This window comes from Bos taurus, chromosome 12, assembly GCF_002263795.3.
Source record: "Bos taurus isolate L1 Dominette 01449 registration number 42190680 breed Hereford chromosome 12, ARS-UCD2.0, whole genome shotgun sequence".
NCBI lineage: Eukaryota > Metazoa > Chordata > Mammalia > Artiodactyla > Bovidae > Bos > Bos taurus.
The window spans coordinates 62,112,317-62,400,674 of NC_037339.1; the positions used below are offsets into that span (position 1 = coordinate 62,112,317).

Below are 288,358 nucleotides of genomic sequence, written 5' to 3' on the forward strand. Positions count from 1 at the left end.
TACTACATCAATATTTTAATTTTCTTTATTTCAAAAAATGTTTTAATCTAGAAGAAGATATTTCCAAGGCATAAACTAGATTATTATTCATCAAACAAACATAGGGAGGGTCCACAAATAATAAGAAAAAACAAGCAGTTCCACTTTTGTGTATAATCTAAGGCTTTCCAGGTGGCTCAGTGGTAAAGAATCTTCCTGTCAAGCAGGAGACTGAAGAGACATGGGTTTGATCCCTGGGTCAGGAAGATTCTCTGGAGGAGGAAATGGCAACCCACTCCTGTGAATCCCAAGGACAAAGGAGCCTGGTGGGCTACAGTCCATGGAATCCAAAGAGTTGGACACAACTGAGCACACACATCTAAGAGAAAATGCTTATACAAAGTAAGAATGGATTAGTATGTATTAAAATGAAGAAACCAGCCTAATATCCAAATAACTTTTGGATAGCAACATAATGGATCAGTAATCCACAATGAAACTGGGTATACTGGAGCTATGTATTTCAAAGTTTTAATCAGTATTGAATTTAATCAATGTAAAATTTCAAAAACAGATTGACAAATACCTAAGTAGGATTTATATAAAGTACAAAGTGTAAAACACAGTTAGGCTATGAATAGAACATAAAGAGTAAATTTTTTAAAAGTTACATGAATATTCTAAAGCAAATTTGGGCAGAGAGAAAGGATATTATCAGTCTAGGAAAATCGGAGCTTCAAATGAACATTTTTAATTTTATTTCTGAAATGGATTTTAATACAGAAATATTTAATTGCATTATTTTTCATACTTTTTGAATATTAAATACATGACATGATTGATTTTGAACTGTACTAATTACATCTCAGGTTATTCTGAGGTTTAGTGTTATAAAGGTATTGCATGAAGCACAATATCTAGTACAAATTTTTTACAGTTATTACAATTATTCTAAATATATTATTTAACTATGCCTCCCAATAAATGTACGGATATGCTAGAGTATCTTCAAACTCACATATTGAAAATTGTGTTTCAAATATAAAAAATCTCTTTGCTCATCTGAAGACCATCTCGTCACAATCTCACAATGTAGCAGTAATTTTAAAAATAACAATATGATACCAAATTTATGAAAACTTCTGTTTTCTGTTTGCTTTAAACATTATTTTCCTTTGCTCTGAATTTAATTGTTAGTGTTTGAATTGATATTCTTATTTAATAATATGTATATTTTTACTAATATCTTCATTGAAATACATTGTTTGCTTTCTAGTCATGATGTGAATCAGGTAAGAAATAACAAAAATATAATTCATGGGAACATTTCTGTTAAAGAAAAATCATAGAAAGCTAAAGGGAAAAATATATGAGTATAATGAAAGATAATACACTGAGATTTATTAAATAGATAACAAAATTTCATCGTTCTTTGTGGCATTCTCTTCATGTGCCTTAATATTTCATGTGATTTTTTAATTACATTCAAATCATCAAAATCCAAGGGGATAAAAAGACTGATTAATTGTAAATTTATTTGTCAGTTTTTTCTTCTCATCATTTAAACTATATGGGGCTTATTTCTTGTATGGGTTTTGCATTAGACATGCTTCTTCAGTTGGGACAGGAATGCATTTTCAATTTTAGATACTGTCACCATATTGTACATTATAGCTCTATAGCTTATTCATCCTGCATTAGTGAGTCTTTGTATCTTTGACCAGCATCTCCACACTTTCCTCACCCACCAGCCCAGGGCATCACCATTCTACTCTCTGCTTTCTCTGCTTTCATGAGTTCAACTTTTTTACATTCTACATACAAATGATGTCATGCAGTTTTTCTCTTTTTGTGTCTGGCTTATTTCACTTTGCATAGTGTGCTCCAGGTTCATCCATTTTGTCCCAAATGACAAAATCCCCTTCTTTTTTAAGGCTGAATCATATTCCACTGTACATACATACCACATTTTCTTATCTGTTCATCCATCTTTTGACAATTAGGTTGATTCAATATCTTGTCTATTGTGAATTATGCTGCAATGAACATAGGAGTACAGATGTCCCAAGATAGTGATTTAATTTCCTTTGGATGGGTAATTATAAAATAAATGATGGATCATATGTTGGCTCTATTTTTAATTTTTTGAGAAACCTTCATAATGTTTTCTGTAATGGCTGAACCTGTGTCCATTCCCACCAACAGTATACAAAGTTTCCCTTTCCTCCACATCCTTATAAACCTTTGATGAAATCTCATTTTTCATTTTTCCTAACATGCACTGTTAGCCAGATAGGACTATTTTTAACAGTAAATGTATTTAGGAAGGGGTTTCCCTGGTGACTCAGTGGTAAAGAATCCACCTGCAATGTAGGAGACTTGCAGAAGACACAGGTTGGATCCCTGAATTGGGAAGATCCCCTGGAGGAGGGAATGGCAACCCACTTTAGTATCCATGCCTGGGAAATCCCATGGACAGAAGAGTCTTGTGGGCTACAGTCCATGCACACAGAGTTAGACACAACTTAGCAAATGAGCACGAGCACATATTTAGGAAACTATAGACAGTGTTTTTCTTATCTATGTGTGCTGTTTAAACAAATAAAATGGTGCTGGGAAATCTGGTCAACCACTTGTAAAAGAATGAAACTAGAACACTTTCTAACACCATATACAAAAATAAACTCAAAATGGATTAAAGATCTCAACGTAAGACCAGAAACTATAAAACTCCTAGAGGAGAACATAGGCAAAACACTCTCTGACATACATCACAGCAGGATCCTCTATGACCCACCTCCCAGAATATTGGAAATAAAAGCAAAAATAAACAAATGGGACCTAATTAACCTTAAAAGCTTCTGCACATCAAAGGAAACTATTAGCAAGGTGAAAAGACAGCCTTCAGAATGGGAGAAAATAATAGCAAATGAAGCAACCGACAAACAACTAATCTCAAAAATATACAAGCAACTCCTACAGCTCAACTCCAGAAAAATAAATGACCCAATCAAAAAATGGGCCAAAGATCTAAATAGACATTTCTCCAAAGAAGACATACAGATGGCTAACAAACACATGAAAAGATGCTCAACATCACTCATTATCAGAGAAATGCAAATCAAAACCACTATGAGGTACCATTTGACACCAGTCAGAATGGCTGCGATCCAAAAGTCTACAAATAATAAATGCTGGAGAGGGTGTGGAGAAAAGGGAACCCTCTTACACTGTTGGTGGGAATGCAAACTAGTACAGCTACTATGGAGAACAGTGTGGAGATTCCTTAAAAAACTGGAAATAGAACTGCCTTATGATCCAGCAATCCCACTGCTGGGCATACACACTGAGGAAACCAGAAGGGAAAGAGACACATGTACCCCAATGTTCATCGCAGTACTGTTTATAATAGCCAGGACATGGAAGCAACCTAGATGTCCATCAGCAGATGAATGGATAAGAAAGCCATGGTACATATACACAATGGAGTATTACTCAGCCATTAAAAAGAATACATTTGAATCAGTTCTAATGAGGTGGATGAAACTGGAGCCTATTATACAGAGTGAAGTAAGCCAGAAGGAAAAACACCAATACAGTATACTAACGCATATATATGGAATTTAGAAAGATGGTAACGATAACCCTGTATATGAGACAGCAAAAGAGACACTGATGTATAGAACAGTCTTATGGACTCTGTGTGAGAAGGAGAGGGTGGGAAGATTTGGGAGAATGGCATTGAAACATGTAAAATATCATGTATGAAACGAGATGCCAGTCCAGGTTCAATGCACGATACTGGATGCTTGGGGCTGGTGCACTGGGACGACCCAGAGGGATGGTATGGGGAGGGAGGAGGGAGGAGGGTTCAGGATGGGGAACACATGTATACCTGTGGTGGATTCATTTTGATATTTGGCAAAACTAATACAATTATGTAAAGTTTAAAAATAAAATAAAATTAATTAAAAGAAAAAAAAATAAAATAAAGCACTCAAAATTGTGCTTTTTAAAATATTTTTGTTTTATTTTAAAATAATTATGTATCCACAGAATATTGCAAAGAAATGTAGGCATTTACTTTCCACTCTTCACTTAGCTTCCCCTCTATTAACATCTTGCATAGCTATAGTATAGCATTACAACCAGGAAACTGACATTGCTAAAACCAACATGAATTATTCAGATTACACTAGTTATAAATGCACTCATATCTGTATGTGTGTGTGTGCATGTGTAGATTTAATCAACTTTAGCACATACATTGTTTTATGTAGATTTACATGCTATCCCTCAAATCTCTAATCTGGCAACCACTAACATGATAATCTGTTCTCCATCTCTACAAATATGTTATTTCTTGATGGACATGACTGAGAGACTGAACTGAACTGAACTGACATGCTATCCCTCAAATCTCTAATCTGGCAATCACTAACATGGTAATCTGTCCTCCATCTCTATAAATATGTTATTTCATGAATGTTAAATAAATGAGATCATGTAGTATGTATCTTCTGAGATTGGCTTTTTACATAAAGTATAATTTCTCAAGTTTATTCAAATTGTTATGTATATCAATGCTTTAATTTTAATTACAATTTATTTAAATTTGTGATTAAAGGTATTCAGAACTCTGAATACAAGATGATGATTTCAAAGAATCACAAGGAAAGCTTTGGGGATGTTTATAGTATTCTATTTCTTGATCCAAGATACATGAGTATATTTACTTTGGACAAATTCACTGAGCTGTATATTCATAATTTGGGAACTTTTAGAATATATTTAATCCTGTAATATGAGCTTAAAAAGACATGGAAATGATAGAGACCAGTCTGAAATAAATACAGATGAAAACATCTTAAATGGAAACTTAGCAAATAAAAAGCCACTAGCTCTGGAACAATTTATGATTAAATTGTGTTTATTCCTGTAAATTTAATTTAAAATTATGACAGGTAAAATGACAGTCACAAATTAAAGAAATTGAGAGACCTAAAGGCATTATTATCTAATAGAGGAGAATCATTAGGTATGATAAAATCCTTCCTTATATCAAGGGCAATATTCAAACCTCAAAAGATTAAAGGTTTAAATGTGGCAGAAAAAGTTTTAATAATTTCAAAATAATGTTTAGGGAAGCATTTTATTATGTTGGGAAAAGAATAGAATTTCTTAAACAAGACACAGTGCTAGTCTTAGAAGAAAAGTTTGTATAAATACAAATGCGCTAAAGAATAAGTATTTATTAAATGCATCCTTAAAAAATTAAAGGGTAAATTATAATCTGGGAGAAAATATTCACAACATAATTGATAAAAGATGATTTTTAGAGAAAAGATGCTATCTTAAAAACAAAAATGAAGAAAAATATGATTGATAAATGGGAAAAATACATGAATAGTTCAAAAAAGTGAAGATAATGAATGGAAGTTTTTTAGGCTTATTTTTACAAGTGCAAACAGTTTAATATCTGCATGCACATCAAAATACTTACTTAAAGGGATAGATCCAAGATGAATTTGAATCCAGCAGCACTCCACTGCCTATAATTAGTTGTGTGGGACTAAAACACTTTAAGCATTAGGAGATAAAGTGGTCTAAATCTGAGCTGATAATTAGGACACTGGATTTTGCATTCTAAAAGTATGGTTACAAAATAAAATGGAGAGAATGCAAAAGAAAGGAAGGGGAAAGCAAAAGCAGTCACAACATTGGCAATAGCAGAGACTAAGTCTTGAGTGTTCTGACTTCTAAGTTTTCACCATGCACAGGACTCCAAGAAATGGAACAAATTTTTTAAGATGACAACGAGTCATCCACAGGATCAGGATTCTAAGTCAAATCTATCCAATTCAGTAGAGACCTTGCTTTTCCACATGAAACGCTATTAGAGAACAGAAATCTAATTCTCATTTTTTTGGTGTATTTTGACTTGGTATCACCTTAATGACTCAGATTTAGAAGACTTGTCTTTTTAAGATTTCCAAAAAAGAATGCTTGACAAGTTAGTGAGCATGTATCTCATTAGCTCCTGGGAAATGTCAGATTCATTCACACATTCAGAGAGTTAATGATACATTTCTGGATGTTTTCTTATAAGTAACTATTTTCTACCTAATTATAGAACACCTAGAAAGTTCTGTTCTGTGAATTGTGGAAATTCAATCCTCTGAATGTGTGGAGAGTACTATATGGATATACATGAAATACTTTTGAATACATAGAGAGTAATATGCAATATTTTTCTGTCTAGTGTTTTACTGTATATACTATAAATGTGTGTGTGTGTGTGCATGCTCAGTCCTATCCAACTCCGCAACCCTATGGACTGTAGCTCTCCAGGGTCCTCTGTCCATGGGATCTTTCAGGCAAGAATACTGGAGTGGTTACCATGCCTTCCTCCAAGGGATCTTCCTGACCCAGGGATTAAACCTGTGTCTCCTGCCTCTCCTCCATTGCGGTGGATTCTTTACCCACTGAGCCATCTGGGAAGCTCATATAGTATTTTACATATACATATTATATACATATTTTTCTGACAGTTGGAGAAGATATCTATGATAAAGTTTCATGACTGTAAATGTTCCTCTTAAAATTGTGATTAATATTTTACTTCCTAAGCATGTAAGAAACTATGACAAGATATTAAGTTAGTTATTTCTAACAATCCATCTGTCTCTTTCCACTCTATAAATGAGTCAATTTTTTAATTATAAAAACTCAATTTATGCATCCACTTTAAGTAGCAATCAACCCATATTCTTCTAAAGTTTTATTAAGATACAGGGTACACTGCTGACAAAATGCAAGGGGCTTTGGTTCAGTTCGGTTCAGTCACTAAGTTGTGTCCGGCTCTTTGTGACCCATGGACTGCAGCACACCAGGCTTCCCTGTTCATCACCAACTCCTGGACCTTACTCAAACTCATGTCCATCGAGTTAGTGATGCCATCCAACCATCTCATCCTCTGTCATCCCCTTCTCCTCCCGCCTTTAATCTTTCCCAGCATCAGGGTCTTTTCTAGTGAGTCACTTCTTTGCATCACGTGGCCAAAGTATTAAAGCTTCAGCTTCAGCATCAGTCCTTCCAATAAGTATTCAGGACTGATTTCCTTTAGAATAGACTGGTTGGATCTCCTTGCAGTCCAAGGGACTCTCAAGAGTCTTCTCCAACACCACAGTTCAAATGCATCAGTTCTTCAGTGCTCAGCTTTCTTTATAGTCCAACTCTCACATTCATACATGACTACTTGAAAAACCATAGCTGTGACTAGAGGGACTTTTGTTGGCAAAGGCTTAAATTAAGCAAGAACTTAAATTAGATTGAAAGTTCTTTCACACACACAGAACCACTTAAAAGCCCAAAGAGTCTAGGTACATGGAGCAGGTTTGTTCTGTGATTCCCGCCCCGCCCTCCACCACCCCAGGGATTTGTTTTCTTATTTCATGCTCCATCATTTCCATAGCTATTGGCTTCATCAGCATGGTTTGATGTTGTACTTCCATCACAACGGACATTTCAATCTGCAAAAGGGAAGAAAGGAAGACAAGGGTAAGAAGTCTTCTTTTGAACAAGCATCCCTCACTTCTGTTCATATTTTCCTGGTGAGCACTTAACCTACAGAGCCATACCTGGCTATAAGTGTGAAGATGAGAAAAGTAGTTCATAGGTATGCAGCCCAGAAAGTGTGCCCATAAAGTAAGTAAAATCTTGTTTTGAAAGTAAGTAAAGTATTGCTTGGAGTTACTACTTTATTTTAATAAGTTGCATAAAAATAAGTAAGGATCAGAATTCGTATTATGGCTTTTTACAACTATTTCCCCCAGAGATACAGGCTCAAGAACCATGTGTTCTGCTTTACAAGTTTTCAAATATGACTTTACCAACTGTGATGACATTACAAGGGTCACCAACTTTCCAACTTTATGGGTCCATCCCACCTGACCAGAAATCAAGGTCGCATATTATGTTTATATTATAATTTCTGCTTTATCTTAATTAAAGTTTAGGCTGCAGTATCAAGAAGTCCTCAAGTGAAATAACTATATTTTGTAGCTTCACCAGAAGATAGGTGCAGCCAGGATGACTTGAGGAATGTATTTTGGGATAAGTAGCACAACACTTTAAAAACTGAAATGCCACTATCATGCTAACATGCACCGATAAAGGTCATCTAATAATTCGGTTACACGTTATGCCTTACTTAAATACCTTCCCCCAAACACTCTTCCATTATTTCATTCTTCTGTCTTACAATAGCTTAGTATTGGACAACAATACTCCCAGCTTGAGTATTCTCTTTTGCTGTGCTGTGCCTAGTCGCTCAGTCGTGTCCAACTCTTTGCAACCCCATAGACTGTAGCCCACCAAGTTTCTCTGTTCGTGGGGATTCTCCAAGCAAGAATACTGGAGTGGGTTGCCATGCCCTCCTTAGGGGATCTTCCCAACACAGGGATTGAAATCCAGGTCTCCCACATTGCAGGCAGAGTCTTTACAATCTGAGCCACCAGGGAAGTAAGATTTAATTCTCTAACTCATCTTCTCTTTTTCATGATATCTTGCCTTCATTTTAGCAAGCTCTGTAGTTCCTTAACTGCCTACTTTTCTTAATTTATGTTTTATGAAAAGTGAAAGTGAAAGTCACTCAGCTGTGTCCAACTCTTTGCAACCCCATGGACTATACAGTCCATGTATAGAATACTCCTAGTATTCTCTAGGCCAGAATACTGGAGTGAGTAGCCTTTCCTTTCTCCAGGGAATCTTTCCAACCCCGGGATCAAATCCAGGTCTCCTGCACTGCAGACAGATTCTTTACCAGCTGAGCCACCAGGAAACCCCTCTATAGTTCTTAAATTTCCCTTCAAGCTCTACTTCTTATTTCTAACTATCTGATTATATCTCCACATTAAATGTGCATTCATCTATTTATTGGTTAAAGAACATGTGCACTCTTTTCTAGTTCAAGCTTGCCATTGTTCATGATATGTCCTTCTTTATTTTGCATAAAATCTTGTTTGTTTTGCTTTCTCTTTTTGTCAACATTCAACGCATTCTTCAATGCTTATGTCAAATGCTAAGAATAAAATACTCATAAGAACTCAGTATTATATGAAGATTTTATCTGTTAAGCTTCAATACAGCTCTACATCTTTTTCTGGAACTCATTCTTCAACCAAAGTTCTTTTCCTTAGTCATCTTTTTAAGATCATCTTCCCATAAAGTTTCCCAGGTGGCTCAGATGGTAAAGAATCTGCCTGCAATGCAGGAGACCTGGGTTTAGTCCCTGAGTTAGGAAGATGCCCTGGAGAACGGAATGGCTACCCACTCTGATCCTGTTGCCTGGAGAATTCCATGGACTGTGAAGCCTGGTGGGCTACAGTTCCATGGGGTTGCAAAAGAGTCAGACATAACTGAGTGACTAACACTTTTCCATAAAGCCTACTGTGGAATACTAGGATTTATTTGACATCACTTCAGGCATCTGCTATTTTGAATTCCATGCACTTCTTCCCAACATCTGTCTCCATGGTAAGCAAGTCCATTCAGAATAGATACATTGAGAACCCTCTCAACATGTCTAAAAAGACATCAGTGGAGATTTCAAAGTGCCGGACTCAAATTATTTTATGTCACAATAAATGTCCACAATAACTTATGCAATGTTAAGTACTGCATGTATGTTATGTGTGTTAGAAATTGATATGTACAATTTCTGAAGTGGTGAGAACACTACAGAAAAATTCAGTTATAAGAGAAAAACAATTAATAGTACTGTTCTAAATTCCATTGTAGTTCATGAAAAATGCAAATACACTAAGACTTTAACAATGATTGTGCTGTGAAACCCCAGTTTCTAGACTTGTTTTTCTTTCTTCTGTATCTATATTTTACCTCCAGTTTATTTATTCTCTCCAAGGTTATGTCTCATCATTGGTTTCATTCGTCTATTTTTTTGCTTTTTTGTTTAATTCAAGGACTACATTTTTGTTTACAAGATTTCTAGTATTTTGTTTGCCTGCTATTTTTATATAATATCCTTTATTCTCACAGTTTCTAGTCCATTTCTCACTTAGAACAGTATAGACATGCTTTTTCATAGTCCTCTACTATCTTTAGTTCTTTGTCAATTATTTCATAGGTATTGTGAAAATTGGTTTTTGGTTTAATAACCCTGAAATGAAAAGACTTTCTATAAAAAATTTCATGCTTTGTAATTATATGGGTTATCTAAATTCAAAACACTTTAAAAATTAATTTTTGACATGGAATTTCTAATACTCATTGATAATTTATAGGCATCTTGCTTCCTTGCTTCATATCTAAGACATTGCAATAAAAACCTATAGGATCATTTCAAAGATGAGGCAGTATTTCCTCAATGTTGATTTAATGCAAAATTATTGGTTTCATTTCCCAGTAGCTGAATGTGATGGTCTATGTCATGGCCATTTTCTTACTGGAACTTAACTTATGTATCACCTTTTGATGTCACCTGAAATGGTTAACCTTACTTCCTAGTTGCAGTTTTACTTTATCCTCTTTTAACTTATAAGTTAGAATCGATTTTCTTTACATTTCTTGAGCTTAATTTGTAGTGTCTGATACTTTGTGATGATATGGACTGTAGCCCAACAGGTTCCTCTGTTCTTGGGATTTCCCATCCTAGAAAACTGGAGTGGGTTGCCATTTCCTTCTCCAGGGGATCTTCCCAATCCAGGGATTGAAACCAGGTCTCCTGGGTCTCCTGCACTGGCAGGAGGACTCTACCACTGAGCCACTGAGAAGTCCTCTGAGCTTAATTATATGCAACTAGAATTTACATATTTCTTAATGTGGGGACCCACCCCCATTAGTTCAGCCCACCATGTTGACAAGAGTCCTCTCCCTCCCATCTGACTGCATCCTTTTTCAAACAAATGGCTATTTATCATGGTTCTCCTTTAAGGAGAAATCTATCCCTAATCCAACATGGCTTTCTCTTACCTCAGTCCTGGTCCCCTGATTCAGAAAATCTGAAATATACACTCAAGAATAACACATTATACAATTAGAGATACAGTAGCACTAGCCAGGGCTTGGCTCTTAAAGAAGCACAGAGCCTTTCAGGATGGGTGAGGGCATTCCAAGTCCTATCTTTTTAAAGACTATTCCGCGAGATAGCTCAGGTGCTTTATGACATTTTTGGAGATTAGGCAATTAGGTCAAATAACCATACAGACACAAACATTAGAGCAAAAATACCTGGCTTCAGATGCACTGCCATATAAGTAACAGTAAGAGAGAAATATATTTTTATCTATATATAGCTCCTGCTATGGGAATATGATGTAATTTATCATTAAGAAATGTCAAAATTCTCTTTCTCTTTGTTTATTAATCTTTCCAGGCTATATCACTAGGCATAGGTGCTCTGAACTCATTTTTTTTTTTTTTTAATCATCAATTGGTAACAAAAAGTTGGGATTTTCAAATTAACCATTTCATGTCCTTCTGGGTCAAACCAAAATGTGAGATCAAGTACCATCTTTCCATGGGGCATCTCTGGTAGCTTAGCTGGTAAAGAATCCATCTGCATTGTCGGACGGAGAAGGCAATGGCACCCCATTCCAGTACTCTTGCTTGGAAAATCCCATGGATGGAGGAGCCTGGTGGGCTGTAGTCCATGGGATTGCGAAGAGTCAGACACAACTGAGCAACTTCACTTTCACTTTTTACTCTCATGCACTGGAGAAGGAAATGGCAACCCACTCCAGTGTTCTTGCCTGGAGAATCCCAGGGACAGAAAAGCCTGGTAGGCTGCCATCTCTGGGGTCGCACAGAGTCAGACATGACTGAAGCAGACCCCAGTTCGGTTCCTGAGTAGGGAAGATCCCCTAGAGAAGAAATAGGTTACCGACTCCAGTATTCTTGGGCTTGGTGGCTCAGTCAGTAAAGAATCTGCCTGCAGTGTGGCAGACTTTGGTTCAATCCCTGGATTGGGAAGATCCCCTGGAAGAGGCCATGGCAACCCACTCCAGTATTCTTATTTGGAGAATCCTCATGGACAGAGGATCCTGGCGGGCAGCAGTCAATGGATTCATAAAGAGTCAGACACAACTGAGCAACTAAGCACAGCACAGCACATCTTTCTATACAAATTTTGGATACTCTAATGACAACAGATATTATGAATCAATAGATCTGGAGGGGAAATCAGCTTTTTTTTTATTAACCCTGATCGCATATGTAAAACTGGCAAGTTTGTCTTAATCAAGCTACTAGACTATGAAGCTTTAAAATAGGAAGAAAGTTTCCAACACACTGTTTTCTACAAGTCAGGTGATAATTTTTTAATCTGTTAATTAAATTTTAATTGTAGTAATGTTTGTTTGGGCTTCCCAGGGGACTCAGTGGTAGAGAATCTGCCTACCAATATAGGAGATGTGGGTTCGATCCCTACTTAGGCAGATCCCTGGAGAAGGAAACAGCAACCTATTCCAGTATTCTTGCCTGGAAAATCCCACAGAGAACACTGGCAGGCTACAGTTGAAGGGGTCACAAAGAGGACTTAGAGACTAAACAGTGATCGTGTAGAGACACATCAATCCCACAGGACTGAGAATTAAAGCCTAACAGAGTGTTTTAGTATAAAAAATTCAGAGATTTTCACAGGCTAAACCAGACACATTTTCAACATCTCTTTATCTATTTTGTAAATATCTATAAGTTCCATAGTTGATCTTAGAAAATATTACTTTTCCCACAATTTTATAAAGTACAAAAGCTTATTACTAGTATTTGTGACCATAACTTGCAATTTTCTCTATCAGGATATGAAATAAATCATTATATAGAAAGAAAAAAAAAAAAGCTTATTTTCCTGTTCATTTTTAAAAACCTATGCTTTACTGTTGAAGAAAAATACTCCATTGCATTAAAATAAGCACTGTTTTGATATCATTTTATGTCTTATATGTGTTTGGGTAAAAATTCATGAAAATTAATCATTTAGAGAAAAAATCCATAACTCTTTATTGCAATAAAAACATTATGTTTAAGAAGAACAAATAATATTAGTAGTTATTTAATAGTCCCATAATTGGTGATATTAAGTTTGGTCATTTACTTAAGATAGTATTTGACAGTTATTTCCACTGTAAAATTAAGTTTTTGCTTCTTTTTCCATTAATTAGTGATCTGTGAAAAATAATTTTAGACAGTTATATCCTAACATTTATAATATAAAGATTTCTCATTAACTTTTGACTTTTTGCCTAGTCAATCACTACTACTGTAGTGGTTAACTGTTGATTTTTTCTATTTCTATCATTTTCTCTAAGTTTTTAACCAGCATTATTATATAAATAAATTTTTTCCTCCCCTTTTTAATATTTTAATATTAAGTGTCAACATTTGGTAATGATTAAGTGCAATACTTGAGTATAACATAAGAATATAGGTCAAGTGTATACCTATAATTTAAAAATACATTTTTATCCAAAAATCTTCATATATTTTTAAAAAAGAATAATTTAACTATCTTTATAAAGATCTCTCTAAAAAGCAGTTTTACATTAAATGTAATAGAGTGAGGTTAATTTTTTAAAGGCTATCGTTGGACTAAATCTAAGGGTAAAATTAGGAAAACTTGTAATTTTCACTTTAATTCAAGCCACTAAAGGCAAGAATTGTTTTTATTGTTTCTTTCAAATTTATATGGGGCAAATAAATGGCTGACATATTTGACAAAGAGATATAAAACAAACTTTAAAGAAGAGAAAATAAAAGAATTTCTTCACAGTAGATAAGAGCAAACAAGTATAAGAAAAGGACATTGTCATCCAAAACCTGGTGCTACAGGAAGATTTTAACAGGAACTGAAATTGATATATAACATGAAATTTTTAAAAACATTGCCACATTGAATAAAAGAAAACATTCCAGTATAATTTATTCATAAGATAAATGAGTGTGTTTATTATATCCTAGCAAGAAATGACTGAGACATACTTAAATTGATTGATATTTTAATTTACTAAAAGGAGCTAAAAATAAGATCATATATAAAAAGTACTTAGGATTTTATGTCAACAATATTTAAATTTTAAAAAGAACTTATAAAACATCAATACACTATACAAGTACAATATACAATTATTAATAATTTCCATCATGTGATTTCTGTACAATAGGCTTCAATAATTGAACAGAAGTATCAGTTATTTTTTCTAATATAAAAATGCTATTTCTAGAAGGCTGTCTCACTACCATGAATTACAGAGAATCTCACAATTTTGACCATATATATTTAACAATTTCAAAAGCTCTTGAACACTCTGAAATGTTATTGAATGTGTGAAATATAACATATTTAACAGATATCTTTAACACTGGAATGACTATGAAGACATTGGGAGAAACCAAATCCTACTCCTTGATGTCAGGTGCACAAGAGAGTCCTAGTTTCACAAGGTCATAGTTGAGTAAATATGACAATTACAATGCATTCTTTCATTTGAAAGATGGTTTTGATTTGTTCACAAAACAGTTATATCATGATTATGAACATACAAGGTTATTTTACAATATTCCTCCCAAATGATGTCTTCTTATTTCAAGAGTAATAAGTTTCTCATTTATAAATGAGAAACCTTGAACTTTCATGGAAATTCCATGAAATTTTAAATAAATACAAATATAAACCTACAAATACCCAAGAAATTATCAGCATGAGTGTACAATCTGGGGCTTCCCTGGTGGCTCAGACAGTAAAGAATCCGTCTGCAATGTGGGAGAACTGGGTTCAGTCCCTGGGTTGGGAAGATCCCCTGGAAGAAGGCACGGGAACCCACTCCAGTAGTCTTGCCTAGAGAATCTCCATGGCCAGAGGAGCCTGTTGGGCTACAGTCCATGGAGTCGTAAAGAGTCAGACACAACTGAGCGACTAAGTGCACACACACACAATTTTTAAAATAAAAGTTTGAAAGAATATTGACATAGTAATTGATGGCACTTCCTATTAAGGACTGAAATATAGCTCAAGAAGAAGAGCTATGGATATTGGGGAGGCTATAGCCTTCGTGAAACTGAGATGAACTTATGAACTTATTTCTTAAAATATATAAACACCGTTTTATACTTTCTGATGCTAAAACCCTTTTTCTATTGCTGGAACAAAACAAATTAAAATGTGATATAGTTTATATACATACATTGCAGGTTTCAATTTGGTGACACTGTATTTATGCTTTCTGCACTTACATGTATAAGTGAGTTTCTTCTAACAGGTTTTTTTTTTGTATTTTTTTTGTGTGCAGTTTTATAATTGAGGTCACAGAACTGGTAAAATATGTTGGGGAGTTCTTTTTTCTCTTTTTAATTCTCTGACAATCTTTTGTAAGATAAGGATTATTTCTTTCCTGAAAGGCTTGTTAAGTCTGCTCCAAACATAAGTGTGTTAAATGTTAGTCACTCAGTCCAAACCTATTTGAGCCTTCTTTTCTTTTCTGAAACTTTTTATAGAAAGTTTTTTCTGGCCACTGATTCACAATTTTATATTAATGATATGTAATAAATATTAGTTTAAAATATTTGTTTCTAAAATATCATCTATATTACTCTTTTTCAAATATATTGTCATTAATGTTTTCACAAGTCTGAAGATTTTTAAACATCTTCTACTAATTTATCTTTTCTATTTTAATATTAATTTACCTTCTCTGTGCTTTTTTCCCTTTTCTTAATTCCCTAGATTCTCCTAATAGATAGTCTTGTATTTTTACTCTTAAAGAATCAGTTTTTTGTTTTATTATCTATTTAGTGCCTTTCTCCATGACTTAATACTTGTTTTATTAATGTCTGATTCTTAAGAATTTCTTTCTCCTACTTTTCTATTTACTCTGTACTTTTTTCCTATTTTCTTGAGTGAAAAATTTTAATTAATGTAATTTCATCCTTTCTTATTATTTAATTCATACACCCTCCATTATAATTTGCCTCTAATCACCACTTTGACCACATCTGACAAGTTGTTATATCTATTACTTTCATTTTTATCCTGCTCTAAACAGCATGCAATTTTTCATGTGATTTTCTGTTTGCGTGCCTGCATGCTAAGTCGCTTCAGTCATGTCTGACTCTCTGCAACTCTATGGACTGTAACCCACCAGGCTCTTCTGTCTCTGGGATTCTCCAAGCAAAAATATTGAAGTATGTAGCCATTTCCTCTTCCAAGGGATCTTCCTGACCAGGGATGAAACCCTCATCTCTTACACCTCTTGCATTGGCAGGCAGGTTCTTTACTACTAGCACCACTTGGGAAACCCAATTTCCTATTTATCTCTTATCATTTACACATGTGCTCTATACTTTTCATTTGGATGTTTGTTGTTTTCTGGGTTTGTTTGCTTGTTTTAATGTTTAGATTGAATTACACTGTGATTTCCATAATATCAGATTTTTTATTTTTAAAACTTCATCAATACATTATTATCTATTTTAAATATATTCTATATGGCTTCCTTTATAGCTCAGTTGGTAAAGAATCCACCAGCAATGCAGGAGACCCCGGTTCAATTCCCAGATCGGGAAGACCCGCTGAAGAGATAGGCTATCCACTCCAGTATCTTGGGCTTCCCTTGTGGCTCAGCTGGTAAAGAATCTGCCTGCAATTTGGGAAACCTGAGTCCTATCCCTTGGTTGAGAAGATCCCCTGGAGAAGAGAAAGGCTACCCACTCCAGTATTCTGGCCTAGAGAATTCCATGGATTTTATAGTCCATGTGGTCACAAAAGAGTCAAACATGACTGAGCGACTTGCACTTCACTTCACTTCATATGTCCTTGAAAAGAATTTATGTCCTTATTATGTGTGTAAGGATCAACATCCACCTATTAGACTGGATAGGTTAAAATTTTATTTTTAGTTTTTGTAGTATTTTGCTTTAAATATTTTAAAACTATGTTGTTATATTCTTATGCATTAATGATGTCATCTATCTTTGGTGTATTGTTGAGGTTGTAGTTATGCTATTTATATAACATCCTTAGGATAATGTCATTCCATTTTGATTATGATTAATAGTTTTAGATTAATGTTCTCTGTGTTTCAATCTTTGTCTCATTTCTTTCTCTGACATATCTATGTATTCAGCTTTATGCTCCTACATTTTATGTCTCTCCGAATAGTAGATAGTATTTTAAAATAAAACCTTATAGTATTTGTTAGTAAGATAATCACATTCCATTTTCATAAAGATAATATTTGGATTTATGTCTGGTCTCTGTGGGTTTCTATTTATTATGTCATTTTAATTTTCTCCTTTCCTTTTTCTTATTGAAATGATGAATATGTCTTTAATTTTTCTTTTTCTAATTTTGAGCCTAATAGACATATTTAAAGTGTAAGTTTTTTATATTAATTGGCATATATTTAACCTTTAAATATGGTTTAAAGGTTATATTTAACCATAAATCAAACCCACACCTGAAGAGATTTCACTAAGCACAGAATAGCACTTTCCATCTCACTTGTTATGATTCCCTTAAACTATGACATTTATTTTGTTCAGTTTTCATTCTTATAAATAAACTGATATAACAGTAAGTCACTAGCTAGATGATAGCTAATGGGATAGACAAATGATTAAGGTTCTCTGGAGAAACAGAATCAATAATATAAACATAAATAGATTTATTTTAAGGAATTGACTCATACTATTGTGGAAGCCAAGAATTCTGAGATCTGCAATCAGCAACCTGGCTCCCCAGCAGAGCACATGGTACTCTTACATGTCATCTATCTTTGGTGTATTGTTGAGGTTGTAGTTATGCTATTTATATAACATCCTTAGGATAATGTCATTCCATTTTGATTATGATTAATAGTTTTAGATTAATGTTCTCTGTGTTTCAATCTTTGTCTCATTTCTTTCTCTGACATATCTATGTATTCAGCTTTATGCTCCTACATTTTATGTCTCTCCGACATAAAAGCATGTCTCTCCGACATGCTTCTGAGTTCAGAAGCATGAGAACTAGGAGAATTGACCTTGTCGTTCCAGGCAGACTCCAAGGCCTAAGCCTGGAGAGCTGATGTCCGTGCAAAAAGATAGGCAGAGACAGTGAATTCTCTCTTGCTCCCCTTTTTGTTCTATTTAGGCCTCCAATAGATTGGATGTGGCCTACCTACACTGCAGAAGGCAATCTGCTTTATTCAGTCTACAGATTCAAATATTAATCTCATCCAGAAACACACTCACAGACACACCTAGCATAATGTTTAACCAAATATCTGAGTAGGATGTCCTTGGGGGCTCAGTGGTAAAGAACCCACCTTTCACTGCAGGAGACATGAGACTTGGGTTTGATCCCTGGGTCAGGAAGATCTCCCTGGAGAAGGAAATGGCAACTCACTCCAGTATTCTTGCCTGGAAATCCCATCACAAAGAGTCGAACATGACTTAGCAGCTAAACAACAATAACAAGTATCTGAGTATCCTGTTGCCCATTCAAGTTGACACATAGAACTAACCATAATAGTTGGAGAGACAGATAGATTCACTTACTGTTGTATTTCACCACTTCCTTGATTTCTGTCTTCGTTTTTCTGACTCCTTCATTCTGTCTTCTTTTTCTTCTCTTCCTGAAGTAAGTCCTTATGTAATTATGTCATTGTGGGTGGATCCATAGGCATTACTATCCTCCTTAGATTTTATATAACTTTAAAAGTCTTTGATTTTCATGCTTGCATGCTTAGACGCTTCAGTCATGTCTGACTCTGTGACTCCATGAACTGTAGCCCGCCAGGCTCCTCTATCCCTGGGATTTACCAGGCGTGAATACTGGAGTGGGTTGCCATTTCCTTCTCCAAGATTTTCATAGGTGAATGAAATTTATCTGATCACAAAGTTGTCAGAATATGTTTCCTTTGCTTCAGTGCTTTGGAGTCATCCTCCTTCCCTCCTTCTGGCACCTCTTGCTGAGGTTAAGTCTGCTGGTGTTAAAGGTGATCCCTTTTTCCTCCTCAGGAAGGATTTTCTCCTTGCCTTTCTCACTCTATTTCTCAATGATAATCTACGTAAGAGTGTCCTTAATACATCCTTCATGTCTGTTGGGGTTCCCAGGTGGCACTAGTGGTAAAGAACCCACCTGCCAATGCAGAAGTCATAAGAGATGCAGGTCCGATCCCTGGGTCGGGAAGATCTCCTGCAGAAGGGCATGGCAACCCACTCCAGTATTCTTGCCTGGAGAATCCCATGGACAGAGGAGTCTGGCAGTCTATAATCCATAGGGTCACAAAAATCTGGACACAGCTGAAGAGACTTAGCAGGCAAGCATATCTGTTAATTCCTCTGTTTTCTTTTTTCTTCTAACACTTGTCATGATGGGCTGAATCTCCTCTGAATGCTTCAATACAAATATTGTCTTTGTCCAGTCTGGAGCTTCCTTGTTTTTTGAATTACTCATTATCACCATCTTTTATTTTGATTTCCAGAATTTCTAATTTGTTTCTTCTTACATTTATCTGTTGCTATACTCAGAGGATTTGCTATGGAAAGTATGATTCTCTAATTACCAGAGACAGTATCACCTGGGAGCTTGTAAAAAATGCATAATCCCAGGCCCTGAACTAGATTTACTAGCTCCAATTCTATATATTAACAAAATCTCTCAGTAATTCTTATATCTGTTGGACTTTGAATTTCATAGACATATTCATATTGAAGTCATCTTAACATTGTTCTAATTTGCTTTTATCAGAAATGAATTCATTTCTTAATAATGATATTGTCTTTACTTAATGTTATTAAAATTTATTTTTAATTGGAGGATAATTGCTTTACAATATGGTGTTGGTTTCTGCCATACATCAACATGAATCAGCAATAGGTATATATATGTCCCCTCCCTCTTGAACCTGTCTCCCACCTCCCACCCCATCCCACCTGTCTAGGTTGTCCCAGAGCACTGGGTTTGTGCTCCCTGCTTCATACCTTGATTGCATTTTCCACTGTTAGTTTTCAACTTGGACTTTGGACACATTTTTTGATCCAACTTGAGGGCTAGGGTCTTCTAAAAATTTTTTTCTTGTCTGTGTTCATGCATTAGAGTCATCTTTGTGCTATCTACAATCTAGACTCTAACACGGCTATGAAAAGACAATGGTACGGGAGATACTTGCACATTTAATCACTGATGGAACCAATAGTCTGTAGTGAATCTCCTGCTTTTGCTGCTTCCTGCAACTACCCCAGATGAAAGCTGTGGACCAGGCATAGACTTTATGTCTCATCTTTACTCAGCAGCCCTCCTACACATAAGAAACCTAGTTTTCTGGCAGGAACTTTCTGACAGTGAGAGTGGTTTTCTTCCCTTTCACAAACGTTGGGGGATTTTTGATGTCTATTTTCTTGCAGCAGTAAACTCCAAGCTACCTACCTGCTTCTGTCCCACCAACCAGTACTTCCATGACTTTAGCTTACACCCTGGATTGCATTTCAGTACTTTTCCTGGTGACCAGAGCTCTTTAGTCATAAATTTGTATCACAGGTATATAATCTACATTAATTTCCAGTTTTCAATCTCAATTTCTGTGTGTTTGGAGAAGGAGGAATTTTAAGCATAATCTCAGAGTACCATATGGACTTCAAACCCTAGGCTCTTTAAATATTTTATTTAATACTCAGCAATTACTTGGTCAAGTATTGTTATATTCCCTTTTAACAAATGAAAAAGCCAAGGATTATGTTAATTAAATCTGTCCCAAGTCATGCCAAGCATGTTAAACCTAGGTCTTGTTAATAGAAAAAAGCTTGTTCATAATGGCTGTAAGTAAATAGTTTTCCATATTTGCTTCTATTAAAACTTCAGAGCTCATTTAGGCCTTTTGTATGATAAATATAAAAACAAGAATAATAATAACACAATAATCCATTTTCACAAATATCCCAGATGACTCAGTGGAAAAGAATCTATCTGCCAAGCAAGAGATAAGGGTTTGATCGCTTGGTTGGAAAGATCCCCTGGAGGAAGAAATGGCAACTCACTGTATTATTTTTCCCTGGGAAATTTCATGGACAGAGGAGCCTGGTGGGTCACAGTCCTTGGAGTCACAAAGAGTTGGGCATGACTGAACCACTAAACATACACACACATGAGCATCAAGTACAGGCATTGTTTGGCATGTGGGAGCACATTATTTTTTGCAAGAAGAAATTAGCACTAAAAAACATACAAGTGGAATTTTAGTAAATGTTATAATGAGCTGCAAATCAGTGCTATGAAGGAGAAAATAGTTAAGATGGAGGGATGCATAGAAAACTTTATTTAGCTACGGAGGTCAAGGAAGTCTATGAAGAAAAGGGAAGGAGATGACTTGGCTATCTGAAGGGATGAAAGGAAGGGAAAGGTTTTGCTGGCACTGGGAACTGTATGTAGGAAAGCATGTCATGAGCCAGGAGATGAAACCAGGAGATTAGAGAGCCAGGAGCAGAGTAAGAAAAAGGGAAGTAGCTCAGATGGAACAGGGAGAAATGGGCAGAGGAGAGATCATGGAGGTGGAGGCAAAGGAACTCAGATTTTGTAATAATGCAATACAAGCCCATTGAAATGTTTAAGCAAGGGAGTTAAACATGACTTAAAATGTGTTCTGAGTAAATCAGAGAGTATTTGAGTGTTTGGAGAACCTGAATATTCTCTGAAGACTGAATAGGGGCAGAGAAAGAATAGGCTGAACAAAGAGGAAGCTGGTGCAGTTATTTAAGTGAGACCAATCATTGATTTGGACTGAGATGATATCAACAGTTGAAGATGAAAAGATTTGAATAATTTCTTAAAGATATAATTGGTAAGACCGTACTCATAGTTCTACAAAACTGAGTTCAGTGGTGTGTAGTGTATGAGAAGCTTATTCCTTTCTCACCCCTCACTTTAAATTATCTCTGTCCGATCTTGCTTTCTTGCACCTCGGTTAGTTGTTTGCCTATTGGCTGCGCAGGGTGTTCATTGCTGTGTGCAGGCTTCTCTAGCTGGCAGTGCATGTGCTTTTCTAGTTGTGGCACACGGGCTCAGCAGTTGTAGCCTGCAGTCTTAGTTGTTCCACAGCATATGGGATCTTAGTTCCCCACCCAAACCTGTGTTTCCTGCATTACAAGGCAGATTCTTAACCACTGGACCACCAGGGAAGTCCCTAGAGTAGTATACTTATATGCAAAATCACTCTTGGTTGCTTCCATGTATGAGCCAACTCATTTTTCAAGTATATGTTTGTTAAGTCCAGCTAAGATTAGTATCAAATTATGACCTCTTATTTAATTTCTTCTCTAGAGCACAAACACCCAGTATAGTGGCTCCCCAACCCCCCAACACAGTCCCTCTGCTTTGACTCACAGGTGAGTCCAACCAAGCCAAAGTCTCATTTGGGGAGAATTTTCCAGAAAAAAAAAAAAAAGACATGAGTCTGTGTTTGCCCTGATTAAACACTTCAGAGGGACAGACCATATGCTCCCAAAACACCTCTCAGCACATCTCTCTTCTATAGCATCTCAGAAGAGTTCAGATTTATCAGCTAAGAAAGCATCTGGCTGGAGCCAGATATGTGTGTCTTGTCTCCTTGTAACTGCCCCTTGCTGTCCCATCAAATCTCTTGAGGCTCCCTTAGCTAGTCTTGCAAAAGGAAAAATCACCACCCTCATAGATCCAAAGGAAGGTAAAATACAGAAGCCTCTGAAAAGTCTTTTTAAAGTCACAAACATCCATGTGTCTCTCTGTTGAGTCTTTATTATTCTCCATATAAATGTAGAAGTGAGTGGTAACCTAAGGGTGGCAAGTCTAGTTTTTGGATATCTTTTGGTAAATATTGTATATTTTTTCTAACACCTTTGTAAAAATCTTTCCTTTTTTTTAAACAATGTTCATCTCTTAGCACCTATCATCTCAGTTTGGAGGCTCAATTATCAGAAATAGCCATTCTAAAAACCTCTTAGTATTATCACTTAATCCTAAAATTAACTCTACAATTTATTTTTCCTGATTTTCAGAAGAGGAATATGACACACAAGAAATGGGAGTAACTTGCACAAAATTACACACCTAATACCTAGTAAGCAAGGATGAAACCAGACTCCTCGGTTTTTCTGACAAATGACTCAGAATTCTACAAACTTGAGTTGATATATCCCTGGGTAGGGAAGATCTCCTGGAGACAGGCATGGCAACCCACTCCAGTATTCCTTGCCTGGAGAATTTCATAGACAGAGCAGCCTGGTGGGCTACGGTCCAGGAGTCGCAAAGAGTCAGACACAACTGAGTGACTAACATTTTTTCCCTCTTAGTTGAAATATTACCATCACTTCTCTGGAATATGCAGGCCATGTATTTTTGTTGTTGTTGTTTTTTAAAGGCACATTTTTACTGATTTAAAATTCATGTGCTGTCAAAATGAATTCTTGTTTTACTGTGTAGTTACTCATACAAAAATGACCTTTTTTTTTTTTTTTTTTTTTTTGCTTATATATTGAATCTAGTCTTCTGTGAGGATGAAAAACTGTTCATGATTTTATTTTATAGATACCCTTTCTTTAGTCTCACATGTACTTTCCACTAAGAACAGTCCAAGAGAAGAAATTATTTTAGGTTTGAAAAATGTACTTAATAATAATCAAGACTCAGGCAGTTCAGTGGTGAAGAATCCACCTGCCAATGCAAGAGATGTGGATTCAAGCCCTGGGTTGGGAAGATCCCCTGGAGAAGGAAATGGCAACCCACTCCAGTATTCTTGCCTGGGAAATCCTGGGGACTGAAGAGCCTGATGGGCTACAGTCCATGGGGTCACAAAAAGAGTCGAACACGACTGAGCAACTAAACAAACAACAAAAAGACTACAATTTAATTTTATCTTATCCTCAGAAAGGAGAATCCATAATGTAATACTTGTCTGATTAAGCGTTTTGGAATTATTCTCCAAAGAAAACAAATCACAAAGAAACGAATATGTATTGAGGTTATCTATAGCCAAAGTTCATCTAGTAGTTTTTCTTTATTTTTGAAGAGGGGCTGAAGTTTAATTCTAAAAGGCTGTATGATGGCTAATCTAAGAGAAGAAGAGGGAGAAAAGTAGATCCAGACATTATACATTCTTTGTTCACAAGAACTCAATGTTCTGATCTGAAATACTCGCCACCCACTCTCACATGTCACTGGAAAGAAAACGTCTGCTGTACTGCTGGAGAAATACTTGTTCTGCTAACCAGCAATCACATTTTTTCAGAAGCCCTAGACAAAGAAAAATACAATTTATACCTTATTTGACCACATGTATTTCATTTTCATTCAATCACTATCATATTTTCAAATGTGAGTTTCAAACACCTCAAGGTATTTTTTCTTGGCGTTTTCCAAATAATACACTAAAAGCTGCTGGTTTAATGTTTTATACTGAGAATCTTTTCTTCTCTCAGAAGAGGATTTAAATGCCCTCATATACATGAAACTAGAGGACACTGCCTTGCAGGAACCATCACAAGACTTACTGTCAGAAGGTCTGGATGTAAAATATCCAGCCCTGTCACTTAACAACCAAGGATATTTTAGTAGCAGAAAATCTTTTAGAGCTGTGGTATCTTTATTTGTGAAGTGGAGATAGCAATAGTTATCTCTAGGGTTTATTATGGGTACAAAATGATAACACTTTTGCAATTGCTTTGCAAACTATAAAGAATTTGGCATTATTAAAATATTTCAAGACAGCCAATTACATAATTTTTGACGTTTTGCTAACTATTTCTAGAGGCTGAAGTACCATTTTGTGTCCGAAAACAGCAGTGCACTAAGTGGTAGATTAGTGGTCTGTTTCTAGGGAATAATTTTCACATGGATATTATCCAGTTGCATATAATGAAGTGTGACATATAATCGAGCATTACACATTTAATTTATCATCTGGGACATTGGCATTGTCAGTCCCTGAGAAAATAATTAAAACCTGTGTTTTCACAGAAATATATTGAAATTCATTTCTTGGGTAAAATATACATGTGGGAGGGGAAAAAAACAGATAAAATTGCTTTCTCTTTCCTTTATGTTCAAGAATAAAATCGAATTCCTGGAAGAATACAGTGTAATGTGTAATGAACAACACAACTCTTGATGCTGTGCTTGAAATGTTATTTCAGTTGAATTATAAAATAAGAGAGTATTCTGAAAAGTAAGTGTAGGTTCTAAGAATGAAAACAAGAAAAAGCTCTGGTGGAAATATGATATTTGATGAATTACTAATCCAAAGGACCCTTGGCCACATGATGTCATATTACTTTGTAGACTTCCAACCAAAGGTAGATTACCTGAATAACCAAGGTGAGTTACATTTTTCTCAGGACAGTGAACAGCACACGAGTTAGGGGTAGGGAATGGGGTCATAAGAAGTTAAATCATGTCTGGTTTTCTCCCAAGTTCTATTATAAATTAAGTTAGGCATGGCTGTAAAGAAGCTGGATTGCATCTTGGCCTTTGGTACTTAACTGTAGTTTATAATGCTAAACATAAATAAATTTACATATAACATTAAATAATTAATTTTGTGTCATATAAGTAATTGCTTTGAAAACTAAATTAATTATGAAAAGAAGTAGTTAGTTTTTAAGTTCTTGGTTGTTTTAAACACAGCCTATAACTAAATTTAATGAAACTATATGATTTTCTTTGCTTATTTGTTTAATGCACATTTTGAATTTCAAACCAAGTAACTTTCACTCAGACTGTTCATCAGATTATCCAGGAAAACAAATATGTTTTTAAAATGTAGATTACTTACTCAAGAAATTAAGAGTTATCCTCTAGTTGATGCCTTGACATTCATATATCTAAAATTTGTAAGATTACAAGTAATACTAAGCAGTAAGGATCAAGCATGTCTTCAATATATAATGGAAATTTATAATGGAAAGGGATCCTATTTAATAAGCTTTCAACCTCTCCTATTTACTCACTGCATCTTTTCAAATACCCTTAAGTTGGCAAGGGAGAAAAATAATTACAGGGCTTTATTCATAGCAGTGGGCTTCCCAGATGGTACTGCTGAGAAGACCACTCCAATGCAGGAGACCAAAAGACTGGGGTTTGATCCCTGGGTCGGGAAGATCCTCCGGAGGAGGAACTGGCAACTTGCTACAGTATTCTTGCCTCAAAAGTTCCATGGACAGAGGAGCCTGGCGGGTTACAGTCCATAGGGCCTCAAAGAGTCAGACATGACTGAGGAACTAAATACACAGACACATAGCAGTAATTACTTAACACTTATCATTGGTATTAAAACACACACACACACACACACACACACCCCCAAATGCAAACTTTCCTCCTAAGTATTATGTCATGAAGCTCATTCTCTTTCTCTTCACCATCAATATTCTTTAGAGCTTCCATATCCATACAATGCACAATTTCTTCAATTCTGCATCTATATCTCTGACTTTGATACAAAATATCTTTTAAAGCTTAACAACAAATTTTTAATAAATCTTCTGCCTTCATTCTTTTATTCTTTTTACACATTTTTGTAAACTTTCTCTTTAACTTGACTTTTTCTATGATATGATACTGTCCCGTTTACCTATTAACATTTTTGTGGCATTTTAAAGACTTTTTTTTAATAGAAATTTTAGCTAAATAGCAAAATTGATAGGAAATTACAGAGATATTCCATACACAATGCCCCCAGGCATGAATAGCCTCCTCGGTTATTAACATTCCTCACAAGAGTGGTACGTTTAGTGCATCTGATGAACCATATGGAGGTATCATCACAATCCAAAGTTCCTAGTTTGTATTAGAGTTTTCTCTTGGTGTTATGCATTCTGTGAGTTTGGACAAATGTATAATGACATGTAGTCACTATTACTGTATCATACAGCATCGTTTCCTTGTCCTAAAAAATGCCCTGTGCTCAATCTATTCATTTCTGCTTCCCTCCTAACCCCTGCAACTACTGATCTCCTTGCCATCTCTGAAATTCTGCCTTTTCCACAATGTCATGTGGTTGGAATGGTATAGTATATTTGCTTTACACATTGGTTACTTCCACTTAGCAGTATGTACTTAAGTTTCCTCCATGTCTTTTCATGACTTGACGGTTATATTTTTAGTGTTAAATAATATTTCATTGTTTGGATGTATCATCATTTCGTTATCAATTTATCCACTGAAAGACATCTTGGATGCTTCCAAGTTTTAATAAGTATAAATAAACTACTATAAACATCCACGTGCAGGCTATTGTTTAGGTATAAGATAACTACTTCAGGTAAATACCAAGGATCATAAGCTACGAGAGTGTTTTGTTTTGTAAGAACAGTATATTCTTCTGAATTCTATTTCTCTGTGCTCTTTCTCAGTTTTTTTCCCCTTTATTTTCCTTCCATTTCTTTTGAACACATAATATAGTAATTTATAACATGCTGGTATTACGATATGGGTAATAATAAAAAAAAAAAATCTTCCAAATACTCTTTAAGCTAATCCCATAAGCTTGAGATTTCTGAAAAACTAGTCTCCCAAGTTCATGAATTCTATTTCAACATTGTGAGAGGAATGAATCTATTCTTTCTCCTCAGTGTCCCTGAGTGTTTTGCTATAGATGTCTGAGTGGTTCGCCCAAATACAAAAACATTTTTCTGACTCTACACTCTAAGCAAAAATTGCACATGTATGCTACTCTGTCCGTTCTCAGTTTCTATTTATTTCTGATAATACTAATGCCAAAGGTCTACTTATGAATTATTTTCTATAATTTCATATAACTAAATAATTTGCTGTCCCTAAGAACATAACACAGCCTAGGTGATAATATGGGTTCAACCATTTGCCAACTCTGTGGTCTTGGGTCAAAAAAAATAGCACCTACTTTGAAGCGTTTCTAGAAGAAGTAATTAAGTTCATATTTTTCCAGATTGCTCAAGACGGTAGTTAAAACACATAAAAGACTAAAGAAAAGTTAACTAGTATAACTTTACCTTTTATTATTATTCTCTCTCTCAATAATATGAACATTTTTAATTTACTTTAGAGTTTGTAGCTGTTATGGTTTGAATGGTGCCCCTTTCATAAAAGATATGCCAAAATCCTAACATGAAATCTGTGAATGTGATCTTAAATGGAAATAGAGTTTTGCATATTTAATCAAGTTAAAGTCATTTTCTCAGGCTTAATTCCAATATTATTGGTGTCCTTATTCAAAAATGGAAATTTGGACACATCGCAGAGAGAATGCCTCATGAAGACAAAGATACACACAGATGCAGAAGGAAGACTGCCATGTGAAAATATAGGCAGAGACAATAGTGATATTAACATGACCAAGAAACATCTAGTGCTACCAAGAGTTAGGGGCTTCTCAGGTAGCACTAGTGATAAAGAACCTGCCAGCCAGTGCAGGAGACTTAAGAGATGTGAGTTAGATCCCTGGGTTGGGAAGATCCCCTAGATACGAAATGGCAACCCACTCCAGAAATCTTGCCTGGAGAAGCCGATGCAAGGAGGAGAGGAGCCTGACGAGCTATAGTCCATAGTGTCCCAGAGTCAGACATGACTGAAGTGGCTTGGCACGCATGCACACACTAGAAGTTAAAGTTCAGTTCAGTTCAGGTGCTCAGTTTTGTCCGACTCCTTGCAACCCCATGGACTGCAGGATGCCAGGCTTCCCTGTCCATCACCAACTCCCAGGGCCTACTCAAACTCATTGAGTTGTTGATGCCATCCAACCATCTCATCCTCTGTCATCCCCTTTTCCTCCCACCTTGAATCTTTCCCAGCATCAGGGTCTTTTCCAAAAGTCGGTTCTTCGCATCAGGTGGCCAGAGTATTGGAGTTTCAGCTTCAGCATCACTCCTTCCAATGAATATTCAGAACTGATTTCCTTTAGGATAGACTGTTGGATCTCCTTTCAGTCCAAGATATTCTCAAGAGTCTTCTCCAACACCACAGTTCAAAAGCATTAATTCTTCGGGGCTCAGCTTTCCTTATAGTCCAAATCTCACATCCATAAATAACTACAGGAAAAATCATAGCTTTGACTAAACAGACCTTTGTTGGTAAAGTAATGTCTCTACTTTTTAATATGCTATCTAGGTTGGTCATAGCTTTTCTTCCAGGGAGCGAGTGTCTTTGAATTTCATGACTGCAGTTACCATCTGAAGTAATTTTGAAGCCCCAAAAATAGTCTCTCACTATTTCCATTGCTTCCCCATCTATTTGCCATGAACTGATGGGATTGGATGCCATGATCTTAGTTTTCTGAATGTTGAGTTTTAAGCCAACTTATTCACTCTCCTCTTTCAATTTCATCAAGAGACTATGCTTCTTGTTCACTTTCTGCCATAAGGGTGGTGTCATCTGCATGTCTGAGGTTATTGATATTTCTCTCAGTAATCTTGATCCCAGTTTCATTAGCCTGACATTTTCCCTGATGTATTCTTCATATAAGTTAAATAAGCAGGGTGACAATATACACCAACTCCTTTCCCAGTTTGGAACCAGACTGTTCCATGTCCAGTTCTAACTGTTGCTTCTTGACCTGCATACAAATTTCTCAGGAGGCAGGTCAGATGGTCTGGTATTCGCATCACTTTCAGAATTCCACAGTTTGTTGTGATCCACACAGTTAAAGGCTTTGGCATAGTCAATAAAGCAGAAGTAGGTGTTTTTCTGGAACTCTCTTGTTTTTCAATGATACAACAGATACTGGCAATTTGATCTCTGGTTTCTCTTCCTTTGCTAAATTCAGCTTGTACATTTGGAAGTTCACTTTTCATGTACTGTTGAAGCCTGGCTTGGAGAATTTTGAGCATTATTTTGCTAGCATGTGAGATGAGTGCAATTGTGCAGTAGTTTGAGCATTCTTTGGCATTGCCTTTCTTTGGAATTGGAATGAAAATTGAACTTTTCCAGTCCTGTGGCCATTGCTGAGTTTTCCAGATTTGTTGGCTTAATGAGTGCAGTACTTTCACAGCATCATCTTTTAGTATTTGAAATAGCTCAACTGGAATTCCATCACCTCCACTAGCTTTGTTCATAGTGATGCTTCCTAAGGCCCACTTGATTTTGCATTCCAGGACGTCTGGCTCTAGGTGAATAATCCCACAGTCATGGCTATCTGGGTCATGAAGATCATTTTTGTTTAGTTCTTCTGTGTACTTTTGCCACCTCTTCTTAATATCTTCTGCTTCTTTAGGTCCATACCATTTCTGTCCTTTATTGTGCCCATCTTTGCATGAAACGTTTCCTTGGTATCTCTAATTTTCTTGAAGAGATCTCTAGTTTTTCCCATTCTATTGTTAACTCTTTTTCTTTGCATTGATCACTGAGAAAGGCTTTCTTATCTCTCCTTGCTATTCTTTGGAACTCTGCATTCAAATGGGTATATCTTTCCTTTTCTCCTTTGCCATTCACTTCTCTTCTTTTCTCTGCTATTTGCCAGGCCTCCTCAGAAAACCATTTTGCCTTTTTGCATTTCTTTTTCTTGGAGATGGTCTTGATCACTGCTTCCTGTACAAAGTCACAAACCTCCATCCATAGTTCTTCAGGCACTCTATCAGACCTAATCCCTTAAATCTATTTTTCACTTCCACTGTACAATCAGAAGGGATTTGATTTAGGTCATACCTGAATGGTCTACTGGTTTTCCCTACTTTCTTTAATTTAAGTCTGACTTTGGCAATAAGGAGTTCATGATATGAGCCACAGTCAGCTCCCAGTCTTGTTTCTGCTGACTGTATAGAGCTTCTCCATCTTTGGCTGCAAAGTATATAATCAATCTGATTTTGGTGTTGACCATCTGGTGATGTCCATGTGTACAGTCTTCTCTTGTGCTGTTCGAGAAGGGTCTTTGCTATCATCAGTGCTTTCTTTTGGCAAAACTCTATTAGCCTTTGCCCTGCTTCATTTTGTACCCCAAGGCCAAACTTGCCTATTACTCCAGTTATCTATTGACTTCTTACTTTTGCATTCCAGTCCCCTATAATGAAAGGTACATCTTTTTTGTGTGTAAGTTCTAAAAGGTCTTGTAGGTCTTCATAGACCCGTTCAACTTCAGCTTCTTCAACATTACTGATTGGGGCATAGACTTGGACTACTGCCATACTGAATGTTTTGCCTTGAAAATGAAGAGAGATCATCCTGTCATTTTTGAAACTTCATCCATGTACTGCATTTTGGACTCTTGTTTACTATGATGGGTACTCCATTTCTTCTAAGGGATTATTGCCCCCAAAGGTAGATATAATGGTCATATAAGTTAAAGTCACCCATTCCAGTACATTTTAGTTAAGTCAGTTCAGTTCAGTTCAGTCACTCAGTCACATCCGACTCTTTGTGACCCAATGAATCACAGCACGGCAGGGCTCCCTGTCCATCACCAACTCCTGGAGTTCACCCAAACTCATGTCCATCGAGTTGGTGATGCCATCCAGCCATCTCATCCTCTGTCGTCCCCTTCTTCTCCTGCCCCCAATCCATCCCATCATCAGGGTCTTTTCCAATGAGTCAACTCTTCACATGAGGTGGCCAAAGTACTGCACTTTCAGCTTCAGCATCAGTCCTTCAAATGAACACCCATGACCAATCTCCTTTAGGATGGCCTGGTTTATTCTTGTTGCAGTCAAAGAGACTCTCAAGAGTCTTCTCCAACAGTTCAAAAGCATCAATTCTTTGGCACTCAGCTTTCTTCACAGTTCAACTCTCACATCCATACAGGACCACTGGAAAAACCATAGCCTTGACTAGATGGACCTTTGTTCGCAAAGTAATGTCTCTGCTTTTCAATAGGTTATCTAGGTTGGTCATAACTTTCCTTCCAAGGAGTAAGCATCTTTTAGTTTCATGGCTGCAATCACCATCTGCAGTGATTTGGGAGCCCAGAAAAATAAAATCTGACACTGTTTCCACTGTTCCCCATCTATTTCCCATGAAGTGATGGGGCCACATGCCATGATCTTAGTTTTCTGAATGTTGAGCTTTAAGCCAACTTTTTCACTCTCCTCTTTTACTTTCATCAAGAGGCTTTTTAGTTCCTCTTCACTTTCTGCCATAAGGGTGGGGTCATCTTCATATCTGAGGTTATTGATATTTCTCCCGGCAATCTTGATTCAGGCTTGTGTTTCTTCCAGTCCAGCGTTTCTCATGATGTACTCTGCATATTAGTTAAATAAGCAGGGTGACAATATACAGCCTTGATGTACTCCTTTTCCAATTTGGAACCAGTCTGTTGTTCCATGTCCAGTTCTAACTGTTGCTTCCTGACCTGCATGTAGGTTTCTCAAGAGGCAGGTCAGGCAGTCTGGCATGCCCGTCTCTTTCAGAATTTTCTACAGTTTATTGTGATCCACACAGTTGAAGGCTTTGGCATAGTCAATAAAGCAGAAATAGATGTTTTTCTGGAACTCTCTTGCTTTTTCGATGATACAGTGGGTGTTGGCAATTTGATCTCTGGTTCCTCTGCCTTTCTTAAACCAGCTTGAACATCTGGAAGTTCACAGTTCACATATTGCTGAAGCCTGGCTTGGAGAATTTTGACCATTACTTTACTAGCGTGTGAGATGAGTGTAATTGTGTGGTAGCTGGAGCATTGTTTGGCATTGCCTTTCTTTGGGATTGGAATGAAAACTGACCTTTTCCAGTCCTGTGGCCACTGCTGGGTTTTCCAAATTTGCTGGCATATTGAGTGCAGCACTTTCACCACATCATCTTTCAGGATTTGGAATAGCTCAACTGGAATTCCATCACCTCCACTACCTTTGTTCATAGTGATGCTTTCTAAGGCCCATTTGACTTCACATTCCAGGATGTCTGGCTCTAGGTCAGTGATCACACCATCGTGATTATCTTGGTCATGAAGATCTTTTTTTGTACAGTTCTTCTTTGTATTCTTGCCACCTCTTTCTTAATATCTTCTGCTTCTTTTAGGTCCATACCATTTCTGTCCTTTATCGAGCCCATCTTTGCATGAAATATTCTCTTGGTATCTTTAATTTTCTTGAAGAGATCTCTAGTCTTTCCCATTCTATTGTTTTCCTCTATTTCTTTGCATTGATCGCTGAGGAAGGCTTTCTTATCTCTTCTTGCTATTCTTTGAAACTCTGCATTCAGATGCTTATATCTTTCCTTTTCTCCTTTGCTTTTCACTTCTCTTCTTTTCACAGCTATTTGTAAGGCTGCCTCAGACAGCCATTTTACTTTTTTGCATTTATTTTCCATGGGAATCGTCTTGATCCCTGTCTCCTGTACAATGTCTGGAACCTCCATCCATAGTTCATCAGGCACTCTGTCTATCAGATCTAGTTCCTTAAATCTATTTCTCACTTCCACTGTATAATCATAAGGGATTTAATTTAGGTCATACCTGAATGGTCTAGTGGTTTTCCCTACTTTCTTCAATTTAAATCTGAATTTGGCAATAAGGAGTTCATGATATGAGCCACAGTCAGCTCCCAGTCTTGTTTCTGCTGACTGTATAGAGCTTTTCCATCTTTCGCCGCAAAGTATATAATCAATCTGATTTTGGTGTTGACCATCTGGTGATATCCATGTGTAGAGTCTTCTCTTGTACTGTTGGAAGAGAGTGTTTGTTATGACCAGTGCATTCTCTTGGCAAAACTCTGTTAGCCTTTGCCCTGCTTCATTCTGTACTCCAAGGCCAAATTTGCCTGTTACTCCAGGTGTTTCTTGACTTCCTACTTTTGCATTCCAGTCCTCTATAATGAAAAGGCCATCTTTTTGGGGTGTTAGTTCTAAAATGTCTTTTCACTTACTCCTAAAATTTCATTGTTCACTCTTGTCATCTCCTGTTTGACCACTTCCAATTTGCCTTGATTCATAGACCTAACATTCCTGGTTCCTATGCAATATTGCTCTTTACAGCATTGGACTATACTTCCATCACCAGTCACATCCACAACTGGGTGTTGTTTTTGTTTTCACTCCATCTGTTCATTCTTTCTGGAGTTATTTCTCCACTGATCTCCAGGAGCATATTGGACACCTACCAACCTGGGGAGTTCATCTTTCAGTATCCTATTTTTTGCCTTTTCATACTGTTCATGGGGTTCTCAAGGTAAGAATACTGAAGTCATTTGCCATTCCCTTCTCCAGTAGACCACGTTTTGTCAGAACTTCCCACAATAACTTCCCTGGTGGCTAAGACAGTAAAGTGTCTGTCTACAGTGAGGGAGACCCGGGTTCAATCCCTGGGTTGGGAAGATCCTCTGGAGAAAAAAATGGCAACCTGCTCCTGTACTCTTGCCTAGAAAATCCCTCAGACAGAGGGTCATGGTAGTCTACAGGCCATGGAACTGAAAAGAGTCAGACACAACTGAGCAACTTCACTTTCACTTTTTTTCACTTTCCCACCATGACCTGTCTGTCTTGGGTGGCCCTATTTGGCATGGCTCATAGTTTAATTGTGTTAGAGAAGGCTGTGGTCCATGTAATCAGATTGGTTAGTTTTCTGTGATTGTGGTTTTCATTCTGTCTGCCCTCTGATGGAGAAGGATAAGAGGCTTATGGAAGCTTCCTGATGGGAGAGACTGACTGAGAGAGAAACTGGGTCTGGTTCTGATGGGTGGGGCCATGCTCAGTAAATCTTTAATCCAATTTTCTATTGATGGGTGGGGCTGTGTTCCCTCCTTGTTGTTTGACCTGAGGCCAAACTATGGTGGAGGTAATGATGATAATGGCGCCCAACCCTGCCGCAGGCCACCACTGACCTATGCTTCCACTGGAGACTCCTGGACACTTACAGGCAAGTCTGGGTCAGTCTCTTGTGGGGTCACTGCTCCTTTCTTCTGGGTCCTGATGCACACAAGATTTTGTTTGTGTCCTCCAGGAGTCTGTTTCTCCGGTCCTGTGTAAGTTCTGGTGGCTTTATGGTGGGGTTAATGGCAACCTCCTCCAAGAGGTTTTATGCCATACCCAGGTCTACTGAACCCAGAGGCCCTGCCCCTGCTGACCCATATTTCCGTAGGAAACACTCAAACATAGTTCTGGCTCAGTCTCTGTGGGGTCTCTGGGTCTTCGTCTGCACAAGATTTGTTTGAACCCTCCAAGTGTCTCTGGCAGGTGTGGGGTTTGATTCTAATCCCAATTTCACCCCTCTTACCATCTTTCTGGGGCTTTTCCTTTGCCCTTGGAAATGGGGTATCTTTTTTTCATGAGATCCAACATTCTCCTGTCAATGGTTGTTCAGCAGCGAGTTGTAATTTTGGAGTTCCCACAGGAGAAGATGAGTGCATGTTTTCCTACTCCACCATCTTGGAGTAACATAACCAGAAGTTAAAAGAGGAAAGCAAATGTCCTCCCCAAGAAGCTTCAGAGGGAATATAACTCTGCCAATAATTTGATTTCAAATTTCTAGTCTCCAGAACACTGAGAAACTAAGTTTTTGCTGTCTTAAGTCACTCAATTTGTGGAACTTTGTTATGACTTTGCCAGGAAATTAATACAGTAGCCCTGTCATGCAATAACACTCATCCTTCTCTGAACTTTACTTCTTGCGAAGCATTTGTATCCAAAATTGTTTCATGGAGAAGAAAAAGACTGTCTTCCTACCTATGCAATAAATCTTTCCTTTGACTTATTTTTTTTTTATTTTCATAGTGCCCAGACCTCTTTTGTAATTTGAAAACTGTATTTGAGAGACTGTATGATTTCCCACAAGGAAGTCTCACCTAGTAGGCTGAGTATTTATCTTTGTAGCACCACTGTCTCTGGAGCTGAATGATACAGCTAGATTCTATCTGCATCATGAGATCCTCCACCACCATATATTTCTCAATGGATCTAGAGGTAATTAAGATTCAATCTCATTACTTGTTCCAGTCTCATAACTGGGAGCTAAATATCAGCTCCAACTTGTTCAGCTGTTGCATTTCCCAGAATGTTCATTGGCCATTATTCAAACATAATCTGATCCAATCTATCCCACAGTGCCAGAATTTTCACTGTTGTTGCTCTCAGGGTCCCTATCTATCACTATTTCTCACCAAGTGCCCTCTGCTACAACATTTTTAAAATTCTAACAGATAATAACTAAATCATAAGCCTGATTTGCCTGCTTGCATGTCTCTGCCCATTCTGTTCTATTTTTACCTATTATGAATATTCAAATTTCTGCCTATCTAAATAATCCTGCCTACTATCATATGTAACATTTTATATTACTCTAATTTCAACTTCTCATTATAACCTAACATCTAGAGACCATTTAGAGATGACCACCAAGTCTCCCTACTCACAATTAGTTTATCTGTCCCTCTCCCACAGGTAAAGAGTCTGCCTGCCAGTGCAAGAGATGCAAAAGATGGAGTTTTGAGCCCTGGCTCGGGAGGATCCCCCGGAGGAGGGCATGGCAACCCACTCCAGTGTTCTTGCCTGGAGTATCTCATGGATAGGAGGAGACTGGCAGGCTACTATCCATAAAGTTGCAGAGAGTCAGACACAATTGAGCTCACACAGCAATTCCCTGGAATAGTTCATTTCCACCAACTGCCATGGCTTCCCACCACTGCTCTGAAGGGAGAGTCTTTGCTGTCTTATCTTTGTGGATGAAGATTCTGGTTCCCTGAGAGGGTAGAAGACTTGATGATGTGGTTTTGGCTGTGGCTCCCCTTGCCCTCCTCTAGTCAGCACCGCAAAGAAAGCCTTCTGTGTTTCACTCTTATCTTACCTGTGAGTCCCTGATGAGAGAATGCTACTCCTCACTCTCTGGCTCAAAGCAATTTTGCATTTTTATGCCAGCCAGCCTTTAACTATCTAACATTTTAAAGCTGTATCTTCACATTAGTTTAGGGAGTCATGAGGCCTCAGCCCCAGGTAAGCAAGTCCTTGGCCTTCTCTGCCCCAGGTTTCTGATTACTCGATTGTGGTCTAACTTCAGTTCTCTATTATTTTCAGAAAATACTTAATTTTCAGTTTGTTCAGCTGTTGCTTAGGTGTCAAGATGTCAACAGTACTCTTTTTAGTTCCCTATTTCTTTGAGCTGAAACCTAGATGTTGTCTGAATTGTTTTTAGAAAACTGTTAAAATTTGTGTGTTTTTTTTTTTTATCATTCCTTTGCATACCTCATTCCATATGCAATCAGTATCATAGGTAGTTCCTCTTTTTCTTTTCCAGTGCCTATGCCATGATGTAATCAATAACCCTTCCTCCTAGCTGTTTAAATGATATTTTAATGTTCCAAGGATACTTTGAGGCATTATCTTTTGGAGCAAACCAGTATTCTCCATTTCTCCTGAGAGTCTCAGCTAAAGTTTCTTAATTAGATAAACATCAGTGATGATTGGGGAGGAGTTTTGTTTCTTTGTACCTTCAGGCTCTGTATTTTTATGTGTTTGTATTTTCTTCTCTTTCAGATTTAAACTCTTTTGAAAAACAAATCTCCTATTTTAAGAAATTCTTCATTATACAGTATCTTCTATAATTTAGGTATTAAATAGTTACTGAATTTATTTGGTTTGTGTACTTATGAATCTTTATCAAGACCAAAAGTCCTGATAACAGCCACTAATACAAGTACTCATACTATTTTTCCCTTTATCTTCCTTTTTTTTTTTTTTTAAAGTGTGAACATTTACCAGATGGATGGGTGAAATATTTAATAAAACTAAAGTAAATTATATATACTGAGTGTAATAGATGACTTTGCAAGTATGAAAAAACTGAACATTCAATTAGATTTATGACATAGTAAAATGAGGTTATCACTACTTAAACATCTAGCACAAAATAAGCACTAAAAAAGTACATTCTAATCTACTCTCATTTTCTTAAAATCCTCTCAAGAAATTATCAAATTTAGCTACACAGAATCTCAGAAAGAAAATTTTAGAATGTGAGGCACTTTGGGTTCCAACAGCCCTACTTGAAGCACAATAGGGAATTACAGTCAGCTGAAAGGCAGCCTAAGTTCAGATTGTTAATTAGTGAGGGTAAAAAAATTACTAATAAAAAAGAGAAAGGAACAAAGGGATAGATAGAATGGTGATAGAAGCAAATTTCACCTAATTTCTCTGAGTTACCCCTCATTTCTATTTAAACAGTTGAACAAATGTGACTATCATGTTAACTTTTATAAAGCCTCCCAGTGATCTGCTTCCTTCTGTGCCTAAAACATAATGATAAAACAGATTTGAAAAAAAAATCATAAAGTGACTTTATGGTTTGGGGAGCTCAGTGGTGATGGTACAAGCATTGATGGAGGTGAGAGGGAGTAAAAGATTATTTCAGAAAGAGCTATATTTAGCTAAATAATGTGAATATTTTGTAAAAGTTACCTTACTCTATTAAGTCACCTTTCATGGCATTCAAGTCTGATTAGATTTGTTTCCTCAATACTGATTGCCAGTTGTTCTTAATACTTCCTTTCTTCCCAGGTCAATTCTTTCCATGATAATAATTCAGGCAAATAATTTGCCTTCATGGAAATAAGGCAAATAAGTCTTCCTACTCTTGCAAATTTCCTGGCTATGTTTCTTGTTGACTTCTCTATGTTTTTTAATTTTGATAGTTGTCTACAATTTGCATTTTTATATCTATTAGGAAAAAACATCTTAGGTAATTTATAGCACCACATATGCTTTAGACCTCTGTGGCTCCAAACTGTTTACATTGTTAAATATCAGTTTTCTTTCTTAGTGGTTCAGAAAAAGTGAGAAGTGTTTTAAAGCTCTAGTTTAAAGAAAAAACTAAAATTATTAGAACAGAAATAACCCATACATATGGAAGAAAATGATGCCTACAACATGACTGAAAACTTTTCAGTTGGAAACTTAGAGATAGAGCAAGGAGGACCTGGGGGAGAAGTATGGACTTTAATGCAAAGAATTAATCCCACAGCATAGTAGAAGGAGGGGGTGGGATGAATTGAGAGCTGCTTGAAACATATACATTACCATACATAAAACAGATAGCTAGTGGGAAGATTATATATAACACATGGAGCTCAACTGGTGCTCTGTGACGACATAGAGGGGTGGGATGTGGTGAAGGTGGTGGGAGGTAAGCTTAAGAGGAGTTATATGTATACTTATGGCTGATTCACATTGCTGTATAGCAGAAACCAACACAATATTGCGATTATACTTCAATTAAAAATTAAGAAAAAACATGAAAGAGCATGTCATTCAAAGAATACTACAAATGAACCATGAACCCATCAGATTTCAACACGAGAAATAAAATTCTCATTTTTTCCAGGCATTTTTTTCTAGACGCCATATTTCTCTTCTTGTTTCTGACTCCAAAAGTCCTATGCCAGTGTTAGCCCTGACATTTTCATTTGATTCTTTAAATCATAGAGCATCATGGTGCCTGGTCTTACCTAACATATTTTCCTAAAACACTTGCAAAATAACTTTTATGGTTCAAAATCTATAAATGTGCAGTAATTCATATTGGTAGCGTAGTCTGTGGTGAAATTTTGTACGTTCTCAATAGAATTATGGATATCAGCTTTAAAAACACATTTCACTGGGTTAAAGAAAATGACCACCTTATTAAAGTCTATCAATTAATCAGAATGCAACACAACTAATAGATCTAATTTTTAATTGCACTACTTCCTTAATACTCATGCCTAGACATTAGCACAGGGCTTTCATCTTGTCAAAACCTTTCACAGTTTAGGCTTCCCAAACCTATCTATGTATATTTAATTATCACTGTACCTCTTTTAGACAACACTAATTTGCATCTTTAAAAAGGCCGTTCCTCTTTCTATAATGCTCTTTTCAATCTCCCAACATATGCCAAAGCATCTTTTTCCTTTTTATTTCCTTCAACCCATAAAGTTTATTCCCTTTTCTGAAGTCCTATATTAAATAAAGTTTGCATGACACAATTTTTCTTTTCAAATAATTTTAAAAACTAATGGTATAGAGATTGGTATTTTGCTTTTATCACACAGATGAAAACAGACACTAGGATTGATAAATGCCATTTCTTCAGCAAATGTTCAGTCATTCAAATTAAAATTTATAATACATTGTTGATGACTGTATATATGACAAGCATATTGTCCTTTACTATCATTTATCCACTTGTATTCATATTATATTCTCAGTAGAGACTTATCAAGTACTAGAAACCAGGATCAGGACTTGTATTTACTTTCCACACCTGCATATATTTGTAAACATACTTTGATGGGCTGAAGAGCAATTTAAATATAATCTGGTAATTAGAATTGAGGATCATTAAGTGTTGGGAATCAGATCAGATCAGACCAGACCAGTTGCTCAGTCATATCCGACTCTTTGGGACCCCATGAATCACAGCAAGCCAGGCCTCCCTGTCCATCACCAACTCCCAGAGTTCACTCAAACTCACGTCCATCGAGTCAGTGATGCCATCCAGCCATCTCATCCTCTGTCGTCCCCTTCTCTTCCTGCCCCCAATCCCTCCCAGCATCAGAGTCTTTTCCAATGAGTCAACTCTAAGCATGAGGTGGCCAAAGTACTGGAGTTTCAGCTTTAGCATCATTTCTTCCAAAGAACACTCAGGGCTGATCTCCTTCAGAATGGACTGATTGGATCTCCTTGCAGTCCAAGGGACTCTCAAGAGTCTTCTCCAACACCACAGTTCAAAAGCATCAATTCTTCGATGCTCAGCTTTCTTCACACTCCAACTCTCACAACCACACATGACCACTGGAAAAACCATAACCTTGACTAGACGGACCTTTGTTGGCAAAGTAAATATCCTCCTAATTTAGACAAAAATGTATTGTACTTATTTACTGAATACATATTTAGTGCTCTTTGGAGCCAAAGATGAAGAATCTCTATACAGTCACCAAAAACAAGACCAAAAGCTGACTATGGCTCAGATGATGAACTCCTTATTGCCAAATTAAGACTGAAATTGAAGAAAATAAGGAAAACCACTAGACCATTCAGGTAGGACCTAAATCAAATCCCTTATGATTATACAGTGGAAGTGAGAAATAGATTTAAGGGATTAGGTCTGATAGACAGAGTGCCTGAAGTACTATAGACAGAGGTTCCTGACTTTCTACAGGAAGTAGTGATCAAGACCATCCCCAAGAAAAAGAAATGCAAAAAGGCAAAATGGTTATCTGAGGAGGCCTAAAAAATAGCAGAGAAAAGAAGAGAAGTGAAAGGCAAAGGAGAAAAGGAAAGATATACCCATTTGAATGCAGAGTTCCAAAGAATAGCAAGGAGAAATAGGATAGCCTTACTCAGTGATCACTGCAAAGAAATAGAGGAACACAGTAGAAAGGGAAAGACTAGAGATCAATTCAAGAAAATTAGAGATACCAAGGGAACATTTCATGCAAAGATGGGCACAAGGAAGGACAGAAATGGCATGGACCTAAGAGAAACAGAAGATATTAAGAAGAGGTGGCAAAAATATACAGAAGAACTATACAAAAAAATCTTCATGACACAGATAACCATGATTGTGTGATCACTCACCTAAAGCCAGACATCCTGGGATTGGAAGTCAAGTAGGCCTTAGGAAGCATCACTATGAACAAAGCTAGTGGAGGTGATGGAATTCCAGTTGAGCTATTTCAAATCCTAAAAGATGATGCTGTGAAAGTACTGCACTCATTAAGCCAGCAAATCTGGAAAACTCAGCAGCGGCCATCGGACTGGAAAAGGTCAGTTTTCATTCCAATTCCAAAGAAAGGCAATGCCAAAGAATGCTCAAACTACTACACAATTGCACTCATCTCACATGCTAGCAAAATAATGCTCAAAATTCTCCAAACCTGGCTTCAACAGTATGTGAACCATGAACTTCCTGATGTTCAAGCTGGGTTTAGAAAAGGCAGAGGAATCATAGATCAAATTGCCAACATCCCCTGGATCACTGAAAAGCAAGAGTTCAAAAAAAAAATTTACTTTTGCTTTATTGACTATCCCAAAGCCTTTGACTCTGTGGATTACAATAAACTGTGGAAAATTCTGAAAGAGATGGGAATACCAGACCACCTGACCTGCCTCCTGAGAAATCTGTATACAGGTCAAGAAGCAGCAGTTAGAACTGGACATAGAACAATAGACTGGTTCCAAACGGGAAAGGAGTACATCAAGGCTGTATATTGTCATCCTGCTTATTTAACTTACATGCAGAATGCATCATGTAAAATGCTGGGCTGGATGAAGCACAAGCTAGAATCAAGATTGCTGGGAGAAATCAATAACCTCAGATATGCAGATGACGTTATCCTTATGGCAGAAAGTGAAGAACTGAAGAGCCTACTGATGAAAGTGAAAGAAGAGAGTGAAATTGTTGTTGGCTTAAAACTTAACATTCAGAAAACTAAGATCATGGCATCCGGTCCCATCACTTCATGGCAAATACATGGGGAAACAATGGAAACAGTGACAGACTTTATTTTAGGGGGTCCCAAAATCACTGCAAATGGTGACTGTAGTCATGAAACTAAAAGACGCTTGCTCCTTGTTAGAAAAGTTATGACCAACCTAGACAGCATATTAAAAAGCAGAGACATTACTTTACCAAAAAAGCTTGGTCCAGTCAAAGCTATGATTTTTCCAGTAGTCATGTATGTATGTGAGAGTTGGACTATAAAGAAAGTGAATTGCCAAAGAATTGATGCTTTTAAACCTTGATGTTGGAGAAGACTCTTGAGAGTCCCTTGGACTGCAACCAGATCCATCCAGTCCATCCTAATTGGCAGGACTGATGCTGAAGGTGAAACTCCAATACTCTGGCCATCTGATGCAAAGAACCAACTCATTGGAAAAGACTCTGATGCTGGGAAAGATTGAAGGCAGGAGGAAAAGGGGGCGACAGAGGATGAGATGGTTGGATGGCATCACCAAGGTGATGCACATGAGTTTGAGTAGGCTCTGGGGGTTGGTGATGGACAGGGGAAGCCTGGTGTAGTGCAGTCCATGGGGTTGCAAGAGTCAGACATGGCTGAGCAATTGAACTGAACTGAACTGATAGTCCAGGCACTGTTTTGGGTATAGGGCATGTAAGTATGATTGAGATATGTCCCCTACTTCCAAGGATTTCACACTGTAGTAAAGGGCATGAATAAAAATATTTATGATGTGAAGTAACTGCCAATCAGAGCCTCTAAAATGCCATGGTTGGCAGTGGAGGAAAAGATGCCTGTTTCTGATCTGGTCACAGCATCCTCTCACAAGGAGATACTCAAAGGCAATCCTTCCTTGTAAATAAATTAGAACTTCAGATTTCTTATATCTCATATGAAACTGAAAATCTAGATTCATCTTTTTCACTCCTTGACATTCTTTTTCCATGCCTAACAGGCTACCTGGAACATATTAGATTTATGCTCACAGTCAAAGATTTGTGAATACAGTCTTATATTAATAATAACTTATCTATAATAAGAAAATATTAAAAGTGCTAAAAACCCAATATTTAAAAATATTTACAATTATGTAAAGTTTAAAAATAAAATAAAATTAAAAAAATATATTTGCTTCATCTGCAAATGGGAGATGAATGACCATAACATGTTTCTAATTGTGATTTATTTAAATTATGATGAGTTTACCTTTGGGCACAGAAATATTAATGTGCTTGATTATGGGGTACTGCCTCAGAACTTATTTGTAATGTTACATAACATTTGATATGTGTAATACAGTATCTCTTTTTTGTACTATATAAATAAAAATTTAAAAATAAATAGAAATAATTTAATAAATAATAAAATATATAAAGTTATAATTAATCTAAATAAAGATAAGTACATCCTATTTTTATATTGTAGATATTTGTATAGTATTAAATATATATACATCTAAATAATTATATAAGTTGTAATGCAAAATCCATGTGCCCTGATAGAACTCAGAGAAAAAAAAAAAGTGTTCTTGTCAATGAACGAGTCATGAATTACAACCTGCTCACACAGACTTTCTTTGAATTTTTTCAAGGCATGGAAATTCTTGCCACATCATTTCCCTCATAGTTCACAGCTGTCAGTTTAAAATCCAGGATCAATTACATGATGGGCCCAAAGAGCATGGAACATTCTGAGCAAAAAGACAGTTGAAGAAGGCAAAGCAGCAGGTGTTTTAAAAATCGACTTGTAAGCCAACTGTGGGCCACTTTAGCAGTAAAAAGGCTGGGGTTGATGATCCACTGACTCCTCTGTTTACTTGCGAAACAGACACACTTGAGGGAAAGCACGTTTCTTCAGATCACTGGGCTTCAGGACAAAGCTCAGGTGTGAGTGAAATGGTGACTTTACACAGATAGTCACTGTTTTTCCTGACCATGTTTCTTATCAGGAAATTCATATTGTCATTGTCCCTGTATTTATTCTAAATAAGAAAATGCATCAACTTTTCATTTTATGACTTGTACACTTTAATATTTTACCTATTAATAAAGGATTTCAGATTTTAATAAAATTGGTCAAATCAGACATTCATTAATATCATAGTGTTTCCTTCATAAAATATGCCCTTTGGATTAGATTAATAATATCCATAATCTGAAATGGTGTTAACCTAGAAAACATTAGTCTCTCCTTTGCAGTCTTTATCAGTGACAAATTGTAGGAAACTATCTCAAGCTGACCTTGTCTATTCCCCTTATGAAATGGAATTTGAAGATTTCATTTTCTTCTAGCAAGTTACAGCTACAACTTATCTTCAACAAAGAGAAAAAACAGAGCTAACTCCTTGGGTCCTTAAAAAAAATTAATCTTGAGAATTCAATTTCTTTTACCTCTTAATGTCTTAAGTTTCAATCATCTCTTTCATTTTTACAGGACAAGAACAGTTTTTCCTAAATTGCTGAGTTCTGTCTAGTTCAATACATTTTCTACCTTAGACTTTTCCTCAGCATTTTATGATTACCAAATTGTAAAAAATAAATAAATAAAATAAAAAGAGACTTTTACTTCTTGACTGGAAGAAAACAGTAAGTCTTCACAATCTGGCTCCTTGTCAACTTTCAGCAAAGAGATACAAACAGCTGTTGTCTCTACTGATCCAAACTGACACCTGCCAGAGATTTCCAGGGTCCACAAAAAGAGCATCTCGTCCCCTTTCCACACTCCATTGTAACTAAGCCTGAAATTTTACTTTACTTCCCTCTAAATGTGTATGTGATCAGTCACTCAGTCGTGTCTGACTCTCTGAAGCCCCATGGACTGTGGGTCACCAACCTCCTCTGTTCATGGGATTTCCCAGGCAAGAATACTGGAGCAGGTTGCCATTTCCTCTTCCAGGGGATCTTCCTGACCCAGGGAAGACATCTCTAAGTCTCCTACATTTGCAGGCAGATTTTTTACCACTAGGACCACCTGGGAAGCTCCAAATACTTGAAAAGAACAACAACAAAAAAGATTTATACAAGTTGTATATGTACCACATTGTATTTCTACTTCTGTATTTCTTATAACATGATCAAAACCACCAAAAATCTAGCTTCCATCCCTCACAGTACAATGGATCCAACTTTACCTGATTTGCCTCCCCACCACTGCCTCTTCCCCTCTGTCACCCACCACTCTGTTCTCTGTATCTTAGTGCCTGTTTTTGTTTGGCTTGTTCAGTTATTTTGTTTCTTGTTTGTATTTTATATTCCACATATGAGTAAGATCATACAGTATTTGTCTTTTCCTGACTTATTTTACATAAGCAAAATACCCTCAAGTTTCATCCATGTTATCACAGATCTGCCAGAGTTTTTTGTCATTGTTCTTTGTTCATTTTGGAGGGAGGGGAGGACTGTCTGTTTCTCTTTATGGATTTTTTATAAGCAACAATATTGCAAAATATAAATTGGGAGACAGAATTTAAAAGTGCATTGAAAGTTCTGCATATGAAAGTATTTAAAGAACTGAAATCATATATCATTGACCAGTAATGTGTCACTACTTTAATGCTGCTGCAAATAAAGCTAGCACAATTTAGGATGTGATAGACAAAGTTTGACGTGCAAGCCAAACTGGACATTTGTGAAACATTTAATACAGGGCACCGCGTTCCATGCGATGTGTTAAGAAAGCATGGTACAACCCCCCTTAATATCATGTATTCTGCCATGTAACATTGTATAAACTTATTTGATGATAGTTATCTGTCCACAAACCAGACTGTAAGTTTCATAAGAGAAAGGATTTCATTTGAGCTGTCATCATTTTACCAGCACAGTTTTTGATAACTCAGAGCACACAGGCAATAAATATTTCTTCAGTGAATAAAAGAGTCCTAGGGAATTTAAACAGATTGTTAAAGGATCTATGCATTTTGCCATATCAGAAAACCTCAGAGATAGTAAGTCCTTTATTTAGCAAAGAGTAAGAAAAGAATGAGAAAGAATCCATAGCAGTTTGCAAACATATGAAGTTATTTCATATAAATGAAGGAATAGACCTGTTTTAATCTTTTCCAAGTGGCCAGGACTGTGATAACAGACAAGAAATTTCACAAAAATACCCTTCAGGTAAACACGAAAGATTTCTCTGAAAAGTGAAAGTGAAAGTCGCTCAGCAGTGTCTGACTCTGCGACCCCATGGACTATACAGTCCATGGAATTCTCCAGGCCAGAATACTGGAGTGGGTAGCCTTTCCCTTCTCCAGGGGATCTTCCCAACCCAGGGATCGAACCTAGGTCTCCTACATTGCAGGCAGATTTTTTACCAGCTGAGCCAGAACGGAAGCCCATTCTGAAAAGTAAAACCTTTATAATATTGGGTTGACCAAAACAGTCATTCAGACTTTTCCAATTGTACAGAGCAATATAACATGTTCAAAAGTGATGTATAGCAAGCTCCCTAACAGAGACTGAAGCAGAAAAAGAGTAGTCACCAGTTTAGGCTGAAGCAACAAGGATTGGTTGCCAACTAAATTAAATCAGCTAAAATCACCTATAGCATTAAAGATTTTATCATTATTTGATGTCATTATCTAATGCCAGGGGCTTGCCTGGTGGCTCAGTGGTAAAGAATCTGCCTGCAATGCAGGAGATATGGGAGACGTGGGTTTAATCCCTGGGTTGGGAAGATCACCTGAAGGAGGAAATGGCAACCAACTCCAGTACTCTTGCCTGGAAAATTCCATGGACGGAAGAGCCTGGTAGGCTACACTCCATGGGGTCGCAAAGAGTCAGACACGATTGACCAACTGAACACACACACATTACCTAATGCCAAACAAAATAGAATTATTGTAATTCATTTAACTTTTAAAATTAAAATCAACTAACTGATGTGTTCAATGAACTGAATATTTTGTAGACTGTATTCTAAATTTAAAATATTGTGTTGTTTAATTGTCTAGAATTGAAAAGACCTCACAAGACTGAAAACCAATTAGTCAATCCAACTGTAATTATATGTTTAGATAAAATATAATTTAGCTAAATTATCATACCACCTAGGTAGTATTCAAATCCAGCAGTGAACTGCAACTCTTTGAGTCTCCTGCCAATTCTCTCTCTTGCCTTTCAGTCAAGGGTCCTGAACTTAGTCAACTATTTCTCCCACAGTGGTGTCCTGCCTAATACATTTGCTCATTGGTTCTTTTAATCTGATGACATGCACTCACTCTATCACGGCTCCTTTCATTTGAATAAGAATACCTGACAACAATTCTCATGTAGGCAACCATACTCAAGAAGCTGCAATGGCCTCATGTCATCATTTTTCTCTGTCCTTCTGGAGTTCCTTATTTCCAAGATATGTTTCACCCTGCCTCAGCCATCACACTTACCATCTGACACAGACTTCTTTCAAGTCAACATCCTAATTTCAGAGGAATGATGATAGGTTATGCCATATATATTTCCAGATCAATTGAATTTTCCTCATTGAAATACACACGGAAGTATTGGTGGGAGTTGCAGTAATTTGTGGGAGGGGTAGGTTACATTGCTTTTGGTGAGATACCTTGGTGCCCTAGCCTCAGTGAATGTACAGGAAACACACAGGAGTTTCCTACTTATCCATGGTTTCGCTTTACCAGGTTTCAGTTACCCAGTCAATCGCACTCTGAAAATATTAAATGGAAAATTCCAGAAATAAACAATTTGTAACTGTTACCTTGCGCATCGTTCTAAGTCACGTGATAAAATCTTGTGCTGCTGGCTGCTGCTGCCCAGGACATGAATCCTCCCTCTGTTTAGCTGTCTCATCCACTGGACACTTAGTAGCCATGCTCAGTTGGAATACTGTCAAGGTTCTGCAGTGCTTGTGTTCAGTCAGTCAGTTCAGTCGTTCAGTCAGTCAGTTCAGTCGCTCAGTCATGTCCGACTCTTGGCGACCCCATGGACTGCAGCACGCTAGGCTTCCCTGTCCATTGCCAACTCCCAGAGCCTGCTCAAATTCATGTCTGTTGACTTGGTGATGCCATCCAGCCATCTCATCCTATGTCATCCCCTTCTGTCTTCAATCTTTCCCAGCATCAGGGGCTTTTCCAATTAGTCAGTTCTTTGCATCAAGTGGCCAAAGTACTGGAGTTTCAGCTTTAGCACCAGTCCTTCCAATGAATATTCAGGACTGATTTCCGTTAGGATTGATCAGTTTGATCTCCTTGCAGTCCAAGGGACTCTCAAGAATCTTCTGCAACACCACAGTTCAAAAGCATCAATTCTTCAGTGTTCAGCTTCTCTTTATAGTCCAACTCTCACATCCATATATGACTACTGGAAAAACCATAGCTTTTACTAGATGAACCTTTGTCAGCAAAGTAATATGTCTGCTTTTTAATATGCTGTCCAAGTTGGTCATAACTTTCCTTCCAAGAAGCAAGCGTTTTTTAATTTCGTGGCTGCAGTTGCCATCTGCAGTGATTTTGGAACCCCCCAAAATAAAGTTTGTCACTGTTTCCATTGTTTCCCCATCTATTTGCCATGAAGTGATGGGTCCGGATGCCATGATCTTAGTTTTTTGAATGTTGAGTTTTAAGCCGTTTTTTTTCACTCTCCTCTTTCACTTTCAAGAAGTAGTCCTTTTGTTCAAGGAACACTTATTTTACTTAATAAGGGCCCCATGCTGAAGAGTAATAGCGCTGTAAATTCAGATAGTCTCTTATCATGCCTAATTTATAAACTAAACTTAATTATAAGTATTTATGTATTTATAGGGCTTCCCAGGTGGCACAAGTACTAAAGAACCTGCCTGCCAAGGCAGGAGATATAGGAGACATAAGTTTGATCCCTGGGGCAAGAAGATCCCCTGGAGGAGGAAATGGCAACCCACTCCAATATTCTTGCCTGGGAAATCCCATGGACAGAGGAGCCTGGCGGGCTACAGTCCTTGGGGTTGTAAAGAGTCAGACATGACTGAACATGTGTGCACACACAGTATATATACCTTTCAGCAGGGTTTCAAGCATCCATTGGGGATCTATGCCATGGAACTCAAGCATTGTCATGTGACTTGTCATATGTGAGCAGAAGTGGGCCTTTGTTAGTTTGAGCACATGGTTCCTATGTCCCTCTGCCACAGTCTTACAATGCACTATCCAGAGGCTACCCTATCAGACTTGGACCTAAATTGAAAATGCCATGCATGTACTACTTAGGCAGTTGTCAATCTGAGATGGGCATTGAGAGAAAGTATCCTCTGTTGTTATGAGCCGCTGAGATTCAGGCATTATTTCCTACCACAGCATATCCTAATGTGTCGTGATTGATAAAATGTTTTTATCTCAGAAGCATGGCAACAACTACAAACAAATTGCATCTGGCATTGAGAATGATGTGGAGAACAAAGTGGGTAGAAGGAGATACTATTGGACAATCTGAAAGGGAAGCCCAGGATGAATCTGAAGGAACTGAACTTCAATTGCATCAGAAGTAATCTGCTAGCAACTTGATGTAAAATATGTAATCACCTCAAATGGAAAACAGGAACTTTATATGCCAATTTTTCTGAAAAGGATGCTTACAGGGTTTAACCACAGAATAAATTTTTAGTTTGATAGGAGAACGTGGTGCTGCAGATAAAGATGTTAGGATGAGGTTTTTGGCTTCAGGAACAGAGAGGAAGTGACAGCTTTTAAGGACAGGAACAGGAAGAAATAATAGAATTTTGAAATGTGTTGAATGAACAGCCTGAATGTGGGTGAAAAAAGAGTAAGGTTGGCTAGTGATGCCAAGGTAAAGTGATTAAAAAATGAACATGCCACCAAATGGTGAGAGAAAAAACAGAACACGGATAAGAAAAGACAGATGAACACAAAAAGAAGATAGGACGGCAGATAACTTTTGCTTGTGAGCAAGCACTTGGCATAATGAGTTTGCCTTGGTAATTAATATGTAGTCTGTGGTGTACCTTCTCTCCTTTGCATCTAGAAAAGAGAGAAAGGTCACTACTTGGCATCACTTTGAAATTATTTATTTAGTTGTGCAATTGAATTAGCACAGCATTTGAAAGAACATGTACATATAGAGAAAATATAGAGAAACTATGAGAGTTGGACTGTGAAGAAGGCTGAGCGCCAAAGAATTGATGCTTTTGAACTGTGGTGTTGGAGAAGACTCTTGAGAGTCCCTTGGACTGCAAGGAGATCCAACCAGTCCATTCTGGAAGAGATCAGCCCTGGGATTTCTTTGGAAGGAATGATGCTATAGCTGAAACTCCAGTACTTGGGCCACGTCATGCAAAGAGTTGACTCATTGGAAAAGACTCTGATGCTGGGAGGGATTGGGGGCAGGAGGAGAAGGGGATGACAGAGGATGAGATGGCTGGATGGCATCACTGACTCGATGGACATGAGTCTCAGTGAACTCTGGGAGTTGGTGATGGACAGGGAGGCCTGGTGTGCTTCAATTCATGGGGTCGCAAAGAGTTGGACACGACTGAGCGACTGATTTGATCTGATCTGATGCAGATAAATTCAGATTAATAGTCTAAAACCCTTCAAGGTACCTCATTCCTACTAGTGTTTTAGAAGTGATTTCCGGAGAAATAATGAAGATTGATATAGAATTGATTATCAATATCAATATCAATATCAATCTTCATTGTTTCTCGGGAAATCACTTCTAAAACACTAGTAGGAATGAGGTACCTTGAAGGTTTTTAGACTATTAATCTGAATTTATCTGCATAGTTCCTAGTGTAAATACAATAGACCTTAGTTTATATTTTTATGTAAAATTAAACATACATACTGCCTCAGCCTAGAGAATAAATAGCTAGAGATAGCAGGGGAGGAGGAGGAAAAGAAAATCTAGACTTTTTAATAACTGTATCAAAAGACTAACATGCCGATGATGAAAGAGCTATGACTATAAAGCACTGCAAATCTTTTTAGGAGAAGCATCCTTTTCAGAAAACTTTTAGAAATTTACTAGTCATATATGAGATGGAAGAGGAACTGAAGACAGGGACAATCTTCCACTTCCTTGTTACAGTAACTTCCTCATCATTATTTGGAAAACAGAAGAAGATAATGGAGTGTTTATAAATAATGAGCATGTCTGATGGAATGAGACATCATCTACTTGGTCATAATACTGGATTCGAGACGCTGAAGAAAGCCAATAAGCATAGCAATCCTATTTGAGAACATCCCATGTAATCATTTATTCATCCATTCAACAACTTTATTATCAAATAAGCACTAGAAGGCATTGGTCAGGGTATTGGGGACAGAGAAGAACACAAAATAAACAAAATTCCTTTCTCTCTTGGAGCTTACAATCCAGATCAGGAAGACAAGTGACAGAAAAAAATATCTAATATATAGTTTATACAAGACGTAATTGAATAATAAAGAGGTCAAAAAGCAAAGTGGGGGAAAGATAGGAAGTGTGTGGCATCTGGGGCAAAACTTGAAATCTTTTGAGCTGAATATATTTCATTTGAGCACACCTGTGAAAGATGATCTATGAATCTCAAGCATTTGGGGTTAAAAAGTGATGATATAAGAATGAATGACTTGTATGGAGCTAGTTCTCCTGGTTTCAGGGATGGGGTAGTGGCTTTGACAAAGGATTCGAGCCCAGAGCTCCCTTTTATGCTTGTGGACATAAGGCTAGAAGGTGGAGAATATGGATCTCCTGGAACCCAGGTCACTGTTAGGTCTTGTGAAGTTATGAGGCCTCCTGTCACTTGTTAAGTTCAAATTCCTGACAAAGATGACGATGAAGATATTAACATTTTTTAAATGGAAATAATTGTTGAGTCCAAATTCTCACTATGCTTGCTATGAAGCAAACTACTGCGTAAATTATACACCAGGTAAACTTCCCTTGTGGCTCAGAGGATAAAGAATCTGCCTGCAAAGTGGGAGATCTGGGTTCAATTTCTGGGTTGGGAAGATCCCCTGGAGAAGTGAATGGCAACCCACTCCAGTATTCTTGTTGGAGAATTCCATGGACAAAGTATCTGGCAGGCTACAGTCCATGGGGTCACAAAGAGTCAGACATGACTGAGTGACTTTCAAACATATGTGCATGAAAATGGTAGTTCTCCAAAAGGTAAAAACTGCTGGACACGTTTCTGATCAGCACTCAGGACAATTTCCGTCTGCTTTGTTTGGGCTGCATCTAGTAGTAGAAGTGTTAGTTTCTCAGTTGTGTCTGGCTCTTTGCAACCCCATGGACTGTAGCCCACCAGGCTCCTCTGTCCATGGAATTCTCCAGGCAAGAATACTAGAGTGGGTTGTCATTCCTTCTCCAGAGGATCTTCCCGATCCTGGCACCGAAACCGGGTCTCCTGCATTGCAGGCAGATTCTTTACCATTTGAACATTTGAATTATAGGGAAGTCCTTGGGCTGCACCTAAGTTTAATTAAACTTAATGGGGTAATCATTTGCAGTATGTGTATGGGGGTGGTGGTTTAGTCAGTAAGTCATGTCGGACTCTTACAACCCTGACTGTAACCTGCCAAGCTCCTCTGTCTGTGGGATTCTTCAGGCAAGAATACTGGAGTGGGTTGTCATTTCCTTCTCCAGGGGATCTTCCCGACCCAGGAATTGAACCCCGGGTCACCTGCATTGCACGTAGATTCTTTATTGACTGAGCTATGAGGGAGATGTCATTATGTGGTACACCTTTAACTGACAGGAAGCTGTGTGTCAATTACATCTCTGTAAAATTTTTAGAAAGTCAAATAAACACCAAGTTAAGAAAAACAAAAAGCAAATCTGAGGACACAGCTTCATGTGCGGTGAAGGCAGAGCTGCTGCCCATTTGGCCCCCTTGAGCTGATAGCAGTGGGACACACAGATCTGTAATTCATGGGTCTGAGTGTAGTTTTCAGAGTTTTTTGTCGTTGTTGTTTAGTCACTCAGTCACGTCTGACTCCTTTTACAACCCCATGGACTATAGCCCTCCAGGCCCCCTCTGTCCATGGGATTTTCCAGGCAAGATTACTGGAGTGGGTTGCCATTTCCTCTCCAGGGGATCTTCCCCTCCCAGAGATAGAACCCACATCTCTGAGTCTCCTGTTCTGCAGGTGGATTCTTTATGGCTGAGTCACCTGGGAAGCCTTAGAATTTAGAGCATTTTCATGCAGAGCAATGGATGTTAAACTAAATTGCAAAGACATTTTGGTAAAGGCAGCTTCCCAAGTAGTGCTAGTGATAAGAACCCACCTGTCAATGCAGGAGACTTAAGAGATGTGGATTCCAAGCTGGATTGGGAAGATTCCTTAGAGTAGGAAATGGCAACCCACTTCAGTATTTTTGCCTGGAGAAGTCCACGGACAGAGGAGCAAGATGGGCTATATTCCATAGAGTCAAAAAGAGTCTGAAGCGATCAAACACACAGCACACATTTTTTTTATTGCTATTGTTGTTTGCTTACTTTTTCATTCTTACTATTTACTGCTTACAAACACTTTAGAGTTTAAAAAATAAAATAATATGTCCTGATTCACAAGACCAATTTTTGGATATACTCAAGCTCTTTTGTTTTTAAAGATATATATTCTACATTTACATTTTAAAATAAAATTTTTTTGGAACAGAAGAACATAAATAATAAATAAACTATCTTTAAAAATATATAAAGTATGGATTTATATCTATAGTATTTTAGTGAATAATTACCTTTATTTTTATAATAGGGATTTATGGTAGGGAGTTTCTCCCAATAGTTTGACTCTGATTTTAAAGTCTTATTATCATCACAACATTAATTTCAAGTGAACAACCTATCATATCAAAAAGGGGAATCTGGGACTTCCCTCGTGGTCCAGTGACTAGGATTCTACACTCCTGATACAGCAGGACTGAGTTCTATCCCTGGTCAGGGAACTAGATCCCATATGCCGCAACTAAGAGTTCACATGCCACAGCTAATAGCTCTGCATTTTACCTGTATATTCTAGTTTAACCTTCATAAGAGTCTTACAAAAATGTAATGTATCAGTTATATGTTTGGGCTCTAGAATCGGACTGTTTAGAATTGTTTTAGTTGTCTTTCCTTTACAACTTGAATAACTCTAAGGTCAAATTATATTTTTCCTCTTCCATCTTTGGAATTTTCTATAAATTGGGGAAACTAATAGTACAAAACCCTGAGGCTATTGTAAGGTTTTAGTAGCATAATGCAGAGATAATTGACACAGAATAATATTAAGTGCTATACTCACACCCTCCTCTTCAAAAATGAGGAAGCTGAGATTGACAGCAGTAATTTTCTTTTCCATAAGCCTGTAACAAATACAGTTGTCACATTCAGACTCAGACTCAAGTCTATAGACCCTAAAGGCCAGGCTCCTCATTATTAGTATCCGTTAGGCAATTTTGACCTTAAATAGTTGATTTCTACTTGTTTGGCACTCTGTGATGACCTAGAAGAGTGGAATTGGGGGAAAGAGGAAGGTAATATATGTATAATTATGACTGAGTTGCATTGTTGTATGACAGAAATCAACAATTTTCCTCCAATTAAAAAAAAGGGAAAAAAATTCTAATAACAGTTCATTTGGGAACTTTACAATCAATGGGTGTCAGTAAGGAATGCCTAACAAAAAAATTTCCCTACTTCCTAAAAAGGCAGAATGACTAAATAGTGGAAATGCATGTAATCAATATTTGTATGTTCAATAAGCCCATAGGTCATTTCTATACAAATAAATGCATATTGTTACAAAATCTTTGTACTAACTCATGACCCCATGTCAAAGTTCAACTTTTTGAAAATTGAGATTAGTGTACCAATTTAATGCAAAGCAATATATGCTTTTAAAGTGGGCTTGAAAAAATTGTGAAATACTTGAATGCTGAATTGAGAAAATGGGCTAATCAGAAATGTGTGTGCTTAGTCATTCAGTCATGTCCGACTTTGTGCAACTCCGTGGACTGTAACCTGCCAGGCTCCTTTGTCCTTGGGGATTCTCCAGGCAAGAATACTGGAGTGGGTTACCATGCGCTCCTTCAGGGTGTCTTCCCAATCCAGGGATAGAACACAGGTATTCTGCATTGCAGGCAGATTCTTTACCATCTGAGCCACCAGGGAAGACCAATCAAGAGTGAATATACTTAGCAAAATTGTGAACATTAAATTAAAATAAATGTTCTGATTGTAAAGAGAAGTATTAATCTAATTCTCAAGCTGGTGGAAAGATTTCCTGCAGTTGCATAAAGAGAGTTTAGAAGATAAACATGATTCAATATTCTTAATTAAATTACAGCTGACCATTCCATTTATTCATTCATAAATGTATATGAATATGACTCTATGAATGTATATACATATATGTGGGCTTCCCAGGTGGACCAGTGATAAAAATTCTGCCTCCCAATGCAAGAGACTCAGGAGATGCAGAAGACACTGGTTTAATCCCTGGGTTCAGGAGATCCCCTGAAGGAGGAAATGGCAACCCACTCTAGTATTCTTGCCTGGAAAATCCCATAGACAGAGGAGCCTGATGGGCTACAGTCCATAGGGTTGCAAAGAGTTGGACACAACTGAGTAACTGATCAAGCATGATACATATATGTATATGTAATGTACACTAATATAGTCATACATATTATTTATTTTTATTTTATAATAGTTTATTGGATTAAAGTTTGTAAGAATAACTCATTCCTTTCAAAATATAACCAATAACATAATGGTGAAAAATTTTGAGTTTCATTAATTTTCAATTTAGATTAAATTTCTGAATTTGTTATATTTTTAAATGTATTTATTCACTCTAGGAATAAGGTTTCTTTTGCAGTACATTCATGTATAGCTTGTGTTTGCCTTGATATATAATAATCTTGTTTCCAATCCAAATGATTAAAGATTTGTTTCTGAAAGCCTTGAATTCTTGTTTTTCTGTTTATTTTTAGGTGTTTCAAATGAAAAAAATAGAGTCATGTTATCTGTTCTAGAGAACTATATGGCATAATATATATAAATAGAATGTAAGATTATTGATAAGTATGCAAGCCCTGAAGTAACATCCGAGTTTGTGATCATTTTTAAATGTACTAATGTAATATATCACAGCAAATGATTCCCCTGAAAATAAACATTTTCATGAAGGTATGCTTTAGATTTCTATTTAAATTAATAAACTACTAAACATGAGCAATTTTCTCCAACATTAAATAAAGGACACAAAGTGTAACTTTAGTGGTGAAAAGCCAGCTTTGAAAAATATATAAAATGTATTCTTTCTCATATTCAGATATGTATACTACACATTTGTGGTCCAAGTGAAATCATATGACAATTATGTCTTCATATAAATAAAAATTTGAGAAATATACCTCTACATTATTTCTAATAACTCACAAATGATGTACACAGAACTCTGTTACTGTTATTCATCTAAATATCTTAATGGAAATGCTTTGGAATTTTAATTTCCACAGAGAAAAAGAATATTTATTAACATTGTATAGTTGTCTCATGAAGTAAAGCTGGAGCTAGTTGAGAACACTGGAAAAGATAAGAATTTGTTATTTATCAATCCCTATATAAACATGCATGCATATTTTTAAAAAATCAGTTATATAGTTTTTACATCTTAGAATAGAAAGACTATAATATTTATGCACTTTAAGTTATCCTGCCATATTAATATCTAATAATTTATCAGAGCAAACAAGTAATTTCTATGGTTCCATGTAGTTTCTCCTTTAAATGTAGAGAAATAAAACCAGGTATCTCCACTAGTAACCCCAGCTGTTATTCCATACCAACTGCAAGAGGAACTGTATAATTATTCACAAACATGTGCACACACACACACAATACATGTGTGTCATTAAATTAATCTGTTGAAGAATATTTAATTAGTATATGTTTTATTATAATAATTTCTCATTTTATAATTATACTTTTACATCTCACCCATTATTTATGCTTGAATTTTGTGAGATTTAATTCCACAGCTAATGGGAATTAATCTGAATTTGTCAAGACTGGAAAACTAATAAATTAGTTTCTCTCTCCCTCTCTTTCTCTGTCATTTTGCTAAATCCATTTTCTATTAAAGATACAAGAGGTAGGTCAAAGATTCCAGAAGTATAAATAGATCACAAAATGGTTTCATGTAGGAGTATGCTTCTTGCTGTCTGTGGGCAATCAGTGATATTACTGCTTAGAAGAGGTATGTCACAATTACTGGAGACATCTTAACTTAGTCCAACACCCATTCTTGAGAAGATGAATATTTTTAAACACCATGCTAAATAAGGATCTATAGAGTTAATGAGGCACAGTTCTTTCTGTTAAGGAACTCAAAGCTAATACTGAGAAGCTAACCAAGTTTTGCTAAATATTAACGCAGTTCATGGGACTTTGGGTGAATAAGAAATGAAATCACACCAAATTAAAGAAACTAATATTAGAGCTTGTTACACCATCTACCATTACTGTTTTTTTTGCATAATGAGGATAAAAGCTGTAAATGACTAGAAGGCAAAGGAGTCTAGGTCCTAGCTGACCTCTCGATACTCCTACCAACCTGAGCTGCTGACTGAAAACATCTTGATTCATAAAACAAATAAACCCTTGACTCATAGACTTAGTTAAGCCATTTTTGTCAGGTTTTTCTTTCACATGAAGCAAAATGTAATTCTAACGTATATGCTTTCATTTATAGATAGATTCATGGATACCTATATAGATATACATCTTGAAATATAAAAAGTATCTTTTAAATTATTTTATATATAGTGAATGAATAAGTACAATAGACTGTTTTAGCTCTTGCTTATCCAGTGCTATTATCATGTAGAAAAGTAAATGATGTTAACGATTTCAGTTATTTCATTGACTGTGTTACCTTGTAACAATTGTTTGGATAAAACTTTTTTTTCATATTTATTTCCTTTATACACAAACATTTTAGGCCCTCTCATACCAAAACATTAATGACTAGTATTTAGAAAATGGCAATACTTTGGACTGTTTAACAGATTAGTATCTTTGTGAGTGTGGAGTTTAGGATTTCTCAAGCAAGAATACCAGAATGGATTGCCATTTTCTTTTCCAGGGGATCTTCCTGACCAGGGATCAAACCCACGTTTCCTACATTGAGGTGGATTCTTTACCACCGAGCTACCAGGAAGGCCGTACAAATTGATACATGCCAATAAATAAAAGATTGTATGATCGCTAGATTATATTATAAAGATTGATAAGTCATGCTTCTTCACAAATTTAAACTGATTTATGATCATTGATAATAATAATTGATAAATCATGACTAGATATTTGTTTGAGTTAAACTGATTAACTCCTACATTTGGTTAACAGTCCATTAGTGACAAATGACTGGCAAATTGGTTTAAATTGTCTGTATTCCAAAAGACAATACACTGAGATCTTTATGAGATAGCAGAATATAAACAAATTTTAAAATTCATACTATAACTAATAGCAATAAATACAAATTCATATAATAAAGAAAAAGCTTTATTCAATTTTATTCCATTTCTAATATTCCTAATCATAAGCCATTTCCACTTGCATACATCTTAATCACATAATTCATTAATCATATGGACAAACTTCAGTGAAATTATTTTGAGCTTCTGTTGTGGACATTTAACAGATGCTTAAGTAGGCCTTGATAATGAAAGCAGCTCTATATTTGGCAAATGTTCAACACTTTTCTTGAATTCTATAAGAAAAGAGTCTTTCGTGAAGGATAATGGTTTCTTCAATCTGATAAAAGATTAAAAAATAACCTTACAAGAAATAATTTACTATGCAACATCACATGTATATATGCATGCGTGTGTGCTAAGTCGCTTCCGACGTGTCTGACTCTGTAAGACCCTATGCACTGTAGCCCACCAGGCTTCTCTGTAAATGGAATTTCCCAGGCAAGAATACTGGAATGGGTTGCCATTCGCTCCTCCAGGTGCTTCCCAACCTAGTGACCAAACCCAGGTCTCCTGCACTACAGGCAGATTCTTTACCCAGTGAGCCACCTGGGAAGTCCCTTAAATAGACTCATTTCTGTAGACATAACATTTCCCTTAAAGAATACACTGTGACAGAAAAAAAAATGTATCATTTTTATAATTTTAATGAATGAATTTACTCGTCTTTCAAAATTATGCATTGTTGATTTCATCTAAGGAAGTTATATCTTTATGATTATATGAAAATTGATGGCTTAAGTGTTTGGAATCCAGTACAGTTATATCAGAATATGAACTTACCATACCTTATTTATGATACAAAAGTATGGGTCTTACAATTTAGCAGAGCAATGTAACAGATGGAGACTGTGAGACAATTATTTTTAGAACTGGCTTATGGAGTTCACTTTTGGAAATATTAAATACTGTTATAGCTTCCATCTGCAAAAAAATTATCTTAATAAAAATTATCTATTTTATTTCTCATGGAAATAAGTCCTAATATACTTCATAAAAAATTGTCCATCAGCACAGTATTCTCATTTATATCCTAAATAAATTTTGCATTGGTTGTATTTAGATCACATACCTAAAATATATTAAAATGGTGTCTCATAAATTAGTTCTCTAAATTATAATTTTAATTAAGGCTCATCAGGTGGCAGCACTGGATTGGGACATCCTGCTTGATAGAGGAACTTTAGAAGAAGCATTCCTTTCAGGATGGTGGATTCCTCTGCCTTGAATGCAGTAGTTTTAACGCCAATGGTAGCCTGGAAGGCTTTAGCACCCATTCCATCCACCACACCATGTTTTTGTCTGTTTGTTTGTTTTAATGCAGCACTGATACTTTCTCATTCTTGTATATAGTGTGAATAGCAGTATCTTCTAAAACATTGTTGCTTTTTTTTTTTTTTTTTTTGCTGATCTGAAGCACACACTCTAAAGGAAAACTGTGTGACTTTGCCGAAAACTCAGCTTTAACATCTGTACTCTTCCCTTTATAACTAGATCTTTGACCAGAAGTCTGTCTGATAAAAGACTTCTATAACCTCTAATTAATGTAAAGTTTAGAGACTCATGGGGCTTCCCTGTTAGCTCAACTGGTAAAGAATCTGCCTGCAATGCAGGAGACCCTGGTTCGATTTCTGGGTTGGGATGATCCTCTGGAGAAGGGATAGGCTACCCACTCCAGTATTCTGGCCTGGAGAATTCCATGAACAGAGGGGCCTGGTGGGCTACAGTCCATGGGGTCGCAAAAAGTCAGACATGCGACCCCAAGGACTGTAGCCTACCAGGCTCTTCCATCCACGGGATTTTCCAGGCAAGGGTACCGGAGTGGGTTGCCATTTCCCTTTCCAGGGGATCTTCCTGACCTAGGGATTGAACCCAGGTCTCCCACATTGCAAGCAGACACTGTATCGTCTGAACCACTAGGCACCAGTGGCAGTTGAGATAGAAGTGATGGCAAGTATTATGCTCCAGTAGATCTGGAGTTAAATTACACATAGGAAGAATTAAAGTGTGTTTTGCAGCTAGATTTTGGAGAGCCGAAAGTGAAATTCTCTCAGTTGTATCCGATTTTATGTGATCCCATGGACTGTAGCCCACTAGGCGCTTCTGTCCATGTCTCCAGGCAAGAATACTGGAGTGGGCAGCCATTCCCTTCTCCAGGGGATCTTCCCCACCCAGGGATCGAACCTGGGTCTCCTGAGACACCAGGGAAGCCCTAATATATTAATACTACGTTTAGTTTAACTTGCATACTCTAGAATCCATTTCAATGACTAACATGTGGTTGAAAGGAAGTGTTAAGAAGTATATTAATTTTTTCCCCATTTATAGCTATGTGAAGGCTTATCTCAACCCTAGATGAATACATGCACTAATTAATAACTGCTTTGACTTTTGTTTTATGCATAATTTTTGTTGTTTTTACTTGTTTTTGCATTTGCCTTTGTTTGAATTTACCCAAGAAATGTTCTTTTCCTATTTGGTCTAGGGGGAAATGAGAATAATTTGTTCACTCTCTCATGTTATCCTAATGATCATCTGGTCATTGCTAAACAGCTTGGGGAAAAACTAATTCAAAAGACCATGAAGTTAGTATGGTTGAATTTTAAATGAGCTACATCAAGGAGAGATAAATGATAGGTATATAGATAGATATAGATAATCATCAGTGATATGATTATAACCAAAGGTCTACCTCTCTACTTCTCATTATGAAAGCCTACAATTGACTTGGGTATCTAGAGTTAACAAAGCTTCTTTTAAATGAATATATTTTAATAAAATCACTAGTGACTGATATATGAATCTAAAATTCAATGTATCTTACTTTCTACTAATCAGAAAAACAACACTTGTTAATAACATCACAGTCTTCTAGTTATAAAGCCATGAACACAACCTCCTCCCCTAAATTTATTTTATGACCATTGAGTGTAATGAAAATTTTCTGTTTCTTAGTCTGTGTGGTTTCATACGTTTGTCCACTTTGAGAACATTCATGGGTATGTCTACTAGTAAGTTGGGCATTTTCATGGGTTTTCTTTCTGGAGTCGGGGGAGCTTCCCTGGGTCAGGAAGATCCCCTGGAGAAGGAAATGGCAACCCATTCCAGCATTCTTGCCTGGAGAATCCCACGGACAGAAGAGCCTGGCGAGCTACAGTCCATGGGGAGGCAAAGAGTCAAACAAGACTGAGTGATGAACATTTTACATTTTACCTTTTTTATACTTTGTGTTTTTGTTACACTTCTATAAATTTTTCATAAAAATTCAAGTTGATAATGTTAAGGCTTTGGGAGAGTCTGATGAACACACTGATACTGATATTATGCCAGTTGCTATCAGTTCAGTTTAGTTGCTCAGTCGTGTCCGACTTTTTGTGACCCCATGAACCGCAGCACGCCAAGCCTCCCTGTCCATCACCAACTCCCAAAGTTTACCCAAACTTATGTCCACTGAGTCAGTGATGCCATCCAACCATCTTATCCTCTGTCGTCCCCTCCTCCCGCCCTCAATCTTTCCCAGCATCAGGGTCTTTTCAAAAGAGTCAGCTCTTCGCATCAGGTGGCCAAAGTATTCAAGTTTCAGCTTCAACATCAGTCCTCCCAATGCACACCTAAGACTGATCTCCTTTAGGATGGAGTGGTTGAATCTCCTTGCAGTCCAAGGGACTGTCAAGAGTCTTCTCCAACACCACAGTTCAAAAGCATCAATTCTTTTATGCTTAGCTTTCTTTATAGTCCAACTCTCATATACTGGAGAAACTATAGCCTTGACTAGACAGACCTTTGTTGAAAAAGTAATGTCTCTGCTTTTTAATATGCTGTCTAAGTTGGTCATAACTTTCCTTCCAAGGAGTAAGCGTCTTTTAATTTCATGGCTGCAATCACCATCTGCAGTGATTTTGAAGCACCAAAAAATAAAGTCAGTCACTGTTTCTCCATCTATTTGCCATGAAGTGATGGGACCAGATGCCATGATCTTAGTTTGCTGTTACTCTAGAAGTATTGTATGACTTAAATTAATCTTAATATTAACCCTATGAGGAATTTCCAATTATTATTCAACATTATAAATAAGGAAAGTTATACACAGTTATATAATGTGCTTGAGATGGACTGAGTAAGTGAGGTAACAAGTAGATAGATAAAGATATTCCTCAGTGATATGATTATAATCAAAAATATACTTCTCTACTTCTCATTATGAAAGCTTACAATTGATTTGGGTACCTAAAATTGACCGGTCTTCTTTTAAATGAAAACATTTTATTCTTCTTTTGTGAATAAATATATCTATGTCTTCCAGTTTGAGTAGTCCATTATAGTATATCTGCTACTGCCATAGTAGTAATTACAAAATACTACCACTCAGTAATATCATAAAATAGATTTCCTGTCTTTTGTTGGTACACTCATTTTCAAGATGGATTATAATTATTTTGGAATGTAAGTTTTAATTATATTTCAGTAATTCCTATTTTTTGTGACCATACTCTTTTCCTGTTGATTGAATTACAGAAATAGCCTATTTTTTACATAAGTATGGGCTTATACCTGTTAAGATGTCTTGTTTTCCAAAACAGAAAACTATAAAAATCCAACAACTCTTTGAATATAATTTTTGTTAAGAAATAATAAAAATACAGAGTTAGAACGGGCATAGGGCTTGGAAGGCTTAAAAATCCTAGGGAATAGTGTGTACTTGATTTGCTATGAAGTAGGAAATATTCAGTTGAGCAAGGAGATGGTACAATAAAAAGAAGAATGCAGGGTAGACTAAATCAGAACAAATATCACATAAACAAACTAGAGAAAAATTTAGGTACCTATGCACAAGATGTTGATGGTATATTATAGTGGCAAAAAATGGAAAAAAAATGACAAATAACCATATATGACTTATGATTCTAACTGTATTATACTGTTTACAATTACTCAAGAATATTATCAAATTGGAATGTGGTAAAATTAGTTTTCTTTTTTCTTTTTAGGATCTTCTCACTCTACCAAATTCTACCCACTGGGGGAAAAGTAAACTATCTTGAGATATCTGTTTAATGTGATTTTGAAGTTCAAAATGGGGTTTTAGAGGCACAAAAATAAAATTAGCAAGTGAAATAAGTGCATTTCTAATGGAACTCTGGAGACTTAATAGTCTATAATGGAATATAATGATAATTAGTTTTCTTGAATATTTTTATGCTTTTATGTCTATTTTGAGGGTCTTATTGGAATCATACAATTTTATTTTCATGATATCAGGCTATTTCTGCTCAATAGTGTAGCAATATGAATAAGCTCTATTATTTTATTAGTTTGAGAAAAAAGTAGAATTAGACCACTTTCTGGAATATGCTGAATTTTTTCATTACTTTTTGTGTCTTCTATTTTTCTTACTGAAGCCCATATTTAACTTTTTTTTTTTCCTTTTATCCCCTACATTACAAATACCACTTAAATGTTCTGTACTTATCTGAATAACTTTCCTGCCCTTCTTAAGTTCATATTTTCTATTAAGACTTTGACTTCTTTTATCTGCTCCCTAACAGAAGAGTAGAAAAGCTGAAAGGTAAATATGTATATCAAAAGTTATCTATTTGTTAGAATTTCCAAGTGAAATCATTAAATTACAAGCTAAATTACCCTTATGGAAATCCATGAAGTTTTACCCAGCTTTATAGTAGCTACAATTATGATTTTTCTAATACTTTTAATATCATATAATCATCTATTTATTCACTTAATTTATTAAAATATTTATTCACTAAAAACCATGTAGCATTATTTCATCTGCATATATATACGCATGCTATGCCAATTCAGCATGTCCCACTCTTTGTGACTCTATGAACTGTAGCCCACCAGGATTCTCTGTCCTTGAGAGTCTCCGGGCAAAAATACTGGAGTGGTTTGCCATTTCCTCCTCCAGGGAATCCTCCCAACCCAGAGATCAAACCTGAGTCTCTTGAGTCTCTTCCAGGGGCAGAGATTCTTTACCACTGAGCCACCTGGAATGCCCATATATACGGGCACACCAAAGTCCACTTATATACATAATTGGTTTTTCCCTCTGCTCATAAATTGGGAAGATATTTCTTAATACAATATTTGCTGAGGGACAGTAGGACCCTTTTGGACCCTGCTCTTTTTACTTTGTTCTTTGAAAGCTATCATCTGAGCTCAGGGAGAGTTTAATTCTGTTATTTTGATCCTGAAGAGACTGTAAGGAACACAGTGAGGAAGGCAAATGTCCCAGCTCAGGGAGCAGAGCTTAGGCAAGGTGAGGATGCCAGTCACACGTGCGGTGACACCTGACTTCGGCGCCAGGACCTGATAGGGTGAGGATGGATGCAGTTGAGGAAAGCCTCAGTGTAAGTGACAGAAATTAGGTAAACTCCCATCGAGTTTGGCAAGAGATGCTGGAGCTAGAATAGCTTGAGGGGGTCGTGCAGAGAGTTGTGCACTGTCAGATCCCAGGCAGAACGACAAGATCTCCACACACAGGCAGATGGTGCGGTGTCTTCTGTCAGAGGCCCAGTGAGATAAGAACGGCCTGGTATGGGAGATCGGAGTCCAGAAGTGAGGAGGAAGGTGTCCTGTGACAGGACAGATTAGAGAGCCAGAAATAAGTTCGCACAAGGAAACGGAATATGAGGCAGAGTGGACTGACTGTAGGTCCAGGGGATGACAGGATGGATTATTTATTAATTGATTCTGGCAATACTGGCTTTTCCTATGAAAACAAAATAAAATAAAATTCCATCACACATCATACTCAAATTAATTAGACTCTGAAGTGAAATAATACAGATAAATTAATATGAATTAACGAATATGATTTGTTAAATAATATGCAATATCATACATAATTTGAAGTATCCTTTAGAATATTAATTAGTGAATAATACAAATTACCCTGTAAATGTACCTGTTTCTCTGTAGGGAAAACAAATTTTGATAAAACTTAATATACCATAAAAGAAAAAATTGATAAATGGAACTATATTACATTTAAGAAGTTTGCTCCTAAAACTATAGATTTAAAAGTATGAGATGATAAAAGAAAGCACAAATTGGGAAATATTATTTCAGCACAATTATTTGCCAAAGGATCATAATCTGAAATATAAGAAAAACTCCTATAAAATTGTAAGAAAAAAAAGAAAGAGGGAAGTATAAATGTAAGCAAACCCTTCCAAACGTTTTACAGAAGAGAAAGCACAAAAGTCCTGTGAATATAGCCAAAGCAATTTAAAAACAATGAAGAACATGTAAATTAAAATCTTTGGAATATATTTTAAACCAGTTCCATAAAAGGAATACCTTTTTGGAAAAATATCACTGTATAATATGATTAGGTTGAAAAAAAGCTAGTCATATGTCATTTAATAATGAAGTAGGTCAATCATCATTTATTAACGATAGATGGTCTGTCAGTAATTATTTTTAGGCCAAAACTCATTTTGTTGCTTAGGAAACCTGGTTAATTTAGGAAAAATGGTTAAATAAGTGATAAAGTTCATACAATCAGGCACTAAAAAACAGGGAGTGGAAAAAAATAAGTCTCTTAACAAGTAATTCACAATGGATTGTAGCAGAATTGACAATACAGAGACTAACCTTTTATTTAAAATATGCACTAGAAGACATAATGAAAAAGTGATCAGAGCAGAAAATAAATTTCTAATCATACAATTTAGTTTTTTATTCATTTCTAAAACTCATGTACTTTTATGAGACTGCTAATTGATACGCATACGATATAGCACAGAAACATTTCTGATTGGTATTTCATCTCATTTCTTAAGCAGGACGTGTAAGATCATAGGATTTTTATGCACATTACATCAAATTTTCTCCTGAAAGATCTAATAAAAATGTTATAAGTTCTAGAAATTAATTTATGGATAATTCTGAAGGCAGAAAAGCTCTAAATTAACCTTGTTTGAAGGAGAACTCAATGTTCCTATTCATTAAGGTTTCCAGCTGTGCACAAGTAGTATGGAAGACATTCCTCTTCATTCAGTCGCAATCTTTTCAGTTCAGTTCAGTTTAGTCGTCAGTCGTGTCCTACTCTTTGTGACCCCATGAACTGCAGCATGCTGGGCCTCCCTGTCCATCACCAACTTCTGGAGTCCACCCAAACCCACATCCATTGAGTTGGTGATGACATCCAACCATCTCATCCTCTGTCGTCCCCTTTTCCACCCACTTACAATCTTTCCCAGCATCAGAGTGTTTTCAAATGAGTCAGCTCTTAGCATCAGGTGGCCAAAGTACTGAAGTTTCAGCTTCAACATCAGTCCTGCCAATGAACACCCAGGACTGATCTCTTTTAGAATGGACTGGTTAACACCACAGTTCAGAAATATCAATTCTTCGGCACTCAGCTTTCTTTATAGTCCAACTCTCACATCCATACATGACCACTGGAAAAACCATAGCCTTGACTATCCGGACCTTTGTTGACAAAGTGATGTCTCTGCTTTTTAACATGCTATCTAGTTTGGTCATAACTTTCCTTCCAAGAAGCAAGCGTCTTTTAATTACATGGCTGCAATCACCATCTGCAGTGATTTTGGAGCCCAGAAAAATCAAGTCAGCCATCTATTTGCTATGAAATGATGGGACTGGATGCCATGATCTTAGTTTTCTGAATGTTGAGCCTTAAGACAACTTTTTCACTCTCCTCTTTCACTTTCATCAAGAGGCTTTTTAGTTCCTCTTCACTTTCTGCCATAAGGGTGGTGTCATCTGCATATCTGAGGTTATTGATATTTCTCCTGGCAATCTTGATTCAAGCTTGTGCTTCCTCCAGCCCAGTGTTTCTCATGATGTACTCTGCATATAAGTTAAATAAGCAGGGTGACAATATACATTCTTGACGTACTCCTTTTCCTATTTGGAACCAGTCTGCTGTTCCATGTCCAATTCTAACTGTTGCTTCCTGACCTGCATATAGGCTTCTCAAGAGGCAGGTCAGGTGGTCTGGTATTCCCATCTCTTTCAGAATTTTCCACAGTTTATTGTGATCCACACAGTCAAAGGCTTTGCCATAGTCAATAAAGCAGAAATAGATATTTTTCTGGAACTCTCTTGCTTTTTCCATGATCCAGAGGATGTTGGCAATTTGATCTCTGGTTCCTCTGCCTTTTCTAAAACCAGCTTGAACATCTGGAAGTTCACGGTTCACGTATTGCTGAAGCCTGGCTTGGAGAATTTTGAGCATTACTTTACTACTGTGTGAGATGAGTGCAATTGTGTGGTAGTTTGAGCATTGTTTGGCATTGCCTTTCTTTGGGATTGGAATGAAAACTGACCTTTTCCAGTCCTGTGGCCACTATTGAGTTTTCCAAATTTGTTGGCAAATTGAATGCAGCACTTTAACTGCATCATCTTTAAGGATTTGAAATAGCTCAACTGGAATTCCATCACCTCCACTAGCTTTGTTCGTAGTGATGCTTCCTGAGGCCCACTTGACTTCACATTCCAGGATGTCTGGCTCTAGGTGAGTGATCACACCATTGTGATTATCTGGGTCATGAAGATCTTTTTTGTACAGTTCTTCTATGTATTCTTGCCACCTCTTCTTAATATCTTCTGCTTCTGTTAGGTCCCTACCATTTCTGCCCTTTATTGAGCCTCCTTTTATTTACTTGTTATTCTGTGTCTCAAAGGAAAGGAAGAAATGTACAGTTGATATAAAATTATTTTTCTCTTGATAACCTCTAACTAGTTAAATTCAGAAATCTCCATCAATAAGCTTCAGTTGCACCATGTTCCTTCTATACCAGTAGGAATATTCAGTACATATGATATCAAGGCAGAAGCCTAAGATATAATGCATGGGAGCTTTTCATCTTATTTTTGTGATTTAAATTTTCTCCTTGGTAGATTTGGCTAACAATCTATTCTACCAAGAAACATGTTTGTCAACAGAATGTCATCATCAAAAAATAGTGTTTTATATAATAGGAGTTGATATAGATTTTTACATTTGGGTTTTTATTATATGTGACATAATGAAATGCAGTCTTCGATTTAAAATACTTTCCTGTGTTGACAGAAGAAAAATATTTTAAAAATCTCCTATACTATGGTTATTTCCTATATTATGGTTAATAAAGCAATGAGAATTTATCAAAGTTTCTGTATGGAGAAAGAGTAAGTCTTTATCTTAACTCCATTAATTGATTCAAAATACACTTATATATATATACATTATAACATATATAATATTTGGCCTTGCTGCTAAGTCTGCTAAGTTGCTTCAGTCCTGTTCAACTCTATGCAACCCCATAGACGGCAGCCCACAAGGCTCCCCTGTCCCTGGGATTCTTCAGGCAAGAACACTGGAGTGGGTTGCCATTTCCTTATCCAACGTATGAAAGTGAAAAGTGAAAGTGAAGTTGCTCAAGTCGTGTCCAACCCTCAGCGACCCCATGGACTGCAGCCCACCAGGCTCCCCCGTCCATGGGATTTTCCAGGCAAGAGTACTGGAGTGGGGTGCCATTGCCTTCTCCGATATTTGGCCTTAAGTGCCAAATATTGTGCTATACACTGGAAAGCTATACACTATGATAAAATAGTACATACATGATCCTTTGAAATCTGTGCTGAAGTCAGCCTTGTCATAATTTAGTCTCACTTATGGAATAGAATTGTAAAAATATTTTGACTCACAAATCTAAATAAAAATGTGTCCCAAAGGAAATACTCATAACTGATAGTTGATTTCACCATGATTACAATAAAAAAGTAAGCAAGCAGACCTTCAATTATAAAGATGATTGGATATGTGCAAAATAAATAGGTAAACAGAGTAAAATTGAAGTAAAATTAACACTGTGAGATGAGACAAAGTATTTCTAGACAGATAACTTTAAGACTGGTGCCTGATAGCTCGACTGGTAAGAATTCACCCGCAGTGTGGGAGACCTGGGTTCAATCCCTGGTTTAGGAAGATTCCCTGGAGAAGGGAATGCTACCCACTCCAGTATTCTGGCCTAGAGAATTCCATGGACTGTGGAGTACATGAGGTCACAAAGAGTTGGACATGACTGAGCAACTTTCACTTCACTTTGAACTTTAAGGCAAAGTCTTTTAAGAGCTTTATTAACATATAAATGATATGCAATAAACTGTACATATTTAACGTATACAATTTAATGAGTTTGGACATATGCACACACAAGGACAGAAAACAGCCATGGAAAAATTTGGGAAAATAATTTACCAGGAAGGTACAGCCTCATGTGTGATGGCCTTAAGACAGGAAAGCAGTGGCTATGTTTAAGAAAATGGAAAGAGGCCAGACCAGCTAGAACTAAATCAACATGTACAAACTGCTATATTTAAAATAGATAACCTACAGGGTCCTACTGTATAGCACAGGGAACTCTGCTCAATGATATGTAGCAGTCTGGATAGATAGAAGGTGAGTTTCAGGGAGAAAGGATACATGTGTATGTATGGCTGGGGCTTCCCAGGCAGCACTAGTGGTAACAAGTATATTAGTGTTAGTTGCTCAGTCCTGTCAGACTCTTTGCAACTCCATGACCTGTATTCCATCAGGCTCCTCTGTCCATGGGATTCTCTGGGTAAGAATACTGGAGTGGGTTGCCCTTTCCTTCTCCAGGGGATTTTCCCAACCCAGGGATCGAACCCAGATCTTCCGCATTGAAGGCAGATTCTTTACCGTTTGAACCACCGGGGAAACTCTGCCAATGCAGGAGGCATAAGAGATGTGGGTTTGATCACTGGGCCGGAAAGATCCCCTGGAGGAGTACATGGCAACCCACTCCAGTATTCTTACCTGGAGAATCCCATGGACAGAAGAGCCTGGCAGGTGCTACAGTCCATAGTGTCACAAAGAGTAGAACAGAACTGAAGGACTTAGCAAGCACACAGATGTCTATTTATGACTGAGTCCGTTTGCAGTCCACCTGAGACAATCACGTTGTTAGTCATCTATACTTCAATATAAAATAAAAAGGTTTTTTTTTAATCTAAAAGTAAAAAAAAGAAAAAATATGCAAGAAGAAAAATTATGACAGTTTAGGTTTTGTAGATAAGTAGGAGGTGGTGCTAGTGGTAAAGAACCCATGTGCCAATGCAGGATTTGATCCCTGGGTCACGAAGATCCCCCTGGAGCAGGTCATGGCAATCGATTCCAGTATTCTTGCCTTGAGAATCCCATGGACAGAGGAGCCTGGTGGGCTCCAGCCCATGGGGTCCCACAGAGTCAGTGAAGTGACAGCACACAGCAGCATGCAGGAGTACTAGAAGAAGGGGTCAGTCAAATGAGGTTTAATTTTAAATCAAAATACACTGGCGAGTAAGTCATTGGAAAATTTTACCTGGAGTAGAATGATCCTCTATTTTCACAGTAATTTTGCATACTCTGTAGAAAATGGATGGAAAAGGTACAAGAGATACAGCGTGACAAGTTAAGGCGAAAGTGTGGTGACGAAGATGATATTGGGTGACTTAAGCAAGATTAGTGGCAGTTGGAGATAAAACTGCCATATATGATATATATATATATATGTCATCTGTCTTAGAGATTGTGCATATAGGAATGGAGAACCTAGAGCCAAGCATAATCTGAGTCTTGCGGCTTGGGCAACTGGGTAGATTTGGTCTCATTTACAAAGGCGTTCTGCGGTCCATAGGATCACAAAGAGATGGACAACAGCAACAACAGAGATTAGGACAAGTGACAATATTACAAGTGATAATCCTTAAAGATGATGATTTCAAATTGCTGGGAAAATAACAAACACTGGTTTCAGCAGTACACAAATATATGTTTCACACTTTTAACAAGAGCAGTTTATGTGGAGATTTTCAGCAAAGGCTGATGGACAGAGAAGAAGCAGAGACAGGAAGCTCTTAAACTAATCAAGAGAAGCAGAAAAACAATTTAATAGTTGGAGCAGTATTTGGAGCTAAAAAGGGAAATGTTTTTAGTTTTTGCTTTCCCCTCCAAGGCTCATATATGATGATGGTGATATGATACTGATGGTGATTATGATGATGGTGACAGCGATAATAATGTGATGACTATGATTATGTAATTGTTCACATATTGAGATGGCAGTTTTTCTTGTTTAAATTGAAAAACAACATATAATCTGCATCAAGATCTCATTTTCTCCCTTGTGAGAGAATCCTGTCCTTCCTATCCTTCACCTTCACTAAACAATTACCAGCAATTGTTCAAAAATTAAAGAGAATTGTATTTTTAAGTGTTTTAGAGCTATTTAGGAAGTTAATGAGTACAGTTTTTACATAGTTCTCTGGTCCCATTTTATAATTTAATTGCAAGTCTCAGTAATTCAGCAGTAATCATTTAAAATTTGAAATGTCAATGTCACTGGCATTAAAAATATGTTTCCTCTATGGAACAGAATTCAAAATATACTCTGACTTACAAAACTGGAAATGAAAATGTGGTCATTTAAATTACTCCTCCGCACTCCTCCAATGCAGAGGAGTAATTTAACCATCATTTCAGTTGTTTTTCTTATTTATCTAATATGCTTACTTAGAAAAATAGTTGGCAGAATGCATCATCTATAAAGCAGGGAATTGAACCTTTTGTTTAGAGGTACAATTTGTCTAAATGAGAGAACATCTGTTCATATTGAATGAAATATAATCTGGCAAATAGGGGCAGCCTTTGAATCATTATGTTATGCGTTAATATAGCAATGGGTTTAAGTTCAAGATCCAAAAGCAGTGGCATTTATTCAGTTTTCATTATAACCATTAGACAGTGACCTATGTTAAATGCTTATCTATCTTGGTCTTTTGTGACATCTCATTACCATTGTTTGTGAGTCTTGTTAAATATTAAACAGCAAGACTGAATTAGCAACATGGTCATATATTGGAACTTTCATCTCACCTGTTTGGCCAGGTATGTACTGTGGAAATCTTTATTTTTGAAAATTTTTTCATTTTTCATTTCCATTTTATTTTCTAGTCTAAAACTTAGCTGCAAATATGTATTTTGAAGGAAGACGTTGACCAAAGCATCCTTACTCTTCCACTCAGTTTGATTAGCCCTTAGTCAGATTCTTTTTGACTATAGGTCCCTGCCATCCCCTTTCCCAGAGTACTTAATTTAGACAACTTCCAATTATAAAGTCTTTCTCTTCCCCTTTGATAAATAGATCTTCTCCTAGCCTCTAGTCAGTTTTATACACCAAAAATGTCTTTCTCGTGGATCTGAGAACTATCTTTTTTAATGTACTCATCAAGAAAGAGAGCATCTGTATCTTCCCATCTTTGTGGAAGGGAGGAGCCTAACATCCATAAGTGCTTGTTGTGCGTATGTTAGTTGCTCAGTTGTGTCTGGCTGTTTGCGAGTCCATGGACTTTGGCCGGCCAGGCTCTTCTGTCCATGGAATTCTCCAGGCAAGAATACTGGCGTGGGTTGCCGTTCTCTCCTCCAGGGGATCTTCCCAACCCAGGGACTGAGCCCAGATCTTCTGCAGGGGCAGAGAGATTATTTTACTGTCTGAGCCACCAGAGAAGACCCTTATGTGCTTATTAGGAAACACAAATGACCTAATCACATTGACCAACCTCCCCAAGTACTTTTCCAGTAGCTCATCCATTGCTTAAAACTCTCCTTCCTGTTGCTTGAGTGGAGTTGAGTTCGGTCCCTCTCCCATATTGCAGTACTTTTAACCCTTATTGTAATAGTCTTATATAAAAAGTCTTCTTCGTCTGTTTAACTTTATCTGGTGCAGATTTTCTTTGACAATATAAATAACATATTCTCTACATATATTAGTTTTTGGAAACGCACTGTTTGGAACAAATGTTTTCCTTCCATATCCCAGGAAATCTAGAAATTTTACTTAAAGCCAAGAAAAATTGTCCTATCCTTAGAGGTACATGTATATTTATATTTTATTTTTCTGGAAAATAATATCTATCTATTGTAAATATATGTTGGGAAACTTAGTTAATACCATTTAAATCTAGAGTAATGAATGAAGGATCAAGGCACTAAATAAGTAAATAAATACATAAATGAATTTAATTTAATGGAATTATGTACCAGAGCCACAGTTCTTTAACTACATGTAACAGTTTCAGGAACTCTCATTCATACTCATTCTCTCTCCCTTTCTATTTCTCTGTCTCTGTCACTCTCTTTCTCTTTGTTGCTGTTCAGTCACTAAGCCTTGTCCGACTCTTTGTGACCCCATGGACTGCAGGCTGTCCTGTCCTTCACCATCTCCTGGAGCTTGCTCAAAGTCATGTCCACTGAGTTGGTGATGCCATCCAACCATCTCATCCTCTGTCATCCCCTTCTCCTCCCACCTTCAGTCTTTCCCAGCATCAGGGTCTTTTCCAATGAGTCAGCTCTTTGCATCAGGTGGCCAAAGTATTGGAGCTTCAGCTTCAGCATCAGTCCTTCCAATGAATATTCAGGGTTGATTTCCTTTAGGATTAATTGGTTTGATCTCCTTGCAGTCCAAGGGACTCTCAAGAGTCTTCTCCAACTCCACAATTCAAAAGCATCAATTCTTCAGCACTCAGGCTTCTTTATGGTCCAACTCTCACATCCATACATGACTACTGGAAAAAAACCACAGCTTTGACTAGATGGACTTTACTGGTGGCTCAGACTGTAAAGAATCTTCCTGCAATGCAGGAGACCTGGGTTCTATCCCTGGTTTGGGAAGATGCCCTGGAGGAGGACATGGCAACTCACCCCAGTATTTTGGCCTGGAGAATCCCCATGGCAGAAGAGTCTGGTGGGCTACAGTCCATGAGGTCACAAAGAGTCAGATACAACTGAGTGACTAAGCAAAGGACACAGCACTGCTCCCTCTCTTTTCTAGAATGTAAACACTATTAGACTTCAAGGACCCTAAAGACCAAGGTTATATCTTACATTTTTATAACTCTTCTGATATGAAGTAAGTACTCAACAATTGAATGATTTTTGAAAATAATGATTCGCTACTAAAATCAAATGTATTAATTTCCTTTACCTGCATTATAATTTTATTATAAACAAGTTATGTTACTCAGGATTGACTCATATAGTTTATCAATAAAACCATGTGTTAATATTAGGTTGGTATAAACATAATTTTGGTTTTTTCATTGTTGAAATTTGTCATTTGATATTGGAATACATTCTAAATAAATGTGGTTATGTTATACATAATTTTAATGTTCATTTCTCACTTTATATGTTTTGCTAATGACTTATTACTTGCTGTTTATTTTATATTCATTAGAGACTATGGAAATGATGTTGGACAATAAGCAAATTTGAGGGATTTTCTTATTTGAGTTCAAAATGGATCGTAAAGCAGCGCAGACAACCCGAAACGTCAACAACACATTTGGCCCAGGAACTGCTAACTAATGTTGCAGTTAGCAGTGGTGATTCAAGAAGTTTTGCTAAGGAGACAAAAGTTTTGAAAATGAAGAGTGTAGTGGCTGGCCATTGGAAATTGACAAATTGAGAGCCTCATCAAAGCTGATCCTCTTAGAACTACATGAGAAGTTGCCCAAAAATTCAATGTTGACCATTCTATGGTCATTCAGCATTTGAAGCAAATTGGAAAGGTGAAAAGGCTCACTAAGTGGATGCTTCATGAGCTGATCAAAAATCAAAACTATCATTGTTTGGAATGTTGTCTTCTCTCATTCTACACAACAATAACGAATCGTTTCTCGATTGGATTGTGACGTATGATGAAAAGTAGGTTGTATATGACAACTGGCAAAGACCAGCTCAGTGGCTGGATTGAGAAGAAGCTCCAAAGCACTTCCCAAAGCCAAACTTACACCAAAAGTGTAAGTGAATCTTGGCAAAATTATTACATTTGAGAAGTACACTAAGCAGCAGATCAATGAGATGCACCAAAAACTGCAACGACTACAGCTAGCATCGGTCAACAGAAAGGGCCCAATTCTTCTCCACAACAATGCCGGACCACCACATGTTGCACAACCAATGCTTTAAAAGTTGAACAAAATGAGCTATGAAGCTTTGCCTCATTCACCATATTCATCTGACCTCTTGCCAACTGAATACCACTTCTTCAAGAATCTTGACAATTTTTTTTGCAGGAAAAACGCTTCCACAACCAGCAGGTGGCTGAAAATGCTTTCCAAGAGTTCATTGAATCCTGAAGCACATATTTTTACACTACAGAAATAAACAAACGTATTTCCCATTGGCAAAAATATGTTGATTGATTAACAAAGATGTATTTGAGCCTAGCTACAATTATTTAAAATTCAAGGTCCAAAGTCCCAATTACTGTGCACCAATCTCATTGGAAAAGACTTTGATGCGGGGAAAGATTGAGCACAGGAGGAGAAGGGGTCAGCAGAGGATAATACGATCGGATAGCTTCACTGACTCAATCCACGAGTCTGAGCAAACTCCAGCAGACAGCGAAGGGCAGGGAAGCCTGGCATGCTGCAGTCCATGAGGTCACTAAGTCATTTCTGACTGGCATAAATTGTCGCAATCACTTAAAAGCTACTTGGTAGTATCTTACAAAGCAGAATATACAGATGCAGCCTGATCCAGAAATTCCACCCCTTGGTACCTGTTTAACATATATTAAATGAAAGATGTATACAAAATATTCAACAGAGCTCAGAATATTCATAATATTCAAAAGTTGAAAAGAAAAACAGTAAACTCAGATCTTAAGTGATCCACACACACTGAATAAAAGCAACAATACAATTTGAAATTCCAAAGTAGCAAGTCATATTTTAGAAGAATTGGTTAAGAATATTTGCAATAATAACAACGACTAATCTTAATGTTGTGTGTAATACTTTCCAGGCACTATTCTGATTGCTGTACATTAATTAACTTTTAGTCTCCATAACAAACCTAAGAAATGGATACTATTATTATTGTATTTTACAGGGACTAATATACCTTGTCCAACTTTATAATTAGGAAGTGACAGGGCCAGAACCTGAACTGAGATCCTCTGTTTCAAAGTCAGTGTTTTATTGCAATTCAATGTTGTATTATCGTATTGTATATTTAGCTTTTTAAACTTATCTATCTCAAGGCATTTAGATAGTGTACCCTGACCCTAAGTGCACTGAAAATAGCAAATGGCACTTTCCTTTAGTTGGGAAAACAGAGGAAAGTGTCCACATAACAAATTACATCATCAAACACTGATCCTAGCAGACTGAAGGAGGCAAGCATATAAGGGCCACCAAACACTTCTCTTGGTGAAAAAATCACACAAGTGAGTATTGGAAATAGGACCCAAATGTGAACACAGAACACAAAACCCCGTCTATGGAGTTGCACAGAGTCGAACATGACTGAAGCGACTTAGCAGCAGAAGCAGCATGGTCATATCTGAGTAAATCAACTATTATAAATAAAGTGTCCTATGGACTAGGTTACATTTTTATCAACAAGATAGTCATACCAAGGCTTTTGAACAAATCACATAAGTAAAGTCCCTTGTTTCATTTTCACTTTTCCTTGGGAACACAATTCTAATAATCTGAATTGCTTTTGTTTTATATTTATAAGTATTTCAGTGCTACACCCAGAAAGCCAACAAGTCACCAGTTTTTTAAACAATTTTTCTAAGTCTCTACTTTTCTAGAGCAATCTGTTTTATCTTATCACTGGTTGTAGTATAAAGCTCCTTGCCACTGACTATTTTTTTATTTTTAACACATTTAGTGAAAGAGCTGAAAATACAGTATTCTGTGTACAATTATTATGAAGATACAATTTTTCAAAAATAATTTGTGCAAAGATATTAAACAATTCCAAAAATACAGCAGTAGATTATATAGTGTTAGTTTCATCAATAGAAATAAACACAGTGTAAAGTCTGACTATGACTACTACAAAGGTCAACAAGTCTCTGGTAGAAAAAGTCTCTTGTGTTTATTAAAATTTGTCAGGATTTTATATGTCACTATTTTTATTTTTTTATGATACTATTATAGTATTACAAAAGAAATGAGCATAAATTATAAGCACACAATTGAGTAAATCTTCATAAAGTTAACATAACTGCATAATTAACACCCAAATTTGGAAACAGAATATTATTAATGTTCCCAAATTGTTCCTTATGATCCATTCTGGTCATAAAATCCCTCTCCTGAGGTTGAACACTTTAGATCAATTTTACCTTTACTTTAACTTAATGTAAATGGAATGTAAATTATGCAATCTTTTGTATCTGGCTTACTTTGCTTCACATTATTTTTGAGATATCCTTTTCTGTTGATTTGTGTAGTCTTTATTCGTTTAATTTTATTGCTTGATAGCATACTATTATACTGTACCAATTCTACGGTAAAAAAAAAAAAAAGGTATTTTGTGTTGTTTCTCTGAAAAATAATTGATTAGAAAAAAGCAGATAGTCTTACAGAAAAATTGACAAAATCCTTGGACACTTCATAAAAGAGGGTTTTGAAATGACCAATAAGCATATGAAAACCTGTCAACATTATTTTCGTCACAGAAATGTAAGTAAAAATCACAAGATGCTACCACTATCCACCCACCATGATGAATAGGAAGAGAAAGTCAGAAAATAGCAAGTATTGTTAAGCATGTAGGACAACTGGCATAAATTGTCGCAATCACTTAAAAGCTACTTGGTAGTATCTTACAAAGCAGAATATACAGATGCAGCCTGATCCAGAAATTCCACCCCTTGGTACCTGTTTAACATATATTAAATGAAAGATGTATACAAAATATTCAACAGAGCTCAGAATATTCATAATATTCAAAAGTTGAAAAGAAAAACAGTAAACTCAGATCTTAAGTGATCCACACATTGGAATTAGTTGACAAGGACTTTAAAATAGCTTTGATAAATATGTTACAGAAAATAAAGGGAAAAAAATAGGAAATTTTACCAGATGCCAGTGTTCTTTTCATTTTGGTCATAGGGTTTGGTGTGCTTAGTAATTTTGTTTTAATGATAGATACTGTGTTTTTTAAAGTCTCCAGATGGTGTTAACTTCTGTGAGTAATGATTAAGTTTTCCCTCTGCCAGGTAAATCTGGGCTTCCCAAGTGGTGCTAGTCATAAAGAACGTGCCTGCCAATGCAGGAGACATAAGAGACAGGGGCTTGATCCCTTGGTCTGGAAGATCCCCTGGAGAAGGAAGTGGCAACCCACTCCAGTATTCTTGCCAGGGAAATAACATGGACAGAGGAGCCTGGTGGGCTATGGTCCATGGGGTCACAAGGATCTGGGCAGAATGAAGTGACTTATCATGCTGCCAGGTAGAGAGAGCAGAGGCTGATCATCTTAAACCAAATACAACTGCACTCACTCCACACAGACAAGACCCCAGGGAAGACGTCTACACTTGATGTGCACTCGGTTGCCTAGAATATTTAAATTACCAATCTAGTGTTTAGAAACCCTCCCAACCCCAATCAGTACCCAACTAAACTTTTCTCACAAGTTAGAGAATTCTGCCTGATTTTATAATGTGGCTTAGATTTTTAGGTTCCATCCTATAAAATCCCAGACTGGAACAGGCCCAAGATGTTTGAGCATACCTTCCCACCAAAAGCTCTCTGTCCACTGCCAATAATCTTCTGCCAACACAAAGGTCCAATTCTTAGACATCTGTGCAGAATTAGAAATAGTGAAGTCCCCAGAGTAAAAGTGGCTGCAGGTGTCTGCTCAACTCTCTGAAAATCTTTCCTCTCTGGAGTTTTAGCCTCTCTAGATAGTGTTGTCACCGCAGATCTCTGATACCTTCAAAGAGACAATTTCTCTGTTTTATCTGGTTTTCTAGCTTTCTTTGGTTGGAATTCTGGCTTGATGCAAACTGCTCCATCCCACGGAAAAGCAGAAGCTACTAATTACCATGCATTTGTTGAAAATATATATGTGTGTATTCACATGTGTATACAGATACATATGACTTTTAAATGATTTGGGCTAGTTAAAATTACATTTAATCCTAATTAAATTAAATTTGTTGTTCAGTCGCTAAGTAGTGTCCGACTCTTTGGAACCCCACAGACTGTAGCCTGCCAGGCTCCTCTGTCCAAGGGGCTCTTCCTGCAAGATTACTGCAGCAGGTTGCCATTTCCTTCTCCAGGAGATCTTCCCAGACCAAAGATTAAATCAGCATCTCCTACACTCGTAGACGGATTCTTTACCACTGAGCCAGCAGTGAAAGTGAAAGTGAAGTTGCTCAGTCGTGTCTGACTCTTTGCGACCCCATGGGCTGTAGCCTATCAGGCTCCTCCGTCCATGGGATTGTCCTGGCAAGAGTGCTGGAGTGGATTGCCATTTCCTTCTCCAGGGGGTCTTCCCGACCCAGGAATCGAACACGGGTCTCCTGCATTGCAGGCAGACGCTTTAGCGTCTGAGCCACCAGGGAAGCCAGCAGGGAAACCCATAATTAAATTTAAATAACATTTAAACTTTTTGAGCTTTGAAACCTTAAAAATAGAAAAATGGACACATGTATAGTACAGGTGCTCCAATTAGAATTTTTCCTTGTGCCATTTTGAAACAGCTGTAACCTATATTAAATGAATGCGAGTATGTGGCATGCACTCATGTTGATTCTGCTTGACTTTTGTAAGAGGCCAATGGACATTCCTTCTATTAGATTCTTTCATAATCTTATTGGGAATTTTTTACTTTGGGTAATATGTACATAATTAGGATTAAAAAAGAAGACAAAAAGTATTTGGTGCATCCTAGTTTGGGGGAAAAAACGGAAGTAGGAAAATAGATTCTAAGTTCAATCCTAAAGACAGACTGAAATAGGAATATATGTGAAGTGGAGAGACAAATAAAAAAGGAAATAAGCCCATAAAAGGAGAACATAGATTGAATTTTTAAAGGAAGAAAAAGATGTCCTTAATTAATTGCTTCTTCTATGATTTAAATAAACTTTATGAGATTCTAAGGACTGCAAGGAGATCCAACCAGTCCATTCTGAAGGAGATCAGCCCTGGGATTTCTTTGGAAGGAATGATGCTAAAGCTGAAACTCCAGTACTTTGGCCACCTGATGTGAAGAGTTGACTCATTGGAAAAGACCCTGATGCTGGGAGGGATTGGGGACAGGAGGAGAGGGGGACGACAGAGGATGAGATGGCTGGATGGCGTCACTGACTCCATGGACGTGAGTCTGAGTGAACTCCGGGAGTTGGTGATGGACAGGGAGGCCTGGCGTTCTGCAATTCATGGGGTCGCAGAGTCGGACATGACTGAGCGACTGAACTGAACTGAACTGAAGGACTGATTTTCTTGTTGACTTGAAATTGGCAATAACCAAATATCTTGTGATTTGTTTCATTCTACATTTTTTAATTTAAAGTTCAATTTTATCTTTTATTTCTACTATCATGCACCTTTATTTTTTTTGATATGATTCTCTGCCTTCCCTATGTTTATTATTTTCTTTTCAAAAATTGTAACATTTTTAAGTTACATGTGCTACTTATCTCTTCTGTCTGATTATTAATAAAGCTATTATTCAGCATTTATGAATTATTTTGAGTTACAAGGCAAGTTAAGTATGTCCTACTTTACAAATTGTAAGCTATACAATTTTCACAATGTGCCTGATTTTCCATGGTCACCATTTGATTTTATTAGTTTCTCTAAATAAATACTGCCTACATGTTTATAATAAGCTTTAGGCTATAAGAGTTAGAAACAAAATTCCTTGGTCTTCCTAATCAGAATGCTCCTAGGCAAACATTAAAGATATTGCCTTTGCTTTATAATCTATCAGTAATTTTATCTACTTATTAAACATTTAGGAACAAACTTAACCTAAAATCATATATTTGCAAGATATGTATTTAAAATATGCTGTGCTTTGCTTAGTCGCTCAGTCATGTCCTACTCTTTGTGATCCCATGGATTGTAAGATGCCAGACTCCTCTGTCCATGATGATTCTCCAGAGAAGAATACTGGACTGGGTTGGCAGGGAGTCTTCCTGTATATATCTGTACAAATGTAGTATACTTGACTGAAGTTTGAACATGAATATTATATTCTGAAGCTACACATCAAAAAAATAACTTTAAATATGCTTAATATTCAGTTCAGTTCAGTTCAGTCATTCAGTCATGTCTGACTCTTTGTGACCCCATGAATCGCAGCACACCAGGCCTCCCTGTCCATCACCAACTCCCAGAGTTCACGCACACTCATGCTTAATATTTGTATACTATTATTTTTCATAACTGTATTTTAATATTAATATTCTACTGTTATAATGATGATGATGCATGATTTTATATTGATGATACAGGCATACCTCAGCTATATTGTGGGTCTAGTTTCAGACTATTCCATAAAGCAAATATTACAATTAAGCAAGTCAGACAGACTTGTTGGTTTCCCAGTGCATAGAAAAGTTATGCTTATACTATATTGTAGGTTTTCAAGTATGCAATAGCATTATGTCTATAAAAAGAGTACATACCTTAATTTAAAAATATTTATCGCTAAAAAATGCAAACCATCATCTGAGCCTTTAGCAAATCATAATCTCTTTGCTAGTTGAGGGTTTGAGATATTGTGACAATTACCAAAATGTGACACAGAGACACAACTTGAGCAAATGCTGTTGCAAAAAAAATGGTACCAATAGACTTGCTCAAGACAGGGTTGCTGCAAACCTTCAGTTTATAAAAAAAAGAAAAAAATATATATATATTATATATTTGTGAAGCACACACAAAAAATGTTATGCCTGTATTGTAAAAGCCACTCACATAATATTTAACAACCCAAATACCCATATTTACACATGATAATAGTACAATTTGATTTTACCAATATTTTCATAAGATCAGTTGTGAAATGTCTATACCATTTCAGAGTCATTATCCTCTTTTTGTTTACAGACACTACAGAATAAATTAATAAATAAAAGCAAATTTATTGACCTAAGAAGTCTCCAGTTTTGAATCACGGCACAAGCTATGTGCAATCAATTAAGTAGAATCTGTTTCTTAAATGAATAGCTATACCTAATTCACAGATGTTTTTACAAGATAAAAGACAGTGAGTCTTTGAACACTATTCATAATTTTACTTTCCACTTGTATGGTAAAGCTACTCAAGATGGCTGATCTCTTGTTCTCTGTACACCGCGCCCCCACTTCGGCTATACCCTGTTCACCTGACTGACCTTCCTCTATAGCTGCCCCAGACCCCAGATAATTATCATTCTAGTTTTAAATCTGAACATCTCTACTATGATAGCTTATCAAAGGAGCAGTGAGGAGTGTGTCCCTCTCATTGGTTATTATTTCCCTAATAACCAATAAGCCGACTTAATATAATTCCCTCACTAACCAGTAACCTGCCCTACTCCCCAGGAGCAAAGCCTTCCATCTATACACATGGTGGGGTGGCATTCCAGAATCTTGCTTCAGACAAGTAAGATCCCTCTACCCATTAAACCATTGGTGTCTCTGTTTCTGACTCCAGGCTCTTTCTTCCATCGTGAAGTAGCCCAATACAAGACATTTCATTATGTCCTAAAATCCTTAATGATGAAGTATACATTTTTACTATTATAATGAACATAATTGACAAACCTGAAAGTTCCAGAATTGTGAGTTCCAGAGTTTGTTTTGGACTTCCCTGGTTGCTCAGCTGGTAAAGAATCCTCCTGCGATACAGGAGACCCCAATTCAATTCCTGGGTTGGAAAGTTCCCCTGGCATAGTGATAGGCTACCCAGTCCAGTATTCTTGGGCTACCCTTATGGCTCAGAAGGTAAAAGAATACGCCTCCAATGCAGGAGACCTGGGTTCAATCCCTGAGTTGGGAAGATTCACTGGAGGAGAGCATAGTAACCCACTCCAATATTCTTGCCTGGAGAATTCCATGGACAGAGTATTCTGGCGGGTTACAGTCCATGGGGTTGCAAAGAGTCAGACACAACTGAGTGACTAAGCACAGCACAGAATGTGTTTTAAAGACACTTCCCTCTTCCCTCATATAAGTATGCTTTCCTTGTAAAGTAAAAAAAGAGATTTTACAGCTGAAGTTGAATTATAAGTTCTAAGGATGAATCTAAATCTGCCTGATGAAGTTCTTATATACAGAAAGAACATTTACATCTGCATATATGATATTCAATGATAATTTTTAACCAAAATTCTAATTTTTTCCCTGAAGCAAAATAAAGAATTGCAGAAATAATAAGACAAAAGCTATTAGGTATGCTTTTCTGTGTTTTTATTGGCTCTCAAAATGCAGCACATTTAGTTCATGACTCAAAATAGAAGTTTTCTGGTTTTACAAATAGACAATATGTCTATTGCATATTTCTCATGGTACTTGGAGCTGGAAATGGCAACCCATTCCAGTATTCTTACTTGGAAAATCCCATGGACAGAGGAGCCTGATGGGCTATGGTACATGGAGTCACAAAGAGTCAGACATGACTGAGCAACTGAGAATGCATGGTACTAACACATTTACCCTCAACAGAGACAGTTTCTAGTTAGTTCTTTGACTATCCTAGTGAGTTGATAGCATTCTCCTGAAATTCATGTCCACAAAGAACTTCAGATTGTAATCTTTTTTTGAAATAGGGTGTTTGTACATGGAGTTAGTAAACAATCTCAAGATTAAACGATTGCTGAATTTAAGGTGAGCCTAAATCCGATAATTTGTCTGCTTACAAGTAGCAGAGAACACAGAAGTTTACAGAGAAAAGATGGAGGCAGAAGCTCTATAGCCAAGGAATGCCTGGAGGCAATAGAACCTGGAGGAGGCCAGGAAGTATTCTCTGTTAGAGCCTTCAGAGGGAGTATGACTGACATCTTAATTTCAAACTTCTAGCCTCCAGACCTGTAAGAGCATGCACTTTTGTTGTTCTAAACCATCCAGTTTGGTATATTTTGTTATGGCAGCCCGAGGAGACAAATACACCTGGAACTGATTCCTTTGAAGGGTAACCCCACAAGTGGCCCTCTGGAGAGTTGTTGTATCAGTGTTACTATAGGAATTTAACTCAGCCTGTGTGTAATAGACAGGGAACCAGTCATGGACAAAGAGAAAAATAGTCTTCCAGTAGATGTCTGAACTAATACCAGTGACACCAGAAAACATGATATGGAATTATGCAATCATGCATTTAATGATGAGTATTCATAAAATAAGTATTTCTAATAAGAACCTAGTATACACCAGGCATGTGCTAGATACCAAGGATATAACAGATAAAAAAATAAACAAAAACAAGAAATTAGTCTCTGCTTTTAAGGTGCTTCCAATCTATTCCAAAAAATGTGGCCTCCATACATGGAATTGATAGCTATAAAAATAGGAAGCACAATTGTTAGAATATACTAAAGTTCATAATTCCACCCAGTACAATTGTTCTCAGTGTTAACTTACACTTCTTTCACCCAGGAAGCTTTACAGAAAAGTATCACCTTTTCTCTTTCCTAAGGGATGCACATTTAGCTGGTCTGTTTACCACTTTTTTTTTTTTTTTAATATCCCTAATCTCTGGAAGAAACACAAGCTAGAATCAAGATTGCCGGGAGAAATATCAATAACCTCAGATATGCAGATGACACCACCCTTATGGTAGAAAGTGAAGAGGAACTAAAAAGCCTCTTGATGAAAGTGAAAGTGCAGAGTGAAAAAGTTGGCTTGAAGCTCAACATTCAGAAAACGAAGATCATGGCATCTGGTCCCATCACTTCATGGCAAATAGATGGGGAAACAGGGGAAACAGTGTCAGACTTTATTTTTCTGGGCTCCAAAATCACTGCAGAAGGTGACTGCAGCCATGAAATTAAAGACGCTTACTCCTTGGAAGGAAAGTTATGACCAACCTAGACAGCATATTCAAAAGCAGAGACATTACTTTGCCAACAAAGGTCCGTCTAGTCAAGGCTATGGTTTTTCCTGTGGTCATGTATGGATGTGAGAGTTGGACTATGAAGAAGGCTGAGTGACGAAGAATTGATGCTTTTGAACTGTGGTGTTGGAGAAAACTCTTGAGAGTCCCTTGGACTGAAAGGAGATCCAACCAGTCCATTCTGAAGGAGATCAGCCCTGGGATTTCTTTGGAAGGACTGATGCTAAAGCTGAAACTCCAGTACTTTGGCCACCTCATGTGAAGAGTTGACTCATTTGAAAAGACTCTGATGCTGGGAGGGATTGGGGGCAGGAGGAGAAGGGGACGACAGAGGATGAGATGGCTGGATGGCATCACCGACTCGATGGACGTGAGTCTGAGTGAACTCCGGGAGTTGGTGATGGACAGGGAGGCCTGGCGTGCTGCGATTCATGGGGTCGCAAAGAGTCGGACACAACTGAGCGACTGAACTGAAGTGAACTGAATCTCTTTAATGGACAACAGAATCCTGAAATTCTCTTGCCATGTTGGCTGTCAGGACTAGTGCTCTTCTTAGTCACTGAGCTGGAAAAGAATCCATCTGCAATGCAGGAGACCCCCGTTCAATATTCTTCTATGTTGATTTGTGCAGTTCAATTGCTGGGTTGGGAAGATCCACTGGTGAAGGGATAGGCTACCCATTCCAGTATTCTTGGGCTTCCCTGGTGGCTCAGCTGGTAAAGAATTTGCCTGCAATGCAGGAGACCTGGGTTCAATCCCTGGGTTGGCTAGATTCCCTGGAGAAGGGAAAGGTTACCCACTCCAGTATTCTGGCCTGGAGAGTTCCAGGGACTGTATAGTCCATGGGGTCACAAAGAGTCAGGCACGACTGAGTGACTTTCACTTTCACTTTACCTCATGGTAATAAAGTGGAAAATAGGTGATGTTTCCTCACAGTACAGAATAGACATCTGACTGCATTGTACACTGGTGAGGGGCTCCTTTTACAGCAGGACAATCAAGGGAAGAGGCTTGGTGCTGCCCAGATTTAAAAAAGACCACATATTTCTCATTCTTGAAGTCAAAGAAAACTTGACTTCCCAAGTAGAAAGCTCCTTGGTGTTCAAAAGGGGAGTAATGTCCAGCCTACCCATAGGCCTCTTTGGTAGAACCCATTTAGGCTGAAACATGTGCCCACACACGGAAGGATCCTGAGAAATCCCAAATACAGACTCAGAGTCAGGTCAATCAAAATGACTACACAAAGGAAACCTGAAAGAAATGCCCCTATATAACTGATTTAAACTACCACGAGGGCATGACTCTCCCTCTGAGTTCACCTCTGTGTCTACCCACATGTACTGTACTCTTTCCCCTCTAATAAACTTTACTTGTTTCATTACCCTCTATCTTTGTGGGAATTCTTTTCTGCAAAGCCAAAGGGTCAGGGCCCTTGTTGCTGACCACTGCTGTGACCCTACCTCAGTCTCTGGCTGTGAACTAAAACCCTGCTTCAAAGGTTTGACCTTGCCACTGCAGTCCAGGTCACTTGAGACCAAGTTTATTAATATTTCAAGAGACTCTTGAGAGTCCCTTGGACTACAAAGAGATAGTCAGTTCTGAAGGGAATTAGTTCTGAATATTCACTGGAAGGACTGATGCTAAAATTGAAATTCCAATACTTTGGCCCCAAGACCTTGATGCTGAGAAAGATTAAGGAGAAGGGGATGACAGAGTATGAGAAGGTTGGATAGCATCACTGACTCGATGGATATGAGTTTGAGCAAACCCTGGGAGTTGGTGATGAACAGGGAAGCCTAGCATGCTGCAGTCCATGGGGTCGCGACTGAGTGACTAAACTGAATTGAATATTTCAGCATCTTTGACATAAGTTATGCTGTTACAGATTTATCATATGTACACTTATCTTCAATCTCCCTACAAAACATATTTGTAGGAATTAGAATTTTTTTCAATGTCTCCCTCCCATTTTTATGTGTTTCTGTTTTTATCTCCTTCACACACACACACATACACATATATACCCATACACAACACACATTTGTTACAAAATTTTATTAGGAAATGAATTTTAAAGGAAATAATAAGCAATATATGCCAAATATGGAATAATTGTGAAAAGATCTAGGATATCACAGATATATTTTTTCCAAACCCTACTGAGATATTTTTCTTTATTTTCTAGAGTATGAAAAACCTGATTATTGTCCACATTAAACTCATTAGCTCCTTGAAATGTACCTGCTTCCATGTTGAACTTCTAATAATTCCTCTGTGTGTGCCTGTGTTAGTCACTCAGCCATGTCTGACTCTTTGCGACCCCATGGACCATAGCCCACCAGGTTCCTCTGTCCATGAAAATCTCTAGGCAAGAATACTGGACTGGGTTGCCATTTCCCTTTCCAGAGGATCTTCCTGATCCAGGTATCGAACCTGGGTTTCCTGCATTGCAGGTGGATGCTTTACCATTTGAGCTACTAGGGAAGCCCAATAATTCTTCTAAACCTAACTAACACACTGATCTTAGAACTGATGAGAGTCCCCTTATTAGTCTGCCTCATTTTCATCATTAGCTCAGACCAAGGTTAAAAGCTTGTGAATCCTATTTCAGTTTACAACTTTGAAGATCCGAAGGCCTAACAGGAGAGAATGTTCCTTTACTGTTTATGTATGTTTCCAACTCATCCTTCCACATTGCCAGAAGCAGAACAAAATGAACTAATTGTGCTAGCATTTGCCATCTGATTTCACTTCTCAGAAAAGCTATTTCTGTTTTCTCTAATGCATGACACATCACCATATCAACTTCAACAACTTCTCTGTGAAGTGACTATACCATGTACTATACATTCTTTTTAAAGTCCCTTTCTTATGATCTTATTCCTTGTCTTATATGACCAGCAGGCAGTTGGCATTTCACAAACATTTTCTTAGGCTCCAAAATCACTGCTGAAGGTGACTGCAGCCACAAAATTAAACTTGAACAGGCATTTAATTAAAATTCAACTGCAGCTTGCTCCTTAAAAGGAAACCTATGACAAACCTAGACAGTGTATTAAAAAGCAGTGAGACATCACTTTGCTGACAGAGGTCTGTATAGTCAGAGCTATGGTTTTTCCAGTAGTCATGTACAGATGCGAGAGTTGGACCATAAGGAAGGCTAAGCGCTGAAGAATTGATGCTTTTGAACTGTGGTGCTGGAGAAGACTCTTGAGAGTCCCTTGAACTCCAAGGAGATCAAACCAGACAGTCCTAAAGGATATCAACACTGAATACTCATTGGTAAAACCAATACTGAAGCTCCAATTCTTTGGCCACCTGATGCGAAGAGCCGCCTCATTGGAAAAGACCCTGATGCTGAAAAAAATTGAGGGCAGGAGGCTAAACAGGCAACAGAGGATGGTATGTTTGGATAGCATCATCGATTCAATGGACATCAGTTTGAGCAGACTCCTGGAGATGGTGAACTACAGGGAAGCTTGGTGTGCTGCAATCCGTGGAGTTGAAGAAAGTCGGACACTATTGAGCACCTGAACGACAGCAGCAACAAACTTTAGTTCCCTGCTGCCTTTCTCTGGTCAAGTCCATGGGATTGGTAAAACAATTTTTTAGAAGTAAATTGATATCAAATTAGTTACGCAGTTGAGAACCAGAGCTATTTAAGTTTGCTGCTGTAGGGGGAAATGTCACTACAGGGTTTCTGGATGCAGTATGAAGGGCAGTATTATAAATTGTCTTGAAGTCAGGAAATCATCAGTGATATTGTCAAAATAAATCAGGTATGAGCTAATGAGTACCAGGTTCAGTTTGATGGAAATGAAAATAAAGGAGAATGTTTGACTCAGAGTAGTTTGAAAGTCAAAGTCAGTAAAGTAATTGAATGATCAGCCAGAATCAAATATAATCCAACATTTGAAATCACAAACAACTGAGAGACCATTAATGTCAAAAGTCAGACCCCAGAAATGGGAAAAGTGAATTTTAAGAGCACTTACAAAATCAGTGTTAATATTCCTAAGGTAGTAGTGAAGCGTTCAAGTTCACATCGCCTAAGGTTAGTGCTAAGTAGCTTCAGTTGTGTCCAATTCTTTGTAACCCTACAGACCATAGCCCACCAGGCTCCTCTGTCCATGGGATTCTCCAGGCAAGAATATTGGCGTGGATTTCCTTCTCCAGGGAATTGTATGCATGGAAGTGAGCTGAACTTGGCTGTTGCAGATATTGTGGTTAAAATTAGATGAATGTAGTACACCAGTTTTCAATTGAAAATCTAGATAGCTCTGTAGCACCTCAGATTAGATAGTTGGAACCAAGATGGAAGGCAAAGGGAGAGAGAGTTTAGGACAAAAAGAGAGAGAAAAAAGTTCTCCATCAAATCTTCTAAATTCTGTAAGAGGGCAAAGAAGATAGAAGGGCTGCACAATTGCCGAGCAAGAGGATTGTTCTTAGAAGAGCATTCAAAAGAGTTGAACTTGTAGGTGTTAAAAGGAGTGAGTGTAAAAAAATGGATAACAACTGCATGACTTCACTAAAAATGACATGTTGAAAAGAAAAAAGCTACATTAGAGAAAACAACAGGATGAAATGGATGCCTTTTCAGTGCTGCTTGACATTTAGAATTCTTGAAAATCCCTTGAGTTGAGCGAGGCACTTAATTATGGTGATCGTCCATTTCTCTACTTATGAAAAAGTGTTGATAATGCCTGGGTTCCTTATTTCACAGAATAATGGAAGAATATACATTTGTATAAAAAATGATAGAAGAAAGTCCTATATAATTGTATAGAATGTTATTAGTAAAGCCATGATAAGCTATGTTATGAATAACTAGGTACATTATAATAAAGTCTTATAATTGTTCAGGATAAAATGCTACATTTTTCTCTCCATGAAGCAAAAGTTAAATTAGACAGAAGTTGTAATCCAGACTGTTACAGTACACATGTGTTCTGTGCTTACTCAGTATCTCTTCAAGAACCGGAATACTCTGGATGTATCTTGGTCCAAGACACCATCAGTTTTCTCTTAGATTACTCAGTTTCCTAATAACAGATCTCCCTGCTTCTCTGTCCGTGTGCAATTTAGTCTTGATAGAGCAGCCAGAGTGGATCTTTTAAAAACACAATTTGGATTATGTCATTCCTCTGCTCAAAACCTTCTAAAGCTTCCACATGTCACTCAGAATAAAGTCAAAGTCAGACATGAGTTGCAATTTCTGACATCTCCTTACTCTCCCATTCTAACCACACTGCTGCTAAGTTGCTTCAGTCATGTCTGACTCTGTGCGGCCCCATAGATGGCAACCTACCAGGCTTCCCCATCCCTGGGATTCTCCAAGCAAGAACACTGGAGTGGGTTGCCATTTCCTTCTCCAATGCATGAAAGTGAAAAGTGAAAGTGAAGTCGCTCCGTCATGTCCGACTCTTAGTGACCCCATGAACTGCAGCCCACCAGGCTCCTCCATCCATGGGATTTTCCAGGCAAGAGTACTGGAGTGGGGTGCCATTGCCTTCTCCGTCTCACCACACTAGCCCTTGTGCTGTTCCCCTACCACGTCAGAGAGGTTCCTCTCTTAGGCCTGAAAGGATTGCTACTCTTTAGATATCCCAGTGGCCACCTCCCACTACCATGAAAGTCTTGCCTGGCAAACCCGTCTCAGCGAGTCTTGCCCTAGGGACTATATTTAAAGTGCCAGCCCCTCATATTGCAAATCCCTGTACGAAGCCCTTTTCTTCAACATAACTCTTTATCACTTCTTTGCAAAGTATCTATTACCTTCTAAAAGATTACATAATGTATGTCTTTTTTATGATTATTATATGCTGATTTAACTGATTTCCTTGGCTCCATGAGAATAGAAATCTTTGTGTCATTTTTCACCAATGCACCTGTAGCAGAGTACCTGGCCCATGGTTAGTGTCCCCTAAATATTGGTTGCATTGTAGTCTTTAAACTGTTAGTGGATAGTAGTCTATTCTGTTTGTGAAAAGTCATTCCACTATTCCCCAACTCTCCAGTGGTAAAAAGTAGAGGCACACTTTATTTTATTGTGCTTCACAGATATCACTTTTTTTTTTTTTAATTTACAAAATGAAGGTTTGTGGTAACCCTGCATTGTCACAAATGGGTCAGCATTTTTTAGCAACAAAGCATATTTTAATTAGGGTATGTACATTATTTTTTTAGACATAATGCTACTGAACACTTAATAGTCTACAGTAAAATGTAATATGGGCTCCCCAGGTGACGCTAGTGGTAAAGAACCCGCCTGCCAATGCAGGAGATATAAGAGACTTGGGTTCAATTCCTGGGTTGGGAAGATCCCCTGGAGAAAGGCACAGCAATCCACTGCAGTATTCTTGCCTGGAGAATCCCATGGAAAGAGGAGCCTGGTGGGCTACAGTCCATAAGGCCATAGAGTCGGACATAACTGAGGCAACTTAGCATGCATGCACAGAGTATAATATGCTGTATTTTATATTCTCTGGGAAACCAAAAATCTCTCTGACTCCTTTTATTGTTCCATTTGTTTTATTGTGGTGGTCTGGAACTGAACTTGAAATCTTTCTGAGGTGTGCAAGTAGCAGAAAGAACTATACCAGCTGAAGAAAATAAGACAGGGAGTTACTTCTCCCTTAGTTAACAAGGTACATGATGTATTTGCCATTTTTTTTTTAAGCATCCATTTGTTCACGAACCATGGAGATAGGACTTGGTTCTGAAGTTAGGTATATAATCCCACCACATGGATAGAACTGCCTAGAAAGGTAAGGTAATCCAAAGACTGGAATAAGTTCAGAGGCTGAAAGAGGTAGGTACATGTCTTTAATAAAATTTCTCTAATGTCTGGATAGGGCTTCCCTGGTGGCTCAGTGGTAAAGAATTCACCTGCAATGCAGGATATGCAACCTTGATCCCTAGGTAGGGAAGATCCCCTGGAGAAGGAAATGGCAACCCACTCCAGTATTCTTGCCTGGGAAATCCCTTGAACAGAAGAGCCTGGTGGGCTGCAGTCCCTGTGGTCACAAAAGAATCGGACATGACTGAGCTACAAAAACAACAGAACTTTGTCATAGTCCAATTCAACCTCTTTTCAAACTGCTTAACTGAAGGGTTACATTCACTTTTTTTTTTTTTTTTCCACTTACTACAATTTAATTTGTGCTTCTGGCAATTATACCCCCCAAATCTCTAACTCTGTGGAGAGTAGGGAAGTTTATGGTTTTAATGTTATTGCTTGTTTCACAGAAGCTCGTGTAGTGATAATGTGTGTGTCTAGAAAGATTCTGAAATGTATAAATTAATTGTGATAAGTCATCTCTAATTGACTCCATATTCCCTGTGAACTTGGGGATGACCCAAAGAGCTCATTTAAATGATTTTATATACAGTTTAGATACTTCAAAATCAAAGCCTCCTCTTGATCTGGAACACTTTCAAGCTCAGGTATCTATGCTCACTTACATCTTTTTGATCATCCATCAACTTTTCCTGATTATTTTCATTTCGAAAACTTAGCTCATCTCCACACATTTTGCATCCATAAACACACCCATGGCCACTGTTTACTCCAAAAGGGCTCCTTTTTTTTTTCCCCTTGACTTTGACTTTAAACTCACATTTTGTTTGCTTTGAAGTAACATGAGCAAATCCCAGCTTCTCATTTTATAAATTCTGCAGGAGCCTTTTGTAAGAATTCATATTACACTAAGTCTCATGCTTGCCTTCTCATTTATCTCAGATTTCCTTTTAGTTCCCAATCCATTTCATGATCCAGTTTTAAATGCCTATCTCTCTGAAACAGAGAGAGAGATGTGCAACTGCATTTAATTTCACTCCCTAGTCATCTGCCCTTTTGCACAGCGTTACAACTATTGCTTATACCAGAACATTTTTTGCCACCTCCAATAATTAGTTTTAGTGTCTTCTGTTTTATCAGCATCCTGTCACTTAAAACTCAGTGTAAAATACTTTTTTGTGTGTTTCCTTAAAATTCCCCCTATGCAATTTTAGGTATAGTTTTGTTTCTGAATTAAAATCTCCATAAAATGGAAATGTTCTATATAATTTACACAATTTAATTTACACAACAATATTGATATCTTAGTCTACTTACACTTAGAATACAAATGTATACCGCTCACTCTCATGATTCTCCACATTAACAACATGAAAGACATTTTATTAACAAAAGTTTTGCTTTTCACACTTTAATCGATATTCTTCATATGCTTTTGTCTTAGTCTACAATAATTCTAACTGCATTCATTCACAAGGTACTCAACATGTCTGTAAATTGCTATTACTTGCTGGTATAGCTTTACAACTATACTGCCTTTTGGATGTTAATTTTCTACAGCTTAGGTTCTCATTATAGATTGCTCTAAATAGCCAGCATAACTGTGAAAGTTTTACAAACTCAAATACACATGCATACTTATAAATAGATTTCTGGTAACCAAGCATAATTTTTGCATTAAAGTCAGCCTTAAGAAAATCTATTATTATTTTTATTAATGATAATAGACTTGGCATGGGGACATCTAGTTCTAGTAAGGGATATGACACATTCTAGTCTCATCTGATGGTGAAGAGATGTGACTAAAGGAGAGACAGATGCAAAAAAAGTCCGAGAAGCATTTAGAAACCTTTCACTCTATGCTACTTGAAGGTGTAAACAATGTTTTGAATCTGAAAGATTTCTGGAATAATTGAGTATGTAGTATTATCAAACTGAAACAAAACAAAACACTAGTGTGTAAAGTTCTATAACATCTCTCTGCTCTTTCAGAATTCTGGAAACTATACTTAACTCTCTGACCCAGAGTTTGAAGCAAACAAGTTTGCATCTCTTTTATGCAAAAATTGATCAGTCAAGAACGACCCAAATATGCTGAGATGAAAAATCACCCTCTAAAACCCTACGCATATCAGCCTATAGCAAATGCCAAGGTTATCAAGCATCACTGTGTGTTCAGAATTTGATGTCAGGTTTTAAAAAATATTTTTACTGTTAAATATAAGCTGACAATCAAGAATTATCAGACATCTAAGGAAAGTCTCTAACCCAAAAATAAAATAAAAATAAACAGACCAGAAGCAGTATGGAAACAAAAGTTATACAAGGAAAAAAATGTTGCTAATATCTTCAGAAATATAAGAAAAGGTACTGCAACTCTGATGTCATAATGTGAGAAATTCTTCAAAAATTAAAAAGAGCCCTTGGAATTAAGCACATGATAATAGAAATGAAAACTCAATAGAAAATTAATAATAACATTGAAATATTAAAGAAAATCAAGCAAAAAGAGATGGAGAATATGAGATTAAAATAATTATATTAGAAGATCAGCTCAGAAAATCCTGCATACAGGGCTTAGCAATTCCAAAAGGAGATTAGAGAGAAAATATAAGGGATAAAATCATAGATGATTTTCCAGAACCATATCTTCAGATTGAAAGCTATCACTGAGCGATTACCACAACTGATGAAAATAAACCAACACCAAGTTCTGTTGCAAAAAGCACATGATTATGGAATATCAGAGCACTCTGCATAATGAGAATATTTAAGATGCTTCTAGGGAAAAAATTAAGGTCACATAGAAGGATCAAATCAGAATGACTTGAGATTTCTCAATAGCCACTCTCGAAACAAGAAAGCAATGGAGTGATATAGTGATATCTAAAATACTCTGATGGAAAAGGATGTCAGGTACATCTCATACCTGATACATTGACAGTGCATGTGTGCTCAGCTGCTCAGTCGTGTCCAACTCTTTTCGAACCCACAGAATGTAGCCCTCTGTCCAGGGGATTTCCCAGGCAAGAATACTAGACTGGGTTGACATTTCCTTCTCCAGTAGATCTTCCTGACCCAGGGATGTAACCCATGTCTCCTGCGTTGCAGGCAGTCCTTACCACCGAGTCACCTGGGAAGTCCACATGGCCAGTGCATACTACAATTTGGTACTATTATTATATTACTGCTGCTGCTGCTGCTAAGTCGCTTCAGTCGTGTCCGACTCTGTGCGACCCCATGGGCAGCAGCCCACCAGGCTCCCCCGTCCCTGGGATTCTCCAGACAAGAACACTGGAGTGGGTTGCCATTTCCTTCTCCATTGCATAAAAGTGAAGAGTGAAAGTGAAGTCGCTCAGTTGTGTCCGACTCTTAGCAACCCCATGGACTGCAGCCTACCAGGCTCCTCAGTCCATGGGATTTTCCAGGCAAGAGTACTGGAGTGGGGTGCCATTGCCTTCTCTATACACAACCAAAAACCTAACCATTGCATTTTTCTCATTGACACACTGCAAGGCCTCCTCTAAAATGACTTATACTACCACCCCATTACACACAAGTTCTTTGAGATATCATGCAGGGAGCTCCATGCTATGGACTCTGATTTTTTTCCAAAGATGTCTCCTGCTGCTCCCTTTTCATACATGACTCATAGGAAAGTTTACATTGATTTTCAGGAAATATTATTACTTTCTCTTCCATCCCTATAAACAATAATCTTATCTTTTAAACTCAAGTGAAATGTTCTCATTTCAAACATCCCTGTCACACCCATATGGACCCAAGTTGGATGAACTTCCCATAAGAGTTCTCATATGCCCATGATCTTTCCTGTACTTATGCATTCTGTTATAATTGTCTGTTCTTGCCACCGAATAGAGCTTTCTAAAGTCCAAAAGACTGTCTTGTTCTTTGTATTTTTCTATTTTCACTTTTTAGTTGATTTCAACATATATTTATTTGATGTCTCCTGTGTTCCAGGCTCTCTTCCAGTTATTAATTTTTTAAGTGTTGCATCTGTTGTGAAAAATGTATCCAGTTCAGTTCAATTCAGTTCAGTTGCTCAGTCGTGTCTGATTCTTTGCAACCCCATGAACCACTAGGCATTTATAAAAACATACAGACAGTACTTTTTAACATACTTTTCAATATGGGCTTCCCAGGTAGCTCAGTGGCAAAGAACTTGCCTGCCAATGCAGGAGACGCAGGTTCAATCCCTGGGTTGGGAAAATCCCTTGGAGATTTTGGCAACTCACTCCAGTATCTTTGCCTGGGAAATCTCATGGATGGAGGAGGCTGGTGGGTTACAGTCCATAGAATCACAAAGAGATGGACACAACTTAGCAACTAAACAACAACAACTCTTCTATATCTTTTCCTCCTAATTACTATATAACTGGTTGCAACTCAAATCCCCTTCCAATATCTGGAACTAGAGGTCAAATGATCAGTTTCTAGCCTTAAACAATCCCTCCTGCATTCCTTTAGGTACTATTCAAATATGGACAAATAAAATAAAGGAGAAACTTTAATCTGAGTGCTCCAGGAGATGGTAAAAGACAGGGAAGCCTGGCAGGCTACAGTCCATAGGGTCACAAAAAGTTGGGCATGACTGAAATGACTTAGCATGCATGTACACATACACCAACTAGAATGGTAGCATCACTGACTCAATGGACATGAACTTGGGCAAACTCTGGGAGATAGTGAGGAACAGGGATGCCTGGTATGCTGCAATCCATGGGTTGCAAATAGGCAGACGTGACTGAGCAACTGAACAGCAACACAGAGTGCACCACTTACTTTTGGCTCCAAACCTACACATCTGGCTTTCCTAGTGGACAAAAAGGTTACTGTTTCATATTTGCAGATCTATTTCTTTCAACCGTCTTTGGCTGGGAGCAGTGCATCACAGTTTCTGATGTATTGATAAGCACAGGAATAAACTTAAGGTTTATTGAACATGGAACAACAGACTGGTTCCAAATAGGAAAAGGAGTACATCAAGGCTGTACATTGTCACCCTGCTTTTTAAACTTCTATGCAGAGTACATCATGAGAAACGCTGGACTGGAGGAAGCACGAGCTTGAATCAAGATTGCTGGGAGAAATATCAATAACCTCAGATATGCAGATGACACCCTTATGGCAGAAAGTGAAGAGGAACTCAAAAGCCTCTTGATGAAAGTGAAAGTGGAGAGTGAAAAAGTTGGCTTAAAGCTCAACATTCAGAAAACAAAGATCATGGCATCCGGTCCCATCACTTCATGGGAAATAGATGGGGAAAGAGTGGAAACAGTGGAAACAGTGTCACACTTTATTTTTGTGGGCTCCAAAATCACTGCAGATGGTGACTGCAGCCATGAAATTAAAAGACACTTACTCCTTGGAGGAAAAGTTATGACCAACCTAGATAACATATTGAAAAGCAGAGACATTACTTTGCCAACAAAGGTCCGTCTAGTCAAGGCTATGGTTTTTCCAGTGGTCATGTATTCATGTGACAGTTGGACTGTGAAGAAAGCTGAGCTCCGAAGAATTGATGCTTTTGAAATGTGGTGTTGGAAAAGACTCTTGAGAGTCCGTTGACTGCAAGGAGATCCAACCAGTCCATTCTGAAGGAGATCAGCCCTGGGATTTCTTTGGAAGGAATGATGCTAAAGCTGAAACTCCAGTACTTTGTCCACCTCATTCGAAGAGTTGACTCATTGGAAAAGACTCTGATGCTGGGAGGGATTGGGGGCAGGAAGTGAAGGGGACGACAGAGGATGAGATGGCTGGATGGCATCACTGACTTGATGGATGTGAGTCTGGGTGAACTCCAGGAGTTGGTGATGGACAGGGAGGCCTGGTGTGCTGCGATTCATGGGGTTGCAAAGAGTCGGACATGACTGAGTGACTGAACTGAACTGAACTGAAACTTAAGGTCTTAATAAAAGGCTGAATTAATTGATCTTGGATAGGGCTAATATTTTAAATTTCTAACTAGCTTCCAGTGACATTCATGTTGATACAAGTGAGAGTCTGCAGGAGATCAGAGGTTTGAAACATGATAGTAGTGGTGGCGATGATAGTGGAGGCAGTAATCCAGATACCTCCATAGTGAAAGTGAAAGTGTTTGTTGCTCAGTCCTATACAACTCTTCGACCCCCATGGTCTGTAGCCCCCCAGGCTCCTCTGTCCATGGGATTCTGCAGGCAAGAACACTGGAGTAAGTAGGTAACTTCTTATTACTGCAGCAACAGAACTCTAATATTCTGGTGCTTAAAATGTGAGTTTCTTAGCCAAGTGGAAAGACACTGAAGAAAGGATGACATGCCTTAATATTTTTAAGCAAATTAAAAATTTGTGTTCTATAGTAACATGCCTCTTATTAGCCCACTTTTAACGAGCTCTTGCTTTATGGTGGAGTCATCTGCCTCATATTTTCAACACTTTGTATGAGTTTATGACTTGATTCTATTAATACTCTTCTTTTACAAAGAAGAAACCAAGGCATGAAGATGTCATATAACTTGCCTCAAAATCAGTAATGTAATAAGTGGTAAACCTATTATTTTAATCCAGACAGTCTGACCACTGAGGTGGTACTCTTATCAAAAGTTGTAGAAATTACAGAATTTTGAGTCAAAATATGGGTAGAGGTATGAGAAAAGAGAGACCTAACCCACACAGTTGAGTTAATAATAATAATTAATAATAATTATTATAGATTTAACTAATTCTACCAATTGGTTTTTAATCAATTTTAGGTTTAGTTGCTTTCATGTCTGTTTTTGAAGGTCTTTATCATTTTTAAACAGGAAGTTCAAGCTGGTTATTTCAGAGATACCAGCCATATGGCATTAAATCAGAAGCCTTATGAATTATTTGGAAGCTTCTTTTGATCTCAGATGTGAAAACAGCATGATCTCATTTTGTGTCAATCCTCTGTATTTATTTTAGAACTGCAACCTATTTAGAATAACTTTTTTGTTTTCTTGGTTCCTAAATGTCAGTTGTAAAAGCCCCTAAAATTCTTGATACTTGACAATTAAGTGAGGGAATCTGATTTTCACTTTGGCAAAAAAAAAAAAAAAAAAAGATAAATAAAAATGAGAGTATATTCTTGGTTCTTTGTGAAACGTGTTTCCTCAGAAAAGGCAAAATATTTGATTCTACATCAGTAAAAATATAGAACCCTTAATAAGGGAAGTGCTGTGTTATTACAGCCTCAGCTGGTGAGCCATTACCTAAAATATTATGTTCTACTGGGAGCAGACACTTTAAATTTGTCATTTGAAACTGAAAAGTTTCAGAGAAATGTGTCAAAGATGACAAGAGAATTAGAAATCTGTCACATTAAAAGTATTTAAAACCATACACAATATTTAAAGTGAAGATTTAAATGAGACAGGACACTGTTTTCAAATTTTTGAGGTACAGTCTAACATGAGGAAGAATTCATTGCTTTCTGTGTGACCTCAGAATAACAGAAGGGGAAAACACACATCTGGAAGTTGAAGGTATTCTGATTTATGATCATTTAAGAAAGATAAAAAGTATTAGTCGCTCAGCCTGTCTGAACTTTTGTGATCCCACAGACTTCTGTCCTTGGAATTATCCAGCCAAGAATACTGGAGTGGGTAGCCATTTCCTTCTCCAAGGATCTTCCTGACCCAGGGATTGATCCTTGGTCTCCTGCATTGCAGGCAGATTCTTTACTCTCTGAGCCAGCAAGGAAGCCTAAGGAAAAAAAAGACACCCCCCCCCCCAAAATTAAAGCTGCCCAAGGTATTCATACATGAGTCAGTTTAGCCATTGGTTGATTCATTTACTCCTCCTCAAATGGTATTCTGAAGCTTTCTCTGTGCAGGCAATGTTCTAGCATGAATGTGATAAACTACCTTCATTGAGATTTCAATCTAATGCAAAGGTGGGGGTGGGTATAAATAATATCAGAAAAAGAAGGTAATACAATAACAAGTAAAAACTACCTGGGGCAGAGGTGGAGTCTAGGATTTCCATGAAAGTGTTGATATATGAGCAGAAAACAAAATATGAGAAGGAACTACCTATGCAAAATTACAGGGATGAATGAACCAATATAGAGACCATGATGGGGTGACCATCTTGAACTTTCAGAGGAACTGAAAGACCCTGGTTGAATTGCAATGAATGAGACGGAGAGTAATATGTGTTCAGGTCTGATATAGACAGCTCACACCTTAAACAGCTTCTTTCTCATACCTTAAATATCTAGGCAAATTCATAACATCTAGCTACTCTAATTCATAACCTGTGAGCATGCAAAACTTCAGGCTCTACATTAAAATTCTTTGAGGTAAATGCTGGTGTTTTCATTACATAAGCCTGGGTAGACATTTTATTACAGGCAACAAAGTTAAAATCATAAGAAAATTTATGATCCATGAGGTAGATGGTATGTCCAAGATGGCGGCAACCAAATCTTTCATCCAATTTGCTTTTACAATGGTCATCTTCTAAACGACACTCTTTCCATTTGAGACATGGGCTCTACATGTCCTCTTATTAATTTCTGTACTACAGTAGAAAGGAATATCATATGACTTCCAAAGCTAGGTCCATATAGGGTGTACACCCTGGTCCTCTTTGGGAAGCTTATTCTGGAAACTCAGTCACCCTGGTGTAAGGAAGCCCAGCTCATGTGGACACAAGTAAGAAAGGAAGCCTTTGGGATCATTCCAGACTGAGTCACCGTCTGACTGGCACCACAAGCAAAATTAAATAAGAAGCACCCAACTGCAAACAAGTCGGCTCCCACCAGGACTATAGAGAAGAGTGAAATAATTACTGTTGCTTTAATTCACTAATTTTGTGGTGAGTTTTTAAATGCAGAAATAAATAACTGGAACAATTTATATTAAGGTCCATATAATCAAAGCTATGGTTTTTCAGTAGTCATGTATGGATTTTAGAGTTGGACCAGAAAGAAGGCTGAGCACGGAAGAATTGATGCTTTTGAACAGTGGTGTTGGAGAAGACTCATGAAAGTTTAATCAAGGAGATCAAACCAGTTAATCCTAAAGGTATTCAACCCTGAATATTCATTGGAAGGACTGATGCTAAAGCTGACTTTGGCCACCTGATGCGAAGAGCCGACTCATTAGAAAGATCTTGATGCTGGCAAAGATAGAAGGCAGGAGAAGAAGGGGACAACAGAGGATGAGGGTGGCTAGATGGGATCACTGATTCAATGGACATGAATTTGAGCAAGCTCTGGAAGGTGGTGAAAGACAATGAAGCCTGGCATGCTGCAGTCCATGGGGTTCAAAGAGTCAGACACAACTAACAGACTGAACAACAGCAACAACAATATTAAGTTCATATAAAAGAATTAATACCTAATTAGTAATATCTAATTTATGTGGTTTAGAACCCACACAGTTTCATTTCATTTTTTGTGGCCTGAAATTTTCCAAAAAAAATATTTTCTGAAATGCTTCAGAAAGGGTTATCATTTTTATATTCTTTTCTTTGTCTATACTCTTCTTTTAAATTGTGCCATTATTGTTTGTAATTTCCTTTATCCTTTATTTAAATCACATGTGCAGTAGTTATTTGTTGAATCTATTTAGTATCATTGTATAACTCAAGTGGATTTTCCTGTAGTCATCCACAGTTGTATACTATAATCCACTGTTACTGATTCCTTTATCCTGCTTTATGTACTACCCTTTTCTTCTGTATTGATTCTTGCTTTTTTATTGCTAATATCCTTTGATATGATTTAGATTTCTTATTTACACTTTATCCCACACCTTGAATTGCCATGTTACATATTAGTACTCAAAAATTTCAAATCATACATGGGAATAAAATGATAATATAAATGGAATGTTACTAACTCATTAAATATAGGTTATTAAAGTGTTTTATATTCAAAATATTTGAAAGCTAATTTTAAAAGTAATGAATATAACTCAAACCAAATAACAGATGCTTATTTTGTGGTAAAAAAGGAGTCTCCTATAGGGCAACTGAAATGTTTGAGGCCAGAAAGATTTAATATCCTGTGTCATATCTGAAACAATGTTGTAATTCCTTGGCTATGCATTTTAAAAACTATACAAATACAGAACATTGAGATAGTATTGTGCTTTCTGTACCTCCTGGGAGACATAATAGTTCATCATAATGTATCTGTGACCCAAAATAAATTCTCTGTTCCATATAAGAATATACCAGAGAAAAATAGGGCACTAAAAATCGTACAAAGAGATTTATAATCCTTTCTTCCATACAGACTCACCTCAAGGAATATAGAATTTAGAATCCTGATAAGGCCACAAGACTAAAATAAAGCCCATCTCTAAAGATCAAGAATAACTACTCTCCATAACTAAGAGGCTAAAACTCAGATATGCCTGAAGTAAAGTCGACTTAAGGTTAGGGACATAAAAATAAATACTGAAGTAGTTAGAAATGTTCAGGTAAAGAATAGGAAAAATATTCTGCCATAGTCCATTTCTCTACAGAAAGAGCTCTCAACCTTTCTTATACATGCATGGATCAAATGAAGTAAATTTTTAAGTACCAATACTTAGATCTCATCCCCTACCCCTATGTCGGTTTCAACCCATCTATGTTAAGCTTTTGTTGTTTCAGTCACTCAGTCATGTCCAACTCTTTGCCACCCCATGGAATGCAGCATGCCAGGCTCCTCTGTCCTTCACTATCTCTTGGAGTTTGCTCAAATTCATGTGGTTGAGTTGGTGATGCTATCTAACTATCTCATCTGCCACCCATTCTCCTCATTGCTTCATTCTTTCCCAGCATCAGGGTCTTTTCCAATGTGGTGGCTCTTTGCATCAGGTGGCTAAAATATTGGAGCTTCAGCTTCAGCATCAGTCCTTCCAATGAATGTTCAGGATTCATTTCCTTTAGGAATGACTGATTTGATCTTGCAGTCCAAGAGATTCTCAAGAGTCTTCTCCAGCAACACAATTCAAAAGGATCAATTCTTCAGTGCTCAGCCTTCTTTGTGGTCCAACTCTTATATCCATACATGGCTACTAGAAAAACCATAGCTTTCATTATACGGACCTTTGTTGGCAAAGTGATATCTTTGCCTTTTAATATACTGTCTAGGTTTGTCACAGTTTTCCTTTCAAGGAGTCTTTTAAGTGTCTTTTAAGTTCATGGCTACAGTCACTGTCTGCAGTGATTTTGGAGCCCAAGAAAATAAAACCTGTCATTGCTTCCACTTTTCCCCCTTTTCTTTGAAATGAAGTGATGGGACTAGATCCTATGATCTTTTTTTTTTTTTTTTAATGTTGAGTTTCAAGCCAGCTTTATTTTTTCAAGCCACTGTCCTCTATCACCCTCATCAAGAGGCCCTTTAGCTCCTCCTGGACATGGTCAACCAGGAGATGGCAAGAGTGAACATCAGCACTTTAGGAATTAGTGAACTAAGATGGATAAGAATGGGTGAATTTAATTCAGATGATCCATTAGAGTGGTATCATCTACACATCTGAGTTTGTTAAGCTTAGACATCTATATTTTCTAAAATCATCTTATATGATTTTAACATGTAATCACAGTTGAAATTACAGTTTCATGTTACCATTGTTTCTGAAAACATGATTCACAACACTGAGATTCTAAATTTGTTGTGAAAAAAAGGGAGAGTGAATTCCATCTATAAATTAAGAAAATTCTGCTTACCAAGGTCATGGGTCTTTCTTCCATTACCTCCTTAGCTATGACTTAAATATAAATCACGTATATTTCAACACACCATTAATTTTGAGTTCCAATTTGCGGACACAGTATATCCCACATCCAGGCAGAGGTTTCATGAGTGCCTGTATGGTTAACAAAGCCTTTTGTCTCCTGTCATTCACCATGAAAGGAGTCTGCTTGGAATAGATTTTTCCCCTTCACCCAAGCTCCAGAAAGAATGATACTTGAAGCAACTAGACCTATGTCTATCTGACCCTCAGTTCTGTTAGTAAAAAGTACATTTATTTTGAAAACCACTAATTTGGGCATTTAAAAAGTGTAGCATTATCATAGCAACAGCCAACCAACACAAACAAGATTCTAATCTCAAGACTCCTAAAACTATACAATTGCTCGTCTTTATTAAGATGACTCAAGAGAGCAATGTCACACAGTTTTGCAGACTTCGATTTTACAATAGAACTTTTTGTTTCAGGAACAATCTCAGATAACTTGCTTTCAGCATAAAATAATATGAGAAAATGCAAAATGTGTAATGAATAACTAAAATATTTTATACAACTATACTAGAATCAAAGTTGACTCTATGAATACCAGCCAAACATGTACCAACTGGAGATAAGCTTTCATATTCTAAGTGTAAATGAAAAAGTAATAACTAGAAAAACTTGGGGGAAAGCTGAATACTTGATAGAACTAAAGGCATGAAAAAAATTTTGTGGGCCAGATCTCGGGTTGGTAGTTAAAACTATATTTTAAAAATGAATAAAGAAGTAACCTAGGTCAGATCAGATCAGATCAGTCGCTCACTCGTGTCTGACTCTGTGACCCAATGACTCGCAGCACGCCAGGGCTTCCTGTCAATCACCAACTCCCAGAGTTCACTCAGACTCATGTCCATGGAGTCAGTGATGTCATCCAGCCATTTCATCCTCTGTTGTCCCCTTCTCCTCTTGCCCCTAATCCCTCCCAGCATCAGAGTCTTTTCCAATGAGTCAACTCTTCGCATGACGTGGCCGAAGTACTGGAGTTTCAGCTTTAGCATCATTCCTTCCAAAGAAATCCCAGGGCTGATCTCCTTCAGAATGGACTGGATGGATCTCCTTGCAGTCCAAAGGACCCTCAAGAGTCTTCTCCAACACCACAGTTCAAAAGCATCAGTTCTTCGGAGCTCAGCTTTCTTCACAGTCCAACTCTCACATGAATACATGACCACAGGAAAAACCATAGCCTTGACTAGATGGACCTTTGTTGGCAAAGCAATATCTCTGCTTTTGAATATGCTATCTAGGTTGGTCATAACTTTCCTTCCAAGGAGTAAGCGTCTTTTAATTTCATGGTAGTAGTCACCATCTGCAGTGATTTTGGAGCCCACAAAAACAAAGTCTGACACTGTTTCCACTGTTTCCCATTATCTCCCATGAAGTGATGGGACCACATGCCATGATCTTCGTTTTCTGAATGTTGAGCTTTAAGTCAACTTTTTGACTCTCCACTTTCACCTTCATCAAGAGGCTTTTTAGTTCCTCTTCACTTTCTGCCATAAGCGTGGTGTCTTCTGCATATCTGAGGTTATTGATATTTCTCCCGGCAATCTTGATTCCAGCTTGTGTTTCTTCCAGTCCAGCGTTTCTCATGATGTACTCTGCATATAAGTTAAATAAACAGGGTGACAATATACAGCCTTGACGAACTCCTTTTCTTATTTGGAACCAGTCTGTTGTTCCATGTCCAGTTCTAACTGTTGCTTCCTGACCTGCATACAAATTTCTCAAGAGGCAGATCAGGTGGTCTGGTATTCCCATCTCTTTCAGAATTTTCCACAGTTTACTGTGATCCACACGGTCAAAGGCTTTGGCATAGTCAATAAAGCAGAAATAGATGTTTTTCTGGAACTCTTTTCCTTTTTCCATGATCCAGTGGATGTTGGCAATTTGATCTCTGCTTCCTCTGCCTTTTCTAAAACCAGCTTGAACATCGGGAAGTTCACGGTTCACATATTGCTGAAGCCTGGCTTGAAGAATTTTAAGCATTACTTTACTAGCGTGTGAGATGAGTGCAATTGTACAGTAGTTTGAGCATTCTTTGGCATTGCCTTTCTTTGGGATTGGAATGAAAACTGTCCTTTTCCAGTCCTGTGGCCACTGCTGAGTTTTCCAAATTTGCTGGCATATTGAGTGCAGCACTTTCACAGCATCATCTTTCAGGATTTGGAATAGCTCAACTGGAATTCTATCACCTCCACTAGCTTTGTTGGTTTTATTGAGGGATATTTTACATATTGCATAATAATCCATTTCAAGTGTATAATTCAATGATATTTTAGCAAATTTACCAACTTATGCAAACATCTCCTTAAATTAGATTTAGAAGATTTTTGACAGTCCAGTAATCCTTTATGCATATTTACTGTTGACCTCCCTCTCTTTCAAGCCTGCTAATCACCAATCTACTTTCTATCACTAAAGATTTGCCCTTTCTAGATTTTTAGAATAAGTAGAATAATACAGTGTGTAATTTCTTATGTTTGACTTCTTTCATTATGTGTAATGTTTATCTACATGATAACATGTATCCAAGGTAAGTTGGCTTGCAGTCAAATAATACGCCATTGTATGGTTACAACACATTATGTTTATCCATTCAACATGTTGATGACTAGACACTAGTCATAATAGTCACTCTGTGATTTATATGTGAAAATGAAAGTGAAAGTCACTCAGTCATGTCCTACTCTTTTCGACCTCATGGACTATATCATCCATGGAATTCTCCAGGCTGGAATACTGGAATGGGTAGCCTTTGCCTACTCTAGAGGATCTTCCCAACCCATTGACTGAACCCAGGTCTCCTGCATTGCAGGCAGATTCTTTACCAGCTGAGCCACAGGGAAGCCCAAGAATACTGGAGTGGGTAGCCTATCCCTTCTCCAGCAGATCTTCACAGCCCAGAAATCAAACCAGGGTCTCCTGCATTGCAGGCAGATTCTTTACCAACTGAAGGTTGGTAAAGGAAAGGGAAGCCCCTGTTTATACGAGTAATATCAACAAGAAGGACAAGTGGAGAAAAGGAAATCCTGGCACACTGTTGGTGGAAATTTAAATTGGTTCAGCCACTGTTGAAAACAGTTTAGAGTTTTCTCAAAAAACTAAAACTAGAAATACTACATGAGCCAGCAATTTCACTCCCGGATATATATCAGAAAAAAAATGAAAACACTAATTCAAAAAGATACAAGCATGCCAATGTTTATAGTGACACTATTTACAATAGCCAAGATCTACAAGCAACCTAAGTGTCCATCAACAGATGAATAGATAAAGATGAAGTGTTCTACATACAGAATGGAATACTACTTGGTCATAAAAAGAATGAATTTTCCCATTTGCAACAACATAAATGAACTAGGAGGGCATTATGCTAAGTGAAATAAGACAGAAGACAAATACTGCATGATATCATTTATGTGTGGAATCTAAGATGCAACAAACTACTGAATATAAAAAAGGAATAGAATCACTGATATAGAGAACAAATTAGGAGAGAGGGAAGGGGAAAATAGCAAGATAGGAGTAGGGATTAAGAGGTACAATTTGCTATGTATAAAGTAAATAAGCTAAAAGGATATATTGTACAGCACAGGAAATATACCCAATATTCTATAAATAGAGTATAACATTTAAAAATTGTGAATCACTAGGTTGTACACCTGAAATCTGTATGACACTGTACCTCAACTATACCCCATTAAAGAAAAATAAAAAGAGAAAATTCAGAACATTGCATGCAAGTCTTTGAGTTTATTTTTGCTTGGCAAAAACCTTGGAGTCAATTTCTGGCCTGAGAAGTAATCAAACTTTATAGAGTTTTAGTCCACTGGAGAGGGCAAACACTACATACAGAAAACAGTTCAATAATGGCTAAGACAGGGCTACACAATAAATTCGATGGAAGCAAAGATACAGGTTCAAGGCAACACTTTAGTTGAAAGCATATGGGTAAGCAAACAGTATTAAAGGAAAGAGAGTAGGGAGGATTTTCCAAATTGGTAATGACATGAAATGTAAAGGCATCATTTGTGAATCAACATGATAAATATCTCAAAAAAGAAGTCTTGGTTATTTAGTTTGTGAAACTGGCCCATTTCCTGCAATCTGACTCATGGTTGAATCTGCCTCAAAGGAAAGATTTTTTTAAAGCACAAAGAAGGGACAGGCTACCCACTCCAGTATTCTTAGTTTTCCCAGGTGACTCAGATGGTAAAAAATCCATCTGCACTGTTGGACACCTGGGTTCAATCCCTAGATCAGGAAGATTCCCTGGAGGAGGGCATGGCTACCCACTCCAGTATTCTTGCCTGGAGAATTCCATGGACAGAGGAGCCTGGCGGGCTACAGTCCATGGAGTCTCAAAGAGTCAGACATGACTGAGTGACTAAGTACAGCACAGGAAAGGTACTATCAGGTCGGACTACTGGCTGTGTGCGGTAACTTTTTAAAATCATCTATTGTGATATGCTTTTTAAAAATTTGTACAAGAGCTAATATAGTGCAGCTGTGCATGGAAGATCCTGTATGTCATTGAAGGGACTTTCAGTTTTCTGGCTTAGTGATCTCCACATTGATGCATTCGGTGATCTATAGAAAAGGAGCATGCTTGTAGGATGAACTAAGGTAAGCAGTCAGCTGCTCCTGGCTTGGGACTCTGCAGGAGTCACGGTCCCCTTGCTGTGACCCTGAGAAGGGAGGACACAATCTTCTAAGCATACTTGTAATCACTTCGTGAAACATGGTGAAAGGAGGAATACAGTGTTCCCAACAGGTTTTAAAAAGTATGTCTTAGTGACTAAGCAGTATGTTCAACTGAAACAGCCTGGACACAGTCAATCAGAAAAGTTTGATGTCGTGGAGACTTGAGGAAAGAGAAAGAATCAGAGTGTTGAATCTGCAGCCTGGGAAAGACATGAGAACTTACATCAGACAAGAAGCGCAGAATAGAAAAAGAGAGACTGAACTTCAGAACTACGCAGGAGAGAAAATTGGCATGAACTATGAAAGCAAGAGAAAGAGTCTAGACTGACTCAAGTAGATTTAGTTGGTAGCTGTGTTCAGATGACACCTTCCCTAAGATACAAAATGGAGGGAAAAATACACTGGACAGAATATTTGGGATGATAAATATTAAAATCCATACTAAAAGAACAATTGTGAATGTCAAATTCTAATTTGAACTATTAATAATTTTATGTGCAGTTGAGAAATTTCAAATCAAAAATAGATTCATGGCCAGATATCAGCAGGATGGAAGAAGTTTGCTACCATCATCTCTTCCCTCCCACACACATAGAATATTGATTTTGTCAGTCATCCATGAACAAGAATACCTTTGTGGGAATCAGGGAGTCCAGTGGAGAAGATGGAGCACACCACCGAAGCATCAAATCTGAGTCAGATTTCACTTTACTATTTCACACTTCCACATGGCCGAAGACCTCCATGCTTAAAAAAGACCTACTCAGGCCACCTTTCCTCCTGTGGAGGAAAGTGAGAACAGAGGGAATGTCCGACTTCTTTAGCTGTGGTGGGCACTGCCCATGAGGACAACACAAAATAATAATGGGATGAGCATGGCTGAAGGATTGGAAGAGGCTGGGAGCACAGTCACAATTCATACTTCATCAAAGGTCATGGATCGTACTAACCATTGATTGAACTCTATCCTGTAATCAGCCCAGGCTCAGCTCAAGACAGGTTGCTGCAAACCTCCCCCTTTTGGCCATGGGCACCCCCCCCACCCATCAGCTCCTCGTACTCACTTCCCTGGTCAATGAAAACAATCCTTTACAGACAGCTCGCCAGCACACACAGAAAGTCAGCCCAACTCTGCAGTTTGGGAAAAGCCAGAAACTTCTCCAAATCTAATAAGAGTAAGAAATGGCAAAAATTTGTAAAACATTTCGCTGTACCCTAAAAGTCTCCTCTAGCCAAATTCACATCATCTTATTGTATGGCTTAGGGGAAAAAAAAAAAAAAAACATTCCTTGTAGCTCACAAGACCCAGCTAAGAGAACAGTCGCAATGGATTTTTATAACATTATTCTAAATATCAACTGGAAAAAGCAGGTGGAAATAGTCAAAATTATTTTGAAAAATAAGTGCAGTGAGGGATGATTACTTGCTCTCACTAGTTGTTAAAACACACATCAGAGAATAGTGCTTTTGAAATGTGAAATGATTTCTTTCAGTCTCAGGTCTGGAGATGACAGGGAGATATTAAATGTATCCATAAGACTTCGCCTTTAAAGTTTCAAAAGCCAAACTATCAGTGTCCAGAGATCAAGGCTGATGTAAAAGCAATTCCTGTGCTGTAGGTGACAATGGGCTGTGCCATTTCACCCTATGCCTTATCCCCAAGCCTTTGGAACCATGTAAGTTCCTCGAACATAACAGCCACACTGAGAAATAAAACAAAGAAACCCTTGGTTGACGGAAATATATTAGCCTGGAAAAAGAAGGGATTAAAACAGAAATCTAGTTTAGGAGAAAAAAAATTACATAGTAGAAGAAAGGATAATTACCAGTGCAAATGATTTAACTTCAGGACTCTTTTCAGTATCTGGCTGGCCCACCAACACAGGTGTCATTAAAAGCACTGCTGGTTGATTTCTCCTCTTCCTTGAAAGTCCTTCACGGTCAAGCCCTTTCCTAACTCACTTCCAACCCAGTTGTAGAAGCTAATGCCCATTTTGGAGAGCAAGGCATCATCTGTCACTTTGCCTGGGATCTCCCTGTGCCAGGTCTCTTGGTAAGAATCTAAACTCCAGAGAAGCTCTTACAACAAGGGTGTCATCTAGAACCTCCAGAGCTGTTCAGATATGACATCAACTTTCCTTAATGCCTTCTTTAACAGAAGATGCCACAAATTCTTCAGCTCCTATTTTATCACTGAAACCTTCACTGAGTGCTTTTACTTCTTGTGTGGCAACAGTATGCGCATGCTCAGTTTTTCAGTCGTGTCCAACTCTCTGCAATCGCATGGGCTGTAGCCCGCCAGGCTCCTCTGTCCATGGAATTCTCCAGGCAAAAATAACTGGAGTGGGTAGCCATTTCTTTCTCCAGGGATCTTCCTGGCCATGGGATTGAATCCGCATCTCCTGTGTCTCCTGAATTGCAGACAGATTCTTTACCACTGAGCCATTGGGGAAGCCGAGTATTTATCATTTTTTTTAAATATTGTTTTTAATCTACTATCTAGTGAACATGTAAGAAAAGAATGTGAAAAGAGGCCACTGGAACATTTGAATTCCTGTACTTCCTTAACTCCTACTCAATCTAACATTTCATCTCATTCTTCCAAAAAAAGGTAAGATTTTTTTTTTTTTTTGCTAAACAAATGACTTTCCTCCTTTCCTCCTACCCAATCACTCTTTACAACCAAATAATGCCAATTTATATACACTCAATCTTATATTTATTTCATATGTATCACATATTCATCCCCATCTCCCTATGTTGAGCCCAGACTACACACCCCTTAGGTTGTAAAGGCCTTCTACTTGATTCTCCTCCATTACTGTCCACCTGTCCTTTACAATGTAGCCATGATTTTCCTAAAAAAGCAAAATCTGAATTACATCATTTTCCTTCTTAAAACTTAATTGGGTGTTTATCAAAAATTCAATATATAGAAGACTTTAAAAGGACATTTTCAAATAAATTGTTTAATAAAATAAATAGATATTAAAATAAAACACTATATGTGAAAGACCTCTATATGGAAAATTATAAAAAACATTTAGAGATATTAAAGAAAACCTAAACAAATAGAAGAAAAGATTGCATTCCACATATTTGCCAAAGGGTTCCAATCATGGAAATATAAAGAACTCCTATAACACAATGATAAATAGAAAAATTATAGAAATTGAGCCAAGATGGCTGAATACACATTCATAATATTGGTACCCAAAATCTTAATAAATATAAGAAAAGGTGAATACTTAGGAAGTATGAAAATATACATTGAAATCATGATAAAATATATGACACTTTGAAAAAAAAAATCATCTATGGAAGTTAAGTGTATATGTACTCTAAGACCTAGCAACATAAGTCTTATGTGTGTGTGGCATGTATATTTTTTTAATTGAAGGATGATTGCTTTCCAATATTGTGTTGACTTCTGCCATACGACACGGTGAATCAGCCACAGTACACATATGTCCCCTCCCTCCTGAACCTCCCCCCACCCTCCACCCCTCTAGATTGTCACAGACGACCAGATTGATTTCCCTGGGCCCATATAGCAGCTTCCCACTGGCTACTTATTTTACACATTGCAGTATATACATATGTCAATGCCACTCTCTCACTTCGTCTCACCCTCTCCTTCCCCGACTATGTCCGAAGTCTGTTCTCTATGGCTATGTCTCTTGCCCTGCAACTAGGTTTATGAGTATCATTTTTCTAGATTCTATACATATGTGTACAAAAAAGATCTTCACGACCCAGATAATCACGATGGTGTGATCACAGACCTAGAGCCAGACATCCTGGAATGGGAAGTCAAGTGGGCCTTAGAAAGAATCACTACAAACAAAGCTAGTGGAGGTGATGTAATTCCAGTTGAGCTATTTCAAATCCTGAAAGATGATGCTGTGGAAGTGCTGGACTCAATATGCCAGCAAATTTAGAAAACTCAGCAGTGGCCACAGGACTGGAAAAGGTCAGTTTTCATTCCAATCCCAAAGAAAGGCAATGTCAAAGAATGCTCAAACTACTGCACAATTGCACTCATCTCACACACTAGTAAAGTAATGCTCAAAATTGTCCAAGCCAGGCTTCAGCAATACGTGAACCGTGATGTTCAAGCTGGTTTTTAAAAAGGCAGAGGAAGCAGAGATCAAATTGCCAACATCCGCTGGATCATCAAAAAAGCAAGAGAGTTCCAGAAAAACATCTATTTCTGCTTTATTGAGTATGCCAAAGCCTTTGACTGTGTGGATCACAATAAACTGTGGAAAATTCTGAAAGAGATGGGAATACCAGACCACCTGACCTGCCTCTTGAGAAACCTATATGTAGGTCAGGAAGCAACAGTTAGAACTAGACGTGGATCAACAGACTGGTTCCAAATAGGAAAAGGAGTACATCAAGGCTGTATATTGTCACCCTGCTTATTTAACTTCTATGTAGAGTACATCATGAGAAATGCTGGGCTGAAAGAAGCACAGGCTGGAATCAAGATTGCCGGGAGAAATATCAATAACCTCAGATATACAGAAGACACCACCCTTATGGCAGAAAGTGAAGAGAAACTAAAAAGCCTCTTGATGAAGGTGAAAGAGGAGAGTGAAAAAGTTGGCTTAAAGCTCAACATTCAGAAAACGAAGATCATGGCATCTGGGTCCATCACTTCATGGGAAATAGATGGGGAAACAGTGGAAACAGTGTCAGACTTTATTTTTGTGGGCTCCAAAATCACTGCAGATGGTGACTGCAGCCATGAAATTAAAAGACGCTTACTCCTTGGAAGGAAAGTTATGACCAACCTAGATAGCATATTCAAAAGCAGAGACATTACTTTGCCAACAAAGGTACATCTAGTCAAGGCTATGGTTTTTCCAGTGGTCATGTATGGATGTGAGAGTTGGACTGTGAAGAAAGCTGAGCTCCGAAGAATTGATGCTTTTGAACTGTGGTGTTGGAGAAGACTCTTGAGAGTCCCTTGGACTGCAAGGAGTTCCAATAAGTCCATTCTGAAGGAGATCAGCCCTGGGATTTCTTTGGAAGGAATGATGCTAAAGCTGAAACTCCAATACTTTGGCCACGTCATGCGAAGAGTTGACTCATTGGGAAAGACTCTGATGCTGGGAGGGATTGGGGGCAGGAGGAGAAGGGGACGACAGAGGATGAGATGGCTGGATGGCATCACTGACTCGATGGACGGGAGTCTGGGTGAACTCCAGGAGTTGGTGATGGACACGGAGGCCTGGCGTGCTGCGATTCATGGGGTTGCAAAGAGTCGGACACGACTGAGCGAATGAACTGAACTGAACCCAAATATGAACTGAACTGATACATACGTGTTAATGTATGAAATTTGTTTTTCTCTTTCTGACTTACTTTATTCTGTATAACAGGCTCTAGGTTCATCCACCTCATAATACATGCTCCAAAAGACATTTATAAAATTGACAGCTGTGTTAGTTTATACTGGTTTATTGTGGGTAAGCTTGCTTGTTCCTGCACATGAATGTAGCTAGAAGATAAAATTTCTGTTTTCTGAAAGCTTGCTAAGAGTAGTTTTTTATTATAAATGAGAGCAGATACTTCCTTGCCTAAGACAGGTGTACCGGTTCCATAGAGACAGTTTTAGGAGTGGGTTAGGGGCCCTCGGGTTGCTCCCTTGGGTGACAATTTGCATCCAATTGGTCACCAAATGAAGTAGTGCTCTTGAATTTAAAAGCCCAGTGATATTAAAAACTCTTATCTACAAATACTAGACTCTCACTCGACATGATGGTTAAAACTGTGAAGCAAAGCTACCTAATAGCCTTCACCAGAAGGATGGCTGTACTAGACAGAAATAGATTTCACTTATTTCAGTCATTATAATTTTTAGGTCTTTTTTTTTTTTACAGAGGTGAAGCTTCATTTTAATTTATATAGGAATTGATATCCAAAATTAGAAAATACAGGGAACCCAGGACCATGCATGAAAATTTCAAATACATTGAGAGAAAAGTCTTCTGTTCATCCCAGGTCAGCGTAAGTGGTTTTACGAAGCAATCTTCACCTTGCTCATCCTAATTTGGTAAGTTAAACTGATCATATTTTCAGATCTTAGATCAAACATCACATACTTGGAAAAAAATCTTTCCTACCCTTTCTTCATCCAAGTAAAGTTTAATCAGCACCACCTGCTAACCTCCCTCCCTTTCCTATTCCAGCTCGATTCTCAGTCTCCCTTATACATAGTTTTTTTCTTCTGCTATTTAGTAATTGATTTTGAAAATGTATATTTTTCCTTATTTCAGAAACACTAAAACTGTTTTAGGTAATGAAATTTGAATTGTTAAAAAATAACTCAAATGTTTAAATTCCTTAGAATTATCTAACCCAGTGCTAAGTACAACCTCTGGGCAAGAATACTGGAGTGGGTTGCCATGCCCTCCTTCAGAGGATCTTCCTGATCTGGGGATGGAACTCAGGTCTCCTGCATTACAGGTGAATTCTTTACGGTCTCAGCCACCAGGGAAGCAGTGAAGAAGCCTCCTGCCAATGCAGGAGAAGCAAGAGATGTGGGTTTGATCTCTGGAATAGCCCCTGGAGGAGGAAACCACAACCCACTCCAGTACTCTTGCCTGGAGAATCCCATGGACAGAGTAGCTTGACGGACTACAGTCCATGGGGTCGCAAAGAGTCGGACACGACTGCAGCGTTTTAGCACACATGCAGAATTAGGAACTCCAGGGGAAGACTGCAGTGACGATCTGTACCACTAGAATCATTTGTTTTGGAGTCTTCCTCTAAATTCCTTTTTAGTTGTTTATTATGTAACTTTGGGACGTGAGACTTATGGGAAAACAAATCAGGCTTTGTTGTTGACCAAGGGCTGACTGCAAGTCCCTATATTTTCTGGATAATGTCTTTTCTATTAAAGCATATCATAATGGTACTAAGAGCTTACTTTAAAATTACATAATTTTTGCCACATTATACATTATATAAAAATCAGCATTTTAATATGTTTTGCATTTTAAATAGAGCATTTTAAATCCATAAGAAAATATATCTTGAAAAGTTTCAGTAAGTAAGTATGCAGTTATATTTTAAAATGCTGCAAACCTAGGCCTATTTATCTCATTCTGAAACAAACTTATCCATGTGAAATAGCAATGTTATTTTTGAGGGCAACCAACTAAAACTGCCTATTTAGGCATTATATATGACTTGCTACTGCAGCTCTAATAACATTTTTACTTTTGATCAAAATTTCTCAGAACACTCATGACAACTAATATTAAAACCATTGAAGCAAAAGTTTATATAATTTTGAAATGGATTTTTAATAAATCAGGAGGGATTTTGCCATCACTTTATCTAAAGATCTAACATCTTTTGAAGGATTTAATTATTTGGAGTCCTAAAGCTAGGGACCTTTCCCATATATTAGCCCCTTTTCTTTCCTTCATAAAGGACACAAAGTTAACCTTACATTCCCTGTGAAACCATATCCCCATTCCCAACCCAAATATTCTACCACCACAAACTCAGATAATAGTATTAAGAGTGGATAAGACAATTGGATTCTCCAGGGAGTCTGGAATGGAGGTAAAGCATTGGTGAGTCCCCTAGAGATGCATGATTTCCCTAGAAAGCTTGTATACATCCTATATGTCCCTCATTCCCTGATGGCTCAGCTGGTAAAGAATCTGCCTGCAATGCGGGAGACCTGGGTTTGATCTCTGAGTTGGGAAGACCCCTGGAGAAGGGAAAGGCTACCCACTCCAGTATTCTGGCCTGGAGAATTCCATGGACTGTATAGTCCATAGGGTCGCAAAGAGTTGGACATGACTGAGCGACTTTCACTACATGTCCCTGTCCCCCAGTGCCATCTGGGGGATGCTCTGATTTGCCACATGCTGATATTGGGGAGCCCCATGCAGAAATGAGATGGAAATACAGACACACAGAGAAAGGCAGGAATCCAGTACCATAAGAGAAAGACAAAGTTGGCTTTCTAGTCATTGAAAAGCCTAAATATATTTCCTACAATTAAATTTTATTTGATTTACCTTTATATATGCAACACACTTAATTGGTTTCTTGCTACTCGTACTTAAGTGTGTATATTTATTTATTTTTTGACGTAAAGTAAAAGTGAAAGTGAAGTCACTCAGTCGTGTCCGACTCTTTGTGACCCCGTAGACTGTAGCCTACCAGGCACCTCTGTCCATGGGATTTTCCAGGCAATAGTACTGAAGTAGATTGCCATTTCCTTCTCCAGGGGATCTTCCCAACTCAGGGCTTGAACCCGGGTCTCCCGCATTGTAGACAGATGCTTTACTGCCTAAGCCACCAGGGAAGTTTTGATGTAAAGACCATGACTATTATAGGTTTTTTTTTTTTGGTATTTGTGCATTTGTATTGGAGTATAGCCAATTAACAATGTGATAGCTTCAGGTGACAGCAAAGGGACTCAGCCATACATATACATGTATTCATTCTCCCCCAAACTCCCCTCCCATCCAGGCTGCACATAATATTGAGCAGAGTTCTACGTGCTAAACAGTAGGTACTTGTTGGTTATTCATTTTGAGAATAGCAATGTGTGCATGTTGATCCAAACTCCTTAACTATCCCTTTCCCCCAATCTTCCCCCTGGCAACCATAAGTTTGTTCTCTAGGTCTGTGAGTCTCTTTCTGTTTTGTAAGTGAGTTCATTTGTTCATTTGTGTGTGTGTGTGTGTATATATATATATATATATATTGTAGACTCCTAAGTGTGCATATTTAAAAACTCAAGTTAGGAAAACAAATGTCAACTTTAAAATGACGAAAATTGCTCTTGTTTCAGTTCAGTTCAGTCGCTCAGTTGTGTCCAACTCTTTGCGACCCCATGAATCACAGCACACCAGGCCTCCCTGTCCAGCACACCAACTCCCAGAGTTCACTCAGACTCATGTCCATCAAGTCAGTGATGCCATCCAGCCATCTCATCCTCTGTTGTCCCCCTCTCCTCCTGCCCCCAATCCCTCCCAGCATCAGAGTCTTTTCCAATGAGTCAACTCTGCATGAGGTGGCCAAAGTACCGGAGTTTCAGCTTTAGCATCATTCCTTCCAAAGAAATTCCAGGGCTGATCTCCTTCAGAATGGACTGGTTGGATCTCCTTGCAGTCCAAAGGACTCTCAAGAGTCTTCTCCAACACCACAGTTCAAAAGCATCAATTCTTTGGCCCTCAGCTTTCTTCACAGTCCAACTCTCACATCCATACATGACCACTGGAAAAACCATAGCCTTGACTGGATGGACCTTTATTGGCAAAGTAATATCTCTGCTTTTCAATATGCTATCTAGGTTGGTCATAACTTGTTCTTGTTTAGGGAAACATAATTTTACGTTCTGGTTTTGGACTGCAAAAAAAAAAAAAAAAAATGGGACACTAACCAGAAGGAAGTTGGCATATTCTACATATTCTAACAAGGGGAAATAATTTTCTAATGCTAAACTATGAAATCCTTCAATTTTGAAGACAGATTGATTTTCTCACTGTGACTGCTAATAACACTGGAAATTTGGGTTTTAATTTCTGCTCTGGGTTTAACTATCTGTATAATGATAAAGATAAATTAAATATCCTCTAACAATCAAAAATCTACAAATAATTTTAAGTACCAGTGATGTGCAAATTATAACATTATATACAATGAAAGATAGAATAAAGAGCATTATTTTCATTTTCAAGATGTTTATACCCTACATATTTAGTAGTTATATAAATAGTAAATAATTTGAAAAATTAAGAAGTGTCATAGATATGAATAGTAGTGAACTTCAAACTTCTTTCTCAGAAACTTACACTCCCTTAACTTTATTGAAGACCTCAAAGACTTCATATTTTGGGTTATATTTATTGATATAGTCATGTTAGAAACTAAAACTGAGAATTCAAAATATTTACTAGCAAGTTAAAAATAATAATGCATATGAATGTAAACAAAATAGCATCTTTCAATGAAGATACTCTCCAAAGAAAAATTAAGTTTAGTGAGAAGAATTGTATTGTTTCACATATTGGTGAATCTTTTTAATATTGGGCTTAATAGAAGACAGCTGCATTTTCCACTGCTTCTGTATTCAATCTCCTGGGATATGTTATTTTGTTTGAAGTATATGAACATCCAAAAAGGGTTTCCCCAATGGCTCAGGGTTAAAGAATCCTCCTGCAATGCAGGAGCCACAAGAGACGTGGGTTTGATCCCAGGGTCAGGATGATACCCTAGAGGAGGAAATGGCAACCCGCTCCAGTATTCTTGCCTGAAAAATTCTATGGAGCAGAGGAGCCTAGTGGACTACAGTCCATAGAGTCACAGAGTTGGACACAACTGAGCACAGCACAAATTTGCAAAAAAGGAAGGCCTCCTAAACCCTTTTTAGGTCTTTTAAGGTGCTTCAGACTAAATTTTGAAAACTGCTAATATACAGGCTTAATTTCAACACAAATTATAAATAATGAACTCAAAATGCTTTTGAAGAATTAAAGCACATGAAAGTCTTTTTGGAAGTATATCCACATTAATCTTGTGAGTCAAAAAAATATTATTTCCAGTTTGAAAATGGCGAATATAAAGTGCGTGAAACCAGATCAAAAGGCTATGACCATTGAAAGGTAGGCACTGATGGCCCAATTGTTTTTGGTTTTTGTTTGTTTTGTAAGGAAATTCCAATGGTGGAAAGATTAGGGTTTCCAAGCCTGGGTTTGAATCCCTGTCAGCCCCTAATTGTGCGACCTTTACCACTTTAGCATCATTTAAGCTTAACTTGCTTATAAGCAATAAAAGAAATTTCAATGGGGCCGACAGAATTTATATGGGTTTCTTGTGACAGTGGAAGAAATACTATATGATTCATCTTTAACACATTGTCAAGCGCATGGTGGGTGCTCAGTAAATGGGAGCTGTTATTTTATATTTGTCTGCACATTTAAGTATTGTTCACTGTATAATGCTACCTGGAAAGATGTCTGAGGTATAAGTGAATGTGAAGGATAACTTCTGTAATTTACATCTGTGAAGTTTCTCGGGCTTGCCATGTAACTTGGAAACTTTAAACTGATAATAGCTCAATATATTATGAGGAAAATATCTTGAATTCCTAATCTTGTTCATTTTAGTCAACATGTTAATCTGATTCTTTAGACTTAGAATTAATACTTTACCAAAAAAATTGACATTGTAGCCTCAACATTTTCAATAGTGTTCTTTTTTATTTCTGTTGATGTTTAGACCTATTTGGGAACTAGGCAACATGAAAGGTGACTTTTTACATCACTTACATATTTTATTCATGTATATACTTTCACAGAGTGATTGTAGTTCAAAGTAGCTCTTACATTTATAGGAAGACATATAAATTGGTATTTTTATTGATTAGAATAACACATTCTGTCAATTTGGTAAATAACTTTGAAAATTATATGTTTTTCTCCTGTTCTGAAACTCTAAACTCAGAGGATAAAAAGGAATTTCAGTTAGCATAGTAATAATCTTTTAAATATTACAATTTTTAGGATGCACAACTCAGCAAAATAATGAATTTTAATGAAGCAAAATTTATCTGAAATATTGAAGAAAATGTTTTGCTATTGCATTTATTTAATCTTATACTCCTTATTCAATGAATTTCAGTTTATAAACATGTACTAACTATATAGATATAAATTAAAAGAAGTCAAATGAAGGGGAAACAGCCACCCTAAACTAAGGTAAAGCAGGAAAGAGTTATTATTTTTTAATTACTGAATAAAAGAATAAAGATGCAGTAAACTGCACTTAAAATATGTTTTGAGATTCTAACTAGAGCAATTAAAGAGTGAAGCATAGTTATAAATATATCACAATGCATTCGATTTGAAATTCTGTTGAGGACTAATGTTAGTAACAAGATGTTAGGCCTACAAACATTTCATTACATTGTATATTCTTGGCAAAAAAAAAAAAAAAGGTGTAATAAAACATAGAAGACAATCCTTATAATGAGGTTATACAAGGGTGATAACTTATTTGGGAGTATTATCCACTCGATGCCAAACCTAAAATTCCAACATTTAAGATGGTTTGACCATTTATACCTCAGGAAGGAAAATCACATAGAATAATTTCCTAAGTAAGATGGCTTTCAATCAGGTATCTAGGAAATTGTAGAAACAGGAGAAAGTTCAAGTAGCTTTGACTGCAAAAATAGTATTTCAGGGAACTAGCTTCTGCTCTAGAAGAATAAGCTCAAATAAGATATTCTTTTAAAACAGGTAAGTTTACCAGGAGAAAAGGAGGCTGTGGGGTTTGGGAATCCTGTACATGGCAGTTTATTATCAAAAATTAGATGGGAGCACATAGGAGTCATTGAAGACAATACATTTTCCTTTACAGCTTTCCCCCTTCCCCGCCCCCGCCTTTTGCCTAGAGCCGGGGAGAATGAGGGTGGTTGGGAACTTACAGTTTATCATCTATTTTTTATTATAGTCTCAGAGGCATCATTTTTGGTCAAACATCTTTGATCTTAAAGAGATATATGGTTGATCCTCAGTTCAGAAAGCCTGGTTGCTTATTGTTTAGTGGTATTTTTTTTTCTCTTGACTACATCTTAAAACGAATATGGTATAGTCAAGAGAAGATATCTTTATATGTATATCTTTCTGAAATACCACAAAGTTGACTGAAAATAATGAACAGAAATTTAACATTTAACCAACCATCAGAACATTTTAAATAATCGATTTAAGTCCTAATGTTTATTGTAAGATTCTCCTCATCACCCAAACTGCAAAATCCAAAGGGATAAGTCATGATTTGTTCCATTTTGTACCTCCAGCATGGGGCAAAATGTTTGCTTCAATAATCATTGCATGCTGAATAAAGATCACATATTAAAAGACTAATAAGGAGGAAAGTGAAACAGTGTACCTTGTTGTCATGGCAACAAATTAAAATGCTTGTAAACTTATTTTTCTTTGGCTATGTCTTCATTAAAATATTTTTCCAGGAGTGATAATTCCTGTTTGACAGCTTATTACTTACCTTTTTTGAGCACGAACATGTCTGGCTAAAAATGAACATTTTCCTTTTCTTTCCTTAATGTATATATGAGTGTATGTGGTTTTGTTTTTGTTTTTCTGGCAAGTTACAATAAATACCCTGAGTGGCAAATGTTGGGCTAACAATAGTTTATAAAGATATGCTATATGAAGAATATAGTGTGAACAACTAATTTCAAACATATACTTAAAAAGAATTTTTCTAATTTAGTGAATTTTCTCTTTTCCTCTTTTATTCTGCAAATATGAAAGATGATACATGATTCAATGAACAGTTTCTCTACTTGAACAACATACAGGTCCCTTTTTATATTAAAATATTCTCGGTGTTGTGTGTATCAATTTAAATTACTTTATGGTATTAAGAACTTGAAAACATAAATCTTGGGATAAACCCCACATTTTTCTTTGAATTTTTAACTATAAAACCAAAGAGAATTTTCAAATTAAGTATAAGCATAAATATAAAACCTATAAACTTAAAGTTATTGTTGTTCAGTTGCTAAGTCATGTCCAACTCTTTGCTACACCATGGACCGCAGCACACCAGGCTTGCCTATCCTTCATTATCTTCCAGAGTTTGCTCAAACTCATGTTAACTACATAAATTTAAAGTCATGAATCATTCTGCATTGCTAACAGTAAATTTCCAACATCAGTTTGAATATGTTATGATTTCTATGGTAAAAATTTCTCTTTAGTTTCAAAAGCCAAGTCAACCCTGAGTCATGCAATGATTCATTTTCTCTTTTTTCTCACAGTAAGGTGCTACCAAACCTTTATTTCTATAGTGTTTTGTGGATGTAATTCAGACTTCACATGTGACATATAGTATAAGTGACTTTTCTGTTTCATTTTGTTAGTTAACTTGTCATCATTAAAGTACTACTTGGAGCCAATGAAATCATAAACTCAAAAGGCAATTATGACATGAAATAACTGACCTGTACTTGGTTATATAAATGATACAGAATATGCTTATATAAGGTTATAATTAAATTAAATTAAAATTAAATAAAATAATATAAAATTTAAATGAAATGAAAACATAAAATCAAGATAAAAATTCTAATAGAGAACTTGTGGAACCTAAAAAAAAAAAAAAATATATATATATATATATGTCCACAGAACTCTGTCTGTAGTAGTGAGTCTGAGAAATGCTTTGTAGTAAATATAGGGAGAAAATACCATTTTTCATACACACATAAATGTCATACAAATGGTATTAGGAACCATTTGGGTTGTTAGCAACAATTTTCATTTGATTAAATTTATGGGAACATTTATAAGTTCATTAGTCAGAAATCTGAATCCACATTTTTTCCAGAAGAGAATGGTAAAATTGTATTTTTGGACCCAAACCTTTGGAGAACAATTTAATTTACTCCATAATTTCAGCTGAAAACTCTGCATTTGTAATAAAGATGATAGAAATTACTTCAGAAAACTCACTATTTTATTTTCAGTATTAAATATACATTATATAAATTCATTTACAATAAATGAAATAATAGAAATCACACAAAAACTCAAGAGTAATATTTGATTGAGTATTTTAAAATTAATGTTGATTGTACATGCTGAATGAAAAGTAGATTTAATTACGGAAGTAGGCGGTTTTGAACTTCTGTGGAAATTCTAAAAGGGACTCTGGTTATAGATGGGACTTTAAATAAATTTTATCTTACTAGTTCTTGATTACTCCTCATTTACTCAGAGGGGCTCCCTCATGGCTCAAAAAATAAAGAAACTGCCTGCCATGCAGCAGACCTGGATTCATTCCCTGGGTCAGAAAGATCCCCTGGAGAAAGGAATGGCAATCCACTTCAGGATTCTTGCCTGGAATATTCCATGGACAGAGGAGCCTGGAAGGCTACAGTGCTTGGAGTTGCAAAGAATTGGACTCGATTGGGAGACTAACACTTTCACTAATTTATTCAGAAACTTAATTTTCTCATTTTTCCTTAATGGCAACAAATCCCTAGCACTAACCTGAAGATTAGTTGTGAAAAGAAGAGAAGCAAAAATCAAAGGAGAAAAGGAAAGATATGAACACCTGAATGCAGAGTTCCAAAGAACATCAAGAAGAGATAAGAAAGCCTTCCTCAGCGATCAATGTTAAAGAAATAGAGGAAAACAACAGAATGGGAAAGACCAGAGATCTCTTCAAGAAAATTAGAGATACCAAGGGAACATTTCATGCAAAGATGGGCTCGATAAGGGACAGAAATGGTATGGAGCTTACAGAAGCAGAAGATATTAAGAAGAGGTGGCAAGAATACACAGAAGAACTGTACAAAAAAGATCCTCAAGACCAAGATAATCACAATGGTATGATCACTCACCTAGAGCCAGACATCCTGGAATGTGAAGTCAAGTGGGCCTTAGAAAGAATCACTATGAACAAAGCTAGTGGAGGTGATGGAATTCCAGTTGAGCTATTTCAAATCCTGAAAGATGATACTGTGAAACTGCTGCACTCAATATGTCAGCAAATTTGGAAAACTCAGCAGTGGCCACAGGACTAGAAAAGGTCAGTTTTCATTCCAATCCCAAAGAAAGGCAATGGAAAAGAATGCTTAAACTACCACACAATTGCACTGATCTCACACGCTAGTAAAGTAATTCTCAAAATTCTCCAAGCCAGGCTTCAGCAATACGTGAACTGTGAACTTCCAGATGTTCAAGCTGGTTTTAGAAAAGGCAGAGGAACCAGAGATCAAATTGCCAACATCAGCTGTATCATCGAAAAAGCAAGAAAGTTCCAGAAAAACATCTATTTCTGCTTTATTGACTATGCCAAAGCCTTTGACAGTATGGATCACAATAAACTGTGGAAAATTCTTCAAGAGATGGGAATACCAGACCACCTGACCTGCCCCTTGAGAAACCTATATGCAGTTCAGGAAGCAACAGTTAGAACAGGACATGGAACAACAGACTGGTTCCAAATAGAAAAAGGAGTACGTCAAGGCTGTATACTGTTACCCTGCTTATTTAACTTGTATGCAGAGTACATCATGAGAAACGCTGGGCTGGAAGAAGGACAAGCTGGAATCAAGATTGCCAGGAGAAATATCAATAACCTCAGATATGCAGATGACACCATCCTCATGGCAGAAAGTGAAGAGGAACTAAACAGCCTCTTGATGAAAGTGAAAGAGGAGAGTGAAAAAGTTGGCTTAAAGCTCAACATTCAGAAAACGAAGATCATGGCATCCGGTCCCATCACTTCATGGGAAATAGATGGGAAAACAGTGGAAACAGTGTCAGACTTTATTTTTCTGGGCTCCAAAATCACTGCAGAAGGTGACTGCAGCCGTGAAATTAAAAGACACTCCTTTGAAGAAAAGTTATGACCAACCTAGATAGCATATTCAAAAGCAGAGACATTACTTTGCCAACAAAGGTCCGTCTAGTCAAGGCTATGGTTTTTCCTGTAGTCATGTATGGATGTGAGAGTTGGACTGTGAAGAAAGGTGAGGGCTGAAGAATTGATGCTTTTGAACTGTGGTGTTGGAGAAGACTCTTGAGAGTCCCTTGGACTGCAAGGAGATCCAACCAGTCCATTCTAAAGGATATCAGTCCTGGGTGTTCTTTGGAAGGAATGATGCTAAAGCTGAAATTCCAGTACTTTGGCCACCTCATGCAAAGAGTTGACTCATTGGCAAAGACTCTGATGCTGAGAGGGATTGGGAGCAGGAGGACAGGGGGACGACAGAGGATGAGATGGCTGGATGGCATCACTGACTCGATGGATGTGAGTCTGAGTGAACTCCAGGAGTTGGTGATGGACAGGGAGGCCTGGCGTGCTGCAATTCATGGGGTTGCAAAGAGTTGGACATGACTGATTGACTGAACTGAACTGAACTGAACCTGAAGATGATAATCTATTACTGAGTTCTAATCCAAAAAAGAGAAATAATGCACACTATGTTTTTCCTTAATCATTTCCTCAAATAAGTAAGGAAAATATATTGTTTTAGCCATCTCAAATACTCCTTTTTATATAATGGCTTTGATCCCTAATAGAAAGAGTAAAACATGTTTATTATAAAAATGTCAGATAATATAGAAAATCTTACTTTAAATTAATAGAATTCTACCTTCTATTGATGCCTTCTCCAGTTGTAAAGAATCTGCTTGATCCCTGGGTCAGGAAGATTCCCTGGAGTAGAGAATGGCAACCCACTCCAGTATTCTTTCCTGGACAATCCCATATACAGAGGAGCCTGGCAGGCTACAGTCCATAGGATAGCAAAGATTCAGACACAACTGTGTGACTTTGCACACACATATGGCACACCATCTATTGATTGTATTATCTCAAGTTTACCACTATACCTCAAGTCATGCCAGATGGAATATTTAGTCTCTTTTTCTCTGATCAAATTTCAGTGTGGTTCAGGTAAAAGGGTTTTTCTATGTATTACTTCAGCAAAGGCACTGTAATAACTGTTAACTATAAATGGTAAAAATAACTGTAACCTAGGGTATTCTTTGGAAGGAATGATGCTAAAGCTGAAATTCCAGTACTTTGGCCACCTCATGAGAAGAGTTGACTTATTGGCAAAGACTCTGATGCTGGGAGGGATTGGGAGCAGGAGGAGAAGGGGACGACAGAGGATGAGATGGCTGGATGGCATCACTGACTCGATGGACGTGAGTCTGAGTGAACTCCAGGAGTTGGTGATGGACAGGGAGGCCTGGCGTGCTGCGATTCATGGGGTCACAGAGTCAGACACAACTGAGCGACTGAACTGAACTGAACTGATATTTCATAGGTCATAGAATTCCACAGGTCTTTTTCCAAACTATTTTTCAAAATAAAGTCACATTTGTAATAATAATTAAAAAAAAAAAAAAAAAAAACTGGCTTTTGTTCCAGAAGCTCTGCATAAAGTTTGCAAGTCTCCTGCCTGTTTTTGTTTGAGTTTTCTTTGGGGTGGGGTATGGGTGGTTTGGTTTTACTCAGGAGACTTTTCCATGTGTTCTCAAATATGTTCAAGAAATTAGCCCCTGAGGTATTACATACTCTATCTACACTGTAGCTTCTGAGCAGAACTGTAGCTTCTGGACTCTGCTGTTGCTTCCCCTTGAAGGTATGATATTTTCAGGGCAAAAGAATAATTTTATACAGACATCACTTCTTCTAAATACAGCCTTTGCTTTGGTAAGTTATTTTAGCACCATGTCTGTCCCTGACAATGTTGAATTTTACAGAATCCTGAACTTCTGAAAAACAATGAAAGCTAAAAAATACACCCACATTTTTGTTTTCCAGGAAATGGTTCACCCTTCTTCATATGACATAGTAAGACTTATAGATGCCTTCCTTGTTTACAGGCGACAAGTAGACACAAACATTCCCACTCTTTGCCCCTTAAATAGCTAATGAGCTTTAACCCATCCTTGGTTGATGGCCTTAGACTCTGATGTCTAAACCTCACTCATAAGGCATTTTGGGGTAACAGAACTGGAGGTGTTTGGGATACACTTTTTTTAAAAAAATATATCTATTATGTTTTTCAGCATTTATTGACATACTATTTCTTAGGATAAGGAAGAAAAAAATCAACATAATTTGTAAATTTATAGTCCTTAAAAGTTCTACATCTAAACAGCTATTTTGAGTGAGTAAGCAGCATTCTAAAAGGAAGAAAAAAAATATTTAAAGGAGGAAGAGTGAAGGATCTGCTGTTATTTTCACTGCCATAGCCATGATGTGCCCAATGACTAAAACATATTCAATATATAGACTTTCCTGGTAGCTGAGATGGTAAAGAATCTGCCTGCAATGTAGGAGACCTTGGTTCAATCCCTGGGTTGGGAACATCCTCTGGAGGAGGGCATGGCAAACCACTCCAGTAATCTTGCCTGAAGAATCCCCATGAACAGAGGAGTCTGGTGGGCTATAATCCATGAGGTTACAAAGAGTCAGACATGACTGAGGACTAAGCACACAGCACATTCAATATATATTTATTGACTGAATTAAGGAAGCTTCAATGTAAAATCATAATACAATATCCTTCAGAAAAGGATATAAATTCTAAGTTATAAATTTGACCATGTATCATTCCTAGTGTTAGACTTTCTATGTCATAAAGTTTAAAAAAAGTAGAGTCTGTTCTAGATTAAGAGAAATTTAAGAGCCAAAAGCACAAAATGCAATAATGTATAGTCTTTGATTGATCCAGGGATGAACAGATTAGCTACAAAAGATACTTATGGAATATCTAAAATATTCACAAATATAGGATTAGTATTGAGTAACATTAAGTAATTTGTCTCAACCTTGTTGATATGATATGAAATTATGGTAAAAAGGAATTTGGGAAGCAGAAGAGGCATGTTTGAGGTATTTAGGAAGGAAGTGTCAAGGTATCTACAATTTATTTGAAATGCAAAGAAAGAAATACCAGTAGTGAAGCAAATTTAGAAATTAGCAACACTTATTGAAATCAGATTTTGGATATTTATACTTTTCTTAATATGCAAATATGGTTATGCTTCTAAAAAGTAAGAGAGAAAATATTTAGATAAAGAAAAATAAAGGAGCTATACACCCAGCTCAGAAGCCCGTGCCAGAACAGAAAGAGACTTAAATATTTTCTTGACAAATGTGAAATTTGAGAGAAAGGGAGGCAGAACTGCAATCTCTAGGCTGAAATATGAGATCAAGAGCTCTTCAGGCACTTCCTTGTTCAAAAGTACTGTAGGAAGAATGGCTAGCCCAGGAATCAAACTCAACATGTTCCTATGGGTTGCGTCCATTTGTGCTCAGTGTCTAGGTAGGGTCGTGTCAGACTCTATGACCCCATAAACTTCAGCCTGCCTGGCTCCTCTGTCTATGAAATTTTCCAAGCAAGAATACTGGAGTTGGTTGCCATTTCCTACTCCAGGAGATCTTCCCAACCCAGGATTGAACACTTGTCCCCTGCATTGGCAAGCTGATTGTTTACCACTGAGCCACTTTAGCATCCAACTTGATCCCTGTGTTGGAAAGATCCCCTGGAGAGGGGAATAGCTACACACTCCAGTATTCTGGCCTGGAGAATTCCATTGACTGTATAGTCCATGGGGTTGCAAATAGCTGGACATGGCTGAGTGACTTTCACTTTCTTTCACTTTTTCCCTAAAATTTATACCAAGATATTTTAGCCTAGAGATATATATTAACAATATAAAAAATTTAGTATTAACAAACCCCCGCAATATATGTAATACTATTTTATTGGTAGATATTTTTTACGTTTACTATATTTTTATAAAATAGATGGTATAAGTATGCATACAAAAGAAAGTGACAGAAATTTTGATTTTCCTTAGGATAAATTCCTACAAATAGAATTATTGGACTAAAGATCTGAACAGTTTGAAGGCTTGCAATTAAGATTACCAAACTCATTTCTAGAAAATAGACATGATTGTAAACTACCATAATCAGAATGGTAACAATTTAGGTAATGTCCAAAAAGTAGGCATGATGCAGAAAACATTACATATTTGATTTTCTTACTCCATGCATTTGAGTAGATATTATTATACTAACTTAACAGACTGAAAAACTGAGACTCAAGCAAGTTGCTAAGTGTATAGAGAAAATAAATTATACAAATTCATCTATGTTAATTCTTTCTATCAAAATATAGATCTTTCTACCAACATTGCTTGGAAAGTTCATATGCACCTTTCAAATAATGGGTATTATTTTTTTTAAGGCTAATCTGATAGGTAGAAACATATCTCATTGTTTTAAAGATCCTTTTATTGTATATTTACATGTCTTTTTTTCAAAATTGTTTTTTCCTGTCTTAAACACAGCCTCTATATGGACATCCATCAGATTCTTATACATTCAGAGTTGTTATATATAGATTAATATATGAAATTTCTGTGTGAATTATGGGTTAAAAATAGTTATTGGTCTCTACAGTGAATTCGGAAGAAAATAAAAAATATTTTCAAGAAATAGGAGTTGTTCACCTAAAATCTATGTTTAAATAGAAAAACATAAGGAAAATTAACTTTGGGTAATTCATGTGAAAAGAAAATGTAGGGAATTTACTTTGTGGATGCAATTTAAATTCAGGTTAAATTTCCAGGATTTTTTAGTTCAAAATATAATTTTATAACTGCATATATATTTGTAGATTTTTAATATTTATTTTACAGCAACTTCAAAAACATAATCAAGTTGTATTAATCTCCTAATCCTTTTTCATTTGTTTCATGGTTTTATCTTTCTGTAACAAAAATGGAAAAGATGCAGATGAACAAATTGCGATTAATAATATATTTGGTCAATGCAACTATTCTAAAAAACCTGATTACAAAGCAACCTATTTTTCTTTAAATGAGTTTTTTAAAAAATGCTATACATACTGTAAGTCAAACTTGGCTTCAGTTTTTGTATATCTTAATTAAGGGGATTAATTTAGTTTACTGCTATTGAATCATTTGGCTTTAAAGTATTATAAATGCATATTTTTTAAATGAAAGTGCACTCAACCAAACAGCTAATTATAACCTACAAAATAGATAAAATTTCTCTTTTAATATGTTTTCAATCATATTTTGTTGAGTGAAGCTGTAATTTTTACAATTACTTGGATAGATGCAACATGGCATATCTTATTTAAATATATCTTTATATATTTAATATGGCTTCCCTGATAGCTCAGTTGGTAAAGAATCCTCCTGCAACACAGGAGACCCAGGTTTGATTCCTGGGTCGGGAAGATCTGCTGAAGAAGGGATAGGCTACATACTCCAGTATTCTTGGGCTTCGCTTATGGCTCAGCTGGTAAAGAACTCACCTGCAAAGCAGGAGACCTGGGTTTGATCCCTGGTTTGGGGGGATTCCCTGGAGAAGGGAAAGGCTGCCTACTTCAGTAATCTGGCCTTGAACTAGATAGTCCATGAGGTCACAAAGAGTCGGGCACAACTGAGCGACTTTCACTTTCACTTTATTTAATAAATGCCTTCCTCACTGGCATTCACAATATATCAAATGCTAACTTTATACATATATTTTCACATATGCAATGTGAAGTCTATACATATATGGACAAACTGAAATGGAAAGTGGAAACAATGATTGAGCTAAGTTAGGAACAGCTTCTACATTTAGGGTAAATATTTTAAAGATGTGAATCAGGCAGATTTGCTCTTTTCTTTGAGAGCTACCGACAGTGAATAAATAGTAATCTAAGCCTATTTATTTTGGAATTGTATCTGAAAAGATTTGTAGTACTGTCAAAAAGCTTTCTGGAAAGAGTCATCATTAAACAGCATTTTAAGAGAAAACTATAACAGTATAACCAAATGAATATCATTCTCAGTTTAATGCTATTGTTGGTGTTTATATAGCTAGATTCTACCCATATATTTTCAATGCATATGAAATGGATCAGATAAAATATAAATGGTAATCCAAATCAGTTAATCTTTTTAATATATCATCCTCCATAATGGAAAGTATTTTTTCCAACACAATACCTCTGATTTTCAGACCTATCCTTTGAAAAAGGTTCAGGTATAGTCAAGCAATAATAAATGTTCTTTGGATATTTTACATCTTAGCCTAGAAGACCACATCCCACTAGACTAGTCATTCACTTGAGTAATAAGTTCTTTCAGGATCATTTGTAATAAGGAGAGCCAGGATGAATGTTATTCTCCTTGTAACATTATTCATATTTTGCAAAAGTGAGTTTTTGGCTTTCTTTTGGTCAATTTTATTATACTTTAGGCAAGTTTCAAGGAATCTCATTCTTTACATACTTGATTTGTGAAGAGAGATAGAGAGTTCACTTCAGCAGAGAAAAAGCACGTAAATCTCAATGAAATCTGAAAATGAAATAAATGGCTTTAAAAAATTGTCTCCCAGCATCCAGTCTTATTTCATTATCATCTGCATGTGTATCTCTTTAATTTGTGAGAAATGGATTGTGGCATATCCTGAAATGAAATCTCAAGACATTTATTGTAAGTAATTATTATAATTTCCTCAGAAGGCGAAGGGAAAAAAAGGACTACAGCAGTTTCATCAGTCTATGTCAAGCCAGACTATGAAACAAGTTGAGTTCATGTTGTTTATTAATTATTAAAATTCATACTTTTTACAACATTATTAAAACATGAGAGCAAAAGAAATGAGTCTTAGATGATTTCAGGGCATGTGGTTATTGTACTTATGACAGAGTGACTCTCCTGCTCCTATCTAAATCCTATCAGTCACAGACAAATATCTCTCACAGCTGTGATTCCTCAGGATATTCTTCTATCTCTCAAATCCAGTAAAATTGTGAAACACTTGGAGTCAAAAACCAGGCTCTCTGTCACGGATGCTACCATTGTTTGCCATATAGGGAAATTAATATTAATATAATTTAGAGACCACATGTTTTACTGTATCCCAACAGAGTGGGAATCTTAATTTCCATTCTTCTACTTAATAGTTTTGTGACCTCATATGTGTATCTAAAATTTTAGCATTCCAGCATTCTTGCCTAGAAAATCCCATGGACTGAGGAGCCTGGTAGGCTACAGTCCAAAGGGTCAGAAAGAGTTGGACATGACTGAGCAAATAACACCCACACACACACAATATATCTGTTTGTTAACCAAAACATCTGTTTTGGTTAATCATTCTGATTCTTTAGGTTTGCTGAAATTTCTACATTTGTACATGATTTCACAACTGAAACTATATTCAGTTTCTACACAGAATGTCTGAATCCTCAACCACCTAGTTTCTGGAGGAATAGAATAAAAAAGGAGACAGCCAGAAGTCACTGACAGGTAATGCATGAACTGTATTCCCAGCCATGGCTTTGGGCCAAGGCCTAGTGGCTCCAGGAGTTGTTAGTCCTTATAAAACTTTCAGAACTCCTTTTGAGTGAAGTTGAAATTGGCTTTCTGTGGGTCAATTTTATTACCATTAAATGACTGGCAAACTTAAGAATAACACTAAAAGCTAGACTAATGGGTTTTTGGCCCTTTTTCCACAGTCCTTTTCTCTCATCATGGTTCTTCAAATGCTATGACTCTTAATGGTGAAGAGACAACAAAGGAAGCTATTCTATGGAAAAATTCACCTAAAACCAAAGGAAAAAAGTCAATGCAACCCTAAGGCTTAGAGCCTCAGACTGAAGCACAGGTTCTCAACCTTCCTGGGCAGAGCCCCTTCCTGGGTGTATTATTATTATTATTATCGCAGCCAGCAGTGTGGTCTGAGAGAGAAGTTCACATAGACGAAACCCTAAAAAAATCACACTTAAGGGTCATGATTCAAATTTCTGAAGAGTTTCAAATTTGGGCAAAGCACAAAACTTACATTTTAAGTAGGACAGACATATGCAAATTAGAAAAATTAAAAATTGTAGTAAATTTTATAAAACAAACAGATTCTGTGGGAAAGAAAAATTTACACTATTTGGTGTAATCCTCTCTATTTTAACAGAAAATGTATTTAAATGTAACAAAATTTAACAGAAAGATATTTATATAGAGAACTAGAGTAGGAAGGAAAACAGGGAAGTGGAAGCACAAAACAGAATAAGTTCAAATCAAAAACCTTCTAGTATTTTAACTAAATAATACCTTTGCATTAGTCACCAAATGAACACTCTGAATACTCTAGTAAGAGAAAAGGAAAAAGGCTTTACTTACTATCTGTCTGCTTTTCCTCTTCATCCTTTTGGAGTTTCTGCCTCCCAGATGGTTTCCTATATTTAAACTCTAAGCCACTTTGCTGCTCCTCACTTTTCTACATCATTTTCCTTTTCAGTGATTTTCTGATACCCTGAGTTTCCCAAAGCAAGTTAGTAGTTTTTGATATTTCAACTACAAGCATTAACATACTGCTGCTGCTAAGTCGCTTCAGTCGTGTCCGACTCTGTGCGACCCCATAGATGGCAGCCCATCAGGCTCCCCCGTCCCTGGGATTCTCCAGGCAAGAACACTGGAGTGGGTTGCCATTTCCTTCTCCGATGCATGAAAGTGAAAAGCGAAAGTGAAGTCATTCAGTCGTGTCCAACTCCTAGCGACCCCATGGACTGCAGCCTACCAGGCTCCTCCGTTCATGGGATTTTCCAGGCAAGAGTACTGGAGTGGGGTGCCATTGCCCTCTCCAATTAACATACTAATGACCCCAAATTAAACAACTTGTTCAGGATTTTTCCTATGAGTATTGATCAATGTAACCAACACTCAATTTGCAATTTTCACTCAAATGCCAAAGAATCATCAGAATATTAATATGAAATAAAGTAAAATCTTGATTTCAATTCCATCCTACAAGGAAATCTGTTCTTTTTCCAGTACTTATACCAATGTATATCTGGTTACTCAATTAGAAAATTTAAGCCTGGGCTCGAGAGTTATCATCTTGCCCAAACCACCAGCAAATATTTCCTGGACCTTTGCAATTGCCTCCTGACATTGGGCATCTTCTTGTACACATACCACTGCTGTCCAGTCGACTCTCCCAGAAATACTACACTTAAACAACTGGAAACAAGAATTGGACTATATTGTTTGTGGGAAAAAATAACAAATTATCTAACAACATCCTTTCTTATCTTTGGTTATAGTAGAATCCCTAAGTTCAAATTAGACACCTGGCTGCCCAGGGAAGGATGAGACATTCCATCTTTTCTTGTACCTTAATGTTGTTGCAGGAAGACAGACCCCTTCCAGGGCCCGAAACTGGGCTCTTGTCTAACACTTGGAAATGAATTGTCCGAGGAGACACATGTGCTGACAAAGTAAGAGATTTTATTGGGAAAGGGCACCTGGGTGGAGAGCAGTAGGGTAAGGAAACCCAGGAGAACTGCTGTGCCTCATGGCTCATAATGTCGGGTTTTATGGTGATGGGATTAGTTTCCAGGTGGTCTTTGGCCAATCATTCTAATTCAGAGTCTTTCCTGGTGGCGCACACATGGCTCAGCCAAGATGGATGCTAGCGAGAGGGATTCTGGGAAGTGGATGGACATGCGGTGTCTCCTTTAGACCTTTCCCGAACTCTTCCGGTTGGTGGTGGCTTTGGTGGCTTATTAGTTCCATATTCCTTATCAGGATCTCCTGTCATAAAACAACTCATGCAAATGGTTACTATGGTGCCTGGCCAGGGTGGGTGGTTTCAATCAGTGTGCTTCCCCTAACAGTGCGACATATGACTAAATGTTGTCCAGCAGGAGGAGAGCTGTATGGACCTGTGCTGCTTCAAGTTTGTGCACTCATAAGGAAAGGGACCTTCACTCTCCTGGCATGGAGGCAGTGTCTTCTAAAGAAACCAGAAATGGAAGCCACCTTTTGAGAATTCCAGGGTACTAGCACCAGACTGCTTCCCAGGTAGCACAGTGGTAAAGAATCTGCCTGCCAATGCAGGAGATGCAAGAGAACTCAGGTTTGATCCCTGGGTCAAGAAGATCCCCTGGAGGAGGAAATGGCAACCCGTTCCAGTATTCTTGCCTAGAAAATTCCATGGACAGAGAAATCTGGAGGGCTACAGTTCATTGGGTCACAAAGAGTCAAACATGACTTACTGAGTATACACACAGTACCAGACCAGATCCTCTTATTTCTGGATAGTTACAAAGAGGTGAAAAATTCTAACATTTTAAAAATTGTTGCATGTTTGGTTTCTTCATGATAGAAGTTAAGTGTGACTTCTAAGTGTGACTTCTAAGTGTGACAGGTTGTATTTTCACAAAAAATAGATTATTCCACACGCCTATGGAATGTACTATGCCTTAGTCCACTTGTTTTTCTTATGGTGAGACTCCTCCTATCAAAAGGCAGGGTCTATACTCTTTTCTCTTGAATCCTAGAAGCCTTACATCTAGACAGAAACAACACTATGAGTTCCAAGGCTAGGTCATAAAATTCTACACAATTCTTTTGGAATATTTATTCTTATAACCCAGCCACCATAATACAGCAAACTCAAACCAGCCCACATGGAAAGATAACACTGAGGAGGCACTGAATATACAAGAAGAGACATGGCCAGTCCTCAGCAGTCCACCTGCTGTTTCAGCATCAGTCACATCTGACTGCAATTCCATGAGAAAACCCTTCATAGTAGCCTCTTGGAAACTCTAGTAAAGCTTATCTCAGTGACATTTGTGGCTGTGGCTTCTACATAATGGAGTAAACAAAAATAAAATTCATAGAAAGCCTACAAAGTTGTCCTTGTAGAAGTACCACCAAGTTGAACTGAAAGGAACAGAAAGAGTACAACATAAAGGCAAGTCTTTGGATTTTTGAACTTTGATAGGCAGGAGGCAGGCTTGAGAGAACTGCTCGGCTGCAAACATGAAGTACGTTTGAAGGATGTTTCAGAAAGCAGACTCAAGATCCCAAAGAGAGAAGCCACAAACCACAAAGACTCATTCCTGGAAAGTACCATTGTGATCCAGTCAATGAACAAATATGTTTTGTTTGTTTCTTTTCCCAGCTGTATTGAAACATTATTATAGACAAGTGACTCCTCTGTGTCTCCTAGTCACTTCACCCCCTTCAATAACTTCTGTAGTTATCCCACAGTTATCCAGCCTTGCATGTTAAGTGTGTAGGTGGTAGAGAAGGTGCCTCTTTATTTCCTAGGGATTTGTGTCTATATTTGAGGAGGCAGTTAACCAAGGAACAGCATTTAAGAGCCTATACATGATTTAGATGTTGAATCTTAGTCCTTGATCTTGTTCCTGATGCGGTAACAGGATAAAACTTCTGTGGGTTCTTGGACAAGGTATGTACTGCACATAGGGAGAATGGAAATAATCAGTTGCCAAAAGGGGAGAATGTGCCCCCCAAATTCTATGCTACTCCTAACACTGAGAAATTCTATGTTACTCCAAAATTTGAAAGTTATGTGTCTTTCCAAAATCTAGGCTCTGCACACATAACCAAGAGTGTACGGAATTGATACTGTGCCATTTTCCAGAAAGAGGCTAAACAAACTGATAGTTTCCACTTCCTGTCTCTTGAGGCCCTCATATATTCAGCTACCAGGCCATGAAGAAGCCCAAGCACCAAATGAAGAGGCATGTCGGGAGAAATTCTCATGGAGAGAAATAGAGGCCCCTGGCTGTCAGCACCAGCTGAGCTTCCAAGTCAGCTGCCAACATTAACACACAACCATATAAGAGACCCATTTTCAAAAATGGATCCTCCAGGTCCCAGGAGGACCTCAATGATATCATATAGAATTAAGACCAGCCTTCCTTTCACCAGATTGTAGATTGGTGATCTAAGAACACAATGTGGTTTTATGCCAACACATTTGAAGTGGTCTGTTAAAGAACAGACCAGACCACTATTAATAAATAATTTCCTCACATTTAACACTCAAAACTTTCACAATGAATCGGGATTAAAAAAACCCACAAGTCCAGATTACCTACCAGAGCCTAATAAATCCTTCTTTACTTGATCTCTGACCATATCTGACAGCATTTCTTTCCAAATTTACCATCTCTCACTATTTTTCAGGCATTAAGAGTTTTCTGCACTCAATATGCCAGCAATTTGGAAAACTCAGCAGTGGCCACAGGACTGGAAAAGGTCAGTTTTCATTCCAATCCCAAAGAAAGGCAATGCCGAAGAATGCTCAAACTACCACACAATTGCACTCATCTCACACGCTAGTAAAGTAATGCTCAAAATTCTCCAAGCCAGGCTTCAGCAATATGTGAACCGTGAACTTCCTGATGCTCAAGCTGGTTTAGAAAAGGCAGAGGAACCAGAGATCAAATTGCCAACATCTGCTGGATCATCGAAAAAGCAAGAGAGTTCCAGAAAAACATCTATTTCTGCTTTATTGACTATGCCAAAGCCTTTGGCAGTGTGGATCACAATAAACTGTGGAAAATTCTGAAAGAGATGGGAATACCAGACCACCTGACCTGCCTCTTGAGAAACCTGTATGCAGGTCAGGAAGCAACAGTTAGAACTGGACATGGAACAACAGACTGGTTCCAAATAGGAAAAGGAGTATGTCAAGGCTGTATACTGTCACCTTGCTTATTTAACTTATATGCAGAGTACATCATGAGAAACGCTGGACTGGAAGAAACACAAGCCTGAATCAAGATTGCCGGGAGAAATATCAATAACCTCAGATATGCAGATGACACCACCCTTATGGCAGAAAGTGAAGAGGAACTAAAAAGCCTCTTGATGAAAGTGAAAGAGGAGAGTGAAGAAGTTGGCTTAAAGCTCAACATTCAGAAAACGAAGATCATGGCATCTGGTCCCATCACTTCATGGGAAATAGATGGGGAAACAGTGGAAACAGTGTCAGACTTTATTTTTGGGGGCTCCAAAATCACTACAGATGGTGACTGCAGCCATGAAATTAAAAGACGCTTACTCCTTGGAAGGAAAGTTATGACCAACATAGATAGCATATTCAAAAGCAGAGACATTACTTTGCAACAAAGGTTCGTCTAGTCAAGGCTATGGTTTTTCCAGTGGTCATGTATGGATGTGAGAGTTGGACTGTGAAGAAAGCTGAGCTCCGAAGAATTGATGCTTTTGAACTGTGGTGTTGGAGAAGACTCTTGAGAGTCCCTTGGACTGCAAGGAGATCCAACCAGTCCATTCTGAAGGAGATCAGCCCTGGGATTTCTTTGGAAGGAATGATGCTAAAGCTGAAACTCCAGTACTTTGGCTACCTCATGCAAAGAGTTGACTCATTGGAAAAGACTCTGATGCTGGGAGGGATTGGGGGCAGGAGGAGAAGGGGACGACAGAGGATGAGATGGCTGGATGGCATCGCTGACTCGATGGACTTGAGTCTGAGTGAACTCCGGGAGTTGGTGATGGACAGGGAGGCCTGGCGTGCTGCGATTCGTGGGGTCGCAAAGAGTCGGACACGACTGAGCAACTGAACTGAACTGAAGAGTTGTCTTTATATCTTCAAATCAGTCCAATATTCTTCCACCTCATGGTATTTGTCTCCTTTTTTCTGGAATATTCTTTCCCTGATTTGTGTGATTCTTCTCATTGCTCAGCTTAAATGCCACTTCTTCAAAAAACTTCATTTTAGTTAAATTTGTTTCCGTCACATTTCCTCCCTTTTACAGTGCCTAATTTTATTTATTAATAGCACTTATTAAATTAACTACATTAATTCATGTGTTTAATATCTGTCTCTACTACTAAATTTTAATTTTCATGAGTCAAAGACATTTTCTTCCTGTTCTCTTCAGATTCTCCAAAGCAATGTGCCACGTGTATTAAGTGTTAAAAATATGTGTGAAATGAATACTGGTTGAATGGCAAACATAATTTATGTTTTGTTTCTCACTTGTCAACTTTTTCTGTCACCTGGTGACATTAATATGTTATCAGACTTAGTAAGATAGGGATATTTCAAAATTTTCCATTGTAGCCACATAATTCTATACATTGCAAAAGTCAACAACAAATTTGTGTCATTTAAGGAAATGATGAATTAGGTTCTGCTATGCATATAATTTTTAGATATAACCAATTGGGTGGAGTACATATAATGTCCTTGCTTTTTTTTTTTTTTTTGTATTTTTTAGAAAATAAAAACCAAGTACTTTTAAAGCTACATAATCAAGACAATGTGGAATTTACATATATGTGTTGTTGTGCTCAGTCAATAAGTCATGTCCAACTCTTTGCAACCCCATAAACCACAGCCTGCCAGGCTCCTTTGTCCATGAAATTTTCCAATCAAGAATACTGAAGTGGATTGTCATTTATTTCTCCAGGGGATGAAGGTCAATGTAATAGAATAAAGGCCAAGAATATTTAAATTTGATAAACCTCCTGGTTCATGAGATTTTGATGGTTAAAATAATAAATAATCAAAATTTTCTAAAACATATGGTAGGATAGCCTTTGAATCAAATGGACTATACTCATTGAATGATTGTGAACAAATTATAGACATTCATTACCGTGTAAATCTTGCCCATCAGTTGAGTCCAGGATTTGGCCTTCTTGCAAGACACCTAAATTTATGATAATTTCTTAATCTCCTCCTTACAAGCTGCTGCTGCTGCTGCTAAGTCGCTTCAGTCGTGTCTGACTCTGTGCGACCCCATAGATGGCAGCCCACCAGGCTCCCCTCTCCCTGGGATTCTCCAGGCAAGAACACTGGAGTGGGTTGCCATTTCCTTCTCCAATACAAGCTGCTACACACATTCTTTTAAACCATCTGGTTCTAGAACAACTTAGTTAAAGTTTTATTTCAGATGATGTGTAAATAAAGGTATCACAGTTTTTTATTGTGTATTTCAGCTAACATTCATTGGGCACATGCATTGCAAGAATTTTTAAGCACTTTAATTTTATTAATAAAATTAATATTCTCTGTCCATTAGGCTGCTAGAATATAAATAAGCCAACTGAACCATGGTGAAGTTAAGTACTATATATCAGACAAAACACAAATTTAAATGTGACTGGATCAGAAATTCCTAGATTTTTTAATAGATCTAAACTACTTTCTTAAGTTGACATAGCTCCATGTGTTTTCTTAGTTTTTTCTTTTTTTCAGGCAAGCCCTTTATTGGGTCTCCTGCTGCAGCAGGGGGAGCAAGAATAAGTAACAGGTTCCTTTGCTCACTTGCAGTGTGGAGCTGGAGGAGGGGCTTAGGTGGTTTGCTCCACCCCTGGCTCAAGGAATCCAACCATTCCAATGGAGGTTGACCTTGGTCCCTATAGGTCCTTGGAACAGTCAGTGAGGTGTTTCTACAGTTCCAGGGTAGGCTAGGGTCTGTGGTCCTTGCCCAGCAGGAAGAAGTTTCAGAAGAAGAGTCCCTCAGCCCCTTACCCCTTAAGAATAAGGATGTGGAGTCTCTCAGTGGGGGATGAGACAGGCTGGGACAGTGCTGCAGTGTTTGCACCTGGACAAACCTCTCCTCTAGCAACAAAATACAAAGAGAAAATATGAGACTAAAAATAACTGAGCATGTGCAATTAGGGCAAATCCTGGATAAAAGATACAAAGAGACCAAAACCCAACTGCCACTTCTGAAGAGCCTGGAGCAAAAGCAGGGTGTTAGAAGCAAAAGCAGTGTACTGAGCATGGTCGCTGTTCAACTCCATTTATTTTTTCTTCAGCGTATCTCCACTTGCATGTCTTACTGTCAAAACAAAGTTAATGTTAATGTTCAAAATTGATTTCATTGTCTACCCTTAGAAATGAATAAATCTGTCCCTTTTCTTCTATTTTTATATGGGAGTGAATGGCCATTGTGACAGCCAGAAATGAAAGTTCCTCCTTTATGACCTTCATATTCAAATATTCTACCAAATTCTATTGACTTTATCTTCTAACAGCTCCCTAATCAATTCAATCCAAAGCATTCCCAATCTGTCTTAGTTAAGGCCAATGCCAATGCTGGTAGAAATTGCTATAACACACTCTGAAATAGTTATCTTTATTTCTCTTGAAATCTGATCTATTTCAGACATTGCTACAAGTAATACACCTAATAATCAAACCTGATCATGCCATCCAGGCTAGATAAAATTTTGCAATGGACCTTCACTTTACATTGAATTATTATCTTTAATCACTTTATCTCTTTATTAGAATGTGAGTTCCTTATTTAATCTAGCCCAGCATCTAATACTACTAAAATCTGAAATATCCTTATTAAAAATTTTTTAAATGAAAAGGGTATATAAATATAAACTTATTTTTTGCAAACAATGTAGAAATTGAAAGGAGAAATTCTGGTTTACATTTTCATTAAATTTTCATTGTTTTCTTTGACAATATCTAGAGTAAAACAAAAATTAAAATGAAGGGCTCACATAAATTTAAAGTGGATACCTTTAAAGGAACAATGGTGTAATGATACAGCCCCTTGACTGAATATATTTTTAAAGAAATCGAGATGCCAGTCCAGGTTCAATGCACGATACTGGATGCTTGGGGCTAGTGCACTGGGACGACCCAGAGGGATGGTATGGGGAGGGAGGAGGGTTCAGGATGGGGAGCACATGTATACCTGTGAAGGATTCATTTTGATATTTGGCAAAACTAATACAATTATGTAAAGTTTAAAAATAAATTAAAATTTAAAAAAAAAAGGTCAACTAAAATAAAAAAAAAAAAAGAGCATATCAGATGCTGAAGTTACCCTCTTACTGAAAATCTTATAATTATTTAAGTTTGAAATAATAATATTTATTAAAAATTATTTCATAATTATTATGACAATGAATTGAGGAAGAGAGCTCAGCTTATTTTTTTAAAAATCAGAAAAGTAACAGAAATCTAATAGGTATGAAAATCAGTCAATGGAGGTATTAAAAATGTACTTAAAAGTGAACTGATTTTTTTATTTTTTGAGGCAAGCTCAAAGAGTTTCACTTATTTTGAAACATTGGTAGAGAATATTTGTTATCTCAGATATAAAATAAAAATGCCTACTTTTTTGTTAATATAGCATCTGAAGAGAGACAATTATTTCCAACTTTGTTTTGCACGTTTTTTAATTTTCCTGTTTTTTTTTCTTGGCTTCTTCCTTCCTATCTCCCTTCCTTCTTTTTCCTCCTCCTTCCTTCCTTAATAAAGCAAAAATCTATCCAGGTATTTCATTATGTTAATAGCAACTTTTACATGATAAGTTTTATAGATAAGGAAAAATAGATAAGGCTTTTTCACACTAAAGGTAATGGTTCAGGGCTAAGGAGATCATAAATATCAGAATCTGATTTTAACTTTCCAAGTTTTGGGGGCTCTATTCTTTACACTGTGCAAGCCATATTTTTCAGAAACATCAGTTCAGTTCAGTCACTCAGTCATGTCCGACTCTTTGCGACCTCATGAACTGCAGCACGCCAGGCCACCCTGTCCATCACCAACTCCCAGAGTCCACCCAAACCCATGTCCATTGAGTCGGTGATGCCATCCAGCCATCTCATCCTCTGTCGTCCCCTTCTCTTCCTGCCCTCAGTCTTTCCCAGCATCAGGGTCTTTTCAAATGAGTCAGCTCTTCACATGAGGTGGCCAAAGTACTGGAGTTTCAGCTTCAGCATCAGTCCTTCCAATGGACACCCAGGACTGATCTCCTTTAGGATGGACTGATTGGATCTCCTTGCAGTCCAAGGGACTCTTAAGAGTCTTCTCTAACACCACAGTTCAAAAGCATCAATTCTTCAGCGCTCAGCTTTCTTATAGTCCAACTCTAACATCCATACATGACCACTGGAAAAATCATAGCCTTGACTAGAGGGACCTTTGTTGACAAAGTAATGTCTCTGCTTTTTAATATGCTGTCTAAGTTGGTCATAACTTTCCTTCCAAGGAGTAAGCGCACATAGAAATAACTAAATGAAGAGACAATAATCTGAGGAAGGTTCTGAGCAGGTAATAAAGGACTAAGGAAAAGTACACATGTTGATATACAAACCGTATGTAAATCTGTTTATATTAATATCTCTATCATTTCTATACAAGCAATTATTTCAAATATTTGGAAAAAATTTATAACTCTAAATATAATCTAAGTATAATAATGAAATGTTTTCATATTATAATTACTTAGAGGAAATTCACATTGATAAGTAATATATAATTCCTGAAATTTTATTTAACATTTCTCTAGTGAAATGTCATACTGGATTCATCTGTCAGTTCAAAGCTGGAAAGCATTTTTCATTTATTCAATGAGACTGTATTATGAAATAGAAAAGTAGCAAATTAATTGTTGTTCAGACTTCTGTTTCTGTAGTAGAAATGAAAGACGCTCAGTTGTGTCTGACTCTTTATGATTCCATGGACTATATCAGATCAGATCAAATCAGTTGCTCAGTCGTGTCCGACTCTTTGCGACCCCATGAATCACAGCACGCCAGGCTTCCCTGTCCATCACCGCCTCCCTGTCCATTACCAACTCCCGGAGTTCACTCAGACTCAAGTCCATCAAGTCAGTGATGCCATCCAGCCATCTCATCCTCTGTCGTCCCCTTCTCCTCCTGCCCCCAATCCCTCCCAGCATCAGAGTCTTTGCCAATGAGTCAACTCTTCACATGAGGTGGCCAAAGTACTGGAGTTTCAGCTTTAGCATCAGTCCTTCCAAAGAAATCCCAGGGCTGATCTCCTTCAGAATGGACTGGTTGGATCTCCTTGCAGTCCAAGGGACTCTCAAGAGTCTTCTCCAACACCACAGTTCAAAAGCATCAATTCTTCGGTGCTCAGCCTTCTTCATAGTCCAACTCTCACATCCATACATGACCACAGGAAAAACCATAGCCCTGACTAGACAAACCTTTGTTGGTAAAGTAATGTCTCTGCTTTTCAATATGCTATCTATGTTGGTCATAACTTTCCTTCTAAGGAGTAAGCGTCTTTTAATTTCATGGCTGCAGTCACAATCTGCAGTGATTTTGGAGCCCAGAAAAATAAAGTCTGACACTGTTTCCACTGTTTCCCCACCTATTTCCAATGAAGTGATGGGACCAGATGCCATGATCTTCGTTTTCTGAATTTTGAGCTTTAAGCTATATATATATAATCCATGGAATTCTCCAGGCCAGAATACTGGACTGGGTAGCCTTTCCCTTCTCCAAGGGGTCTTCCCAACCCAGAGATCGAACCCAGGTCTCTTACATTGCAGGAGGATTCTTTACCAGCTGAGCCACCAGGGAATTCCCCGTAGTAGAAGGTAGTAGAAGGCGGATAGAGAAACAATGAAGCTATGAAAGGACAATGCATTTTTTTCACATTTCTTGGATTCACAGTTTAAATATTGTGAATGCCTATTATATGGAGATTTATTTTCTTTATGGTTGCTGTCAATTCCAATTCTTTTCACAAGATTCTATATAAAAGATCTGCAAAATATCATAGTGGATTTGTATAAAATGTAACTTGTTTTTTTGCTTCAGTGTACTCTAAAGAATTAGGATATGTATGTTTAGAGAATAATATATTTCTTAAGTGGTTGTATATGGACATTAAATTATATCATATATTTTGAATTCTTTGGGAAACTAATATTTACATATAAGTAAAATGACATTTGGCTCAGGAAGTAAAGAAACCACGTGCAATGCAAGAGACGCAGGTTCGATCCTTCAGTCAGGAAGATCCCCTAGAGGAGGAAATGGCAACCCACTCCAGTATTCTTACCTGGGAAATTCCATGGGCAGAGAAGCCTGCCAGGCTACAGTCCAAAGGACACGACTTAGTGACTAAACAACAACAAAGTGACATTTCCCATTATATGTAAAAGCTATTTTTTAGAAGTAACTAGTCAGGACCATTTCTTACAAGTTTTCTGTTCAACACAGTTCGGTCTAAGAATTTTTTCAGAAACTAAAAATTTAAATTTGTGTTTTATGATGTTTGTACTTATCATCCAAGGAAATTTTGTGACTAAAATGTTTATTTATAAAATGAAGATGCTAACAAGAAAAACATCTTCAAAACTGTTTTTAAGGAATTTGGGTTCTTCTGAATATATTTAAATTGTTAACAAAGCTTTATAAATTATTAAAAGTTGGTGATGATGGTAAATTCATGATAATAATGATGATTGTTAACACTGAGTTTTTATTTATCTTTCACATGAACAGGGAAGTAAGTCTTTCTTACTCACAGTTCTCTTCCTGTTGAGTTCAATGCCAACCCATGATAAGAGTTTTCAGTTTTGAATACCTTTGGATTTTTAAGAAACTATAGAAGAATATCTTCAAGATTTTTTTCTTTTAAAAAAAAGCTCACTCTTCTTACAAGTCAACACTATAATGAATACTTTGGTCCAAAAAAACACAAAATCAATAGGAAATATATTAATAGAAATCAAAGTTGCAAGTGTTTGCTAAATTTTGAAATAATGGACTCTTCCTAGCTAAATCATTTTAATTTTGGTCACTTCATAATTTTAAGTCTCAAAAATGTGATCCACTATAACTTTTTCCAGTCAATTTTCCTGATGTATATTAACATAGAGAATTAAACCAAGTAAAAATGAACATTTAGTGGTATAAATTACCATATGGAGAAACTGAAAGCTTTCCAAAAACGACATTTCTCTATATTTTATTAAGATTAGATACTGGAAATATATCATTGGATATTAATTTAATAATAATTATAGATATGTTATTATAAGGCTATATGTGTGCATCCAATTTTTTTCTGGTTAGGAAGGAAAAAGAGATATATAAACTCTTTGATTGTGTCTTTTTTTTCTCAAAGTTCTTATCGTGAACTCCAAAGTTTTTACTGTCATCTCTTTCAGGAAGGGAAATTTTCTCTCTCTCTCTATCCCTTGGACTGCAAGGAGATCCAACCAGTCCATCCTAAAGGAAATAGTCTTGAATATTCATTGGAAGGACTGATGCTTAAGCTGAAACTACAGTAATTTGGCCACCTGATGTGAAGAACTGACTCATTTGAAAAGACCCTGACGCTGGGAAAGATTGAAGGCAGGAGAAGAAGGGATGACAGAGGATGAGGTGGTTGGATAGCATCACCGCCTGGATGGTCAGGAGTTTGAGTCAACTCCGGGAGTTGGTGATGGACAGGGGGGCCTGGCGTGCTGCAGTCCACTGGGTTGCAAAGAGTCGGACATGACTGAGTGACTGAACTGAACTGAACTGAACTCTATCCATCTATTTATCTATATCTATATTTACAAAAAGAAGAAAAAAGAGAAATTACCACTGTGAACTTGTTAGTAGTCAAGTGAAGGTGCCATTTAACTTGAGAAACATTTTTGAGAAATCATGATCAGTGTAAATTGCAGAAAATACAAAGAAAGTACAACATTTGATATCAAGTACCTTATAAATTCATAATTACTTGGCAAGTATACAAAAGTCTTAATATAATGTGCAGGGAATACATTCCAAAAGAAATTCAAATGCACTGATTATTCAAAAGACAAAGAGTTACATGCAGCTGAATAATCAAAAATGGGTAAAGAAGACCACAAAGCTGATACGAGCATTGGAAATTAAATAATTATAGTGAATCATGAAACAGGTGGAGAGGACAGCATGGGAGATGTGGAAGAGAACATGTATCTATTTAAGAATCAAGCAATGTTTCAATTTGGCTGAGAACCTGATTTCTATAGGGATACTGGGATAAAAGTCTGGATATAAATTGTGTCCATAATGCAGTTTGGTTTGTATTCTAATAAGGGAAAACTACAATACTATTAATATATTTGATAAATACAAAAATAGGATAATTTAAGTTATGAAGCCTACAAAAGTTGGGAAATGTTGGGGCTTGATTTGGGGAGAATATAGTGAATTTCTTAGATAAGGTGGTTCAGACAAAACCTCTTTTATTGAACATTTAGCTAAAACATGACTAGAGAACTAGAAAGTTGAGGAGGCTCAGTGGGTGAAGAATCCATCTGCAGTGCAGGAGATGCAGGTTCGATCCCTGAGTCGGGAAGATCCCCTGGAGGAAGGCATAGAAACCCTCTCCAGTATTCTTAGCTAGAGAATCCTATGGACAGGGGAGACTGGCGGACTACAGTTCATAGGGTCGGATCGCAGAGTCAGAAGCAACTGAGCATGCACATCAACATTAATTTACAAGTTACCTTTCAGTGAGGTTTTGGTTATTTCAGAATTCAAGTTTAACTGTGACACAGTTTTTTTTTTTTTTTTCCTTAGAACACAATCAACATTTAATACAGTTCTTCTATGAGTCTATGGTCTAAAAATCACAACATAATAATTTATTAGCTTATAAATTAGACTTTATTTTGATCTCTTGAAATCTGATTGCTCAAAATCAAATCAACTAAAAATGACTAGAATCACATTTAAGCTTAATTAACTAAACTTTAAAATTGGTATGAATCCCTTCAATTTTTGATATTCATCTCTGACTCAGACAAATCAGAGACAGTTTCTCAGAATACAGACAAATGTTCCTACCTCAGTGCAAAAAAAATTACCAATAAAGTAAGACTTTATTAAGCATATATAAAAATAAACTTTTAAAATTTCCTCATGAGAAAATAGACTGAAATAAACTTTAGGAAACTTTGCAAGAGAAGAGAAACACAGGTTACTCCATGTCTCCCTCTCCCAACCTAGTAAGACCTTCTTAGCTTGGAAGTGCTATTCATTGTCTAGGATATATAATGGTGATCTGGATCTAAAAAGATGAAGAAGATGGTCAAAAGAGAAAAAAAAATGTTTTATATTATTTCTGTAACTGTAGTCTCTGAAGGTCTTAATTAAGGGGCTTCCCTATGGACAGAGGAGCCTGGTGGGCTGCAGTCCATGGGGTCGCTAGGAGTCAGATACAACTGAGCGACTTCGCTTTCACTTTTCACTTTCATGCATTGGAGAAGGAAATGGCAACCCACTCCAGTGTTCTTGCCTGGAGAATCCCAGGGATGGGGGAGCCTGGTGGGCTGCCGTCTATGGGGTCGCACAGAGTCGGACACAACTGAAGCGACTTAGCTGTATCTTTGCAACACTATAGCTAGAGTAAGAGTTCTCAGTCATGTTACAAATGCCCTTGGTATAAAAGAATTGAGATAAAAGATTGTAGCTAATAGTTACTACATCACTACAATTTAATTGTCAAAAACAAGAAGCTTTTATCTTAAATAAGCTTTTATTTTTCACCAGAACTATGTTAATAGATTAATAATAATAGAATATTATTAATATATATATTAATAATAGAATATTAATATATGAAGACTACTGTTTATTGAATGAGGAGCCTCTCTCAATGTCACAAAAACCAATTTTATCACAAAACAAAAGAGAAATAATATCTCCTCTGTCTTCATTGTGAAAAAACAGATGAGACGATACATGTCAGAGTTTTAGTTACCTCTCAGTCACCATGTAAATGGAAGGAATTGTTACTTACACAGACATAGTTGTAATTCTATTTCATGTTGACACTTTTATTTCCAAATAATATAATTTCTTGAGGCTTAGAAACAAAAAAACATTCAGGAGCTAAAATAGGAAGTCATTGGACTATGTAGATGAAATTTCTATAATATGGACAGAACTATTTCTAGATTCATTATTTTCAGTTTATTTATGGAAAAATGCTGATATGTCTAGTTTTCCTATTCTCCTTTCTTTAATATTGTAGTTGAGAAAAATGAAAACTTCTAATAATAATAAGCATAATCATTGTGACAAATCCTTTATTCAGAATACTTTTCTACCAAAAAGGGGATTTTTGAATATATTCCCTTTGATCATTTGTCCAATGGTCACACTGTAAGAAGAGCATACTGTGAATCATTGAGGTACAGGAAAAAACAGAACCACTGTGTATATTTACTTTGATGTTTTTGAATTTATCTTATAAATATATTTTGTAATGTTCATAATAGTTTATTAGATGATAGTTCACATATAAAATGCAAATAATTATATAATATTCTACACAAATTATTTTTATTGTTGGGGTGTAATTAATCAATGACACTTATGACCTTGGTTTCCAGCATAACTAAGGAGTTTTAAAAAATTGTTCGATTCTCATGAACAGAGACTTTGAGATTCTTCTGTCTTCAAAGCGTGATCTTATATGATTGCATACATACTTGTATGCATGCTAAGCAATTTCAATTGTGTCTGACTCTTTGCAACCCTATGGACTGTAGCCTGCCAGGCTCCTCTGTCCATGAGACTCTTCAGGCAAGAAAACTGGAGTGGACTGTCATGGCCTCCTCCAGGGGATCTTCCATACCCATCTGAGCCACGAGGGTCCACTAGATAACTAATAAGGACCTCCTATGGGCTTCCCTGGTGGCTCAGAGGTTAAAGCATCTGCCTCCAATGTGGGAGACCCGGGTTCGATCTCTGGGTCAGGAAGATCCCTGGGAGAAGGAAATGGTAACCCACTCCAGTATTCTTTCCTGGAGAATCCCATGGACAGAGAAGCCTGGTGGGCTACAGTCCATGGGGTCACAAAGAGTCGGACACAACTGAGCGACTTCACTTTCACTTTCTATATAGCACAGGGAAGCATTAAGTAGAGACTCCGTGTTCTGTAACGATCTAAATAGAAAAGAATCCTTTTGAAAAGTGGATATACATATAACTGATTCACTTTACTGTACAGCAGGAAAAGTCAACCCTCTCCAATATTCTTATCTGGAGAATCCAATGGACAGAGGAGCCTAGAGGGCTACAGTCCATGGGGTTGCAAAGAGTCGGACATGACCGAAGCGACTTAGCACACAGCACACAGACACAGCAGAAACTCACACAACATTGTAAATCAACCATACTCCAATAAAAATTAATTGAAAAAAAGAAGCTTCTCTTGATAAAAGGTACAAAGGCCTAAAAGCAAAACATCAGACAATATCAAATCCTGCTATGAGACTGAAATGCTATGGCCTACAGTCTGGCAAGTGGCAGGTGGTGAGGGGGAGGCAGACCTGTATACATAAGCAGGATAGAAAACTGCTTGCTCAGGCAGGGGCTAAAAAACTTCTCACAGGAATAAAGCCATGTCTCCAAAGTCACACCTATCGTAGGTGGCTGACTTGAAACTTCGAGTTTGTGTGTCCTGGAGACCAGGGCAAGGATGCATCTTGTATGTTCTAAGAATTACATTTCTAAGAATTAAGTGCCCCAGGGACCTGTTAAAAATAAAGTATGACATTTTATGTTGAAATTCTAAGGATTGTGAAAAATACTCCCTTAAGCGTTATCTTATAAGAAGCATATGTTAATAGTTGTTCAAAGTATTAATACATGGCCTAAGATTACCATAAAAACAATTTACAGTCTTTAAGAAATCTTCAGGTCATCATATTGCTTAACACTGTAGCATGATACATTACCCATGTATCTATAGACTTTGTGCCATTTTGAAAAATAATAAATACATGCGATATTAATAAACTTGTCTTCAGAGTCCTGCCAAGATTTCTAGTGTTCTGAGGCTTGAAGTGGTAGTTGACTGCACCAATCCCTTAGGGCATTCAGTTAAAACACTGCGGTAATTAACCAGAGCAAGCTGTCCATGAAGTCAGCTCTGATTAACTCAAGGCATCCTAGAAAGGTAAAGCTGGGATTTAAATTAAAATGTTATAGAAAGTAAGAAAGGTTGATGAAAATTACCCTTTATCTTGCCTTTAAAACTTTTGGCAACCCTATCTAATCCCCCCAACACAGAGGTGTCCTGTGCCATCTAATTACCTGACTGACTGTCCCATGAACAGGAAGAACTCATGTTGTAAGGGCACCTAGTTTTTCAGTCTTGTTGGACTTCCTGGCTTTTCAGAGATACAATCTATAGTATCTAATAAATCTGAATGGCCCTATACTATTATTGTGATATGTGGTGGCAAGGAGCTCTAGGCAAATATTTATATTTTAACAGGGGTTTTCTGGAAGCAAGAATTTAACATAGAATTTATTGGTCTTACTACCTAAAGATGCTGGGCTAAACATCTGGAAGCAATGGGCTTTTTGACCTTTTAAATTCCAGGGTTCATCTTTACAGCAAGGCTCCCTGGCTTATTTATTTTGCATTCAGTGACACTGGCATATTCTTCTTTTGGTGAGAAAGCAGAGGTATCGTAATCAAAGGCCACACCGTGTTTTCAGTTTGCATGCTTTCCTCAGTAATAAAGGAGGAAAGTGAGTTTCCACGGGGCAGCTTCATGCAATGAATATGTCTTAAAATGGCCAACTTTCTGAATGACTATTCAACTAGGAAAGTTCATCTGATTTCCAGCTAGGAAAGTTCATTCAGTTTCTCAAAGGAGAAATTCTATCAGCCTTAAGTGACAGTTTTGCCATTTAGCACAGATGTTTTCCTGTTATAAATACTTTTAGTAAGAGCAGAATGACAGAAACAAAACCTGCAGCTGGCACGGTGGCTAGCAGCTTTCCCCATTGTACACCTCAAAACCTAACCATTGTGGACTCTGGCTGCTTAAAGTACCCACTGCAGTAGGTCCTCTGGCTTCTGCTAGTTTGGGGACACCCCTGAAGCTGGGCATCTGAATGACAATGACTAAATTCCACCCAGGCACCTGGTAGGCCAGATGACCTCACTGCATCCTCTGACAGCCAATTAAATGCTATTTGACTAAATATTTATATCTCTTTGTTTTTCCTATGGGGGAAAAAAACAGTCATAATCATTCTGATATCTGGCTTGGGTTCCAAAAATCAACAACTTGACTTATGTTACATGATCGATTTATAGTAAGAAAGACTTATATCTTGAGATTGGAACTGCTACTTACTTACTAATATATACTCTTGCTCCTTGTCAGGTGCAGGGCACTTCCTGTGTCCTGAAATTGCTCCTTCTCTCTGCTCTATTCTAGAATTCTACCAGAGACTGCCATCTACAAGTTTTATGACTTTTGATGAATATTTGGATATCATTTTCATCTATAATCTATGTTAATTGAACTACGCATCTCATTTTCATCTGAAAAATACTTAAATCTATACCAGTACTTCTCCTTCCTTTTCTTCATTATATTAGTGGATTTTCAAGACTCTCATATCAGCCTTTCAATGAAATTATCAATCTACGAAAAGTGCAGGAAACAGGGAACCAATTAAAATGACACCACAGTGGGCAAGCAAGTACAATCCAGATAAGGGGAATGATATAAGTTCTCCAGCAGGTATTTAGCAAGGAAAAAAACACAGAGAGAAAGAAGAAAAGAAAGAGATTGATCTGGTGCTAGGATAAGGAACATATAGATTTTAAAAGAATATCAACAAATTGTTACATATAAACGTTAATAAAATCTTAATTTGAAAAAGAACAATAAAAATTTGTGAGCAAATCAGAAAATTTGAACTTTGATTACTGGACATTAAGAAATTATCATTAATTTTTAAGTATGAAATGATTTCGTTGTTACGTTTTTTAAAAATGCATCTTTATCTTAGAAATGCAGTTGAAAAATTTGTGGGGAAAATAAAATATTGTGTGATTTTTATCTCACAGAGATAAAATGAGAGTACAAAAGTGCCATGGGTAAAATGAACTATGAAAGTAACAAAACTCATGATAAGCCATGAGTTATGGGTATATGTTAAATTTTTTCAATAATAAATGTTTAAATGTGCTTACATAATTGAAAATAAATACTGTTGATAAAAATAATATATAGAATTCTTACCCTAAACATAATTTCAATCTTGTTTAATAACTGATGGATCTGATTTATATATACTGAACTCGAGAGCTTGAAAGACAAGGTAATTTGGCACAAACAAAGTGTTCATAAAACTAGTCATCATTCTGAGCACTTCAGATTTCACTGATTATATACTGAACATGTCTTTTTACATGTCCTATTCCTTTCTCCCCTTATTAATCTGTTTATTCTTAATTTACTCCTCCTCTGAAAAGGGCAAAGGATCCTTTACTGTTGTTAGAATATAACCAGAGAATTTTTGCTACCATCACTACAAGATATAAATTATAATCACAGATGTGTATTTTACCAAAACAAGAAAAGGCTACATCCTTTCACTCACATTCATTCAATAAAATACACAGATCCCTAGGAGGCCTACATATTTGCTAGTATAAAAATGCAAATTTGGTTTCATTTTACTACTTAATTCTGGCACAGTTTTCAGAAATATTCTTCAGGGGAGAATAAAAATTTTATTTACAAATAATTAGTAGTAAAGCCTCTTCATGGGTCACAGACTTATCATGGCAAAGGGGCTTGTGTAACTCAATGAAGCTATGAGTCATGGTGGGCAGGGCCACCCAAGACACACGGATCATGGTGGAGAGTTCTGACAAAATGTGGTTCACTAAAGGAAAGAATGGCAAACCACTTCAGTATTCTTGCACTGAGAACGCCATGAACAATATGAAAAGGCAAAAGATATGTCACCAGAAGATGAGTCCTCAGGTTTGAAGGTGTCCAATAGATCATGGCATCTGGTCCCATCACTTCATGGGAAATAGATGAGGAAACAGTGGAAACAGTGTCAGACTATTTTTTGGGGCTCCAAAATCACTGCAGATGGTGACTGCAGCCATGAAATTAAAAGACGCTTACTCCTTGGAAGGAAAGTTATGACCAACCTAGATGGCATATTCAAAAGCAGAGACGTTACTTTGCCAACAAAGGTCCGTTTAGTCAAGGCTATGATTTTTCCTGTGGTCATGTATGGATGTGAGAGTTGGACTGTGAAGAAGGCTGAGCACTGAAGAATTGATGCTTTTGAACTGTGGTGTTGGAGAAGATTCTTGAGAGTCCCTTGGACTGCAAGGAGATCCAACCAGTCCATTCTGAAGGAGATCAGCCCTGGGATTTCTTTGGAAGGACTGATGCTAAAGCTGAAACTCCAGTACTTTGGCCACCTCATGTGAAGAGTTGACTCATTGGAAAAGACTCTGATGCTGGGAGGGATTGGGGGCAGGAGGAGAAGGGGACGACAGAGGATGAGATGGCTGGATGGCATCACTGACTCGATGGACTTGAGTCTGAGTGAACTCCGGGAGTTGGTGATGGACAGAGAGGCCTGGCGTGCTGCGATTCATGGGGTCGCAAAGAGTCGGACACGACTGAGCGACTGAACTGAACTGAACTGAACTGAATATGCTACTGGGGTAGAATTAATAAATAGCTCCAGAAACAAGATAGAGGCTGGACCAAAGTGAAAATGATGCTCAGCTGTGGATGTGTGTGGTGGCGAAAGTAAAGTTTGATGTTGTAAAGAACAATGTTGAATAGGAACCTGGAATATTAGGCCCATGAATCAATGTAAATGGGATGTTGTCAAGCAGGAGATGGCAAGAATGAGCATCAACATCTTAGGAGACAGTGAAATAAAATACAGGGGAATGGGAGAATTTAATTTAGATGACTGTTATATACACCACTGTGAGCAAGAATAACTTAGAAGAAATAGAGTAGCCCTCACAGTCAAAAAAAGATTCTGAAATGCAGTACATGGGTGCAATATCAAAAATGACAGAATGATCTCAGTTCATTTCCAGGGCAAACCATTCAACATCACAGTAATTGAAATCTATGCCGCAACCACTGATGCTGAAAAAGTAGAATTGAACGGTTCTCTGAAGATCTACAACACCTTCTAAAACACTAAAAAAAAAAAATGTCCTTTTCATCTACAGGGATTGGAATGCAAAAGTAGGAAGTCAAGAGGTGCCTAGCGTAGCAGGCAAGTTTGGCCTTGGAGTATGAAATGAAGCAGGGCTGCAAAGGCTAACATAGTTTTATCAAGAGAATGCACTGGTCATTGCAGACACCCTCTTCCAACAAGATAGGAGATGTCTGTACACATGGACATCACCACATGGTCAATACCGCAATGAGATTGATTATATTTTTTGCAGTGAAGATGGAGAAGCTCTATACAGTCAGCAAAAACGTAATCTGGAACTAACTGTGGCTCAGATCATCAGCTCCTTATTGCTAAATTCAGACTTAAATTGAAGAGAGTAGGGAAAACCATTAGGCCATTCAGGTATGACCCAAATCAAATCCCTTATTATTATATAGTGGAAGTGACAAATAGATTCAAGAAATTTGATCTGGTAGACAGACTGCCTTAAGAACTGTGGACAGAGGTTCATAACTCTGTACAGACAAAGGTGACCAAAACCATCCCCAAGAAAAAGAAATGCAAGAAGGCAAAGGGATTGCCCGAGGTGGGCCTTACAAATAGATGAGAAAAGAAGAGAAGTGAAAGAGAAAGTCACAAGGGAAAGATTTACCCAACCGAATGCAGAATTTCAGAGAATAGCAAAAAAAAAAAAAAAAACAGAAGTAAACCTTCTTCAATGAACAATGCAAAGAAATAGAGAAAAACAATAGAATGGGAAAGACTGGAGACCTCTTCAAGGAAATTGGAGATATCAAAGGAGCATTTCATGCAAGGATGGGAAAAATTAAGGACAGAAACAGTAAGGAACTAACAGAAGCAGAAGAGGTTAATAAAATGTGGCAAGAATATACAGAACTATACAAAAGAGATCTTAATGATCAAGATAACCATGATGCTTTGGTCACTCACCTAGAGCCAAACATTCTGTGTGTGAAGTAAAGTGGGTCTTAGGCAACATTACTATGACCAAAGCTAGTAGAGGTGATGGAATTCCAACTGAGCTATTTAAAATCCTTAAAGATCATGCTGTGAAAGTGCTACACTCAATATGCCAGCAAATTTGGAAAACTCAGAGGTGGCCACAGGACTGGAAAAGCTCAGTTTTCATTCCAACTCCAAAGAGCAATGCCAAAGACTTTTCAAACTTATATACAATTGTGCTCGTTTCACATACTAGCAAGGTTATGCTCAAAATCCTTCAAGCTAGGCTTCAGCAGTACTTGAATTGAGAACTTCCAGATGGATAAGCTGGATTTAGAAAAGGCAGAGGAAAGAAAGAAAGAAAGAAAGAAAAGTGAAGTTGCTCAGTGGTGTCTGACTCTTTGCAAGCCCACGGACTGTAGCCTACCAGGTTCCTCCATCCATGGGATTTTCCAGGCAAGAATACTGTAGTGGGTTGCCATTTCCTTCTCTAGGAGATTTCCCAAATAAGATATTGAACCCGGGCCTCCTGCATTGTAGGCAGATGCTTTACCATCTGAGCCGGAACCAGAGATCAAATTGCCAACATCCATTGGATAGTAGAAAAAGTTCCAGAAAAACATCTACTTCTGCTTCTTTGACTATGGGAAAGCCTTTGACTGTGTGGATCACAAAAAACTGTGGAAAATTCTTAAGGAGATGGGAATACCAGAACACTTTACCTTTCTCCTGAGAAACCTGTATGCAAGTCAAGAAGCAACAGTTAAAACCTGACATGGAACAACAGACTGGTTCAAAATTGGGAAAGGAGTACAAAAAGGCTGTATATTATCACCCTGCTTATTTAACTTAAGTGCAAAGTACATCATGTGAAATACCTGGCTGGATGAATCACAAACTGAAATCAAGATTTCTGGGAGAAATATCAACAACCTCAGATATACAGATGATACCACTCTAATAGAATGTGAAGAGGAACTAAAGAGGCTCCTCTTGATAAAAGTGAAAGAGGACAGTGAAAAAGCTGGCTTGAAGTTCAACATTCAAAAAACTAAGACCATGGCATTTGGTCTCAACACTTCATGGCAAATAGAAGGGGAAAAAGTGGAAGCAGTGACAGATTTTATTTTCTTGGGCTCCAAAATCACTGTGGACAGTGACTGCAGCCATGAAATTGAAAGATGCTTGCTCCTTGGAAGAAAATCTATGATAAACATAGACAGTCTATTAAAAAGAAAAGTCATCAATTTGTCAACAAAGGTTCATATAGTCAAAGCTATGGTTTTTCCAATAGTCATGCCCAGATGTGAAAGCTGGACCATAAAGAAAGCTGAGTGCTGAAGAACTGATGCTTTTGAATTGTAGTGCTAGAGAAGATTCTTGAGAGTACCTGGGACTGAAAGGAGATCAAACCAGCCAATCCTAAAGGAAATCAACCCTGACCATTCATTGAAAGGACTGATGCTGGAGTTGAATCTCCAATACTTTGGCCACCTGATGCGAAGAGCTGATTCACTGGAAAAGACCCTAATGCTGGGAAAAATTGAAAGCAAAAGGAGAAGGGAGTGGTAGAGGATGAGATAGTTAGATAGCATCACTAACTCAATGGACATGAATTTAAGCAAACTCTGGAAGATATGGAGAACAAGGGAAACTGGCATACTGCAGTCCATGGGGTTGCAAAAGTCAGACATGACTTGACACCAAAACAACAACAGCAACAATTAGTGAAGCTTCACTTTATAAAAAAATCCACCTAAAATATTTTTTTTCTGATAAAATTTATTAAGTTTTATTTACACATTTCATTTGGTATTTCTGAGAAATAAACTGAAAAAAATGTGTCAATATATAACAATATTGATAAAAAATATGCCATTGATACCAATTACTTGTTTTGGTAATGATACATTTTCTGTGACAATAATGTATTTTCAAATTTTGAAGAAAGATTGCTATTTCAATTTTTTTAAATAGTATATTAGATACAGAAACTCCAAAATTATAAATTGTAATAATCTCTATTTTTCTGAATATAGATGAATGAAAAATGCTATTCTATGCTTTTTATGTTAACATTATTTCTTATATTAATATTGGTAAGAATTGATTATATTCAAGCTGTCAAATATATTATTGACCCAGGTATATTAATAAAGACAAGCCAGTCTCATGTTGCAACATTCCCATTAATTGCACCTGTGATTATGATGGAAGATGTTTATAATTTATATGAAACTTATAATGAAAGCAAAGTCATTCACTTTTTTCTCTAGTAATTTACATGTGTTTTTTATGCAGTTGGAAAACCTCAAGCATTTTCAAAGAGGTTTTGCTGCTTGCTCAAGAATACAATATTAATCATAAGATTTTCATGTTATTGACATAAACTATGAGCTAAGAATTTTAACTAAAAACACAGAGAAACTGAGAGGACTGTTGCTTATAAATCTGTACAATTTTACATAAGTTTTTACTCTAAAGACACTTTAAATAAGTCCCAAGCTGAAGTTTAGAAGATATATCAAGTCATAAAAGGCATTTAGAGTTGTTCCAAGATTATTAATGTTTGTTACATAAAAGAAGCCCAAAATATACCTATGAATTTATTCCAATGCCTGATTTTTTGGCCCAAAATGTATTCTAAAATAAACCTCACATGACAGAATCCACAAAGTGTAACCTCTGAAAATCCATTTAGTACTGAACAACACCCAGGTTCATTGTCATGGCTATTGCGGACATAATTGTCCAACATTCACACACAACTTAATTTGCCAAAACATTAATTCTCAAAATGATTTCTTTCCATCATAATTTCTTCCTAAGCCAATATCTGGTGTGTGATCACTTGATGTCACCTAACTAGCAAATGGAAAATATTACATTGAGCTTGAACAATGGTGAGAGCTTTGGGACTAAAAGTTTGAGTCCTGGCACCATGATTGGGCAAATCATTCAGCCTCTTTAATCTCCAGTTTTCTCCTTTTTGAAATGGCAATAAAAATGTTTAACATTCATGGCTTGTCAAGTGCTTTATTGAATTTTCATCCAACAAACATTTATTGATCCTTTATCATATGATACTTGATTTTAGAGACAGAATTTTCATTATATTTTAAAGTTCAAAGAATTAATTTTAGAATAAGTCATTAAGGCAAATAAATCACCATGTCATGGTGTGATGGAGAAGGAAATGGCAATCCACTCCAGTACTCTTGCCTGGAAAATCTATGGACAGAGGAGCGTGGTGGGCTACAGTCCACTAGGTCGCAAAGAGTCGGACACTACTGAGCAACTTCACTTTCACTTTCACTCTCACGGTGTGATAAGTGCAGTCACAAAGTATGCACATTTCTCTAAAGCAAGACAGATGTAAATTTTATGAAAGGGTTGGGGAAAGGCTTCTTAGGAACACTGATTCTTTGAAAGATATTTGAGCAAAAGAGTTTAACTAGATAAAGATATGGAGAGAAGGTACAAAGGAGAAAGCCTGTAAACAGACATGAAAGCATTTACTTTAGAGCTTGGATAGTAATTCCTATTATGTCATTTAGGCTTTTCATCAATTCTAAGACACTTGTTTTCCCCACAGTTTTATTTCATGGAAAGAAATGGTGCCTTATTTTACAGCCATCATTTTACCATCATTTTACAGCCAATGATGCCTTATAATCATCATCAGCCAGATGACAATTGTTAGTGTTAGTTGCTTTGTCATGTCATTCTTTGGGACCTCATGGACAATCGCCCCCCAGGCTCCTCTGTCCATGGAATTCTCTAGACAAGAATACTGGGATGGGTTGCCATTCCCTTCTCCAGGGGATCCTCCTCCACCCAGGGATTGAACCTGTGTCTCTTATGTCTCCTGCATTGTAGGTGGATTCTTTACCATCTGAATCACCAGGGAAGCCTAACAATTGTTAGAAATGTATGTAAAAACTTTCACTGACGTCTCTTATTAAGAGGAAGCAAGAGCCAAGATCAATAGATTGTGGATTTGGTGAAATACAGAGAAAAATATAGAGATGGAGATGAAGATGGAGACAGAAGAGGGAGAGGGAGGAGGAAGGGATGGTACGACAGAGGAAGAGACATCTGCTCTTTCACTGTGAATGTCTATAAATTCTTTTCTATACATCTCTTACATTTTTAAAAGTGAGTCATAGTTGACTTACAATATTATTTCAGTTTCAGGTATTCAACATGGTGGTTTGATATTTTTATAGAGTACACACAAATTAAAGTTACTCTAAAATATTGATTATATTCCTTGTGCTGTAAATCACATCCCTGTGACTTGTTTATTCCATAACTCATAATTTTTACTTCTTAATCCCCCTCACCATTTCACCTCTCCCCACACCTCTTGTTCCTTTCTATTTACACTGATTTACTTTTCAGCTACTTATCCACAGATAACTATTAACACCTGATGAATTTCCCTGCTATTTTCACCTGAATTACTTATAAAGAAGACCTTAGTGTACCCTCAACAAACTGTGGAAAATGCTTAAAGAGATGGGAATAACAGACCACCTCACCTGCCTCCTGCAAAACCTGTACGCAGGTCAAGAAGCGACAGTTAGAAACAGACGTGGAACAACAGACTGGTTCAAAATTGGGAAAGTAGTATGTCAAGGCTGTATATTGGCACTCTGCTTATTTAACTTACATGCAAAGTGCATCATATGAAATGTTGGACTGGACAAAGCATAAGCTGGAATCAAGATTTCCGGGAAAAACATCAATAACCTCAGATATGTGGATGACAGAAAGCGAAGAGGAGCTAAAGAGCCTCTTGAAGGTGAAAGAGGAGAGTGAAAAAGCTGGCTTAAAACTCAACATCCAAAAAACTAAGATCATGGCATCTGGTCCCATCACTTCATGGCAAATAGATGGGGAAACAGTGGAAACAATAACAGACTTTATTTTCTTGGGCTCCACAATCACTGCAGATGGTGACTGCAGCCATGAAATCAAAAAATACTTGCTCCTTGGAAGAAAAGCTATGACAAACCTAGATATTGTATTAAAAAGGAAAGACATCACTTTGCCAACAAAGGTCCATCTAGTCAAAGCTATGGTTTTTCCAGTAGTCACATATGGATATGAGCCGTTTAGTCCCTCAGTCGTGTCTGACTTAATGTAGCCCCATGAACTGAAGCATGCCAGGGTCTTCCATCCATGGAATTTTCCAAGCAAGAATACTGGAGTGGGTTGCCATTTCCATCTCTAATGGATATGAGAGTTGGACCATAAAGAAGGCTGAGCGCTGAAGAATTGATGCTTTCAAACTGTGGTGTTGGAGAAGACTCTTGAGATTCCCTTAGACTGCAAGAAGATCAAACCAGTCAATCTTAAAGGAAATCAGTCCTGAATATTAATTGGAAGGACTGATGCTGAAGCTAAAGCTCCAACACTTTGGCCACCTGATGGGAAGAGCCAAATTATTAGAAAAGACCCTGATGCTGTGAAAGATTGAAGGCAGGAGGAGAAGGGGACGACAGAGGGCAAGATGGTTAGATGGCATCACAGACTCAACGAACATAAATTTGAGCAAGCTCCAGGAGATGGTGAAGGACAGGGAAGCCTGGTGTGCTGCAGAGTCGGACATGGCTGAGCGACTGAACAACAACAAAGTTCACGCTTCCTTATGAAATAAATTACAAATTAATGTAAAATGCAGGCTAAACTTCTTCTTCCAGAATGATTTATTAGTATATCTATAATCAACAATTGACACATCCCTTGGTCAACACTCTGTATCATATTCTAGATGCTTCCAAACCTATTCAAAGCAAAGGTGCTGCTTTCCTGAAAATAACAACCCTGGAATTTACTCTGTACTAAACTTATAGCAGAATAAAGCCAAACATACACTAGTCTGTTCTTCTATTGGTTAATAAATTACTGGAAGACTTTTTAAATGATAAGGAGAAGTCTAATCAAAATTTACTTTTAACCCACAGTATTCTGAATACTTGTGTTTCATATTAGTTGAACTCTCATATAATTCACTACATTTTAAATATTTGTTTTTGTGTTTCTCCAGTAGACTGTGAACTCTCTAAAAGTTCGATCCTTCGTGAGTTATTTGTTTCTGAAAACTGACAAAGGATTTTACACTTGTTAAGGAAATGGAAAATGATGTTTAAATATATAACTATATTATTTAATTAAATAATTAAATTTATAACTTAATTTTTGAACATATAAACACACACAAGCAATGTTACAGATGCTACTGATAAAGAACATACTAGACTGAAAGCTCATAATTTAAACTGAGAATTAAGTTTTTTTTTTTTCATTTCACAAATAAAACACATGTTAATTGTATCCATCTAATCAAATCACCTAATATGGATATCTAAAGATATCTGACTCAGATGCAAGTAGTAATCAAATGCAGAGATATTAAAATTTTAAACTTCCATAAAGTTTAGAAAAAAAGTGGAATGACAGGAATTACAAAAAAATAGCACATGAACCATTCATTGGGTAGATTTGTCCTCATGAACAATTATAAATAAAACCTACTTATGCTATTCACATAACAATATAAAAGATAAAGAAGTACTCTAACCATTTAATATTTTTACTGAAGAAGTTAAGTAATTATACATGCAATACTGAAGTATTTATATTTGGGAAGTAACAGATCTACAAGTGTCATCAGATGTTAAAAAAGTTTTTGTATAATTTACCCTAAAAAGCAAATACAAGAAATAATTAAGGGTTAACTGTGAGGTTTTTAGGGCTTCCCTGGTGGCTTAGTGGTAAAGAACCTGCCTACCAATGCAGGAGATGTGGGTTTGATTCCCGGCTCAGGAAGATCCCCTGGAGAAAGAAATGTCAATCCACTCCAGTATCCTTGCTTGGGAAATCGCATGAATAGAGGAGCTTGGTGGGCTACAATCCATGGGGTCGCAAAGAGTCAGACAGGCCTTAGCGACTGAGCTGAGCATGCAGGCACATGAGGTTTTAAGGAAAAGGTTCATATTAAAGTCAGATGAGACAAAAAGTAAAAATTTCTACAGTACAATCTCTTCTAAATGAGGCAGGATGCATTCAGTACTTCAGGAAAATCAGGTTAGAATGATTAAAGATCCATCATCCCTAAAGCAACTAATTTTAAGCATTTCTTTCATTTAACCAGTGAATTTACCTAGATTTACTTCTTGTATAACCATTTTTTGCTGTTAAATTTCATTCTCTGTTGCTAATATGACTGCAATAGATTGCTTTAAAATATTAATAATACATCAGCCTACTGACTATGCTTCCATTTAAAGAGTAAATTTCTTTATATAGTCTGCATGTGTTGGCAGACATCCAGCTCTTATTTTGTATCACACAATGAGAAGAGTTTTAAAACAAACAAACAAACAAGTAAACAAACAAAAACCCATTTCAGAGTGTTTTGTTTCGTGAAAACATTTATCAGACTTTTCTAACACTTCACACTGGGAACTCAGGAACTCCGGAGGGCAGAACACTTTAGAATCACCTATTGCTCTTAGCAAGCAAGGAAGGCTTCTAGAAATAATTGCTCTAACAACTGCCAAAAGGTTTCCACAGTCTTTTAAGCTAGCACAGAACAGCTTTGATGGTCAGCTACAACCTGCCTCCTTAAACAACCAGGATTCACATGGCCATATATTGTATTTCTGAAAGGTTTCTCCAGCAGGAACTCTCTGGATGATTGAGTCCAGCTACTGTGGGCCCAGGCTCTTCCTTATCAATATGCTCACGGTCTGAACTCCGGGTTATTCTGCATTTTGCTAGAATATGACTGGGGGTGTAAGGAGTAAAATTTTCAACAGCAGACAATTACACAAATCCATCCATTCAGGTTTTAGAAAATAACAAGCATTAGAAAAAGCAAGCTTAGGGACCATGTCTTAGCATGCTATGTGAATATACAGCTTTGGTGTATATAATCAAAGTGACATGTTTAATAAAATACTTTATAAACATCTAAACTTCCAAATGCAGTAAAATCCAAATCACTGGATTTTCTTCCAGCAAAAAAAAAAAAAAAGTCTATTAACTAACATTTGGATATAATAATAAATGTCATGTGAAATAATGGGCATATATAGTAGATTGTATTCTACATGTGAACATTAGTCAACAAGTAGCCTTGTTCCTGGGAGATATAAATAGTAGTACAAGCTAGTTGCTACCTATCATCAAGGAAATTATAGATTAGTGAGAACACATAAAGGATTCATTTGCATATATATGGTAACTGTCTTCTGAAATTGGTAACCAAAAAAATTGGCTTTCGGGATGACATTCATGGTGAGTGCATTTTATTATGCTCTGATATTTGAAAATATATAGTGTGTACATTGATCATTTTCACTTCCTCTCTGTTCATATGCATGTGTCTATGTATGTGTGTATTTGCATGCGTGCTCATGTGTATAAACTAGGACCATCCATCTCCACAAATATGATACCAAAGTTAATATACCACTTTCTGTCATGTGAAAAGCAGTATCTGTAAGTCAAATGCACTAAAATTAATCTTCGTGGACTCAAACAAAATATCCATGCTCAAAATATTTTCTTCAAGAAGCAATAAGTTTTTTTTTCTTATATATGACTTTCAAGGTCATAATCTTAGGCTTTGAACTAAATTGCACATTAACAAAGTATTTCTTTAATAGGGGCATTTAAAAAAAATTTTAATAATGGAATTCAAACTTAGCATGAAAGGATGCTTAAAATAGTATAAGTTCAGGGATGGCAGAAATCATTCACAATATACAAGCAAATATATATGTGTGTATATATATTTGGAGTATATATATTCGTGTGTATATATGTACATGTATTTTTTTGTTTTTGTTTTTGTTTTTTTAATTTTATTTTATTTTTAAACTTTACATAATTGTGTTAGTTTTGCCAAATATGTACATGTATTTTTAAAGTAGCAATGAAACAATAACATTTCTAACTACATACATATGACAAAAATTAATAAAAGATACAGCAGAGCAATAATTTGAATCAGTGGTGTGCATATATAATGTTCTAGCTGCATGATAAACTAAATAATTTACACCAGAGTTTAATATCTCATAATTTAAGTTGACTGTATGTCTATAAAAATTAACCTTCACTTTAATATCTAAATATTAACTATTAACTCCATACTTATTTTAAATATATCCAAATCATATATTCATCCTAAAGATAGTTGTAAGAATTGCTTTTTGCCTTTAGCATATCAAAATATTTCACATTCACACCTGATAGGTTCCCATACAATTTCATTACAATATTTCATTATTTATGATGTTGTACATCTAAGATACAAAACTGTGGTTTCTCCTCTGTTTTGTCCTCCAAATCTTTTGGAACAATGTGCATGCAGGAATTTTATAAAATTCATTACTAGGAAGTGCTGTCTGGCAAGCACTCCCATTTTCTTATTCCAGTCGCCAAAATAGCTGGTGAAATTTGCAAGCCAGCAACCACTTCATCTAGGGCAGGCCCTTGTACTATAAATCCATAACCAATCAGGGTCAGCTGATAATGAAGGCAACTTTTGAAATATGTCTGTTCTGGGGGAAAAAAATCTCTGCTTCAACCCTATGTAGCCTCCTCAAATTCTATGCTCTACAGTGTAGATTCAAATTATGTTGGTTTGACTAATATAACAATTTGTGTTGTCATTTCAGTCACGTCTGATTCTTTTCGACCCTGTGAACTGTTGCCAGCCAGGCTCCTTTGTCCGTGGGACGTCCCAGGCAAGAATACTGGAGTGGGTTGCAGTGCCCTCCTCCAGGGGATCTTTGCAACCCAGAGATCAAACCTGCATCTCTCTCTTACATCTTGTGCACTGGCAAGTGGGTTCTTTACCACTAGCAGGACCTGGGAAACTATTAAACAAAAATAACTGTTGTTGGTGTTTGGTTAAGTCGTGTCCAGCTCTTTTGTGTCCCCATGGACTGTAGCCCACCAGGCTCCTCTGTCCATGGGATTTCCCAGGCAAGAATACTGGAGTGGGTTGACATTTCCTCCTCCAGGGTTTCTTCCCAACCCAGGGATAGGACCTGCATCTCCTGCGTTGCAGGTGGATTCTAATAGTTAACACTTACATAGTGCTTAAAATGTGCTGGGAAGTATGCTAAGGTGTTAATGAGTTACCTCATATAATCCTCACAATTAATGCAGGTATTATCATTATACACATCCTATAGATAATGAAACAGAAGCACTGATTTAAATAAATTAACCAATATTTCAAGAAATCATTAAAATGTAGAGATGGGACTGGAATCCTAGGAAATGTTTACCCAAATATCTGTTTTTAATCCCGTCACTATCTTTGAAAAAGTCCATCACACACAGTAGAAAGCAATAATGTAATCAAAAATGTTTTGTGTTTGAAGACATTTAAATGCATATGTTTTAATAAATCAATATTGGATTAAAAATACAATAAAAGTGATTTAGTTTAAGCCTGTTTTTTCCTAACAATGTTTTGAGGAATATGTTATGTTTAAATGTTTGGAAATATGTTAAAATGTTTTAATATATTTCCAAACAATATATGCTTCAGATATTTGCTCAATCTCCTATATACAGTACATATCCCAAAAGCCATGTGGAGAAACATTCTGTATTTTAATTCTATTAAAAATGTTGAGGTTTGACAGAAAACAATGAAGTTCTGTAAGCAATTATCCCTCAATAAAAAAATAAATTTAAAAAAGATGCAATAAAAATGTTATCAAATTCACAGAAAAATAAGAATCCAAAATATAATGTATTTACAGTGTGTTAGCTGGTAACAGATACCTACAGATATGAAACCCTTAACAAGAATGAGAGTATTTTAAGCATGATCTAACATGTATAAATTAGTGTGCATGACCATAATTGTAAGACATTTTAATCACAGGCCAATTTTATTTATTCCCATAAAGTTAAACTATTGGCTTCATTTTCTTTTTTCCGTCAATGAACACATGGCAAAACAACAATTTACATGTTACCTATTGATCACTTGTATAATGAACTTTTTCAATATCAAGCTGACTTTTTATGATCCACTCAATATATGAAGGTCTTATTCAAATGACATGGCATGCTGCCAAAGTAGCTTGGAATCTGTGGCTGTTAGTGTCTTATTTTTATTTTGTATTTTTCAGGATGAGTTATTAAGTTAACTCAGCTATACATCTTTGTTTTAGTCTTAAGCACACTGACTAAGGGGTTAGAAAATCAGGAGAAAATTAGTCAAAAGTTGGTTAAAATATTTACATTGTCTGAGTCTTTTAAATTAGGTTGTAGTACTCCACATTCTCTAAGTGCCTTGACAATTTAAAGATTAACTGTGACTAGTTTTGCAGTTTTCTTCATTATCTGTCATACCCACAACTCCAAAAACCGATATTTTTTAAAGGCTTATAATTGTTTTTAATTTTAGATGGGATAGAAAATCTTCAATAATTCATTTGGTTTTAGGAACCAGATCTTTATAATATTATAATATTTAGAAACTATTGATCAACTAAGTGACTCAACAATTAAAAATGGATACATTTTCAAATGGTTTTTTTCTATTCAACCATACAGTTGTATAGTTACCTGAAGGTAAGCTAATCCATTTACCTCCATTTGGACACCACCTAAACTATTTACAGAAACAGAGATTTATAATCTCACTTAAAATTTCAAGATATTTCAAAAAGTACTTTTTTAAGTAATTCAAGTTCTTAGTGACTGTTATCTCCATATGGATATAGAGAATATAAGCCTGAATATTTCCAGCAGAGTAATCACTTGTCCCTGGAGAAAGAAATGGCACCCACTCCAGTATTCTTGCCTGGGAAATTCCATGGACAGAGGAGCCTGGTGGACTATAGTCCATGGGGTGGCAAAGAGTCAGACATGACTGAGCACATAATCAATAATCATTTGCCCCAAAAACACCTGATAATGAATTGGGATAGATTATTTCAGACTGAAAACCTTATTTTCAAATATATCTCCCTTTTATATTATTCTACTCAACTGTATTAAACATTTGACCAAAAAAAATGCATTCTGTGCACTCAATCAAGTATAAATGAAAACACAAAATACCTGTTTATGTGTGCCTTTCTTCCCTCATGCCTGCTCTCACACACTCATTTCTACCTAATATTGCTTTGCAGATTCTGCTACAATTCATGCTACAATTTTTACCATCCTAAATCTCACGCACTCACTGCTAGCAGGTATCTGCAGGTGTTTGCCTACAAGAAGTTCATTGATAGTGTATCGCAGTAAGTGTGCTTTCTGTGGTAGTGAAAATTAGCTGCAAAAGCAGAGCAGGCTAAGTAACGTAGGACAAGGATGCTTCATGTGTTGTGAATGCATAATTATTTATTACTGGTCAGGCAGAGAGTCATCGTTCTGCTGTGATTATTTTTTTCCCATGGAAGAAAATTAGTTATCAAATTCTAGTTTCCACAGATCCTGTCAGTGTACTGGAAGGACTGCAGCTGTATCGTGAGTCTCATGGACATTTAACTTCTGACAGCTGTGAATGCTTCTTTGTGAATGCAGGCATTGCTCTTTGACTTAGTTCCTGGAAGAACTCCAAGATGCATTCTCAAGCACTGCTGCCTGCTCTCTTAGCGCATATTAGGAGAAGGTGGTCAGAAACGTCATGAACCGCTAAAGTGGACAGATACTTTTACTGTTTTTACACACTTACATATTTCAGCATGGTAATAAATAGATGAAGTGTGATAGCCAATGATGATTCTAATATTTATGAATGTTCAATATTTGGAGATTCATAATTATGGCAAACCATCCCATTATAATTTTATTGACATTGAGGAAAGACTAACATACACAAGTACCCAAATATTTTGAGTTTTATGAAGTTGTGCATGTTGTATTCAAAATGAAATAAGACTCTTTGACAAAGAAGGTTGATATGGTTAAAGTCAGGTGTTCAAAAATGATAAAATATTTATTTGTAGTTCTTTGTAAGTAGATGTTAGCTATTTGTGATTAATATATTCATTAACTAAAATGATTTTTCCATTATTAACAAAATTAGTTAAATCATAGGTATCTCATTGTATGTATTATTTTGAAAAAATTTAGAAAATATGTCATGCTAAGTTTCAATTATTTTTATAACAAATTGATATCACAAAGGGCTATGGACTTCTCTCTCTAAACTTATGCATGAAAGTATTCATAGGAATACTCCTCAAAGGTATCATTTTAGTATGTTATTAATGACTTTTAGGTGGTTTTATAATGATTGATTTTATAATGCTTGCTCTAACTCCTGCTTTACTAAATGTAAAATAATCATTAGTCAAAAACTCAAAAATAAGGGAAAATTATTATTAGAGACTTCTTCACAAAAAAAATTATATTTAATACTACAAATGAGCTTCCCAGGTGACTCAGTGTTAAAGAATCCACCTGCCAATGTAGGAGATGTGGATTTGCTTCCTGAGTTGGGAAGAACCCTGGAACCAGAAATGGCCCCACAACAGTATTCTTGCCTGGAGAATTCCATGGACAGCAGAATCTGGGGAGCTACAGTCCATGCAGTTGCAAGGGTTGGACATGACTGAGTAACTGAGTAACTGTGCTGCACAGCACAGCACATAATATAAATATTCAAAAATAATTGTGGGTTACTGTGTAATATCTTCTGGTAGTTAATAATGTCTTTGATATTCTTTTTTTTTTTTTTAAACTTTACAAAATTGTATTAGTTTTGCCAAATATCGAAATGAATCTGCCACAGGTATACACGTGTTCCCCATCCTGAACCTTCCTCCCTCCTCCCTCCCCATACCATCCCTCTGGGTCGTCCCAGTGCACCAGCCCCAAGCATCCAGTATCGTGCATCGAACCTGGACTGGCAACTCATTTCATACATGATATTATACACGTTTCAATGCCATTCTCCCAAATCTTCCCACCTTCTCCCTCTCCAACAGAGTCCGTAAGACTGTTCTATACATCAGTGTCTCTTTTGCTGTCTCATACACAGGGTTATTGTTACCATCTTTCTAAATTCCATATATATGCATTAGTATACTGTATTGGTGTTTTTCTTTCTGGCCTACTTCACTCTGTATAATAGGCTCCAGTTTCACCAACCTCATTAGAACTGATTCAAATGTATTCTTTGATATTCTTAAGGTAGACTACTATAAGGATGGCTTATTTATAAATGTATTTCATGACCAGTTTAAGATATATTTTATTATGATGATATCTTAAAGAACAGTATTATATATTAATAATTTGGAATATATTTCTATTTTGATTAGAATCCATTTGATATTATAGAAATGATGAATCCCTTAGAAGGTGTCTTTACTGAACCTAATCCCTAAGTATTGATAAGTTGTTTTCACTTTTCCTTTAAACTGAGGTAAAAGTTCAAAAGAATGCATTTGAATTGACACAGTGAAGTTGAAAAAATGAATACTGAGAGTCCTTGTAATTCTATCACAGTGTGGATCTGCAATGTACTGTCTGTATGAATTACAGAGCATCACCAACTATCTTGAAACTCAGTTTTCTTATCTGTAAAGAAAGAAAATACTTCATGAAGTTTCTGTAATAATCACATGGAAGAATGAGACAAATCTATGTGAAATAGCTACCAAACAGTGAATGAGTATAGGTATGTTGTGTGTGTATATATATATATATACATTTTATTTGCCTTTGATTTTAAATTATAAATGATATACAAATTGCCTGTTGATGCTTGTATTAGCTGTGATTGATAAACCACATAACAAATTGAAAAATATAGTCAAATAGATTCCTATTTTTTTCTGGGAAATCAATCTAGGCTCCTTTTCTCTATATGGGATTCCCTGGTGGCGGTAAAGAATCCAGAATGTGGGAGATTCATGTTCGATCCCTGGGTCAGGAAGATCCCCTGGAGAAGTGAATGGCCAATCACTCCAATATTCTTGCCTGGAAAATCCCATGGACAAAGGAGCCTGTCAGGCTATAGCCATGGGGTCATACAGAATCAGACATGATTGAGCACACACACACACACACACACACACACACACACACACACATTCTCCATATACTAGGAATCATTTTAGTATTTAATTACTGATTTTTTTTAGGAGGCACACTAAGCTTGCTCTCACTACTGTTTTACTAAATGTAAAACAATAATTGGTAGAAAAACTCAAAAATAAGGGAAAACTATCAATAGAAACTTCTTTACTTTAGGAAAAAGTATACTATAAATGGGCTACCATATCAATACTATAATGAAATACTTTTAAAAGTACCTAGAAATAAATTCATGACTATCTTCATATGAGCAAGTGACAGTGTAGTCATTGATCAAAGTCAACCTGCATAGCAGTCACTACTCATATAATATAGCAATTAAGGATGTAGATTGACTGTACAAAGAACTCTGCATCTTATACTGGTGATTCAAATCCAAATTAGTTTTTTGTTCACTGGGATATGTAACAATCAATTAAAATTGCAGCAAACATTAAGATATGTCATATGACAATAACTATGAATCTAGTGTCACTATAAAAGCTTCATGAGATTGATGGAATGTCTTTGATCATGGGATAAAAAATGCATCATGTTAGATTCAAAAAACACTGAACTGCCTCTGATCTGTCTTTCACAGAAGGTACACCATTCACAAATGAGCACTGGATTGCCAATATTTATTTACATGAAATTTACTTTATGTTTTAGGATAACGTGAAAAATTTTAAATCTACAATCTAAGAGTAATGATTATGCTATTTTTCTTCCAAGGAGATTACATTTTAATACTTATCCTTTGATGAACCAGTGTGGCAGTCTTAAGGTCCACTGAAGAGACAGCACAGTAAATTCCTTATATATAAAATATATGACCTGCCCAGGGAGGTGTCTTCATAAATGCACGTGCACAATGGATGCAAAGCCAGAGTCAAGAATGGGGCTGAGATCTCTGAGAGCCAGTCTACTGCCCTGGACCACATGGCTTCCCACCTACTTGGGACTTGAGCTCTGAAGCCATTAATGCGCCTTTATGAAGCTACATTGATTTGTCCCACAGTGGAAGTATAGGTTAATTTTATTACCAACATTTTAGATTAATTAAAAACAAAACAATCTCAAAATATATAATAATTTGTTATAATTGGAACTGATTACGAAGCTATTACATTTTTGTTTCAAATATATAAATCTGATTTCATATGAACTGAGGTTTGCTCAGGTCTTCATGGATATTAGAGGCCATATTTGCATTCAGTGGTGGTGGTGGTTTAGTCACACAGTCATGTTTGACTCTTTGGCGATCCTGTGGGCTGCAGCCTGCCAGGCTCCTCTGTTCATGGGATTTCCCAGGCAAGAACATTGGAGCTATTTCCTTCTCCAGAGGATATTTCAGACCCAGGGATCGAACTGTGTTTCCCGAGTCTCCTACAATGCAGGTTGATTCTTTATCACTGAGCCACCAGGGAAACCCTTTTTGCATTCAATAAATACATTAATTACAATTTGCCGTCCAAACTCTGTTTACTTTAATTGTGCAAAACACTACTCAGCTTCAAAATAGAGCTTTTGCATTCAAATAGATGGAATGCGAGAGAGTGTTCAAGTGCACTTTTTTTTTTTCCAACTGACTGACAGGCTTCTCTGCACAAAGAGCCTATTCTAGAAAACTCCTAAAGCAAATTACCCCTTTAGGACTTTCTTTTCCAGTTCTACTAACATTCCATTGTGTGATCTGGAGAAAAACACTTCAGAGGGTACTTCATCATGCATAAAAAGGCACTTATCTTCTAATAAAATTCTATTGATATAATCTACCTTTCCTTCTTGATGGGAGTGTAATGAGGATGTAAAAAGGAATTTTTAAATGCCTCTAAAATGCCTTGGAACCTGTAAAAGAATGGTAGAAACCCTTAACTCAATGCAATTTAGTAGGATTGAATAGAGACCCTCAACAGAATGCAAATCAGGCCTCTTGCCAAATATGAATCATAACTGTCCTTGTTTATTGAGAGTGTCATAATCACCATCATTAGTTATGAGTGCAGCTGTTCATACTGATTGAATTTCCAAGGTATCCCAGATATTGCACAAGAAACACTATGTCAGTCTTTCAGGGATTTATACTCTCAAACTGCACGACCAATATGGTAGCCACTCGTCACATGTGGTTATTTAAATTAATTAAAATTTAAAAAATCAAAACTTTATTTCCTCTAACACCAGCTGCATTTCAGTTACTCAGTAATCATTTGTAGTTAATAGCTATCATGTTAGACAAAACAGGTATAGATTAGTCCCTTCACAGAAAGTTCTACTGGAGAACCCTTGTAGGGGCTTGACAAATGTAAGCTACAAGAAATATTATTCAAGTGCACAATTTATGCAACAGTATTTTTATATTTTATGCCATTTATTTTGACTAGAGAATGTAGGTGGTTTATCAGACAGTCAAAATATCTCTGAAATCACCCAACCATCCTGATATGAATCAACTCATTGTTTTATATCAAACATAATAGGGCTTAACACAATATGGGTACTAAAAAAATTTGTTGAATGAATAAACTCATAAGTGGATAAGTATTTCTTGTATATACAAAGGGGCTTCCCAGGTGGCTTAGTGGTAAAGAAACTGCCTGCCAATGCAGGAGACTCAGGAGACGCAGGTTCAGCCCCTGGGTCTGGAAGAGGAAATGACAACCCACTCCAGTATTCTTGCCTGAAGAATCCCATGGCTACAGGAGCCTGGTGGGCTGCAGTACATAGGGTCGCAGAGTCAGACACGACTGAGAGGCTAAGCACACATGCACGTGTATACAAATAATTATTGGGAGCTCATTTTTCTCACTGCTAACGGGGTAATAAACACAGTAAAATTCTGTTCTCAATAAAACATGATAGCCTAGTCCAGATTAAAGGAAAACTTTATGCAGTGACTAGAACACTGTGCTAGATAATGTAAGATAATGTTTAGATAATTAAATCTTTAACGTTGGTTAGAGGTGGCAGGGAAGACTGTTTTGATGAAGAAAGTATTTACAATGAATTTTTGAGAACAATACATAAAAGTAAAATGCCAGTTGCTTAAAACGGCAGCAGAAAGCAAAGGATTGGAGTTGGGGGAAAAGTAAATTTATTTTGAAGGGATAAAAAGATTATGGGAGTCTCCTGTTGAATGAAGGATTCCAGTTGATAAAAGTTGAATAAACTATGGTCAATGTAGACATTCTTATGCAAGCAGCAGTCATTTTTTAAACATCCTGAGGACACTATTTTAGAATGATTGTTTTTCTCTGCAAAACCAGAAAGGATACAGAAAATACAGGCATAACAAAATGCTTGTTTGGACTTGTTTCCTAGAAATGACTAGAGATATTTGAGAACTAAGAACCGATGAATTCCAAGAGACAAATCATAGCTCCAGGAGGAAGATACAGTTAAAGGCTTATCTGGCTCTATAATGAAACTGCCTCTTGTCCACAGGAATGTGCATATTTCAATGCAAGCGAGTCTAAGCCAGATGGCAGCAGACTTTGTTCTAACAGGGCCTGATATTAGTTTGTATACTTAGAATATGTCACAATTACACACTCACTCGTCTTCCTGCAGAGAGCAGTGAAGATCTGCTGCTGACCATTTCAAATATAATCACTTATTCTCTCTAGAGAATCATTTTGATCGTTCCCTTCACTCATCATATCAAATAAAGCTAATATTGCCAGTACATAGTATGGCTCTGTATAGTGAAGATAAAGGGAAGCTAGCTTCTATTAATTAATATTGGTAGCTAGAATTGAGTGGCACATATAAGGGCTACGGAGAGAAATCATTTTAACTAACTAGTTTATACTCATATTTTAAGAAAGATATTTGGTACCTCCATAGGTAACAGTGCATCATTAAAAAAAAAAAAGTTTTGAGAACTATAAGACAGATTGTAATTTGGTAAAATCGTCTTCTTCATCACCTTTCCTATCATTCTTCCAAATATTATCCTTATTTCTCAAGTACATAGTGTTTTTATAAGGAATGTGCATGTAAATTGAAATGTTTATATATAATGTACATGTAAATAAATATATATATATATATATATATATATATATATATATACACACACACTCTTCCAGGTGGCTTCCACGGTAACTCAGTGGTAAAGGACCCTCCTGCCAATGCAGGAGACACAAGTTCAACCCCTGTGTTGGGAAGATCCCTTGGAGAAGAAAATGGCAACCCACTCCAGTATTCTTGCCTGGGAAATCCCATGGACAGAGGAGCATGGCAGACTATAGCCTGTAGGGTTGCAAAAGAATCAGATACCACTGAGCATTCACTCATTCACTCACTCTGTGTGTGTGTGTGTGTGTGTGTGTGTGTGTGTGTGTGTGTTTGATGAAAAATAAATCTCCATTCTACTCAAGATTTCCCAGTTCTCCAAGAGGCAATCACTACTGCAAAATTTGTGTATCTTTCCTGAAAATTTCTCTTTTCTCCCTTTCTTACTATCTTTCTCTGTTTCTCTCTCTGTTTCAACAGGGTGCATAGATGATGCTACATACACTATTAATAATGACAGATCTGGACTCCTATATACACTGTTACTACAGGAAGAAAGGTCTCCTAAATTATAGGTTGATATGTACCACTTCTCGTTTAGTCAGACACGTAGGCTGTTCTAAACCATTTACAAATGCATGAGTCTGTTACAATGAATATCTTCTTACATATCACGTCCTATACTTTATTTTGGTAACACCTTTTAGGCTACGGTAGTTATTTTCAAGTGGTCCTCCAAAGAGGATGTTTTAATACCTAAAACTGGCAACAACAACAGAGGGTATGACTCATTTGAAAAGATCTTGATGCTGGGAAAGATTGAGGGCAGGAGGAGAAGGGGACGACAGAGGATGAGATGGTTGGATGGCATCACCAACTCGATGGACATGGGTTTGGGTGGACTCCGGGGGTTGGTGATGGACAGGGAGGCCGGGCATGCTGCGGTTCATGGGGCCGCAGAGTCGGACACGACTGAGCAACTGAACTGAACTGAACAAGGAACTATATGAGACAGGAAGAAAATAGTCTACTTTATACATCTTTTCTTTGATGCCTCTGAGAGCATATTTCTAAGACTGCAAATAACTAATGAAGTCTGTAAGTGAATAAATAATATTGGAAAATTAAGTCAGTTTAGTCAGCCATTTCAGATTTGATAAATATCACTACATGATATATTTAATTATTGTAATTTGAAATGTAGGAAATTGATCAAAACAATATGCTATATCATTATTTAGTTTAGCAACTGCACAGAGAAACGATCATAAATGATGACTCTTGTTTTCACCTCCAAGAAAAACGTTTCTCCTTTCAGGGGTACGTGGGATATGTAATTTTAACTTCAAAGACATTAAAAACATAATTTAAATCTGAAACTTTTTTCATTTACTAAATAGGGTAGTATATAGTCTTCTTAGCTATTATTATCACAAAAGTAATTTATCCAAGTTAATTTGGGAGGAGTCTGGAATCTAGCATTAAATTTCTAAAATCCTAATTCACTAGTCGGGCTAACAACAACAACAGAAAATACAAGGTCTACTGGTTTTGATCTCAATGATTTTGATTTATAGCTGTAAAGTCTCATAATTATCACCAAAGAATTTCCTTTTTTATAATCTCTGTTAGACTCCTGCATGATGGACTATAATTCTTGACTAAGCTCTTTACTATTCTAAATAAACCACAGAGTGATACATAAAAGTAATTTGATGAGATATCTTAAGAAATGCTTTCAATATAAGAACTTTTCCAGGGTTCATAAGGCACTAAAACAATAATTCCAGGTAATAATAAATATGAATTCACAAAATTATATGGTCAATTTTAAGTGACAAATATGCTAATTGTAGTTTGAACTTAAATTTTAATATGCAGGTATTAAATTAGGTCCATAATTTGCACTAATTATTGACAAATCTATTACCACATAGGAAATGTATTCATAATGACATGAGATCATGAGCTAATTATAATATGCATTAATATATTTATAAACAGCTGGACAAAGATTCTCAGCTTTTCACATCCATCTCAATCAAAAAATGTCCAATTTAGTATCAGTGACCTAAAATCTGGAGAGATGTATTTGATCAGTCATTTAATTTTCTAGTTCCTAAGTGTGTTTATGTAATCATATGCATACATTTGAGTGTTGAGTTGTAGCATGTATACATATCACATGACTATATATTGTTGAATACAGACTAAAACATGTTTGTTCCTCTAGATAAAAATCTTGCTTCAATTAGATCAGCTACATGATTCATTTATATCTTTTCTAGGCAGTAGTCAATAGTCAAAGCAAACAAAAGTCTACACACTAAAAAACGAGGCCTTTTCTTGTTTTTATCAGGTTTTCTTTCTCCATTCTTCTGTTCTTGTCTCTTCATGTCACGGTATTTTCTCAAAATCCACTTTCCTGCAGGGAAGCTTACAGAGACTCCTAGTGGTAAACTCACGGTGGCGTCTCAGGCCGTCCTGAATACTGAGTTAATGACAGAAAGTTGTCCTTAACTTCTCCAACCATAAGAGGCAAACTACAATACTTTTAGTGTCAGTGTTTCTAACAAAATTATAACCTAAGTCAATTGCAAACATGTTAATGCTGCTTAACAGGCTGTATTTTAATTAGGATAATAAAGTAAAAATAATACGAAACCAAAAATTAAACTAAAATTTGATATTAAATGCAATTGTGAAGATTTAGGAAAGGAATACAAGAATGAACTAAACTGCTTCAGTTACTTTGAGAAGTCTAATAATTATATAAGCCACTTCATACCCATTGATAACTTCTATAGAGATTATCAACATTGAAAAATATGTCTCTGTGATAGAGCTTAACATTTATATTCCAAAAGTTTCTAACTGTAATTTACATGTAATTTGAAAATTATGACACTTAAATACTTTCATTTTGCAAATATAAGAGCAATTTTATACTTTAAAAAAATTCTATAATGTTTATATCATGTTAGAAGATAATGACTAAATAAACAATACAGCAACACACCTGTTTTGGGTGAAGTTTAAGTTGCCTGTTTTATATAATGTACCTGTAGCAAGTGACTATCATTCCTAGGCCAAATGGTTTATAAATTTACTAGGAAGTTCTATTATTATAATACTTTATATTATTATTATTATTATTATTATTATATACTTTATATTATTATAATACTTTACTTTTAATTATCTGATACTATAGATTTCTTCTTTTCTCCCTCCCTGGTACCTACCCCAAATTTAAGCAAAAGTAACAAAATCTTTCCAAACCAAGTTTGAAAGGCTTTAGTCAAAAAAAACAAAAAGAAATTGCAAAATAGACTCAGAAGAAAATTTTTCAAGAAATTTTGCAAAACCTCAGAAGACTATCGTATTCACCACCTCTAGAAAACTTTCTAATTCAATAGAGAGGATGTAGAAAGGTGTGATAGTGGCAATGTGTATATACATATTTTTCAGAATTAATATTAATTTTATATATAATCAGGGTATTATAACCACAATTTTGCCCCAAATATTACCAAAAAGGACACGATATCAGTTATGTTTAAGACAACTACAAAAGATACCACACAATTAATTCCAAACTTAAATGAGTAAAATACATTTAAGTGATAAAACTACCCAGTTATCAAAAGAACAGACACATGTGTAAACTACATTGAAGCCACTTAGAAGGATCAACTTTTCTTCTATGCCTGGGATGGACTACAGCTCTAATATTACAAACAGTGGAAATGTGCGTTAGGAAGGTAAAGACTCTCTTTTGGGGAGGGAGCTGTCTGGTTTCATGAAAAGAGCCAGGAATACTTACTGTAGAGAAGACGCTAGTAGAGTTTAGCAGGTGACTCTTCAAGAAACTTGCTTTCTATCCTTACTGCATTTATTTAGGGATTTCCGGCTTTTTAGTATGCACCAAATAATATTCACAATCTCTCTGAAAGTCGTTCACATCCCTTGTATCGCCTAGGCATACTTATCAAACGTAATTCTTAAAAAAATAAAAAGCGCCCTTGTTTGCAGCTAAAGTGGACCACTCCCTCTTCCAGGTCCTTTACAGGACAAGAGACAGCAGCAAGGGCTGTGTGAGTCTAATAAACGCGAGGTGGAAGGCACACCATCAGTCCAGAGTTGGAATCATCTGTTCCTGACCACCAAGCAGCCTGACACTGTCGGGGTTATTTCCACTCCTCCCTTTTTCAATCGGAGGGTTGCCACAGTCCCACGCTTGTGTTACGCACACGGTCCAAGACTCCTCTGTCTCCCACGAAGGTGGCCGTCCCGGCCGGGAGCGGGGCGGCGGCGAGGGGCGGGTAGTGGGGAGGCTCCCGTTGCGCCGCCGGAGCCCGGGGACGCCTTCGCCCTCGGCTGCCATCTATCGGCCGCGGAGCACCCGCTTCGCCCCGGGCCCATCATGTCTGCTGCAGCTTGGCTCGCACCAGCCGCGCGACAATAAACAAGTGCACCGGACGGGGCCCTGCGCCCACGCCGGAGCAGCTGCCTCAGAGACCCCCGCGAAGCTTACCGCGTGGCCACCTCCTCGCCGCCCGGGAAGGAAGACGCGACTTTTCTCTGAGTTTTTTGGTTTTGGGTGTTTTTTTTTTTAAGAGCCGCCGGGCTGCCGGGACACGCCACAGGCTTAGAACAACGCTGTTCCTGCCCTCCCGGCCCCTCAAGGATGTCGGAGATAGAGAATCCCAAATAATGAAGATCGTGCGCCGCATCCGGAGAACGAATAGAGAAAAAGCCCCTGCAAACACCCGGAGCGACGAAATGGCCAAGAGGATGCGGGAGCCTTCCACCCACTGATCAGGGGGCAGCGGCGGCGGCGGCGGCGGCGGGCTCGGCGCGGGGACACCGGCGGCGGGATCCCAGTGCGGTGGTCGCCGCGGCACAGGGGGGGCGGAGGACGGCTCCGGAGCCGCAGCCGCCGCGGGAACAGCCGAGGGGCCGGTGCCACCTTCGCTCGCCCCCTCTCTACCATGTACAGTGTGCGCTGCAAGAAGAAGGCGGGCGATGTATGCAAACCCCTGCGCCCCGCTCCCTCTGGCTCGTCCCCGGGCGTGCGCCACTGACCAGGGGGGAATGTGGTGAAGACGGCGAGGACAGCCCAGGGGGGAGGGGAGGGCCGGCCCGCGCGAACCCACGCCGGCGGGTGCCAGGGGCCGGAGGCGGCTGGAGGGGGCGGCGGCCGCTGCTGGCTCGGAGAAAGTTGGCCCCTAGGCAGATGGCAACAGTAAGTACCCGCCTGGGGGGCGAGGGGACCGGTGCAGCGGACGATGCCGGGGACCCCGCGATTGCGCGGTGGCGCGGGCTTGGGAGCGAGTGTGCTAGTGAGCCTGAGTGTGAGCGGATGCGAGCGCTCGGCGAGGCTGACCGTCACGTTAGCTGGGCCGCCCGGGGCCAGGCAAGCCCGCTCGGCGTCCCCCTCCTCGGGCTCCGCGCCTCCTCCCCCTCCCCTCCCTCCAGCAGCTCTCTCCCCGCCCCGCCCGGCTCCCGGCCCCTACAGCGCGGCGCCTCGACCGCCGGCCCTCCGCCGCCCCCTCCCCCTCCCTTCCCAGCCCGCCGCTCCGGATCGTTCCCCCCCAACACCACCCGCCCCGACTCTACCCCCACACCCTGCTGCCCGCTCCAACTACCACGGAGAGCGCCGGGGAGAGCCTTTCGGGGAGCCCCGGAACCCGCGGTCGCCACCGCGGCGGCGGCCCGGGGCTGGCGGCGTCCGGGCGCCTCTTTCCTCGCAGCCGCCCGGATCGCGGTGCTCGCCCCGCCTCGACTCGCGAGCCCTAGTGCACACTCCAAAGAGGTTTTTGGGGGTTTTTTTTGTTTTTGTTTTTTTGGTTTTTTTGCAAGGGTGGCTATGTTGAGTGGGCCTTGGAGATGTGAGACGGGGTAAGTCGGCCGTTTACTTTGCCAAAGAGGCTCCAGCGTGTGTGCTGTGTCTCTGTGTGTGTGTGTCTGTGTGTGTGGTGGCCGGGTGGCTGTCTTCCCCTCTCCTCCCGCCCCTCCTTCCTCCCCTTTCCCGGCCTTCGCTTTGGGGCGGAGTGGGGGAGGGGGAGCCTCGCGTTCTGGAACTCCGGGGGCTCCTGCCTGGGGGCCGCCCTGGGAGCACCTGCGCCCCGGAGCCGCGGGTCCGGCCTGGGTGCCGGGCTTCAGCCCACCCGGCCCCACGCTGCTTCATGATGGGATGCTTAGGACGACGATCCAGGGTTTAATTCTTTGTGGGCAGGAGGGGGGAAACAGATACAGCTTCCCCACCCCCGCCCTCCAAAAAAGAAAAAAAAAGAAAGAAAAAATCTGAGACTCTGAGAATATGCAGCGTCCCCGCGAATTTACATCGGAGGTGCGTTTCCCAGTCAGAAATGTCAGCCTTGCCCGGCTCATTCAACTTTATTTGCTCAAATTTTCGGGCTCCTTTGATAGCAGGGAGGAGGGAATCGGGAGTGGGGTGAGAGGGAAGCTCTTCGACCCTGGCGAGCCAGAACTGAATTAAAGTTGTAAACGCTCAAGTTTAATATTGGCTGGACACGTTTGGCTGTGGGCTGTCAGAGAGGGTGGGAGGTGAATGGGGGCGAGGAAGCGCCGGGCGGGAGGGGGAGGGGATCCAGCCCCCGCTGAATGGCTGTGCCGATTTGATCCAACGGAGAACGGCGATTTCAAGGTAAACGTTTTGCTCTCATAGAGGGTGTCTGTGCTGCTGTTAAGCCAGGAAGTGTTTTGTCGCTGCGTTGGGAGGTCGGGGATACTTGCAAGGTTTAGATATTGTGGGTTCCCATTCGTCTCGACACGTCTGGGTGACCACACGTGAATGAATCGCAGGCACACTTGGACACGTGCGTGCGAATGCAGGGGCTCTTCATAACACGGGCTGGAGTCGACTCGGGTATCCAGATCGTGGTCTCCAGGCTTGAACCCGTGCTTCAGAACCGTCTTGGCTTTAGTTAGGAGTTGTGATTCAACATCAGACTTCGGGGGTGGTGAGGCAGGGCCAAGCAAGGCTGGACAGAGAAAAAAGGCATTGGTTCCATGAGCCCAGCATTTCTACCGAATGTTCCCTCTCCCCCTCCTTCTCCCAACCAACGCAACACACACTCGCACACACTCACTCCATTTATGTCCTTTCCTTCTGAGCGCTGCTGTCGACTCGAAGTAGGAAGTCGAAGGAAGCCTTTAAAGGGACAAAAAGAAAGCCAGAAAGAAAAGGGAGAGGAGGGTCAGATTGATTCCTTGGGGAGATGAAATTCGGATATTAAAGCACTGACTTGTATCACTTGCTGTCCTCCCTTCTTTTCTTCCTTCTATTTTGCCTCTTCATCAGCCCAAGTCCCCTTTCTGAGGGAAGAAGGAGGGGAGTAAAGCCTTGATAATTAAATACAATAAGCAACTCCAGTGGTGGGGATGTTGACGAGGTGGTAGTTCAGTCCCAATTTTGCTAATTTGGTAGGGTTAGTTTTGCATACCGTGGCGGAGCCCGAGGTGAGGAAGGCTTTGGCGCTGGTCCTGGGTTTACTTTTAGCTGATTCCGGGTAAGCGGTGGGAACGCCTTCTTGAAACTCCAGGTACCCGGAGCTTGTTCCCGGATTGCGGATGCCTTCGCAGAGTTCTTTGTAATCCATCGTGCAGAACTATTTCAGTGGCTTAAAAATGCGGTTTAGTAGCGTCGCTGACATGATCAATGAGGAGAAGTGGACGCAGGGCGCTCTCGGGGAGGCGCTGCTAAGTGGCACCGTGCATGCAATTAGGACGCTGATGTGCTTAATAACGTAATAGTGAAGTCCACCATCAAAGCGAAAGCGCTCTCCTTTTTCTCCATGCTCAAAGCTCCCGAAGACAATTGGCCTTAAGAGCTTCTTCTGGGTCCTTTTGATGCCTTATCTCGCATGCTTTTTGCCTCTGTGAAAAGTATTCTTCAGGTTCCCACCCTGGCATTTCCAGCGATGGTTTTAAAATAGCCCAAGTATTGTGGCTCCTGGGCAAAACTGTGAAAATGGGAGACCTTCACGGTGAACTGTTAACTGAAGAGGTTTTGAAAGAAAAGCAGAGGGACTGGGTATAGGTGAGGTGGGGAACCTGATAAAAATGGTGCTTCTTTTCTCTAAAATTTAAACCGTGAATCTGAACTGACAGCCATTTTATGTATATTTATGGATTGTTTTGAAAGTGAGGGGGGGCAGGCAAGAACACTAAAACTGGATTTTGTCTAACCTGCCCTTATCTTATAAGGAGCAGCATGTTCCTGTTGTCATTAGAAAATGAAATCAACCTTTAAATCAAAGTGAATATCAGATTTTAATAAAGTCTGGAGAATGTCTATGTACCTTGGGGTGTGGGGTGTCATTACTCTCCCCTTCTTCTGGATGTCAGAAAAACAGTATTAGGAAGGAAAGAGACTTTCTGATTGATTCCTTAAGTTTTTGTCATATTCTGTTGTTTCCTTCCCCCCCCCCCCCCCGCCTCCCTTGCAGGAGATAAAATGCACACGTGCTGCCCCCCAGTAACTTTGGAACAGGATCTTCACAGAAAAATGCAGAGCTGGATGCTGCAGACTCTAGCGTTTGCTCTAACATCTCTCGTCCTTTCGTGTGCAGAAACCATCGATTATTATGGGGAAATTTGTGACAATGCATGTCCTTGTGAGGAAAAGGACGGCATTTTAACTGTGAGCTGTGAAAATCGGGGGATCATCAGCCTTTCAGAAATTAGCCCTCCCCGTTTCCCAATCTACCACCTCTTGTTGTCTGGAAACCTTTTGAGTCGTCTCTATCCCAATGAGTTTGTCAATTACACTGGGGCTTCGATTTTGCATCTGGGGAGCAATGTAATCCAGGACATTGAGACCGGGGCTTTCCACGGGCTGCGGGGTTTAAGGAGATTGCATCTGAACAATAATAAACTGGAACTTCTGCGTGATGATACCTTCCTTGGCTTGGAGAGCCTGGAGTACCTACAGGTCGATTACAATTACATCAGTGTCATTGAACCCAACGCTTTTGGGAAACTGCATTTGTTGCAGGTGCTTATCCTCAATGACAATCTCTTGTCCAGTTTACCCAACAACCTTTTCCGTTTTGTGCCGTTAACGCACTTGGACCTGCGGGGGAACCGGCTGAAACTTCTGCCCTACGTGGGGCTCTTGCAGCATATGGATAAAGTCGTGGAGTTACAACTGGAGGAAAACCCCTGGAATTGCTCCTGTGAGCTGATCTCCCTGAAGGATTGGTTAGACAGCATCTCCTACTCCGCCCTGGTGGGGGATGTGGTTTGTGAGACCCCCTTCCGCTTACACGGCCGGGACTTGGACGAAGTGTCCAAGCAGGAACTCTGCCCAAGGAAACTTATTTCGGACTATGAGATGAGGCCGCAGACGCCTCTGAGCACCACGGGGTACTTACATACCACCCCGGCCTCGGTGAATTCCGTGGCCACTTCTTCCTCTGCTGTTTACAAACCCCCCTTGAAGCCCCCTAAGGGGACTCGCCAACCCAATAAGCCCAGGGTGCGCCCCACCTCTAGGCAGCCCTCCAAGGACCTGGGCTATGGCAACTATGGCCCCAGTATCGCCTACCAGACCAAATCTCCGGTGCCTTTGGAGTGTCCCACCGCGTGCACTTGCAACCTGCAAATCTCCGATCTGGGCCTCAACGTCAACTGCCAGGAGCGCAAGATCGAGAGCATCGCAGAGCTGCAGCCCAAGCCCTACAACCCCAAGAAAATGTATCTGACGGAGAACTACATCGCCCTGGTGCGCAGGAGTGACTTCCTGGAGGCCACGGGGCTGGACCTCCTCCACCTGGGCAACAACCGCATCTCCATGATCCAGGACCGCGCCTTCGGGGACCTCACCAACCTGAGGCGCCTCTACCTAAATGGCAACAGGATCGAGCGGCTGAGCCCGGAGCTGTTCTACGGCCTGCAGAGCCTGCAGTATCTCTTCCTCCAATACAACCTCATCCGCGAGATTCAACCTGGGACTTTCGACCCGGTCCCAAACCTCCAGCTGCTATTCCTGAACAACAACCTCCTGCAGACCTTGCCCTCAGGCGTCTTCTCAGGCCTGACTCTCCTGAGGCTCAACCTCAGGAGTAACCACTTCACCTCCTTGCCGGTGAGCGGAGTCCTGGACCAGCTGACGTCACTCATCCAAATCGACCTGCACGACAACCCTTGGGATTGTACCTGCGACGTGGTGGGCATGAAGCTGTGGGTGGAGCAGCTCAAAGCGGGCGTCCTGGTGGACGAGGTCATCTGCAAGGCGCCCAAGAAGTTCGCCGAGACGGATATGCGCTCCATTAAGTCGGAGCTGCTGTGCCCTGACTACTCGGACGTGGTGGTGTCCACGCCCGCGCCCTCGTCCATCCAGGTCCCCGCGAGGACCAGCGCGGTGACCCCTGCCGTGCGTCTGAACGCCACCGGGGCGCCCGCGGGCTTGGGCGCGGGCGGAGGCGCCGCGTCGTCGGTGCCCTTGTCGGTGCTGATCCTCAGCCTGCTGCTGGTTTTCATCATGTCGGTTTTCGTGGCTGCGGGGCTCTTCGTGCTCGTCGTGAAGCGCCGGAAGAAGCACCAGAGCGACCACGCCAGCACACACAACTCCGACGTGAGCTCCTTCAACATGCAGTACAGCGTGTACGGCGGCGGCGGCGGAGGCGGCGGCGGCAGCGGCGGCGCGGGGGTCCACCCGCACGCGCACGCGCAGCACCGCGCGCCGGCGCTGCCCAAGGTGAAGACGCCCGCGGGCCACGTGTACGAGTACATCCCCCACCCCTTGGGCCACATGTGCAAAAACCCCATCTACCGCTCGCGGGAGGGCAACTCCGTGGAGGATTACAAAGACCTGCACGAGCTCAAGGTCACCTACAGCAGCAGCAACCACCACCTGCAGCCGCCGCCGCCGCCGCCGCAGCCGCAGCCCCCGCCCCCGGTGCAGCTGCAGCCGGCGGGGGAGGACGAGAGGCGGGAAAGTCACCACTTGCGGAGCCCCGCCTATAGCGTCAGCACCATCGAGCCCCGGGAGGACCTGCTCTCGCCGGTGCAGGACGCCGATCGCTTTTACAGGGGCATTTTAGAACCAGACAAACACTGCGCCACCACCCCCGCCGGCAACAGCCTCCCGGAATACCCGAAATTCCCGTGCAGTCCGGCTGCTTACACCTTCTCCCCCAACTATGACCTGAGACGCCCCCATCAGTATTTGCACCCGGGGGCGGGGGACAGCAGGCTGAGGGAACCGGTGCTCTACAGCCCCCCCAGTGCTGTCTTTGTAGAACCCAACCGGAACGAGTATCTGGAGCTAAAAGCTAAACTAAACGTTGAGCCGGACTACCTCGAAGTGCTGGAAAAACAGACCACCTTTAGCCAGTTCTAAAAAGCAAAGAAACTCCCTTAGAGCTCTTGCATTTCAAACAAACAAGCGAGCAGACACACACCGTGAACCCCATTTGATTCATTGTGTTGTTTCAACGTTTAGGGTGAAGTGCCTTGGCACGAGATTCTCAGCTTCGGCGGAAGATACTGAAAGGGTGTGCAATTTCCTTTTAATACCACACGCAGGGAAACGTTTGTGTACACTGGGCACATCACTTTCTCTTCTTGCGTGTGGGGGAGGCGAGGAGAAGGGCTTTATGGAGGGCAGTTTGCTTTGCGGGTGACTTGTTAAAGGTCATAGTCATTTTTGTAGTGGTTGGAAGTGTTGAGAATGGTGGAAGGTGACAGCGCATAGATTCTCCTCTTCCTCTTTTACTCTTTTCCCCTTCCCCTTCTCCCCCTTTGAGCCATGGGTGGGTCTAGATGGCTTTTGTGGAGAGATTAGCACACCCCCAACTTTAATAGAAAGTTTTTTTTTTCTTTCTCTCTCTTTTTCCCGTCCCCATTCTCTCTTCTCTGCTTCCTCTCTTTCTCTGCCTCCCTGCCTTCCTCCTCTCTCATTCCTTTCCTTTCTTTTTAAAGGATGTGTTTGTATGCATTCTGGACATTTGAATTAAAAGAACAAAAGTATTGTGATCTTGAAAAGATCACCATAGATGTGGACAAATCATTAAAATTACAGAGCTATATGACCCATAATTGATTAGTCAAAATAACTTATTGATGAAATATACGAATATTTTATTGTAGCACCTATTTTTATATGCGCATTTAGCATTTCTCTTTCCTTCACTATTTAGCCTATGATTTTCACAGAGGTGTCGCACTATAAAAGGAGCTGTATTTCCAAAACTGAAGTGATATCAGGAAGGCATTTAAAATCTTATTAAAAATATGGAGAACTTACATCTTAAAAATCAATGCAACCCACCCAATTGGATCTGTAATTAAAAAAAAAACAAAAACAAAAAAACACTGTATCCCAATGTATAAAAGAAAAATATTTGGGGCAATTAATTGGGCCATTCCAGTGAGAATCATGTGCAAGTTTCTGGTTTTATTAGAGAAGATTTAAAAGTATTTTTATTAGTCAACCAAAATGATGTATTGATTTGACTACTATTGTAGCCAATTTTTGATTGTTTAACCAAACCCAGTTGCATTTGTACAGATCCACGTGTACTGGCACCTCAGAAGACCAAATGATGGACTGTACAAATCTCTATACAATGTCTTTATCCTTCTGGGCAGCAAGCAATGATGATAACCACAAACACGATCTCTGTAAGATGGGGCTACTGTTGTTACAGTCTCATGTATCCCAGCACATGTAATTTTTTAAATAGTTTCTGAATAAACACTTGATAACTATGTCAAATATTGAGGGACTGAAGTAATGATTACTTAAGTGCAAAGAAATAGCTGTGTGATTTAATGAATCGCCATTATTAATTTAAGACAGTAGCTAACTTCTATTCCTAAAATGTCCCCCTAATGATCAAATATATATAATTGCACCTTTGTTGGTTCAGGGAAGTATGGTTATCTAAATGTGTCATTTAATGTGCTCATTCATGAAATTTCAACTTTACTCCTTTTCCTTACTGAAGTATCCATCTAACATGTGGAGCATGGTAAGTAATGTACTGCATATTGATTTTGTATTTTGTCATACCAGTATTATTTATTTGGTCTACAATTTTGCATAGTTTACCTTGTGTAAAGCTACCTGCAACAACTGTGATGGGTACTTTTATCTCTAGTTGATCTATATCCTAAATGTCAAAATGTTGGTGAGTATAAGCTGTTCATGTCTGAGTAAGGTTTGCCAGTGAATTAGATTATATTCAAGGGTAGGAAATATTTGGATGAATCTCAACCTTAAAGAGCCACATACTTCATTGGTGTTTGGTACATGTCTGCATAATCTCACCTGCAATGTGTACAATGTCAAGGGCTGTTCATGAACTTTGTTTAAGGAACATTTTCCGTGGCATTCTGCCACAAAGAGGCAGCATTCACCCATGAGTAAATTGACAGTAACTACTTGAATTCAGATTGAACAGGTGGTAACAGTTTCCCTAAGGAGTTAAAAAAATAAATAGTAATACTACCTTGGCCAAGAGAAGTAAACTATCCCAGTTCTGTGCAAGTTTTCTCTTCCAAAATTTTTTCTTCAGAGGGGAAGTAATAAACAATGTCATGCTATTATCATGGAAACAATGTATCTCTTACTCTCCATCTACCTCCTCCATGTTAGATCCAGGATTAGAAGATAAATATAAATATTAGTATTTGCCTTCACAATTGGAGTTGCTATTAATTTTGTCTTCACAGTGGGAGTTATTTTTCTTTAATATTGCTTTCACAATATTATCGTATGTAGATATGACAGTGTTGTACGAATTATAAAATATTAAGGCAAAGTGGAATCCTCCATGTAACTAAGTTTTATTTCTTAATTGATGTATAAAAACTAAGAGGCAACAATTACATGAAGTAAAAAATGTAGGTCTGGACAATAGAAGTAGCTTCCAGAAAGTTTGTTGATGTATTTTTCAAAGATTTACAAAGAATATTATTGTTTTCAAACCAGCACTATTTCATATAATCTTGTCGCTGTCGGTGGTTCATTTCTACCTCTACTCTTCGTAAGGTATCCAGCATTTTTTTAATCTCAAAAAATAACAATTATATAATTTATAGAAAGAAGTTATTTCTAATTTTAAATTATACTCTTCCCATCTGTATGAAGAGAATAAAAGGAAATTTATCCTTGCCCTAATAAACTTGAAATTTTAACATATAGAATCATGAAACTGTATAGAATTTAAAAATGAATTATTTTCCTCCTTCCATATGGTTTCCTGCTAAAACATTGACATATACAACAGAACATAATTTATGTGGTTTTAAATATCTGAATTTTGGGTTTTCAGGTATACTGAGTAAATAATTAAATTGGGTATATCAGTGGTATATGATTGGATTAAGGAACCCAGGAAATTCTTTCTATAGAATTTTGGAGAACATATGTAACATTTCAGACATCAATTAAAATTTGGATGAAAACTAAGCTTACTCTTTGTGCTTGTTCAATTTGATATGTTGCATAATCTCATACAAATATATCTCCTGGTAGAGATTACAAAATCTTACTTTTATCTATATATATATGATTATAGTGTAGATACTTAAATTATCTCAGAGAAATATATTTCATGTAAATGTAGATAATTTGTATGCTAATATTCAAAATGCTTTGCAGCTAAACTAATGATTGCAGTTATGAATCAATTCATAACAATTTTAGCATCATACTCAGAACATGTCTTTTGTTTAGGCAACATTATCACCTCTATAAATGTGGAGTGGAAATTTTTGAAAAATGTCCTGGATATCCATCTCTGCCCCTCACCACTGTTCTCTCAACCTTGATAGGAGAATCAAGCTAGTATGTAATGAAGAACCCACACAAAATGTGAAAAAGGTCAGAATTTAAGAAAAAGTTTAGAATTTAAAAACTTAATCTGTCAGTTTCTTGCCCTGTATCATTAATCCTATTCTCATGACTCGGCGAAGTATTCAAATTACTTATGTGTGTGTGTGTGTGTGTGTGTGTGTATATATATATATATATATATATATATATATATATAATATTTATTTCTGGGCTCTCTTACTTTTTTTTTCCTTATATCTCACCCTTCCGTCCCTCCTTATCTCTCCTTATCCTTTCTCCTTATCCTTTTCTCATTTTTTAATAGGGCAAGGAAAACAGTGAGAATAGTTCAGTCCTTGTTTGAAATGACAAAAACTGGCTACTTAATTTCAAGAACTTAATAGGTTGTTTCCAAAGTCACATAATTCCAAATTAATGAAAGTAAAGCAGAACACAAATATGCTTCCAATTCATTTGGAAAAATACTTCTGTTGCACTTTCAGATGGCCCCAAATTAAGATACTTGCAAAAGTGGCAAAATATTTCTTATAACTCATTTTAAGAATAAATTTTACACTGAGAAAGAAGAACTAAAAACAACAAAAGCAGCAATTTAAACTCTGGAATGTAGGAGCATTTAATGTATTGATTTCAAAGGAAATAAAATGTGAAAGTAATAATTTAACTGATATTAAATCAGCTGTTTATGCATAATGCTCTTCATACCCATTGAAGTTAACTACTATTTTACAAATACAAATATATGAGAATAAAATTAAAATAGTTTGATGAACATTAGTCATGTTCATAAAAGTAATCATCTAACATCTAAATCCAAAGAACTTTATGTCAGTTAATATTGCATTTGACAACTGACCATTTTATTAGATTTTAATTCAATTTAATGCCTATCTGTATCTGTATTTCTGTTAGTATATGTAGCATGTATATAGCAGACAAAAAATGTATTATCAAAGAGCATTCCATACCCAATTTTCATGTCAATATTTTAATTATTTCAAATTATACTTTTGTGTTTTACACTTTAGGCATGTTTGATGGAGAAAAAAATGTATGGAATATAATTTGAGTGTGATAATAATATACTCTTTTCTTCCTCTGTGGCAGGGGTCAAACATTTCTAGCGTTATGCCAGTATCACAAAATGAATATATATTTTTTTTTAATAGCAACATTTAAACTTAAGTTTGAGTGATTTAGATTATTTCTTATAAAAAGAACTTTTGAAGATCAAAACATAAATATTTCAAAGAGAACTGATGTAATGCAAATATTAAGTAATTTGACTTTTTCACTTTCTATCTACTGTCAAAATAAAAATATAATGATATATTGCATAACACTAAGCATATCAGGTTCATTTTTATTAGATACTAAGAAAGCCATTTATAGAAGAAAAGTAAAATCCATAAAGATATGTTGAATGGAAGTCTTCCAATGAGTTTTTTTTCTTTTTTTAAATTAGGTATCTTATCTGTGAATGTGAAGGAAATTGTATATTTCTGCCATAAAATAAACATGTTCATTCTTCAAAATTACATGTTTTTAGAAGTGGAAAATATGAAACAATGTTTTCATGAGTGAATTTTTTTAGGTTAACATATCCAGGAATGGAATTATGGCTTTTTTCAAATGGAAAGCTCACAGCATTGAGGTCAAATTTCAACAAACTTATTTGAGATCATTACATTTTAAGACATATTTCAAATATATCATGGTGTAAATTCAATTCAAATTTTTGATATTTCAGTACTGAATCATATACATGCTAGTGGTAGATTTTGGTTACATTTTAGTATTCTGGAATATGCATATTTTAGATTTTCTTACAAATTGATTTCTACCACCAGTAATAATTTCTAATGTTTCCAGCTAACACATTTTTAAGAATCCGATTGTATAGTTCATTAAAAACAGAATTTAATATTGAATATTGAAAATAAAATAACCATATTTTCAATTTGTAATTCAATACATGTCCATTTAAATAAAACATGAAGTGTGGCAGTAACCCCACCTTAATTTTTTTTTTTCAGTCCTGAATGCTTTCACCTTTATTTTTCTTGATCCCATGTTAATTGATTAAAACAATTCTTTGTCAGTTACTATTATAGAGACTTTACCAGCGTGTTTTATCCACGAGAGGTTTATCAAGCTGTTGTAGACTAAAATTTCAAATAACAGGTGTGAAAATTGATATGTAAAAAAGGAATACCTAGCCAACAAATATATTTGCCTGTAATGATATATCTATTTAAATTATCCATATAAAATCTTGTCTTTTACCATTATAATATTTTTGCTATGTTTAAGTCCAAAGTCAAAAAGAATATTTCACTTCTGAAAATCCTAATAATGGGAAAGTTACAGCTATCAAATTTATCTAAATCCTGAGTTTTAATACTGACTTTAAATCTCCAATCTCCAAAATAAAGTTTATAGTGCATGTTTTTCTTTGTTACTGAACTCGGCCTTCTCTAAAGTTCCCAAAAATATGTAAATGCATATAATGTATGCCTTTTATGTTTTGCTTTTTGATTAACATTTGAAAGTGAAAATGAAAGTAGAAGAGTGTGTTGCACAGTGGTATCAGACTGTTTGCAACCCCATAGACTATAGCCTGCCAGGCACCTCTGTCCATGGAATTCTCCAACAAGAATACTGGAGTGGGTTGCCATTCTCTTCTCCAGGGGATCTTCCCAACCAAGGGATTGAACCCAGGTCTACAGCATAGGAGGTAGACTCTACCTTCTGAGCCACACATTTACGAACTAACACTTGTTAAATTATAAATTAAATTTGGTTTCATTCAAACTGTATCCCAAATTTTATAATTATCCCCCAATTTTTATAGCTAGTGAATAGTATATTTATATAAGTGGCTCCAAATATGAACATTTTGATTCAGAAATTACTCATGTATGTCAGAGAATATTTAAAATCATTCACCATACTGCCATTTAAACTTATTTAATCAGAACAATGATATTTTTTTACCCAGTTAAGATTTAAAAGCCCTAAGTCTTAGGTGAAAATTTAGTATCTCATTAGAAATGTTAACAGAAAAAAAAAAAAATGTAGAAGATAAATACTGAGTATTGGGATATCTTCTCCTAAGCTAACAAAATTGTACCTACAATAAACCATTATTGTGTGTTTATGTAAAAGTATGTATTTTATTAAATTTCTTGTTTCACATACTTTGAAAAATTTTGACTTTTTACAATGAACCCTGTCTTTATTTAAGAGTTTATTTCATTGAAAAATTTTTTCTTTTGCATAGGATGTGATCTTATTGTCCCATACGGCTTTGACCTACACCTTTATTTAAAAACTCTGTGCCCATTTTCAAAGGTACTGAAAACAGTCTCTATTATTATGTTTCATTCTTGCAACTCAAATCATTTCATTCTTCCCCAAAAGAAAAATGAAAAGAAGTTGATATATTTCTATTTGCTAACTTAACATGAATTTTGAAGTCAAATTAATGATTATCGCAAATCATTCCAAATAAGCAATCTAAGTGCTGTGTAAACATAACAATGTGAGTGTGAAGTTGTGGATTTAAATGGTCATTATGGAACTGTTGCTCATTAATAGTCTTAAATATACAGCATCTATATATAAAAGTGAAAACATCTTTGAATGTTACCAAAATGCCACTATTGTGTACTTAGTAACACTAAAGCATACAGGCCAAAGCCTGAAAAATCGGTTTTATTTGATCAAAGCAACTTTATTTCCATTTAGAAAAAATAAATTTGAATTTGAATGCATTTAGGCTAGAAAGCACCCTCTATATTACCTTTGCTTAGCAATTTCATATAATTTAATATTATCTGCCGAGATGCAAGAGCATTTCAACTTTCAGCCATGTTTCAATTAACTTTGTTTCTTCAGTGTTAAAATTTATGTATCAAAGATTTTTAGGCTTTGTTCTCTAGGAGCTCTGAGTTGTTAATTTTTATATATAACATATGAAGTAACAGATTCTATGTAGGCTTATAAAGAAATCTAGATTAAATAAAGGAAAAATAAGAATGAATAAATTTACAACCAGATGGAGCCAGTTTACTGTACGTGAATGCTCTATTAAAAATGTAAATGTGTTAAAGATTTACAGTGACTTGGAGTCTCCAAGAGCTATTTTTGTAAACTATCCCTGGACTTTTTAAGGAGAGCAATAGTAACTTTAAAAGTATGTTCTTACAGAGGGAATATTATAATTGCAGCTCAAAAGATTTTCCCCAAATAACTAACTGCTCATGTACTTGAAAATACTGTAAAAGGTCAATTCAGTAAAAATATGTCAACATCAAATATTATGAGAATCATTTCCAGGAAGGAAAATAAAGTTTGGAAAATCTGATCCAACAGATTTAGGACCAAAAAAAGAGGGAGAATTTCCAAGGCTATGTTTTCAGTGTTCTAGGGCAAAATAATGAGTTGAAGAAAGATATTTTTGGTATTACATGACTGTGCAACTGATAAGTTTTCTGTGAATTGGTATATATATCTAGAGGAAGTAAAAGATAATGTAACAAGGTTCCCAAGCTCTCCAAATGTTTGTTTTCTCTCAAGATTTATGTTCACTTTTTAAGACTAAACTGACATATTTTGTAAAAAAATTTTGGATTTCATCTTTTAAAATTATTTTTCTAACAAAATGTGAATTAGATTTACTATACAAATACACTGTCAGTTGGATTTTTATTTTTACTTTTGGTTTATTGATCATGTAAACTTAACATTTTCCTTTATTGAAAGCTAACAAGATGTGCCTGAAATAACAAAATGATAGGTGCATATTATTTGCTGCTATTTTATACCAAATGGTAGTCATTGGCAAGGAAGCAGATCAGATCAGATCAAATCAGTCGCTCAGTCGTGTCCGACTCTTTGTGACCCCATGAATCACAGCACACCAGGCCTCCCTGTCCATTACCAGCTCCCGGAGTTCACCCAGACTCACGTCCATCGAGTCAGTGATGCCATCCAGCCATCTCATCCTCTGTCATCCCCTTCTCCTCTTGCCCCCAATCCCTCCCAGCATCAGAGTCTTTTCCAATGAGTCAACTCTTCGCATGAGGTAGCCAAAGTACTGGAGTCTCAGCTTTAGCATCATTCCTTCCAAAGAAATCCCAGGGCTGATCAGAGGATGATACTAAAATTCTAAATTTATGTTCCATTTCCTATTACAGATAGTATCTCCTTTTGTAACTTTCTTTGAGTCTGCCCATTTTCAATTTGTGAAAAGTAATACAATGCACTTGGTTTATGAAGAGCTCAAAAAACTTAAATTTCTTCTTTTTCTGCTGCATGTATGTAAACTGTTTTCTCTCCCTCTTTATATGTAGGTATGTATATATAGTAGTTTGGAAAGTATTTTTCAATTTCTCCATAACAGTTTACAAAATCAACAGTCACTTGTAGATACTTTACAGTAAATTTAAAAGTACAACTTCTCTGAAAAGGAAAGAACTTAATGTAGTCTTATTGACTTGATTACATATTCTTACTCATTGAATTTTGAACTTATTGAATTTTCAGTGTATTTCAAAAATATATGATCAGTATTTATCTCTCAAAAAATTGAATTTTGTTTATAATTTTTTTATGTTTCTTGTTTTGTTTCCATTTAACACATATTGAATGTGTGAGATCTTTCCATTATTTTGGTTTTAATTCAAACATTCTTGGGAATACTTTTTTATTAGATAAGATTCCATAATAAATATCAAAGTTATATCAACTATCTGTAACATATATAATATTTAAGGCTCCTTCGCTTAAATTTTTTGCAGAGTTAATCACAAAAGGTAGAATGAATATATGACATATCATTCATCATTTTAATATAGCATTTACATACAGCAGGTACTCTCCTATATAATGATTAATACTATAGATAGTATTGAATTCCTTTTGTCTGTTCTGGTATACATTTAGTTGTTACTCCATTAATAAAATTACTTTCTCAATATTTTCAAATATCATTACAGTAACTATTTACTAGTTTCAGTGACAATGTGTGTTCCTCTTCAGATGCTTAAAGCAATCTTTACAGATTGTCATAAGCAGCTCTAATGGTTAGAATTAAAATGGTAACAATGACAAATCAACAATAAACATAATTATAAACCATTGCCTCTCTAATAAGAAGAGAACGGAAACTCAAGCACATTAAAATAATGTTCTGAAAGATATTGGAAATATAGAAAGCTGACATTCGTACCTAATAAAAAGATTGTACTAATACCCTCTTGCAATATTTATATTGTTCTATACAAATATTATATTCAGTGCAACAAATAACATTAATCCATAATTAATTCATTATTTTTCTCTCTAATTAACTTGCTGAAATTCATCTAATAAAAGGTAGAGTAGGAAAAAGATATTTATGATAGTGACTATATCTATTACCAGATCCTAGGAAAATACCATGGAATTAGTAGGCACTCCTCAAATGAATTTACATATTTATAGATGTCTACAGACTAAGGTGAATTATGTGACAACTATGAAGATCCTACAGTTGCCTGTCACAGTACCATGTGCCTCGCCATAAACTTCAAGGACGGCTAAATACCAATTAGGATATTGTGTGACCATTTAGTACCTTGGCATGCAAATTTATAATAGGGAACCACTTGGAATGTTACTTTGTTGTTGCTTAGTTGCTAAATCGTGTCTGACTCTTTTGTGACCCCATAGACTACAGTCGGCCAGGCTCCTCTGTCCATGGGATTTCTCAGGCAAGAATACTGGAGTGAATTGCCATTTCCTTCTCCAGGTGATCTTCTTGACCCAGAGATTAAATCTGCATCTCTTGCACTGCAGGCAGATTCTTTACCACTGAGCCACTGGGGATGTTACCAGTGAATTTTAAATATATTTATAATAAACATGGGAAATAACTTTCCAAATGGCTCCAGTTTTAGTTCATTTTCCTAAAAAAGTTTCAGATGGTTACAGAAACATGAAAATAAAACTTGAGCACTACCACATAAAAATACCAATTTTTAATTATCAGTTTTGCTTTGCTGGTATACTTGATTAATTTTTATTAAATAATTAAGGAAAGTAGTGATTGCTGTTTTGCTCTTACATTACTGTTCAGAGTCTGCCTTAATCGAGATACTGATGAAATTTTCAGGCATTTCGCAGATATGCTTCTGGTGTTTTAAGCCTGGTGAGGTGTTTATCCATTTAGAAAGCTTTTCTGGGCACTATGTGCTTTCCCCTGGGTGTGAGAAAATCAGTTCATCCTTTTAATGAGAATGTTTCCTCCAGGGAAAAAGTAATCCAGAAGGAATAATACATTCCTCAGGGCTGTTTCTGACACAGGGACATGCTTTTCTCTGGAGCTGACTGCATGTATATTTCAGTGGGAGATTTTTAATATTTTAAATATCATTGCATTTAGTCATAAGGCACCGTGACTATAGGATACAGTATTTTTGCAGCATATATAGACATTTTTCTAAGCTCTTTTATGCATCAATTATAATTCAGGAAATGTATAATCTTAAAAATTGACCTATCTTCATATTTGAAGTGTAACAAAATAGATCATTATTAATATATACTTTACATATTTTGTTAAACTTAGAGACAGACAACAAAAGGTTTGAAATGAAATGGTTTTAGAATTGCACTTCTGGACCCCAAACAGCACAATTTCATAAGTCTTTAAGCTGTTTTGATTCCAAAATATAAATTCTTTCTCACCAAATAAACTTCATTTTAACCTTGACAAACGTTTGTATGATGAAGTACCTACTTCTCATGGTCTCTTAGAACATTTTGGAGCAATCATGCCTTGAGAATGTGAAGCTGTTTGACTTTATAGCCATATGTATAATTCTTCATCATTAAATGTAGTATTCATATATTTCAAAATTGTGTTCAGTCACTACTTTTACTCATTAAAGAATATTAGAATACAATTACATAACTTTGTGGATTTTAAATATTAAGCAAGTTTTTCTTTTACAAACACAATTTTCTTTCCAAATTAAGAACCAATTAGGTGTTAAATGTATAATATTAATATATCAATATATGTTGATATTGTGCTTTTGTTTGTAAAAGATACCTTTCCATAGCCAACAACTATAGTAAGTACATATTTGATTCAAAAGACATAGCAACTATCAAAACATTTCAGTGACAATCTGATGATAAATAGGAAAAATGCACTTCATTTTAAGAATACCAACCTAATATGGAATAATGAGGAATAACACATAAGAAAGCACCTTTTAAAAATGTCTAATTTAATCAAAATGAAAGTTAGATTTTGGCAGAGGATGGGGGAGATCTTTTCCTCCTGCTATTTTCTCTTTTTTTTTTTTCTTACTATCAACTCAATTTCCTGTTGTCAATATTCATTACAATTGTTTGATTTTAGATACTATTTATGATTTAAAGATACAATTATAACTGTTATTTAAAATAAAAATAATAGGTTGACCTAATTCACAATTAAATTTTATATTGCTGTTTGTTTGGCTTCCCAGGTGGCTAAGCTGGTAAAGAATCCGCCTGCAATGATGGAGATCTGGGTTCAATCCCTGGGTCGGGAAGATCTTCTGGAAAAGGGAAAGGCTACCCACTCCAGTATTCTGGCCTAGAGAATTCCATGGACTATATAGTCCATGGGATGGCAAATAGTCAGACATGACTGAGCAACTTACACTTCACTTCATCTGTAACATTTTTTGTTTCAAATAATGTTATTAAATTAATTAAGGTTAGTTGTTTTTTAAATAAGTTTCATTAAAACCTATTATATGCCTTGGATATTAAAGCCATTTTATCATATGCTACTGCTACTGCTAAGTCGCTTCAGTCATGTCTGACTCTGTGCAACCCCATAGACGGCAGCCCACCAGGCTCTGCCTTCCCTGGGATTCTCCAGGCGAGAACACTGGAGTGGGTTGCCATTTCCTTCAATGCATGAAAGTGAAAAGTGAAAGTGAAGTCGCTTAGTCGTGTCCGACTCTTAGCGACCCCGTGGACTACAGCCTACCAGGCTCGTCCATCCATGGCGTTTTCCAGGCAAGAGTACTGGAGTGGGGGTGCCATTGCCTTCTCATATCATATGCTAGAACACATTAAATACTTTAGAACAGAAAAATGAAGGATATTCAATAATTTGAATCTCTTTGTAAATATGAACTGATTCTACAAACAATACTGAGGTGCAGATTTCTGTTTACCTATTGAATATTGGTATTCATAGGCATGATATAAATGCTGTCTAATAGTTTGAATTACATTTTCATTTGTTGAACTGGATAAAAAGTAACATCTAGACAACTAAGTAAGAAAATTTAAGGTCTTCATATTTATAAAATACATCATGATATATCATATGCACATTTTTGTAAGTAACTTGAAAAATGCAAATCATACTTACTGGCAGAAATTGAATATGTGTATTAAAGTTAAACAGTGTAGATTTTTATTCAAATTTTATACAGTAAATTTCTATTTGCAAATATTTTAAGAATAAAATTACATTAAAACTTAGTATGTAAGTGTGCAATGAATAATACTAAAAGCAAAGTATTTACAGTGCCAAAGAATGAAGGAAAGCATTTTCAAAAATAATTGGAAAAAATATATTTATGTGGCAAATTAAGCAATAACCTAAGTCTGATCTCTAGGTATTTTGCATGGTGCTTCAATTAGTAGTATGTCTTTTCACATACTTTGTATTCATTTATTTTAATTAATTACAATGTCTGACATACATGCTAAAGATACCCTCTTTAAAAACATTTCAAAATTGCAAATAAGATATCAGATAATTATTTATGCATACTCTCCACCACAGTTATGACAAACCTGTAAATATCACAATGGAACAGTGTTTGATTTATTAATAATTTTGCCGCAACTATTTTACTTACTACTAGAAATGATTCCTTTCTATTTGAAAATTACTATGTGAAACAAAAAATTTCTTATGCAGCTGGAATGGTACTGCTGCTGCTGCTGCTGCTGCTGCTAAGTTGCTTCAGTCGTGTCCGACTCTGTGCGACCCCATAGACGTCAGCCCACCAGGCTCCCCCGTCCCTGGGATTCTCCAGGCAAGAACACTGGAGTGGGTTGCCATTTCCTTCTCCAATGCATGAAAGTGAAAAGTGAAAGTGAAGTCGCTCAGTCATGTTCCAACTCGTAGCGACCCCATGGACTGCAGCCTACCAGGCTCCTCCATCTATGGGATTCTTCAGGCAAGAGTACTGGAGTGGGGTGCCATTGCCTTCTCCAGCAATGATGCAAAAAAAAATAAAAATGCCATTATAATAAAATTAAGAAAATTTTTAGAAAATAAATCTTAGGTTTTAAAAGTCCTGAATTTATATGTATCAGGTAGTGAATACATACATAAATATGATAATCACAGAAGAATTTTGAATAAATACTTTTAAGCCTAATTCCATTACACCATAATCTGTTGCAATATTTCTATTAGATTCACATACAAAATATTAAAGATCCTGGATTGAATTCTATTTAATGTAATTTTCTTTGAAACAATCATACTGTCATTGCTGCTGCTGTTTTCCCCTTAGAGTCATTCTATAATTGAAATTCTACGTAGGTCTATCATCTGGAATTCATGTGCTGAATACATGGGTGCCAAGAATAAAATCTCCATAAAATAAAATAATTTCTTATACCAAAAACTTATATAGTCATGAACTCTAAATATATATATATGTACATGTATTCTTATAATTGGGCAGTACCACGGTTTTAGCAAAGAGTCTGAGATGACTAAATGACTGAGCACCTCTATTAACTAGAATTTGGGATTTGGGGGTCTCATATTTTCCTCTTCAATTTTTTAATTTCCCAATGGGTATAGAATCTTGATGCAAAAGTTACTATATACTTATTCACACAAGCCATATTTGTGCTTTTACGTTATTATTAGATTATGTTTCATGATATCTTATTATGGTTTTTATTATTTAAATTGAATGTGCTTCATGGATCTTTAAATTATTTATCCCTGTGTCATGATTACCCTATTTATTTCATGCACAGTGTATAAAAGAACATTTTGTTGTCAAAATTTTTTGTACTACAATGAGCCAGCTAGAGTTGGTAACTATATCAAATAGAGGGCAAGGATATAGTATTTGTCTATATAGGAAAATCAAAGGTATTTTAAAGTGATTATTTATTTTTTTGCATGTTGACAATGTTTAATTCAGTGAAATGTAGTATCATTAATTATTCTTTGAACAGTTGATTTATATTACTTAGAGTTTTGAAAAATTTTTCATTGTTCTAATTGTTCATAACTTTAGGAATTTGCTCAACTGCTTAAACTTAACCTGGGAGAACTGTGAAGTAGATAAATTATACCACTCTTTCAGACTCGTTCTGTTTTTGGCTTTCCTTTTAACTGAAGTTCACTAAGAAAATTGTAATCGTGTTACCTCCAATTTATTTTTTCTGAAGTGTTTGTTCATGGCATTATGTTTCATGAGAGTGATATGATGAACATGCCTTAATTCAAAGAGGATTTCAAGGCTCTTGAACATACCTCTGTCTACAGAAACCTAGGCTCTGTGACAATTATAATAGTAGGAGATGTGGGACAAGAAATGAATCTCAGCACCAAAGACAGGAGCTATTAGCCCAATCATCCTATGGGGGCCAAGCCTGCCAATCATATAGATGTAGCCACCCAAAAGAATAATTCAACTGCCTTTTGTGGTTTATATTTTCCATATTGTTCAAAAAAAAATCAGAAAAGTTGAGTGTGTGTTACAGATGAAATTTAAACAAGATATTTGAATCATCAAATCTTTCTTACTATTACATGTCAATGCCCTTTAAGAAAACTTTGTTATAAACTGCATTTGCCACAGTTTTCATATAGGATATAAATGGAAAAGATGGAGTGCATTTACAATCAGTTCAGTTCAGTCACTCAGTCATGTCCCAGTCTTTGCAACCCCATGGACAGCAGCATGCCAGGCTTCCCTGTCCATCACCAACTCCCAGAGCTTGCTCAAACTCATGTCCATCGAGTCAGTGATGCCATTCAACCATCTCATCCTCTGTCATCCCCTCCTCCTCCTGCCTTCAATCTTTAAATCAAGGTCTTTTCTAATGAGTCAGCTCTTCACATCAGGTGGCCAAAATATTGAAGATTCAGCATCAGTCCTTCCAGTGAATATTCAAGACTGACTTTCCTTTACAATTAACAGGTTTGATCTCCTTGCAGTCCAAGGGACTCTCAAGAGTCTTCTCCAAACCACAGTTCAAAAGCATCAATTCTCTGGTGCTCAGCTTGCTTTATGGTCCAGCTCTCACAGCCATACATAACTACTGGAAAAACCATAACTATGCCTATATGGACCTTGTTCGGCAAAGTAATGTCTCTGCTTTTTAATATGCTGCCTTAATATTCATTTACAATAGTTACTAGTTTTTCCATGTTGTTATTTAGTTGCTAAATCATGTCCAACTCTTTTTGGACCCCGTGGACTGTAGCCTACCAGGCTCCTTTGTCCATGGGATTTTCCAGGGAAGAAAACTGACGTAGATTGCCATTTCTTTCTCCAAGGGATCTTCCAGACCCAGGAGCTGAACCCACATCTCCTGCTTGGCATTCTTTACCACTGAGCCACCAGGGAAGCCTAGTTTTTCCATTGATCCAACTGAATTTATTCTGATATTAGTTTTAAAAATTATGAAAGAAAATGTACTAGTTTTCTTTTTCTTTGCCTTAACTGGCTGATACAGTGATTAGATATATTTACTTAATAAACTACAAACTTGGGTGAAATTATAGGTTGGTATTATGCTAGTCACTTATAACTTATTTACTACTACAATGAGATCTTTTTTTTCTTCCTCCACAAATAATGCAATTTCATCAAATCTATGTTCAAATAAACAACTACTTCTTTACTTTAAAATTTTTGTTTTAATTATAAATAGCTTCTTAAGTAAAAACAATAGTAATATGATTCTTGTGCTTATCCTTTTTAAGTGTAGTCCAGACTACAAAAATTCTTTTAGTCTTACAATTTGGATTTCTTAAAAAGATAACCCAACCCCAGGGCGTTAAATATCTTTCCTATGAGGTAATCTAATTAATATGATAAAATAATTATAAATTAAAATACTATAAATTAAAAGTACTTTACTATAAAATAAAATACTTCCTATATTTTCAACATCTTAAGACCATTAGCATCTTTAACCTAAGTAATTTTAAAATGGTGTCATAAGCTTATCTTTTGTATCTGCAAACATAGGAGAACTGAAGAAGCAAATGATGCTGGGTTTTTTTTAAACATTTTTTAAGGTTATGAGATGCATATGCATGTTTGTTGGAGAAGGCGATGGTAACCCACTCCAGTACTCTTGCCTGGAAAATCCCACCGACGGAGGAGCCTGGTAAGCTACAGTCCATAGGGTCGCGAAGAGTCGGACATGACTGAGCGACTTCACTTTCACTTTTCACTTTTCACTTTCATGCATTGGAGAAGGAAATGGCAACCCACTCCAGTATTCTTGCCTGGAGTATCCCAGGGACGGGGGAGCCTGGTGGGCTGCCATCTACGGGGTCGCACAGAGTCAGACACAACTGAAGCGACTTAGCATGCATGTTAGTGTCAGGCAAGGTTTATAGGAGGGGTTGCTTGTTTCACGAGTTTTTGTTTCTTTTTTTATATTTTGCAAGCCATCATGAACATTTATATTATAAATTTCACACACAAAAACCTGCTGAAGATTTGAAGGAAGGGATAGCACAATCTTAGCAATCCCTGTGCGCCATCAATCGCCAGCAGGAAGTGACACCAAGAGGGCTTGTGGGCTGCACTATCCATGGGTCAGTTCTTGGGACAGAGTGGGGCTTAGTAATGTGTACTTAGCCTAACTGATAGGTCTTGTTAATTGCATACATGTTTGTTATCTGATTCCAGGTATGGTAAACTAGATGTTAGCAGTAGCCACTCATCTTCAAATTTCATTGTTAAAAATAGCAATATTTCAAAAGATAGTTTTGGTCCAGAAAAAATTTAAGAAAAGTTTGAGTGAGTAAATATAGTCAGTGCACATATGCCTTAAACAGAGATATTTTAAAACCTTTTCATTTTTATCCTCTTTACAATAAGTGTCAAACTGGGTGTCATGGAATTCAGATGAAACAAAAGAGCAAAGCCACGTGAAATGTTGAGCTCTTACTGTGTATTAGTCTCCCTTTTCTGTTTGCTTTGCTTCGTTTCATATAATATACATGTGGTGTGTCACAGCAGGGATTATTATTGGCAATCTTTCTTGAAATGGTTATTTATTTGCATATTTCTCATTTTCTCTACTAATCTAAAACACATTTGAATTACTGAAGTATCAAAAAATATTCCTCATTGTAGAATTCCAGATCATTTGTTTTGCTTTATGCCTATTATACTATTGTGGATAATGATTCAGTGTATAAAGTATAGGTCTTTTTCCTTGTGTTGCCTTCCAGTGCCCTGCTTGCTATGTACTATTTTAGTTTTCCTTTTCCTTGATATGTTGCTTAATGTAGAGTTCATTTTTATCATAAGATTTACATAACATTCTGAAAGTCCTTGCTAAGTTAAAAAACAGAAAAGTCATTTCTTGGAGTGAGTTTATTTTAAAAAATTGTGCTCTTCTTATTTATGAGTGTATGTGTGTAAAACTAAACTGTGAAAATTGAAAACTTTTATTCTTAATTTAATTTTGTTGCTTTGAGTACTCTTAAAGCTTAAAAAAATAATTCAGTTCAGTTCAGTTTCTCAGTAGTGTCTGACTCTTTGTAACCCCATGGACTGCAGCATGCCAGGCTTCCCTGTCTATCACCAACTCCTTGAGTTTACACAAACTCATGTCCATTGAGTTGGTGATGCCATCCAACCATCTCAGCCTCTATAGTCCCCTTTTGCCTTCAATCTTTCCCAGCATCAGGGGCTTTTCCAATCAGTCAGTTATTTGCATCAGGTGACCAAAGTATTGGAGTTTCAGCTTCAGAATCAGTCCTTCCAATGAATATTTAGGACTGATTTCCTTTAGGATGGACTGGTTTGATCTCCTTGCAGTCCAAGGGACTCTCGAAAGTCTTCTCCAACATCACAGTTCAAAAACATCAATTCTTCACATTCTTTACCAACTAAGCCACCAGGAAGCCCATTTTCACTGATATATGATACCTTTTATATTATTTTCCTGAAGGTATCATGTATCAGTGAAAGTGGGCTTCCCTGGTGGCTCAGCTAGTAAAGAATGCACCTGCAATGCAGAAGACTCCTACAGTGCAGGAGATCTGGGTTTGATCTCTGGGTCCAGAAGATCCCCTGGAGAAGGAAATGACAACCCACTCCACTATTTCTTGCTTGGAAGACAGAGAAGCCTGCTGGGCTACAGTCCATGGGGTCGCAAAGAGTTGGACACGACTGAGTGTGTGCGCACACACACACAAACACACACACACACACAAGGATATTACTTTAGAACAGCCACCTAAGAAAAGTCATCAGTGTTCAGTGTTTCTTGCTGCAATTATTTTCCTGCTCCTGCATTTGAAATTTCCTGCTCTCTTCACTCTCCATTCTGGAGAATGCTGTCTAGGATTCTTCTTTCACCTCTTACCCAATCACAAACTCCCTGGGTTGGTGCATGTTGGAGCCACTGATGGTAAAATGGACTTAAAAGAAAAAAAGAAGAAAAAAAAAAAAAGCAGAGTAAAGAGAGAGTCAGAGAAGGGAGCTCTTCTTACCACTGTTTTCAGCAGCCCCAGGACAGTTCATGCCCATAGCTTTCCAAGGCTGGCTCCATTTCTCCATTCACACTTCCCAACAAGTGCTCCCACTGTAAGTGCAAAGCTCTGGCCCTCTTTCTGGGATATTTCCTTGATCTTTCCTTCTGACACATAGAAGGTTTTCATTTGTCTGTTTGTGTATGTGTCTGTTTGTAGTCCATGCATTAGTATGTGTGAGTTTGTGTGTGTGTGTTTTGTTTTCACTACTCCCCATCTATGACTATATACAAAAAGAGCCAGGTGAAAAAAAGGATAATGTTTAACCCCACTTCTGTTTTCTTAACACTAACAGCAATAGATGGCTAAGAAGACAGAGAGACGGATAAAGGGACCGTGCATTTGTTTTGGGTAGGGGAGATACCATGTGCTTGTTGCTCTACTCTATAATTTGGTGGATTAGGAAGGAAAGAAATCCCGATTAGAAGAATTATGAGTAGTGGCATGGGAAAGCATTAGCACAAAGAAAAGTTTGGGGTACATATAAGTTGGCTTATGATGTGTTGTCTTCAGGAGTCTCATTTTATTCTCTGCTACTTGGAGCTGTGGTCTAACTCTTGTCTCTGAGCTGAGTGGTGACCTCCAGGACATTCATCTCCTTGCTTCAGTATCACTGAGTCTTACCTACCTGCAGTCCTTCTGCAGGCCTTGAAAGGCATAATTCCTTTTCACAACTGGTGAAGATCCTGGTGCCTTTACATTTGGAGAAGTCAAAGGTTAATAATCGGTCCTTTGATTGGAAATAAGTGCCTGGTAACTTAGATCATTGAATTATTTTCATATTTGTCATATTTTCATATTGTCACATATGGTTCTCTGTAATATCCACACTGTGTAATAAGTACTCCACGGGCATTATTGATTAGATCATTTTGTTGATAATTATAAAAGTATGATTTTACAGTTTGATTTATATCAGAAAAAGGCAAAAGGGGACTGTAGATGATGATATTTTAAAATAACCCATTTGTAAATTCATCTTTGTGTATTTCTTAACCAATTTACAAATTTTCATTTAATAAAATTTATTTATTACTGAAAAAATGTATAAAAATATGTAGAATTAAAACTGATAATACTTTTAGTATTTGAAATGCTAAGGTTTTTGAAAAAAAATCAGTGGTGACCAGGTCAAGTAAGTGATATATATAAGAATGCACATCCTTGAAGATACTCTGTCATTGTAAAAGAGCTTGGCCACAGCACTTTATGCAGTTATATGTTGAGTCCAATAGAGTGATTTGGACATTTGCAATAGATATCTTAAAAAAAAGCTCACTAAAGCAATATGTGTGAATTTTATTTTCTGTTCAGACTAATACATTTAAATCTAAAGAATACTGTGTCTCTGAAAATGGCTTTTTAAAACACTGATTTCATTTTAAAATGAAGGCTAGATTATTAAGCATTCATTAAAGCAAGCCTCTACCTCATCAGTTCTGAAGAAACCATGATGGCCTTGGACAGTTCCAGTTAGGGAACATTAACTTCACTTGGACTCCTTACCATCTAATGACAGCCAAGTCATGAATAAAGCAACTCGCCTTGATAACTGAGCTGGCTTGTGAATGGTTTTCTAACTAATTATTTAATTACACCATGAAATTATATTATTTCGATCATGTGAATGAGTCAGAGAATTCTGTATGGACGTTTTTCAGCCTGATTTGAAGCAGAATATTTATGACTGTGAAATGACAGCGGCAGACAGATTTTGCTGACAAGAAAGAATAGCTGCATTTGTGAAAAATCACTGTATGAAGACCACAAGGCAATGAGAAAAAGTGGCAGATAGTGAAATGCCTTCTGAAAATGAGAACACAGCCACCAAAGAGCAGTAAACCCTGTACAGCAATATAACATATGTGTGACAAGGTGACTGTCATTCTGACCACTTTCAGAAGCAGCAAGATAATGCAACTCTAAGGTATGTTATGTTTAACATTTTCTCTTATTGTTAAATGTATGAAGGTCTTCAAATTCAGCTGGAAACTGATGCTGGTAAAGTATCCAGGGATATTACATTTGTGACTTCTTGACAATTGACCAGAGTCCTTGTTAGAAACTGATCAGTTTTGATTGACCTTTAATATAATGACCAGATTTCATATTCTTTTTTATTTTAATAAGCAAATTAATGAATAGGTCTTGTCTTATTAGGTTAATACTCATGCATGGACCCTCAAGGAGACTTTCTAGAGTCATTGATTATTAAAAAATGCTGAAATATCAATAGAACTAGTCATCACTTTTAATACACTAGCTATCTGGTCAGAGAAACATATAGAGACGAGATGATTTCAATATACCAGGATATAAATTTGTAACTTTTTATTATCCTGTTAATTTGGAAATTTGGTCAAAAGATTACTTTTAAAATATTAATCAAATATTGTAGATTGGTCACTTTAAGTTATTTTTATTTTAATGATTTTTGTTCATCATATTTATATCAGTACACTGTATTGAAACCATACTAAATATCTATGTTTCTGAATTTTATTCCCATCCACTACATGAATTCATCTTTGCTAAAAATTTCACTACCTTGATTGGTTCTACTACTGAAGCCATTAAAGAAAACAGTTTGTATTTATTTATTTCAATACATTGCATAAGAATCATGGTTCTTGTGCACATTTTAATTTTGTTTATTTTGCACACAAGGAATTCAATTGCTTTGGAATGTGACATGTCTGGGTACTCAAATATGATTACTGGAAACAGAAATAATCATAGAAATTGTGACCCAAATCTCATGCTAATTTAAGTACTATCTGGGAATCAACTAATGTTCTATGTGAAAGAAATTAGTTTTTGGAAGACACTACTGTAAAAGTCCTCATTCCTCTCTTTCTTTTTCTTTTTTCCATTAAGTGGATGCAAATAATTATTTATTTCCAGTTCTAGAAAAAGTTTGCAACCAGGTAAGACTATAATTGATGTATCAGATTTAATAAAAACTAATTTACTAACATTTACTACTGTAGCTAAACTATTCAGACTAAAGTTATTCTAGTTCTTTAGAATGTTTTGTTTGTAATTTCAGATATGTGTCTGACTCAAGCTATTTACATATAGCAGATACATTTTTTAAAACAAAACTTACCAAAAAGTATTTGGTTGCTCAAATATGATTATAGTATTCAATTCAATGAATTGAGATATTAGAAAATTGTCAATTTCTTCTAAACCTGAAAAAAGTTCAAAAAAAAGTTCAAACTTCAGATTTCAGTTTTATAAGTTTCTGTTAATTCAACTCAAATCTATAACTGAATTTATAATGGTAAAAATTCAAGTAATCATGAGAATTTTATTTCATAACAGAAGATGAGCAGTTCAAAATGCATTTAACACATTTGAAAGAATTTGAGAATTGTCTTCCATGTGTTTGTTTGGTAATCTAGAGAGTGATGAATTTCATATATAAGATATTCAATACTGCAATTTTGACCAAATCCTTAACATGTTTTTTGAGAATTATGAGGTACCAGGAACCATGCTAAATGATTTATCTTTTATCATAGTTTGTATCCAAACTTGTGTATGTTTATAGCAAATGCAGACTACAATATTCTTGTAGATATAATTAGAACACTGTTCTGCCAAAAAAATGTTCACTCTTTTAACTCTCCCTGAAAATACTACACATTAATGCACTTGTTGGCAGTGAAAATCAGTAGAGTAACATAAAGTGATATTGCAGTAACTTAAATTTTTATATTTATTAACATTCATCTATACTCAAAGCCTTATTTCCTTTGGATTTGGACAATTTCTTTTTATGAGATAAAAGAAAATGTGTCATAAAGTTAATTTCTACATCTAAATTGCAGGATGGTTGGTCCCTGAAAAATAAGATTCTTTTAATAGGAAATTTACCTATAGTAATAAAGCCTTAAAGCTTTCATTGAAACTCATTTTTGGAAAGTCAGCAATGAGAAAAAAGATTACAGTACAGCAGTAATAAAATATACTGCATAGGTTTAAGTCAACATATAATGAATGCAATATGATATAGCTTACTTATTTTTCATGGATTAATATAATATGTCCCTTTATAGAAAGGGGAAACCAGAAGACATATCTAGGTTTTTGTTTTTTAACCCAGAATCATATGGGTTCCAAATTTTATGTAGACTTGTACTTGAGATCTTCAGGTTTTATGTTAATATGCAGCAGTCATTATGAACACCAAAAGTAAATTGTGATATCAGGCTAAAGGGTGAACCCCTCTGCCTCCAAATTACTGTTCTTATCCTATGAATACTGAAAGTTAAAATATGTAGAAAATAGACATACAAAAATATAACTGTGAAATCTCTTCTAAAAATGGAAATGGAGTCTGTGAGAATACAAATGGGGGAAAATACGTTACATTGGGGTTTGCGGAAAGCATCATAAAAGATGTAGTATCTTCCAGTGCTTCCAAAATGAGTTCAGATTTTGAGAGGAGACAGCGGGAAACCTTGATGTGCAGGAGCAGCCAAGACATGGAGACCATAAATCCCCAGGACAGACCCAATAACAGGAAGCAGTTCTGTTTAATCTCAGTGTTAGTTCAGTTTAATCTTATTGTGGAATATTCTGGAAAATCAAACTTTTTTTTTTTTTTCAAAAATGACAAGCCTGAAAGCAATATTGGGGAATTTCCATACAATCCTGAACAATTCAAAGTTTTTGAGCAGGGTTCTGACAAAAGTAAAATTTTCAGAAAAAAAAAAAGTAAAATTTTCTTTTAGAAAAATAACTGTTGGAGAAGAAGGCAGATTGGCTCTAAAAGAAGACACACTGCAGAAAGGAGCACTGCTTGGGTAGGCATTTCAGTAACCCAAGTGTGAAAGAGAAAAAAGAGACAGTGGAAAAGGAAATGGGGAAACATTTAACAAAGATAGTGTATAGAAAGCATTGTCAGCTTTTGGCAACAGAATCCATTTACTAGAACTTACACTCAAAGAACATAAGAGTGCTTTTTTTGTCTCTCTTATCTCTAGCACTCAAATGAAAATCAGACAAGAAAGAGTAGGCAATCAGGAAATATTTTTTAGTTGATAGATATAAAGAGTGAAGGAGAAACACTAGTCAAATATAAGTGAACATGGACAACAATTTTGACATAAGGGGGTGAGATATTTTGTAAACATTTTTATGATTACAAATTTTGATGTCAATCATATTCCTCGCATTACTTCTATTAGCTGATTAGTTTTTAAAACTGCCTTTTGGGTGTGTCTAACTCTACCAAAGATAGATAATGAACAGTGGTAAATATATTTATGTGTTATTTTTGTAGCATTTACCTAATGAACTATGAACTGAAATATTTCATTATTGTGGCTTGCCAATTGGAACAGTGGATTTTAAAAATACAGCTTGGATATGCTTGTAGTTTTAACCATTGGTAAAGACACATAACTGATCTTACATGTGCTTTCCTAAAATGGAGAAAAGGAGAATGAAAATAAGTATTTTCCAAGGAATGGAAAAATACACCAAACGTGTTTAATATAAGGGCCACTTTGATAAACCACTCTGGTTTTCATGTATGCATGTACATTTCCTTATAAAAAGTGTATATTTTGTTTTCCTATTCACAGTGATAAACTTAATTACTTGAATCTTCCTGTCTACCAGTTGTATTAACAAGAGCAGGATTCTCATTTTTCATATGGGAGACATTGTTTCCGAATTTCTCTAAGGGTATCAAACATGTTAACACACAAACTTGAGTTAGCAAGATTCTTCCAGTGTTCTTTTGGGACTTAAGAATTTAATGATTTCATTCCACAGAATAGTTTAGGTAACATAATCCATGATTTTTTAGTAATATAATAGACTTAGTGCATCAAATTTTCAAAAACTAATTTCCTAGAGCATATTTTATAGTCAAAGTAGATGAGTTCTTACTTCAACTGTCCCTTTTCCTGAAAAGGAAATAGACATACAGCAGCATAATTCCTTGCTGGTGCTGGAGGTGAGATTTTTCTTGCAGGGTACTCTTTCCCATTTCTATTACCCCTGAAGCATCCCTTAATCTCTTGTGCAACTCATGTGGTACAAATAAAATGAGAGTATGATCAGGATTCAGCACCCGAAAATGAGGCTATCTCAGCAAAGACCTTAGGATTTCTTGTAGGAGGTATTGGTATAATAGCTGTGCTCTGGCCAGCTGGCCCCATTTTAACTCTTCACTTGGAGTAGATCCACATATGCAAATTTCCTTTCTAAGTGCATGTATGGATGTGCCCCTAGGCACTCATTCTGAGAGAGGAAGCAAAATTAAAAATGGAATATAAATTTTCCCAGGCTCCTGAGCCTTAAACAGAGGCAGGAAAGACAGCAAACTATGGGATGATTAGAAATATTTCATTACTGAATTTTTAAAACATCTAGCTAAAATCTGAAGCACAGCATATGTGTTATCATAGTTTCTTGGGAAAGAAAATAATTAGGAGGTGAAAGGTTTTTAACTTTTAACTGAAGAAATCTGTGACTTGGTACATAGACTGAACAAGACATGGAAAGCCAGGAGAGATGTTTGTTTAACCAGACACCTCAACTCAGGGTCATCAAGCCTGCCTTGTTCCTCAGCTGTCATTCAAATGTTCCATCATCTCTCTTCTTTTGCTTCTGGGTGTCTTTTTATACTTTCTACTGGATTTCTACTTTCAGTCTATAAATGTGCTCACATCCCATTTACATGAATTTTTTATCTTTAGTAGCTCAGATGGTAACGAATCTGCCTGCCATGCAAGAGAGGGGGGTTTGATCCCTGGGTTGGGAAGATCCCCTGGAGGAGGGCATGGAAACCCACTCCAATATTCTTGCCTGGAGAATTCCGTGGACAGAGGAGTCTGGCAGGCTACAGTCCATCAGGTTGCAAAGGCTGAGACACGACTGAGCAAGTCACACTACACTGTGCAATGATTCCTCTAGTTATTGTGTCTCTTCTCTCTCTTCTAACTAAACTTTATTTTTAAACCATAATCTGCCATTCACTTCTTAGCTATTAGCAACCCATGTTGATTGCATATATGATTCTACAACTACCTTTTGCTGTGTCATATATATATTTTTTAACACAGAAAAGATGGTGTTTATCTAGTGGGCTTACTTGCTGCGTTTGACTCAGTTAATTGCTAGCGTATTTCATGATCATGTGAGGTTAGTTTCCCACTCTCTATGATCTATATTACATCTGTGACCATTTCTTCTATCTTCATATAGAAGATAATGTGTCTTTCTCCTCTTAATACTGGTGTTCCCCAGATGTCTCTATTTATTTTCCTAATCCTTCTTTTGTCTCTAGTTCTAAAGTTTTGAGTCATCTAGGGAACTTATTAAAAACATGAAATGCTTTGGAGACCCCTCTTCCCCCATCTCTGTCATTCTGGTTCATGGGATTTGCAGCTCCAGCCATGTGAAATAGAACCCTCCGTACCAGCTCTAGTATGCTAGACCACTACTGCTGGAACTGTACAAGGAGTCAGGTAAAGTACTTAGAGTAGTCAGTACTTTAGGGTACTGATCATTGCATTTACCCTTCTCTTTCCTCACACGCTGCTATTTTGTCTATTTAATAGTTTTCAAGTCATTCTCTTTTATCTGGATAATAAATACTGTTCAAATTTAAGCCATCAATTTTTTTTTTGAATTTGTGGTAAAATATACATAACCTGGGGGCTTCCCAGATGTCTCAGCGGGTAAAGAATCTACCTGCAATGCAGGAGACACAGGAGACCCCAGTCAATCCCCGGGTTGGGAAGAGCCCCTGGAGGAAGGCATGGCAACCCACTCCAGTATTCTTGCCTGGAGAATCCCATGGACTGAGCAGCCCCAAGGGCTACACTCCATAGGGATGAAAAGAGTTGGAAATGACTTAAGGGATATATAACATAAAATTTACCATTTAACCTCTTTTAAGTATATATTTCGGTGAAATTAAGTACAGTCACATTGTTATGAAACCATCACCACCATCCACCTCTAGAATATCTTTTATCTTCCCATATGTAAACTCTCTATGCTTTAAACTATAGTTGAACTATAAATATAGGTAAGCTAATCTATACTAGAGTTAAACTTTAACTCTCTAGTTCCCCTTTCTCACAGTCCCTGAAAATCACTGTTCTACTTTCTATCTCTGACTACTCTAAGTACCTCATCAAAGGGGAATCAAATGCTATTTTGACCTTTTCTGAGTGGTTTGCTTCACTTAGCATAAAGTCTTCAAAGTTCATCCAGGCTATAACATGTTTCAGGATTTCCCCCTATTTAAGGATAAATAACATTCCACTATGGGCTTCCCTCGTAGCTCAGCAAAGGTCCCTCTAGTCAAGGCTACGGTTTTGCCAGTGGTCATGTATGGATGTGAGAGTTTGACTGTGAAGAAAGCTGAGTGCCGAAGAATTGATGCTTTTAACTGTGGTGTTGGATAAGACTCTTGAGAGTCCCTTGGACTGCAAGGAGGTCCAACTAGTCCATCCTAAAGGAGATCAGTCCTGGGTGTTCATTGGAAGGACTGATGGTAAAGCTGAAACTCTAATACCTTGGCCACCTCATGCAAAGAGTTGACTCATTGGAAAAGACCCTGAAGCTAGGAGGGATTGGGGGCAGGAGGAGAAGGGGATGACAGAGGATGAGATGGCTGGATTGCATCACTGACTCAATGGACGTGAGTCTGAATGAACTCCTGGAGTTGGTGATGGACAGGGAGGCCTGGCGTGCTGCAATTCATGAGGTCGCAAAGAGTTGGACATGACTGAGCGACTGAACAGAACTGAACTGAACTGATGAACATAAGTGTACACATATATGCTTCAGTCCCTGCATTCAATTATTTTAGGGACTTAGAGATGGGATTGCTGGAATATAAGCTAATTCTAGTTGTAACTTTCTAAGAAAAGGCCATACTGTTTGACATATCAGTTACACTATTTTACATTCCCACCAACGATGCCCAAGAGTTCTAATTTCTTTACATTTTCAGCAACATTTTTTCCTGTTTTTTGCTTTTGGTAGTAGTAGAAATGTTTTTTCTTTTCTTTCTCTCTTGGTGTCTATGTTATTATTATTATTATTATTTTTGTAGCAGTCTTAATGGGTATGAAATAGTATATCATTGTAATTTTGACTTGTGATTACTGCTGTTGAACATGTTTTGATATGCCCATTGGTTATATTTATATTTTCTTTGCAGAAATGACTATTAACATTCTTTGCCAATTTTTAATTTTTTTTATTGTTGAGTTGTGTAAGTTCTTTATGCATTCTAGATACTACTCTCTTACTAGTTATATGCTTTGCAAATATTTTCTCACGTTCCATGAGTTTTCTTTTAACCCTGTTGATACTGTCCTGTGAGGAACCAAAATTTTAAACTTCAATATAGTTCAATTTACCTATTTTTTTCTTTTTTGCCTGTGCTTTCAGTGCCATAGCCAAGAAATAATCACTACATTGAATGTCATGAAGATTTCCTCCTAGGTTCTCTTCTAAGAGTTTTATAGTTTTAGCTCTTACTTTTAAGTCTGTTATCTATTTTAAGTTATTTTTTTGTATATAGCATAAGATAAGGTCCAACTTCAGTTGCTTTTTGACATTTTGATATAAACATGTATAACATAGAATAATGTGTGTGTGCTAAGTTGCTTCAGTTCTGTCTGACTCTTTGGGACCCTATGGACTGTAGCCCACCAGGCTCCTTTGTCCATGGAATTCTCTTGGCAAAAATACTGGAGTGGGTTGTCATGCCCTCCTCTAGGGGATCTTCCCAACCCAGGGATCAAACCCATGTCTCTGATGCCTCCAGAATTGACATCTGGGTTCTTTACCACTAATGCTAACTGAGAAGCCCAATACAGTATAATGCATGTATTACATACACTAAATATAGTATAGTATACATTGTCTACTTCCATTCTTTCATCCACATTTTTATCAGAGTAATTTTTAAAAATTTTATATCTACTCATGCTATTCCCATGATTAAAAATTCTCTGATGGACTCTTCCTATATGAAGAAGGCTAACGTATTTAAGATAATAAATAAGATGTTCACTTCTAAGACCTTGTCTCGTTCACCCATATATACTCACACTCCATTAATATATGATATTTGTCTATTATCTGTATTTGGTAACACTGTCCCTTTCCCCAGAATACCATCTCTGTCATCTTCCAGTTCATACTTTAGGCAGAAAGTCCTTCCTTATAACTTACCACTCTCTAAGCTCTATAAGTAAGACAGGGTCCACTTCATGTGCACCATTAAACCAGATACCTATTTCTTACAATGATCTCATAAGTTATTATGTATTAATAATGATTGTCTGTCACTTTTGCACTGCTACACCATGAGCTTCCCTTGGGAAAAGACTATGTTTTGCTTATCTTTATACTGCTAGTAAAGTAATGCTCAAAATTCTTCAAGCCAGGCTTCAACAATACGTGAACCGTGAACTTCCAGATGTTCAAGCTGGTTTTAGAAAAGGCAGAGGAACCAGAGATCAAATTGCCAACATCTGCTGGATCATGGAAAAAGCAAGAGAGTTCCAGAAAAACATCTATTTCTGCTTTATTGACTATGCCAAAGCCTTTGACTGTGTGGATCACAATAAACTGTGGAAAATTCTGAAAGAGATGGGAATACCAGACCACCTGACCTGCCTCTTGAGAAACCTATATGCAGGTCAGGAAGCAACAGTTAGAATTGGACATGAAACAACAGACTGGTTCCAAATAGGAAAAGGAGTACGTCAAGGCTGTATATTGTCACCCTGCTTATTTAACTTCTATGCAGAGTACATCATGAGAAACGCTGGGCTGGAAGAAGCACAAACTGGAATCAAGATTGCCAGGGGAAATATCAATTACCTCAGATATGCAGATGACACCACCCTTATGGCAGAAAGTGAAGAGGAACTAAAGAGCCTCTTGATGAAAGTAAAAGTGGAGAGTGAATAAGTTGGCTTAAAGCTCAACATTCAGAAAACGAAGATCATGGCCTCTGGTCCCATCACCTCATGTGAAATAGATGGGGAAACAGTGGAAACAGTGTCAGACTTTATTTTTCTGGGGTCCAAAATCACTGCAGATGGTGACTGCAGCCATGAAATTAAAAGATGCTTACTCCTTGGAAGGAAAGTTATGACCAACCTAGATAGCATATTGAAAAGCAGAGACATTGCTTTGCCAACAAAGGTCCATCTAGTCAAGGCTATGGTTTTTCTTGTGGTCACGTATGGATGTAAGATTTGGACTGTGAAGGAGGCTGAGTGCCGAAGAATTGATGCTTTTGAACTGTGGTGTTGGAGAAGACTCTTGAGAATCCCTTGGACTGCAAGGAGATCCAACCAGTCCATTCTGAAGGAGATCAGCCCTGGGTGTTCTTTGAAAGGAATGACGCTAAAGCTGAAGCTCTAATACTTTGGCCACCTCATGTGAAGAGTTGACTCATTGGAAAAGACTCTGATGCTGGGAGGGATTGCGGGTAAGAGGAAAAGGGGACAACAGAGGATGAAATGGCTGGATGGCATCACTGACTCGATGGACATGAGTCTGAGTGAACTCCAGGAGTTGGTGATGGACAGGGAGGCCTGGCATGCTGCCATTAATGGGGTCGCAAAGAGTCGGACACGACTGAGTGACTGAACTGACTGAACTGACTGATACCCCCTATACCTTAGCATGTTAGGCTTAATATTAAATATATGGCTGATTAAAGTGGAATCTTGAGGAGTATGTCATTTTTGAGATGAGCTGGGGTGAAAGGGGTTAGAAAGGAGGATAATGGAGGAATAATTGGCAAGGCTGGAATTTCTTAGGAAGGGAAGAGGTTCAGACTGAAGAGCACTTAAGAGCCAGCTCAGTGTCTGTGAATCTGGATAAAGGATGGAATCTGGATAAAGGCAAGAAAATGGATATATATTTGGGGTCAAGGAAGCTTTGAAAAGGGTCATCTGACTTTGGACATCATGTCAGGAATATCTAGGAAAATAAAGTATTCCTTTCTGGGCTAAATGCCAAGCAAGAATATCATCTTAAAAGAGGTATGACAACTTCCTTATTAGGAAACAAAAATCACTCTCAGCAGCAGTTGGTCAGCAGCAGCCATAGATGTATTACCTGTAAGAGAATGTGATTATGATTATAGGAAAAAAATAAATCCTAACTCAGCCTTGAGAGAACCTAGAACAAAGGACAGACTGACACTTGAGCACTCACCACCCATTTGGGTTTGAGCCAGTGTGTGAGCCTATTCCCTAAGATAATGCAATAGGAGGATTGAAATCATAAAAGAAAAATATACTATGAGTGAGAAAGTATTTTTTTCATGTGATATAATCCAGTACTTATCTCAAGCTATAATTATGTTGGATAAATACCCTATACCAAGTATTTTTCTCATAAACTAAGCACAATGCCTCAGTTCAGATTACATTTTTTCTCATTTATTGAAATAGAAGATATTTTGTGTTGCTTTGTTTATACTGAGGACTGAAGTAATTATCTACCTAATTTCAGATTTTTTATAGTATGCTCACATTAGTTTTAATTTGTGACTATGAAATTTTACATGATTATATTTAAGACTATCATCTCCTTCTATATCATTGTTAGCTGATAAAAAGTGTATTCTTTTATATTCGGGTCAAGGACTGTATAGAACTTACAACTTATCATTATACTTGAAATCTGATTCCAAAATGAAGTAAGCACTGAAAAATAGAAAAATCATGCCATTGCCTTCACTGTAAATTTGATTGTAATAATAAAATCAAATAACAATATTATTGGATTTTAGGTCAAGAATCAAATTTCTTTCATTTATCAAATCCTATAAAAACTTCAAAAAATGCCATTCTTCCTTAGACTACCTCCTTTATACTTGAAATATTTCCAAAAAATCATGCTAGTGTATCATTAGTCTAAAAACATAGAACTATGGCATGGATATTATCAACATGTTAATAATAATAATATTCACAATAGCATGAGCCTATCTGCAAGTTCTTTAATTTTTTTAGTGATTTCAAGCTACAGCATTCACTTAATAGCAAGTATTTATTTTAGTTGTAAAATCGAGATGTCATGTTTTAAGGATTGCTTATGCATTCATGCCTATATCCCTGTCTTCAAAGAACATTATTTGGTTCATACAATGCATTAAGCAGTTTATTAGAAATTGGGGAAAACAGCCTTCCCAGGTGGTTCTAGTGGTAAAGAACCCGCCTGCCAATGCAGGAGACATAAGATATGTGGGTTCTATCCCCAGATCCCAGGGTCAGGAAGATCCCCTGGAGGAGGAAATGGCAAACCCCTCCAGTATTCTTGCCTGGAGAATCCCATGGACAGAGGATCCTGGTAGACTACATGGAAAATGGCAATTTGAGAGCCTAGAAAGCTTGTCTAATAATTCTATGATAGATATAAGCAAAACTTTTTTTTTTCTTTTTGGCTGATAATATGGGAAGACTCGGAGAAGGCAATGGCACCCCACTCCAGTACTCTTGCCTGGAAAGTCCCATGGACAGAGGAGCCCGGTAGGCTGCAGTGCATGGGGTCGCTGAGGGTCAGACACGACTGAGCGACTTCACTTTCACTTTTCACTTTCATGCATTGGAGAAGGAAATGGCAACCCACTCCAGTGTTCTTTCCTGGAGAATCCCAGGGAGGGCTCCGTCTATGGGGTCGCACAGAGTTGGACACGACTGAAGCAACTTAGCAGTAGCAGCAGCAGCCCCATGGGAAAACTAATCTACTGATGGTAGGAAAAGGATGGAAGAACACAAAAGGAACTTTGTATAGCTATCTTCTGAGCTACATCTTCAATTAATAGTAATTATTAGTAGTTTGGGAATTTTGTAAGAATTGTGTGCTTTCTATGACCTTAATATTTCTTTCTCTCTCTTTCTTTCTTTTTAAATCTTGGAGACATCAATGATACTCTTTTGGCCTCTTTATTTCCACACTGAAAAACCAGATAATTGTGTAAGTATCTTATCATTGGGTACTCCATTGACCAAGTTGTTTTAATTTAATTTAATTTAATTTCTTTAAAATTCCCTTCAATGATCCTTATTTTTAGTTTGTCTAGAAATACATTGTTAAAACAGTTCAAATTTTAAGGTTTTAATGGAAGACATAGATGTCATCATCATGAATGGTGAAAGGACGGAATTTCTTATGAGCTGTCTGACCTCTATGGGTAAATGGTTTTGGAAGACCTGGGTCACATGTGATTAAAATTTCATGTATATATCTGTACTCACCTGTCAATTTCTATGCATGGCTGTTTAACATAAATTCCACATCATTCTTCCCATATGACATTCTGAAATTTAATAATGCAAATAATGTAGTTATTTATTTTTGTAGTATATATTTTTAGAGTATTTTCTATGTATCAATGTAGAATGTTGAATGAAGCTATTGAAAACTGACATACATTATATGACAAGATACTTTAATCTAGTTTTACTTGCAGATGACAGAGTGGAATAAGAGTTTCATAATAATATAAGCAAAATTAAGCAAATTCATTATACAGTCTTTCATATCCTACAGGTAAATGACCTAATGGGCATTGAGCATTTCTGATATGCCAAAACCAAATGCTTTGCAAAATTATTTTGTTTTATCCTTGCAAAAATACCTGTAAAATTATCTATTACCCTTATTTTGCAAAAGAGGAAACTGAGACATAGGAAAGTTAAACAACCAGATAATCAAGGTTATAATGCAAACTAAATTTTTTGGCTATAAACCCCATAATGATTCTCCAATAGCATATAACACCTGATTAATAAGCTGACTTTTCTAATTAATGTGAAATTAGTGAACTATTCATAAATAAGAAATATTTAGATTTAAATAGATCAGGAATAACTCTGAAACTATAATAAATATCATAGGCTCTCACTTTTGTTCTGGGAAACCCTATTGTATCTTAGATTATCTTGTGACATAATGCACACTCTATAAATATGTACAATATTAATTGTAATTGGAAGATATTTTTATAGAATCCTAGGCAACTATATTTTATGACAGTGATATCTCATATACCCTATAGTTTAAGTAGCATTGACTATGATAAATTGAGTGAGGTTCCCTCCAACCACACCAAAGACCCTACATCCCTGGAGCTAGAACCTTGCAGATGAATTCCTAATGGAGATTCCAGGAGACTCCATTTCTTGCCTCTTTCACTTTCCAGAGATTGACCAATTCCTTGGTACACCAGAGCACTCCAACCTCTGCCTCCCTCCTAACATTGGCCCTACCATCAGCTTGATTTTCGCCCATCAATACTCCTTTCAGTTTAGCAGAACTTATTTTGCAGAACTTATTTTGATAAGAGAATAAATATTTTGTTTATGGCAGCTATAGGAAATGAAAACTTATTGGGAATAGTTTTCATTTTTTTATACTAATTATTGGATAATCTTAAGAAGTTAACTTGAAGTCAAATTATTTTGTTATAATTCGTAGTAGACAAAAGGTTGAGAACTAATGAAAATGTATGAAATAGCTGACATGTTTTATATTTAATTGATACTATTGTCAAAGACTAATTATGCTGCTGTAAGTACCAATCCCAAGTTTGGAAGTAAGTAACTTATATGAAACTACTCATTGATATGGTTATCCAGTGCACTGAAGATTTAATTGAGATATTTAACTATGTGTATTCATTAGAAAAGATCAAAAAAGAATCCTGGTAACTACAGAATAAATATTTAAAATTTTCTGGGAAAACTTAAGCAATATGTAAAATAATTGAGAAGAAACATTAAAATTGTTAGAAATTCCACATGGGTTTATAAGAATAAATTATTTTTAATATAATAGAATTCTTTGGAAAAATAAATTTTCATGTATACATTTGGTGTCTATGATAATATTCTTATAATTCAAAATTCTTTTTTGCAATGTTTCTAAAAGTATTTCACTAAGGTAAATCATTTTATAAGGGAGTACAAATTCTGAGAAGTGAAGTTGCTCAGTCACGTGCAACTCTTCGTGATCCCATGGACTGTAGCCTAGTACACTCTTCCGTACTAGAATGGGTTGCAATTTCCTTCTCCAGAGGATCTCCCTGACCTGGGGATTGAACCCAGGTCTCCTGCATTGCAGGCAGATGCTTTACCCTCTGGGCCACCAGGGAAGCCATTTATATTGTTTTCTAGGTGGAAAACCTACAATAAAGAAGGAAATATAAAACTTGCTAGGAAGATGGAGTAGCCAGATTTACATAGAGTTGGTGAGGAGACCACTTACACAGCATCTATAAGGAGATGTACACTGGGATTTTCAGATTTGAAGAAAAATCCTTAATAGTGAAACATAAAATCAATTGGTCAAAAAATAAACAGAGAGGATTACTCTGCTACCAGGCAATACATAAATTGTCAGAAATATTATAAACTTAAAACTCTTTGCTATAACTGAGTTATTAATAAAACCAACTTGAGAAACATCAAGCAGTGTCTGACATATAAAACCCATTGATAAGTGGAAAGGAATCAAGAACTTTTTAAAATCAAGAGTAGACTGGGCCTTCCCTGGTGTTACAGTGGATAAGGATCTGCCTGCCAATGCAGGGAAAACAGGTTCAATCCCTAGTTTAGGAAAATTCTATATGCTTGGAGCAATTAAACCCACAAGCCACAACTAATGAGCCCTGTGCTACAACTACTGAAGTCTGTGCACCCTAGAGTCTGCACACAGCAATGACAGCCTACGTGCTGCAGCGACTGAGGCTTTTGCACCAAGAAAAGCCACCACAATGAGAAACTTGTGTCCTGCAACAAAGAGTACCCTCTGCTCACTGCAACTAGAGAAAGCCCACGCAAAGCAATGAAGACACAGTGCAACCAAAAATAAAATTAAATAATTATTTTTTTTAAAGTATAGACTGGTTAAATGTACCAAAGAGATGCACTAAAACTAAACCAAAGTTATCAAATCTGCAAATAGTGATTATTGCATATACATGTACAGATTAGGCCAGAAAAGTAGAGGCCCAAGTGTTTATTATGATGAATATGTATTTTTCTACTTATAATTAATACCCCGTTAACTTCTAATTTAATTTTCTGTGATTTGTAGTTATATTTCTACATTGCATCATAACTGACTTTCAGATGTATATGTATGATAAATTCAAAAGATTAATACAAAGAGCTGTTTCTTGAAAAGATTACATGACAAAATACTTCATCAATTCGCTTAAAAATTTAGGCAATTAACTCAAACTGAAAGAGTGAAAAAAAAAGGGGAAGAAAATTAGAAAAGGTGGTGCCAAAGGAGGTTCCTGAAAAGCCTCTCAATCATCTTCAATTTCCCTGTGGGATTGTATTAAAAAATATGATCTCCAAAACCAAGAAGGGTGATTCTTATTAGGTAAAAGTTTTGCTAGTAATTTTATCATCCATTCAACACCTTCTCCAAACAACTGTCAGAAATTGACTAATATTATTATGGACTACAATAGCAACAATTTAGAACTTCAGTTCAGTCACCCAGTTGTGTCCAACTCTTTGCAATCCCATGGACTGAAGAACTGTCATAAGTTACAGTGCACCATAAAATCACATTTAGCAGTAGTGCATTTTTGAGCTTTTATTTTTAAAGTATATTTATAACATGACAAAATATATTTAGGCAATTTCTAAAAACAATGAGAAACATCAGAGTGAAGAATTTGTTTACTCTTCTAGGAGGAAAACTAGTGACTTAAACATTTGAAATTTATACGTATGGGCTTCTGAGGTGGCACTAGTGGTAAAGAATCCACCTGCCAATGCAGGAAATGCAAGAGACTCAGGTTTGATCCCTGATTTGGGAAGCTCCCCTGGAGTAGGAAATAGCACCCCACTCCAGTATTCTTGCCTGGAAAATTCCATGGGCTGAGGAGCCTGGCAGGCTATAGTCCATGGGGCCACAAATAGTTGGATGTGACCGAGCATACATTTATAGTGAAGCTCGCTCAGTCGTGTTTGACTTTTTGCTACTCCATGGACTGTAGCCTACCATGCTCCTCCGTCCGTGGGATTCTCCAGGCAAGAATACTGGAGTGGGTTGCCGTTTCCTTCTCCAGGAGATCTTCCCAACCCAGGGATCGAACCCAGGTCTCCCACATTGCAGGCAGACGCTTTACCATCTGAGCCACCAGGGAAGCTCTTATAAATAAGATATAATTGTCTATATTTTCCAAAAGTTAGAAATCTAAGAATGATTAAAACATATTCATTCAACAAGCATGTATATTTAACCTATAATATATTAAATACTCTGCTTCATTTAGGAATTAATATACAACTAAACACATAGTTTCTAGTCCTAGGATTTCAATCTCAGTTCAGTTCAGTCATTCAGTCATGTCACTCTTTACAACCCCATGGACTGCAGCACACCGAGCTTCCCTGTCCATCACCAACTCCTGGAGCCTGCTCAAACTCATGTCCATCAAGTCAGTGATGCCATCCAACCATCTCATCCTCTGTCGTCCCCTTTTCCTCCTGCCTTCAATCATTCCCAGCATCAGGGGCTTTTCCGGTGAGTCAGTTTTTGTGTCAGGTGGCCAGAGTATTGGAGTTTCAGCTTCAGCATCAGTCCTTCCAATGAATATTCAGGACTGATTTCCTCTAGGATGGACTGGTTGGATCTCCTTGCAGTCCAAGGGACTCTCAAGAGCCTTCTCCAGCACCACAGTTCAAAAAAATCAATTCTTCGGCATTCAGCTTTCTTGTAGTTCAGCTGTCACATCTATACATGACTACTGGAAAAAACCATAGCTTTGACTAGATGGATCTTTGTTGGCAAAGTAATGTCTCTGCTTTTTAACATGCTGTCTAGGTTGGTTAGTTTCTTCTAAGGTGCAAACAGACTAGTGGGACTTGATTACAGAACTTCCACAGGGAAGTCTGAGTCAGACTTGCCTATAATTGTCCAGGAGTCTCTGGTGGAGGCAGGGGCTGACAGTCTGACCTCAGGCCAAACAAGAGGGAGGGAACATAGCCCCACCCATCAACATAAAATTGGATTAAAGATTTACTGATCCCCACCCATCAGAAGGAGATCTTTTCCCCACAGTGAGTCTCTCCCTTGAGGAAGCTTCCATAAGCCTCTTATCCTTCTCCATCAGAGGGCAGACAGAATGAAAACCACAATCACAGAAAACTAACCAAACTAATCACAAGGACCACAGCCTTGTCTAACTCAATGAAGCTATGAGCCATGCCGTGTAGGACCACCCAAGACAGACGGGTCATGATGGAGAATTCTGACAAAATATGGTCCACTGGAGAAGGAAATTGCAAACCAGTTCAGTATTCTTGCCTTGAGAACCCCATGAGCAGTATGAAAAGGCAAAAAGGATTCCAATCTAGTGGGGATCTTAAAATGAGTGTGAGTCTAGTGAATCTATTAATCTATCAACACAACTTATAATAATTATTGTGTTGCTATCTGTATTTCTTGTTTTTATGTTGAATGACATTGTGTCTTTATCAAAGTGCACACAAGGAAATTTTAAAACATTTGAATCATTTTTGAACATAAATACTAATTTGGTTAATAATTACTGAGTGTTTTCCAAGTGCCAGAAACTATACTAAGCATTTAAATTCACTGTACAGTTGTGAGTATTAAATAAGCAACACTCCAATAACAAAAGGAGCTATTATTATCCTCATTTACCATTAAACATCTTGGAGACAGTAAATAATTTTTCAAGTTCACAAAGAAATTAATTGGCAAAGTCAATGCTGAAACTCACACCTGCCTGCCCCAAATGTTCAGCTTTTATATACATTATATTGATATCAAATTTTATTTTATATTTTTATCATCCTGCCTATGCAAATGCTTATGTTAAGATGTGCCTTTCTGCAGATTAAAAGGCAATTTTACATTGATGAAGGCAATAGAATCAATGAACTGTCAATAAGGATTTTGTCCAAAACCCCCAACTGTGTATAAATTTATACTGTTCTTTCCTGTGTCATCAGTTAACATTCTCTTTGTGGTCAAGGGTATAAGTTGGAAGCTTATATTAATTGAGTTTAATTATTCTGTCTATGGCTATTAAACAGTGGTAAGTTAACTATGCTAGAGATAAAACTCAAGACTTTAATTATATTAAGATCATGCTTTAGTCTATAATACTTTTTAGTATAAACACATATAATTAAGAGATAGTTTCTTCCAAAGCTAGCCTAATCTGATTCTACTTGAATTAATCATAAAATGTATATACTTAACATACTGAACATGTTATCTGACCACAAATCAAGGATAAAGTGTATGGGGTACACACATACAGAGGATCACTATATTCATGTATCATCATTTTTTCATATCAACCTGTACTCCTTGCTAATATTTTTTTAAATGTTAGAAATATAAATTTTGAGAATTTGCATAATTCCTATGTCAAATATCCATATCAAGGCAAGTTTGGTATATTTTCAAAACTCTTAAAAGCTGAACTTGTTTAAATAAGCATACTTTATTCAAGACACTAAAGTTGCCTAAAAATATTAAAAAAAGTCAGATATTTTTAGTGAGTTAAATATTCATGATTTTAAAATTAAATGTTCAGCTTAATTGCTTTATACTCTAAAGGGATTTTAATAACCTGTACATCACTTAGTATGTTTTCACATTGTGTAAGACAGTCATAAAGACAGAAATGTGACTATATCTTAGTCCCATGTATCCAAATAATTCAAAATCCTGCTAGAAAGCATTTGTGCCACTAAACCATCAGTGAATTATAAAAGAAAACGTTAAAGTGTCCTTCATCTGTTAGAGAACCACCATACTGATTGTTTCCAAACCTTTACATTTCATCTAGAATGTTTGATTTGCAGCACTCTGAAATAAACAAGTCTTATAATTTACTACCTGCTCTATTAGACAATATTTGTGATTTTTTTCTTTAAAACTTCATTGTTCTTTTTTTTAATTTTTAATAGCTCCAATATGCTTCTTTCCTTCTTACCCAGGTTTTTGAGTCTCTAGAATTTACATGAAGTATTTATATATTCTGTCATGGCTTGTCTGTCTCTTCCCACACCTGTCACTTGTCTGATTAGATGAACAGATGACTTTGTCTTCTCGATTACCTTCTAGAATAACATCAGTTTCTCCTAGAATAACCTGGTGGGTTTGCATCAACCTGAACCGTGTTCTCTTCTGCACTTAGCTGCTTTTCCCCAATTTTCTCTTTTACCACCTATTTTCATTTTTGTGTTCTCTGTATGGAGTCTATTCTTTATATGAAGACTACTTACTCCCTGAAATTTGACTCAGGTCTTAATAATTTAAAACTCTTCTTCTTTTCTTCTAAAATTGAAACTTTGAAACTAACAGAAAGAAGTAAGATTCTCTTTAAAAACAATACTCTATCTTTAGTTCATATGAGAAAAGGAAAGAGAGAAAGGAAAATTCAGGACAGAGAAAGTTCTTCTATGATTTTATAAAAGAACAAAGATCTTAATTATATATATATGAATGTAATATATTCGTTTGTTATGGCTTATACTTCCTGAAAAAGAGTATAATTTAAAATACCAAAATATAAGTAATATATTATCTGCTCTAATTAGAAGCAAAATTATATATATATTAATATACTTTTCTTCTTCAAATATTCTTTTCCCATTTGTCTCTTCTAATAATTGTTTTTTCAGTTTATAATATCTTTTCTCTTTCTTGACTTTTAAAAATTTTATCATAAACTATGTTTAATTAAAAAAAAAAACTATCTTTTCTAAGTCATTAACATATAAGTTAAATAAAAGACTTCAAACAAAATCACAGGAGCAGACCAACCAGAATTTAGAATTGATTGTTTTTCTCTGTAACCACTTCATATTTAATTTTGCTGCCATCATCACAAGTGACGATTTATGAATTATTATAAAAAAGGTTTGGAAATAATATTCTTAGAATGGTTGTCATGATCAAAATACAAACATAAATATATATACACACACATTAGTAAAACAAAAATCATTTCAAAACTAGGAACTCACTTTCTCATGATTTTATCATTTTTATTGGATTAAATTATCAAAATGATATAAATCTGCATTTAAATGTCATTAATTTTACAGGTAATATGAGATTGCTGCTGCCAAGTCGCTTCAGTCATGTCCAACTCTGTGTGACCCCATAGACTGCAGCCCACCAGGCTCCCCTGTCCCTGGGATTCTCCAGGCAAGAACACTGGAGTGGGTTGCCATTTCCTTCTCCAATGCATGAAAGTGAAAAGTGAAAGTGAAGTCGCTTAGTCGTGTTGGACTCTTAGCGACCTCATGGACTGAAGTCTGCCAAGCTCCTCCATCCATGGGATTTTCCAGGCAAAAGTGTACTGGAGTGGGGTGTCATTACCTTCTCCAATATGAGACTACAAAAATAATTTTCATGTGATTAAAATTTATCTTGTGAATAATTTCCATAAATATAGCCATTATACCATAATTCTAATTTTATTGTTTATTGTATTCCTATATGAAAGAAATCAATATTTGATAAGACATAGAAATAAATATTTTTTAAAAAACTATATGATATTCCTATTTATGTCAAGAACATTCTGAAGCATTTAACTAAACTATCAATACTAGCCACGGTCTGTAATTAGGCAAGTGTGGTTTGCCCTTTGAATTGCTCACAATCTACTGGAGAAATATTTTTATATTAATTCTGCAATAGCATGACTCTTCCCTCAGCTTCTATGACATACATCACCTGATTCTATATAAGCTAAATGGTTTTTGCCATAAGGTCAATTGCCAAAGGGATTGGCTATGACTTATTTCTTCTTGTCAAGAAAAGAAGAAATAGGATACAAATAAGAAAAGAAAGGAAAAGGAAAAATGATAGGTTTCAGTCATATAAGAACACTCCCACTTCATACTATAACCATTGGTATAGGAACAGATGGTTAAAGGGTATATTGAAAATCTATGGGGGTTAGTGATACATAACGCTGAGTCTTTATGAGCTAAATGTTTTTGGCATCAAGGTCAATTGTTTCTCTTGCTTCCCTATTTTAAAGTGTTGCTATTTCATCCTAAAAAGATGGATATTCACATCAGGAGCTCAGCTCATCTGTGAGAAAGGAGAGAGCTACCAGGTGTTGGAGTAGCCAATTAAAGCAACAAGTCAAAAATGAAAGATAATCTTTAATCACTACTGCCAAGGTACAAACAAGAATCTGAAAACAAAGGGAGTGCTAATTTCCCTAGTTCCACTTTACTCCATGGAACGGTATGTAGGTTGAGGGTCAGTGGATCATTCCACTGTTGAGGGAGCCCCAAACGAAAGGCTTCAGCAGGTTTCTGGACGCCAGGGTAGGGGTAGTGGGGAGGTCAGGAGGAAAGGCTCAGTTCAGTTCAGTCACTCAGTCGTGTCCGACTCTGCAACCCCATGAATTGCAGCACACCAGGCCTCCCTGTCCATCACCAACTCTCGGAGTTCACTCAAACTCACGTCCAGCCTTGACTAGATGGACCTTTGTTGGCAAAGTAATGTCTCTGCTTTTTAATATGCTGTCTAGGTTGGTCATAACTTTCCTTCCAAGGAGTAAGCATCTTTTAATTTCATGGCTGCAATCACCATCTGCAGTGATTTTGGAGCCCAAAAAAATAAAGTCTAACACTGTTTCCACTATTTTCCCATTTATTTCCCATGAAGTGATGGGACCGGATGCCATGATCTTTGTTTTCTGAATGTTGAGCTTTAAGCCAACTTTTTCACTCTCCTCTTTCACTTTCATCAAGAGGCTTTTGAGTTCCTCTTCACTTTCTGCCATAAGGGTGGTGTCATCTGCATATCTGAGGTTATTGATATTTCTCCTGAAAATCTTGATTCCAGCTTGTGCTTCTTCCAGCCCAGCGTTTCTCATGATGTACTCTGCATATAAGTTAAATAAGCAGGGTGACAATATACAGGTTTGATGTACTCCTTTTCCTATTTGGAACGAGTCTGTTTTTCCATTCCAGTTCTAACTGTTGCTTCCTGACCTGCATATTGGTTTCTGAAGAGGAGTGGAAAAGAAATGAGTCAGAGTGGGGAAAACTGGCTTCAAATATGCCCCTCCTCCTCCCATAAGAAGGCCTCAGTGAGAGGTGTTTGAAGAGAACTTTTGCCCAAGGTCTCAGACAGAGAGACCCAGGAATGAAGGCACAGGGCCCCAAAAGGCAAATACACCACCAGCCAGTCATCTGGCAAAGTGCCCAGGTCCTTGATGGCAACTGTCCTCAGTGTCATCAGCCATGCACCGAGCCTGGTGTGGGAGTAGCAGCCTTTCTCTTTGAGGTCTGATAGAAAAAGCCTTTGTAATTGTCTGTGCTTGGGCCTGAAAAATCACATTGGTTTTTAAGCAGGAGCCAGACCCCTCAGTTTACATTACAATACTCACATCAGTAGCTGTGAGAATCATTGTGGAGAATCAGCGTTAGCACTGTAGAAGAAAGTGGCTGATAGTCTGCTTTAGATGCTTCTTCAAATAATTTTTTACAACCGTGGGTCAAGGCTTAATCCTTACAGACAGAAAAGAGCAACTAAACAGAGCTAGTGGTAAAGAACCTGCCTGCCAACACAGGAGACCTAAAAGAGGAAGGTTCGATCCCTGGGTTGGGAAGATCCCCTGGAGGAGGGCATGGCAACCCACTCCAGTATTCTTGCCTGGAGAATCCCATGAACAAAGGAGCCTGACAGGCCACAGTCCATATCATCGCAGAGTCAGACATGACTGAAGGGACTTAGCAGGCATGCACGCACCAACTAAGTTGCATTGTTGTGTGTGTTCCCTGATGCGTAGGCCTCTCTTTCAGTACTCTGGAAAATCTAGGACTCTCAGTAATTACAACATATTGCCTCCCAGATTTTGAGAAAAAGATGAGAGCAGGAGAGAAAGGAAACAGACCTAGGAGATGTGAAAGTGAATTCGGCAGGCTGCTTAGTGGTAATATGAGGGTTATGTAATAAAGTATTTCAAGTTTATCTTAAGAGAGGACAGGGAGAACCGTGACATTGAGATGGGTTTTAATCCCAGAAGAGAGATGATGGTGGAAAGAGACTTCTTTACTGATAAAAAGAAATTTCAAATGAGTGCCCTTGAATGCAGGACAGCTAGCACAGGATTGCTTCCTTCTTCCTTCTATAATTTTGTGAGGTCCAGGGGAAATCCATTCAACACGGGGTCAGTTGTTTATCTCTTAGGCTCAAGCTCTTGACCTGACAGCTGGAGGAGCATCATTCATCAAGACAAGAGTCCTTGAGAATGAGGATAGTGCTAAGTGCTGATTATGTAAGTTTGTTTCTAACTATATATCCTGGTTCCAATAGCTCTGCATGTGGAATGACTGAAACAGAACATCTTCAGGCTTCTGGTGGAGGGGCATGGATTCTAGGAGAAAGGTGCCATCTAGGTGGCCAAGCCATCATCTAAGGCAAGCCAGTACAAAAAAACTGACTTCGACTGATGAACTCTTGTTTGGAGGAAGGAGGGGCAAGGGAATAGTCTATAAGAGCCCATGAACCTTAATCCGAATTTGGAGGACGGTGCCCACCTGCACCCTATGGTTGTGTAGGTGAATGACTCAGGGTTGGGAAGCAGCTTGTCTTCCCTGGGGAACCTCCACTGACAGATGTTGTTAAGTTACAGAGAAAAGACATCCAGAAATGAAATGAGCCTGAGGGATTTTTTTTTTTTTCTTCTTAAAAAATGTTTCCACAAAAAATCAAGTTAAAGTATAAATTAATTTAATATTATATTTACAATAATTGGAACAATACATTTAGCTTCATATTGACTAACATAAATACATACTTAAAATTATTTAAAATCAAGTTTTATGAAATAATTTGGTTTTAAAAGATTAGAATCTTGTATTTAGCAGTCAGGTGCTTCATGCTACAAAAGTGGATCTTTACATAATGGTCTGAAAAGCTAATATTCCAGTGTATTTAGTCATTGCCAGATTCACATTATGACTAACTATAGGAGATGAATACTGATACCTCATAGACATATCTTCACTGTCCATTTAGTCAAGGCTATGGTTTTTCCTGTAGTCATGTATGGATGTGAGAGTTGGACTGTGAAGAAAGCTGAGCGCCGAAGAATTGATGCTTTTGAACTGTGGTATTGGAGAAGACTCTTGAGAGTCCCTTGGACCGCAAGGAGATCCAACTAGTCCATTCTGAAGGAGATCAGCCCTGGGATTTCTTTGGAAGGAATGATGCTAAAGCTGAAACTCCAGTACTTTGGCCACCTCATGTGAAGAGTTGACTCATGGAAACGACTCTGGTGCTGGGAGGGATTGGGGGCAGGAGAAGGGGATGACAGAGGATGAGATGGCTGGATGGCATCACTGACTCGATGGATGTGAGTCTCAGTGAACTCCGGGAGATGGTGATGGACAGGGAGGCCTGGTGTGCTGCGATTCACGGGGTTGCAAAGAGTCAGACATGACTGAGTGACTGAACTGAACTGAACCTCATAGATTTATATATTCAGGCAACCTCAAGTTCTGGTGCCAGAGAGTCCTATTCACCTTCTCTACAGAAATGAGTATCTGCATATTTGCAGCCATTGACTAAGTTTATCTCAATGAAGTGCATGTGATATAATTTCACCTTTTCTTTCTCTATTTTTTTTTGTATTGTGTATTATGTAAAGTTTAAGTAAATTGGATACTATGTAAAAATATGAAAAAGGTTCGATACACTCGTCCGTGGCTTAAAACTTTGTTTTGTAAGATGATGCTATTTCTCCATTTTATTTATTTTTTACCTCACCACACAAGTGACTTAGTTCCCCAGCCAGGGATGGAGGCTGTGGCCCCTGCAGTGGAAACACAGATTCCTTAACCTGGCAGCCTGGACTGCCAGGCTTAAACTTTTTTGAAGAAATATTGTAATTGTGTGTGGTCAGTTGTGTCTGACTCTTTGCAACCCCATGGACTGTAGCCATCCAGGCTTCTCTGTCGATGGGATTCTCCAGGCAAGAACACCTGAGCAGGTTGCCATTTCCTACTTCAGGGGATCTTCATGATCCAGGGATCAAACCTGCATCTCTTGGGTCTCCTGCATTGATAGACAGGTTCTTTACCACTTGCACCATCTGGGAAGACTTAATGTACAGTGAACTTTCTAAAGTATAAGATACACAAAATGATATATAGAAAAATGAATACAATTATATTTACAGAAGTTAGCAGAGGTTATGCACTCAAAAATTCCAGGAATGGCTCTAAACTTGAGTAAAACAGATGAAATAAATATAGCAAAATAAGTTTTAATTGGTGAATGGCCTAAACTTTAAACGTAAAATTGTAAAACAACACAAATATACATATTTTTCTAATTTTTCTTAGCATGACTCCAAAACCAAAGAACTTGAAGAAAATAAACTACATACAAATTTAAAATATTCCATATCTGAGAAACGACAAATTAAATTTAGAGACAGCTGGAGAAATACTTAATTACAACATTCACTAATCATATAAATTGTATAATGTGTACTTCTGTGATACATGAAGAATTTCGGCATATTAGTGAAAAAAGGAACATCTTAAAAACAAAGTATGTAAATTATATGAATAGTCTATTCCAGTTAGAACTGGACATGGAACAACAGACTGGTTCCAAATAGGAAAAGGAGTACGTCAAGGCTGTATATTGTCACCCAGCTTATTTAACTTATATGCAGAGTACATCATGAGAAATGCTGGACTGGAAGAAACACAAACTGGAATCAAGATTGCCGGGAGAAATATTAATAACCTCAGATATGCAGATGACACCACCCTTATGGCAGAAAGTGAAGAGGAACTCAAAAGCCTCTTGATGAAAGTGAAAGAGGAGAGTGAAAAAGTTGGCTTAAAGCTCAACATTCAGAAAAACAAAGATCATGGCATCCGGTCCCATCACTTCATGGGAAATAAATGGGAAAATAGTGGAAACAGTGTTAGACTTTATTTTTTTGGGCTCCAAAATCACTGCAGATGGTGATTGCAGCCATGAAATTAAAAGATGCTTACTCCTTGGAAGGAAAGTTATGACCAACCTAGATAGCATATTGAAAAGCAGAGACATTACTTTGCCAACAAAGGTCCATCTAGTCAAGGCTATGGTTTTTCCTGTGGTCTTGTATGGATGTGAGTTGGACTGTGAAGAAAGCTGAGTGCTGAAGAACTGATGCTTTTGAACTGTGGTGTTGGAGAAGACTCTTGAGAGTCCCTTGGACTGCAAGGAGATCCAATTAGTCTATCCTATAGGAAAACAGTCCTGGGTGTTCATTGGAAGGAATGATGCAAAAGCTGAAACTCTAGTACTTTGGCCACCTCATGGGAAGAGTTGATTCATTGGAAAAGACTCTGATTCTGGGAGGGACTGGGAGCAGGAGGAAATGGGAACTACAGAGGATGGGATGGTTGGATGGCATCATCTACTCAAAGGATGTGTGTTTGAGTGAACTCCGAGAGTTGGTGATGGACAGGGAGGCCTGGTGTGCTGTGATTCATGGGGTTGCAAAGAGTTGGACATGACTGTTCGACTGAACTGAACTGAACTGAAGGAAGAATATATAAAACAATTTCAAATTTAAGTGTTCAAAAAAAAAATAGAGTGGAGATATTTCTTTTGCTATTATACTACAATGTGTGTACACACACACACACACACACACACACACACACACACACACACACCATGCTGAGAACAGTTCAGGTCAAGGCCCAGGTTCATATACAGGCACAGTGACATGAATATCAGTATAGGCAAAAAATTAAAAGAAGTTTCCACTTTTGTATGTACAATTTTAAGAACATATTGTAAAAATATAAATAAAATGTGGACAAAGGCTTAAATCTAAAGCTTTCTTATCTTAATATTACTTATTGTAACAAAGAATTACAAATATCTATAACAAATTTGAGGCAATCTTTTAAACAAATCATGATATTTCAGAATAATGAGAATTTAAAAGTGATATTGCAAATTCATTCTCCTTACATAGAATACTTTATTAACTTACTTTACATGTTTTTACATAAAGACATATCATAATGAATTATAATAATTTTTATCTATAAAAATGACTCACACTGAATATTATCAGTATTTTTTATGACTAGTAGACTTGTACTAATTTTGATTCTTAATTCCGTGTTTCATGGTTTTTCTACCACAACATATCTTCCTTTTAGAACAAAATGTATTTAGTTCCAAACAACAATAGAAGTATTTACTGCAGGTTATCCTTATAAGGATTTTTAAATATATGGATAAATATTCATTGAATTGCTGTTTTTAAATCAAATGGTACCAGGGAAATTTTTTTTTTCAAATTATGTAATGGGAGGAATATTATACTTAGAATTTAATTTTTGAAACTCTAGGCATTTGATGATAATTAAATAATGTGGGAAATAAGCTAACACATAAAAAGTTATACTAATTATAATCAGTAGTTGTTTAGTCTCCAAGTTGTGTCTGACTCTTTTGTGACATACACACTGAGGACCCTCAGGCTTGTTCTGTCCATGGAGTTTCCCAGGCAAGAATACTAGAGTGGGTTGCCATTATCTTCTCCAGGGGATTCTCCCAACCCAGGGATCAAACCCATGTCTCCTGCCTTGGCTGGCAGATTCTTTACCACCTGGGAAATACATGCACACAACTGCAGGAAACACACACGCTATCACTCTTACGATGAAAATACAGATGAGTTTACCATATATGCTGGCTGTATAGCTAGGACGACTTTCTTGCCACTGATAATTATGGTTATTAGCTGTCCTTGATAGCTTACTATCAAAAGTGACATTGGCTTTGAGAGTACAAATGTGAGGGAAAAACAGAGAAGTGGCTGTTAAATTGTAATCACATATAATTAAAGAAGATTATTAAGTTTATTGAAATAATCCAAATGAGGTAGCGTGATTTCATTATAATATCTTCTGTATTGAATATTAATCATATTTTACCATTTATAAAATTATTTTATTGAAATTCAATTTTTCCCATGAGCAAAAGATAAAGGTTGAGATGCTCTGTTCTAGAAGTATACATTTTAATCTATTTTCCATTTCTCAAATTTTGTATAAAGAAAGTGAAGTTGCTCAGTTGTGCTGACTCTTTGTGACCCCATGGATAGAAGCCTGCACCAAGGTCCTCTGTCCATGGGATTTTCAAGGCAAGAGTACTGGAGTGGGTTGCCATTTCCTTCTCCAGGGAATCTTCCCAACCCAGGGATCAAGCCCAGGTCTCTCACATTGTAGACAGTCGCTTTACCCTCTGAGCCACCAGGGAAGTCAAATTTTGTATAGGGAAATATTTTTTAAAGTTCTTTAAATGAATCATAAAGGAAAAATGACTTAGGTGTTCATCTAAAGAAAAAAGGAAAAACACCACAGTGCCTGCTAAAGCTTTCAAAATTATTTCTTCATATACTTTTGGCCTACTTATCTTGATTAATCATATTTCAGATACAATATTACTTCATTGATTTATAATAAAACTTTACATGTTAGAGAACATAAAATGTATTCTCTATGCATCCTGATGTAATGTAAATATCTCATTATTTATCTAACTTCTAGGAGCATACAAATCCAAGTTTGGCCAGAGAGATCTCCATTTTACATGTGTTGGAATAGTTTGGACCACATAATTTGGAAATTATCCTTTACGTTTTCATTTTTAATTGTTGTAGTATTACCAGTTATATCTATAAGTATAGTTATATAATCTTATAGATATAACTGTATATAACTATGCATGCATGCATGCTAAGTTGTTTTCAGTTGTGTCTGACTCTGTGACCCTATAGACTATAGCGTATCAGTTTCCTCTGTCTACAGAATTCTACAGGCAAGAATACTGGAGTGGGTTGTCATGCCCTCATCCAGGGTATATAACTATATATATAGTTACACAGCTATATATTAATAACTATATATAACTATATAGATATATGCTAATATTATTGATATAAGTATAATATGGTAATCTTATAGATATAACTATCTATAAGACTAGGACAATTCTCTCCTTACGTGAGCCTTTTCATAGAAATATCACCAAATGTTACCTTTGGAGATATAGCCTGTTAGGCTGCTCATTACTAAGACAAAATTTAGACATGTATAAAGAAAAGATAGTTTAGGTAATAGTTTTTAAAAATCAAGTATAAGTTAATAAATATAAATTTATTTGACATAAATAGTTTATAGTTGTATTATATTTTTAAAACCTGTTCAATTTTCAAAACTTTGCTGGTTGATGATAAATTAGTCAACCCTACCTATGACCATCATCAAAAGCATTGATTGTTTATTATACCTCAAGTTCTGTGTGAGTAAAAATCTCTCATAAATCTCTGAATGCTCTTTAACAATTAAATATCAAAATGCCCTCAACTTTTTTAATTATCAAGCTATTAAAATTCTTGACATGATGTTATCTGTAATTAGAACTCTTATTTATTCAAATTTTTCTAATTTACTCTTTTATAAACTTAAAACATAACTTTTTATAGCTTTTTACATTACTTGGCAAATACACTAAAGGTTTTGTGTTGCCTGTTTTTTTTTGTATGATGGATGAAAATGTACCCAGCTCACTAGCTTTTTCATTTTTGTATGTCTTTAAATTTGGGGACAGAGTCAAGACATCTCATTGCTTCAGTTGAGTTGTTATATAAAAGAGCTTTTATTAGAGTTGCTTTCATTAATGTATTGTTTCATCATTTGTTGCAAATGAAAAGTGAAGAGATAGGAAGATAGATCCCAAGGACAAGAAGAAGGAAAACAAAGAGAACAAGAATAAACAGATTCTGATTAAACTAAACAGATTTTTTTACATATTCAGATGGACTTTGTTTAAGCATTGTGTTTCTTTTAGAAGTAAATGATAGAACTGTTTAGAAAAGCCACTCAAATGAATTCTTATGACCTCTAACTGGAAGTTAATTCAACCTGAGAAGAAATAAAGAAAAACAAGATATAAACTTGAAACTAGAAAATTAATGCTCAATTATTTAATAATTCTGGAATTAATGATAATCTAATGAGTGAGATATATGCCTAATATATTTGTCACAGATCCATCTGGGATATTTTGAACAAAGTGTAAAAGCATCTCTGTTGGTGGGGAAGGAAGGAAAACATGGAAAATGAGTAGCATTGTTTTGCAAGAATTTAACCTACTGGAAGGACTTCAAGAAAAGCAGAATTAGCAAACTATTTTAGTAATTAAGCCTAGTTTAAACAAAAGAAGATCTTTCCTTGGCAAGGTCTGCATCTGGATAAAACGTATATTAGTAAGATATTATATTTCCTATTATTTGTGTTACTAAGTTGCTGTCCTGTGGTCATGTATGGATGTGAGAGTTGGACTGTGAAGGAGGCTGAGCACTGAAGAATTGATGCTTTTGAACTGTGGTGTTGGAGAAGACTCTTGAGAGTCCCTTGGACTGCAAGGAGATCCAACCAGTCCATTCTGAAGGAGATCAGCCCTGGGATTTCTTTGGAAGGAATGTATAGATCAGTCTTATGGACTCTGTGGGAGAGGGAGAGGGTGGGATGATTTGGGAGAATGGCATTGAAATATGTATAATATCATGTATGAAACGAGTCGCCAGTCCAGAACGATGCACGATGCTGGATGCTTGGGGCTGGTGCACTGGGACGACCCAGAGGGAGGGTATGGGGAGGGAGGAGGGAGGAGGGTTCAGGATGGGGAACACAGGTATACCTGTGGCAGATTCATTTCGATATTTGGCAAAACTAATACAATATTGTAAAGTTTAAAAATAAAATAAAATTAAAAAAAAAAATAAATAAAGCTGAAACTCCAGTACTTTGGCCACCTCATGCGAAGAGTTGACTTATTGGAAAAGATTCTGATGCTAGGAGGGATTGGGGGCAGGAGGAGAAGGGGACAACAGAGGATGAGATGGCTGGATGGCATCACTGACTCGATGGACGTGAGTCTGAGTGAACTCTGGGAGTTGGTGATGGACAGGGAGGCCTGGCGTGCAGCGATTCATGAGGTCGCAAAGAGTCGGACACGACTGAGCGACTGAGCTGAACTGAAAGTTGCTGTTGTCATCTTCCCTCATTTTGGAAAAGCACTAAAAGTAGAACATCTGCTTTAAATTAATTTGTTGTATCAGTATTTCTGTGCAAATCCCAATCATAATTAAAGTTTGCTATTCCTGTCATTTCAAAAGGTGTTTTGGAAATTACATCTCATTTAGAAAAATTACTTTTCTTTTTATCTAGTAGTTATACTTCTTTTTGTTTCTCAAAAATAAAATAAAGTGACCTGTTCTGTAAAGGTTAAAGCCATTGTTCTAAATACTTTTTAGCTCATGACAGATTTTTTATGATAGTTGTCTTGGTGAGGTTAGCTAATAAATGAATCTTCTAGACAACTTTCATATGCTTTTCTTTCTGAAAGTTAGTCAAACTGCAACATTATCTAAGAGTTCAGTTCTTTGATTTATATTTAATGGTGCAAGGGAGGACTCTGCCAAGTTTAAAAGAAAATGAGAGATTTTTTTTAAAAAAAGCTTTCAGAAAGTGAAGGTTTTTTTTTTTTTTTTTCTTTTTATTCCTCAAATTTGGGCACTTTCTATTACACAACTCTTATTTCTTTGATACCTTTACTGAACTGTGTTTACAACTATTTGGATAGAAATTGATTCCTTGCCATAAGTCTTGGAAGGATGTCTTGACATCTTCAGTTCTGATTCTCACTGGCATCTGAAACTCAAAATGTACCTTATGAACCACATGTTCTAGTCATTTCTTCCTACATTTTCTATTTCAGAAATTTACCCCACTATCAACGTCATATTGGTCCGTGCTATAGATGACAGCATGTTAATTGTGATTGATGAGCCAGAAATGGCAAGCATTGTGAAAGACTTGGTAACACACTGTACTCTAGAGGATGCACGGTGAACCTGCAAAGGTTTATGAGCTTGCTGTATTGGTACAGTTCTTATGGCCCAGTTATCTGGGGGCATACTAGGACATTCTACTCCAAGGTATAGGTTAAGTCATTGCAGCCTGTGCCCCCTACAACGAAGAAAAAACATAAAGCTTGGAAGGCATCTTTAGGTTTTGATATCAGTGTATTCCATGCTGTGGAATAGTGCCACAACCCATTTATTGGTGTGTAAGCGTGCTAGATTTGAATAAGACAGAACAAGAAAAATGTTACATCCCTTCTAGAGTGTGTTATAAAAAGTCCTGCCATTTCCGCCTTATAACTCTTCAGATCTCAGGGTACTTGAGGTTTCTCTGGTAGAAAAAGTCCATACAGATTTGCTAGGTATTTGCTAAGACTGTCAAGTCTTAATAGTCAAAGTGCAGACAGACACTAGGACTCTGGAGAAAGGCAATTCCAACTGTGGCAGAAAACTATACAACATTTTTTTTTTAATTAAGTTTTTTCTTGTGTGTGTGTGTGTGTGTGTGTGTGTGTATTTTTTTTTTTTTTTTGGCTCCAGCATGAAGCATGTGGGATCTTAGTTCTGCCAGGGCTCAAACCCACGCCCCATTCAGTGGAAGCGCAGAGTCCTAAGCGCTGGACCATGAAGGAAGTCCCCAGCCAACATTTTAAAATCAGTTCTTGGCATGCTCCTGGGCCCTAGTAGAAAAGGGCATCTGACCATGGGACAGCGAATGATCACATGTTGTCACTAAACGTTCCGTTATGAAGTAGATACTGTCATGTGTTCACAATGATGGGTGAGCTCACAAGCAGTTCAGCATACAGTGGAAGTGGGCTGCAGAGGACTCAGGGAGCATGAGCTGCACAAGCTGCCCAGCACCTCAAGGCATCTGCCAATGTTGCACCAAACCTCTCTCGCAGCTGATATCTATACCCTTTGAGGAGCTGATGAAGGGTGAAAGAATTTGAACTTGTTTCCTGGATGGGTCAGCACGGTGTAAGGCTAGAAGCTAAAAATAGGCTGCTTTGGCACTAACGTTCTCAAAAGAGATCCTTTCTCAAAGAAGAGAATAGTGAAGGAAATTCTCCCAGTGGGCACAGGCTATTTTGAAAAGACCTGAGTAAGAATATACATACCCATGGCAACAGAGATTGGCTTAGTTTATTCATCAGGGGACTGGGAAGAATGAGATTGAAATGTTGATGACAAGGAGACCCGGGAAAGCACTATGTAGATGGACCGAAGGACTGGAAGCATGAGCAAGTAGACAACAGGTTATCCAGTGGGTAGATTTCAGTAGGTCTCTATCCTAGGCCACCAGTCCAGTGCTTAAGCACTGGAATTATAATGATTAGCATTACAGGGGCAGAGGTGAGGGACAAATAGCAGGGACCCCATCAAATCAAGGATTATCTACTGGTGTTGGTGAATAAAGGAATTGCCAGCAATAGAGACCCAAACTGAGCCTCTAGTATGATACCTTATAATGGATATAATGGATATGATGTTTCCAGGAAACTTTTATTGTGACAAACAGCTTTATTTAATGAATTTATAAACTGTCACTGTATGTTTCCATGAAAAAAATATAATTGTTGGAATCAGAAAGATTACTATTTATAAATATATAGAAGAAATAAGTATTCAATGGAAAATAATCACCAAATATTAATGGTGTGTCTTAGCACAGTAATGATGCTGAAACGTTATTACTGATTGTATCAAACTACATTAAAATAATGTAATTGAAAATCCTGTTGTTGATACTCCAGTGAAGAAATGTATGCATACAGTGATAGACATGTTTACTTGCTCAGCTGTGTCTGACTTTTTTGCCATCCTTTAGACTGTAGCCCGCCAGGCTCCTCTGTCCATGGCTTTTTCAGGCAAGAATACTGGAGTGGTGAGAGAGTCATTTCCTAGGCAGGTTGATAAGGAGTCTAGGGGTCCCCAAGGAGGGAGGGGTCTGGAATTCTCAAGGAGGAAGAAAGGACAAACTTTTTTTCTTTCTCCACATTCCTTAGGATTATATAACAATAATGTATCCTGCCTAAGGACAGTCTTTGGATTCAACCTTCTGTTATCTTAAAATGTTAATTATGGGAGTAGACCTGGTCTTTACAAGGATGTATCTTGCCTGAGGACAGTGTTATCTTAAAATGTAAATTATGGGAGTAGGTCTGATGAGGTCTTTACAACCTCCAGACATTCTTTGGATTATATAACCTCATTGTTAACACTAGCAAGCGGGTACTCTTTCTGCCCCCTTCTGATGCCTATGTCAGAAGCTTTCTCTATCTCCTTTATACTTTAATAAAACTTTATTACACAAAAGCTCTGAGCGATCAAGCCTCGTCTCTGGCCCCGGATTGAATTCTTCTCCTCTGGGGGCCAAGAATGCCAGTATCTTCTCGTGATTCAAAAACAACCTTTCAGTGGGTTGCCATTTCCTTCTCCAGCGGAGCTTCCCAGCTGAGGGATCAAAGCCACATCTTCTGTGTCTCCTGCATTGCAGACAGATTCTTTACCCACTAAGTTATCAGGAAAGCCGCATACACATGGATGTAAAATAATGATACTTTAGGTAAAGTAACCAATATGTCTCTGTGTTACCTTACTCTAGAACTCACAGACAATATGACACTAATTATAAGTACAAGTTCACTGAGGTTTATTAAAGTGTGAACACTTTTCTCCTATAACTTTCTAAACCATTTAGAGGCATCTTCATCGGTAAAATATACACATTCTCTCTGCCCACACAATTCCCATCCTCATTCTCAAAGAAAAGGGACACTGATACAGAAAATAGTAATGACTTCAATATACACACTTTACTTGGCAGTGGGTAAATTTTCTCAAAATACAAAGGTCAGTAGTCCAGCATTTTTCTATTGGAACACAATAAATAAGTAGGAGACATTGCTTGCATTGACCATCCAAATTTTAATCCAACAATATGTATCAGACAATAGCATGAGGAATTTTCTCAGGTCTAGTATTGTTATCTTAAATCCACCTGAATCTGAGTCTATTTACACACCTTCAGAGAGTTGGCATCTGTTAAATATTTCTCATACATTGAAATTCTTAACTACAATATATTAATGAAAAGGATGCTAACTTCTATCATGCTCAAATAATAAGCAAGCTACCAAACTAGATAACTGAGTAATGCCAAAAACTATAGGGAAGTAGAAATTCATGAGCTTTGTTTATTTAAACCAGAAAAATAATATGAGTTTTTCAGCTATTGATATCCTAAAAAAGCAAGCAAATAAGAATGGTCTAGGGAAGAAATACAAAAAGTAAAATAAAAATGTCTGCAAAGGCTCTAAGACTAAAGCCTGATCAGGCTAGAGCCTAATCCCTGATCAGAGATTGAACCAGTGCCTCCTCCATTGGAAGTATAAAATCTTAACCACCAGAAAATCAGAGAAGTCCCTATACAATTTTTTAAGGCAAGTTCTTATAATTTTCAAAAGACAGGCAATTTCTAGGCTATATAAATTGCTCTATGACATGAAGATGGCTGGTGTGATCCTAAATTTTACAATATAACTATACTCTAACAGACTAATAAATGTACATATGCATGTGTGTATTATAAATTGGTCTATTGAATATGTGTTTTTATTTAAGATGAAATTAAATGGTGTCTAAGCTTAAGAAATATTGCATACCTTAGTAGAATATTCTAAGATATACACATAATTTTCTACCATGTTCGTATCCATCAATTCATCTGTTGTATCAATATTAATAAAATATATGATATGACTTGTAGAAAAAGAAAACTTGAATATCTATTCAACTGGACTGCTGAATAGAAAGAAATTGAACAATTTTGGAAAGCTATTTGTTCAGATTCATTAAATTTTAAAATGTGAATATGCTCTGACCAGCAAATTAAGTTCTAGGAAATGCCATAAAAAGGAATGTACAAAGGGTTAAATGTAGAAGTGTATTAACTGCAGCAAGATTTGTAATAATATAATGAAATATATTAAATTTTCATCAATACAAAATTGATTTTTATCTCCATAAGTTGAAATGCATACAGCTGTTTTAAAAATGAAATGCATATTACTCACATATATTAAAAAGTTTTGATATATACAGATGTACATATGTATATATATGATATATGTACATTCTATTTGTAGAAGTTTGCCTATCTATACATATATAGGCAATTTTTCCAAGATAGAATTTATAAAATATAAGTTGTTAGTCATTGCACATTGTATAATATTCTTTTTATACTGGACTATAGTAATAGCTATAGTTAAAATAATGCATTACAATATATATGGAAGTGATTGACTTTTATAATTATTAAAAAAGCAATAATATATTTTATAACTTTGAACTAGCAGTCCTCTTTTAGATATCAATTATAAGAAAATACTCAAAAATTTACTTAAAGATTTATGTTCAAAGTTGCTCATATCAGTGTTAATTTTAATTGCATAAACAAATGGAATCTGGTAATATGTTCAATTGCAGGACAATAGCTAATAAACTATGGAGCACTCAAATAATATATTTTAATCATTGAAAATATTTTGGAATATAATTAATGATCTTAGGAAATGCTTACAACATAATTCCAGTTAACAAAGAGAAGATAAAATTAATAAAACATATAAATCAAGATTCTGTTTTTAAAATATTACCTGTACAAGCACATTAAAATTGGTGATAAATTAAGAGTTAAGAGTGAGAATGACAAATTGGCTTATTGGGAAAATCCTCCAAGAGATAATAGCTTAAAACACTGAAGAAATAAAGAGGAAAGCAGAGGTTATGCTAATCAGAAAGAACCATCTTCCTGGAGCTTGAACATTATAGAAATGTTGAGAGGTCAAGGAAGAGATTCCAGAAGAGTAAGCAGTGTTCTCTAGCGCCAGTGTGCCAAATCGCTTCAGTTGTGTCCAGCTCTTTGCGATGCTGTGGACTGTGGCCAAGCAGGCTCCTCTGCCCGTGGGATTCTTCAAGCAATAATACTGGAGTGGGTTGTGCTGCCCTCCTCCCAGCGATCTTCCTGACCCGAAGAAGGAAGTCTTTTATGTCTCCTGCATTGCAGGCAGTTTCTTTACCACTAGTGGAGGGGCCCTTAGCGTGAGCAATATAATGTAAATCATCACATTCTCAACCTCCATTTTGTCTGAGGTCTCCTAAACACTCACCTTCTTATGATCCTGAAAATATATTCAGTAGGACTACAAATATAATGACATACCTAGTGACTGAATTTGGTGATGGCTAGGATTATGCTCTAGGCTGCAGTGTTGTGGGTGCTGGGTGGGTTGGGGACGTGATTAAATTCCTTGAGTAGATCTAAAAGAATTAAGGAGTCATGTGGGAATTTGAGAGAGAGAGAGAAATCAGAAGCTATAAAATTTGAAGAACACCAAAACTTTCTGCTGGTGAAATTGGGTGTTTGAATCAAATTGTATTAAATCCCTGATGATATGGAAATCCAAAGGCAACACTTGAGCAGAGGGAGAATATACACAATATATACATTTCCTAAGTATTAAATCCTTCCTGTAATACTTTAAACTTTGACAGACTCAACTATAGTGACTGATAAAGTTGTAAATGAAATGCTGCTTTGAGTTGTGGACTAATGGTTCAGATATATACTGGATTAAACTGTACTGATTTCGTTAGAAGCAGCTAGCACAAATATTTCGGAGAAGGCAATGGCAACCCATTCCAGTACTCTTGCCTGGAAAATCCCATGGACGGAGGAGCCTGGTAGGCTGCAGTCCATGGGGTTGCTAAGAGTCAGACACAACTGAGAGACTTCACTTTCACTTTCACTTTCATGCACTGGAGAAGGAAATGGCAACCCACCCTAGTGTTCTTGCCTGGAGAATCCCAAGGACGGCGGAGCCTTGTAGGCTGCACAGAGTCGCACAGAGTCGGACACGACTGACGCGACTTAGCAGCAGCAGCAGCAAAAGATTTACTTAAATCTTAAAAAATGTCAATGTCTTCGGAAACTAGGTAGCTTTTAGTAAATATCTGGACTTTCCTGGTGGCTCAGTGGTAAAGAATCCACCTACCAATGAAAGAGATTTGGGTTCAATCCCTGGGTCAGGAAGATCCCCTGGAAAGGAAATGGAAACCCACTCTACCACACTTGCTTGGGAAATTCCACGGACAGAAGAGCTAGGTGGACTATAGTCCGTGGGGTAGCAAAAGAATTGGGTGTGACTTAGCAACTAAAGGGCAACAAGTGAATACCAAGTGTATTAATTTGCTAGGGCTTCCATAACCATATATCATAGACAGGGTGACTTGAACAACAGAAATTTATTTCCTCACAGTTCTGGAAGCTAGATGTTCCAGAGCAAAGTGTTAGCACATTTAGTTTCTCAAGAAGCCTCTCTCCTTATCTGCCTTCTGCTATGTCCTCATGAGGCCTGTGCCAGTCTATGCTTTCCTTTTGTTATAAGTGCACCAATCAGTTAGCATGTTGGGTGCTCTTCTTTTGGATTAATTTATGACTCAATATGCCAGCAAATTTGCAAAACTCAACAATGGCCACAGGACTGGAAAAGGTCAGTTTTCATTCCAATCCCAAAGAAAGGCAATGCCAAAGATTGCTCAAACTACCACACAATTGCACCCATCTCACACACTAGTAAAGTAATGCTCAAAATTCTCCAAGCCAGGCTTCAGCAATACATGAACCATGAACTTCCAGATGTTCAAGCTGGTTTTAGAAAAGGCAGAGGAACCAGAGATCAAATTGCCAACATTCCCTGATCATCAAAACAGCAAGAGAGCTCCAGAAAAACATCTATTTCTGCTTTATTGACTATGCAAATGCCTTTGTGTGGATCACAATAAACTGTGGAAAATTCTTCAAGAGATGGGAATACCAGACCTCCTGACCTGCCTCTTGAGAAATCTATATGCAGGTCAGGAAGAAACAGTTAGAACTGGACATGGAACAACAGACTGGTTCCAAATAGGAAAAGGAGTACGTCAAGGCTGTATATATTCACTCTGCTTATTTAACTTCTATGCAGAGTACATCATGAGAAACGCTGGGCTGGAAGAAGCACAAGCTGGAATCAAGATTGCCAGGAGAAATATCAGTAACCCCAGATATGCAGATGACACCACCCTTATGGCAGAAAGTGAAGAAGAACTAAAGAGCCTCTTGATGAAAGTGAAAGAGGAGAGTGAAAAAGTTGACTTAAAGCTCAACATTCAGAAAACTAAGATCATGGTATCTGGTCCATCACTTCATGGCAAATAGATGGGGAAACAGTGGAAACAGTGTCGGACTTTATTTTTTTGGGCTCCCTAATCACTGCAGATGGTGACTGCAGCCATAAAATTAAAAAGATGCTTACTCCTTAGAAGGAAAGTTATGACCAACCTAGACAGCATATTAAAAAGCTGAGACATTACTTTGTCAACAAAGGTCCATCTCGTCAAGGTTATGGTTTTCCTAGTAGTCATATGTGGATGTGAGAGTTGAACTATAAAGAAAGCTGAACTCAGAAGAATCAATGCTTTTGAACTGTGGTGTTGGAGAAGACTCTTGAGAGTCCCTTGGACTGCAAGGAGATCCAACCAGTCCATCTTAAAGGAGATCAGTCCTGGGTGTTCATTGGAAGGACTGATGCTGAAGCTGAAACTCCAGTACTTTGGCCACCTCATTGGAGACCTGACTCATTTGAAAAGACTCTGATGCCGGGAAAGATTAAAGGCAGGAGGAGAAGGGGATGATAGAGGATGAGATGGTTAGAAGGCATCACTAATTCAATGGAGATGAGTTTGAGTGAACTCCAGGAGTTGGTGATGGACAGGGAGGCCTGGCGTGCTGTGGTCCATGGGGTTGTGAAGAGTTGGACACGACTGAGCGACTGAACTGACTGACTGATGACTCCATTAATACCTTAACACAAAAATCTGTTCATTGGATTTCTCTCAATAACGTATTTGTTGTTATTCAGTTGCCAAGTCGTGTCAGACTCTGTTCAACCCCATGGACTATAGCCCGCCAGGCTTCCCTGTCCTCTACTATCTCTTACAGTTAGCTCAAATTCACATCCATTGAGTCAGTGATGCTTTCTAACCATTTCATCCTCTGCCACCCTCTTCTCCTTTTGCCTTCAATCTTTCCCAGCATGGGGGTCTTTTCCAATGAGTTGGCTCTTCATATCAGGTGGCCAAAGTATTGGAGTTTCAGCTTCAGCATCAGTCCTTCCATTGAATATTCAGGACTGATTTCCTTTAGGATTGACTGGTTTGATCTCCTTGCAGTCCAAGAAACTCTCAAGAGTCTTTCCCAACATCAAAGTTCAAAAGCATCAATACTTTGGCTATCAGCCTTCTTTATAGTGTAGCTCTTACTTCCGTACATGACTACTGGAAAAACTATAGTTTTGACTGCACAGACCTTTGTCAGACAAATGATGTCTTTGCTTTTTAGCATGTTGTCTAGGTTTGTCATAGCTTTCCTTCCAAAGAGCAAGCCTCTTTTAATTTCATGGCTGCAGGTGCCACCATCAGCATGTTTTTGGAACCCCAAAAAATAAAATCTGCCACTACTCCCACCTTTTCTCCTTCTATTTGCTATGAAGTGATAGGACTGGATGCCATGATCTTAGTTTTTTGAATGTTGTGTGCATTATTTGAAAAGAAATATATTAAAAGTAAATCTACCAAACTGAAGGCTGCTTTTGTTTTTCATTTTTTTAATTTAATTTTTTTAGTCAAGTTACTGAGAAGAAAGAACTAACAAAAATAATAGGTATATTATTCTTTGAGATTAATTTCTCAAGCAGATTGATGATGATTTCAATCAGTCTGGTGAAGAAATATCTAAACCACCTTTCAGGAATAAAAGAATAAAAGGGTGAATTATTCTTAAAATGATACTACCAACTAGGATAACAGGTAAAGGCCAAGTCTTTTTTACCTATTCTACAAATCCTCCTTGATTCATGGACCTGACATTCCAGGTTCCTATGCAATATTGCTCTTTATAGCATCAGACCTTGCTTCTATCACCAGTCACATCCCCAACTGCATATTGTTTTTGCTTTGGCTCCAACCCTTCATTCTTTCTGGAGTTATTTCTCCACTGATCTCCAGTAGCATATTGGGTACCTACTGACCTGGAGAGTTCCTCTTTCAGTATCCTATCATTTTGCCTTTTCATACTGTTCATGGGGTTCTCAAGGCAAGAATACTGAAGTGGTTTGCCATTCCCTTCTCCAGTGGACCACATTCTGTCAGATCTCTCCACCATGACCCGCCCGTCTTGGGTGGCCCCACGGGCATTCAATTAGTTTCATTGAATTAATCCCTAGTGTGATTAGATTGACTAGTTTTCTGTGAGTATCGTTTCAGTGTGTCTGCCCTCTGATGCCCTCTTGCAATACCCACCGTCTTACTTGGGTTTCTCTTACCTTGGACGTGGGGATCTCTTAACGGCTACTCCAGCAAAGCGCAGCCGCTGCTCCTTACCTTGGACGAGGGGTATCTCCTCACTGCCGCCCCTTCTGACCTTGAATGTGGACTAGCTCCTCTAGGTCCTCTTGCGCCGGCGCAGCCACCGCTCCTTGGAGGTGGGGTAGTTCCTCCCTGCCGAGGCCAGATACTAGAGTGGGTAGCCGTTCCTTTTTCCAGGGGATCTTCCTGACCCAGGGATGGAACCTGGGTCTCTTGCATTGCAGGCAGATTAGTCTAGTCAAGTCAAGGCTATGGTTTTTCCAGTGGTCATGTATGGATGTGAGAGTTGGACTGTGAAGAAAGCTGAGTGCCAAAGAATTGACGCTTTTAAACTGTGGTGATGGAGAAGACTCTTGAGAGTCCCTTGGACTGCAAGGAGATCCCACCAGTCCATTCTGAAGGAGATCAGCCCTGGGATTTCTTTGAAAGGAATGATGCTAAAGCTGAAACTCCAGTACTTTGGCCACCTCATGCGAAGAGTTGACTCATTGGAAAAGACTGATGCTGGGAGGGATTGGGGGCAGGAGGAGAAGGGGACGACAGAGGATGAGATGGCTGGATGGCAGCACTGACTCGATGGACGTGGGTCTCAGTGAACTCCGGTAGTTGGTGATGGACAGGGAAGCTTGGCGTACTGCGATTCATGGGATCGCAAAGAGTCAGACACGACTGAGCGACTGAAGTGAACTGAACTGAACAAATCCTCTTACTAGCATGGCCTAATCTGAAGAGGGAATCTCTGAATGGGCAACTTCCCAAGTAAGACCTGAAAGAAAAATAGGAACTAACTAATAAGAGTGAAGAACATTCCCAAGAGGATAATCTAATTATTGCCTTGAAATTGACAAAACAAATTGCTTTTGAATCAAAGTATCCTTTTTCAATTGCAAACAAAATGTTTATCTTTACCCTTTTGACTTAGGTGAACAGAATAACATCTCCCTGCTTTATTTCATTAAAATCCTGTAGTTTGGATTCCACCTTGTTTCAATTATGGACTAACTAGTTTGACTCTAATTTTCTGTTTGTTTGTTTTTTTTTTTTAATTAAATTCCTTAAACAAATGGGACTATAAAATAAAACTATAGGTCTCATATTCTCTTGTGCTTTGTATCATTAAACTTTTAATATTAGTATAAAAGGAATTAAAATAGCTAAAATTAAAGCAAAACTGCTACAGATCCAGTGACTACATACACTCTGACAGCGCATTAGTTTGGTAGTATGTTATACTGGGTAATATCTGGCATGCATCAAAGCTGTGAACATACTCAAGGTAATGCTTTCTTTTTGAATAATATGTCATGGATAGTTAACTGTTTATTAAATCTTGCATACTGATGCAACTAAACCAATCCATGGCATACCTTGATCATCAAGAATGTTACCAAGGTCATGGAACTACAGAACAGAGCCAGGGGCATGGAAGGAGTTTGGGGGGTTGGGAGAACACTGCTCATTCAAATGGAACCAGACTTTAATCAGTTGTTTTAAGTTGGGTTTTTTTTTTTCTCTCCTCGTAAAAAGCAGATGGAGCCTACTTCCCTAGTGGCTCAGATGGTAAAGGATCCACCTGAAATGTTGGAAACCTGGGTTCAGTCCCTGGGTTGGGAAGATCCCCTGGAGGAGGGCATGGCAGCCCACTGCAGTAGTCTTACCTGAAGAATCCCCATGGACAGAGGAGCCTGGCAGGCTACAGTTCATGAGGTCACAAAGAGTCAGACACAGCTGAGTGACTAAACAGCAGAGTTTACTTTGCTCCATTGCTGCTGTTGCTGCTGCTAAGTCGCTTCAGTGTCCGATTCTGTGTGACCCCGTAGATGGCAGCCCACCAGGCTTCCCCGTCCCTGGGATTCTCTAGGCAAGAACACACTACTTCCATATAAACCAGATGAGGCCTGTGCAATGGTCACACAATATTCTGAGGCAGTAAATACATGTATAAGGTTTGGGAATTTTAATTAGGCTCTTGCACAGAAGTTTTAGAAGGTACTGGGGTTTGGGGTTTGGGTTTGGGGTCTAGGAAGCTGGACCTATATTGCCTGTTCAACTTTGGTTACTCTTTTCCTTGTTGTTGGATGGACTCCTGACTCAAAACAAGAACCGTGGTTGGAATAGCCTCTAAGAATTCATCTGGCTTTCCGGAAACCTTTCTGAGGTATCCTGTCTCCTTTGCCAAGTGAACACAACTAAGCTGAGCCTTGCTTTTTAAGTAACGGCCAATTATAACAGTAGATCTTAGAAACCCAGATTAGGTTGTTACTGTGAACCTTATTAATCAGTAAATTTTTTATATAAGGAAAAACCCTGGTGGATCAAGGGTAAAGATTTCATCTGCAATGCAGGAGATGCAGGTTCCATCCTTGGGTCAAGAAGATCCCCTGGAGGAGGAAATGACAACCCATTCCAGTATTCTTGCTTGGAGAATCCTATGGACTGAGGAGCCTGGCAGGCTACAGTCCATGGGGTCAAAAAGAGTCGGACATGACTTAGCAACTAAACCACCACAAAGGAAACTGACAGATACCCCAAGGGAAAAACAGCAACAAAAGATGGCCTAGTTCTTTACATATGGGACTGGAAGGAGACATTCATTTAATTGTAACCTGTAAGTTTGATATTAAGTTCGGGTAAGATTCAAGAGAGTGAACTGACTCAGCCAGATGGTTAGGGCAATTTCTGGAAGCTGAAAAATAAATCAGTAATGGAAACAATTGAGGAACCTCTTCCAAATGGGTGAAGCAACTACATAATATGTTTGTGCCGATGTGGAAAATTTAAGCCAAAAGTAAACATCTTCCAGATTCTCTTCAGTGTATCGCAGAATGACACAGTTTGTGTGTGAAGGTAAGGGGAAATAAGACAGGCACACTCAATGCTTGGACAGTGTATGAATTTACCTTTAAAGGGAAGTTCTAAGAAGACGTGCACAAAAGAGAGATCAGGGTTAAGTCCAGCTTTGTATTAGATACTATATCCAAAATAAGCCGGGTAACCACATACTTTGTTTTCCAAACTGGTACACTCCTAAAACAATAAACATAAACCAGCACTGACCTGGGCAAATTGGATGTGTGGTCCCTGTAACAACAGAGTTTGCATTTTGTATTAAATTATTCCTCTCAGTGGGTATCAATGCACATGATTTATGTAAATAGCATGTATTTTTGTCAGTCAAATGACTATGATATAGCTCTTACTACCCTGTTAATGCTGACAGGAGAAGGATGATAGGAAGACCCATTTATGAAAAAAATAAGCTTCTCAGGTGGTGCCATTGCAAGAGACACAAGGGAGGTGGATTTGATTCCTGGGTCAGGAAGATCCCCTGGAGTAGGAAATAGAAACCCGCTGCAGTATTCTTGCCTGGAAAATTCCATGGACAGAGAAGCCTGGTGGACTACAGTCCATAGGGTTGCAAAGAGTCGGACTGAGCATCTGAGCACACACACACACACAAGCATAGGAGAAGGAATGGTGGTTATACGTCCAATTTTTGTACTAAGAATAGGTCAGCTAGATAGACTTAAGAGAAAGAGGACATAACATATAAAACTAAAGGTGAATAAGGTTGACAGAAGGATATAGACCTTGAAGACTCCAAAGCTATTAGACGTATCCATTCAAAGTCAGAACACTGTTAAGAGTGTAAATAACTGAGACTATCAGTAATGTGAAGCCATGAAAGTTGCCAGGTGATCTTACTATGAAAATGGTCTCCAACATTGAGTAGAATAAGACTGATTGAGAATAAGAGATTTCTACAATTTTAGATGAAGTTTCAGTTTCATGATAGCCTATAAGAGAAAAAAATTAAAGCACTACCACAGTGAACACAGACAGGATTGAAAGGTGCTTCCCAATTTCAAAAAGCAAATTAGTGAAAAAAGAACTCTGACTTGCTTAAAATACATGCATGTGTTTAGAAAATAAAAGCAGAACCAGATAAAAGGATTGATTACCTCCACATACCTGAAAGGATTCATTAAATAGGGAATAGATACCCAGCTCAGGTATGCTCTTTCTGATAGTTACTGTGATAAGCTTGTATTTCGGGTGATAGTCAGTGATCGTTCATGGAATTTCATTATTTGTATTAGGGTTTTTGTTAGTTTCAATGGTCTTGGGATTTATGGCCAGAGGGAATGAGAATACCAATTTATAGGAACCACTTCACATGTAAGGTGATCAAATCTGTCATCAACAGAGTTAATTGTCTTGTTATTGGAGAAATAATTAAAATAAATGTTATTAAATATTTTGCCAGTAGGCTAAGATGTTCCTTGGCCAAAATTTCCAGGGGAACCAATGACTTGTATCTGTGTTTATTATACCATTTGGATGAGCACTAAAACATATATTTGGGTATTCCAACAAACAGAACAAATGTAGGTCCCAGACAAATTGAAAACAGTATCGGTTATTGTAGATTTACCGTTATCCTGAATTATTCAGTTCTCACCTCCTTGTAAAGAATGTTATATCCTCTTCCATTGCTCTGTGACTTGCCAAGAGTCTTTCCTATTGGAGGAGTACACATTTACATTGGTTTTGGCCATGTGAATGGATCTGAACAAAAGGATATGTGTGTACATGAATGATGCCACTTACAAATCAAAGTCCCTAGACCATTTTTCCTTGCCATGAGAGTAACATATTCCAAACAGAAGCTGCTCTTCCAGCATAAACTAGAAATGAAGCACAGCCACAAAAACATGGGTGAGAAATAGAATGTTCTTGGAAGGCTCAATGTGAGACACAACGTAAGCCAGTGAAGATCTTGAATTTTTTTCTTTTTAAACCAGAACAAAGCTAACCAATACAAGAAACCTTCAAATAAGTGGTAAATACAAGTAGGTTAATTGCAATTTAAAGGAAATAAGGTAAATATATCTTCTTTTTAAATTCTGTATTGATGTAGTGTTGCAAAATTAAAATCTAATAATGCCGAGAGGCTTATGAATGAGTACTACTATGAGCCTAAACAGTTAGCAAGACTTTTAGCCTTTAACTTAATAACTTGGAAATACCCACAAATGTGGATCCTAGCCAATGTCCTTTATTCCTTTGAATTAAAAATAGGTTCCACTCCATACCATTGAAGGAAAAATCTCAGTACAATGTTAAATCACACTGAAATTAGGCAGAGAACACGAAGAGTTCCATCAGAAAGCTTGTCCACTTATATGAATACTGTTAAGAATAGAAAGCCTTTTGTTAATTGAGAGTTTTCATGATCTCTGGTTAATACTTTTTAGCCAGAAATCACAGGGATATTAGAAAATAACTATCCATATGTTGAAGGAATTTAAGGAAAATAATTGCTGGTCTGACTTGGTGAAGCACCTCTTCCTCAGTGGGAAAATAAACCTGGAGTTGAGATGTGCAATATACTAAATTCGTGTCCTTTCAGTAACAATCAGCCATGGAGAGAAAAGCAGCAGTTAATAAGGAAATTAATGGAAGAGACAATAGCTGCACTTTTGCTTGGCCTCATTAACATCTGATGAAACTTTTAACCTTCATGCAATAATAACTGCCAATAGTATGATGATCGTAATTAAGTGCTGAGGAGAAAAGACACATGTGGTATAGGTCTACAGAGGGCTTTGCCAAGTGAAAATGACCTGGTGAAAGATGCCTTGCTTGTTTCAGGGGAGTACCACAAACCTAGACTTTGATTTGGTGGTGGTGATAATGACAACAAGAATTCAGAGCTAATCTTCTTACTAAGTCCATTAATGGGCATAAGCTGGATATATTTTTAGAAGGACCAATCTGTAATAACTGTTGCCTAGTGGACATATCTATATAAAACTGTTAGAGAGGTGGTGGTCTGATCAGGGGGCTAGGATCACATGAGAATATTTGCATTCCATTATAAATATAATTTATTTCATCTAGTGTAGGAAGACCTAGCCAGTTTTGACAGGAGATAGACAGAAAGATAAATAAATGGATAGATAGATGATAAAATATGCAGAAGGGGGTTGTAAATTCTATGAGAACATAAGAATTTCAGGAGTTAATGCCATTATAACTTCAGGGAGAAAATCATGGATTCCTCAGATTCAGTAGGCCTTGGAAATTGTGTCAGGAGGCTGAGATAAATGTCCTATAAGACTTTGAAAGTGAAAGTGAAAATCACTCAGTCATGTCCGACTCCTTGCAGCCCTATAGACTATACAAACCATGAAATTCTCCAGGCCAAAATACTGGAGTGGGCAGCCGTTCCCTTCTCCAGGGGATGTTCCCAACCCAGGGATTGAACCCAGGTCTCCCACATTGCAGGTGGATTCTTTACCAGCTGAGCCACAAGAGAAGCCCAAGAATTTTATGGTGGTGGTGGTTTAGTCGCTAAGTCCTGTCCGACTCTTGTGACCCCATGGACTGTAGCCTGCCAGCTCTGTCCATGGACTTTGAAAGTAAAGGAAAATTTCCCCTGATGATTGTAAACGTTGCTATGAATCTAGGAACAAAATGCTATTCTGATTTGGTGAATTGATTAACCGTTTCAGGCCTAAGATGGGTTGAGTATAGGGGTAGATAAAAGATGTAACTTCAAAATCACAACAAAATACAAAATGCGAAAGACATGAGACCTGCAAAGACCAGTGTAGGGCTTCCCAGGTGGCTCAGTGGTAAAGAATCCACCTGCCAATGCAGGAGATATGAATTTGATCCCTGGGTGGGGAAGATCCCCTAGAGGAGGAAATGGCAACCCACTCCAGTATTCTTGCCTGGAGAAATCCATGGACAGTGGAGCCTGGTGGGCTACAGTCCATGGGTTGCAGAGATTTGGACATGATTTAGCAACTAAAGAACACAACAAATACCAGTGTGGGAGTGAGGGAATATTGTAGAGCAGCTTTTCAGTTACTTTAGAAAGCTGCCTGGGGCTTCCCAGGTGGGACTAATGATAAAGAACCTGTCTGCCAGTGCAGGAGATATAAGAGACATGGTTCGATCCCTGCATTCAGACAATCCTCCAGAAGAGAGCATGGCAACTCACTCCAGTATTCTTGCCTGGAGTATTCCATGGACAGAGAAGTTTGGCGGGTTACAGTTCATAAGGTTACAAAGAGTTAGACATGACTGAAGTGACTTAGCATGCATGTCATGGCAACCCACTCCAGTACTCTTGCCTGGAAAATCCCATGGACGGAGGAGCCTGGTAGGCTGCAGTCCATGGGGTCGCTAAGAGTCCAACACGACTGAGCGCCTTCACTTTCACTTTTCACTTTCATGCATTGGAGAAGGAAATGGCAACCCACTCCAGTGTTCTTGCCTGGAGAATCCCAGGGATGGGGGAGCCTGGTGGGCTGCCATCTCTGGGGTTGCCCAGAGTCGGACACTACTGAAGCGACTTAGCAGCAGCAGCAGCAGCATGCATTCACCAATAAATGGGACCATCATTTTATTTGCATTATAATAGCAGTAGTTTCTCCAGAATCAACAGAGGCTTTCCTCACCAAATAGCAATCTATTAAGGAACTGCAGAGATTCTAGCATGTGGACTTTCCTATAAAACACATTTCTCTAAAATTATGTATTAAAATGACCAGTCCACCTTTAAAGTAGAAAACTTGAAGGAATTATGATCTATTTTCATTTCTATATATGCCTTATATATTGTAGTAACCCGAAATCAGCTGGGAAATTATAAAATAAAATTACTTTAAAGGGGAAGAAACATATTCAGTTACACCACTTGGCTTTTATGCTGACATGAGATCTAGAAGAAATCATTCTATTTACTTTATGAGTTTTTGGAAATCCTCCCCTCATATACACACACCCTTGTTTTTTACATATTTGCAAGTAACAGTCTCAATTTCTTTACCCCCCAATCCCCAGGAAAGAAAACTTAACTTTTTTTTTTTTTAATTAAAGTACAAATCCTTTTAGGTAAGTCTATGTTTCATCTTGTTAACAGTGAAGGTATCTTATACATAATAAATGAACTTTTACCCCATGCCAAAATTAACTTATCTTAGTTGTACTTGGATAAACTCATGTGCATGCATGCGTGGTAAGTCACTTCAGTGGTGTCTGACTCTGTGGGACCCTATGGAGTGTGGCCTGCCAGGTTCCTCTGTCCATGGGATTTCCCAGGCAAGAATACTGGAGTGGGTTGCCATGCCCCTCCTCCAGGGGATCTTCCCCACTCAGGGATTGAGCCCCTGTCTCTTGTGCCTCCTGCATTGGCAGGCAGGTTCTTTACCACTAGTGCCACCTGGGAAGCCCAGAAAAAACTCATATAGAGTCAAAATTTCTAATACACATAAGAGCATGAATCTAATGTCTAAGTGGGTGTGGCATGATCTGGAACCTGATCTAACTTTCCTGGATGAAGGAACATAAATTAGAAATAAGCTTAGAGGATTTACATGTTTGTCTCAAACCCAAATGCCAAAGACAGTTTTTTTCCCTGAGTTGTATGTGGCTACAAACAATATGTAGCATCAAAAGAGAAGTCTGTTTTTGTAGTCCTGAAATCCCCTTCTGTGACTGAAGCATCCCTTATAGCTTTGTTGAATCTACTGAGATAATGGTTATTTTATCAATTTATACTTTATGCATGATATACTATTTACTCAAGATATATAGAAAAGAAATACAACAAACTTGGCTCAAAGAATTAATATTAATTCAAAGAATTAATATTAATATTCAGGAAATAAAGGAAACATATTTTATAAAAGGCCAAATAAAATAAGACACAGCCTAGGGCTTCCCTGGTAGCTCAGTCAGTAAAATAGTTTGCCTGCAACACAGGGGACCCGGTTTCAATTCCTGGGTTGGGAAGATTCCCTGGAGAAGGAAATGGCAACCAATCCAGTATTCTTGCCTGGAGAATTCCATGGACAGAAGAACCTGGTGGGCTACAATCCATGGAGTCACAAAGAGTTGGATACGACTGAGTGACTAACACTTTCACTTTTTTCTGAGAGAATAATAAAAATATAATATGAACTAGTGATTTTATAGAACATAAGTTGGTGCCTTCCTCCCTTCCTCCCTCCTTCCCTCCCTCCCTTCATTCTTTTCTTCTCTCCTTATTTCCTGTCTATCTCACATTCCTACACCAACCTATATTTTTCTGCTATCTTCTTTTCAGCCTGTTGGGGTTTATTTAGTTTTGATTTGTTATAAGGTGTCACTGTAGGATTATTGCCTTAACAAAGTGATTCCAGATCTTGTTTTCACTTGTCCACACCAATTTGATATCCTTAGCCTGCCATCTCTTTACATGTACCCAGAGACAGGATGGTGCTAGAGACCCAAAACTGAACCTAGAAGATTCTGGAACTTACTGAGATCTCCCTTCCTCTTTCTATCTGTAGCTGTCCCCAAACTATTTGAGAGATCTGGACCTTTGTTTTCCAAAGAAAGAAAATTAAAGTCTAATTAGAGATTTCACCACTGGAGGGCTTGAGAGGAATACTCACTAAGGGATTTTGCTTTTAACACTGCTGCTGCTGCTTTTAAGTTGCTTCAGTCATGTCCGACTCTGTGCGACCCCATAGATGGCAGCCCACCAGCTTCCCCTGTCCAGGGGATTCTCCAGGCAAGAACACTGGAGTGGGTTGCCATTTCCTTCTCCCACTAGGAAAGTTTATTAACATAAAAAAATAATTAGACCTTTTCCTTTCATATATTAGTATATTTTTCTAAAACTTTCTCACATATACTAGTCTCTGGTTTATTGCAGGTACAATGACCCTTAATGTCATAGAGTAATAAAAACTCAAGTCCTAAGAATACTCAGTCAACTGAACTTTCTCAAATGCAGGGGGAATTAAAATCAATGAGCGTAATTCGAATTTCTAAAAGTATGTTAGATATTTTATTATAAGAATTGGGCTTCCGTACTGTTCTCCACCCAGGTGCCCTTTCCCAGTAAAATCTCTTGCCTTGTCAGCATATGTGTCTCCTCGGACAATTCATTTCTGAGTGTTAGACAAGAGCCCAGTTTCAGGCCCTGGAAGGAGTCCGCCTTCCTGCAACAAATGGAGACTCTGGCGGGACTCTTCTTTGCTGAGACTGACATCCTGACCGCTCGGGGTACTCAGAGGCCAGCTTGCCTGCCAATGGACCAGACCCAGTGGCCAAAACTGGGACCCTTTTGTCCCTGGTCTCCTCCTGATGTGGACAACTGGCCAAAGTGCCCTGACCAGTAAGGAACAAGAGGCTTTATTGATCTCTCTCCTCTTCCCTCTCTCTTTCCTCTCCTTAACCCTTCCTATCCTTCCCTGTTTTTCTAGTCCCCTAGTCCTGGACCCAGGAATCTGGTCGAAGGGCCCTCAGCCTGAGCTGAGGATTGGAGACTGATCACCTCCTCTTGGCAGAGAACTCAAATTCTGGTTCTGGTCTGGTCTGATTTCTGGTAGGGCTGAGTTCCAGTCCTCCCTTCTTTGGAGGCCCAGAGAAAAGTCCCATAATGCCTGGGTATCTGTAGGTGGCAGGAGATGTCTGTTAGGCCACTCCTTTTGCTCCCCCTCTCCCGCCTCCTCCCCCTTCTTCTTTCAACCTGGCTTCCTCTCCTCACTTGAAATCTTTGATGTTAGTACTTTGATCTGAAGTTCTGTGTGTCTATAGGAGGTTTTCTGAGGGACTATATTCTTGTATTTAAGGGCTTACCTGGTGGTGCAGAGGTTAAAGCGTCTGCCTGCAATGTGGGAGACCTGGGTTCGATCCCTGGATCAGCAAGATTCCCTGGAGAAGGAAATAGCAACCCACTCCAGTATTCTTGCCTGGAGAATCCCATGGACGGAGGAGTTGGTGGGCTACAGTCTATGGGTCGCAAAGAGTCAGACACAACTGAGCAACTTCACTTTCACTTTCAATAGCTCAGTTGGTAAAGAATTTGCCTGCAGTGCAGGGGACCCCAGTTCAATTTCTGGGTTGGGAAGATCTGCTGGAGAAGGGATAGGCTACCCATTCCAGTATTCTTGGGCTGCCCTTGTGGCTCAGCTGGTAAAGAATCTGCCTGCAATGCAGGAGACCTGGATTGGGGAAGTCAATCCAGGTAAATCTTAGGGATCCCAAGCTGATACCTAGGTTGGGGAGATCCTCTGGAGAATGGAAAGGCTACCCACTCCAGTATTTTGGCCTGGAGAATTCCATGGATTGTATAGAATAAGAATTAAAAGCTAAGCAGTTTAATTGGTTTCTGTCTTTGTTGTTGAATTTTTTTCTTTAATATGAAATTATACATAGTGTTGAGTCCAGACTGATAGCTTCTAAAACTAGAAGAAAAAAATTACTTTCATAAATGTTGCTACAATTTGGGATTCACAGCCCTTTAGAAATCTAGGAATTTAATGATGAGTAAAACAGACCTCATTTTGCTGTCAACAAAATGTAGTCTAGTGGGAGAACCAGCTATTGAAAATAATATGGGAAGTGTTGTAAAGGACAAGTGCAATGTGCTGCAAATGAAGGCTTTGACTTAGCTTAGATAATGATCTTCAGTATTTCCCTGAAAAAAAAAAAAAGTTTTATCTTTTCATTGAGATCAAAAGAATGAGTGGTTGACTAACAGAAAAGAGAAAGAATGGTTTGGGCAGAGGGAACAATGTGTGTGATGGTCTGAATCAGGGAGCAGTATTGCTCACTAGCAGAAATGAAGAATGGTCAGAGAGGGAACAAAACAGGAAGCTGTTAGAAGATAAAGCTAGAGAGTGAATGGTGTTTATACATACTGAAAGTGGGAAAGCCACTGAAAAGTTACAAACAAGACGCATTTGCATTAGTAAGTGATTGATTTTCCTATACTGTGGAGAAAGGATTTGCAGGACAAAAAGGAAATAAGACCACTTAGAAGGGCGCTGCTTTAATTCAGGGAACAGATGATAATAGCTTGGATTAGGAACCTGGCAGAGAAGATGCTGAGAGGTACAAAGTCTGAGAGCCATTTAGGAGGTAAAATCAATAGAGCATCAGGATTTTCTGAGATGAGGGATGAGAGAGAGGAGAATGTCTTGAAGAATTCTCAGGTTTCCTACTTGTGCAACTGGATGGATGTTGTTGTGGTTCATAGAGATGGGAGCCAGTAGAGAAGGGCTCTGTAAGTTCACTGTTGAATACGGAGACATACAAAAAGGCAACTGTATATTTGGAGCCAGAATTCAAAAGAAAGAGCTGAGATGTAGACAGACGTTAACATATTTAGTATGTACCTAACTACTGAAGCCATGGATATGGTTTGAACACTTAACTGAAAGTCACTGAGTGAGAAAGGATATATGACCTAGAACAAAGCATAGAGAAATTCAATAATTGAAAACGGGGTAGAAGAAAATAGACCATCCGAGTGACTGAGAAGGGAGAGTTCGAAAGACTAATGTCAGAAGAGTGGGATATCAAATGAACCGAGGCAATATTCTGTTATTTATTATTATTGCACGCATGCATGCTAAGTCCTCTCAGTCACGTCTGACTCTTTGTGACCCTACAGACTACAGCCCACCAGGCTCCTCTGTCCACAGGATTCTGCAGGCAAGACTATTAAGTGGGTTGCCATGCCCTCCTCATTTATTATTATATTACAAACATTATTTTATAATAAGGTAGCACTTATTTTATTTAGAAGTTGAAGTTTAATGTTAATTTAGAAGTAGTGTGAAATGCTTCTGAAATACTGGGCAAAGTGAAAACTAGAAAATATTACCTGGACTTACTGACTTGAAGATCAGTGATTACAAAAGAAAGAGCTCTCTGAGTAGAGAAATCAGTAGACAGGATGGAATGCAGTAAAGAATGAGAGAAGGCTAAAGAAATTCATTAAAGAAGCTAGGCTCTGAAGGTAAAACAGGATGCTAGATGGGTAGGAAATTTATTTTGCAGGAGAAAAGTTGTTTTAATCATTTAAGGTTAGAGAGATTCCAGCCTGCTTCAGTGCCAGTGAAAAAGATAAAGTAAATAGGTAGTGAGTGATATACAGAAAAGAGCATTGTGATTAGTTCTGTAACTAATCAGGTAAAGAGGAGGCAGAAGTAGCTGAAATGCAGAACCTCTTTGTTTCTGAAAAGGAGTAGTAACAGAGGTACATATACTAAAAATGAATGTTTAAACACCCCAAGTCCTTTCTGAATGTTCATAAGTAATAACTCATTCAATCCACAGCCAGCCACATAACCCAGAAACAACCAACATTCCCATTTTATAGATGAGAGACTAAGTTGTCAGAGGTCAATTCTGTAACTGATAGAAGCAGTAATCAAACCTGGAAAGCCAAGGGTCAATGTGACAGCCACCCCTTATCCTATCTCTCTATGTGGTCTTACAATTTCCCAGCATACTTGTGAGACCCCTTAGGGAAGCCTGTGTCAGGACCTCCATTGTTTTTCAGCAAAGATAAATATAATCTTCATAATGAAAACCTGTGATTATGCCAAATTTTAGATAAACAAAAGTTCAGAGGAGATGAGAAATGACCTAAATTTTATATATAGTATGGTAAAGACCAAATTTGAATCCAAATCTACATTTAAAGCCACTGACCTTTTGCCCTTGCCAAGATAAATGATATTTAGATTCTCGTGGTTGAAAGCTGCTGTCCCCCTGATCACAGTTACTTCAAGACTGATCACTCAACCCAGCTTTAGAAGAGAGCTTTCCTTTTTCCTGTTCTCTTTCTTTTCCCCGCTCTGCAGCCTACTATAGTCATTCAGATGGTCACCCTTGTAGGTGCTCCCATAGTAACTCATACCTACTTCAATCACAGCACATCTCTTTGTACTATAATCATCTGATTAATTATGGAACAGAATAACTGCACAAGACTTCTTTTTTTAATAGGAAAGGTGACCAGTTGAAAAAGTAGCCTTGCTGACAGTAACCTGGAACAAATCTTGTAGATTAGCAAACCTTGCTTATTTTGATGTCTCAGCTTTGTGAAGGCTTTGAATAAATTATGTATGGAGCCCTGGGGCTTTTACAAACACAAGGAGTTGCCTTGAATCACTACACTCTGAGATCCAGTGCTGGAGCAACATTCCCTGTGAGGAAAGGTGTGCCCTATTTGGATAAAGAAGACCACAAGGACACCAAAGAAAGTTCTCAGGCTGGGTAGGCTACGCTGAGGTGGTGGGGAGGGTTTGGTGATTCTTGTGTGGATCTTCAGCCTATATTGAAGGCTAAGAACTTCTGAGGCTCACCAGTTGTATTTGCCAGTCAGCAGCTGTGCTGGGGGAAAGCACTGAAAGTTATCCAGATGATCTTGGATAATACTTGTGGACTTAGAAATATCAAAATTAGCTTGGATGATATTTGATACTTATGGACACCATTGCGGTTCTTGCAGTTTCTGTCTAGCTCTGCATCTCAGCAGCACTGAACAGGATTAGTCTTCTTACTGTGCCTGATCAGGTGTAGAAACCCTGTTTCTTTGACACAGTGAGAAAAAGTCACAAACTTTATTTTCTTACCTTGGTATTAAAAGGCACAGACCCACTCCTTTTCTACCAACAGACTCAAATTTCTGTGACAGGACATCTTAAGAGCTAAATATTGAATTTATTTATCTATGCTTCTATAAGCATCAAGGATTAATTAGAAAAATGAGGTTCAGTTTGCTACCACATGGCCAAGTAGGGTAAAAAGAAAGTGTTCCTTGCTAACTTCTCTGCCATGAGAACACCCTTCTGATTTATTTTTGCCATTCTTGTACTTCAAACATCTGGTCAAAATGGAACTTAATAATTCTATCTTTAATAAGAAAAATGGGGAGAAGCATAATATATGCATTTTTCCTTCAGTGGTAGCTCGTATGGACATAGCTCTAGGGAATTATAATCATTAATTCTTTCATGGCACCTGCAACATTATGCTAAGAATGTTATAGATATTGTCTCATTTACTACTTAAACAACTCTGTGGAATAAGTACTGTTATTTGTTCAAAATAGAGAAATGCATTAAACTTTGTGGCCAGTATCCTGTAGTTAGTAATTAACAATATCAGCATTAAATCAGGATTGAAAAATAACTCCTACTGTTTCAGAGAAGCACAGAGTACTTCTGTACCTTAATCCTACCCATTATTTGGGGCCTTGTCAAGCAATATTTTAAACAGACAGTAAAAAGTAAACCTTCCTTCACTATCAATATGCTAAGCATGCATGCATACTGAGTTGTGTCCAACAGTTTGAGGACCCAGTGGTCTGCTGCCTGCAAGTTCCTGTGGCTCTGGAATTTTCCATGCCAGATTCCTGGAATGGGTTACCATTTCCTACTCCAGGGATCATTCTGACCCAGGGATCAAACCATCTCCTGTGTCTCCTGCATTGGTAGGTAGATTCTTTACCATTGAGTTACCTGGGAAGTCCATTTTAGGCCTAAAAGTCTTGTATTTTCTTATCGGTAAATTGTATTTGAGATGCAGAATAAAGATGTTTTAGGTAATTAACATCAAAATTTTAACATTGATTCAGAAATGTGATTTTTGAAAATATACTTAGAAATTTCAATAACCAATTTTTAATTTTGCATCAATATTTTTGAAACACAATGATTATAAACTGTTTAATTAGAAATTTCATCTCAGCTGACAGTGAATAGACGTTATTGGTTGTGTTTTTCTTGAAGGAGTACATTATAAAACTTGTTCCATGGTCTCTCATGTTCTAAGCCATGTACACAAAAGTAGAGGAATTCCACTAAAAGGAGTCATACAATAACACAGAGGTTTACCTTGAATTGAAGCAGAATAATAAAATATTCTTTGTATAGGCTCTAAAGATATTTTACACCTGTCTTTCACTCTCATCTCTTCCTTTTTTTTCTCTCCCTTTCATAAATGTTATATGGTTTCACAAGAGTGGATGTAGCTTTACAGAAGTCAACTGATTGCTATTATAACATCTTCCACATTTCCACAAAGAAATGCATCACACTGTGTTTTGAATTATATAGTAGGTCACCATGAAAATCACTGATAACTGAGTTATAATCCTGAATAATACAGGGGGAAAATTAATCATATATGAATAAATAGTTCATTAAAAATTACATGGCTATTCCTCCACAGTTTTCTTCCTTTTCCTCTCTCTCCAGTTCTTCAGGCCTTCCTGTTTCTCCTTTATCAGTCATTGACTCTTGAATGTGAACAGACACTGTCCTGGGCATTTATCTCTTCAGGGACTTAAGTTTAGTTAAGGAGAAAATATCTAAGTGAATAAATTGCATAAGAAAGTAAATCTTTTACATAAATAAAGCATTTGAAAGCTGTATTTTTAATTGTACCACTTATATTTTGAATAATGAGGTACTTTTCTAAATCAGTATCTTTAACAACTGAGTACTAAAAAAAATTGTGAAAACTGATTTTAATTAAAATTGTCATTTAAATTATTATATTTTGCATTCTAAAATCTAAGAGCTAAACTGCATTACCTTCTAAATTGATATCAGATTATTTGGTTGAGCAAAGGGAGGGAAGAAATTTTAAAATCTCTTTCTCATTGAAATATGTTTTCCAATGGCATCTTTTTCCATTTCAATAATTATCCTTATGGGAAAGTTTTGATAATATGTAATAAGATGAATTTCATTTATAGTATTTATATAACACTATACATCTATCATTGGAGTAGGAAATGGAAACCCACTCCAGTACTCTTGCCTGGAAAATTCCATGGACAGAGGAACCTGGCGGATTACAGTCCATGGGTTCACAAAGAGTTGGGTATGACTGAGCACACACTTTTTAAACCTTTACATCTATGATAACATCCTTTCTGAAACATTTGCAAGTAAAGAATTTGATATTTTCACTAAAGTTTAGTTATTTCAAGGTATTTGACTTCAAAATGTCTGCAGCAAATTAGTGATGACTAATTCTAACTAGGATCAGTTTTCTAAGGATTAATTCAGTGTACTTCTCTTGAAACTAGACTGACACTAGGGTTTTTTGAATTTTCAGTTCCTATTTACATAGTGTCACACATATTAGTTTGCCCTAAGGAAGTATCTCAAAATGAGTACTTAAACAATAGAAATGTGTATTTTCAGTTTTCTAAGTCTGAAGTCCAAGAAGGACGGGTCATGGTGGAGAGGTCTGACAGAATGTGGTCCACTGGAGAAGGGAATGGTAAACCACTCCAATATTCTTGGCTTGAGAACCCATGAACAATATGAAAAGGCAAAATGATAGGATACTGAAAGAGGAACTCCCCAGGTCAGTAGGTGCCCAATATGCTACTGGAGATCAGTGGAGAAATAACTTCAGAAAGAATGAAAGGATGGAGCCAAAGCAAAAACAATACCCAGTTGTGGATGCAACTGGTGATAGAAGCGAGGTCCGATGCTGTATAGAGCAACATTGCATAGGAACCTGGAATGTCAGGTCCATGAATCAAGACAAATTAGAAGTGGTCAAACAGGAGATGGCAAGAGTGAACGTCAACAACCTAGGAATCAGCGAACTAAAATGGACTGGAATGGGTGAATTTAGCTAAGGTGACCATTATATCTACTACTGTGGGCAGGAATCCCTTAGAAGAAATGGAGTAGCCATCATGGTCAACAAAAGAGCCCAAAATACAGTACTTGGATGCAATTTCAAAAATGACAGAATGATCTCTGTTTGTTTCCAAGGCAAACCATTCAATATCATGGTAATCCAAGCCTGTACCTCAACCAGCAGTGCTGAAGAAGCTGAAGTTGAATGGTTCTATGAAGACCTACAAGACATTTTAGAACTAACACCCAAAAAGATGTCCTTTTCATTATAGGGGACTGGAATGCAAAAGGAGAAAGTCAAGAAACACCTGGAGTAACAGCCAAATTTGCCTTGGAGTACGGAAGGAAGCATGGCAAAGGCTAATAGAGTTTTGCCAAGAGAACACACTGGTCATAGCAAACACCCTCATCCAACAACACAAGAGAAGACTCTATACATGGACATCACCAGATGGTCGACACTGAAATTAGATTGATTATATTCTTTGCAGCCAAAGATGGAGAAGCTCTATACAGTCAGCAAAAACAAGACTGGGAGCTGATTGTGGCTCAGATCATGAATGATTTATTGCAAAATTCAGACTTAATTGAAGAAAGTAGGGAAAACCACTAAACCATTTAGGTATGACCTAAATCAAATTCCTTATGATTATACAGTAGAAGTGAGAAATAGATTTAAGGGACTAGATCTGATAGACAGAGTGCCTGATGAACTATGGACAGAGGTTAATGACATTGTATAAGAGACAGGGATCAAGACCAACTCCATGGAAAAGAAATACAAAAAAGCAAAATGGCTGTCTGAGGAGGCCTTACAAATAGCTGTGAAAAGAAGAGAAGCGAAAAACAAAGGAGGAAAGGATAGATACAAGCATCTGAATGCAGAGTTCCAAAGAATAGCAAGGAGAGATAAGAAAGCCTTCCTCAGCAATCAATGCAAAGAAATAGAGGAAAACAACAGAATGGGAAAGACTAGAGATCTCTTCAAGAAAATCAGAGATACCAAGGGAACATTTCATGCAAAGATGGGCTCGATAAAGGACAGAAATCATATGGACCTAACAGAAGCGGAAGATATTAAGAAGAGGTGGCAAGAATACAGAGAAGAACTGTACAGAAAAGATCTTCACAACCAAGATAATCACGATGGTGTGATCACACATAGAGCCAGACATCCTGGAATGTGAAGTCAAGTGGGCCTTAGGAAGCATCACTACGAACAAAGCTAGTGGAGGTGATGGAATTCCAGTTGAGCTATTTCAAATTCTGAAAGATGATGCTGTGAAAGTGCTGCACTCAATATGCCAGTAAATATGGAAAACTCAGCAGTGGCCACAGGACTGGAAAAGGTCAGTTTTCATTCCAATCCCAAAGAAAGGCAATGCCAAAGAATGCTCAAACTACCACACAATTGCACTCATCTCACATGCTAGTAAAGTAATGTTCAAAATTCTCCAAGCCAGGCTTCAGCAATATATGAACTGTGAACTTCCAGATGTTCAAGCTGGTTTTAGAAAAGGCAGAGGAGCCAGAGATCAAATTGCTTACATCCATTGGATCATGGAAAAAGCAAGAGAGTTCCAGAAAAACATCTATTTCTGCTTGGAAAAGATGCTGGGAGGGATTGGGGGCAGGAGGAGAAGGGGACGACAGAGGATGAGATGACTGGATAGCATCACTGACACAACGGATATGAGTTTGGGTAAACTCCGGGAATTGGTGATGGACAGGGAAGCCTGGCGTGCTGCGATTCATGAGATCGCAAGGAGTCGGACATGACTGAGTGACTGAACTGAACTGAAATATGAAGTCAAGGTGTTGACAAGGTGGGTTCCTGCTGAGTGCTGTGGTTAAATATCTGTTTAAGGTCTCTCTCCTTGACTTGTAGAGGCTGTCTTTATATTCACATATTTTCTCCCATGGGTGCCTATGACTTCCCTGGTGGCTCAGATGGTGAAGTGTCTGTCTACAATGCATAAGACCCAGGTTCAGTCCCTAGGTTGGGAAGATATCCTGGAGAAGGAAATGGCAACCCACTCCAGTATTCTTGCCTGGAAAATCCCATGGACAGAGTAGCTTGTGGGCTATACAGTCCATGGGGTCGCAAAGATCAGACAGGACTGAGCGACTTCACTTTCACTTTCACAGGTGCCTAGGGACAAATTTTCCCCTTTTATAAGGATATTAGTTATATTGGACTGGGCCAACCTAATGACCATGTGTTAACTTAGCCCACTACATTTGAAATGGCCCAGCTTCCCTGATGGCTCAGATGGTAAAGAATCCACCTGCAAAGCAGGAAACTCAGGTTTGATGTCTAGATCAGGAAGATCCCCTGGAGAAAGGAATAGAAACCACCACCCCACCCCCCGCCCCCCGCCCCCGCCCAGTAACCTTGCCTGGAGAATCCCTTGGACAGAGGAGCCTCTTCCATGGGGTTACAAAGAGTTGGACACAACTGAGACTAACACTTTCACTAATTTTAAGTAAGGTCATTTTCTGAGACATGGTGAGTTTAACTTCAACACATGACTTGTGTGAGGACACTAGTCAACCTGTAACATCATCAAAGTTTGTATTTCATTCCTCCTTTTGTGGAAAGAAATGAAAAATAATGTCGTGATCTTTGGATTTGGAATTTTTAATTAGCAAAAAGACAGTAAATTAGCACTGTAGCTCAAATGGTAAAGAATCTGCCTGCAACGCAAGAGATCTGGATTTGATCCCTGGGTCAGGAAGATCCTCTGGAGGATGGAATGGCAATCCACTCCAGTACTCTTGCCTGGAGAATCCCATGGGCAGGGGACCCTGGAAGGCTACAGTCCATAGGATCACAGAGTTGGACATGACTGAGGGACTAACACTATTATGAACAAAAGTTGCTCTTTTTTTTTTTTTTTTTTAATTTTCTGTTGTATCTACTTGTATACCAAGAATTTGAACTGATGATTTAATATGCAACAGGGCCTTCCCTGATGGCTCAATAGTAACGAATTCACCTACAGTATAGGAGGTGTGAGCTCAGTCCCTGGGTTGGTAAGATCGCCTGGAGAAGGAAATGGCAACCCACTCCAGTCTTCTTACCTGGAGAAGCCTGTGAACAGAGGAGCCTGGCAGGCTTGCAAAGTGTGGGACATGACTTAGCAACTAAACAACAATAAAAATAATGTCAAAAGCATTTTGATTTGTTATGTTTTGTGCATGAAAGCTGGGGAAGGGGGCTACAGATGTTGGGGGTCACTACTGTGTGTGTGTTTATTGAACAAATTACTTTCTGATTAGCTTTGACCCCTCAGGATTATTTCCAAGTGTCATTATCACTCTCAAAGTATTATACTTGGGATATTTTGCTTTTCCTCACCCCATTCAACACGCAAACTCACATACCACAGATTACAAAATGTGAAGTATAAAATAAGTGATAATTCTAGATATAGATTAAGCCTCTCTTCATGCGTTTCTAGTGGTTTTTTTTTTTTGGAGTTTCTATCACATTGCCTTTATCTCCCAAGTAGTAGAAAATTGTATCTTTCAGGATGGAAATTAAAAATATAAAACAGTCAAGTAAAAGAAATCAGAGACTCCAAGGGCCATGGGGTGTGAACCAGCACTCCAGCTCTTTCTCCTTTATAATGATTTTCAGATAAAGGCAACTTTTCTGAGATGGATAATGCTGTAGTCATCAAGCTCCTTCCTCTCAGTTTATGATGCTCCTTAAAATTTTGTGTAAAGCTATGGCACATCTAGACAGCATATTAAAAGGCAGAGACATTACTTTGCCAACTAAAGTTCATCTAGTCAAAGCTATGGTTTTCCAGTAGTCATGTATGGATGTGAGAGTTGGACAATAAAAAAGACTGAGACTCTTGAAAGTCCCTTGGACTGCAAGGAGATCCAACCAGTCCATCCTATGATCAGTCCTGGGTGTTCCTTGGAAGGACTGATGCTGAAGCTGAAACTCCAACACTTTGGCCACCTTCATGAGAAGAGCTGACTCATTGGAAAGGCCCCTGATGCTGGGAGGGATTCGGGGCAGGAGGAGAAGGGGACGACAGAGGATGAGATGGCTGGATGGCATCATTGAATCGATGGACATGAGTCTGAGTGAACTCCAGGAGTTGGTGATGGACAGGGAGGCCTGGCGTGCTGCGACTCATAGGGCCACAAAGAGTCGGACATGACTGAGCGACTGAACTGAACTGAGCATTGAATAATTGACACTTTTTTATTTTTTATTTTTTTTATTTTTAAACTTTACATAATTGTATTAGTTTTGCCAAATATCAAAATGAATCCGCCACAGGTATACATGTGTTCCCCATCCTGAACCCTCCTCCCTCCTCCCTCCCCACACCATCCCTCTGGGTCGTCCCAGTGCACTAGCCCCAAGCATCCAGTATCGTGCATCAAACCTGGACTGGCAACTCATTTCATACATGATATTATACACGTTTCAATGCCATTCTCCCAAATCTTCCCACCCTCTCCCTCTCCCACAGAGTCCATAAGACTGTTCTATACATCAGTGTCTCTTTTGCTGTCTCGTACACAGGGTTATTGTTACCATCTTTCTAAATTCCATATATATATGTTAGTATACTGTATTTATGTTTTTCCTTCTGGCTTACTTCACTCTGTATAATAGGCTCCAGTTTCATCCACCTCATTAGAACTGATTCAAATGTATTCTTTTTAATGGCTGAGTAATACTCCATTGTGTATATGTACCACCGATTTCTTATCCATTCATCTGCTGATGGACATCTAGGTTGCTTCCATGTCCTGGCTATTATAAACAGTGCTGCGATGAACATTGGGGTACACGTGTCTCTTTCCCTTCTGGTTTCCTCAGTGTGTATGCCCAGCAGTGGGATTGCTGGATCATAAGGCAGTTCTATTTCCAGTTTTTTAAGGAATTTCCACACTGTTCTCCATAGTGGCTGTACTAGTTTGCATTCCCACCAACAGTGTAAGAGGGTTCCCTTTTCTCCACACCCTCTCCAGCATTTATTATTTGTAGACTTTTGGATCTCAGCCATTCTGACTGGTGTGAAATGGTACCTCATAGTGGTTTTGATTTGCATTTCTCTGATGATGAGTGATGTTGAGCATCTTTTCATGTGTTTGTTAGCCATCTGTATGTCTTCTTTGGAGAAATGTCTATTTAGTTCTCTGGCCCATTTTTTGATTGGGTCGTTTATTTTTCTGGAGTTGAGCTATAGGAGTTGCGTGTATATTTTTGAGATTAGTTGTTTGTCAGTTGCTTCATTTGCTATTATTTTCTCCCATTCTGAAGGCTGTCTTTTCACCTTGCTAATAGTTTCCTTTGATGTGCAGAAGCTTTTAAGGTTAATTAGGTCCCATTTGTTTATTTTTGATTTTATTTCCAATATTCTGGGAGGTGGGTCATAGAGAATCCTGCTGTGATGTATGTCAGAGAGTGTTTTGCCTATGTTCTCCTCTAGGAGTTTTATAGTTTCTGGTCTTACATTTAGATCTTTAATCCATTTTGAGTTTATTTTTGTGTATGGTGTTAGAAAGTGCTCTACTTTCATTCTTTTACAAGTGGTTGACCAGATTTCCCAGCACCACTTGTTAAAGAGATTGTCTTTAATCCATTGTATATTCTTGCCTCCTTTGTCAAAGATAAGGTGTCCATATGTGCGTGGATTTATCTCTGGGCTTTCTATTTTGTTCCATTGATCTATATTTCTGTCTTTGTGCCAGTACCATACTGTCTTGATAACTGTGGCTTTGTAGTAGAGCCTGAAGTCAGGTAGGTTGATTCCTCCAGTTCCATTCTTCTTTCTCAAGATCGCTTTGGCTATTCGAGGTTTTTTGTTTTTCCATACAAATTGTGAAATTATTTGTTCTAGCTCTGTGAAGAATACTGTTGGTAGCTTGATAGGGATTGCGTTGAATCTATAAATTGCTTTGGGTAGTATACTCATTTTCACTATATTGATTCTTCCAATCCATGAACATGGTATATTTCTCCATCTATTAGTGTCCTCTTTGATTTCTTTCACCAGTGTTTTATAGTTTTCTATATATAGTTCTTTAGTTTCTTTAGGTAGATATATTCCTAAGTATTTTATTCTTTCCGTTGCAATAGTGAATGGAATTGTTTCCTTAATTTCTCTTTCTGTTTTCTCATTATTAGTGTATAGGAATGCAAGGGATCTCTGTGTGTTGATTTTATATCCTGCAACTTTACTATAGTCATTGATTATTTCTAGTAATTTTCTGGTGGAGTCTTTAGGGTTTTCTATGTAGAGGATCATGTCATCTGCAAATAGTGAGAGTTTTACTTCTTCTTTTCCAATTTGGATTCCTTTTATTTCTTTTTCTGCTCTGATTGCTGTGGCCAAAACTTCCAAAACTATGTTGAATAGTAATGGTTAGAGTGGGCACCCTTGTCTTGTTCCTGACTTTAGAGGAAATGCTTTCAATTTTTCACCATTGAGGATAATGTTTGCTGTGGGTTTGTCATATATAGCTTTTATTATGTTGAGGTATGTTCCTTCTATTCCTGCTTTCTGGAGAGTTTTTATCATAAATGGATGTTGAATTTTGTCAAAGGCTTTCTCTGCATCTATTGAGATAGTCATATGGTTTTTATTTTTCAATTTGTTAATGTGGTGTATTACATTGATTGATTTGCGGATATTGAAGAATCCTTGCATCCCTGGGATAAAGCCCACTTGATCATGGTGTATGATCTTTTTAATGTGTTGTTGGATTCTGATTGCTAGAATTTTGTTAAGGATTTTTGCATCTATGTTCATCAGTGATATTGGCCTGTAGTTTTCTTTTTTTGTGGGATCTTTGTCAGGTTTTGGTATTAGGGTGATGGTGGCCTCATAGAATGAGTTTGGAAGTTTACCTTCCTCTGCAATTTTCTGGAAGAGTTTGAGCAGTATAGGTGTTAGCTCTTCTCTAAATTTTTGGTAGAATTCAGCTGTGAAGCCGTCTGGACCGGGGCTTTTGTTTGCTGGAAGATTTTTTATTATAGTTTCAATTTCCGTGCTTGTGATGGGTCTGTTAAGATTTTCTATTTCTTCCTGGTCCAGTTTTGGAAAGTTGTACTTTTCTAATAATTTGTCCATTTCTTCCACGCTGTCCATTTTATTGGCATATAATTGTTGATAGTAGTCTCTTATGATCCTTTGTATTTCTGTGTTGTCTGTTGTGATCTCTCCATTTTCCTTTCTAATTTTGTTGATTTGATTTTTCTCTCTTTGTTTCTTGATGAGTCTGGCTAATGGTTTGTCAATTTTATTTATCCTTTCAAAGAACCAGCTTTTGGTTTTGTTGATTTTTGCTATGGTCTCTTTTGTTTCTTTTGCATTTATTTCTGCCCTAATTTTTAAGATTTCTTTCCTTCTACTAACCCTGGGGTTCTTCATTTCTTCCTTTTCTAGTTGCTTTAGGTGTTGAGTTAGGTTATTTATTTGACTTTTTTCTTGTTTCTTGAGGTGTGCCTGTATTGCTATGAACTTTCCCCTTAGGACTGCTTTTACCGTGTCCCACGGGTTTTGGGTTGTTGTGTTTTCATTTTCATTCGTTTCTATGCAAATTTTGATTTCTTTTTTGATTTCTTCTGTGATTTGTTGGTTATTCAGCAGCGTGTTGTTCAGCCTTCATATGTTGGAATTTTTAATAGTTTTTCTCCTGTAATTGAGATCTAATCTTACTGCATTGTGGTCAGAAAAAATGCTTGGAATGATTTCTATTTTGTTGAATTTACCAAGGCTAGCTTTATGGCCCAGGATGTGATCTATCCTGAAGAAGGTTCCATGTGTGCTTGAGAAAAAGGTGAAATTCATTGTTTTGGGATGAAATGTCCTATAGATATCAATTAGGTCTAACTGGTCTATTGTATCGTTTAAAGTTTGTGTTTCCTTGTTAATTTTCTGTTTAGTTGATCTATCTATAGGTGTAAGTGGGGTATTAAAGTCTCCCGCTATTATTGTGTTATTGTTAATTTCTCCTTTCATACTTGTTAGCATTTGTCTTACGTACTGTGGTGCTCCCATGTTGGGTGCATATATATTTATAATTGTTATATCTTCTTCTTGGATTGATCCTTTGATCATTATGTAGTGACCTTCTTTGTCTCTTTTCACAGCCTTTGCTTTAAAGTCCATCTTATCTGATATGAGTATTGCTACTCCTGCTTTCTTTTGGTCCCTATTTGCATGGAAAATCTTTGTCCAGCCCTTCACTTTCAGTCTGTATGTGTCCCCTGTTTTGAGGTGGGTCTCTTGTAGACAACATATGTAGGGGTCTTGTTTTTGTATCCATTCAGCCAGTCTTTGTCTTTTGGTTGGGGCATTCAACCCATTTACGTTTAAGGTAATTACTGATAAGTATGATCCCATTGCCATTTACTTTATTGTTTTGGGTTCGAGTTTATACACTGTTTTTGTGTTTCCTGTCTAGAGAATATCCTTTAGTATTTGTTGGAGAGCTGGTTTGGTGGTGCAGAATTCTCTCAGCTTTTGCTTGTCTGAAAAGCTTTTGATTTCTCCTTCATACTTGAATGAGATCCTTGCTGGGTACAATAATCTGGGCTGTAGGTTATTTTCTTTCATCATTTTAAGTATGTCTTGCCATTCCCTCCTGGCTTGAAGAGTTTCTATTGAAAGATCAGCTGTTATCCTTATGGGAATTCCCTTGTGTGTTATTTGTTGTTTTTCCCTTGCTGCTTTTAATATTTGTTCTTTGTGTTTGATCTTTGTTAATTTTATTAATATGTGTCTTGGGGTGTTTCTCCTTGGGTTTATCCTGTTTGGGACTCTCTGGGTTTCTTGGACTTGGGTGATTATTTCCTTCCCCATTTTAGGGGAGTTTTCAACTATTATCTCTTCAAGTATTTTCTCATGGTCTTTCTTTTTGTCTTCTTCTTCTGGAACCCCTATGATTCGAATGTTGTAGCATTTAATATTGTCCTGGAGGTCTCTGAGATTGTCCTCATTTCTTTTAATTCGTTTTTCTTTTATCCTCTCTGATTCATTTATTTCTACCATTCTATCTTCTAATTCACTAATCCTATCTTCTGCCTCTGTTATTCTACTATTTGTTGCCTCCAGAGTGTTTTTAATTTCATCTATTGCATTATTCATTATATATTGACTCTTTTTTATTTCTTCTAGGTCCTTGTTAAACCTTTCTTACATCTTCTCAATCCTTGTCTCCAGGCTATTTATCTGTGATTCCATTTTAGTTTCAAGATTTTGGATCAATTTCACTACCGTTATTCGGAATTCTTTATCAGGTAGATTCCCTATCTCTTCCTCTTTTGTTTGGTTTGGTGGGCATTTATCCTGTTCCTTTATCTGCTGAGTATTCCTCTGTCTCTTCATCTTGTTTAAATTGCTGAGTTTGGGGTGTCCTTTCTGTATTCTGGCAGTTTATGGAGTTCTCTTTATTATGGTGTTTCCTCACTGTGTGTGGGTTTGTACAGGTGGCTTGTCAAAGTTTCCTGGTTAGGGAAGCTTGTGTCGGTGTTCTGGTGGGTGGAGCTGTATTTCTTCTCTCTCCTTTAGAAGAGTTGGGTTGCTTTTCTGGGTGCCTGATGTCCTCTGCTGGCATTCAGAAGTTGTTTTGTAGAATTTACTCAACGTTTAAATGCTCTTTCGATGAATTTGTGGGGGAGAAAGTATTCTCCCCGTCCTACTCCTCCGCCATCTTGGCTCCTCCCCGCTAATTGACACTTTTGAACTGCGGTGTTGGAGAAGACTTTTAAGAGTCCCTTCGGACTGCAAGCAGATCAAACCAGTCCATCCTATGATCAGTCCTGAATATTCATTGGAAGGACTGATGCTGAAGCTGAAGCTCCAAAATTTTGGCCACCTGATGAGAAGAGATGACTCATTAGAAAAGACTCTGATGCTGGGAAAGATTGAAGGCAGGAGAAGGGGAAGACAGAGGACCAGATGGTTGGATGGCATCACTGACTCAATGGACATGAGTTTGAGCAAGCTCCGGGAGATGGTGAATGACAGGCAAACCAGAAGTCTTGGGGTCACAAAGAGTTAGACATGACTGAGTGACTGAAAAACAACAATATTCAACACTTTTTCTATAAACCTTCCTTTTTTATTTTCCTTCCTTTTATTTTCTTTTTATGTTTCAAGATTCTTGCATTCACTTTTCCCCTCTAACTTGGCTCTTATATTTTTTAGACATTTCAGATAATAGTCTTTATTATCACTAAATTCAACAAAAATTAGGACAAAGTACAAGAATTAAAACATTTCTCCAGGCTTTTCAGTGCATTATATAAGCTTCATCCTGACTTTAATATATATGTCCAAATTTAAGCATAGACTTTATACCTGACCATTTTGTGATCTCAGAGCTGAAAATTGGGCATAACATAAATATGCACAAATTACTTAAACTCTCTAGGCTTCAGTTTTCTCATCTGCAATATAAGGGTATAATAGCTACGTTATAAAAATCTGTGCAGTGCCTAATACAGACGACAAACATAAATTGCCTTGAATATTGTTTGTTTTTAGTATATAAATATATCACCATTATAGTAAAACAAAAGTTTTAAAAAAGTGTTCTTTCCATCTTTCTAATACAAACCAGCTAAGAATATCATCTTTAGCAATCATCCCTTTTATACCATCTCCAGACATACAAAGTAGCTTGGTAAATTTTATTTTCATTCCAGAGGTGAGATCTTAGCTTTCTTCGTTAAAAATCTTGTCACTTTCAGCAAGCATTTCTCTCTCTGAGCCTCAGTTTACATACCTAAAAAATGGGAATGGTAATCATAGCTGACAAGAATATGACTGGTTTTGAAAATATACTGTAAAGCATAAAGCACAATATAAATGTTTCAGCCATTTTTGATCAGCTTTGTACTAATATTGCCACTAAAACACAAGCAGTTGGACTTATTCTGAAATACTGAGGAGAATGTAATTGTATAATTAGCTGTGTGCTATGTGCTCACTCAGTCATGGCCCATCCTTCACGACCCCATGGACTGTAGTCCACCAGGTTCTTCTGTCCACGGTATTTTCCAGACAAGAATGCTGGAGTGGGAGGTAATTTCCTCCACCAAGGGATATTCCTGACCTAGGGATCGAACCTGAGTCTCCTGTATCTTCTGCATTGCAGGACGATTTGGTGAGTAGAATCTATCCACCAACCACTAACATTTTTACCAGGTATTATTCTAGTAGACTTGAGTCAATTTAATATTATAATTCAAGTCATATGTACTTTACAATATAATTTTGAACATTTCAAGGTTAATCCTTCCAAAACAACATTATTAATCAGGCACTTTATTTTTCTGGATGCATAAATGACTATCAGACATATGGAACACATATTTGAGCCTTGACCAGCTTTGCACATTAGACTTGGAACCTTGAGTTACAGAAGTAGTATATATTGATCCAATATGCATATGAATATGAGGCTTGCTAGTAGATTTCCAAAGAATAGCAAGGAGAGATAAGCAAGACTTCCTCAGTGATTAATGCAAAGAAATAGAGGAAAACAATAGAGCAGAAAAGACTAGAGATTTCAAGAGAGTTAGAGATAACAAGGGAATATTTCTTTCCCTTGCAAAGGAAAGAATATTTTTTTTGTGTGCAAAGATGATGGGCACAGTAAAGGACAGAAATGGTATGGGCCTAACAGAAGCAGAAGATATTAAGAAGAGGTGGCAAGAATACCCAGAAGAACTATACCAAAAAGATCTTCAAGACCCAGATAACAACGGTGTGATCACTCACCTAGAGCCAGACATCCTGGAATGCGAAGTTAACTGGGACTTAGGAAGCATCATGGAGAAGGCAATGGTACCCTACTCCAGTACTCTTGCCTGGAAAATCCCATGGACGGAGAGCCTGGTAGGCTGCCGTCTTTGGGGTTGCACAGAGTCAGACATGACTGAAGCGACTTCACTTTCACTTTTCACTTTCATGCATTGGAGAAGGAAATGGCAACCCACTCCAGTGTTCTTGCCTGGAGAATCCCAGGGATGGGGAAGCCTGGTGGGCTGCCGTCTTTGGGGTTGCACAGAGTTGGACGTGACTGAAGCGACTTAGGAGCAGCAGGAAGCATCACTAAAAACAAAGCTAGTGGAGGTGATTGAATTCCAGTTGAGTTATTTCAAATCCTAAAAGATGATGCAGTTAAAGTGCTGCACTCAACATGCCAGCAAATTTGGAAAACTCAGCAGTGGCCACAAGACTGGAAAAGGTCAATTTTCATTCCAATCCCAAAGAAAGGCAATGCAAAAGAGTGTTCAAACTACTTCACAGCTGCACTCATCTCGCATGCTAGCAAAGTAATGCTCAAAATTCTCCAAGCCAGGCTTCAACAGTACATGAACTGTGAACTTCCAGATGTTCAAGATGGATTTAGAAAAGGTAGAGGAACAAGAGATCAACTTTCCAACATCCTTTGGATCATGGAAAAAGCAAGAGAATTCCAGAAAAACATCTACTTCTGCTTTATTGACTATGCCAAACCTTTTGACTGTGTAGATCACAACAAACTGGAAAATTCTTCAAGAGATGGGAATACCAGACCACCTGACCTGCCTCTTCTGAAATCTATATGCAGGTCAAGATCTGGACATGGAACAATAGACTGGTTCCAAATAGGGAAAGGAGTACATCAAGGCTGTATATTGTCATTCTGCTTATTTAACTTATATGCAGAGTACATCATGAGAAACACTAGGCTGGAGGAAGCACAAGCTGAAATCAAGATTGCCAGGAGAAACATCAGTAGCCTCAGATATGCAGATGACACCACCCTTATGGCAGAAAGCAAAGATGAACTAAAGAGCCTCTTGATGAAAGTGAAAGAAGAGAGTGAAAATATTGGCTTAAAACTCAACATTCAGAAACCTAAGATCATGGCATCCGGTCGAATCACTTCATGGCAAATAGATGTGGAAACAATGGAAACAGTGATTTATTTTTGGGGCTCCAAAATCACAGCAGATGGCGACCACAGCCAGGAAATTAAAAGATACTTGCTCCTTGGAAGAAAGGTATGACCAACCTAGACAGCATATTAAAAAGCAGAGACATTACTTTGGCAGCAAAAGTTCATCTAGTCAAAGCTATGGTTCTTCCAGTAGTCATGTATGGATGTGAGAGTTGGACTATAAAGAAAGCTGACTGCCGAAGAACTGATGCTTTTTTTTTTTTTTTTTTAGAACTGACGCTTTTGAACTGTGGTGTTGGAGAAAACTCTTGATTGTCCCTTGAACAACAAGGAGATCAAAGCAGTCAATCCTTAAGGAAAGCAGTCCTGAATATTCATTGGAAGGACTGATGCTGATGCTGAAATTCTAGTACTTTGGCCATCTGATGTGAAGAACTGACTCATTTGAAAACATCCTGATGCTGGGAAAGATTTAAGGCAGGAGGAGAAGGGTTCGACAGAGGTTGAGATTATTGGATGGCATCGCCGACTCGATGTATGTGAGTTTGAGCAAGCTTCAGGAGTTGATGACGGACAGGGAAGCCTGGCATACTGCAGTCCATGAGGTTGCAAAGAGTCGGACAGCGACTGAACTGAGCTGAGCATTTAAAAATGTTTGCTCTTGCTTTTTATAAATGTTCAACAGCACATAAAGTCATTTTCATGATAGGCTGAGATTTTTGGGAACATATCCTCTTTCCTAAAAACTGGCAAATCAAACATTTGCTTAATAAATAGAACTGCTATTGAATATATCTTCCTTCTTTGTGTATATTTTAAGTGGTAGTTTGTAAAACTTATCAACAGTTCTAACATAGCATTACTTAGTCACATACATACTCAGTAATCCATGAAGATAAGTTGTGATTGATGCAGGAATTAAATGACAACGTATCTGGCAAACATTTGTGAAGAATGTGTATATATTTACAATGATTTAATAAGTCAGTGGCACCCCACTCCAGTACTTTTGCCTGGAAAATCCCATGGATGGAGGAGCCTGGTGGGCTGCAGTCCATGGGGTCGCTAGAGTCGGACACAACTGAGCGCCTTCACTTTCACTTTTCACTTTCATGCATTGGAGAAGGAAATGGCAACCCACTCCAGTGTTCTTGCCTGGAGAATCCCAGGGATGGGGAAGCCTGGTGGGCTGCTGTCTACGAGGTCGCACAGAGTCGGACACGACTGAAGTGACTTAGCAGCAGCAGCAGCAGTAGCAGCATTTTTTATTAAGAAAGAACAGGGTTTTCTGGGTTTCAAAAAGAAGGAATAGAAACTGGAATTAAATGTAGTTTATTTCTGTTCTATAGTATAAATGCTGTAAGCTTTAAAAGATTTCAGGAAAGAAAAATAGAGAACCAGTTCAAGGTAAGAGCATGAAGGTAAGACCAGCCTTGGTACATAGCAATAAAGAAAATATATAGCTTTAGATGGGTTACAAAATTAGGTCAATTCATTTTTAATTGCCTTTTTTTGAAAGGTCTTTTGAGAGAGTGTAATATGATATTTTAAGAACAAAATACCTTTCTTCTCCCATTCTCCTATTCGATCATTAAATTTTTTAGCATCAAGGGAAACTTACTATATTCCACTTTGAATCCACTAAATTATATGAATAATTTTTTTTAATCTGTAACAAAGAGCTGTAACATGCTTCTAAAGATAATTAGTAACTGTCAAGTTAATGAATTTCAAAATAAAAAGTTATTTGGAATATATATTCCATGCTATTTACTTTCTCTTATTTTTCAATGGTCTGCATCAGGTTATTAGTAGAATAAATAGATCCAAAAATGGAATGAATTGTTTTGGAATTTATCATAACATGTTTAATTGATGTACTGAACGAGAGTATTCATTTTCTGCTATGATCATTAAGAATAAACATGGGTGATAATGATGGGAAAGCAAAAGTAGAGCTCTATATTTGTACTGGGCTGCACCCTGCAGGCCTGCATGCCCTGTGCTTGTGCAGCCTCAAGACCAAAGAAAGAGCACAGAGTCAGCAACAGAGAGAGATGTGGATGGTTTAATAGATAGAGGGATCTTTCATGTCTTGAGCCAGGTAATGGAGCGACACCCCACTGTGTGCAGCAGATGGGTAGCACATGACTTTAGTCTTTCTAAAGATAGGGGTGGGAGATGGAGGTGGTTAAAGTTGCAGAAGGAATAATTGAGTTAAGTTGACTCATTGGTTACCCCTGGGAAACCAGCAGAGGGGCCCCTTTGATAAACTATCATAATGGAGATTATGTGGACAGAATAGCCTTACAATCCATGGGGTCAGAAAGAATCAGACAGGACTGAGAGACAAACACTTTCACTTTCATAATAGAGATAGAAACAGTGGCGGATTTTATTTTCTTGGGCTCCAGATTCACTGAGGATGGTGATTGCAGCCTTGAAATTAAAAGACAATTGCTCCTTGGAAGAAAAGCTATGACCAATCTAGACAGTGTATTAAAAAAGCAGAGACATCACTTTGCCCACAAAGGTCCATCTAGTCAACGCTATGGCTTTTTCAGTAGTCATGTATGGATGTGAGAGTTGGAACATAAAGAAGTCTGAGTGCTGAATAATTGATGCTTTCAAACTGTGGTGTTGGAGAAGACTCTTGAGAGTACCCTTGGACAGGAAGAAGATCAAACCTGTCAATCCTAAACCAACCCTGATGCTAAAGCTGACGCTCCAATACTTTGGCCACCTAATGTGAAGAGCCAACTCACTGGAAACAACCCTGACATGCTGGGAAAGACTGAAGGTAGGAGGGGAAGGAGGCAACAGAGCATGAAATGAATGGATGGTATCACTGAATCAATGGACATGAGTTTGAGCAAACTCTGGGTGATAGTGAAGGACAGGGAAGCCTGGCATGCTGCAGTTCACTGGGCTCCAAAGAGTGGGACATGACTGAGTGAACAATGGCAAAAGAGTTCTGATCAAAAGATTAGAAGAATCACTCCCTGGGGCTGGGGACAAGTATGTAGGCACTTACCAGTTAGATTCTGTGATTAAGAGGAAAGGCCAGTGAGATGAGTAGGGTGTGGTTAGCAAACTGATCAGGTTCAGAACCACCCACGGCATTTACTTGACATGACTCTCCAGTTTCCTTCAAACTAGGATAGTTCTCAGTGTTTTCTTGACTTTCATGATCTTAAAACTTTTGGAGCTTAAGAAAAATCATTTTGGAGAGCATTCCTCAATCTGAGTTTGTCTAATGCTTTCTCACGATTATCTGCACAGGCTATGCATCATTGTCAGAAATATTGCAGAGGTTATGATAAGTTCTCTTCACATCTTGTGAGGTGGCATGTAATTTCTGTTTTTCCCAATGCTGATAATGACCACTTTGACCAGTTGATTAGTAGGGGGTCTTGCCAAGGTTCTCCATTGGAGAGTTACTCTTTTTTGCAATAAACAAGTATTTTGTAGACAGGTACATTGAAACAATTCAAATAATCAAGTTCCTAATTAAACTTTTAATTTATTCAAGTTATTTTTATCAACATGGATTCATGCTTTCCTGTTTATTTCATAAGTTAAAATCAATTTATATAATATGTCAACTATTTTATTGTTTGGTCGCTAAGTCGTGTCCGACTCTTTGCGACCCCATGGACTGTAGCCTGCCAGGCTCCTCTCTCCATGGAATTTTCCCTGCAAGAATACTGGAGTGGGTTGCCATTTCCAACTCCAATATCAATTATTCTTCATTAAAAATATAATCAATTAATATTATTTATTTGGCCAACTAGGAGAACCCCTTTAAGCTGCTTCTCTAATCTTAAAAGCACCTTTGATTCCTCACTCTGCTCAGGTTCTAGCACTCAGTCCTGGCCAGCTACCCACTTTCATTCTCTGTGACTCCCTACTTCAGTCCTGCTAACTCATGCCTTCACTGCTATGTGCCATTTAAGAGTTTTAGGTTTAAATTGCTTAGAATGGTAAATGAATGACGGATGGAATAGTTAAGAGGGAAAAAAATCAACATTTTAATTTTTATTATTAAAAACATTATTTTGTTGCTGATTCAGAAGGTTAAATGCTTTTTTCAACCATTTTAATGTTCTTTTAGAAAACAGTGAGTGTGAAACCAGTGGTGGTGTGTGGTATGTGCGTGCTTTTTCTCCCAAAGTGGAGTAAGGGTGTTACAATTACAAATATGTTATTAAGATTTAAAGAAAACTAAAATTGAAAAAAAAAATAGAAAAATGCCACTATGTAGCTAAATCTGAAGTATTAACCGTATATCTATAGCTCCTTTGACAATAAAATATTACCACTCAGAGCTTAAAAACAAAAGAATCATCTTTGAATTCTCCCACAATCTTATCTTCTATAAAATTCTGTTGTTTCATGTTTGCAGTACTTGTTATACCTATTTCTATTTTCATTTATTTATATCTGTGCTTTGACTCTTTCTGCCAGTATCTCATGGTGCCAAAAAACTAGTCTTCCTACTACAGACTTTATGCTCTTATCCTATGTTGGGCTACCAAATTAGTGTCATATCCTTCCCTGTTGTCCAGAGAATAAATGCTGTCAACAACTCTATGACCTCTTTTCCAGCCTACCTATTCAGTCTCTTCTTTCTCATTTTTTTTCAAAATTGATCACTCTAGCTCAAGTAAAGATTTATTGTTCCTTTTGGAAACTCTTGAATTTCAAGGTCTGTATCCATTCTTTCACTTTCTCCAATAGCATTCTCTTCTTTAATTCTCTGTTTGCTTATATCTTCCCAACATATAAAGCCAAGCTCAACTGCAACATCCTCTGTGAAATGTCACATGTGCTTCCTGAGAGGTGCATGCAGCTGATTTTTAACCAAATGATATGCTTTATCTCCCACTATTTTAAATTTACGAGCCACGTAACATTCACAATGTGCTAAACACTATTCTCAGTGCTCCACAAATGCTCACTAATTTAATGCCCAAAACAACACTATGAGATAGGTACTATTATTAATCTAATTTTAAACGTTAGGAAACCAGAGTTTTTAAACAATTCAAGTGCACACACTGATTCTTGAGATCATATATTTAAATTTTATTCTGTGAGGCTGATGTTACTTATAATTAAAATTATAATCTTACCTCATTTATAAGTATATAAGAGAAAATCTATGTATCAATTATTCCTCCCTACCCCCAGAACAAAGCTCATTGCATTACATTTATAATGCATTCAACTAGTGATTTTAGAATATAGGTTATTTTTACATGAATCAAATATTTCATTAGGTATTGCAAAATGGTTAATTTCTAACTCCAAATGGCTACAAAAATTTATTACCATAAATTAAATAGTTGTTTCAAATACAATTAAAGAAAACTGGGATAACTGTCTGATTTTTTTTTTTCATTTATTTAAAAAGGCTCAGAGTAACTAGTTCACACCACAGATCAGATCAGATCAGATCAGTCGCTCAGTCGTGTCAGACTCTTTGCGACCCCATGAATCGCAGCACGCTAGGCCTCCCTGTCCATCACCAACTCCCGGAGTTCACTCAGACTCATGTCCATTGAGTCAGTGATGCCATCCAGCCATCTCATCCTCTGTCGTCCCCTTCTCCTACTGCCCCCAATCCCTCCAAGAATCAGAGTCTTTTCCAATAAGTCAACTCTTCTCATGAGGTGGCCAAAGTACTGGAGTTTCAGCTTTAGCATCATTCCTTCCAAAGAAAGCCCAGGGCTGATCTCCTTCGAATGGACTAGTTGGATCTCCTTGCAGTCCAAGGGACTCTCAAGAGTCTTCTCCAACACCACAGTTCAAAAGCATCGATTCTTCAGTGCTCAGCCTTCTTCACAGTCCAACTCTCACATCCATACATGACCACAGGAAAAACCATAGCCTTGACTAGACAAACCTTTGTTGGCAAAGTAATGTCTCTGCCTTTGAATATGCTATCTAGGTTGGTCATAACTTTCCTTCCAAGGAGTAAGCATCTTTTAATTTCATGGCTGCAGTCACCATCTGTAGTGATTTTGGAGCCCAGAAAAATAAAGTCTGACACTGTTTCCACTGTTTCCCCATCTATTTCCCATGAAGTGATGGGACTGGATGCCATGATCTTCGTTTTCTGAATGTTGAGCTTTAAGCCAACATTTTCGCTCTCCACTTTCACCTTCATCAAGAGGCTTTTGAGTTCCTCTTCACTTTCTGCCATAAGGATGGTGTCATCTGCATATCTGAGGTTATTTATATGTCTCCCAGCAATCTTGATTCCAGCTTGTGTTTCTTCCAGTCCAGCGTTTCTCATGATGTACTCTGCATATAAGTTAAATAAGCAGGGTGACAATATACAGCCTTGACGTACTCCTTTTCTTATTTGGAACCAATCTGTTGTTCCATGTCCAGTTCTAACTGTTGCTTCCTGACCTGCATACAAATTTCTCAAGAGGCAGATCAGGTGGTCTGGTATTCCCATCTCTTTCAGAATTTTCCACAGTTTATTGTGATCCACACTGTCAAAGGCTTTGGCATAGTCAATAAAGCAGAAATAGATGTTTTTCTGGAACTCTCTTGCTTTTTCCATGATCCAGCGGATGTTGGCAATTTGATCTCTGGTTCCTCTGCCTTTTCTAAAACAAGCTTGAACATCAGGAAGTTCACGGTTCACATATTGCTAAAGCCTGGCTTGGAGAATTTTGAGCATTACTTTACTAGCGTGTGAGATGAGTGCAATTGTACGGTAGTTTGACCATTCTTTGGCATTGCCTTTCTTTGTGATTGGAATGAAAACTGACCTTTTCCAGTCCTGCGGCCACTGCTGAGTTTTCCAAATTTGCTGGCATATTGAGTGCAGCACTTTCACAGCATCATCTTTCAGGATTTGGAATAGCTCAACTGGAATTCCATCACCTCCACTAGCTTTGTTCGTAGTGATGCTTTCTAAGGCCCACTTGACTTCACATTCCAGGATCACACCACAGACAGCCTCTAATATGATGGATGGGTTGACTGTTTCAAATCATTTTATTGTACTCATGGATTTTTACATGAGTATATAAAGTACATTTGAAGTGTTTAATGACAATTGTTAATCTTTTTTTGTTTAAATTATAACATCTTAGAAAAGTGGGGGCTTCTTCCAATTGATTCTTGTCCTGTGGACATAACTTTTGTGGTTTTATAACCACTTCAACAAAGCCGCAGTTTCTTTTTTGGAAATGAGATTTAGAAACCATGATTTGAGTAATGGGAGATGAAGAGGGCTCACTCACAGGCTTTGTACTAGACAGATACAGAAATGATGTTTTGAGGGGAAATGAACCATAAATTCATACTGGTCTATTTCTTTTCAAATGAAAGGGTGCAACATTTCTTCCTTTTTATAGAACCACAGGGCACTTGCTCAGTCAGTTCAGTTTAGTCGATCAGTTGTGCCCGACTCTGCGACCCCATGGACGGCAGCAGGCCAGGCTTCTCTGTCCATCACCAACTCTCAGTTCAGTTCAGTTCAGTCATTCAGAGCTTGCTCAAACTCATGTCCATTGAGTCGGTCACGCCATCCAACTATCTCATCCTCTGTCATCCCCTTCTCTGTCTTCCTTAAATCTTTCCCAGCACCAGGGTCTTTTCCAATGAGTCAGTTCTTCACATCAAGTGGCCAAAGTACTGGAGTTTCAGCTTCAAACTCAATCCTTCCAATGAATATTCAGGACTGCTTTCCTTAAGGATTAACTGCTTTGATCTCCTTGCTGTCTGGGATTCTCAAGAGTCTTCTCCAACACCACATCAATTCTTTGGTGCTCAACTTTCTTTATAGTCCAACTATCACATTCATACATAAATATTGGAAAAACCATAGCTTTGACTAGATGGACCTTTGTCAGCAAAGTAATGTCTTTGCTTTTTAATATGCTGTCTAGTTTGGTCAAAGCTTTTCTTCCAAGGAGCAAATGTCTTTTTAATTTCTTGGCTGCAATCACCATCTGCAGTGAATTTGGAGCCCAAGAAAATAAAGTCTCTCATTGTTTCCATTGTTTTCCCATCTATTTGCTATGAAGTGATGGGACAAGATAGTTTGATCCTAGTTTTTTGAATGTTGATTTTATTTAAGCCAACTTTTTCACTCTTCTCTTTCACTTTTATCAAGAGGCTCTTTAGTTTCTCTTTGCTTTCTGCCATAAGGGCAGTGTCATCTGCGTATCTGAGGTTATTGATATTTCTCCTGGCAATCTTGATTCCAGTTTGCGCTTCATCCAGCCCCAAATTTTAGATGATGTACTCTGCATATAAGTTAAATAAACAGGGTGACACTATATAGTCTTGAAGTACTGCTGTCCTAATTAGGAACCAGTCTTCTGTTCCATGTCTGGTTCTAACTGTTGCTTCCTGACCTGCATACAGATTTCTCAGGAGGCAGGGAAGGTGTTCTGTTATTCCCAGTTCTTGAAGAATTTTCCAGTTGTGACCTATACAGTCAAAGGCTTTGGCATAGTCAATAAAGCAGAAGTAGATATTTTTCTGGATCTCTCTTGCTTTTTTGATGATCTAATATATGTTAGCAATTTGATCTCTGGTTCCTCTGCCTTTTCTAAATCCAGCATGAACATCTGCAATTTCATTGTTCATGTACTGTTGAAGCCTGGCTCGGCGAATTTTGAGCATTACTTTGCTAACTTGTGAGATGAGTGCAAT

General features: G+C 37.4%; 1 protein-coding gene and 1 long non-coding RNA gene across 3 annotated transcripts; one reads left to right on the top strand and one right to left on the bottom strand.

Annotated features, from left to right (window-relative positions):
• Positions 1-3,982: 3,982 nt before the first annotated feature.
• On the bottom strand, positions 3,983-179,964 carry LOC132346787 (uncharacterized). Its single transcript, XR_009496737.1, has 2 exons — positions 178,945-179,964; positions 3,983-7,511 (listed from the first exon to the last, which is right to left on the bottom strand). It is a non-coding gene; the product is annotated as an uncharacterized lncRNA (long non-coding RNA).
• A 1-nt stretch (position 179,965) lies between these two features.
• SLITRK5 (SLIT and NTRK like family member 5) lies at positions 179,966-189,567 on the top strand. 2 transcript variants are annotated; one of them, XM_025000149.2, is made up of 2 exons: positions 179,966-180,366; positions 183,596-189,567. In XM_025000149.2, exon 2 carries the CDS (start codon positions 183,604-183,606, stop codon positions 186,490-186,492), a length of 2,889 nt encoding a protein of 962 aa, XP_024855917.1. In that variant the 5' UTR covers positions 179,966-180,366; positions 183,596-183,603; the 3' UTR covers positions 186,493-189,567. The 2 variants fall into 2 exon arrangements, with proteins under 2 accessions (XP_024855917.1, XP_024855918.1); XM_025000150.2 differs by lacking the exon at positions 179,966-180,366 and adding an exon at positions 180,886-181,022.
• The last annotated feature ends 98,791 nt before the right edge of the window (positions 189,568-288,358 follow it).

Excerpts from the sequence above, each read along its gene's own strand:
- SLITRK5 (XM_025000149.2), top strand. The coding sequence starts at position 183,604 with ATGCACACGTGCTGCCCCCCAGTAACTTTGGAACAGGATCTTCACAGA.